The sequence below is a fragment of the Cuculus canorus genome, chromosome 3, assembly GCF_017976375.1.
Source record: "Cuculus canorus isolate bCucCan1 chromosome 3, bCucCan1.pri, whole genome shotgun sequence".
NCBI classification, from domain to species: domain Eukaryota; kingdom Metazoa; phylum Chordata; class Aves; order Cuculiformes; family Cuculidae; genus Cuculus; species Cuculus canorus.
The window spans coordinates 97,987,665-98,236,876 of NC_071403.1; the positions used below are offsets into that span (position 1 = coordinate 97,987,665).

Sequence of the window (249,212 nt, forward strand, 5' to 3'; positions counted from 1 at the left end):
TGTGACTCTTCTGAAGCCTCTTGGAAGGCTTGAATTTGGAAGAAGGAGGGTAGAGTAAGTACTATGTATATATGTATATATGTGTGACGAAACAGCTCTTAAACACTTTTCAGCTTTTGGACGTCTGTATGATTAGATTCCCATTTTCTTAGTTTCTCTTGTTTTTATTCCTCACATTGCCTTTCGGTTTGACAAGCTTTACTTCAAGCTTAGATCAATGAATTAATTTCTTCATATTGAAATAATTGTGCTATTGACTATTTAAAATGTTAAGACAAATGCCTGATGAGATGGTATGGTCACAATGAAACACCACAGAGGGCCCTTTTCCTTAACATTTGGTTTTATAGCAGCTGAACAACATAAGTGCATAATATCAATGTCTTCTCAAGTGCATTTACTCTACTACTCCCACATAAAATGCAGGGAGGAAGCTCTTATTTGAAAACCATTACAAAGATAAAACTACTGAATTCAGGTTGCCAGAGAGATCATTTAAGTAGGAAAACCATTGTCTCTCAACAATACGATAGTGCCAGGGGGATGGATGATTATTGATGAGATAATTTTGTTCCCAAGTATTCTAAATCTCAGCTGCATTCCCTTCCAAACCCAGTACACCTTGGGATATGACAGCGTATTATAACTTATTCTCTACTGTGCATTCAAGGCAAAATACTAGAGTATAAACCATCGCTTTAAAACATGTCTTGTTTTCTCAGTTCTGAGTGCTGCTAGGTTGCATAATTTCCAAGATAAAGCAGAGGGTCTTTTTTAAAAAACAAACAAACAGAACACACACATAATGAGGTTGTAGTACTCAAGTCAGATTCTTCCTTCTGGGAATGACAATTCAAAATACTGACATAGCCTTCTTCTTGCTACTGCAATTCTCTCACAGCTCTACTTACTTAAGACCTTATTTAACATCACACCAGGGACAGACTACTCCTTTTAAAGGTAAGGGTGTTCTAGAAAGCTTAAGAATAAGATTACTAGGCCTCTTTATCACAAGCAATAATTCAAAACACTTAAAACCTCTTGAATCCTCACAGAAGTCTGGCCTCACAAATACTTTAATATGGATATTTAGCAGAGTTTTTTCCTAGGAAGGAAAATGACTTACCATGTTGTTCTTTACAATAATCTCAAATTAACTGAGAAAAGGGTTAAGATTTTGCTGCCACAGCCTAGCCTTCTCGCTACAGCTTGCAAGTGTTCCTGTTATTCAGAGCACTTTGCTGTGGGAATATAGAAATCCAGTTGTCTCTGATCAGTGACTGCAGACAAGCAATGCTTCATTTCACCCCAAATGAGCCAGGGATGCAAATCTGACAAGGTGAAGCAGCATTCTCACCCTGCTTCAATCAGGCCAACTTTTTGAGAAAGGCAAAGTGAAAGTGAAAATAGTTTTTCAAAATCCAGACACTGGAGGAAAAAAACAATAAACAAACAAAACCAATGGTTTTTCTAGTACCTGGTTATTTGCAAAATTTGATGGAGTTTTATTTTTCCTTTAGCCTACATGTTTTTAGCTGCTGACAAAGAGCTGGAAAAAGTCAAACCTAGGGCAATAGTGAGACAATTCTGATATCCATAGCTCCAACATTTAAGAAAGCTGAACATGGGTGATAAGTCTTTGTTGTCATTCTTTCTCCAAGTTCTTGGAAGAGTATTTTCACAGGTTAATGAGGTATGGGAAAAGTTTAGTTACTTTCTCTATACCTGCCTTAACAGCAAGCAGAAAGTTGTTACCATCTATATGAACTCTAAAAATAGTTATTCTTAAAAAAAAAAAATCCAAACAAAACCACATCCACAAAACAAACAAACCCCTAAGTGCATAGAAATTCTTTCAGCAAAACTCATCCTCATGAAAATCTGTCAAGTTTGTCTGCAAAGTATCTTTTATTAGAAGACTCCTGTAACCAGTGCTTAATATATGATATGCGGGGAAGACAGACAATAACCTACCATTCTGCTTTCTCATTCTCTCTTTTCTTTTTTTTTTAAGAGGCTTTAACAGCCTACAGCACAAGATTTAGTGCCATGGAAGCACGAGTTACTGAGGACAAAATATTTTATCAGTAAGAGGCAACACAGCTGTCAGTTCCTGAAGAATTTAATTATTCTCTGCTATTCTTTGACTCTTGTTGTCCTTACATTTTTTTTTTCAGTGACTTAAACTCTCCATCCTGAAATACAACATTAACTGAAACATGCGATCACAGTATAAGCAGCTATTTTCTTCTCTATGGAAGAGTAATAAGGCTTTGATATAACTTGATTGGAAACAAAAATAAGAACATTTTTGGTAAAAGACTGAAGAAATGAAATTAAGAATTTCATATTCCTTTATCAACTGTTTCCCTTATTTACATGAAAGGTAGTTTCTGCACAGTTCTGGGAGAGATGTGTCTTTACAGAGGCCAGTGAGTCCATGCTTATCCAGAGCCTGGGTGACCAAGAGCGAATACTCCATGTTCACAGTCAGGATCTATCAAATTAGAGGATGCTTTTCGTAAACACTTGTGTGAAACTCGCAGTTCAAGGCTATGATAATACAAGGGAGAGAATGAATAAAGGATTTTACTGGCTTCTCTCTCTTCACACTGTGTGTGTATGCGTGTACTTAAATAAATATGTGCATGCACTGCAAATAATATGCAGCTGAGCTATGACAGTGACCTGTTTCACCAAAAAACACAGTAAAACACCCAATGCATTCTGAGAGAGGGTTTTAAGATTACCATCTCAAAAAGACTACAGTAAGGTAGCCAAATCGAATGTCTAGTTTGAGATCTGCAAAGTCAACTCAAAAGTGTACCAACGTTCACTTCACTAGCAGGCCACCTGAAGTGGTCTGAAACTTTCAGACTTGCCTATTTTATCATGTGTGTAGTTATCCTTATTGCACAATAAGACAGTTTGGCAAATGAAAGTCCAAAAACTGGCATAACTGACACTACAATGCTAGTGCACTCTGCTGCAAACAGTGTTGCTAACATTATGAAATACATCCGCTTTAAATGCTCCAAGGAGTTAAAACTCTCTCCTACCACCAGAGGTACAAATATTTAGTAATATAGCAGCATTTGGAAAAGTTCCACTGCCACCCCGTTATGCAAAATGAGCCGCGTATGACAGAAACAGGTTCCCAGTATGTTACAATAATTAAATGATTTGCTTTTACTCTTTTGGAAACCAGCAGCATATTCCCACTAAGGAATGTGAAGTATAGCCTACCAAGTATTTGTCCTGTTCCATCTCTAACACTGTTTAAGTTGGGGGAGGGAAGGAAGGAGGAAAAACCTTAATGTTCTCCAACTGTTCGCACGCTCTTCAAGACAACAAATGCAAAGATACAGCCATATGTTAAAATTATGCCTTTAGGTCTGTTTATATTGATTTCTAGAACATGTAAGGCAACCAATTTAAAAGCATTTTATCCAAGAAATTTGATCTGAATAACAAACCCTATATGACCACATAATTAAAGTAAGTGCAAAGAGATACATGCAAGAGGTCCTTCAGGGAAGTGTCACGAGTCCCATGAGTTGTGGTTCATTTACTTTTGGTTTCTTGGTTGTGAGGCCATGTACAGTGCTACTAGACAGTAGATAGTCCCGCCTATCGTTAAAGCCATAGTGGTCCGATAAAGCAGCTTATCCGGAACTCCTCGTTTCAGGTGTACTGGCACTCCATCTGGTTTCTGTGGGAAGAGTTTAAAAAGAAAACAAACAAAAACGGAAATGAACACCCATACCAACATCATAAGGAACAAGTCTCATTTATCTCAGGTAAATTAAGAGACTTTCATGAGGGAAACCTCCCAACAGGCTATCTACAATGAAGTGTAGTATGTTTTTTTCATTTAGCAAGACAACTGCAAAGGCAGGTTAATTTCATTAGCCAAAGCTGTTAAGTGCAGGCAGAAATCTTGAATTATTTCTAAAGAGGACCTGGATGGGAAAAGTGTCACTAACAGAAGATGAAAAGATATGTAAAAAAATTATTCACCAAGTCGGACTGACAGATTCCAAATGCAAGTGGCATGTAAGACAGAAAAGGGAACATTATATAAAGCACATTCTTGATTTTTTAGAACAATTATTAACTGATTTGTATTATGAAAAGCCCTAGTACTCTTAAAAATCACACAGCTAACAAACTGGCTTTGAAAATTTTATCGTACTCTTATACTGCATTATAAACAGCTTCAGTAATATTCAAATTACTATGCACAAAACAGTAATGATCTAGTTTGCTCCCCCAGAATCACTTTAAGCTTGGATTCCCAGACAGAAAGTGCTTCCAAATGTCAAACAATACAATAAGCATCTTCTGAAACCAATGAAAAGACAGACAATGTTACTAGACTTCCCACTTTCTGTATTTATCTCCTATAATGAGGCTTGTATACCTGTGGTATAGTGCAAGTATACAGGTTATACTGTACTTGGCACTTTCATAACTATACTTTACAAAATGTTGGTATTGTAGAATGACCAAAGTAGTTAACAACTTCAAAATAAGGAAAGATATGTCCCACTCTCCAGTTTTCTTTAAGTTACTCTCAAAGTTGTCGTTACCTGAAAAAGTTTCTGTAGGTCTGGCACCTTGTTTTTACCCAAGAAAGAATCAGTTGCTGGTAAATCTGAAGCAAGTTTAGTTGTTGTCCCAAAAATCAGAGCTGGGGATTCAGTGGAAACTATTGGTTTGAGTCCCTGCATAAATAAAGATTAAAATATCAAGGTATATAACACTTGCAAATGTACCAATGGTCACGTTAGGCAGGCACACTGCCAATCATAAAAAGGACACATTAAAAAGAATATTTATCTGTGACAATGAGCTAAAGACACATTGTTAGACCACTCATTGTTCAGCTACAATTTTAGGTCCAGGCTTAGCAAGGATAATAGAAGCCTCCTTTCCAATTTCTTCATGACATAAATTCAGACCTATCATAAGTTTTTCTGTGCTGGTACTTTGTCCAAATTGCTGCTTGTTTTTCTAACATACTCAGACTATCTAGGGCTCTATCAGAGCAGTAGGATTAGAAGCAGGGAATCCCAAACAGATTCAACGAGGTCAAGTGCAAGGTCCTACACCTGAGTCAGGGCAATCCCAAGCATGAATACAGACTAGGCAAAGAATGGATTGAGAGCATCCGGATCTGAGGTGAAGGACGTGGGGGTCCTGGTGGTTGAAAATCTCAACATGAACTGGCAGTGTGTGCACACAGCACACATGAAGTGTGCACATACACTCACTGTGTGAAGTTAAATATATTTGTTAACTCTAGCACAAGGATACTTCCAGGTAGGACCACTAGAAGTTTTGTTTGCATTTGGGATGACACTCTTCAGCATAAGGGATTTTGCGTACCTTTAAGGTACCATCTGCAGCATAACAGGTTAACCATTATAGTTTCCCAGTGAACTCCAAGCAACTCATAACAGGATTTTAAATAGGTACAAGCTAAGTAAGTAGCTTGAAGTGAAGAGTGGTAGTATGACTAAATTTCTACTAGCATCACCATCAGCCTTGAAGAACTAGGGAAAAGTTCATATAGTTGTCTTCACCTGATGGCATTTGAAACTACTCCCACTCTCTGAACTTTAAACATAAGCCAACTCTTTCAACTAACAGTTTTTTAATCCTATTTTTTTGGGTTATGGCAGTCATTATCCTCCTAAATACAAGTAGCAGTTTTTAACCTATTTGACTCCTCACGTGCACTAGCTGAGAAAGTTCCTGTTTATTCAGACAGGCTAAACTGTTCATTCTAGTTTACACGACTTTTTAAAATATAAAATTAAGTCTTTTAAGCATGCTAGGACTGAGATGGGAAGAAGGAAACAGGTTTCAAACAAAGAGGTTTGGGTTTTTCATGTTACTGTCAGCAAAAGAATTTCTAAAATACATTTTGACTGATATTTTGCAAGCCCACAAAATAAGCTTAAACCTGCAACAGAACAACACTCCACTGGGAAGTACTCCACTCGGAATGTAACAGTACAGAACAGAGTACACCACGCAGAATTTGAACTGCAGGATGTCTTCAATTTTTCAGAAGCATCAAGATAAAAAAAAATGTAAAAAGCAAACCATTTTACATGCTGAGCTATGTTTTTATGAAATACAGCAAAGAAATCAATAGGAAAAATAATTACTTTCTTTTGGACTTCACATCTACTTACTCATATTATTACTTTCATATTTTAATCTCTACTTATTGCAAACAATTGTATCAGACTGATGTGTCTGAATGTGTAACCTGGCAGTAGAGTCAAACTGAAAAAAAAAAAAAAAAACAAACCTGTACCAAAAAGCAGGCCTAACAGCATTGTAAAAAAGGATTGAAGGTGACTTTTTAAAATGTGGCTATTCTATTGCACAGTAAATTTGCTGCCACAGTTGAGGAATAAGCTGTGTGAATGGTGAGCATGCAGGAAAGACAGTGCATCTTTCATCAGTATGAAAACACAGGTTTATAAAGCAAGGCAATATTCACAAGGCTTATGTGAAATGTTCCTGCTTGGATATAATCTCATCTTCTCAAATATATTCTCTCAAAAATTAGGTTAACATTTCAGAACCGAAATGAACTACAATGCCCAACGATGACCTAAAGAGAAATCACTACAACATTCCAGAAGAAAACTATTTCTGCTTTTTGGACAGTCTCTCTCCTGCCTTGCAGAACACAGCAGTGAGATCTATCTAGACTTTTCTTCTCCTATCTGCAATGATGCTTATTTGTGAAGCTAGTTCTGCACGGGCCTATCCTGAACCAAATATGATATATGACACTACAGTCTTTCTAATCTAGAAGATGCCAAGAATTTAGAATTTATAGTGTCTTTCTGTATCTGGTGCAATGATATTCACACATACCTCATATTCATCAACAGAACAGAATGTGGGATAACAGCAAATTCTGTATTCCCTTTTATCTTGCTTCTGCCTTTTAAATCCCCCCCAAATAATTATACACTTAAAATGGGATGATTGTTATACTGTAATGAAGCCTGCTGAGCGGAAACTTAAACAATACTCCACAACCTGGGCTCCAGAAGCCAAGAGTGTTGTCTTTACGACAACTTATCTCCAGGAGATTATCAGAGCTTTCCTTATTTCTGTGTTGGGGCTTTTCTCTTAGAATCCTAAAAACTATTTGTAGAAAAGTAGATACAACGACCTAGAGACTAATACGTATTGTTCTAAGCTATACTCTTCCAGAAAGGAGGTATTTTACTGCTTGGGCTTGAAGCACCCTCCCAATGGTAACCTGAGCATTTGCTTTCCTCTGCGCAAACAAATTGTACATTAGTCTTTATTTTTTGAGTATAACTTTGTGTGTGTAGAAGAGGTCAAAAGGGCCCCAAACACTGCAATAACAGCAAGAGTGTTTTCTAGCACAGGTACCCACTGGACATAATGAACTTTTAAACTAGAACATATTACTTATTACAGAATCACAGAATCACAAGGTTGGAAAGGACCCATTGGATCATCGAGTCCAACCATTCCTAGCACTCCCTAAACCATGTCCCTCAGCACTTCATCAAGTTTCCAGTGTGTTCCCTGTGCGCTTCACCCCCGCCCACCAATAGCTACCCAGAAAGCCTTCCAAATAAGTGATGGGGAAAGAGGAGCATAAAAATCTTCTTTGGACAGAAACTGCTGTATCAGAAAGTTACTGGTACCTCAATGTTTACTTAAGATCTTACGGTAATTCAGAACAGAAAGGCCCTCTAGTGCTCTTTAGTCCAAACTAAGGTGAGACCAGGGTGCTGTGGGGTTTGACTGGTCTGTGGCCCTGAAAGCCTCCAAGGATGCAGACTGCACAGCCTGCCTTGGGCACATACCTGCTCCATTACGTGACTGTTCTTACTGTGAAAATATCTTTCCTTATATGCAGTTTGAACCTTCCCTGTTGCAACTTCTGCCTGTTGTCTATTGCCCTCCTACTGTGCAGAACCTGCCTCCATCATCTCAATAATGCCCCTTGTAGGTGCTAACCAGCTGGTCTTAGGTCTGTAACTGCCACCCTTCCCCCTGCATGTTCCCTTCTCCAGGTAGGGCAAGCTTCATTTCCTCATCCTCTCTTCACAGGGCACATGCTCCACCCCCCTGACCACCTTGGTGACCTCTGTTGAGGTCTTGCTTCAGCTGATAAAGACCACTTTCATACTGGAGGGCCCTCAAATGTATACAGTAACCTAGAACGTGATCCAACCAGTGTTAGGTAAGGGAAGTGACAATCGTCCTCTAACCTACTGGCTGTGCACATGGCAATACAGCCATCAGTCTCTTTTACAGGTAGGACTCGCTGCTGGCTCGCACCCAGCTTGCTGTCTGGCAGTATCCCCAGGGTCTCTACTACACAGCTGCTCCCACCAGCCTGTCAGTTCTCAGCTTGTATCCTGAACAGGGGCTCTTCTTCCCCACAGGCACGACTTCGCCTTTTTTCCTCATGCAAGTTCAGTGTTCCTATCAACCCATTCCTCCACTCTAGATAAACCAGTCTAAATGGTAGGTCTACTTCAAACATTTTGGAGCCACTGTCTTGATGTTTTCTGTAAATTTCACAAGAGTGTGCTCTATTGCCTGCTCCAGGTACTTGATAAAGTCCCACAGTAAATGCAGTATTCCATTTGTTATGAGCACACCAGCAGAGTATGACCCATTAACTGCTACGCTAAGCGTGATCATCCAGTTCTTTTAACCCTTCTAATTGTCTATCCATCTAAATTATAACCTCCACTTAAAAAAAAAAAAAAATTCTAAATTAAAAGCTTTGTAGTTGGTCTGAGCCTCTGGAAAGAATTTCAGATTTTACAGAAGCTCAACACAACATCCTCGCTTGCAGAAGATTACTGGATTTTGAGTAAAACTTGCATAGTCAAGGATATCTCAGAACACAGAACTGAAAGTAGGTTACTAAAAGAACAAGGCTAAGAAAGAATGAAAATTATTTGTATATCATGACAACAGACATTAGTCTAAAAGTATTAAGTGTCTTTCAGTTACATTTTATTAATGAGTTTAACAGGAAAAAGACAAACCACAACTTTCATTCCACTTCAGTGTGTACTCACACATCCATCTTTTCTTTCGCTCTTAGAAGCCTCACATTTTATCTGATATGTTTGTTCTCTAGAAGCTGTACAGTGGAAGTCTGATTTTTCAAAAATCACTTCCAATTCTTAACCTCTGGTTTATCTGTTCTAATTATTAAACTGGAAGAACTTAAGTTTTTCAAAGTTTACTCAAAAACTTGAGTATAGTATAGCACTCGTGCTGCATTTATCCTATGACAGAATCACATTACAGATCTTCCATGTATTACTTAGGAATCCGTGCTGAGGTACAGAAAAGTAACCAAGTTCTGTGATTTTTTTTTCACCCATATGCAGCTCTTCAATGGCTTGAAATGGCCGATGTAGTAATCAGGGTCCATTCTCGCTCTGCCTCTCACAGAATTAACCATGTATTTTAACAATAAGGTAAGGCAAGTATAAGCCTGCTTAACACAATCTTTAACCTGTATACACTTACTAAGTAAGTTAGCATCTTACAGGGGAAAGCCTGTTAATCATTTTGTTTCAATCAAACTTCTGTCAATGTGCGTCCCCCCCAACCACGGTTTTAACGCTTTCAGTAAATTAGTTTTTCTGCATGCACAAATGAGGGAAGAGGACCAGCCGCAATGCTGTTCTGGCTTGCCACAATCTGGGAGAAAGCACGTTTGGGTTTGAAATGGCCTACAAGCTAGAAGAGAGTATAAAAGCCCTGTACTTTCATTCAATAAACGATTTCGTTTGCACCTCAAATGGAGTCCTGACCCGATTAAACACAACACCTGTCACCTCAAAGAGCCACCAACCTCTGTTGTGGCTCGGGGGCAGCCCTGCGTGAGGACAGACAGGTTAGTTTCCGCGATACATTCCAAAATCGCAGGGCCGGAGGGAAACGCCTCGAGGTCACACGAGGACAACGGAAGCAGGGAGGAAGAGTACAAGGAGGAGGGGAGCGGAAATGCCCGTTCCCCAGCGATACAAACCCCTACGGGTCCCGAAGGCCTCAATGATAGGACGGGGGGCAGCTCCTCGCGCGCCAGGGCCGGGCCGGGGAGGGGGGCGAGCTCTGCAGCTCTGGGGAAAGCGAGAGCGACACCACCGCCGCCGCACAAGAGGACGGCGAAGGTCACGGGCACCCGTGACGAGAGTCGTAGTCCCCCGTTACCTGGGGGTTGTAGGCGGCGGAGGCGGCCGCCCCGGCCAGCCTCTGCGTGAAGCCGTTGAACTTGTAGTACATGACGGGCGCCCCCGACACGCGCGCTGCCCACCACAGCCCAGCAGCGCCTCGCGCGGGAGGACCCCACCCGGCTTGGGGTTTTTTCTCTTTGCGAGGGCCTGCCGGCTCCAGGATGCCCAGCCGCGAACGCCTGAAAGCGGTGAGAGAAGGAAGCCGCCATAGGACAGAGGTTAAACAAAAATCCGGCGAAACGCACGCGTCTGTACTGACGTGGAGGGAGCGCGGCTCGTCACGGGGCTCCTGGCTCTCTCAAAGGGAAAGCTGGTAGCAATTTTCAATCAGGCACAGCGCAGGACATCTAACAGTCCCGACTGTAACGCGGGAGCCCGCCGAAGGGCAGCGGTAGTAAGGGCGTGCGTGGGGCTGACGCTGACCAATCAGCGCTAGCGGGAGGCTGGGCCTTGGGGCGGGCGCGAGCACTTAGAGGGCGCATGGGGGGGAAGCGGGGGCCGTGCGTGGTAGCTCCCACCAGCGCAGGTTGCTCTCCGCGCTTTCATCCTGTTGCCTGTTCCCCTTCCCTATCCCCCGCCCTAGCCCGTCCCCTGTCCCCGTCCCCTGTCCCCGTCCCCTGTCCCCTGTCCCCGTCCCGGCACCATCCCCTGCCTTCTACCCTGCTCCTATCCCTGCCTCAGGCCCTTTCCCTGCCCCCTTGCCCCAGCCCTTCTCCCCGTCCCCACCCTCTTCCCCCACCCCACTTCCCCCATCCCCTGCCCCATCCCCTGCTCCACTCTCTGTTCCCTTCCCCTTTTCCCACCCCTGCCTCTTCCCCATGCCCCTGCACCTGCTTTGCTCAGGGTGGTTGGATTTTGGCGGTGGCTTGTTTTGCTTGTTTACTGATAGAAATCAGGAAGGGACAGCAGTGGGTTTGTTCTCTGGAACTTAAAGCTCTGTCTCCACTCTAATATCAAGTGCTTCCCTTCTTTCCCACCGTCATTTGAAAACATCTGAACTCAGATCCCCTTGAGGAATAAATACGAAGCACTGCAGGTGGAAACCATCCCTAAGGGTGAAGAAGATGGCTCCCACAGCCTAGAAATGTTCCTAGGCTGTGCCATCCTCCGAAGACCATAAAAACATCCTCAGTAAATAAGAAGAGGAGAGTGATCATCTTGGGGGATTCCCTTCTAAAAGGAATGGGAATCCACAGACTGGACCCGCTCCACAGGGAGGTCTGCTGCTTACCGGGGGCATGAGTGAAGGATGTTACTAGAAAAATCCCTTCCTTGGTGAAAGAGACAGACTACTACTCTCTAGTAGTATTTCAAATAGGCAATGATGACTTACAGTGCAGAAACCTGAAAGCCATCAAGAGAGGCTTTAGGACTCCGGGGAGAGCGTTGGAGGGCTCTGGGGCACAAGTAGTGTTTAGCTCCATTCCAGTGCTAAGGAATGAGAAGCAGGAGGTCAAAGAGAAACAGTTGATTACTGCCTGGCTCCGAGCCTGATGTGAGGAGAAAAGCTTTGGGTTCTTTGATCATAGGGTGACCCACCCACCCACAGGCTTTCTTACTAGGGATGGGACATGCTGGTCTCCTAGAGGGACTAAAGTCCTTACTAAAAATCTAGCTAGGCTCTTAAATAGGGCTTTAAACTAGATTTGAAGAGGGAGGGTGACGAGACCAGGCTAGTTGGGAGTGAGCCTGAAAGGGATTCCAGTGACTGAGAAATGGTGTGCTGGAGAGGACCGCCAGTACATCAGCTCAGAGCACGTGGGGGTGCGAGTATGCCTGGGGACAGTAAGGATGAAACTGGCGCTGTGGAGTTAGTTATTCCAAGGACCAGTCAATCGGGAATGAACTCTATTCCCTTTATGAGGGCTGAAGGTTTGCCAGCCCAGCTGAAGTGCATTCACACCAATGCACGCAGCATGGGCAATAAGAAGGAGGAGTTGGAAGCTATTGTAGGGCAAGGTGACTACGATGTCGTTGCCATCATGGAAACGTGGTGGGACAACTCATATAAGTGGAGTGCAGCCATAGGGGGGTATAAACTCTTCAGGCGTAGGAAGGGTAGGAGAGGAGGTGGTGTAGCCCTCTATGTTAGAGAGTGCTTTGATACCGTAAAGCTCAGTTACAGTGAGGAAGGGACTGAGTGCCTGTGGGTTAAAATCAGAGGTGCCCACAAGAAGGCAGACATTGTGATGGGAGTCTGTTATAGACCATGCAGCCAAGAAGAAGCAGCTGATGAGCTCTTCTATAAACAGCTGGGGATAGTCTCTAGATCGCTACCTCTTGCCCTCATGGGAGACTTCAATCTTCCTGATACCTGCTGGAAGTACAATACAGCAGAAAGGAAGCAGTCTAGGAGGTTCCTGGAGTGCGTGGAAGACAACTTCCTCACACAACTGGTGAGTGAGCCGACAAGGGAGGGTGCCCTCCTGGACCTGCTCTTTGTGAACAGAGAAGGCCTTGTGGGGGATGTGATGGTTGGAGGATGTCTGGGACAAAGCGATCATGAGATGATAGGGTTTTCAGTTCTAAGCGAGATGAAGAAGGGGATTAGCAGAACAGTCCAGAGGGCAGACTTTGGACTGTTCAGAAGGCTGGTTGGCAAAGTCCCACGGGAGACAGATCTTAAGGGCAAGGGAGCCCACGAGGGCTGGGTGCTCTTCAGAAATGAAATCCTAGCAGCTCAGGAGCAATCTATCCCCATGTTCCGGAAATGGAGCCAGCGGGGGAAAAAAACAGCTTGGTTGAGTAGGGAGATCTTGAGAGATATCAGAAAGAAGAGGAATATCTATGAGCTTTGGAAGAAGGGACAGGCATCTTGGGTGGACTAGAGGGAGGAAGTGAGATCGTGCAGGGAAAAAATCAGGAGGGCTAAGGCCCAACTAGAAATCAAACTGGCTAAGTCTGTGAAAGATAAAAAAATCTTTCTGCAAATACATTAACAAGAAAAGGAGGACTAGGGAGAATATTCAGTCCCTATTGGATGCAGAAGGAGCAACAGCGACAAGGGATGAAGACAAGGCTGAGGTACTTAATGTCTTCTTTGCCTCAGTCTTTAATAGTAAGGGAAGTTGTTCCCCCTGTGTACAAACCCAGGAGTTAGAGAAGCAGAATGAGGCTCCCGCAATCCAAGAGGAGATGGTTAGAGACTTGCTTGCCCAGCTAGACACCCACAAGTCTATGGGGCCGGATGGGATCCACCCAAAAGTACTAAAGGAGCTGCCGGATGTCCTTTCCAAACCCCTTTCCATCATCTTCCAGTGGTCCTGGCTGACTGGGGAAGTTCCACTGGACTGGAGTGGAACCACAAGAAGGATGTTGAGGCTCTGGAGCGTGTCCAGAGAAGAGCAACGAAGCTGGTGAGGGGGCTGGAGAACAAGTCTTTGAGGAGCGGCTGAGAGAGCTGGGGTTGTTTAGCCTGGAGAAGAGGAGGCTGAGGGGAGACCTTATTGCTCTCTACAACTACCTGAAAGGAGGTTGTGGAGAGGAGGGAGCTGGCCTTTTCTCCCAAGTGACAGGGGACAGGACAAGGGGGAATGGCCTCAAGCTCTGCCAGGGGAGGTTCAGGCTTGACATCAGGAAAAAAATTTTCACAGAAAGGGTCATTGGGCACTGGCAGAGGCTGCCCAGGGAGGGGGTTGAGTCACCATCTCTGGAGGTGTTTAAGGGACGGGTGGATGAGGTGCTGAGGGGCATAGTTTAGGCAGTTTTAGGAATGGTTGGTCTCGATGATCCAGTGGGTCCCTTCCAACCTAGTCATTCTATGATTCTATAATTTGTTCATAAAATAAGGCTTTTGTTATGCGATGTCAGCATTGTGAACTAGGGGAATATGATAAGAAGCTGCTTCTGTTGTGGCTGTAATCTTGCTGAGAAGTCTGGCAGCCCTGAGAGGGAAGATTTAGATTAGGTCTTAAGAAGAAATTCTTCATGAGGAGAGTGGTGAGGCACTGGCACAGGTTGCCAAGGAGGTTGTGGCTACTCCATCCCTGAAGGTGTTCAAGGCCAGGTTGGATGGGGTCTTGAGTATCCTGATCCAGTGGGATGTGTCCCTGTCCATGGCAGGGGCGTTAGAACTAGATGATTTTTAAGTTCCCTTCCAACCCAAGCTAATCTATGATTCTGTGATGGTAAGGTTTTGCCATGCTTTCGACTTAAGGGCCTGCGGATGCTCAGTGGTCACTTGGATTCTGTGCGTGCCTTGGGTCACAGGCAGTTGCCAGCTGAGGTGTGCTTGTTAGTAATTCAGAGCATCCTGCTACAATCAAGACTCTGACAGTACAAATGCATAATTTGATTTCACCCTGTGAATTGCCTAGTTTTGTTAAGATTAAATATACTGAGGCCTTATTAAAAAAAGAAGTTTGTTGGTAATGTTTAATCATTAGTGACCCACACCAGTTAGAATATTGCCTATTGGGAGTCCTATGTACAGTTTTGCAGATGGGCTTGTTATAAAAATATCTGTAGTCCTGCACTGAGTGAAAACTATTAAAATATTATTTGCTTATAAGCTGGGGGAAGATCTATTGTAGGAGATAATTTAGAAAGTAAAATATCAGTTTAAAAAAAGGTATTGTGTGATTTTTTTTTCCTAATTATTTTACGCCTTCTACTTAGATTTTTGAATTTGAGTTCGCGAAATGGAGTGTTGTTCTATCCCCTTTTGAACAGTCATGATAACCACTACTTAATAATCAGGAAAGCCTCTGTGAGCCTTGTGTATCCATTTACTTGTGAGAGGAGGGCTAAGAGCCGCAAGCTGGGTCTTTGCTGTGCCAGTTCTTATCTATGCCTGTTACCCCACAGGCAGGTTTTCTTCTTGGTGAGACTTCCAATTCCACAAGGTCTGTCTCTGCTGTCTTCTCATTGAGAGAACCAGCTGGATGCTCCATACGTGATACCCTGAATTAATGTTCTAACTCGGTGTTGAGAGCATTAACTGGAGAGGATGTGTTATTTGCTCAGTAAGGAGAAAAATTATGGAAATATTTTGTAAATGTTACAGGAAGAATTGTGAAATCCCTGTAGTTTTCAAGACTAGGCAGTATTAATGAACTGGAACATGTGCTGCATAATTTATGGTAGAAAAGAATTTGCTGATCGGGATTCTTATTTCTGAAAAAACTAAGCTAGAAGTTATGTTTGATTACAAATCTACCTGTAATGGATCAGAAGACCCTGAAGGTGGAGTATACATATTTTTTAGAGTGGAATGCTGTGAATCATGGCTAGGTTTGCATGGTAGCAATCTTGACCTATTGAAATCCATGGGATCTGGCTTGTATTACAACTACTCTGGAACCATCCCTGGGCATATCTGTCTGCAGATGCACTATAGGTCCTGCTGTCCAGTTATTTCAGCATTTCCCAGAAGAAATAGGTGTGCCTGGCAAGCTTGCTTTATAAGGTTGCTTTATATCTTGCTTTTTTACCCTTTTTTTCCCCAATTTAAATACATGCTATAATCCCAGAGGAGCACATGTTTTGTGGCAGGTCATGCATGGAGCTAATGCCGTTGTAGTTCTTGCTCCATTGATACTCTTGAATCAAGTTCTTTAAAAGTCATTCAGTATTGACTGAAAGCTGCAGCAAAGAAAGGATTGTGCCCTAGAGCTCCAAGGAGGCTTAGAAAAACATATAAATATATCCCCATTTTCAGTTAATCAGTTTAAGTCATGATGCTTAAAAATAAGCTGTGAAACTTTGCTGCTGCAACAAAACTTAGGTACTGGCTGCCTCTTGTTTTAGGTCATAAAATTGAAGATGGGGAATTGTTTACCTTGCAAGAAAAATGCATAGGAGGATGACATGAATAAAATTGCAGTTACAAAGGAAGCTTCTGCTGTCTTCCTTGTAAAACAGGGGCATGGGGACATTCTGTGAAAAGGAAAGTAAAATCAGAACAGCAGTAAGTGTTTCCTTTAAAGGAAGAAACTTGCTTTTGCCTTAGGCTTTTGGTCCATCTTTTTCTTTAGTCTCTAGACTTTTGCCAAGACTGCTTTGCTTATCAGACTTTCTGACATAATGGGCAATTAGACAGTAAAATTTACTGCCAAAGGAAGTAACTCGGGCAAAATGAGGTCACTCAACCCAGCAGGGTTCAAAGAAAAAATGGGTATTTTTGTGGATCATAAAACTATGCACAGTTAAGGTAAACTAACTGTCTCAGAAGGAGAAGACTTCCTGCACTGGACTTTAAGCTGAGCTCTGACTTTTAGACACTGAGAGGAATAATTTAAGGAGACTGGCAGTTATACATCTGGCGTGTTAGGGATTTTGTATCTTCATCTGCAGTGTGATATTGGCAGCAGCTAAATACAATATGATCTTACAGGCTACACTGTAGCTTAATCTGTTCCATTTTCTCCAGATTTTTAAGGTAACTGGTTTCGTACATGCAAGTTTGTCATGGCTGGTTCCTTGAATAGCACTAAGATTATGCTTCAATATGAGTAGATTTCCGGGAGTGAATGAAAGAAGCAGAGTACCTTGAGCTTATTCTGCTTTTTTGTTGTTGTGATTTTTGTGAACATATTTTCCTTTTGAGGATAAAATAAGTAAAAACCGAGACCTTATTATGTGGCTTAATGAATAAAACCTTCATATGCTGATCATTATTTCAGCACAGATGTCTGTAACTCAAATTCTGTGAATCTGCCCATGCAGTTCTGCTCTTGAATTGCTGAGAACAACTGTGTGGGTGGATGTAGAACATGAAATTGCTGTGTGTGCTTATGTTTTGTTTATGCAGTACTCATTTTCAAGAATACTAGATTGGATTTGCTTAATATTTGCTTTGCGTGTCTGTGTGTGTATACATAATATACACAAACCCCCAAACTAGAGGATGATCACCAAGTATAAGCTCTGTTAATGCTAAAGACAGTGACATTGTAAACATGTTCTATTTGAATCATGTTATCAACTGCAAGAAATAAATTAAGGGTATGCACAGAATAAGGCGGTAATTACTTCTAAAATCTGTACCTGAATTTATTGGTGCTTTAATGCCCCAGTGTGTTGAGTACAGCACAGGTGACTCTTGGAATAGCCTGCTATTGTACAGCAGGGGATTTCTCGTTGATAGACTTAACAATATTGAAAATTAATAAAAAGAAGTGTTAATTTTAGAACTGTGCCTACTGTTACAGTATTAATATAAATTTAACCAAAGTTTTTACTACGTATCTTTTTTCATACAATATTCTTACTTTTTTTTCCTGAGGGAGATGAGATTAAAGAGTCAGTCATGTATATCTTCTCAATGACTTTAGAAATAATTCCATTTGCATGTCTGTTTCATGAGCACTTCTTTGTCTTGACATGAGTCTTCTATGTGTGAAATACTTGATTGCAATAGTAATAGCAATTTTGGCAGTAAGGGCGTTGTGTTGACTATAGTATGATAGGGATGAGGAATCTGTTTAAAGGTGTTTGATTTTATTTGGGGGTATGTACCTCTTGTTACACGTGTATAGTATTCTTGCCAGGTTCTCAGGCAGAACTTGTCTGAGAAAGTAAATTAAGGAATTGAAATCTTGATGATAAAATTATTGTAAAGCTTAATGATTGAAAAATGCTTCTGAAGCAATAAGTTCTTCTTTTTATAGACTATTTCTCTGTGGTTACATGTTACCTGTTTAAAAGCAGAGTGGAAATTATGAAAGTGATTGTTTATTCCAGGTTAACAATGAAATATTCTTTTATCCTCCAGTCTCCAGATATGAAAAGCCTTACAGGAACCTACAGTAAGCTTTTTTCTTTTTTTTTCAGCTGTGTTGTCTTCGCTTTTTTTCCCCTCTTTATTCTCAGAACTGCAGAACTGGAGGTAAACTTTTCACTTGATTTGAGATATCAGTGTTGGCTGACCCAAAAGCTCTATTTATTTTACTTTTGAAAAGGTAATCTCTAAACCCCCAGGTACTATCTCTGTGGCTTAGAAATCTTCCCACTTTTGAGAAAGTGGAAGGTTGTATACTTTGCCTTTTGCTGTTGACTTTGATAGAGACTGCCATAACTTGTAAGTTTCTATCTGTGTGCTTTCTGCTGTAAGAGACGTCTTTTCCTTTACAACCAGAAGGGAAATCTCACAATAGTAGTACTTTATTCTTCCTGAACTTTTCCTATAAACATTATACAGATAATGAAATAGGTTCCCAGATAAAGTGAGCACTATCTCTGAATACTGAGAGGTCAAACGTGCCTGCAAGATTTTCTGTTTTCACACTGCTGCCAAAATCTTCTTTCATGTCCTCCTTTTCCCTCTGTGGGCTATAAGTGTTTCTCTGTTAGTCAGCAGTCCACAGCAAAAGTTGATTTTTCTCAGATATGTTGTAGATACTGGGAGGGTGATGTATTGTCCTGGTATTTCATTTCTTTGTGTCAGCCTTTTCATATGCAAATCCACAGACTGGAGTCCAGAGACAACATCCTTAGTGCAGTATTGGAACAAACCTCCTTGAATAACGCATGATTTGTAGACAAAAAAAGACCCTTCCTCTGCACACGTGTTAGTGGAAATGTGCTGTACATTTGTATAGTATAAAGCAGATAGATAGCAGGGTACTGTGATGGGCTGAGGAAAGATCCCATGCAGGATTGCCAACACCAGCGTATGATCGTATTTTACCACTTCTCTCACCCCTCAAGATATAAGGAACGTGAATAGATGAAAGCCTTGTTTCACATGATGGCTTTTTGTAATGACTATTGTAGGTAATACATTTCAGAAGTTGTCAACTGGGCTGTAGTTTCCAAAAAAAAAAAAAAAAAAGACAAGCTGTTCATTAGAGCTCCATCCTCAACATAGTACAGAGTGACCTATAGGTACATGCTGAGGCAATCCCATTTGAGAGAGTGCTTTGAATCCATGCTGTTCTGGACAAAGAAACAAGTATAGCAGCAACTCTTCCACCAGAGGATCGCTGTTGGCTAATAATTCTTAAGGTGGTGCCATCAAGCAGTAGTACTTCGCAGCTGAGCATCTCCATTTCTTGTAAAATCATCTGATTCTGTTTTAGCTAAGGATATGTCTAGGTTACAAAGCCAAAGAGTCATCTCCTACTTTATTCCAGGACACAGTTTTCCATGGGAAGTGAAATACTGCAGCTTTTGGCTGAGTCTCTAGACAGAGTGCATAGGAAACTAGGACCAAGCAGTGCACTATAGCCACTCAGCCAAGATGTAGTCTAAGAAAAGCACAGACCTGCAACTCCAGTGAAATGTCTGCAGTTCCGTGGATCCACAAAAGTCAAAAACAACATATCTCCATCATGTTACAGAGGAGAAACTGAAATATAAGGAGCAAAAAGAGAACTCTCTCCAGATGTACTTGACTAGAAAGCTTTTAATCAGATTTGTGTTTTTGAAGTGAACCTCCCAAGTTATACCCCTGTTTTGATTTCTATCACTGAGCAGGCTTGGAGCTCACAGATGGGGTATCTTTTTGGATGAAGCTGCACTTTGTCGACAACTGTAAGGCGCACTTAAGGAGCGCACCTAATGTGCTGCAGTTGATAACAAGCATTCCGACAACTGGACCAGACTAGAACTAAGCTGAAGTAACCACCCTGAAAAGTGTGGTGTGCCAGGTCCTCAGCATCAGCTGTTTCACTCTACACATTGCTTCTCTTGTCTTCATTGCTTCCCATAGCAGGCACAACCTGGTAAATTGTGGAAGATGGGATGTGAGGATGGGTTTTCTAGATCCTAATGCCTGCCTAGAATCCCATTTACAGCACTACCTGTAAGCCCTTCTTCCAAGTACCGTCATGGGACAGACCGTTCAGAGCTGGCTGAACTATCACCATACTCAGGCAGAAGTCCAGCTTTGCCTAGATTTGTCAACAGGCTGTATTCTAAGGAGTTTCTATTTGATTTTTTTTTTTTAAAAAAAAAAGGTATAGTTACATTTAGTAATACCAGTGTCAACTGTCTGGTTACTAGAGAAATCTTTCTCATAGAAAATATTCTTGCTTTATGAATCATTTAACACATCAGAGGTAACATAATAAAAATAGATTGCTGCCATGAGATCAGTGTCTCTTGCATTGAAATTAATGCATAGTTTTGAATACATTTATTTCTGAGAATTGTATTCTGCCAGCAGCAAGAACCATTACCCTGTGATACCTTCACAACTGACAGTCTCCCGATTATCTTTTCTGCAGGATCCTATAGTCTCACTGACATTCTATAAGCATGAAACTAATATGGTGTAGTCACTTCATATGGTAGTGCAACTCATATCTGCTTCAGGAAGTCTTTCAGGTTTTCTGATGCATTTCCCCTTTGTCTTGCCAAATTATAAATTATTTTTTTCTTTTAAAATATTCTGTCATCTGTATAACTGTCCATACTTCCTTGCTGCCATCAGAAAAGGGATGCTGTAAAACTGGGAGTGCGAGCAGATGAACTATCTACTTCCTTACCACCGTGTTTCCCTGCCTAGGAGAAAGAAGTTCAGAAGATGAAGTAACAGTGTGGGACAACACTGGTAAAGTCCAGGGTGAGGGGAAGAGGACCGAAGTGTGCAGGAGTGAGTAGCGTAACAGCAGGGAAAGCTGACAGAAGCTGTTCCCGAGCCAAGTCCTTGCATGCATTAAAGGTTTGGATAGTTGCAGAAATAGGGAGCCCTCCAAGTGAATGCTGCCTACAACATCTGCCTCTGCATTGTGCAGGAACTTTTCTTTGGCAGAGCATACACAGCCTTGCAGAGCCTATAGTTAGACTGGGGTTCTTTGTACTGAGCTTTGCATCTCTATTTATAATTTTCTCTCAAGCAAGAGTTGATCTGTGTGAATGCAGGTATATGATGTAGATGGAAGCAGTGTGATTCAGCTGCTGACCACAAATAACATCCGAGTTAAAATTTTGTTGAAAAATGTCTTTTGACAACGTTCTCCCTCCTAAAGATTTTTCACAGTAAATTTTGCTGAACAGTACCCATCTCCCTTGTCTTGTGTAGGTTCTGTGATGCCAATAGCTAATGGAGAGTTTCATTTGGCTCAACATATATTGGCTTTTTAAATGAGAAAATCTAAGTTCTGTTTTCCCAAGGAGTATCAGAGCTTGCGGTACCCATTAGTGGTGTAGGCATGTTCATTTAAGAGTGCTATACCCTAGTCTGCAGCCTGCGGGAACTGAAAAGAGGTGGTGAGGAGGTGTGGAAATGAAGATTTGGCGAGATTTTACTTGCTTTTCACTTTGTGTACTTCTTGATTGCTTCTCTTCCTCAATATAATTTTTTTTTTAGATTTTGCAGTGTGGAGCTGATGTGGTTATGGTTTCTTGAAGGGTTCCCCACCTTCTTTAGACGACAGTATTTAGTTACTCGCTGTTCAAAGGAGGAATGGAAACTTGCTTCTATGCATCCTCAGAATTGCTGGAGGCTCTGCTTTGGTCCCCATTAAACTGTTTGTCCCAGATCCAGTTGCCACCAAACAGACAGTATCAGATTAATGTAATTTGCACTTACAAACTCGCGCTTCTTAGCACTGGCTAAACCCTTGCCTTATAGTGTAGAGATTACACTAAAATAACAGCAACCAAATTAGTCCCAAGTTCTTTCTTTGCTTTCACTGGGTTATTGAATTATAGTATCATGTTTGTAGTGCTTCAGGGAAAAATGAATTAGAAGTGAGATCTACACGCTTGCCTTACAGGAAAGTTTTATGTGTAGAGACAAGGGAAACGTTCTCTAAGTGCTATTAAAAAGATTTTACTTAAGGTCCTGTATATTTTCAGTGTAATCCAAGAATTGACTTTGATTCACACATAAAACCCATTTGAACTTTGGAACAATACCTCTGTGTGTTCCCTTCTGTTCCTTTTTGGGTGATTGCAGCTTTAAAGCTTAAAAATCTTTCTTAAAGCTGGTTACAAAAAAAAAAAAAGGCAAAAAAAAAGGAATTCCTAGAATATGATTTGCATATTTGATAGATGAGGAGGAAATTAAAGACCTAGTAGAGAGTTTATGGATTATTGATAAATACTGGTAAATAACTGCAGGTTTCTACAATGGACTTACCCAAGTTTCCCTCTGAACTGTAACATTGGAGCTGAACATCTTTTGATTCAGGCGATCTGTATCTTTGCCTTGAGCAGTGAAAACAAATCAAGTACTGTAGTGCTTGTCTTCTTGCTCTAGTCTCCAAGACAATTTATAGTAATTTGGGGGAGCTTTTGTTTCACACTTTTTTTTTTTAAAGTAAAGCATTGCTTGTAGTAAATCCTGCTTTAAAATGGGAGAAAACGGATAAAGGTGTTGCTGAGGAGCCCAAGTTACAGAGCTGAAGACAGCAGTTTACTCTGTATGTATTGTTAGCCTTAGAATGTGAGGAGTTGGCTGACATGGTGCTGATCACAACTTTAGCCTGTGAAAGGAGCGAAAGGTTGTGCTTAGTATACCAGGTATCATGATTAAAGGCTAGGGTAGGGACACTCCATGCCGAGATGGCACACCTCCATGGAAGTTTCCAGTGGTCATCTCTGAAAGGATGAGACTTTTGAGGGAGGATTGGAGGTTAGGTGTTAAGTCAAAGCACTCAGTTTGCTTTTGTGTGTATTTTCAGTTGTAGTTTGCAGAATCCAATCCCTGGATCCCCTTAGTGTGGATGCCTTGTGGGTTTTGGTAGTCATTAGCGCTCAACAGAAAGGGAAACGGCTGCTGAGTGGCATGAGATGCTGCCAGATTCTCTTTTATTCTCTTGATCTGAGAGATTGTGTCTGCAAGCAGACACATTCAGAAAACATTTAGAAGGAAGTAGTAAATTACAAATGTTGGCAATACAAGTTGTCATCGCAGTGTATAATGTAGAGAAATAGCTGAAAACTTTTCTTTTTAACGAAGTAGGCAGGTATCAGAGTTGATAGGGGAACTGCTTTTTAGCATAGTTCCTCAAGAGGCAGGATGCTCAGTTTATATAAGCATGTACCTTTAGAAATGACCGTAGAACAGAAAAGATAGGATGGGATGGCAGACAGTGGGCAGGCACTGTGATTTCAGAAATATTTGGTACCAGCACAGAAGCCTAGCAGTGTGGCGAGTTGCAGAAAGAAAATGGGGAAGCTAGGAAAGGGGTGAAACCCAGAGGAGAAAGAGTTTTGATAGAAAAATCTGGCAAAGGAAGAAAGCAGAGATGTGTTTTCAGGGAGGGTATGGTAGGACAGCAGCAGTAATGGGGAAGAGGGCTGAAGAGGGCTGTTTAGTGTCTGAGAGTTATCTGCATTGTGTGGTCCTAGTTGTTGGTGACTTACTTAGGAAGGACTTAATTATTGTCTCAGAGCCTTCTGCATTGTTGGATTTAATAGTTTCAATCTCTTCCTATGCCTCTACCCTGTTTTTTTCATTAATTAGCCTTACATCTGCTCCCTACAACGCTCTTTCAGTTTGCGTGACAATCCTGGACTCTTAAGTAGGGATAAATCCCCAAAGCAGGAAACATAAAAATAGTAATTACTCTTATAGATCTTGAACTGCGATCTTTAATACTAGAGTGAAAGCCTATCAATTCCAAGGCTGTTAGTTGTTTCTAACATGACTATTATATGCACGTGGAAGTGGACCAGCCAGTGGAAATGTAGTGTCCAAGCTTGGCCAATTTCTTTTAGTTTCTTGGTAGAAATAGCAATTTAGAGTAATCAGCCAAAAAGTAAATAAGTACAAATGTGTAAATCCAACGTCCCACCGGCAATCAGCTGTCAGGTCCTCTCCTGTTCACAGGAGTAGGTGGCCAAAGGCATTTAGGTGATCTTTACTGCAGAGTTGTAAGTGGATCTGAATGGGCTGCGGGATTTGAGGTGCCAGGCTAAAACTGTAGATGAAAGGTAGGTTGTGGATAAATTAGGCTATTTTGTATTGCTTTGTAAAAGCTTTGCTTTGCATGACTGTTTCTTCCCATTATATATGACATTTATTGTGGGGGAGGAGAGCTTCTTATCCTACACTGAGACAGAAAAATGTATGGATATTTATTCTCAGCTATCTAATTTGGAGCTGAACTGCATTTCATGTGTGAATGAGACAGTCTGTACGAAGAGAATGCAAAGGTAACAGCACGCTCAGTCCATGGATGTTAATTACTAAACTTAACGCTCCTTGAGTGAGGATCAGGTGAAAGGAGAGAGGTCTAAGAAAACAAGCTAGAGATGCTGAAGAGGGAGTATACTATGAAGAGGGAAACACATGAGCTTCCTGGTCCCTGGTCTTGTGTTGAGGGTAACTTGGCATTTACATCCAAGACTTTGTCTCCCATAACCCATGTGACAAATAGATTTTCTAAAACCAAGCAAAATTCATCTTAGCTAGCTTTTATTCACTGCTGGTTGCCCAACACCCTCAAAGGAGATTTTTCTCTTCAGACATTTGGTTTTTAAGCCACTTGAGTCAGTGGAGATCAAAAAGCTGCTGTGACCTATAGGCTTAGTTTTGTATCAAAGGACTCAGCAGGTACCGCCTAAAGACACCGCACCCAAAGAAAGGCAGGGATACAAGGAATCCAGATAAATTTGAGGGCTACAAACAAAAATCTCTGGCTGAAATCTGCACTTTTAAGTTTGTATTTAATTAGTTTTTTTTATTGCAGTAATTTTGTTACTGATGCTTTTCAGTGAGCCTCTGTATGACTATACTTAGTGAATACACTGTTGGGATTGTTTTTCTCTTTTACTCTTATATGGCATCTATATAATAGCGGCCTTTTATAGCATCAAGGATTCAAGATGCTATTCTAAGAAATAACCCCAATTTTTCTTGTTCATAACAACCCATCAAGTGACATTGTTCAAATATAAAACCCTAACAACAAGAGTCATGGTTAGAGGCTGTGCTGTCCTGGCAGAGCCAATACCGCTGACAAGGCCTTTAGCAATGTAGAAAAGACGGTCTTCTAACAGCCACATTCTCTGGGAACCTCTCTGAATGGAAGAGGATAAAAAAACCCCTGTATTTGAATACTTAGTACTTTAAAAGTATATCAGACTCGATAGAGAAATGCCATGTTGTTTGCCTGCACTGTTGTCTGCAGCTTTTGATTTGTGTTTCAGTCTTGGATATTATCGGATTGGGGAGCAGCACTGTCTAATTTTTATCTATAGCTGTATAGCACCTAGTACAACAGAAGCCTGGTCCTCGCTGCAGTTTCTAGTTGCTACTTCAATATTGGTAAAAGAGCAGTGAAAATAAATATAAAAACTGAAGTGGAGGATTTCTGGGGTACAAGGGAACAAATTCCAATTTTGAACCTCTAGATTTTAATGAAGTTCTTTCCTGTTTTCTTTTAAAAATTCTTATGGCAAACAAACATATAAAACATTCTCCAACACCAAAAATTGATCTTATTTTGGCGGTTCTGTGTATTCAGTTGCATCTCAGATTGCTAGGAGGTACAAGTGCTGAACATGGAGGTACAAGTGCTGAACATATTTGTAAAATAATAACTGTTAAAACATTTAAAAATTCTTCTGCTTCCAATATATTAGAAGTTCTTTTAGAAAAACACTTCTAAAATATGACTGACACCTGCTTCATTTCTTCACTGATTGATTTTATGTAAAACTTTTAAAACTAATAAATAAAATATGAGAAGTAAAAACACTCATGATTTCTAAATGAAAAGTCTGTTCATTTTCATAATAATGTAGCGGGCTGATGCCAGAATAGTTCATAATTCAGCAAACTCTTAAAATATTCAATCATTTTTTGAAAAGAACAGTAGTAGTGATTATTTTTGGAAGTACTTTTGAAATGGCTGCATTAAAAGAATCACTGGAGTCAGATCTGTTCACAGTAATGCAGGCGTTGCACTGAGGAAACTTCTGGTTGTTTTGAAATTCCAAAATGAACACTATGTTGTTTTGTTGAGTTTTTTTTAATATGAATACATTTCAGCATACTTGAAGCCAGATTCAATCCACTTTCCAGATTTGTTCTTACAAATAATCCCTGAATAATAATCTGTTACATGGCTGCTTTTTCATTTTGTTTTAATAGGTCTGTTGTCCAGAATTATAATAGATAGTCTGTTGCTGAAGAATAAGCCTGTGTAGGTTTAATTTAATTTTTTGCCTCAGACTAACTTCTGGATCAAATATGCAAATTTTCTGTGGGGCAAAACTCCCAGGTTCTAAATGGCAGACTTCTCAGTAGCCAAAAATCCTTAAAAGAAAAGAAGTTTTTTTGTGGAGGTACAATACCAATATCAATAGAATTCAGTTGTTAGAAGGAACATGTTTTATAAACATTTGTGTTTTGACCACTACTCCATGAAATACAGCAACACCATCAGCAAATTTTATTTTGTGATTTTATGTATCTAATCCTGTATTCACATAAAACCCAACATTTATTACCTTTCTGAATAATAGTATACATTTTTCTTTACAGGTAAGCAAACAATATATAAAATTAATGTTCCATAGAATTATAAAACTTTGTTTGTAAAGAATAAAGGTCTAAACCGAGTAGTTGCAAACATTCACATTTTATTAATTTGACCAAAGCTTTATATTATTATTATTCTGTGGCTCTTAAAATTTCTTCTCAAGCAAATTGTCAGTCTTGGTTGCTCACTGTGCAGCCTTCTTGCTGCTTAACCTGCCATCTGCAAAAGAGACTCCCTACTTTGTGTTGCACTTCACAGGCCATACATCATGTTAGTTTTTCACTATAAAACCAGTGTTTTGTTGTTTCTTCCGTATGGGCTGGGGCAGCTCTTCAGCTAGTGTAAACTGTTACAGCTCTAGCAAAGCTGGAAGACCTTTCTAACTGAGTCTACTTATTTTAAACGAGTCTATTTTATGTAGCAAGTCTAACTAGCGTTCCATATGTGGACCTGCATGTTTGCTTTTACAAAGAAATAACAGAAAATGAGAGTCAGTTTCCTTTTATAAATCATAGGGATTTTTTTTTAATAAAGTAATATAATATTTTTGCTATGCATAGCTTATTTAATGTTCCAGCAAATGTCTCCTTAAAAGCTCATTTGAAAGGATAATTCTAAAAATTTCGAGGTACTTCAAATGATCAAACTTTAATCAGTAGTTTTATCCTGAACCTCTTAGGTGGGAGAAAATTCAGAGCACAGCATAGCTTGTTCATTATGCTGGTTCTCAGGAAACTGGCTGTCTGGGCTGCTGAATTTAGCTGCTTAGTGTGTGCATACGACCACTTCCTGGCAGACGTTCAGATCTGGTAAGACTTTTGTAGTTGTTACCCAGAGGGGAAGAGATGAGTGTTTTGAACCCATAAGGACTTCAGTTTTATTTTGGAAACACGAAGGCTGAACACTACAAAAGCTGAAGACCGACTGCTTTCCTGGAACAAATAGTGTACATGATAGGAAAAAACACTACTTTTTCTTTTAAATACATGGGTATCAAGATATGAATCTTACATTAACAGGATTTTTCTTTTTCAAACCTGCTGCTATGTACACCAGGATAAGCCATTGTACAGTAAGAATAAATATCACATATTTAAATGTCTGATCTCTATAGTGATAAAACTTTAGAATCATCAATCAAATTAATCTTTCTGTATTTTTTGAGGGGTGACTATTCACCAAGACACCATTGTTCCAAGTCTTAAATCAAGGGAAATGATAATCCTCTGTTCCTTGTAGTTTTTGGGATGGTGTTCCATGTAGAACTATAGAAGGAAAATGTCCCCTGGGCAGCTTTCCATTCTAGAGATATTCATTAACGATTAAATGCTTTTAAGTGGCATGCAGTACCTTGAAGGATTGCAGCCAATATATAGTTCCCAGTAGGTCAGTCCTAAGGACTGAACCAATTATTACAATGTATGATTAACTTTTGTTGTCATCAAAACTTACAATGGCAGTTCAAAACTCATTGGCATTGGTTTTAGTTTTGGATAAACTGAAAGGCTGGATAACAAAGCTCTCCTCATTTATCCCCGGTTTTACTATATTTGTGTTTAATCTAATTTGGTCGAACTGCGAATGTATCAGATATTGCAAGAGGTATTTTATTCTATAGGGTTCAAACCAGCAATGGTTAGACATGAGCAAGCTTGTCTTCACTTGGCTTTGAAATGCTGTATTACAGAATAGATCGCTGCACCCCAGGGCTGCAAAAATCATGGTCTCAAGTAAACTTGCAGTAGAACAGTTGTGTCTGTTTAAAAGTATGCTTATTTTTGACTACAAATATAATTAAGGTTTTTTTAAGTTATGCTAAAAAAACACCGGTCCATTGAAAATAAGATGATATATATTACTAGAAGTCAGCAACCCTGTTTACTTACTATAAAATTCTGGTTTAAGGCTACCATTGAGATCACATTACTTCAACTTGGTTTCTAAGGAAACTAAATTCTACACAGTGAGAACCATACAATAATAAAAAAGCAAAAAAATCTCACAAACGCACCCCAGTACCTCTCTGTAGTGGCCTTACATAGAGAGCAGTTTCAAAATATTTTATTATAATTCAAATTGAAAAATACATTAGGTCATTCTATTCACATTTTGCCATATAAAAAGTGAACGTAAGCTGCTAAAAAAAGAAAATTATGACTTAAGATAATCAACGCAGACTTATTTTTTTACACAATTGTTTTCATTAGATAATCTTTTTGCACTAGGAAAGGATTCTTTAGCTGGTAAACACTTTATAAAGGATCAAACATTCTATTCATATCCACATATAGTCTGGATCTTTGAAAACTTCCAGTACTTAATTGGTTACACAAAATGATTTGTGCTGCAAATTGGTATTCACAACTTACGAGCATTAATTAATAATTTTTACTTTGTACGGTCATCTAAAGGTTAGATGTTAAATTTACAGGTACTGCTTAAATACATTTTATTTTTTCTTGAGATCAAGATTGCAATGAACTTTAAGTATATTCACATTATATAGATATCAAACTATCGTCATTGTGATGATGGTTTGGGCGTTTTGTGGGAGGAGGGCTGTATCTCAGAGTATTGATTTGGTTAAATACAGTACACGGACAAAAGACAAAGTAAGTCTTAAGGAATTAATGAAAAAGAGATTTTTTTCCCAAGCATTAAAAACAGTGTATGAAAATCTGTAAGGCTAAGTTCCTATGTGGGTTTTTTTTACCTATTTTTAATGATGGAAAAAAAAATGGAGCAAAATACAAAAAAAAATTAGCTATTTTCTTCTTGAAAATAGTTTTGATACTGTCAAAATAAACTTTTCATTAGAAGATGAAAATGTCATTTTCTTCAACAGCTGTGTTTGGATTAAAGTCTGAAATCTCAAATTTGCCAAGGAGGAAGTTTTTTGTGAGGAGAAAAAAAAAAACATTTCAACTGACTATAATATATAATATATGCAGGATATATATAGGTACACATGCAGGAATACAGAGCCAGCATCTCCAGCTAAGTGTCTCTGAAGTCACAACTCGCCTAACTAACATCAGCTGTGAATCTCACGTAAGGAAGAAATTTTTGCTCATAGTCATCTCTCTGTGGAATGCTGGAGCCAGTTTGTGAACTACGTGTTTCTGATATAAAAGGCATAAATATAGTAGTACAAGGAACTACAGAGATAACCTGCTGAACACCAGAATGTGTCAGTGGCATGAAACACAAGTATGCCTGCAACGGTACTTAACAATGTAGTCTTGAAAAAAACTACTGAAGGAAAAGTCAAGTTTATCGGTAAGAAGGCTACTAAAATTCATTTTAGGTGTTCATAAAAATTGTATTTGCACTGTAATTCTTTAAAACTACTGAGAACTAAGACCACTTAAAAATGGTAATGATTTCTTCAGGGTAGAGCCTTCAATATACTGGTTATTGACCAATGCGAGCAATTCCAGAGATGTGTTTTCTAGGTAATACTCTTTTTTCTTCTAAAGCTTTTAACAAATATGTACATAAAAGACATTTCTACAGCACAGTAATTGTAAATGTGGTATTTTCAGGCAAGCACGCCAAATTCAACAATGCTGATGGCTCTGAACTTCCAAGTTAATAAGAAAGCTCCCCATTAATGTTTATTGTTACTCTAATATTAGTAAAACTGTACCATAATGTGTTTTAGTATCTAACTGCACATTTCTACATAGCAGCCTTTCAGAATTATACTGAATGAGGCTATTAAGCAGTACTACACGAGAAATGTAGTGAACAACATTTCAGAACCTAACTTGATTCATTTTAATTTTCTAGTTACATTGGAGAATACACCATTTTGCCAAGTGCAACTCACACTTCTATATTTTACTTTCTTTAGTATGCTCTGGGCTTTTTACAATTGTTTTTAAAAGTTCCATTGAAGTGTACCCTTCAGTAACGATTGCAGAACCTAAAGATTATGAAGCCTCATCTGACAGGGAGCTGGTACTCTTGTTTTTCAGTGACTTCTCAAGACTTTTTCAGGTGATGGAATCTCATAATTTGTCTTAGAGAACTTTCACTATGATATATGTTTAATTAAATGGGGGGGTGGAATTTGTGCTTTTGAGTAGGTCATTTCAGGTGGATGGAGTTGAACTGAATGTATGTAAAATTTGGATAGCTTCCCCACTAAACTACCAAATAATATATTTATTAATGCATGATTTTTTAATGCTGATCTTTATAAAGTACAACACTTGCTTCTACTAATGATCAGAGGAGAAATTGGGGCCAAGGAAGTCCTTGCTAAAACATTCAGAGGTGGCCCTCTTGAACATCTCTAAATTATCAAGTTCAAAGCAATGCCACTGACTTCACCGGTTTTACAGATTTGTGTGCTTCATCGAAGATCAGAATCAGGCCTCAAGACTTTCTGCCCTACAGACCTACATTCTTCATCTTTCCTGAGTTACAGAATCAGCTTTACTCTGTTGTGAAGCTCAAAAGTAGCAGCGATTCTCTTTCAGTACCTAATTTGCTTGTCTCAGTTAAAACTGTAGATATTTTATGCAAGACATTATCAATGCCTCTATGCAAATCTTTGAAAAACTTTTGCTACATGTTGCTTAGAACGGTATAAGATGTAATTATGGGAAAGACAGATCTCAGTGTTAAGCCCATTTTTTGTTCTGCTTTTGTGTGTAAAGGCAAACTGAAGCCCAAACTGGTCTGGTTGAGGACTTCTGAATCGTCTTTTTGTTCTCTCAAAATTGAAACATCACTCCCTCTCCCTGCAAGGTGCCCCAGGCAGATGGCCATCCTTCCTGGCTGAATGGTGACGGGCTTTCTCCAGGCTGGCGAGAATGTTGTTCCATAGGACCATCCAGTCAAGGAGGACACGTGAAGGGACCTTCCACCATGTTCTTCTAAGACAAAGCTTAGCAATAACTACAACAGAATGCAAGTTTGGTCAATTTAAGAATTCAGCAGAGAGGCTTCTACTGTACCTAGCAGATCGGAACTTGAGCTCATGGTAACATTGCACAAAGCTGTGATAAATGAAAGTGATCGGCAAGGCTAATAAAACAATGCCACTAACCACACAAATTCCTCCAAGAATCCTTCCTGGTACTGTGATGGGACACATGTCACCATAACCAACCGTGGTCATTGAGATGATCACCCACCAACAAGCAGCAGGAATGCTGGCATAATCCTTATTCTTTGTTCCCAAGTCCAGCCCATTTTCAAGAAGCTGGGAAAGTGCACTGAAAATTGCCATAGCAACACAGATAAAGACAAGTAGCATCACCATCTCTCTGTAACAACGCTTCAGAGTCAGACCAAGTGTTTGAAGGCCAATGAAATGACGAGCCAGTTTAATCACCCAAAAAATCCTCATCATTCTTAAGACCCTCAAGGTGACTCCAGCCCTCTGAAGCTGCGAATTTTCACCTGTGAAAACTGTCATTAGAACAGAGATGTAGTAAGGAGTAATTGCCAGTAAATCAATGATGTTGAGAGGTCTTCTGACAAACTCACACTTGTTTTTGGAGACGATGAACCTCACAATGCACTCTGCAGTGAACCAGCCTATGCAGATAGCTTCTATTATCCTGTCAAAAGAAATAAAGTACAGTATTCATGTTCTGTGCAAAAGCTCTAGTGGATGTTTTGTTTATTGACAGATATTGCCAAATTGACACTTAGACCTTCACAAACGACAAACAGAAAGCATGTTGTTCTTACCCTACACACATAACACCAGATTTCAGCAATTAACCTGAGGATTTAGTAAGCAGTTTAAGCTGATCGTTGCTAAGAACTCACTCACTGATCATTTCCTTCGAACTACAGATTGCTGCTGGTCCTAATACTCAGCAAATCTGCCTACAAAAACTGGAACCTTACAAGAAATTGTATGCCACTGATGCCAAAGTGTAACATTATCTAGAACATTTTTTTTTGGTGGTTGGTTGGGGTTTGGCAGATTTTGTTCATTTTTTCATTTGTTTTAAATCTGTGAGGCCTGATCCACATGCAGATGCCAAGGCCTGTGGATCGGTGAACTGGCTTGTTACGAGAAACACTGTATAGAATGATACCGCTAAACTAAAATGCAAGTGAAGATGAAGTAGGCAGAAATCAGCTTTTGCATTGGATAATTCGTGCAAACTGGCTTTTCAGGAACCAACCTAAACCAGTCTGTTTGATTTGCATCCCAAACACAGACTTACCTAGAACCGTATTCAGGACTCTATAGGTATTGCCACTCAACACAGATGGTGTTGCATTTCTCATTATTGGATACACAAAGTTATAAGCTTACGTCCTCCCATTTACCAATATGTTCCGCATTACTGATTATTTCCTTTTGTTTTAAATGTAACTCCACCTAAACTGTGTTGCAGCAAAAATGTCAAGGTAACCAAAGCAACAGGCAAGATTATCTTCTTGCCACTCAGAAATAATGGCCTTAAGAAAGAAATCCTGGAAGGCAATTTCAGTATGTTCTTAAATATTTTCAAGTCCCAGTGCAATGAATGAGACTTGAGAACATCTCAACTTGAAACCAGGAGAAGGTAGAAACAGAAGATTAAAATATTGCTTTAAGATTATTGAATAACTGTGGTGTATGTAGTCTCAAGTCTCCCATCTGAAAATAACCGTTTTCGTAAGTAGTATGCTCACTTGTTTAATATAGGAGGGAATGAAAGCTAATCTTCCCCTCTTTCCTTTGTTTATCTTTTTTCACCAACAGTTTGAGCAAAGAAAAAGCCAATCACCAATGCCTCCTCATACCAACAGGTCTGAAACAAAACTGACGTGAGAGTGGGGATTTGAAAATACCATATAACACCTGAGCTTTTTTTGCTATGCAAGGATCCTAACAAGGTAGTGTCTGTAGAAACATAATGATTTGCAAGTAAGAATTCAACTGTCACTTCAAACCTAAAATTTTGCTTCCTTAACACATCAGTATAATTTTTTATCAGTTCTGAAATCTATTGTTATAAAATACTTGTTAGAAAGACAATATTGTTCTGTAACTGCTGTAATTATGCTAATAGACTCAATAAACTAACTTTCATAGAAGTTTCATACACTAATGTTTTAGATATCTTTTATTAATTTCATTTTAGTCATTCATTCACTTTAGTTTTACTAAAAAAATTGGAGAAAGCAGTAACAATCAGTTGATGGAAAATAGTAAGGTACACTAATTCCAGCCACAGCAAATTTTAATAGTTTTTCACATAAAACTGACCTTGTTTTTCTTGTTTCATGAGTAACAATTCAAGTTCTGGAAGCACGTGGCCTTTCTTCATAAAGGGCTTATAAAACACGTTAGCACCTTTTGATGGAAAGACCTGTGAATTTAAAAAATAGCTTGCTCTTAAGAGTTATGTGTTCTCTTCAAAATTAAGCTCTTGAAAATATTAGTGCTTCTTTAATAATGACAGTGAGTGATAACTACCTCAGACGCAGATTTAATTTCTTTTAAAAAATGCTCAGATCATAATGTGTTCTAAGCAAAAGTCATTCCAAAAGATATATGGAAGTTACTGTATGAATGTGGATTATTATTCCTTTACGTTGAAAAAAAAATCAAGGAAAAAATGTTAATGGGTAAGTTCTCTTAAATCCTTTTTACACATGATGAGGAAATACTCAACATTTTCCTGGTAAAATCAGTCAAGCGGCAAGATCATGGTAATGGACACACTGGTTAAGTCTTGTACATTGGCTAGTTAAGATCTCATATAATGATTAAAAGAAAAAGTGTGTCTGGATAGGAAGTTGCAGCCAGGAATATTCAACTATTCCAGCAGACTATTTCATTACATTTTATGAGAGTTCTCTGGTAGTGCTGCCTGTATCCTATGACATGTAAGATTTAAATTAAAAAGCAATTTGTATATTATACCATTTAAAGATTTTTCACTTGATATTTCCTCCTGATGCCCTGATAATGTTGGAAAAATAACTCCTCCATTTTGTCACAAATTAGGCGAGTTATCGCTGAGCTGGGCTTTAAGGAAGTTAGGCTCTGATCACTATGATTCAGTAGAAGTCTTTATGAATCGACATTGACTCAGTGGTCCAGTGAAACTTTGTAAATAGTTGTGCAAGTGTCCATAAAATGTGATTGATCCATTGTTTTATTCTGGCAGTTTCTAGCGCAAGAGATATGTAAATCAGTTATACTTCAGTAGGAAGGACAGAAGAAACCTTTTATTGTAGAATGGACTTGAAGTGAGCTAAGAAACATCACTGATGCCAAAAAGACAAAGCAAGATCTGGACAGTGGGAGATGCATTACTGCCACTCCATTATGTATTGAACTTCCAGTTCTCCATTCTACATCTATCCTTCCTTCTCAATTATACGCATCCTAGTTAGAGAGATGATGATGAAGATGAGTGTCCCTTATTTTCTTCTTTCCTCTCTTTACTTCTTAGTCAGCAGTGAAAGATTTTTCATTTTTCCTCTCTTGTCACTCCTTTTTTTCCTGCGTAGATGGATTTCAGCAGTCCTGGGGAATCACATAGAAGTGCGTGCTTTGGTGAAAACAACTAGAAATCTGTGACCTGCTGGGAAATGTGAGGTGCTACATACTATGTTTCCACGTCCAGGTCAAGTCTCCCTCTCCTTATAGTGTCTTAGCTTTATAGCTAACCTTGTTAATGGATAAATAACATCTACTAAGGAAAGCAAATTTAACAGCTAGTCCTCAAGAGAACTTAACTGCGTATAAAGTTAAAGCCAAATAAAATGCACGCACTCAGATGACTGAAGTTACTGTATCTTCTGTAATCAATTCTTAAAATATTTGCTGCATATTCACAGGACAGACTACCTTTTATTGCCTAGTCCTGGAGTAATGCTGTATTAAAATCTATAACTACATAATTAAATCATGAGCTAAATTTTGGTAAAATGTAGTACTGATTTTCTAAACTTGCTGTTTTTGGGTTACCCCCCTCCCCCAATGAGTTCAGTTTTAAAATAGCTGGCATTCAAAAAGGAGAGAAAAAATTAAACTCAGGGAGTGTTTCCTTGAAGATTCCCTAGAAAATTCATAAATAATCCGAGAAAATACTAATTCATAATTTTTATTTACTTACAGATTATTTTTGCTCAAACTTAACTGTTCATTGTCCCAGACCTAAACACACGAAAGAGGCTTTTTCTCCTAAAATTTTAACTCTCTTGGTACTTATCTTTCAAGATTGCTCTAATGAGTCTCTTGCCCATAAACGGAAAATTAAAAGCTTTGTGAGCCTTGTTTCTACTGTAATCCCAGCACTGTTCAATTTTCTGTTTGTTACTACTAAAAAAAAAAAAATCATATTGCACATGTCTCAGAATATTTCAATTTAACATTATTCTTTGCCCCAGCTTGCCAATTTGTACACTTTCAATATCCCCTGGTGAGTTGGTTGAAATCAAGCCAAAATATTTGTTAGCGGCACTATTACCTATCAAGCTTGTAAATAAAACATAGACATCAACAAGACACACGAGGAAAACAGATGATATGATTAAAGACAGTATACGACAGGATTAAAAAGTAATATCTGCCAGCACTGATTTGTAAAATTGTTGCTAAAGCCTATTTCCATGTAAAGCACATTAAACCTGAAAAACGTCCAAGTGGTAGCCAGAATGATCCAATTCCTGCTCAAGAAGGCTTCTAGTCATTTCAGCAAATGTGGTTTCTTTTTTAATGCTTTGGAAATCAACAGGGTTTCTGTCACGCTACAAACCACAGAGTAAGGGCCGCAGAACAGCTTGTTTCCCTGTATTAAAAACCTTGCTGGCTTTTTTCCATTCTGTCCCTGCTTTGGTAGCAATAATCCGTCCGATGCCTTATTTGAGAGGCAGTAATAATCCAGCACTCCCCAGGGAAGGGGCAAATGCCTTTCACAGCTCTCGGAAGATGCCTGGATATGAACAACTCAAGCCCTCGGGTCCTCAGCATCTCTGCCATACAATTTGAACGCAAGTATCACCTAGTCCTGGTGGGTTTGTTCAGGTTCTCCTGCAGCCAGGCAGCGATACACGTCTGTTCTTTATGTCATCTCTATTTTTCAAAAAGCTCGTAAATTCATTAGAAGAATGCACCCCCATGTTTTTAACTTGGCTTTGTAGTTCCATTCGTTACCTTCAGCCTACTGTTTTAACCTAGCAAAAATGTGGTGTTCAGGAGAGATCTTACCCAGAAAAGAAGTTTGGTTGGTTTTTTTTTAACAGATGTTGGACATGAGCATTTGGGTGTTCTGAAATTCCACCACCATAAAGGAATTATGATTTTTGTGTGTCTAAAATCCAAATGTAACTTTTTAAGCTGATGTTTTGCAGAGATGAAAAAAGGCACACTGTCTCTGTTGAGAGCTGCTTTGAGAAGTTACCGTGTTAATTGGCTTTTGCTTAAGAACACAGCAATCGTATAGGCTTGATAACCAAGTAGTTCTTTCAATACAAATTCAATCTGATTAGTAAGTGGGAAAAGTGTCGCCCTTGTGCTAACAAGCTACTTGTATTTAGTGTTGGAAAAAGAGTTTAAAGGCAAGTAGATAGAACTGCACTGGCAGTAAGTCAAGTAGCTTTAGATGACTTCCTATTAGAGGCTTGGGAAGTTCTCCCCAGAAAATTATGCTTACGATCAGTTTATGGATGGGTCCCTGGTCAGAGACTCACAATATGCATCTGTTGGCACAGTTCAGAGGAGAGCAAAGATGACTTGAAATTGCCAGAAGCAACAGAAGGGAAGACAGGTGTCCCTGCTGTCTGCTCCTAAAGTATGCAAATCTGATGCAAATCTTTAGCTCTGATGAGTGAAACATGCCAAGGCAGGAAAGGGATTAAAAATCTTAAAATGCACAAAATTTAATAATTCATCTCTAATCCTGAGAACGGACCTGGGGAAGCCAGTTTCTCTGCAAATCAAGGACTTATATTGTCAGTGTCTGCAAGATCTGAAAATCAGTGAGATTCAGAGGTCAGACTCCCCAACTCCTCCTTCTTTAATAAGACTTACTCTTGGAGTTCATTGTTACCTTCTAAAGGGTGTTGTTCCAAAGGACCAGAAATAGCAGTAGGCTGTTCACCCTTTGAGAGTGTCCTTCACCATGAAAAATCCTAACAATGTAATAGTTTCTGAGAACTGCTTGGTGGACTCAGTTCCTCTTCTGGTGAAGGTGTTCACACAAGAAGAATAAACACAGCTGCTATTAGCTGGCAGCTGCAGTAACCCTCACCACAAACCTCATTAAAGAGGCTGATTTTGTGAATTACGGAGTTGGTGAGGCACTCAGTTCTAGAGATGATGTCCAGGTAAGCTGCAGACACCCTGCTAGAAGCTATTTTCACTACAGCTGCTCAAAGCAGTTCTGGGGATGATTATGACAGTTCAGCCACAGAAATCATCCATGTGGCACCCTTCTAACCTCTAACATAACACCGAGAGAAGGACAGGGGGTGGATTAGTAAGCATGTGAGAGATTTAAAAATATCAATGTTTCTGAATTTCATGAAATAGTGCTCACCTCTTCAAGGCGAGCACTTCGAGGCTTATGCTGATTTGAATAGTCAGTTACATCCCAAATCCATAGCCTAAGGACTTCTAGATAAGCGCATGGACTTTTCATTTCTACAACTTTTCAATATATGTTTTTAGAATAATGTAAAGTCTTAATTCTAGTAATTACAGTGAACCAGAATTCACTTGCATACAGCATTATTGTCACGTTGTCTCTTAACAAAAAAAAATATTTTTGGGGTATTTCATTCCATGAGGAACCTTGGTTAATAAACAAAAGATATCATTTGGCTTCAAACTTTTAAATGTATCAGAAACTAGCAGCCAATTTTTTAAAAGCCTGCTCACCTACGATGGACCATGTTGAAATTTTTCACAGAAAGGGTTGTCAGGCACTGGCAGAGGCTGCCCAGGGAGGTGGTTGCGTCACCATCCCTGGAGGTATTTAAAAGACTGTTAGACAAGGTGCTCAGGGACATGGTTTAGTGGCAGATAGGAATGGTTGGACTCGATGATCCAAGAGGTCTTTTACAACCTGGTGATTCTATGACAGACACAGTACACAATCCTGAACGCCACTGTGTGATCTCTGTGGTCAGACTCTCAAATAATCCAGTTAGGTTTCCGAAAGCTTACATTTCCAAAAACCTAAGTAGCTATCTCATTTCAAATGAAATAACTACAAACTAAAGAAAAGAAAATAAAATATAAACAAATAAAGAGAAATAAAGTCAGATGACAACTGGGTACATTAGGTCAAATCCTATGGCATGTGTGAACAGTTGTAACTGGACCGAATCACTCACTTAAAAGCAACTGTAGCTCACATCTTTTTTTTTTTTGTTTCCCTCCAGATGTAACAGGCTTTTTAGTCATAATGCAGCATATGCAATAAAGAAAGGAGTGTCTCCTGAAACAGATCAAGGCCACCTCAGCATGTGACCAGCTATGGATAGAAAGGAAGACATTTGTATCTGTTTTCCATGTGTTTGCCACTGAATTGCCATCAGTTCCCATGCAGTGACAACACATGGGTTAAGTCGCACATGAAATAAACCAGCCTCTGTCGGCCTTCATACGCAACAGGATGGTTAGAAACTGTTCAGCCACAATTTTTACAGTTATCTCTCTTTTTTTTTTGTTGCAGTACTATGGAGTACTACAACTAGCATTGAAGAAACTTGTCCTACTATTGACAGTGGTCTTTCTGGTTTTAAAAACAGCTTTCACTGCCTTATGAAGTGCTTGGCTACTCTGTACCTACCAAATATTTAGGATCTTGTCTTTCAAACACTTGGTATACAATATGCAATCATTTTCAGAAGAGTAAAATTATGTGTATGTAATACACACGTGCTTGAACACAAAGGCACTATGAAAGAAAAAATACACGTCATATGTGTTGTTCCTCTGCAAGTTGAGCTCTTTCAGTAAGAGCAAAATTATTGTTGACGCCCACACCATGAAGATGTGAACAAAGATAACAAAGATATGACCGGTGTTGTTAATACTGTGGTGACGTTGCATCTATTTCCCCCTGTCTGTTGGGAGTATCTAAGCAATTTTCTGCCTTACAAAAGATCACCCAGAGCATCTACCCTTTGAAATAACATTACGAAGCTTAAGTAAGAATTTTTAATTGGAAGAATCTTTAAGAGGAACTTTTGACATATCTGAATCCAAGCAGGAATCAACAGCTTTTCAATCTGTATCTGCTTTCTTTTTATTCATACAATTACTTCTTTGGCTCAGCTACAACAAGAAATACAGGTGCAGTTTTCCATTAAGCTAATGGAAAATATGAAAATACTTTCCAAGGCATTAATTTGGCTACTAAGATATACTATATCACATTCCAATTAACCCTATGGTAAAAGACGATGATTTCATAATGACAAGGCTACAATTTCACTGTAGGGCCCCTTTAGCAGAGCAGAAGCTGAAAACTTTTTATTGAATATCCTGCGTGTTTTCAAAGGGAGAAACTAGCAAATAGAAGAATCGTTTACTTCTTTCTTTATATGAAATCCTACCGGAGTGGTCTTGATTCTGCTCTCTAAGGAACACAAGAGTGAATGAGTGAGCGAGCGAGAAAAATGATTTAAAGTCAGTGGAGCTGCATTGATGTAACCCTATGCTGAGGTCACAAAAAAGATGAAGAAGGGTTGGTTCTCACTAGAAACACTCAGGATTAAGCCTTATACCCCATGCCCTGGATTCCGCAACTCTTTTGCTATGTTTAGTGTGCTTGCATGTTTTATCTAAAGGAAACGTAAACATCTGTTACATTCATACACTGGAGTGCTTATACGATGCATTTGCAAGAGCTTAATGCACAGCCTGATCCTCCCCTGTGTTGCTCACATAAAGAATATGAGATGGAAAGAGAAAGGAGGGTAAGGCTGCTCCCACATAGGAGAATTTACGAGCTGGGAACCCTAACAGGCGCTGGGTCTGCTCCAGCAGAAGGACCTGTAGGAATACACACCGAGTACACACAGGATGGAGCTTTTCCTAAAGGAAAAGAAGAAAGAATTGCATTCTTTTCTTTTAGGGCTTTATTTCCCCCTTTTTCCGCAATCTTAATGCCTAAAATATCATTTTTCCGAGTGCTTGAACTTTTCTGCGTGGGTAAGGAGCGCCGTGGCTCTTTGAAAGGCGGGGGTATAAAGAGCTCCAGGAGAGGAGGAGGAGGTACCGTTTCCGAGCACAGGAGCCGTGTTCCGCTGGCAGCCGCTCCCCGGGCCCCCCGGGTGCCGAACCCCGCTCGGAGCCAGCTCCCCCTCTCCGGGGCTGGAGTTTGAGGGCGATCTCCGCCCGGACCGTCAGGACGAGGGGCAGGACACACACTGGACGGGACACACGGGGAGCGGACAGCGGGGGAAAATAAAGGATCCTCCTACCCTGAGGGCTCCCTGACTGACTCTGCTGTGTACCTGCTCTGCTCCTCCACGCTGCGGTTCTCCGGCGCCCGCCACTCGGGCAAGGTGCTGGCGCACAGCACCACCATGGACACGATGACGAAGAGGATGGAGACGGTGGCCAGGACCTGGGCGGCCACGGAAGACGTGGGCTCCTCGAAAGTCCTCCTCATCCTCTCCAGCCACTTGCCGCCCTCGGCTCCCGGCTGCCGCCGCCCCTTTGCCCCCGACAGCTCGCCCGGCGGCTCCTCCGCCGAGAAGTAGGTGCGCGTCTCGGACATGCGGTCGTCGAGGCGCCGCTGGCAGCAGTAGTCGAGGTGGGAGCCCTCCAGCCCCCAGTAGATCATCTCGTTGTAGAAGGAGAGCTCGCACATGTGCGGCACGAAGCGCAGGTGGCCGTGCCGCACGTACAGCATGATGAAGCCGAAAGCCTCCGAGTGCCGGTCGAAGAAGTACTCGTTCCTTTCCCGGTCGTAGTCGTCGCACACCTCCAGCACGTCCTGCTCCGACAGGCAGCCGTGCAGGCGGCTCACCCGCCGCAGCGGGAAATCCTTCAGCACCTCCCGGGAGAAGGAATACCGGGTGCCCCCCACGTTCAACACCACCGAGGGGCCGCGGCCAAAGTTCATGGCTTGGGCGGGACGGAGGAGGGCGGGCAGGGCTGGCCGAGGCTGCCCCGGCGCCGCTCGCACCGCTGGCGGGGCGGGATGCGGGGATGCGGTGAGGGATGCGGGGATGCCGCTCGCACCTCAGCGCCGGCGGGCGGGCGCCTCCGCGGGACCCCGCGAGGACATGGTGGGACCGGGCAGCTCCGACAGCCCGGTGCCGGCTTGGCAGGAGGGAGGGAAGGATGGAGGGAGGCGGGATGCGGGGTGCGGACACGCCTCCCGCCCCGCCCGCGCACACGGGGCTCCGCGGGGATGCTCCGAGAGAGGGGTGCGGGGTGGCAGCGCCTCCCCTCCAGCCCCGCTGCCCGCTGCGGGGGCGAAGGTGTGCTAAAAGCCTAAAGAACACTTCGGGGATGCTTTTCCCCGAAGGAAAAAAAGAGGCTGGAAGTGAAGCGTTGGAGCACGACGTGACCCGTCGCTCCCGTCTCATCTGATTCCTGCAAAACGCGGGTTTCTTTGGAACACCGCCACCACACCCCCCCACATCTGTATGAGGAGACACTTTCCCACCCCTCAGTGCATGGAAGAGCCGTGGTGCCTTCTTCCCTGCTTCTACCCAGCACAGCCTCCTGTCTGTGCTGCTGCACCTTCCTCCTTCCTCGGCCCCACACCTGTCATCGTCAAAAGCACCTACATCAAAGCCCCCACACCGGCTGCCGCGACCCTGCCTCCTCTCGAAAGCCTTGCTTTCGCTTCGTTGCGTTACGTACAGGGAGTTCTTCTTCCCCACTACTTATTATTTCATTTAATTTTTTTTTTAACCCCAATTTGACAGATCTCCAGGTTGAGGTGTTTTCTAGGCTTATTAACCTCTGCAGCATCACGGGGTAAAATCACCCAAGATACAGCTCTAACCTCTCAGTGAGGTGCTTCCAACGTGCCTCCAGTTGTCAGGAGAAAGGGCAGGTGAGTATATCCTTTCAAAACTAATGCCAAGGATTTGTCGCTCAAGTCTCTGTCTGTAAAAGGACATCCGGGTTAAACCAGTAGTTTCCCATGCACGTCCTTTGTTACTCTAGATAGAGGCACTTTGTCTTTATGGGTTGGGTTGGTTTTTTTTTTGTTGCTGCCATGTTACTTTCTCAGCAGAGATTTGTAAGGCACATTTCGGTGTTTCAAAATAAATGGATAGTAAACTAATTGTGTAGTAAAATTGATGTTTTAAAGGAGAATGCGATTAAGAGCTACTATTTTTAACCCTATTCGTCATCGTCTACAAAACACTTTGAGAGGGATTCGAAGAAATACCCACGTTACCCTTAAGAGACTGCCGGCTCCGATGTGGCTGTTATAGCCGATGTCCACTAGAGGTCACAATTAGTCATTGTTCTCATTTACCGAGAAGACAAGAAACCCTCCCAAACTCCAATTGCAAAATAAAGTATACACTCCAGCGTGTTGTTCCACAGTAAGGTAATTTTTAATCTCTCTTTAGTCATGCTGGTGTCTGTTTTCACATAACTGGAAAGGTTTTCTGCTTCCAGCAGCTGCGTTCAGCTGATATAATTGGCTGCCTGTTAATTTTAAACCTCTTCACCTTTCTTTGATGTGTATACTTATGTATTTCATTCCTTCAGGAACAATTAGTAGAATATCTGTTAAAAAAAATTAAATAGCAAAGCCTTACTACAACTCTGACAGTGATAATGAGTTATCCAGGTGCTTCTGGCTTTGCAATTTGTCATGCTTCCTGCTCCATCCATGTTAACCCACTTCATTCCTCATAGGGAGCTTGCAGAGGAAAAGAGTATAAATAGCATGGCATGAAAACATCCATTTGCTAACTGTGTAGAAATATCAGTTGGAGTGTACGTTCTAGATATTGTTTCAAGATGAACAAAGCCTTATGTGCTGGGTTGTGAAGGTGTGTGGTGGAACAGGTAGAGCGCTGGGCTGACAAGTGAGACTTTAAAGTGCATCACTTGATGATGCATTGTAGTGTGATTTGATACCTATTTCTGTTTCTGGTTTTCAGGTTTTTTTAAATACATAATACAATGACTTCCTCCTTTGGAATGACATGGGTCAAACACTTGATGTAAGTGAAGCTAACCTGACAACAGCAGTGTTTTCTTTTCCTCTGTAGTCTGACACGTTCAAGTCTAGTTATTTTAGCTATAATTACTGACTTTCGATTGAGGAGATTTATTCTAGCAGCCTGGTGAACAACACCTTTTTGCATCAGGAGCAGCAATTTACCAGGAAGAAAGCTTTGAATTTTAGACAGGATTTGTAATTTTCCAGTATATGTTCTGATTTTTGGCATACTGAGATTGGTCACTCCATTGTAGTTGTGAAATAGCTGGTTTATAGTATATTTGTGGTAATTCAGATTGTTTTGTGGAAAGTACTCAGAATTTACAAGTGTCAGTTCAGTAGTTGTTGTGGTATATTCATCTAATTTTACAGGAAACTTTAGTGAGTGCAACCTTATTTGTTGATATTGAAGTTCGTGACTAAAAGTCTTAAGAAATTTGAAAAAAAAAAAAATATGGAGGGCCTGAATGAGATGAAACACTTAAGACTTTGGACTCCAAGTAAAACACTTAACCTTAAAAAAGGTCTTTTTCTTATTATATTTCTATTGCGGGGAAAAAAGGGTGTTTGAAAGTTAAAGCTGACCTGATTTGAAAGATGGTACCTAATGAGTGAAAAACAAATGAGCCAATAAATCCATTTAAATAGGCCAGCATAGAATTTAGTGAAGAGTATTAAACCTATGTGTTAAATGATAAAATATTCTTTAGAATCTTTTGAAAGACTGAGCTGGCTAATGATCTAAAACAGAATAAAGACCTCTTTCAAGTAGCTGAGTTCAGGTGGCTGGAGGGTTGATTTGGTTTGCATTTCTGTGATCTGGAGATACACACTGGGGTGTTGAATCAAAGCAATTTACTCTTTTCCTGGTGTTACAGTTGTTATCATTTGCTGCCCAGGAGGAACTTCACAATTAATAGTCATTATGTAAAAATAGCTTTCTTTGTGTCAACATTTATTTTCATGGCTTGCACTGTGCCATTGCATCCTAGGAGTATTTAGTGAACTTGAAACATTTTCTACAGTTTCAAATCTTTCTGGCCTTGCACAGAGACCATTGCTTTATGTTTTGAATGCAGCTCTATGTTTGCTTTTAGAAAAGAGATTCTTTATTTGCATTTTGCATGTGGATAAACTGCTACATTTTGATGGCCGGCGTTTTTCATAACTTGGGATGAGATTCTGTTCCTACTGAGGTAGCTACCAAGTGCTGTTGCCTTCAGTGCAGGCAAAATTGGCTTTTGGTGGGGTGTCTTCTGGCAGGAGTCTCCATTATTCTTGTGACCACAAAGCGTAGGAACTCTAGCTGTGGGGCAGGTTACCAAGATGATAGACTTGTATGCACAGAACAAAAAGATCTTCCTGCCCAAGGAGTATACAGTATGTAATACTTTTGTGTTTATGGACCACCCAATGGTGTTTTTTGGTATTAAACATACTGCATTTGGCCATATTTGTTTTAATTACTTGAAGAGGCAATACATGAACAATAGAACAAATGCTTCAAAAGGTTGTGTGTGCACAGATAGACCATGTTTTGCATTTCACAGAATCACCAGGTTGGAAAAGACCTCCAGGATCATTGAGTCCAACCATTCCTATCAACCACTAAACCATGTCCCTGAGTATCTCATCCACCCATCTTTTAGATACCTCCAGGGATGGTGACTCCACCCCCTCCCTGGGCAGCCTCTGCCAGCACCCCATGACCCTTTCTGTGAAAAATTTTTTTCTTATGTCCTTAATTTAGTTCTTGGGGAGGGGAAAATGGTTTCCAATAGATGTTCTTAGTTTAATCAAGCTTCTCTGCACCAAAGCTCCTTTACTTCAATGTGATTTGTGGGCTACGTAAAAAGCGATTCAGGAGATGAGCTTATTAACACATATAATTACCAAACAAACAGTCTAATGACAGATGCAGTTTGGATTGTCAGTGGCACCTGACATAAGAGTACAAGTTTCCTTGTCACTGAGGCACTTATAAAAATCTGAATAATTTTGAATATGAATGTTTCTAAAAGTGGATGAATGACATTTAGTAGGGAGCTGGATCTTCACGTATATATACATGTGCAAGGAATACAATCTGTAGTTGACATTTATAATTAGACTAACTTACTTCATGGAAGATGCTAACAATTTGGGAAATTGGCTGTGAACGATTAAGACTTGATACTGGAGACTCGATGTATTTGTAGGTCAGACTGGATTTTTATTTTTTTTTTTTAATGTGATAGACAACTGCTTCTCTGTTGTCCTTCACCTGCATGTTGAGAAAATCTCAGCAAAACTTCTTGTACCTGATGCCAGGCTAATTAATGAGGGCTATTTAATTTCAGTGAGCACTGAATCAAATGAAGCCCTCTTGGACAGAGATGACTACTAGCTGGGGTAAACCTATTTGTTACATCTAAACTCCAGGCAGGCAGATACAGAGGGAAGGACATTGCTTGCCTGAGGAAGGTGATTAAGAGACTTGCTAATGGGGAATTCAAAGTTACAACCATATTCTCACAGGAGAGAACAACACAGGACAGAACAACACAGTGTTCTCATATCTGTGAGATCCTTTTCTAAATGCCTACCAGGCGAAGGAAAACTGTCTGCAGAGAAGATGAAGAGAAATACTGGGATTTAGAGAAGCTGTGTGTTGGAGTTAATCCAAACTATGCACTCAGAAGAGGAAGAAAAGCAGGCCAGATAAACACATATAAGCATTATTTTGTCATGATCTTGCTTTTTTTTCTTTTTTTTTTTTTTTATTAGCTAACATAACGAGTTACTGTTACGCTGTTTTGTGGGGGTTTGGGGGTTGGTGGTTTTTTTTCCCCTTGCATCTTCAGCAAGGGCTATGAGCTCAACTCACTTGCCTAAACATACATGAGTTAGTGCCACTTGAGAAGCCCTTCATTTTGCTTCTTCTTCGCCTGCTGCTCCAGTAGTGCACGAGCCTGCTATGTCCTGCCCAGCAGCCCTTGTGGATGTCCAAGATGCCAGACAGGTAGCACTTCATGCCCGTGTTTAGGTAACTGAACTGAGACATATGCATCTGTTATGTCTCACTGAAGAACAGGACTGTAAAAGAGAAGTTGCGTCGGTTAGGACTCATGGCAGGTGCCCTGATGAGTGACCTGTGGTCTTTGGGAAGAGAATTTAGACAAGCTGGGACTCTGAAATCCCACTGCTGGGATCTGCTGCAGAGCCAGCAAAGACAGCACCCTGCCTACTCATTTAGATAAGGCGATAAGCCTGGAGGTCTAATCGGGTGACACTTGACCACAGTAAGTTAATGTCCCTTGAGCAGGGGTTTTACTGAGTTTGTGGGGGAAAAAATACTCTTTAGAGAAGTTTATGGAAATGCTGATTAGTTTCTTTTATTCCTTAGTGAGAAATAGTATACTCTTCCATTTTATGTATCTAAGCTCTCAGGGAAAGGAGAAGAGAGTTAGAAAGTCTGTCTTGCTATTGCGCTGCTCTAAGCTTCACACTTCAGAGGAAATAGAGTTAAATAAACTATTTCTGAAAACCCTTTAACTTATTTCCTGATGAATAGGGAAAATATTTCCTTCTAAAATACTACTATTCTAAAAGCTGAGTTGTTAACTACTGGACAGTTGATTATACTAAACTACAACAAATGAGGTAGAATCATGTCTTATATGTAACACTTCAGCATACAAAATTCTGTCACTTTTACCACTTACATGCAGATCTTTATTTCTAAAAAGAATTATTTGTCTTCTTAGTCTAATCCTATGTGTTCTTCTAGAAGTTCCAGAAACTCTGGCAATGCTGGTTTATAGAAATGACTGAGCTTGCTAACCTAAATAAACATTTGCATAACTATTTAGAAATGAAAGATGGTGCTCAGATTCTTAAAATACTAAATCCGAGGTCAAATACTCATCCAGTCAAATAGTCAAACCAGTAATGTTTTATGTTCTGTTCAAAAAGAAATCCTTTGATTCTGACTGAAAATGAGATCAGACTTCTCTGTAAAAATCTGCTTATCCTGAGCTTCTCGCAGCACTGGAGAATGCGGTTTCTTAGGACACAGGAAGACCTGGTTCTGCAGTGCAATGAGCTCTTAAAACCTTTGCATTATCAGAGCTTCGGGAACAACTGGAGCATAGCTCCATTACCATTGCAGGGAAGCCAGCCTGAATTTACCATGTAGGATGCTAAATGGCAGCTTGCCTTTCGTGACTGTGCAGAAATGAGCTAAAGATCCCTCAGTACTTTCTGTTACTTATCTTCAAGCTTCAGTATTTCGGGGAGGACTCTGGCTTCTAGCAAAAAGGTCACATGTAAGCAACTGTATACAGATCTTTGCAGGTGCCCACATAAACGCTGTCAACATTTAGGCAAATTACATAGATATTCCCCAAGTTCATTGCTGTACTGCTGGCATGAGTCAGTATCCACTTCGAGGAGTGGTAACTTTACACCACTTACATGAAATGATTCCTTCCTAAATCACACAAGACACGATTATGCCTTGGAATTGGAAGTGAAAGTGATCATACCATTATCTGCATTACACAGCTAGAAATGTCTGGTAGAATGAGTCTGTCTTTCTCTGCCTTTGTTTTATGAAGGTATAATATTCCTCATGACGGTATTTTTCAACTATGACTTCAAGATGTAATCACTGATGGTCTGGATCAGGTACAAATACTTGCAACAAAATCCACCAGAATGATTGATGACATCTTGGCTAAATATCTGAAAATCTCATTCTTGAGATTAAACAACTGTATGAGAAAATATTTTTCTTTCTTTCACATTGTAAAAAGTATATATTTGCATACAGTTTTTATGTTGCGTTGTTCCCTGGTGTAAGTTTCATATAGCTTCATTTTGTGCAATTACTGACTTCTTCTTTTTTTTTTTTAATACTTTTTTTTTTTGTATTTCAACACACTTTTGTTTCTCTGCTGGCAGCTGCAATTCCTACGTACATGCTGACCTTCCCCCACGTTTTAAGTCAAGTGTCACCAAAGTCACAGTTCCTGAGTCACCTTTTGGAAAGCTGCAATATGTTCACTAATTCTTCTTTTCCTGCTAGTTACAGGAGGGAAAGGTGGAAGCAGTGGGATTCAGAGAAATGGTTTGCCAGTGGTATTCCCTTATAATGTATGTCAAATCAATAATGACAAAGATGTATTTCTCTGCCATCACAGGTGTCTTAGAAAATGCTGCTCGTGGGACTTTGCAGAGCTTGGAAACAGTTGTCCTCATGCTGAAATGCAAACGGCTAGAGGGCCACCTGCATTGCTGTAATGGCCGTTACCTCTCTGACTCAGCTACAGATGTACCTGCAGGATATAAAGATAATCAACCGATGTTAGCAATTTAGACAGCCCCCAATTCCCCTGTCTCCCATTGCGATAAGCTGTGGAACCAAACTGCTGAGGCTGGAGTGACTTTGGCACAACCTGCCATCAAGTTAGGACTGACTTTGCCATCAAGTTAGGGCTGAGTGGTGTAGTTGCTACACCGTAAGGATGGGATGTCATCCAGAGGGACCTGGACAGACTGAAGAAGTGGGCCTCTGAGAGCCTTATGAGGTTCAGCAAGGCCAAATGTAAGCTCCTACACCTGGGTCGGGGCAATCCCCATTTTCAGTACACGATGGCAGATGATGTGATGGAGAGCAGCCCTGCAGAGAAGGACTTGGGGGTGCTGGTCGATGAGAAGCTCGACATGAGCCAGCAATGTGTGCTTGCAGCCCAGAAGGCCAACCGTGTCCTGTGTTGCATCAAAAGAAGCGTGGACAGGAGGTCGAGGGAGGTGATTCTGCCCTTCTATTCCTCTCTTGTGAGACCTCACATGGAATACTGTGTCCAGTTCTGAAATCCTCAATGTAAGAAGGATATGGAGCTGTTGGAATGGGTCCAGAGGAGGGCTACAAAGATGATCAGAGGGCTGGAGCACCTTCCCTATGAGGACAGGCTGAGAGAGCTTTGCTTGTTCAGCTGGAGAAGAGAAGGCTCAGAGGATATCTTATACCGACCTTCCAGTACCCGAAGGGGCTACAGGAAAGCTGGAGAGGGACTATTCGTAAATGTTTGTGGGGATAAGACCAGAGAGAATGGGTATAAACTGGAGAGGGGCAGATTTAGACTGAACATTAGGAAGAATTTCCTCACGATGAGAGTGGTGAGGCACTGGTACAGTTTGCTCAGGGAAGTTGTGGCTGCCCCATACCTGGAGGGGTTCAAGGCCAGGTTGGATGCGGCCTTGGGCAGCCTGATCTAGCGCGATGTCCCTGCCCATGGCAGGGTGGTTGGAACTGGATGACCTTTAATGTCCCTTTCAACCCTAGCTATTCTATGATTCTATAACTCTACTGTGGATATAGTAGAAAACCAAAATGTCACAATATTGGTGACAAACCACTTCTTTCCTGGAAATTAAGGCTAAGAAACAAATTGTTACTGCTGCCTGCAGAGCTATGCAGAGTTATTCTGATAAAGATCTTCAGTAAATTTTCAGGTTTTGCATGTTCAGCTGCTCAGGCAGGTTTATAGAACTTTCAACTGCATGAGACAGAATAAAACAGATCCCACATTTCAGATTCTAAATCATGTTTTCCTTTGATCTATGGGAGTTGGTTTTATGGTTTTGCTTTTTTTTTTTTTTTTAGTATTGCACAAGACAAGGCAGGAGACATCAGTAATCTTGAAATCCTAGTAATAAGAAAGTGTACATATCTTTTTTAGAAAGCTTAATATAATTTAATGAGACAGTGAATTCTGTTGCAATTTAATGAATATGATCTTGCCGTGGTTCTCAAAGGTAAGAAATTATAATAAAAAACACGGTAGCTTGTTTCAGAAGGCTTCTACCCTTAGCAGAAAATCTCTGCCTATAGATGGTAGTATTCTGGTATGCCACAGAGGCTGGAGGAGCTTTTTTCCGTTTGTCCTTGTTTCAGCTGGAATTAAGTTAATTTTCTTCCCAGTAGCTGGTATAGTGCTATGTTTCAGATTTAGTATGAGAACAATGTTGATAGCAACAACTAAAAATACCAACGTGTTAAGCAGTGTTTGTACAAAGTCAAAGACTTCTCAGCTTCTCATGCTCTGCCAGCAGGGGTGTGCCCAAGAAGCTAGGAGGGATCACAGCCAGGACAGTTGACCTAAGTTGGGCAAAGGTATTTTCCTTACATTATAAAGTCAGTACATAAACTGGGGAGTTGCCCAGAGGGAGGGCAATCTCTGCTCCATGACAGGCTGGGCATCGGTCATTGGGTGGTGAGCAGCTGTATTGTGCATTGTTCTCTCTCCCTTTTCCTGTCCTATTGAAAGGTCTTTATCTCAACCCACAGTTTTCTCACTTTTGCCTTTCTGATTCTCTCCCTGATCCCACCAAGGGGGAATGTGTGGTGCTTAGTTGCACAGTTCTTTTTTGTGTTTTGGTCTTATGCAAAAACAAAGCATGAGCTCAGGATCACGTTGCATCTTTAATATTCTAAAGAGTATTGTTATCAGATCATCAACACATTTTTCCCTCACCAGGTTTAAATATGAATCTCTTTCTTCTCTCCTTTTTAGAAATTTCATCTGTTTAAACATTTCTGCTGCCAAAAAGGCTTCAAACTGGTAACAGACATCTCATGCTTGCAATGCCTTGTTTGTTTGATTTCTTTCTTCCTATAGTTATATCTTTAATTCTGAGATCTGTCTTTAATTCACCAATTTATATCATGGTTTTGTGTGTTTTCTACCTAAACAATTTTTCTAATGCATATATCAAAGTTTCTTCTTCAAAAGAGAAGACAACTGTGGGAAAGAAGCTTTTTAAAAAGAACAAACCAAACAAAAAAAAAAAAACAAACCCAAAAATTAACCACCACCACCCCTGCCTATGTCCCACTCCCCAACCCCAAATACTGATTAAAACATAGGATTGAAATCCTGTGCTTCTGCTCTCCAGGAGCTCTAGAGACATACTTTTGGCTTTCCTACTCAATAAGCTGCAGATTCATCCTCCCTCTTTCTCTCTTGTTTGTCCTAAGCATCTTGTGCCCCTTTTTAGAAAGGAGATGGTGACGAGTTCCCCATTCAGCCTGGAGAGTGTTTTGGAGGGCTCTGGTCACCCGTTCAAAGATGTGTACCGCAACGGTGTCCTGGATTGCAGCAGAAATTGGGGATGTGCCAGAGCCTGGTGGCCACCTTTGTTATTTCCAGAGATTATTTGGAACATCTCATCTCTCGAGTTCAACATTTCAGTGACTTAATAGAACATAAAAAATACTTAGCCACTGCCAGTTATATGGTCAGATTGTCTACTCATGCAGTTGATTTTTACAGCCTTTTACACTCCTGTTATCCCTAGAGGAGCCATCCTTGAAAGCAGAAAGGACGACAAGCTTGTGGAGCTGTGATTGCTTTTACTTCTTGGCTGCATTGTGTGAGGGAGCCTGTTGAAGTGCATCAGTATTCCTCCTCCTAGTGCGCTATGCTGGTTGGGCAGACCAGTTACCAACCTGAAGCATGTGGTTTCCCATTCCCTACTGGGAGGGGAGCAAATAGATATGCAGTCTTCCTTTCATGGAGTTAGACCTTAAAGCGTCTATCTAGTGTGGAATTTTGTAATCAAGTTCCCTTGCTTTCCCAAGACTCTGATTCCTGTAGATTAACTCAGCAGTATCATTAGGGTTATTCTGAGTTTATGGTAGTGTGACTGAGAGTTAATTGTGGCCCAGTATTTGAGTCTCCCTAGACAAATAAAATAACACATTTTCATCACTAATAATGATGGTCTGTCTAGTATTCCAGTATTATTTGTATTTAAGGAAGTTTACATAATAAATTCCACTGAAAGGAATCTGCATTGCAGAAGCTGTGACCTTTTGGGTCAACTGGCTTGAGAGAGATATTTTGAGTAACAGAATAATAATTTCTTATAGACAAATTGCTTAGCACAACTCTTTGTGGGCATTAGATTTTTTGCCTGTTTTGTTGACATAAAGGCAATCCTCTGTCTCTTACAACCGGATAAATAATTCTGTAATAAAAAAAGGAAATAGCTCTTGGGTTCCTTTAACCTCACAGGATAAATTTTGGCCTAGCGTGAAATTTTACTGTCAAATTATAAACCTTGGAACAGAGGCTGGTAATGGAAATAGTGATGGAGAAAATTTTAGATTTGTGAATGGTGAGATGATGGATTCTCTGTGTCTTGAAGTTTTGCACTTGGAGGAGGTTGCAGGACTGGTGTGTCTGAAATAGCAGCGTTCCCTCTTGCTGCTCAGAACATCATGTTTCCAACAGAAAGTGAATACTTCAATTTAATACACAATTCCAGAAAGATCGTGAAGACCTGTAGTTACTTTTGTCCTCTTTGGTGGGGAAATAATTTGGATGAAACTGTAATGGGCTTTCCAGGTGTTTGTAGGGAACAACTCATCCCTGAGCAATGAAGTTCTTGAACTGTTGCACTGCAATGTATCTGAATTTGTTAAAGACTACTACAGCAGCAAATATTGCTTTCAGTCCTTGTGATATTTCTGTCATAGGAATATGTGAGTGAATAAGGAAGCTGCTCAGCAGCACAGTGTGTCCCATAAAAAGAAGAGAGGCTTTAACTACAAGTTCATGTTTTCTTTTTTTTTACATTTTGGCGTATGAGGAAAAGGCCTTTAAAAATGATTGATCTGTTTTAAATCATCTTTGCTATTAAGCAGTATGCCTCTTCAAGTTTTAAAGGTAGAACTAACATAAAGTATTCTATGCTGTATAGATTGTATTAAGCTTGCTAAAGAACTAAGTGTAATCTCTGTGGTGTCCAGACTCCACCCTATAGTAGGCAACACTGTCTTTGCCCAAACACCTTCTCTTCCTACTTATCCCATCACAACAGATCCTTATGCTATATTAAATCATTTTTTATGTTCTTTTCTAAGCAGAAGAGGTTGATAGCCAAATACACAATGACTCATGTTCAGAAGAAAATCATAAATAACATTTCTTGTACCAAAATGGTGGGCAACTACCAAAGAGGAAACCAATCAAAACATGAAGTCTTCCCAAAATATTTGTTAATACATGCCTGTATGCTGAAAGACTTGACAGTCACTTTGGCTAGGATATTTTTGTTGCAATTTCCCTTTCCCTGTCGTGGTGTACTATTTTTGATATTTTCATGGAGAAATCTGTAGGGAACTGATGTCATGAGTTACTACAAGAACTTACAGTACTCTGGCACTGCAAAGTTGGAGAGCCGTCTTCTACCTGCATTGTACATTATGTATCTTCTAGTTGATGTTCATGAAAGCAGAGGGCATTTCAGCACCTGTTAGAACTGAGGCCTACAGTGATGGGTTTGGGTGTTGACTGCTGTTTATTCATAGGCACAGCCAATCCTTCAAGGGATATGAGTCTTCATTTGGGAAGAAGACCAGAATTTCTGGATAGAGACCTGAGAAACATGCATCAGCAAGCCTCTTCCGTCTCGGAATATATATGATTTAGCATCATAAGCTATGTTTATCTTCTCTCTGCCTTCTGGGCATATTGTGTGCACAGATATTTGTGCGCACTTTGACCTAGCTGCTGGTTGTTGTTCTGATGAAATTCAGGAACTGGCTTCAGTGAAAATAGTGCTGAATAACTTGCTGCCTAGTTTTAGGTTGTTTTGGTTGTGTGTTTGGTTTGTTCATTTTTTTTTTCCCCCTAGTTGCTGTTGTTATGCATTAGTTTATAAAAATTTTTACAGATCCCTAAAGGGAATCTAGTTGTAACAGTATGAAAGGGGGTTATTCCAGCATAGCTTATTCTTCTGTTTAGAATAATAGGAAAATAAGCACACTGTATGGATGTGAGCCTAAAAGTAATTCCTTCTTTCTGTGGACCATGAATTATTTTCTGAATTATATGGTAGAGCCACTGATCAAGGAATCTAGGTTATTTCAAACAGCATATTGCAAAAGACGCTTCTTTGGTCATATTCTTCCTGAAGAGCAAGAATTTGTATTTTCCTTTAGCCGTTCTCCTCATTGCCAATTCCCTAGTTTAGCATAGTTGGTCGAGTAGCTTTGAGGGAGGCAGGGCAACAGAAATTTTCAGTGTTGGCTGTGTGTGTTTGTTAGCCTCTGTTGCATGCTGTACTCTTGCCTCCCAGTGGAGTTTCTTGAGGAGGGCTGATGCACCCTACTTTTTCAGTTTATATTGAAATATACATTATAAGAACAACTAGCTTGTAAGTACATAAAATACTCTTTGGTATTCTAGAAAATATTGCATAATATTAAAACTCAGATACTTGCAGACTAATCTCGGGTATCCAGAGCTCACAATTTTCTATCCCTAGCCATAATCAGTTCAAGACCCAGGCTTCAAAAGAATACTGAGAGGCTCTGGCATCTGGTAAATGGATCTGAAGACTGTAGAGCCAAAAATCTTCAGTCTGCCAGGGAGAAGAGTAAGACTGAGCATGGACACAACAGGCCTATCAGATAGTAGAACTGGCATCTCCTGTGAAGGACTTAATTGCAGTAGTGAGGATACTTTTACTGAATTTGGAACTTTCAGAGGTGAGTAATATGTTCAGTTTTCTTGTTTCTGCCTGTTTGGTGCAGACACCCAAATTTGGCACAGATTTGCCTGTTCTTGTCCGTTTTGGCACAAACAGCTCTTATTGTGACTGCACTGACCTGGAGACTTGCTACCTGCATGAAGAAATTGTTTGGCTTTTTAAAGCTAAAAGTAAAAGCAGTACTTGAGAATTTAGGTCAAACATCTGAAGAGGAAACACAAGGCAGTGTTCAAAGGGAGGGTACTGTGGGTACATTTGATCACTAAGTTGCACTTTGTTGCTTGCCTGTAATCATTCACTCTCTAGAAAAACTGAACTGAACAGATGCTGAGCCCTTGACTTAAATTAATTCTGCTCAGATGATTGTACCATACTTGATTTAAATATGTTTCATTAAGCACCTTTGACAGCATTTTAGCAGGTGTTCAGCATGAAAAATAGATCAGTTGAGAGAAAGGGAGAGATAAAGAGTGAATCTGGTGTGGTGTGTTTAATGTCTATCTAGTATTATTGTGCTGAGGCCAAAAATGGCTTAATTTAGGTGCTGAAAACATATACAACACTGTAGCATGCTTCCAACTGCTCTGATTTGCAACCTTGCTTACGTCAAGGATCACAAAAGTATGTAACGGCCTCAGCCCGGCTGGAGTCAACCACAACACTCACATTGACTTCAACACTTTGCAGATGACACTAAGCTGGGAGGAAGTGTCGACCTGCTGGAGGGTAGGGAGGCTCTGCAAAGGGATCTGAACAGGCTGGACTGCTGGGCCGAGACCAATGGGATGAGGTTTAACAAGGCCAAATGCCGGGTCCTGCACTTGGGGCACAACAACCCTATGCAGCGCTACAGACTGGGGGAAGAATGGCTGGAGAGCTGCACAGAAGAGAAGGACCTGGGGGTGCTGGTTGACAGCCGACTGAACATGAGCCAGCAGTGTGCCCAGGTGGCCAAGAAGGCCAATGGCATCTTGGCTTGTATCAGAAATGGGGTCACCAGCAGGTCCAGGGAGGTGATTCTCCCTCTGTACTCAGCACTGGTGAGACCGCATCTCGAGTACTGTGTTCAGTTCTGGGCCCCTCACCACAAGAAGGATGTTGAGGCTCTGGAGCGTGTCCAGAGAAGAGCAACAAAGCTGGTGAGGGGGCTGGAGAACAAGTCTTATGAGGAGCGGCTGAGAGAGCTGGGGTTGTTTAGCCTTGAGAAGAGGAGGCTGAGGGGAGACCTTATTACTCTCTACAACTACCTGAAAGGAGGTTGTGGAGAGGAGGGAGCTGGCCTCTTCTCCCAAGTGACAGGGGACAGGACTAGAGGGAATGGCCTGAAGCTCCGTCAGGGGAGGTTCAGGTTGGATATCAGAAAAAAATTCTTCACAGTAAGAGTCATTGGGTACTGGAACAGGCTGCCCAGGGAGGTGGTCGAGTTGCCTTCCCTGGAGGTGTTTAAGGAACGCGTGGATGAAGTACTTAGGGACATGGTTTAGGGAGTGTTAGGAATGGTTGGACTCGATGATCCAATGGGTCCTTTCCAACCTTGTGATTCTGTGATTCTGTGATTCTGTGAACAGAAACAAGATGCAAACCTAAGCCTTCTCTAAAACTGGTAAACAGAATGGAGTACAACACCGAATCCTAGAGCTGTAGGCTTTTTCTTTAAATTGAGATGTGAACTGCAAAATAAATTGCTAGCTGTAATGAAAGCTCTTGATGGGCAAATTTTCTTTTATTGTTTAAATGTTATTAGAAAATAAAGCCGTTGAGATTATTATAAAAAAATGTAAGAGTTATGCATGGAAGTGGAAGAAATGCATTTCTTGCATATCTAGTCTTCGTAGTAGATTAATAATAAAACTTACTTCACCATCCCTCCTTCCGTCGCTCCATCAAACCTAAAGTATTATTTCCACATACAATGTAATTGTTTTGATTAAAGTAAATTTAGTCAGAACAAAAAGACAGGTATACACAGGTCCAGATCTGACTTATTTTGCACAAAAAGAAGTCCTTAATTCAATTGTATGATTTATGGGAAATGAAATTATGCGTAGTGTCAAAGCAGAGCCATATGGCAAGCTATAGCATCTATCTATATAATAGCATCATCCTTATTGAAAAAGCATTATCGAATATCTCTCTTTTTCATTACCAACTCAAATAATAACTTGTTGCCAGCCGTAATCACCACTTTTCTCTCTGCATTGATTTAGTGGTATTCTTACAGCTTTAAAGATTTGGCTTGAACAGCTAAATCTGCAGATTACTGATAATTTGGCAATTAACGTTAAGCTATTGTTTAAATTATATTTCATGAAAATAGTGACATATTTAGCTAATAGTCTCTTAAGAGATCTGACTCACAGTGTCAATAAAAAAAGGCAACATTATTTCTGATGCCAAGAGAAGATTATTTTCTCTTGAGAGGGTTGGTTGGGGTTTTTTTTCTGATTTGCAAAGAAGTTGATATGGAAGCATCTATTACAGATTGCAACTAGCTTCTGTTTCAGTAGAGGCAGCTAAAATTTTTCTATCACTTACAATAATAAATATTGAATTTTATATTCCTGTAAATTAAATTTAAAAAAAAAAACAACCCTTGCACAGTATCTGTTACAAAATGGAACTTAGATCTAAGTTTTTTTATATGTATAATCATGAGTATTGACATGGAAAAATGTTTTTCTTTTTGACTAATTAAGTGACAACAATATGGATTCTGTTTCTGCTAGAAATTCATTAAGGAGGTTTTGCAAGCTATGATGTGTCTTTGCATTAGTAGAAAAAAAGTAAAGTGCATGTACTTTTAACTGCCTGTAAGCCTGTCTGAACGATGTGCACCTGTATTAACTGGCATGTTTGTTCACACTAGATGAAAGTGATTTTGTACAGTTTAAGCATTACTTTTGAGCTACAGGATAAGTCTGTGAGCTACTGAAGTGGTGCTGAATTACTCTCAGTATAAGCAGAAGTTTAGACTGATAAGAAATTATCCTTTGTAAAGCCCTTTGTATTTTTTAACTCTTTGTATGGCTTACATGCATGCAGCCTCCTTGTTCGTTGTAGTGAAGTTTTATGAGAAAGGGAGCCACCTTGTCTTGGTATCAATGTATTTTACTTCAGACTTCTAAACTCTCAGCTGAATTCTTAAGCAAGTAATTTAGGAAGATGATTTGTCTTCAGTGAGCAACTCTGTGGGGTTTTTTTGGTTTCTATTTTTTTTTTTTAGCAGAACACAACTTTTAGTCTCTGAAAAGCTATAGGGAATTAAAAATGAAAGTTTGGGAATAAAATTCTCTGATAGAACATTAGAGCATTCTTATTCCTTTTATCCAACCGACTCCACACATGAGAAATATGCCCTAAATGACCTATAAAGAAGAAGTGAAAGTTTTTATGTTATCACTTATGAGAAAAAAATCTCATAATTCTGTGTTTTAAAATACAGTAAGAAAATATAATAGCTCCAATCATCTTAATGGCTATATAATGTACAAGATTTAGATGCATCTGATGATGTTAATGTAAAAAAAGCCTATACAGAGCATGCGGTCTCAAAGTCAATAAGCACCATATTAGTAATACCATGAAAAGTCCTCGGGCACCACTGCTCTCAGTACCTCATCTCCATCTCCTTCAGCATTGCTGATGTAGCTAACCATGGAGGCAGTTAGTCTCCATGAGCCTGGACCGGGGAACTGGTCTATGTTTTAAAATGATCCTTTACACTCCTTTCTTCTACTCTTGGCTGTTTTTTTGGGTTTTTTTGGTTTTTTGTTTTTTTTTTTGAGGACTATGAGGAGGAATGATGGGCTGCTCAGAATGGCACAACAAAAAAAGTTGTGAAATGAAGTTCTAAGGTAGTCTCTGTCTTTAGCAGGAATAATCTATTATGCAACTTAAATTTAAGTTGCTGCATCAATGTGGTTTCTTTCGAGCAACACAAGTAACCTCAGTCTGTAGCTGATTGCAGTTCATTTACCAGGTTAAGACAAAGCTCTGATCTGAATTGTTTTTCCTCATCAATGTTGTGGTTGAAACAAGAGTTTTCCATTATATTTAATCTAGAAAAATAAAGATGTTTACATAACTTAAATTTTTCCCATCCTGTGCACTGAGATGGCTCAGAAAATAAACTGTATCTAGCTAGGCTTTTGTGTACATCACACCAAAGTAAAACATACTGTCAGCCCTGCAACTGGGTACCCAACCACAGTGAGCTGTGCCTACTGCCTTCCTTAGCGTGCAGCAATGACTTCAAATCATGCAGATTCAGTAGCATGACACCACACATCATCAGTTTGTCTGGCTATATGAACTGTTTTAGCGTGACTAATAAGGCCAAGTGATTCAGTACTAAGGTATATAAATGTCATTCTTTTTTTATCTGGTCTGTGAAGCATGCCTTAGTTATAAACTAAGGTTTTTTACTATTTTCAGGCTGCCAACCTGAAAGAGCAGGCTGGGACCATGGGCTTTCAAAGCTGCACACGTTTTTCAGAGGTGAATGCTGTTTATAGGCACTGCCTTCCTTTTCCATAGGCCATACCTTCAGATGGTGTAAGCAGAATCTATTTCTATCAAAACCCACTCTTTGCTGTATGAGGGTACATAGTAAGTTTCAAAGTATGGGAAATTCCTATAATGTCGCAGTGCAGACTTAAGCAGAAAAGAGCTTGGAGGCATTGTGTTTAATTGATAATGACTGCGACAAGCCAACTATTTGAATTAACTATTCTCTTGCCTTGAAAGTTTAACCTGCTCCATTTACTAAGCAGGAAACCACAACAGTAAAAGTAACACTCCACTTAACTTCTAGCTCTTAGTAATTAGATCTCTGCTAAGGTAGCAGAAATCCAGAAATAACCAGTTGGAGTTACTCCATGGAGTTTCTGCAGACTCGTTTCAGTTTTCTTATTGGGAGGTAAAATAGGGAAAGATTTCAGATTTTTCCTTTCAATGCATGAATGTGTTGCTGCTTATTAAAGAAGACTAAATCACTGTATCATATGCCCCCTTCATGTATTTCAGGAATTCGATACTCAGTTGCCCGTTTCATACTTAGGAAATCAACAGTGCCCTAGATGTAATTTTAACCTAATTGTCCCAGATTCACTTAAGAGGCAAAAGGGAATATTTTGAAGCATTGGGGGAAGTTCAATCTACTTTCTAATCAACACGTTTCTCTGCAGCTCTGGATGAATTGAAACGTTAGCTTGGTAACGCTCCAGCTACATGCAAGAAAATCCAGGATGTGAAATAACGAATCAAACAAATAATAAATCACCACCTTCCTTCCAAGAAAATGATAAAAAGCCTTTCGTTCCGCAGCAGGATCAATTTGTTTGTAAAGCATATAGATTGATTGTGATGGTGTGAACATTATATGATAAACACCGGGCAGCGGCTTCATATTACATCGATACTGATGGGGTTTTTTTGAAGCTTACAAATATCTGATGAGAGGGGTGCATCATCTTCAACGCTTCCCGACTCGGAGAGGAGCTGCTAGATTTCTCTTTAACCAGTCGGAGATGCTTTTCGCAGCCTGTTGGGAGCAAGAAAACCGCGGGGAGAGCTCGGGAAGCCGCTCTCCCGGGCACCATCCTGCTCCGAGCCAACAGGTGCTGCGGAAAAAACTCGATTTGCGTTATTCCTAGAAATTTCTTAGAGGAGGAGGGAGCGATTCCCTCGGCTGCGGATGTAGGAAGCAGTCGCCCGCTTCTTCCAGGCTCGTGTGGTTTGGGACAAAGCAGCGAGGGGGGGGAAAGCTTGCAGAACGTGGTGGGTTGTGAGGTCAGGGGGGAGGAGGCGTCGCTGCGAGGTAAAAGCACCTCGGAGAGGCGGGAGGAGCCGCCCCAACCTGCGCCCCCGGCGCGGCCGCCCCCGACCCCACGCGGGGCGGGAAAAGCGGCCGGGGCGCCTCTTTAACCCCTTCATCGCCGGGCGGTTCCGGAAGCGCCCGTGGAGGAGGAGGAGGTCCAGTCTCCCCTCGCGGCGCTGTTGTGTGTCCCGTGTCCCCCCCCGTACCCGGTGGTGGTGAATTGCGAGGGCCGCTCCCCCCCCCTCCTTTTTTTTCCCTTGCCCAGCCCGGTAGAGGCGGTGTGAGGAAGAGGAGGAGGAGGAGGGAAGGCAGGAGGGAGAGCAGACATGGCGGCCAACATGTACCGAGTGGGAGGTACAGCGCGCGCGGCGCGGGGCCCGCACGCGGGAATGGAGGGGCTCGCGCGGGGGGGGGGGGGGGGGGGGGCAGTCCCGAGAGGAGGGGGGCGGGAGGAGCGGCGCGAGGCGGGGGGGGGGGGCGCATATACGGGGGAGGGGGAGAGGGAGGGGGAGGCAGGCCGCCGCCGCCGAGGAGGAGGAGAAGGGCAGCGCTGGCCTCCGCCGGGACATGGGCAGCGGCACCGCCGCCTGCCCTCCGCACACCTTCCACACACCTTCCACACACCTCCCTCCTGCCCGCCCCGGCTGCGGGGACAGCGGGGCCGGCCCGGTCGGGCTGTGCGGTTCGGCCCCAGCTTGGCCTGGGCCACTTGGTGCCCTCTTCCCGCCCCCCCCCCCCCCGCTGTGGCGGAGTTTCGTCCGTGACCGTGTTCGTACCCCGGGGAGGAGTAAATGCAGCGGGGAGTGTGTGTGTGTGTGTGTGAGGGGGGTCGGCTCCCCTGCTTTAGCGACGTGACCCCGGGGTGCTTGGTGTTGGGGGTTCTGTGTGTGTGTGTATGTGTCAATGCGTGTCTGTGAATGTGAATGTCTATCTGTCTATGAGTGTGTGCGTCTCTGTGAGTGTGTGTGTCTGTATCTGTGTGTCTTATGAGCGTGTGTGTGCCTGTGTCTGTCTGTGTCTCTGTGAGTGTGTGTGAGAGAGTGTCTGTGTCTCTTCAGCGTTAAAAACCACGGCACGCCTTGCCTTTCCCACTCCCAGCCCGTGGAAATTGACGCTGCTGACTTCCCCGGCGCTCTCCCTGACGGTGGCTGCGTGCCTGGTGCTGCCGCTCAGGTGCAGCGCTGCAGTTAGAGTGTGCTCAGAAATTGTTTGTCCCCTCCCGCTCCCTCTTCAGCAGCCTGAGGTGAGGGGGAAGATGGCAAGGAAAGCAGTTTATAGAATCATAGAATGCTTTGGGTTGGAAGGGACCTTGAAGATCATCCAATTCCAACCCCCCTGCCATGGGCAGGGACACGTCCCACTAGATCAGGCTGCCCAAGGCCCCACCCAACCTGGCCTTGAACATCTCCAGGGATGGGGCAGCCACAACTTCCCTGGAAAGTTAGTTCTCTTGCAGCCTGGGTTTTGAGACATGCTGAAATACCCACAAATTATCCATCTGCTTACTCCTCCGTTGGGGTATTTGGACTGTAATCCCATTGCTCTTTACTCCTTAAAATAATCTTCTGAGCAGCACCACTGAAGTCTGTGTAGGGTTTGCTTCTTTGGTCATCGATTGCCTTTTTATGTTGTAATCTTTGGTAGTTATCAGTTGTGAACAATATCCAGAGATCATCTTCATTCGAGCTAAATGAGCTACCTGAGACTCTGTTTCACTGTAATGTGGTGTCACAGCATTGCAAGAAGAGCTTTATAAGTCATTATGTACCCCTCCAATGTGTTTAAAACAAAGTTTGCAAGGTGGTGTGTGGTGCAGAAGTCAAATATGGGATTTAAAGTGCATTTAATATTTGATGAGTACTTTTTCATTTGACCCAAACAAGTTCTGAGAAAAGTATTGAAGGAAATGTGCTGCGTGTCAGTTCATTGCATATTACATGCTAGTAGCTATCAGGATGTGAGTAAACTTCCATATACTCTATGAAAGTATTTCTATATTAATGATGCTATAAGAGATTTTGTCCTGGAAGAACCTCACTAACCTCATTACTATTACTCCTTAATATAGTTATTGTTATTAAGCAGAGATGACAACAAAAGCAACTGTCATAAAAAATACATTACTCATTTTGACAACTACTATCACAGCACCTGATAATAAATGTGTGGTAGCATATCTTACAGAAATATTTATCTCCATAATATAGAAATTCACTAAAGCACTCAATTGTTAAATCTTCCCTAATCGATTGAGAAACCACCACTTTTATATCAAGATTTATGAAGTGTGTGAATTACTCAGCTACAACGTAAGCTTCAACACAAGGCATATAATTTTCAGTGTGATTATGCAAGTACATGTAGTGCAGTTATAACCAGAATTTAGGAATATATCATGTTAAATCTCTGTATAGAAATACTTCACTGTCTTAACATTACTTAGAAATCTCAGCTTTTTAACAGCTGCTATGTTTAAAAGAAAATTTTTGCACTAATAATCAAATGCTATTATTTATTCATTTTTAGTATTCCAACGGTTTTCCCTTTTTTGTTACAGATTATGTTTATTTTGAAAATTCTTCTAGCAATCCATATCTCATTAGGAGAATTGAAGAACTTAACAAGGTAAACAAGTATCTAAGATCCTTTCTTAACCTTTGGCAATAGTCAGTGCACTTTTCAAAAACTGAGAATGATTTTGATCCCAGAAGATTTCTCTATGGTTTTTGGTGGAATTTTTGGTGGGTTTTTTTTTGGTGTTTTTTTTTTTTGTTTGTTTTTTTTTTGTTTGTTTATTTATTTTTATACTTTCTTGAGATTTGCTATGTATTCTGTGTATGTTTTTGGCTGCTGAAATTTGCTATGTATTATCTTGTAATTCTGCTCTGTTGTCTAAGGAAACAAACAGCTGTTTTTTCCTGGTGAATAGGGGTGGATACTCTGCTATAAAAATTTCCCAATGAATCCCATGAATGCTTGAGAAAATGAATGGATTTAATTCTCTGTATGGTGATGACACTGTTGTTCTGTTTGGAATGACAGCAGTTGTATAACATGTCTGCTTTTGGATGTATGTGTAAAGAGCTAGTAGGTATCAGTGAGACTTTCCAGTGATCAAATACCAGAATATGTGGCTTTTGTGGCTGTTTATTGCTCTGCTTATTGGAGCTGTGACTGAAAAGATGGGCTTTTGAGTAGAAATAGAGACAATTATCTCTCTTTATCCAGGGTGTGTTTTTATAAAAAATGGAGGCTTTTCAGAGTGTCTTTTTGGGGAAAGCATGATTTTTTTTTCTTTTTTCTTGTACTACTAATAATGGTGTGGAATTTTTCTTTTATAGTGTGGCATTTTTTTGCTGTTCCATCAAGCAGTATTAAAACTTACTGATACAAAGTTAGTTATCAAAATCCCTACTGTGATGTAAATAATGATAAAGATTTTTGTTCCCATGGTTAGAAAGTAAATTAAAAAATTGATGGCCTGCAAATCGTTTTCTTTTTAGTGATGGACTATAACACTACTTATCAGCAGACATCAGTCATATTATCCGTTAATGCTGCCTAACACAATATCCACTGAATATGTGCATGACAAATCATTTGGACCTTTATTGGAGAAGAATACTTTTTATTTGCAGTAATTGAAGTGATTGCAATCATGTTCTGAATGTAATTTTTATTATCTTTAAACTGCATTGCTATAATTTAATCTTGGTCGTGGATGGTAGAGCAGAGTCATGTATTGATTTTTTTTTTTTTTTAAAGATTCTTTCGAGGATATAGTCCAGTTATCTTAATTGTGAATTATAAGCTTTCGTGTGTTAAAGGCATTGATCAAACATGATGTTACTCAAATATGTAATGAAATGTTTTAGTTATCTTTTTACCAGAGATGAAATGCCGCCTTTTTTTTTGTAGGAAACTTTTAATCAAAACATGATACTTTTCAGTTCCACGGAGTGAATTTTAACAAGAAAGAGGGTACAGTTCTGCAAATATTAGTAGATTATTTACATTATCAGGCTGTCCGTGTAATCAGTCATGAAACCAACCATGAACTAAACAGCTCTTTTGTCTTATAGCCTGCATTGAATTTTCAAATAAACTGTGTTATAGAAAATATGACTCAGAAAGAGGCAGCAGAGTACTTTGAAATACACATTTCTGTTTGTAGCTGGGTTGCAAAGCAATGTTCATAATCTTCTGGCATTTCTTAAGGAGTCTTATGTTAACATGATACTGGCACTAAATCTCTAAACAGCTGAATAATATAAAGATTCTTAGGACTAAATCATTATAATCACTACTGTTATGAAATCAGAAATTGATATTGGCCTGTGTCAGAAAGGTTTTACTTATTTCAGTAATTCTGTTGATTTCAGCTTGACTGGTCATGTAAGAATGACTACTATGAGGGAAAATTGCAAGCAGAGGGCATTTAATTTGTATTGCTCAGCTGAGGAAGGATACATTCTAACTTGATTTATGTTTCTTTTGTAGACTGCTAATGGAAACGTGGAAGCAAAAGTGGTGTGTTTTTACAGGCGAAGAGATATTTCCAACAGCCTTATAATGCTTGCAGATAAGCATGCTAGTAAGTAGATTATATACAGCATTTTTTCTTTCTGTCACAGCTTATTCAGTTTCTGCAGCCACTTAAAATTGCATTTCTTTAGTGTGTGGAATATATGTGGTATTAGGCATTAATTAGTATCCGGTTAGATGCTTAGGATTAGCTGATACTGACCTTGCTTCTAGTAGTTGCTTCTGGGACTGAATTAAAGTGATTGAGACTCTCATTTGCAAAAATAAGAGTATATTTTTTTCATCTGGAAGATACAGCTATGTTTCTTTTTTATGTCAAAAGAAAATTTTGAGTGTAAATTCATTGAAGGATGAGGCTTTTATTTGATTTTTTTGACTTGGACATAAACATGTATTCCTTATAAAAAATTAAGTGTGTCCTTGGAAATGGAAAATCACTAGAAATTGTAAAATGCTTTTATGTGCGTTTATGTTAAATATAGATATTAATAACTAAAATAGTAGTGAGCAAGCATCGTCTCGTTTTTTCAGAAAAGCAACAAGTAGTAATAGGGGAAAAGTCCCATTTTCATCATAAACTTAACTTTTTTTTAGTAGCTGCCATTTGATGGGCAGCTGAAATACGATATTTTTCTGTAATTTTATAATTAGAACTGTAATTCTGAAGACAAAACCAGAACCTGAAAACCAGAGATTTTGATAATAGTTACTATTTGCAGAATTTTGCATTCAAGTTTGTATATAAATGAAGTGTTAGAAATGTCAACATCCGGTAATTCCTTGCTGTGTACATATAGTATTAAATAACATTTTATTTATAAAACATACTTGATCTTTCAGACTCGGTATATGGATACAGGATTATATAACTCTGTTGTCTAATTTATTGGGTAGAGTTTCTTTAGAGGCATTACCCAATGTCATATTTTGTGTGCAGGTATATGATGGAATAATTAGATGCTTTAAAAAATAACTTATAATTTACTTGACAGCAAGTTCTGATAGTTTTTACTCATACAAAACTGTTGGTGAAGAGAAACAACCAGCTTTTGGCTTTTGCTTTATACTTTAGTCCTAGAGATGTTACAGTGGTTTGAGTACATAGTGTGAAGTACTGGCTTAGTTTTTAGAGAAAGAAGAGATCTTCTGGGTTATATTCTAAGGGAATGATTTACTTAAAAGATTTTCTAATATAGCGGGGTACACTTTATAGTTATTCATGCTCCCCCAAACAATTATAGGCTTTTGAGTTCTTTCATATGATATATATATATAGAAACATAGAAGTTTTAATGATCTTTACTAAGCTTTCCAGCAGACTTTTTTTGTTCTACTTTTCTATTGGAGGAGGCGGGGAAGGATGAAAAGGATATCAGTTTTACTGGAAATATAATTTTTTTTGTTTGATTTTTAAAACATGTATCTTGTGATTTTTTTTTGTTTTTGTTGGCTTAGGTTTCTGTGGGCATCATTCAATCTGGAAAAGTAAATAAGTTTTTTCTATTTCCTTTGTGAGTTTTAGATTGCCATTTTGTAAGTTTTCTAATCCAGAGCTCTTATGGATTAGGTTTCTCTGTGGACGTTTTCTCTGTGCATGTTTTCTTTCTGACCAATTGGTGGAATCAGCTAAGTTATCTTAAGAGATACATGGTACGGTTACAGGGGACAGCTCATAGTGAAGGATTGCTCGCCTGGATCTTCGTACAGCTCATACAGCAGATGTAGTTAAATGTCAAATCAATTTAAATGTTTTGATTCTGGAATGCCACCCTGTTCTGTTGTAAAATATGATGTATGTAAACAAAATATTTGTATATTTACAAATTGATTGTTTGGGTAATGTTTTATTTAGTTAAATGTGTTGATGCTTCAACACCTGGTTTATTGTAAATGCTAAGGGATACGAGTTTCTTATAGAATGAACTTTATAGTTCAGTTACTGGTTACTCCAGTGCACGTGTGCAGAGAAGTCTTTTTAAGTATAAGATCTGCTTGAGCTTTTCTAATGGCATTTAATATTGCTAGCATTTTTTTTCGTTATGATTGAGAAAACTGTCCTGAGTAATTCACTTTTGAAGACTTTGGTAGATGGGTCTTGGGTTTTCTGTGGTTTCTGAAGGTTGCATTTTGTGATGTAGGTGTGATCTTGTTTAATAAGAGAAGTAAACATCTTAATAAGAAAATATTTTGGAACTTTAAGAACAGATTTTCAATAACTACAAAAAGTTTCAAAACAGTTTTAATGTTTGGGAACAATGGAATGAAGTAAGAGCTGTGATGCTATCACTGGCAATGAGTCAATATACTCTTTTTTTGGTTCTGTTTGTTTGTTTGTTAAGATGTCTTTAAAAATGTTTTAGGATATGAAGAGAAATTGAGGGAGACGATCAAGTTTTCCTTAGGTCATTCCGAAATACTTGAGTACAGAGAAGTTACTTTCACTTCAGAGCATCTGACACTAATCTGTGAGGAAATTGTGTTTCCTCCATCTTTTTCTCTGGTGTTTGTGGTTGAAGTTAATTAATGAGCATTTTTATTTGTCTGCCAGCATCATGTATGATGTCAGTTTAGATCTGGGAATAGTTCTGTAAGCTGACTGTAGATGGATTTATAAAATTTAGATGACCCTTTATCTAAAGTGGAGTTGACGTGAATATAGGGTAAGGTTTTACTAGCTTTGGGGTGGGGATATACTGCTGTACCAGCACTGGGTTTGGGTTACAGTGAAGGGCTCAACTTCTGTATTTCCATCTTTTGTAATAGATATATGCACTAATACTTTCTCAGTAGAGCGGTGTGAGTGTGTGATGCCATTTTTTTACAGTTCTTTACATTTTAAATTCCTTATCTGATCATATGCTATCATGTAATACTGTGTCTAAAGTAATTTTCTTATTGCAGCTCCTCAAACAGCTTTTACCTAGTCCACCACCTGGGGAGGATATTAAAAAAAATAAAATAAAAAAAATGATGTTGTAAGATTCCTTTGTCTTCTGATTTATTAAAACAACTTGCTTTGACTCAGGTGTGCTGAGGTCTTGACTAAATGTCCAGAATTTTTCCGGGCCTCTGATAAAGCCCGTTCACAATGTATTTTTTCTCATTAACAAAATCGATGCTCTAGTGAAAAGAATAGGAGTCAATTAAAAAAAAATAAATCTGAGGCATATGGTTTCAGTGATGAGAGATCAAAGTTAAACCAGAGTTTTTTTATAGTTTATGGGAACTTTAGTGAATATCTCCTTTTTTCAGCCTTGATTGCTCTTTGTAGAGATCACTTATTGGCTTTACTTTTCATAGTTGCACATTTTTAGGACTGTTCTCAGACCTTGACTCTTGGAGAGTCATGTTTCATGTCACATTGCTTTGCGAAATGGTGTTTCTCCTGCAGAATTTTTGTAAATGATAGATTTTTAGGAAGAAAGGCAGAGGCCTACTACAGATCTAGTGATTCCTGTTCAACAGTTGTGGTCAGTGCTTAGTTCTGACCTTGGTATGACACTGATGTATTGTGACCAGAAATGAATCAAGTATTCTCTGTACTTTAGTTTCTTTATATGTAAAATGGTGCTCTTGTTAGAAATTCCCATCAAGGTTGGTGAACAATATTTAATGTAAAAGTACATTTTTATAGATCTCAAAGCACCTTACAGATAAAAACTAAGAGTTTAGTAAAATGAATTAAACAAGATATTGTTTAATATATTTAATAGCAATGCAGGTGATTCATTAATATTTCCAAAGAGATACAAAACTGAAATATGTATTCCTTTTAGCATATGGTTCCTGTTGTGTAGTAGTATTTTTAATACTGTGTTCCAGGAAAAAACACAGGAGTTTTTCCTGCCCTCTTTAACAATCAAAAAATGCAACTTGGAATATTTCATTTTTCATTATTTTCTCAACTGTGCATAGAAAACACAAATAAGGCAATTCAGATAGTCTATAAGAAAAAAGTTATTTGTCTGTGTGGACCCTGGGGATTCAGTGAAGAACTCCAGAGTAAAATGCTTAAAACATTTTGTGTTGTTCAGTGTTCTTTTCTCCAAGTCACATATTTGACTCAGTATAATTAAAAACATTATCTGATATTACTGGGTTATTTTTGTCCAATCAGATAATAACACAGCCAAAAGTGTGATTTTTGGTTTTTTTGGTTGTGATTCATTTTCATCATAGTAGATGTTGTACATCAAACTAAAACCCTGTCATTCAGAAAGGATATAATGTTTCCTTAAACACAATCCCTTTTCTGAAAAATCTAACTTTCCTGTTACTTAATTCAAATCCTATAATGTCTTAGCATAAAAAGTATCTTCCAACTGGAGATTTTATATGAAACCTTAAATTGGCTTTTTCTTAGTCCCATTACTTTCCACAGCCTACATTTAGGTAGAAGCACCTTCAGTCAAATAAATGAGAGAGACAAATGTTAGTTTTTCCATCATATATGATCCATTTTCTCCGCCTTAATTATTTTAAATGTTGAAATAAATAATTCTCTCTTTTTTTTTTACATAGAGAGGGCTCATGTTATTGTATCCTACATTCAACTTTCAGAGGTTGAGTAGCTTCTAGGGAATGAATTAAGACAGTTTATTTGCTTTACTGGTAGTGCTAGTAGAAACTAACATCCATCTTACAGAAAAGAATGCTCATAGGCATAGATAGTTCTTAGTTACACTTTCAAGGGAATTGAACTGTGAAGAGCTGCCTGTTTAGCAGGTGGTCCTTTGGATGAAAAGGAGTTTATTGTATCACATTAATTTTGATACCAATACAATAAACAAACCCTTTTGGGTATTATACATCATCATGTGGGTGCAAGGGAAAGGAGGTCTTTAGAGCTCAAGAGCTAAATTGATTTATATCTCTCACAGTAGCGTGTAAGTGGCTCTTAGTGAAGTTCAGTGGCTTTCAAAAGGTTTTTTTATTAGGTTACAGTTAATTTTTTAATTGTACTGGACAAGAAGGCCTCTTTCCTGCTCGCTGCCAAGAAAACAGATCTGTTGATATTACCCTGTGATGAAGGATGCCTTTCTTCCAGATGTTAAATAGGAGGGAAAGGAGCAGAAAGGCAGAGTTGGGAGTCAAAGACAGGAGAATGTCTTGCAGTGTTTATAAGGAAGAAGGCTTGGCTGCTAGATATGCCTGAGAAGTGGATAACCAGACTTGTATAACTGGTTCAGTGAAATACTACCTTCTTAATCTCAAGGCTTCTGTAATTATAAGCTAGTGTTTGTTTGTAGCTCAGTGTCCTGGGCCCTCTATTTGTGTCTACCACCACACAGTTGGGTACCCAAGAATTAGGAGAAAATTACTTTTGACCTCACATATTTGCCCTCTTTTCTTTGGTGAAAAGACAGGTCCTTCAGAAGTTCATGTCTGCCAGCTGAAGACTCCTAGGTTTGCTTTGAAGGTGGGGTGGTAAACAGAGACAAAAACAAATATAGTAAGCCTTCAGAGTTTTGGAGAATGAGTTCCGGTGTCTCTCTTGCTCAAGATGGGAATTTTACATGTTATACTCATTTACAGTCAACTAACAGGGACATGTAAACTAAGCACTAGCAAATTCAAGTATGTTATGTTCCTTCTGGGGATCCTGAAGTCTCTGATCTGGGGTGAGACACACCCTGGGAGGACCATTTAAGGATAATACAGATAACAGATTCTTTAATCAGTGGCAGAATAGTTTTTGTGCTAAGGTATTTTTATATTAGCGTAACTGTCACTCTCACAGCAAAATGAGCTTCAGGCACAGGCATTATTTTGTGAGGAAGACATGACCTTTTTGATTTCCTGAGACGAGAACATGAAGTTTTCCTTCATTTACCCAAGAGAATGCCTTCAGCTGTAATTTATTTGGAGGGGGGGAAATTCAGAACTTGCTGAAATTGAGCAAACCTTGTCCAAAATTACATCCTTGTCACCAAGGAGAAACTTATCTCTAGGCTCCCAATTATCCCTTTCAAGGATGCTTTGGGTACTTTCATAAATTATGTGTCCTGTTCATTGGATTTTTTGAGCAAGAACTGCGTACTTGTGAATTATTTTTTCCCCTCAGAGTTAAAAGCAATAAAGAAGCAGTAATGAGGAGATTTTTGCTTCTGACAATATCCAAATCTTCTTGTGAATAACATTTTAGAATTACTAGTCAACTGTAGTGTGTATTGTCTCATTAACAAGGTTACTGTCAGCTTTAAGTATCTTGAGGAATTATTAACTCCTGTGGCTGTTCAGACTCTCTTTGTGCGGAATGTCTTGCTAGATTGTGAATGTTAATGATCTTTTCTTAATGGAGTGAATGGGTTTCCAACAAAGTTCATAATTTTAGCAGTTACTAGCTCTGGTTGAAAACTTGCATAAATACATTTTTTCACGTAAGTGACCTGCTTTTTGGTATGTAGGATTTTGCACATATAAAAATATTGTCCGCTCTATGCATGAACTAGCTAGTAAGTGCTAACGTTATCTTTTGACCTCTTATGAATATATTTATGATTTTGGGTGGCTATACCTAGATCTTACTTTAAAATACAAAAATCTTATTTTCTGAACACATACTTTTAAGACTTGAACACACCGCTGCCAATCTCTGAATGTAAAACCAAAATCTGTGTTAACTTACTGGGTTTGCTGTGTAGAGAGTGGAAAGCTGCAAAATATCAGCTCATATTTATGATTAAAAGTATTTAATTTGAAATTCAGCTTTTGTTTTTATTACTTAATTTCTGAATTATTTATTTAGTATGTTTCCTCAGTAGGGAGCGACTCAGTGGGGTATAAAATCATAGAATCATTAAGGCTGGAAAAGACCTCTAAGATCATTAAATCAAAAGAAGGTGACAGTTTTTTGAGCTCTACTCACAAAATAAAGTCTTTGCATTTGATTTGTTGGAAGGGACCGCATTCACAGAAACCTGTCAAGGCATTGTGCATTCTCTGTTTTGCTGTGTTCCTTAGGATTCAATTCCCCATGGTCAAGGACGATTACCTCATCAATATTAATATACTTCTGATTTTCCTTTGGTTTGTAGAAAACAAATACCTCTCATCTCTCAGCTGCTTTTTCTTGCCTCCTTAATGTTTGTTAATTGTGTAGTCCAATGAGCCTACGCAGTTTTCTTGATGACCTGCAAAATACTAGTAACTTCTAAGTGATGTTATTGATTATTAGTTTTTGTCTTATGAAGATAAATAGGATATTTCACATCTCTGACCTTTCCATAATCTCAGATGGTTCTCTTTTTTTTCCTTAGCTCATAATTTTAAATGACTCTTCCCACTTCTTCTCAGTGCACCCACACTCTAACAAAGAATGCGAGGCATAATTTTTAGTCTACAAAAACATTGCTAGGTTATCTGTATCTGTAAAGCTCCAATTAGAGAAGCATTTTACATCTTCAAAGAGTTCTCTGACAGTATAATTGAATCAGTGGTTTATATGACATGCAAATCTGAATGTTGTAAACTCAATATTAATATCGAAGGACTTTTTTTCCCATCATGCAGTGGCAGTTGAATATGTGAATCAGGGACCACGCCTGATGATTTAAAGGCTTACCAGCGCTAATTCTTGAATGTGTATATCATGCGGTGGAATGAAGTATGCAGTAGATGGAGCTTAGTAGCTTGGGCAAAGCACTATGTGAGAATAAATGTAGTGCTTCCTAGCTGAACTGATTCATGCGGTGCAGAGTATGTATATGGTGTGAGGTATTATGGAAAAGGTAGAAGTACCAGATAAGATTAATCTTTTAAAGTACTTCTGTGGTTTGTCTCCAAACTCTTTCTGTTAAATGTAGCCTGAAAAAATAACAGATATGGGCTCAAAGTTACCATACATGTTGAGTTTGACATGCCCTGAACTACATGCGAAATTGAAAGTGGGTGGTTGGAATGGCTGTGCTATTTGGCAATGTGATTTTTCTGTTTGATCAATACTTTGTTTTTCACTGCAACTACTGTTTGTAACCCTCCGAGGGAAGATTTGTAGTGTATACCTGCTTTGATTCTCATTTTGATGTGCTACACAAATGCTTCTGCAAGGATCTTTGCAGAGAGATGTTTAGTACTAATGTAGAATACATCACTCACTCTCATGAGCAAAACAAGCCTGAGTGGTAAGAAGCACATTTTTTTTTCCAGTAAAAGCCCGTTCCACATTATCAAATTCTTAAAAGACTTCGGGGAGCTAAGTAGTTCATTTTGACTGTCAGCCACTGTCTGAATCCAGAACTTCTTTGCAGATGTATCACAGTGCCTAGGCTGTCTTCTCTGTGCAGAGTGTATAGTTGCTGGGATGTGCATAGAACACAGATGTATGCATACATCCAGAGGTTGTGTAAGTAACTACATGTGCATTTTCTACTCCTGCGACAGGTTAAGCATCTGTAAAAAAACCAGCACAACTCAATTAGCAGTCTTCCCATTTTTGATATGCTGAGTGATAGACTTAGATTTCATTTGTCCTGGTTACTCTGAAGAGTTGTAACAGTGATATGTAATGCTGAAGAGTGCTGTGTTTCAGTTTCCTGTATTAAAATTACAGCCTTGCTTTGGCTCAAACCAGTGCAGAAATAGTTAGTGTTGGCAGAGTCAGTGACCTGTAACTACAGGGTACTGCGACCCTTTGTTGTGTGACAGTTCCTTTAAACCAGATCCTTTGACTGATGCTGCTGTCGGGAGCGAAATCCTGATGCTATTATTCTCAGTAGGGCTTCAAGGGGGCAAGGGCTCTGTTGCCAAGTATCATAGAAGAAAAAGGCTTTGCTGTATGAACAGCTTTTATATTTATATTTGCTTTCAGAGGGTGAGTAGCTTCATATACTTTAATAATGCTTTTTATTTTTTATCTGTTTTTATTTTTTCTTATTAAGAGGAAAAAAAAAAGCGGAGATCAGAGTACTGAACATTCAACGTGTATGAAGTGAATAAATTATGGGTTTTGATATTTTACTTGATACTATAAGAAGCAGTATTTGAATGTGTTGTCTACAAAACAGAGTACTGAGAGTAGGAGAACAACTTGGTTTACTTGACCTTCATTTCCATTTGTAAAAAAAAAATGACAAAAATGACATGTGTATTGAAGATTTGACTAGTTACTGCAATGTGATGTTTGTTCTTATGCTGTTTTGGTTGGTTGGTTGGTTTTTCTTCCCCCAAGAGTCATCATAGTTTATGAATTAGAAGTTTTAATAGTTTGAAGTAATACATTCATATCTTCTTTCTCAGTTCACATGTATAGTTCCCATTAATTAGCGTCTTAAATTTCTGTACATGCATCAAGCAAGTTATACACTCTGGAAGATAACTCTCTAGCATGGCTGAAGATGGAAAAAGAGTTCATTTAAGTATTGCACAAACAGAGTGAATGAACTCCTCTTCCTGCTTGTCTTGTCAGGTCTTTAAACAGAAAAACTTTCTTAACATGTTGGCTGGTATTGAACAGACACTGCCTAGGATTACATTCTCATTTTAAAATCCTGCACACAGAGCGTTAATGTGTTTTGGTTAAGTTTACTGAAGAACAAATCCTTTTTTCTTTTCTTTCTTTTTTTTTCCCCCTTACTTCTTCTTTCTTTCCTGAAAAAAATGATTTGTGTTTATAAGCAGAATTGCATGCCATTCTGGGTAGGAACGTGCCTTGTACAATCTGTGCCTTTTCATCTCTGCCAACAAATTTTGAAAAGCTGTTTGCCTGCTATTGAGAATTTGAATTGTATGTTAGAAAGGCAGTTTACATCTCTGTCGCTCTGTGGTGATCATTATCAAACAGTGAAAGAAAATGCCAGTGTATATTTTAAATGTGGACTCAGAATTCTTACAGAAAACTGAAGAGATTTTTTGTGTTTTTATTACATTGTACAGGTTATATTCATTATTTTTAAAAATATTTACATTGCATTTTTGTTATGGAGAGGCAACTATACAATTTTTTAACTAAGTATTAATAGATTGGACACACCTGTTGCCTATTCTAAAGGAAGAACTGTCTTGCTTTAACGAGATATTATGAGCAGAAGGTCTGTATGGAAATGGTAAATATCCATGTTATGGGAAAACTTGCTAATAGCATCAGTCTCTTGAAAGTGGAAGACACAGATTTCCTTTTTCTCAAAATCAGATATAGTTATTCATGCAGGCTATATGACATTGTTGTGGATAACCTTTGTGTTTCTTGAGCCAGATGATAAAGTTCAAGAATTATTTCTTGGGTATACTGGTAACTGTGTCTGTGACACGATTTGGAGCATGCTACTAATAATGAGCTGCTTAAAGAAACACTGAGTAGGACTGTTGCTTCACAAGTCCTGCAGCAGACTGCTACAGTTCATACAGGTGTACGCATGACCAAACACATTTTGAGTATTTTGAGTACCAGGGTATTTTGTCATGTGGAAAAGTTTGCATTTGAGTGGGACAGAAACTAGGTGGTGATGAGGGGGGGAATCTAGTTTATGTTTATGATACAGAATTGCTAGCTCTTTCACCTTTGCCTGCATGTCATTTTTTTTATGCTTCTATGGGACCCTTCTGTTCTGTAGTGTTGTCATGAACTAAGTGCTAAACAATAGAGTTAAAAACCTGCTGTGCTTACTCCTTCATTTAGTAGTGTCCCATTTGATTTGTTAGGGTATATTTATTAATGTAGCACAACATGATTCATACTACTTAAGAAGGTAATCCTTCTCCGCCTTCTACCCACGAAGGTAATTTTTCTCTCAAAATTATCTCCAAAGCCCGTTACCCAACACCTCCATCCATGAAGTTGTGGAGGGTGGAGTTTTTTTGGTAATGAAAACTGTGATAGTTTCATTAAGTATTTTTGCTGCAGGCTTATGATAAATATGAGATAGGTATTCAGTGGCTTATAACTGACTGTCATCCTGGGAATTATTATTGTAATGTGCTACTTGGAAGTACTCAAAAAAACCTTTTGTGTGATTTATAAATAGTTTTTATTATTGGAGAGTAGATGTGGCATCCTAGTTATTAGTGGTTGTACAGTGTAATTATTTCTTTGTTTTGTGACCTCCTTTAGAAAAATAATGATGAGGTAGTATGGGAGGATCACCTGGATAATTGTGTAAGAAAACTGAATAAACCCTTAGAGACCACACATGCTATCCAATAGGAATTAAAAGTAGAACTGTTTCCTGTCAATACAAACAATGAGTCTTTTTCTCTACCTGCAGAATTCTTCAGGGTCACACTTTAGGTAGTAATATGCTAGTAATCCATGCAAATTTTGCTAGATTTCTAGTGTTATCTGGCAGTAACGGCAACTAACAAATTGATGTTCTGTATTCTAACAGCCATCCAAACATTGCACTAACAGATGCGGTGTAAGTCAAGCTAATTAATTCAACTTTGGTAAACACTATGTAAGTCAAATCGACAGTATAAACATGTATAGTCTAGTTCACAAAGTTGATTAGAGTGCTTTACTACAGCATTAAGGGGTAAAATTAAACTAAAACAAGTAAATTAGTATTACATGAGGTGAGTATAACATGATGTGAGTATAACTGGTGAGACCACACCTTGAGTACTGTGTTCAGTTCTGGGCCCCTCACCACAAGAAGGATGTTGAGGCTCTGGGGCCTGTCCAGAGAAGAGCAATGAAGCTGGTGAGGGGGCTGGAGAACAAGTCTTATGAGGAGCGGCTGAGAGAGCTGGGGTTGTTTAGCCTGGAGAAGAGGAGGCTGAGGGGAGACCTTATTGCTCTCTACAACTACCTGAAAGGAGGTTGTGGAGAGGAGGGAGCTGGCCTTTTTCTCCCAAGTGACAGGGGACAGGACAAGAGGGAATGGCCTCAAACTCTGCCAGGGGAGGTTCAGTCTTGACATCAGGAAGAAATTTTTCACAGAAAGGGTCATTGGGCACTGGCAGAGGCTGCCCAGGGAGGGGGTTGAGTCACCTTCCCTGGAGGTGTTTAAGGGATGGGTGGACGAGGTGCTGAGGGGTATGGTTTAGGGAGTGTTAGGAATGGTTGGACTCAATGACCCAGTGGGTCCCTTCCAACCTAGTTATTCTATGATTCTGTGATTCTATGATGTGGCAAGAAGCTTCATGCAGATCAGCAGATCGGCCAACTCCTCACCTAAGAGAGCTCTTCATTCATAGTCTGAATAGAGTTTTTCAGGTGGTTAGAACTAATGTTTAGCTTTTGTACTCAGTTTGGCAGTAAATAGATATACTTCCTCTCCCCCAGAATCTATATAATTCTTGCTGCTCTAGCATCTAACTGCCAAAAGCACACTTTATTTTTTTGGCACAGCCAGCTTAGCTTGAACGAGACTTGTACTCAGCCATCTTTCCTTTGATCTGTGAGGTAAACTTGCTGCTGTTCAGTATTCTCAGCTTTTTATATGTAAGTTTTAAAATATGTTGGTGGTTGCTATGATGTATGTAGCTTTTGGGCCGAATATAGAAGAAAAACATATGCAGGAAAGGAAAGAAGTTTAATAAGTGTTCAGAAAGTAAAGTTTAGTGGCATTGTTTGAACTGAAATTTACACTAATCTAATGTAATTTTAAAGGTATTTTGACAAAGTTAGTAAAGCTCCACAGATTGTGATAGTGATTTAAATCTCTCTAAGTTTACTTTAAGCTGGAAGCAGCTAAGCTGATAAATTGTTTTCAGAATTGGGAGCAATTAAGAGTTAGGAAGTCAGTACATCTCAGTTTCTGGTTACACTGCTGATTTAATTTGGTCTTGGTCCATGCTGCTGTTGAGAGGAGCAGTCTTCTTTTTTTTTTTTCTCATCATGTCTTCTCATTTTAAGTCTGTTATTCCTGCTTTTTTTCTTTTATGCCAGCACTAGCATTTTTGGTAGATGCACCAAGCCAGGGAATTGGAATTGATCTGGATTAAGGGACAAGTAGGTAAATAAAAAAGCAATTGTGTGGTCTGAGTCAGAGGGTGATGGTCAAGAGTTCATACTGTGTGTGGGATCCCATAGGGATCTATACAAGGATCTATCTTTATCAGTGACTGGAGCAGGCAGTGTAGTGCATTCTCATCATGTTCACAGGTGATGCCATGCTGGAGCGCATGAGCAGGTGGTACACTTCAGGGAATAACTGGTTATCAAGGATTCCTAGAAAGCAGGAGGAATGGTCTGTTGATAACCTGAAGATATTCAGCAGGAACAAATGCCAGGTTTTACATCTGGGATGGAAGAATCCCTTGGCAGGGATTTGGGCAGAGGAGAGAGGGGCCTGGGAGAGCAGCTCTGGAGGAAAGGCCCTGCATATGCTGGCAGGTAGCAGCTGTCTTGCAGTGAAATTGGCGAACAGCATTCTGGACTGTTATCACCAGGCGCGTAGCCACTAGATTTAGGCAAGTAACTACCCCTCCAATTATTCAGTACTCATTGCATCATATCTAGATACTGCATCCAGTTTTAGGCCCCTGATACAGGGAAGTTGCTGATAAATTGGAGAAAGTTCAGCAGAGGCACTGTGATGGGCACTTACCCTGTTAGGAAAGGCTGCATGAATCGAGCGTGTTCATCTTGGAGAAGAGGTGGACTCCCAGTGCCTGTGGGAAGGTTATGGTGAAGATGGAGTGGGACTCTTTGCAGTCACTAAATTGAAACAGCAGTTATTCAGATTAGCTATAATGAAAAACTTTTTCACCATGATTGGGTTGCTGGAAAGGTCATTATGTGGTCTCTGTGATCAGAGGTTTTCAAGATCCAGTGGAATAAAATGCTGAGTAACATGGACTGACCTCACAACTGAGCCAACTGTGAAGAGAGGTTTGTACTAGAGATCTCCTGAGGCACCTTCCAACCTGAATTACTCTGTGTTTCCATTCTCAGCCTCTAGATGAGAATAATGCTGTCAGCACTTTGGTGGCAATAGAGGAGGCTCAGCTATCATCTTCCTTTTAAAACTGAAGATTTACTCCTCCTCCCTGAAGATGGCCTTCAGTGTTTAAACTAATGTCTCTTACTTTCTGTTGCAGTTGACAAGGGAAACACATAGTGGATTGTTTTGACTTAGTTAAGGAAGAGCAATATGTTAGAGGAATTTAACTTGTTTGCTGGCTAATGATTGTCTGTAGAGCGATTTGAGTCACATTTAAACCTTTACGTGTCTTTCAGGATTTGGGGTTTGTTTTCCTTATTTTTAAACCATTTTATATTAAATTGGACTGTATTTCTAGAGACTTGCCCTTAGTTTATTTTGATTTTAGTTGTAAAAACAAGCAGTTCTTCCTAGTGGCAAGTTTGAGTCATCACATTACTTAACTATAACAGAGACACTGTATACAAAGTGTAGGTGTCTGGACAGTTGTCTTTTCTTATTAACACTACCATTTTCTAACAGTGAATCTCACAAATAAAATGGAAGAGGAAAGAAAAAGAAGAGTTCATCACATTTTTAAAAGTGGTGGTGTATATATAAAATGAGTGAGGATTACAGTTTCTTCCTGGTATCCATTGCTTGAGTCAGTTCAGTCTTATTTATGTCAGAGGGAATAAGGGAAAGGGTAAGTCTGCAGCACTGCCACTGAAGGTATCACCAGATCACTCCGATTTTCAGGGTCAAAGTTAAGTATTTACAATTGCTGATTATAAAGTCCGTGTGTAATATATAGACCTAAAGCTTTAAAAGTTCACTGGAGATTCCAGGTTTTTCCTCTCCAGGATTTTTCCTTTACATAATGAAATATTTCTTGTAAACGAGGAAAAGTACTAAAACCCAGCAATATATTAAACTTTGCCCAAGCTCTGAAGAGAATTGTGGCATTTTCTTAAACTGATTGTATTAATCTTTGTAGTCACACCTGAGATTTTCAGCATAGTTTTAAGCTGAACAGTTTTAAATTGATTTTTTTTTTCCTCTCTAATCTTGGAACGTTGAAGCCTGTGTGTCATCACCATATTGCTCCCTTACAGTATTTCCTCACTCTAAACCATTGCTTTATTTCTCTTCCTGAGTGTTGAAAATGTGATTAGCTTAGTGCTACTTTATGAATTCCTGTAAGTACCTTCCATTTCACTCCTTTTGACAGAACAGTCTCGCCTCGGATGGCAAATTAAATTTTACATGTGCTGAAAATCTGAGTTGAAAAGGTCAAGAGAACTCTAAAACTACTGGAAATTCTTCGCCACTTTTCTAAGAGATGTTAAGGCCTGATCTGTGCAAAAACCTGGTCTGAAAGAGCTATCTAAAGGTTTGTTCAGATGCAGAATTCTTTGTGTTGCCATTCAAGGAAATTTGTTTTGTTATTTGCCATCAAGCAAATTTGGTTTTCTCACTTCATGCTATCCAGTGTTTCTTTCCCTGGTACAGGTTTGTGTGACTGCTGTGGCAAGCTATTACTTGTTTTACTAAGTGCTGATCCTACCGTTGGCATTGTTTTTACATTATAATGTTCAAGAAGAAATTCTAAAATTATGCTGGTGATGAATTATATTGTGTTAGGAGTGGAAGTATTCCGTGTCTGGCCATGCTTTGTCTACTTACTGAGCTGATCAGATCCTCATGAGTAAAACGTGTTTTATTTTTAAAAATAAACCAGAAAAAGTTACGTTGTTTAGGTTTGGAGTGTTTTCAGAGGTATGCAGAGATGTGTTTAAGAGAGATTTAATTTCAGCTTCAGGCTCTTGGGTCACCACTTTTTTAGTTTATATAAGGTTAGTACAATACATATACAATGAAAGTTGTTTGGTTTGTTTAAAGATTATCTTTAAATTCTTACTTTGAGGAAACTGTTAAGAATCTTGAGCATAGGTGTCTAAAGCCTTGTTAAACTCTCTGGACTATCATCTCTGACTCCCTGCAGCCACTTTAAAATGGGACATAGTCTCCTGTGTTTTGTGTCATATCTGCAGTAAGGTGTTTTGGATTTGTCAATCTAACATGGCCCTAGGCACCTGTGTTTGGGTGCCTCTCTAGCTGTCTAGGGGACTGCTTTTTGTCAGGAAGGAAAGAGGAAATAAAGAGCCAATTGAGAACTTTGGACCTGTAGAATTCTACAAGCAGTACATTTTCTTTTTGTTTGTTTTTAAATAAAAAACAACCCTCACCATGAATAAAACAATAAAGCAACCACTTGCATGTCTCGGTGTGTTAAGAAGAAATATTTATGCCTGTGCTTTGAAATACAAATGTAGCTTGTAATGGTCACTTGCTGTAATAAAACAGTTGTAACTATTAATTTCTTGAAAATAAACCTTTCAACATTAATTTATATTTTTTGTTTAATTACTTGCCTAATTAAAATGTTTTGCCTTTACAAAGACTTTTTTTAAAGCTTTATTTATTGTTTGCATTTTGAGATAATGTCTGTAGGTTGTTTGTAAAAATGATTATTTTTGGAAGAATGAATGAGGCAATCTGTTGTAGGTAGTTGCTTCCTAATGCTGAGGTTTTGTTGTTTAATTTCTGACCCATATTTTATAAAGTATGCTTGCTTTTCCATCTGGTGGACTATTTAGCTGGTAGAAGACCTTGAAGAAGTGATTAAAGTGTCTGTTTTTGCAAACAGTGTGCATGTAGATTTTTTGTCCTCTTTGGGAAGCTAGAGGAAGTATAGATTCAAGTTCTGCATGTCCCAGTCCCCGACTAGAAGGTCAGATTTCAGCTTTGAATAAACCAGGCCAGCCAGTTTGGAAAACTTGTTATCTTAAGACATGTTAGCAACCACTGTGAACATCGTTCTCTAACTCCATATGTGACGCTTTCTAGTATCTGTGTTTTATGTCTTCCTTTATGTTCCCAGTTTACAGCTGATTTTAAAAGGGAATAATTTCCTTGGCTTTATCATATACAGGTAATACTAGATAATGTCAGATGAGAGAAACTATAAAAGATAGCTTTCAACTGAAAACATCTTTAAAAAAACCCTATATAATTTATGATTTGTTGTTGTAGATGCTGTATTCTAGATTCAATAGAGCTATCTTGCTTAAGATATAAATAATTTTAAAACTTATTTAAATATGAAAATAAATTGGTAGACCTTTTGAGTTTTCTTAGACTGTGGTTTGGTAGTATTAGACTGAGATTGTGCTTAGTAAATTTCTGTTCATGGAAAGTATGCTTTTCCCTAGGACTTCTGTGAAAGTTTTAGTGAGACCAATGTAAGCAACAGAAAATCTAAACCAGAACTATTCAGCAAGCAAGAGGCACCCCTAGATAAAGAACAGATGAAAGAATATGAAAAAGGAATGACTAATGTTGTCAGGATTATTCTTACAGCTGTGTGAAAGACATCAACGCATAGTAAGGAGGAGAAGAGCATAAGTTTTTAAAGGGTTTAAGTAGAAGGTGTAGAATTCAAAATACTTAATGTTCTGTCAAGTTACATAAACACGGTAGTCTTGTTAATCTCTTCTTTGAAATACTAAGGGAGGTTGCTTAGGGGTGGAGGGGGATGTCAAGTGAAGTGGTTGCAGTGGTGTTATGCAACAGAGTTAATTTCGACCTACACTCTGCTTCTCTGCAGAAGAAGTTGAAGAAGAGTCTGAAACTACAATTGAGGTTGACTTGACTGATAAACAGAAACATCAGTTGAAGCACAGGGAGCTCTTTCTTTCTCGCCAGTATGAGTCCCTTCCGGCAACGCACATCAGGTAAGAAACAGTAAATATAATTTTTCTGTGTATTCTGTCCAGGTGGATTGCCTGCCAGTAGCCCACCTACTTGAACACTTCATTACAAAAGGTTGTGATTGAGCACAGCTGAGTTGTGCCAAGTTGTCCCTTGAACTGCTTTGGAACTGCTTTTGTTTATTCCTGCTGTTACTTCATGTCTGTGTCTTGGAAGGGACAAGAGTCTCGGAGCTCTCACTTTCCAATTAGAGCATCAGTTCATAATATGATATAAAGTCAGTCTGTTCCTACTTTGGGAGAGTTCTTTTATTACTTAGTCTTCCTCTGGCCAGAGAAACTTTGCTTTGTCTTCCCAGGGAAATCACAGATGGGTTTGGAAAGGAGACACTGATTCTGTGGTCAGATCTGCAGTTCAGGTCTGCACACATTTAAAAACACAATTACTCCAACTTACTTCACTAAATGTGAAGGAATTATGATTCAATTTGGCTAAACATTGCAAAAGCATTTCAAGTATTGTTTTAAATTGCCCTAATGCTAACATAGGAAGAGGCTTGCTAAAGCTCAAAAAGTGTGTTGATTTCTTTCTGTAATGATGTGAGCACTTGTCTCATCTCCTATTTAGCACTCAAGCAAATTCATTTTCCTGTGTCGGAAGGTAAGGTTGTGGTGTACCTAGAAATGGAAGTGTACAGTGTATATGTTACTAAGATCTTTACCAGATGAATTCAGGAATGAGCTTTATGGAGTCTAATGACATTTTAACAGTCTTAACTCTATTTAAAGAGAAATAAGAAGGAAAATACACAGGAAAATATTCCTTATTTAACTTTGTAGCTTTTTAATATTCACATTTTGAGTTTTGCAGTAGTTTTCATACTTTTTATTAATTAGCTTGTCATGTAAAAGAGGATAGAAATGTTGTGAAAGTGATATTCTTCTACCTTTCTCCCATCAATACTCCAGGTTATCTGAGGATGGAGATTCCACAACCTCACTGGGTGTCTGTTTCACTGTTTGACCACTATCGTGGTGAAAATATTTTTCAGTATCATTTAATTGGGATTTCCTTTGTTGAAACTTTCTGCCCACTGCCTCGTTTATTATCTTTTGCTTCTCTGAAAGGAGTCCGGCTCTGTCTTATTTATATATCTTCTCATGAGGTAACTGAAGACAGCAGTCATACATGAAGAGTAAAAAAACACAGTTTAGTATCATCTGCAGATGTGATGGAGGTATAGTCAGTTAACATTGTTCAGATTGTTAATGGAGGTGTTAAACTGTTGGCCCCAGTATTAACACTTCAGGGATGCCTCTAGTAACCAGCTGGAATTTGTACCACTAGCTACAACCATTTCAGCCTTATGGTCCAGGCGGTTTTGTTTTTTTTCCAACCTTATTATCTATGTACCTAGTCTGTATGTTACCAGTCTGGTTAAAAGGACACTATGGGACTCACTGCAGGCCTTGTTAAAGTTGGAGTAGACGATGTTGATTGCTGTTGGTAGTCTACCAAGCCAGTCATTTCCATAGAGAAAGCTGGCAGATACTCATGCAACAAAAGTCTGAGTACCTCCATTCTGCTCTTACCACCTGCAGTTTTAGCCTCTAGATAGTAACAGGAGAAAATAAATGGTACAGTGGAATAGGCTGGAGAATGGAGATGAGATCTCTCAGCAGTGAAAATATAAAAGCTCAGTTCCTTTGGAAGGAAGAAGAGAAAGCCAAAAGTGATGTTATGAGAATGGAGGAGGCTGAACCATCTGTGGTTGCTTTTGACAGCTACAGATCTTGAACTTACCACCGACATCTTCAGCCAAGAAAAGAAACTGAGCCTGGTTGCTTTAAGGGAATAAATTACATTAAGGGAATAAAATAATTTTTCTTGGTTTGGTACATTTTTGATTTTTACTAATATACTTTTACAACTTTGGTTGCATCTTCTGTCCCTAACTCACTCTTTTTGCATGACTTTACTATGGATAAGATTACTTCTGTTCTAATTCAGAATTACAAGTACAATAAAGTCTCATTTACACCTGGTGCTACTACTTCACAGTTGAGATGTCTTGCAGTTGTTTCAGAAGGTTAGATTCCTTTGGCGTGCAAGTCTGGTTTTGAAGCTCTTTGGTCTTTGATGTTGGGTTTTGAATACTACTGATGTAATTTCTTAGCTTTTGAAATACTGCAGTACAAATTTCATTCCTTAATCTCATACTTTTTATTTGGCTATATATGTTACATATAACTCTCTTGATATAATTTGTTTTGTAATGAATATTGGGATCTTTCAGACTTCATCTTGTTTCCCTTTTATCTTAGGTGTCACTATGCCATTTTGGTACCTTTGGTATAAGTTTTGGCACCAAAAAAAAGCCTAATTTAGAAAAGAATTATACGTGGTGGTATAGTAGTAGTCAGATGTAGTAATACTGCCTTGTAGTAACAGTGTTCCTGCAGTGGGTTGTATTTAAGAAGGTGTAATTGCCTTGCTCAGTGCAGCACCATCCTGGAGTGATGGCATGTGGTACCATACAAGCCGATGTACTAGTCTGAGTCTTAAAGACAAGGCTTGTTGCCTTAGTGCCTACTTGTCAAGTTACAGGTGAAATTGTTCCCTCCTTTATCTGCTCAAACGTGTAAGGTTAGTACCACCCCCCAATGAATTATCTCCTTCCTTCCTAATCCCCGCATATTACAGCTGCAGTTTTGCCAGGCACCATAATCCCCAGATGTCTTTGTAACAGTTTACTGCCAGCCACACTTACTGAACACTCTCCTTCATTATGTCCCACAGTGAATGCATCCAGAATTCATCCAGATGGCTTCTGTAGGCAAGGCCAGACCCAGAGAATGGCTGAGTTAGCCAAAGTGCTGTGTACCTTGACTTGGGTTCTCAGAGATTTGAAAATTACCAAGTAGAACATTTTGGAAAGGTGTGAGAAGGCACGAGGTGGGGGAAAACAAACATTGGAGGTTGTCATAAAGGCAAAATTGTTTGCCAGTATTATAAAATTAATCATAAAATTTAGCACGTGGTGAAATGGGTCCCTTTTATAAAAGTGTGCAAATGGTTATCTTGTTGGAGAGATGCACTGGGTTGTCTGACATAGGCTTTATTATTTTTTTTTGTTCTTAAGGTCTGAAGATTTAGTAGGTGATAAACCCATTTAAATTGCTGTAAAAGACTGTGTTATCTTTTATGATAATTTGTAATGGCTTTTAAATTTATTGCTTCATTAGTTGTATAGAAGAATTTATTTATCCATTAGGGTTCATCTTGTCATTTGATTATCTTTGCCTAGTTTTTGTTTGCTAATAATGGTGTTTCAGTCTTGGGGTTGGGGGTTTTTGTGTTTAGTATTATTATTTAAAGTGTTTGGAAAGCATACATAAACCAAGGGTTCTCAGATGTCATAATAAAATTGGGTGCGAATCTTTTGGAATGTTCTATACTGCTATAACACCCACCTCCCTTTAAGGTAAAAAAAGAAGTATGAACTCATTTATGCAAAATAAAAAGAAGCTGTTTTACAGACTATTTGGCTGAAGTAAAAAGCGCTTGAGAATGGAGAATTTTCAGAGAGTGATGGCTCTTTGTGAGGGGGAAAGAGCGACTTAAATATGCAGTGCTGATTTAGTCCCTATTGTGTTGGTGATTTAGTTGGTTGATATGATTGTTTGGGTTTTTCTTAGGGTATATTATATAGTATATAGAATATATACAATATGGAATACTTTATATAGAATATAGCATTATATAGAATATAGTATTATATAGAATATAATAGAATAAAGTATTACATTGTCAAAATTCTTTCTTAGTTACTGCAGCATGACAAGTACTTATCTTGAGTAAATAAAAATGAAATTTACTAAATTACTTCTGTTCAACAATCCTTCTGGTAAATTAGAGTTTGTATACAAGTTCTTCCTCGAGACCAAAGAAGAGTGATGATAAGACTGTCGTGACCTATTTAGTTGCTCTTCTACATGACTCATACCACACAGTTTTTTGCAGTCACTATTGATATGGTCCCGGCCGTTTGTGCTTGAATTAGATGTTATATTTCATTGAGACGTCCATTCTTCTTTCAAAAATGTACAAGTGATGGATAATTTACCATAATATTTGTTTTGTCAGCTGCTAATTGTGCTTATTTGTACCACTCTACTTTCTTTATAAGTCTAGAGATTCTGGCCATATAGCATCTTTTTTATATATATGTATAATTTTTTTACCTCCTGGAGATGATGTTTTCACTGAATACTTTTTACTTTCTTTGGACACAATTCCAAAGTGCTGAAATTCTTGCTAAGCTTGATTTCTGGACTCAGCATGGTTGTGTCTGATACTTGAGCATTATGTGCGTGTTTGTCTTTATGGACATTATTGAAATAACTGTAATAAAACTACATTGTAATCTTTAATGGAGGGTATTTATTAAATCTGTCATTGGATGAACTGAGCATTTCTTATATTCGTTAGGGGATTATGTTTGTTGCTTGCATAAGCAGCAAATTCAAGCTTCCTAATATACCTGTGGCCTTAATCCGGAAAAACTTGCTGAATCTGATTCTGAAGTTGTTCTTTCAAATTTGTGAATCCCTCTCATACATACCCTTTATTTAAAAACCAAAACCAAACCCACCCAGCCCTAAACCCCAAAACTGTTTTAAGATATTCTTATCTTGGTTTGTTGCTTCTGTTCCTACACAGAAAGGACTTCATGAACTTTTCAAAGATTGTGATTTTGTAAGATCATTTTGTTAAGTGACGATCAATATGATTGGAGAGAAGATGAATATTTTTCAGAGTGCCTGTGCATTTGTGACATTAAAGGGCTTCCAAATAGTCTGAACTGTTCTATATTAATTTCTTTATTTTTTTATCAAGAAATTTGAGGCCTCTGCATATTTTTACATGCAAGCATACAAAAAATTGTACCTTAACTTTTAAAGCATCAGGCTGTAAGAATCTTGGTTTCCCTTGGTTCTGAAATTGTTCCCTGTATTAGTTTAATACAGTTTTTACTCTCTTTTTTTCCTGTATCTTTTGATGTCATTCTGTTCAGTAATGCAGTCCAGAACACTGTGCCTTATTTTTTTAGAGTTTGAAGTTTTTTGGTTTTGTTCATAGGTTTGGTTTTCATTTTGTTTTTTTTTTTTTTGTTAAATTATCCCCTACCTCCTGCCTAGACTAAAGTAACTTTGGTACCGCTTTGCAGACATATCAGAAAAAGTTGCATAATGTATGTGCAGTTTAGAAAAGCTTGTAGTGCTTACAAACTGCATACAAGAGTGATGTTTTAGATGCATAATAAATAACTCATTTTTGTCATATATCTATCTTTATGTTGTGCTTTCTTTTTCATGATCTCATCAGGACTTAGTAATATTGTTACTTGGTGTAGAGAAATACTTTTTTTCTGGATGTAGGATTTCTTAACTTGAAACACACCAAATAGTCTGAAACTCAAAGATAGATAAGGTAGGTAATTTTCTGTAAGAGATATGATTTTTTTTTAAGACATAACACCTTAGGATTTAGTGGTATTACCTCAGCTTTCTAATTTTTGCATCATGGCAAATTAGAAGTTTTGGGCATATGGGGTTATGTGTGTGTATGCATTTTTACACCTCATATATATGTATGGATGTATGTGTATATATATATATATGAGAAGCAAGTTTTAGCTGATTTTTAAAAATTTACTTTGAGCCTTATAAGCCTGGCTTATGTTCTGGCATAAATCAGACTGGATAAGAAGTGAATCTTCTTTGCATAGGCATGTGCTTACCTAATGGTTTGGATTGTGAAGAAAGAAATTCTTCCTTTCTGGATTGAGTTATTTAGACCAAAGGGACTTTTGAAGCATATCTGATTTCCTTTTTTTTTTTTTCCTCATTTTCCAGTAGAATTCAAAGAATGCTTACATGAATAAAATGAAAATTCAAAGTAGTCCAGTATGCTGTGTTCAAATGGTAGTCAATTGCCAGTACTAGTAAGAATATAAGAGAAAGTGTATTTATTGCTGGAAGGTTGTCACTTAAATACCTGAAAACTAGTACTTTTCCCTGTAGGAACATAATTACAAAGTAGGAGTCTTTCATGTGGTGCAAAACATAAAGTTCAATGGCATGGAGTGATATTCATTGCTTCTGAGCTGGTCGACCTTGTAATGCCACACTAAAAAATCATTCCTAACCAGCCTCCTGTGTTTTTGTTGTTGCTGCTGCTGTGCTAAAAGATAACAATTTTTTTACTTTTCAGCATGAATTAATTCCTAGAAGAAAAAGATCAGTGACCTGAGTTTCTTACAGTAGTTTATAGAAAGTATATATATATATATGCTTATGCTTATTTTGAGATATCAAAATAAGTAGTTATACTGTGCCAGACCAAGAAAACATTTACCTCTCTCGGTGGCACTCAGTGCATTGTTCTTCCTACTCACTGTTTTCTTGCAGACCCTTCTCAGCTACCGAATGCAAGATTCAATCAGTAATGTAGACTGGAACAATATTAGTATAAATCCAGTTTTAAGAGATGATGTGTTAAAACTTGTTTCAAACGTGTGTACGTTCATAGATCCGTACATTTGCCTCTTAACATTTTCTACGACTATTGAGGTAAAATCTTATGATGGCATTGCTGAATGCTTTGGCTCTTCAGTTAACAACGCAATAGTTCAAACACATATGCCGTGTAATTTGTTACTGAATGCAAAATCTCCTATAATTTTGTCTTTTATAAATTTGTTTCACATTGGGAATGCTTTGTCCTGTTTAGATTGTGACTAGACAACACTGGTGAGAACTAAATAAAAGTTGGAACCCTAAGAATATGCAAAAAAATTTGAACATTATCTACAAATGACTTTTAAATCCATGTCGACTGTGTGTGATTGCTGTAGGAGACTGCCTCTAAATCTTACTGATTTGGAGTGCTGAAAATCAGCACTCTAGCTCTAATTATGATTAAAGGTGGGGTTTTTTTGACTACAAGCCACATACAGCATTAAAAGCCTGGGCTATCCTGATGATCTATGCATATGTTTAGATGCCAGGCATTTACTGGTTCATTTAGATGTACATATTTAATTTGCTGTGAATTCTTTTTTTTTTTAATTTTAATTGACCAGGTGTGTGTTTATCAGGTAATACCAAGTTTATTGATCTTACTTCTGGCCACAGATAAAGAGTTATACTGTTTAGGAAATAGACATGATTTGTTGCAGAAATGGATCCCAGTACTATTCAAACGTTGTTGCTTGTTTTTTTTCCCTCGCGTTTGAGATAACTCTGTAAATGAGCAGAGAGAAATTCATGTCAATGAAGTGTGAATCAATACAATGCAGATCTTCTGTCAGTTGTACATATTGATTGAATATTTTAAAGTTCAGCTCCTGTTAGGGGTCTGTTACAAACTAAAATCACTATGATGATGCTTTTGTTTTCTTGTTTTTAGTGTTGTGCAGTAGTTTGCTCTGCACTGGAAATTTGCCATAAAGACTTTGGTATGCATGAACTGTATTTAAAAGTAAAATATGTAGCTATTGTTAGTATTGGCTTCCCATAACTGGAGAATGAATTTCATTTAATTATCAGAAACTTTTTGGACTCCGCAGTTCCTAGTCTGTGGTTTGTTGATCATCATTACAATTTAGACTGCTTGTAAGGGATCAAGCTCTTGACTTGGCTCAGAGTGGTAGTTTGATTGGAAATCTTCAAAACACTTTCCCTTTTAAGACAGTTCAGGAAAAACCTTTTTTATTTAAGGTAGCGCTGTCCTCCTCTACTCAATGTCTGTACCTTTTTTCCCTCTTCTGTCCCTTTACGCCAAATATGGAAAGGGTTACTCCTGAGTTCTACTCCTGCACAAAACTTTTCTGCCCCTCTTCGCTATGCACCTTTTTAGTTTTATCTTCAGCTGTTATTGAAGTAAACAGCATATGTTAAAATCAAATCATATTTTCTTCACAAGCATATTTCCTAATATCCTTTCCTGTTGTTTTGTTCTCAAATCTGTGTTCCAAATCTCTACTGAGAGATCAACATTCTTTGATGAAGATCAGCAAGATACAGTTGGTGTATTTGTGCAGAATTACTCAACATCATTACGTCATATTCATTAGGGCAATTAATAATTGTGAATACCAGAATTTCAGAGTCTGTGGGGTCATGCCTGCATGTATTAGTTACTTTCTTCAACTTATATCTGAATGGCCAATGCATATCAGCTTTCATTGACTTGGTGGAAGCCCAAAACAATGAGTTCTGAGAGTTCCATCTAGCTGAAACTGCATCTGCGTTAAAATACGAAGCTTACAGGGTATGATGCCATACCCATGAGGTTGCCTTTTCCAGTCCTGTGGTTTGTCCTTGTTAAGAGGCACTAAGTGTTTGTTTCTTTTGTACTTTCTCTCTGTAATTTATATCTGTGTACTTCCTGTCTCAAGAAATTCTTATCAGAAAGATTTATATCTCATGGGCTTTCTTACTTATCAGATGAAAACATGAAGAAATAGCCTGCAAGAATAGCAGAGCAGGAATTGTAGAGCTTTCAGCTGCTTTAAAAGTGGGGTCTGTGGCAAAACAATCTAGGACTTTTAAGACTGAAACATTTGCTGTTGATTTTGATTCATTTTGGTCATTTTAAAAGATCAGTATTTGCATCAGATTTTTACATTTTGGTAATTTTGATTACTTTAAGGAAAAACTTTATTAAAGGACTGTTACCCAGACAGTGGCAAGAAGTAGTCTGTTATTTTTTTTTCCCAGATACTCATTTAGTGTGTCTTCCAGAGAATTTTCCCCTAGGTTGTTTAGCTGGGCTATGTTGAAATCTTCTCATACCATTGTCTTGTATAGGAGCCTTGGTGTGACTTGCAATTGTAAGGACAGTGAAGGAATGCTTCTGCAATAACTGGAGTTAAATAAGGGTAGGCTCTAGTGGAGTCGGAACATACTAGAGGAATATGGAATAGAAGCAAACTGGAAAGGTAAACTCCTGTTTACCCTCCCTTTAACATTAAAAAAAATAAAAACTGTTAAAGTTGACAAACTGACTTCATGGTAAAATGTATAATAAATTTTTAGAAGTGAACGTTCTGGAATTATCAAGGCCAAAAGCTTCAAAAAATATTCAGAGATGTGATTATGTATAGAGAAGGTTTCCTACTTCTTGACTACAGGAGTAATTTCCTCTGCTGTTGTGTATTGTGCTCAGATTTTGCTCGCTTGTCTTCCTACAATTTCTCTTGATGGTGTGGTTCTTCTGACAGTTAGAGATGAAGAGAAATAGAGGAGGTTCTGTACCGTGGCCTTTGTGGTGGTTTAACCCCATTTCCTATGATGTGCAATAGTAGTGAATAAGGTATTAACTGGGTATGTTTGTTTAATGATCAGCCATTAACAGTTGGCGTCCAATGCTTATGGTTTAGCTTAACAGTCAACATGATCTACGCTTGTAGAATCATAGAATGGTTTGGGTTGGAAGGGACATTAAAGACCATCTTGTTCCTACCCTCCTGCCACGGGCAGGGACACCTTCCACCAGACGAGGTTGTGCAAAGCACCGTCCAACTTGGCCTTGAGCACCTCCAGGGATGGCAACTGGGCAACCTGTGCCAGTTCCTCACCATCCTCACAGTCAACAATTTCTTCCTAATATCTAATCTAAATCTCCACTCTTTCAGTTTTAACACTGTTAGCCCTTGTCCTGCACTCCCTGATACCCTCCCCAGCTTTCCTGCAGGCCCTCTGTAAGTACTGTAAGGCTGCAGTAAGTTCTCCCTGGAGCCATCTCCTCTTCATGGTGAACAAACTCAACTCTCTCAGTCTGCTCCAGCCCTCTGGCCATCTTCATGGGCCTTCTCTGGCTTTTACAATAGCTTCTTTGATGTTACCTTGAAATCAAGGAGGTCTCTGCAAACATTCCTCTCTTTTATACATATGTTTGCTGGTCTGCTCCGTGGGAGAAGCATGTGTTGGACAGAAGTCCTATATCCATATGTGTAAGGCCATTCGAACCTTCAGGTAAATACCAACTAAAGTGTTAGAAATAGAATAAAATGTAGGTGCATGAAAAACAAGGTGATGTATATGAGGGATAATAAGTATATATTATAAAACGGTCTTTATGTTGAAAATACTAACATAAAAATGCTGTTTACTAGCAAGATAATTCAGCACACTTACATAGATGTGGATGAAAAACATTACATTTTTTTAAAAAACAAAAATTCTGCAGATTATGTGCAGAGGAATTGGAGGCAGAGGAATTCAAGGCCAAAGGAGTGTTGGGGCAGAAGGGGGTGTGAAAGAGAGAGGAGCAAAAAGGGATGGGAGTAGTGGGGTCAGACTCCCAGTGCATTATCTACATGTGTTACACACGAGCAAATCTGTACCAATACTGAGTAATGGGAAGCTCTCTACTGGCAGCCAGCACAAAAATGTGGTACTTAGCATTTTAATGTGGCCATAGAAGAAATGAATAGAATTCCGTGATTAATTATTAGAAATAATTCCATCCAAAATAGAAAATTACTGTACTTTATAGGCCATTGGTAAAGCCTTATATTCTATGTTTCTAGTTTGGATTATTTGTTTTCAAATTAGGTACTGAACTTACTGGAGGTGGGTCACTCAGCAGTGGTATTTCATTCATCCAGGCCTTTTTATTGTATGTGTATTTATTGTTTGCCGTAGTACTTCATGTTCCTTCATTGCTTCTTTATTTCTAGACCTGTTTCCTAGTTCCACAGAATTCTGATGTGTTTGAGTGCTTGGGTCAGTACAGGCATTCATTTTGTTGCTTTGATGTTAATTTTGGTATCTTAAAAGTATGGCAAGGTGTATTGTTAATACTGTATTTTTAATATAAAAGTTTAAAGTATGTTTAAATAATTTTCTTGCAACTTTTCAATTTAATATAGGTTTGGAATTTTTACAAAGTAACAGTTCTCCCTTATGTTTGTGTAGGGGAAAATGCAGTGTTGCACTTCTGAATGAGACAGAATCTGTGCTGTCATATCTGGAGAAAGAGGTAATGAGAGACTTCTGTTTGGGTAAATATTGGGGTGGGTCTATATTTTTCTACAATTGTATTTTTAATAAACGTGCAAACAATACTTTGAAAAGCTTTTCTCGAATGATAAGTTGGAAAAGTTATGTTGTTGAAAATGATGATTTTAGAAGTGTTACGGGGTAAAGGATAAATCGACACTTAAAAATGGCTTTATTTTTAATATGGTTGTATTTAGAAAACAATTTTAAGTAATTCGTAGGGTATTTTACAAGAGAAGAGTCTAAAGAAGAACCTTCTGTAGTCAATAGACAGAGGAAGCAAGAGAGACTCCTGTAGAGAGCAACTTAGCATAGAATTCTAATTTTTTTTAAGGGCTCTGAATTACTGTATGGGAAGTGTCTCCTCACCTGTCATTTCCTGTGAAAAGAAGTTAGGGTGCCGAACCTTACCAGAGGGGAAGAAACTATTTGAAATATAATTGTATTGCAAAATACCTTTCAAAAGAAACATATTTTTCTTTGGTGTGTGTTAATATAACATCAAGAGGACAGTGTTTTTTAGATGAAATCAGAATGCATTTATTTGTAAATTTCTACACCAAACACACTGATAATCGGTAAAAGACTTTCTGGCAATAGGACTTCCTGTATGCTCCATTTGACTGCACCAGATATGCCAATACTATTATTGTGTAAGCTGCTTTCAGACACTGATGGTGTTTAATACTTTTTGAGAGTAATTTATAATGCAAAGTCGGTATGGTAGATATTTAGGAGAAGGAAACGTGTTAAATTCAGAAAGTAGTTAATGTTAATTCTTTTAGAATACATTCATATATTTTTGTCTATGAATCTTTTCATCATTGCTGTGCTCTGAAGTAACTCCTAGCAGTGAGGAGCTTCAGTTAGCCATTTAAAAGTACTTGTGAAACATTTGCGTTATTTAAAATAAAGATTAATGTACCAGACCTGTGCTTTGTAGAAGTGTGTGAGGAGAGTTAACTTTAATAACTTCCAAATGGAAGTTGATGCAGATTTACAAACCTAATTTTAAAAACCATTATGCTATTGCAAATGTGTGTTCTTTTTTAGGATGCTTTTTTTTATTCATTGGTGTATGATCCATCACTGAAAACGCTTTTAGCAGACAAGGGAGAAATCAGAGTGGGGCCTAGATATCAAGCAGATGTGCCAGACATGCTTGCAGAAGGTAAATATGTGAACTTTGATTAGGCAAAAAAACCTGTCCTCATGTTGTATTACTACTTATGCTGACTGACTGAACTAAACTAATCAGCATAGACACAGAGAAAGTAAAATAGTAGGTCTTAGAAAATTGAGAAATACCAGGAGATAATATGAAGAAAAAAAGAAAGGATACTTGAATAGCTTTTGAAAAGATATTGTCCATTTCAAGTTTCTGTATAACCATTTAGGCACTCATTGTTTATTTATTTAGTTGTTTGTTCCAGTTATTTCTTTGATACAGGCCTTTCAGAAAAATGGTGTTGAGGACAACTGAGTTTGTAAAATAATACTGTGGTGACAAAATAAATGAAAAATATATTCTTCCTCTGCCTTTTAAAACAGGCTCTGCTTACAGCATGTGTGGTTTTGTCTTGTGTTACTTTTAAATACTGGTTTCCATCAAAGCGTCTTGTTTGTTTTGTGGCAGGACTGAAACAAATGTTTCATTGGTGTATCTTTAAAATCATTGGTATTTTTAAAATTTATTTATTTATAAGGTAGCACAACTACCCATGTCTTAGTCTTTTGATACATAGGAACTGTATCCTTTTAAATAAAATTTCAAGTGAAATATTTATTTACTGTTTGAATGTTTCTTGAGAGGCATAAACAGCTCTGTCTTGTTATGTTTGCAATTATATTTATTTAATAGATTTTAAAATGAGCTGGTTTTCTCAGTGAGGTGTGCACTCTACATGGAGTGCTAACAAAAGAAAAACTTTTCTGAGAAGTATCTAGGCATAGATAGTATATTCAAGAACCTTGGTATTTATTGCTTAATAAGAAAGGATTATGTGACACAAATATCACTTGCATTGAGTCAAAGGAATTCGGAATGCCCCAAATATGTATATTTGTAATCTTAAATGGTGTGTTTTCCATGCATCATGGCTTTTTTTTTTTCTGTTATACTTTTTCTTTCCTACAAAACCAGTATTAACCTTATTTGACAAAACTGCATAGAATAAGAATTATTTTGTTTCTGGCAAGTAGCAGATTATTTTACAGTGGATGACATTCAGTAGCTCACCTGCATTATTTCTGACTTTTAGTAACCAGAGATAAACTATAGGAAGTCCTTTCAACATTTGTTTATAAGATGTACGGAAACAATTATGTAGACATGCGAATACTCAAGAGGAAAGCTTCTAAGAGGACTGAGAGTAAATTACTGTGTCAAGGTGTATATCAAGTAGCTGGGAAGTATTGATGGGCCTCTGAAGTAGCTGGTTGAATTGTTGGGTTTTCAAGATGAGCTGGAGTTGTCTGCCAGGGAGGAAGTCTTTTCCAACTGAGTTCTGCTACTTAAATCACTAAAGACTGAGCCTTATTTTGGAATAGTGAGTACTATATATAAATTAAATGTGTTTCCAATGGAAATTTTACTACTTCCATTTTTTTATCCTAAAATCCATATTTATTGAAACTTCAGTTACCATTTTCTTCTGGAGCTTAGCTTTCTGAGTTAAATCCGTGATTAAGTTAAACAAGTAGATGAACTTTGTCTTTTGTCATGAAGACAGGATTTCCCCTTGTGTTATTGTCTTATTTTTCTCACTTCCTGTTAATCTTCTAAGTGCAATAAGTGATGCAGTCTTTGCTGTATTTAGTCCGTCAGTTATTAAGGTTCAGAAACACTAAGATACTCTCAAACGAAAGATCTGCTTGTATACAGAGAACTTCTTTGGTAGTTCAGTTGGATTAATCTGCACTTATTTACAGTGGCTGGTGGAAAAAAGGGTTTCATTTTGGGAGGATAAAAATACCTGAATTACTGTAGTTTTGACTGATTGTTGTCTAAATGTTTCTGTAGCCTTCTGACCTCCAAGGAAAAGATAATTGAGCTGTTACTGTGTCTTTATGTAAGCTGACAGCCTGAAAATAAATCTATTCATTGTCAAGCCTTTTCATTCATGAAGACAAATCTAAGCAATGTTTAAAATTATTAGACTAGAGTAAGTATGTTTGGAAGGTGCAGGATTCTGAGAAGATTTCTGAATCTCAAAGTAAACTTTTCAGCCTTTGCAGTATTTTTAAAAGTGAGTAATAATTTGTATGTCTGAATTATTAAACCATAATGTATGACTTTTTAAAAGCCTAGAGCAATCATCTTAAATTCAAAGAAAGAATTTAGACAACTTCCAGTCAGTTAGGGATCACTTAAGAAAAAATAGGTTTTATTTAATCTTTAATAGTATTATATAATAAAACTAGAAAGCATTGCTATATTCACACATAAAATTCATCATGCAAATTTTAATGTAAAGAACAAATACTTTTTCAAAGGTTGTTGGTAGGCTTATTTTATGTTTACAGAAAACCCCTAGAGCCATTTTTTAAAAAGATTGAGAAAAGTTGAAGATTCACCACCGATTATTTTATTTTAAGTCGTTGGCATATAAATCCAATTCAAATGACTGAAAACATGCCAGCTCAGATTAGATTTTAGAAGACCAGTCACAAGGTTGCTGAAAAATGAGAAAGTCCTTTGACCTGTGAAAGCCCTTCCACATCTTCTATAAACATTATTCATTTTGGTGTAAAGACATCTATGCATTCTGGTAGGTTAAAAATTCAAGTTGCTTGCATTTTCATTATATGGTGATAATCTGTGTTCTGGCTGAATGGACTACTGTGGGTTTTTTTTCATATGTGTTGAAGAACTATATGCATGTTTTTTTGTGAGAATAGATTTCCTCTCCACCCTGTGCGTTGATATTGCCATTTTTAAGTCCTTGAATAAAACATACCCTAAAACCTGGTGCTTAGGTCAAAGTGTGGATAATGCAGCATACCTACCCCCCTCCCCACCCCAAGACTAAAAGATTTATTAAAATCAAGATATGTAATAAAGTATTACAGATCTAACTCTTTTTCTGCTTTGAGATACAGTGAATTATAAATTCTTTACACAGTTACAGTAAACAAATATAAACAAAAGTTTAAATTTGGTGAAAATGCCTAAGCCTTGTTTATCTATGCAACTTTTGTTTGTAGTAGTTTAGCTACATCACTTAGGTTACAGATTTAGTGAAGGCTATAGCTTTGCAGAAAGACCAGACCAGATTCCTTTCAGCAGTCTCATATGACTTTTGTTATGAGCATCTTTGGGAGAAAAACTATGATCAAAGTTGTCAGATTCAAAGGAAGTTGTGGTTGTATGAAACCCTTCCTTCTCCCTCCAGGGCCAAGTCCTCCAGTCTTTCTAGACTCTAGTTCAAAGATTTTGAGAGTCTTTTTAGTGTCTGTTATTATGCTGGAGAACAGAAGACTAAATTCTACAGCATTGACTTAACTTCTGGCTAGTAGATAATATAGAAGGTCCTTTCTCTGCTTTCAATGACAATGGCTTATTCTGTGAATAGAGCAGTTTATTTTCAAATCTTCACAGTGTGGAGTAGCATTCTGTCTCTCTGTAAAAGGCAAGAATAAAAATATTTATCTAGGAGAACCAAACCACACATTTGAACAGAGTATCTTGCTTCAAGCATCTCTACTCTACATCTCGGGAGCAAGGTACCTGATTGTCTGCATGTGAGTGCCAGAAGCTGCTGTCTGGTGCGTTCACCTACTGTGTTTCATGGAATCATTGAATGGTTTGGGTTGGAAGGAACCTTAAAGATCACTTAGTTCCAACTCCCCTGACAGGTGCAGGGACCACTTCCCTCTGGATCAGGTTGCCCAACACCTCATTCAACCTGGCCTTGAACACAACCAGGGATGGGCATCCACGACTTCTCTGGGCAACTTGTTCCAGTGTTTAACCACTCTAACCGTGAAAAAGTTCTTCCTAGTATAATTTGATCATCAACTTATAAAATACGTGACTAGTAAGTTCAAAAAACAAAAGCCCCCCAAAAAGCAACGAAAAGACTCTACACAATTTTCCTTTGGGCAAGTCGTTATTATCATCATTATTATTGTCATTATTTGATTAAAAGGCAAACTTCTATAAATTGTTCTGAATATGATCAAATTGCTTTCACCTTTAAGTAATAGATTTTGTTTATTCCTGTTTTGTGTACAGGGGAATATAAATAGGAGGGACGTCATGGTGACTGGTCCAAGACAGATCAGTTTAGATGTTTGGTAGACTTTCTTGGAACATTGATGCTTCCCTGTCTCACAGCTTGTTCTGTTTTAAATCGAATGTTTTTAATTTCTAAAATTTCATCTGGTATTTCTCAGTAGTGGAACAACTGATGCAGCAACAAGTTGTGTTAGATCATTGGCTAGAAAGCAGAGGAGAGAGGGAGAAGCACCACCAATAGGGATATAGTTCATGAATTAGTGTAATTTTTAAGAATGGAGTAACTAGGAATTATTTCTTTTTCTCCACAGAATTTATTTTAATGCATTAGAAAAAGTTTTCTCTCATATACCTGCAATAGTCTTTCTGCCTCAGGCATACTATTGTACGTCTAAGTGTCATTGTCACACAGTAAAGTGCCTGACAGCTTAGCTAAACAAATAAAGTTGAAGTGGTATTATAGATAGGGAAATCAAGTGTTTAAAATAACCTCATCAACCAAATCAATAAGTTCTTAAGTCATGTCTGGCTTTTATTTATTCATAGGGTTTTGAATCAGGTGGCAAGAATAAGCAAAGCTAAGGCCAATAATTGTTCCCCTATCTATCAAAGGTCAATTAAAACTTCTGAAGCAAAGGATATTTTCTAAATAAACTTAACAAAGAAGTTTATCATCGTTGTGTTCTGGTAATGATAACGTAAGTCTAGTGAAACTATTTTAAGTAATTCTCTAACTTAAAAAACCCAAAACCAAACAACCTCAACCAAAAAAAAAGAAAACTAAACTGTATTTTCAAGAAAATAAATAAAAATTTAATAACTGTGTCCTATGATCTTCAGGAAAATTACAGAATAAGTATAATTTGTTGAAATAAGTTTTTTTGATGTTACCTTTGCCTTGTCAAGCAATAAGGAATGAACTTTTTGTATACCAGGATTTGGTAGAACAGTGATTTGTTAAGCACTGTAATGTGTTTATATATTGAAATCGGCATTTTCAAGAAAAGTAAACCCACCATTGAAAGAACCACCATGCTGAATCAGACCATCAGCTGTTTATCCATGCAGAAGATTGCGTCTCTTGTGTTTTCTTAGTTTTCTGAGATGTGCTGACATATCACTGGTATATCTGTATATCTTTTCTGCTGCAATTTCTACTGATTTGACTAGCACAGCTGTGAGCCTTGACATTACTTAGTTGCCTGTATTTTCCCTTTAACCGATATACCATCTTCACGCTCCAGGTAACATAAATGTATTTGAGTTCTCATGTCATTCTTAGTAGCTATTGTGTCCTTGAGTTCCTGTAGAAATCTTCGGAGAATGTTTGTCGTAACTCATAACTTGCTAATGTTCATTTTATATAATTGTTCTATAACTTCTCCTACAGATGCTTCGTTTTTAGATGGATCATCTTTTAGGTTTCAAGAAGTATGTGAACCTCTCCAGTTTTGTTCAGTCATCACAAATGCAGAGAATTAATATGATTAGTCTGCTAACAGTTAACTTGAATTTCTCTTATTTGTTCCCTTTTTCAACAAATTGCATTGCCAAGATCTTAAACTCTTAGTTCATAGGCCTTTTGATTCTGTTGATTATCCGAGAAAACTAGTCATTTGCCTTCTGAATTATGAACAATGTTGTAGCAAATGGGAGGATGAAAGGAGAGTGACAAGACAAAAACAGACAAAAAATTAACTCCACATCTGATAGCATGTCTCAATCACAAGGACAGTTTTCTTACTCTGTAGCTTGAGATTTTACTTTTAATTTTGTTCTATCGGAAGGAAGAATTTTAGCATATGAAGGTACTCTTATTCATGTATTTCATAAACGTATCAAATGGACGAAGAGGCTGAGGGAAGCAGCTCTGTGGGAAAGGCAAGGGAATATAAACTAGCAGTGTGCCCTGGCAGCAAAGGAGGCTACCGTGTTCTGGGCTGCACGTAGCCAGGAGATCAAAGAAAGTGATTATCCCCCTTTACTGAACACTCATTAAGTCCCATCTAGATACTGCATCCACATTTGGGTCCCCAAATATGGGAAAGTGTATTAATAAACTGAAGCAAATTCAGCGCAGGCCGTCATACTCGTTGGATCTAGAGCACCTGCCCTGCAAGGACAGGCTGAAGGAATTGAGCTTGTTGAGCCTGGAGAAGAGGTAGCTTCAAGGCAGGGACAAACAGCAGCCCCAGTAGTGACTGAGGGGAGGTTGTTTAGAAGACCCGCAGGTTCTTGACAGTGGTGCATACTGGAAGGATGAGATACAACAGACATAACTTGACATGAGAGGATCAGAATAGCAATAAGCAGATTTTTTTTTTTTTTCAAGGAGGATCGTCAGGTGGTAGGTAGAGCAAGTACCCAGGGAGCTTGTGTCATCTCTCTCCTTAGAGGTTCTTATGACCCAACTAGATAAAGCTCTGTTCTAACCTCACAGCTGAGCCTGCTTCTAGTAGGAGGTTGGGCTGGAGACCTCCTGAGATCCCTTCCAACTTGAATCAGTCCTGCTGCGGTGCTCCAGCATAACAACCTACAGATGAAATTCAGCCCAAAGTCTTCTGCCTTTTATCCTGAGGAAGTGCTGCTTTATCCATACAGCAACAGTTGTGACTGGAATTTTACCTCTTATTAAACAAGCATGTGAGTGAGCAGTTGTTTCATCAGAACACCTTGGCTTCAAAAGTGATCATTGGCCACATTTTTTTGTGTGCTTAATTATGGGCATTTTTCATGAGGAGAAGCTGAGAGAGAAAAATCTCGAACTGCTTGGTAATCACCTTCCCTCCAGTGATGATGCTGGGTAGCAGAATTTCTTTGTATGTGTTCAGGTATTGCCATTAGCATACTTGGTTTCAGCTGACTTTTCCATAATGGCTTGAGACAATATGTTGAGCTTTTAGCAAATCTCAGTCTAAAAATAAAAGGAACACTTGAAGATTATGACATGTAAACACTACTCTTAAGCTAACAGCATTAATACTTACTGAAAAGTCTTCAGTATAATTAGATTATAATACTGCAATATAAGGAAAAGTAGAACATATGCATAGTGTGATTCAGTTAACAGAGCAACTTCTAACCTTTGCAGATTTTGTTTCTCTCTCCTAAAATGTGTGGTAATTACTGAGATTCAGCAGAATTCCACCAGATAGAGAGTAGATTACTGTCCTGGGTTCAGCTGGGATAGAGTTAATTTTCACAGAAAGCTGGGAGGATACACAGCCAGAGCAGTTGACCCAAACTGGCCGAAGGGACAATCCATACCATGATGTCATGCTCAGTAAATAAGGGGGGAGCTGGGCAGGGGGCACAGCTTGGTTATAGTGGCTTGGGAGCATGGCTCAGGATTCTGGATTGGGAGCATGCAAGCTACTGATTTTCAGGGCAATGAGCAATTTGCACTGTATATAATTCACTTTGTGTATTCTTTTATCGTTATTGTTTTTTTCCTCCTTTGCTGCCCTGGTAAAGTGGTTTTATCACAACCCATAAGTTTTACCTTCTTTTGTTTCCAATTCTCCTTCTCATCCTCCTGGGAGGGACAAGTGAGCTGGGGCTAAACCACAACAATTGAAGTTAACCTCTGAACTTTCTATACCTGTCTTTAAGTTTTTAAGGTGGTTGAAGGGTGTTATTGGGCACACAAATATTCCCAGCCCATGTAGTCCTGAGCACCATCACAGTGGCAATTGTTCACAACTATTGATATGCACGTGCTGATCTGAACAGTGGAAATTGCCTGGCAAGAATATTTTACTGCTAATTAATTGCCTATAAATAGCACCATGTCCTGTCAGCTCATCCCACTCTGGTCATGGCGCCTGCTGTAAGGATGCTGAGTGCTGACCAGGTCATGGGAAGCTAGAAATCACTGGGCAAAACAGAGGCATGACAGAATGAGGATTGTGATGATGAATGCATGAAGGGTTAGGGTTGATTGGTAGTTGGTGGGAAATGAGATTTTATTCTCTGTGGAAGGAGACAAACATCAAGAGGTTGACTGGTATGGTGGGGAACAATTACATCTAAAGGTTTGTCTAGAGGACTCGTTGTTAGTAAGTACTGCTAGTCCTAATTAAGTACTGCAATGGCAAACTGTTTGCAAATCCCTGTTTTAATTAGCCTGGAGGGGTGCTTAAAATTAGAGTCACTGTTATGTTAAGGGTTGTTTGTGGACTCTTGCACAGAATTTTGCTCATGCTAATGGTCCACTCCCAGCTGCAGTCCTGTTCCAAGCACAGCACTGCTTATCTCCATTATCTGTGTTTAAAAGGAAGCCATTGTGTTCTAGGGAATGCTTTATGGAGCAAGAATCTGATACAATTAGGTACTCTCTGACGATTTAAAGTAGTACAAAGAGTTTCGATGTGACAGGAAAGAGGACTACCCGCCTTACTAAGACATAGAGAGGAAGAGGCCTTAGAGGAAGTGGAGGAAGAAGTAGCCTGTGGGAAAGGCATTCTTTTCAAAGTTTTTTTTTTCGTTTTAATAAAATTTTATACAGTATATTAAAAGTATCTGTATAAAAGATCAAAGTCCCTCTTGCGAATCTGAAAATACCCAGAGGGCGCTCAGAAATAGCACTTGCTGTGCAGTTGGTTCCATTTTTTGAAGCCAAGACGTTCTAGAATTAATGGAGTTCATGTAGCTGAATGCTTAATAGGAAGGAGCGGAGCAGTTGGGAACTTTAACCTGTAACTTTTGGATGATGTTCAGATGTATCCAATACTTTTAAAACTTCCTTTAGAGGTATTTCCTAGTGTCTTCTCTGGTTTTTTGCTTCTTACTACAGCTCAGTTGTAAGAATGCATTGTTTTTAATAAACCAGACACAGCAGATAGAAACTATTAAACTCAGCATTCAGTCTTGTTAACGTTTGGGAATATTAGAATTCTAGAATTTTAAGTTTAAAAATGTATACAACTAAAGAGATATAAGAAACTCATCTACATATTGTTTGGACTTTTAATGTTAGGATGCTTAGAATCAGTCTGGTTCTTGAAATGCTTCTCATATACACTAAAAATTTGTTTTCATTTAATAAATGAAAAATTTGTTTTAGAACAGTGGAACCCAACTGTGATCTCATGAGGCGGGATCTGTTATTTCATGATAGATAATACTCCCGTTTATTGGAAGAACTACTGCTGAATTTGAAAATCACCCATACTGGCCAGAATCCTGCAGGAATTGTTTGAATGGTGCAGCTGATTCTTCTGCCAAAAGCCTTTTTGCTGGATTATCTCTGTTAGTGTTGATGTAGTTGCAATGATTTCATTCTGTTGTGAGAAGATAAAAATCAGGCCTTTTTAATATCAGTCAATACGAAATATTTTTAGATGAGTCTGTATTCAAATAGTTAAATTAAAAATTGGAGAGCCCTGCTGTCGTTAGACTGGAAGACAGATAGTGTGTGGCTATAAGAAATGTTTGACAGGATAAACAAATATTGTATCTCAGTGTCCTATCAATTTTCAGAAAATATGGTCTGTAATTTGTGCTGAGTGATCAATTTTACGGCATTTGCTGGATATGAGAACTGGATACATTGATACAATAGGCAGGTCTTAGAAAATAAAATTCAGAAAATAATGCCTCTTTTATCATGCCTTCAGTATTTCGGAGATAGTATGTGTCTAGCGTTTTGTCTTTACGTGTCTTTAAGAAATCATGAAGGCTGATTGTTTTGAGGCCATGTTAATTTTTGCTTTGTGAGTGAACCAAATTGCAATTGCAAGAATAAATTAGTGGATTTAGCATAAACTAAATGGCTTAGGTATGATCATCAAAGAAAGAATCACTTCCTTGTGCACACATTGAAAGAGACAACAGCAGCAGCTTTAGGCGCTTCTATGAGCAGTATGTTGGCATGCAAGGAAAATGTTTTAATGGAAAAAAACTATTGACCATAAAATACTTCTTTGGAAGGAGAAGTGTAGAGTGGAGGAACTCATTTGTGTATAGCTTGCACACTTCTCTTGTTCTACATGCAGCAATTTGGATGTCCATAGTGTGTTGTCTAGAACCAGATTTCTTATCAATTCAAGATGACCTTACTGGAATCTAGACAGCAGAAAGCAAAGCTCAAATTCTGATACCAGTACTGCCTTCAAGACCAAGTATAAAAGGAAACATTTATGCCTAACTTGCATTTGCTTCAAAAAGATACCTAGGAACCTTGCAGAAATCTGTTCCACCAAGTTTGGTGTGAAATGCATCAAAGGTTCAAAGTTGTTGAAAAATGTAAGTTAGCAAGAAAATAAATGATAACTTCAAACTGTCAGTCAGAATATGCTAGAAGCACAGAGAGCTTTGAGAGTGATTGGATCAACTAAAAGATGATGGCTTTCTGTCTCAATGAAGTTTTCAGTATGAATACGTGGAACAAAAGATATGTCAAGCAGATTCAGGAGTGTGGAAATTGGAATAGAATATGAGGCAGAAAAGGTATGATTGTGCTAACCCAGTAAGACTTACTTTTATGGTCAGAGTTGTCTGGATTTCATTAATCCCTGCTGAAAATGGATATCTAATATAGATCAGAGGATATTTAGAATTGCATGAGATAAATCTCGAAAGACGTAATACATGAGAATAAAAATCCTGGTTTTGTGTACTCAAATATACTTTTTACTCAAATATGGATTTTCTGTTGATTGTACTCTTGACTTTGAGTTAACACGAAAAGTTTTTCTCTAATACCTTCTAGAACGAGGAGCTGTTTCTTCAGGGTTAGCAAATTTTAAAATGGGTAGTCACTTGTCTGATTACAGATTATTTTCTTGTTATTAAGCTCAGTAGAGTAAATTTTTTATAATTAACTGTCAAATGCATGATGATGACAAGTAGTAAAACACTCTTTACAATGTTCATGTCAAATTTTAATAGGATTGTAATATCCTTTACATCAGTCTTGTTGATCTCTCTGCTAGGGAGCAGAATTAGTGATTTATATACTAGGCAATTGAATGCACATTTATAGACTTGTGTCAGTTTTACTATACAGTAAACAGTGTCAGTGGCCTCTTTGTGCCTGTTTCGGGTAAAGACTTAATGTATTTCTTTCTAATCTTGCAGATAAAAGGGAAATCAGTAGTTTAGGTTTGCAGCCAAATATACTACAGAAATTCAATTAGGTATTTGGAAGCTTTGCATTATAAATCAGTGTTTTATGAAGTCTTTTCAGTAATGTTACTTAAAAATATTTTTATTTGTACAAACAAGGTATTGTTGGTACCTTTGGGAACAATTTATTGAGGTATTAGGTGCATGTATAACTTTGATCAAACAAGTAGTTACATGGAATAAGTTGGTTCTTTCTCTTATACTTGCGATACTTACAGTATACTTATATACTATGGTAATGGAAGTTTCTGAACTTCAGTTCTTAGATCATTCACAACATCTATGTTAACAGTCAAAAGATAAATTAGAAAAGTTGGAAATAGTGCTGTCTAGCTATTACATCTTATAAAAGTTGTTCAGTAGTTGAGGGGAGGTATTTGGAGTGTTCTACTTGGGGATTGTTGGAGTGGCCTTTTCCCCCCCGTCCCTGCCCTGAATTGTAAAAGCAGGTCTAGCTTACTCCAGTTTGCTTTATAGTTGAAGTTAGTTGGAGTCTTCATAACAAGAGAAATAATGATTTCCTGCTGTCTTTAGTTTCTTGAGGAGGCTTAGGCATCTGTTTATATTCTTTGCTTATGTTTGTTAGAAACCCTTCTATTTTTTCAACAATTTGAAGGAAATAGTTAAAGTAGGTGTATTTTCTTTTGCATTCTTGTTGCAATGCAACACAAATGGTCTGTGCTACACTGTTGGCCTGAAAGGTTGTACATGATTGCTGTTGGAAAGATTTCTTTATTTATAATAGCTGTAGAGCCTTGGCTGGGATTGTTCAAATACAATCTCAGATCTGCCTGGTAGTCAGTCTTATGAAGGATATAGTTATTTATTGTATGCTCTGTATGTGCTTATTATCCCAAATAATGTATTGCAGTGACCACTCAAATTACCTTTCAAGCAGCAACATCTTGGGGCTTAATTGACTGCTGTTTTTTTCTGCCTCAGTACCTTTGCCTAAATGGACTTAATGCAAGTTCAGATTTTTGCATCCTTTGCTGCTTTACTTTGATTTTTCTTTTTAAGTTTATTCTGTAGAAGATGAAGAACGAATATCAGATGCAGATGAAATGTTTTTTACATTTGAGTAAGTCAAAATATATTTCATCCTAAAGAAAAGATTCTCTTCTAGATTATAGGTTTTGTTTAAATTTGTGCAAATGAATAGTCCTACTTATCTTTAGAATACTATAGTTACAGGGAATTTGCATATTCATAACATTAAGAGTTTGGGGGTTTTGTTTGGTTTTGTTGTGTTTTTTTTTTTTTTTTAAATATTATAGGACCAGAGAATTAATTTTAATTGAGTGGGACTTTTTGAGGAATACAGTGTTTATGCATTGTGGTATGTCTCTTTCCAAAACAAGTATTTTAAATAGAGTTAATAGTCATTCATGGTTGATACTGTTGTTATTTATACACAGAATCATTTTCACTATGCTTTCCTGAAAATTGTTAGCTCCTGTGTTGTTATTTCAGGAATAAATAGGAAAACTGTTGCAATCTTTCTTTATTCAGTTTGGAATAGGTGCTGGACCACTGCATAGTGTCTGTCACCAAAAAAGGTAAAATAGGAGTGAGGGGCAGGGAATCTTGGTGCAAGTCACATTGTACAGATTTATTCACAGATATCAAGTGAGTACAAGAAGGTAATTCTAAAATAAAAGTAGATTTCAGGTGTCTTTTCATTAGCTGAATACTTGCCTTTGCTCTTGAACTGAAGGTGACCTCGTAGTTTTATGCAATATATTAATTTAGGTCATTGCCTTTAGAGTTGCCATAAAAAGCCGAAATGAAAGGGCTGATTTTTTATTATTTCATTTCTGTAACAGTGGAGATTCTATTCAAATGTGAATATGAGGACTATAAAGTAAGGAATAGTCTGATTTTAGGATGCTATGCCTCTTGTATGCTCCAGTGTGTGAAGTTCTGCATACTGTTCTGCAGGGCTTTAAGGAAGAGGCATCCTAATTTGTCTGTTCCTTCCAGCACTGGATATTCTCATAATCTAGCCATTCTCAATGCAGCATTATGGAGAAGTTGGTTGTTAGTGCAGTGTTACAGTTTAGTTTATTCTGAGACAAACTGTAATTATTTCTGTTTATTTCTAGGAATTTAGAACATGATGAATTAAAGCTCTTTTGAGTGCTTTGCGAGGTCTTTTGATCATCAGTGATTTATAAGCACTGCAAGACTGAGAGCTGAAGGAGCTCTAAGGTCATTGAAGTTTTAATTCGAAACGGATTTTTCAAGTGGAGAATCACTAAATTTTTTTTATAGGCTAAGGCTCTAGAGGATCTGAGGCGATTGGACTGTGCATGTTTTATTGCACTGGAAAATGCTCAGTAACAGCTTAAATTACTGCTCACAAATACTGGGCTTGTGTCATCTGCTATCTTTCATTTGTAGTCTCTCTACATATAGTCTTTATATGGTCTGTTTTTCATTTTTAGTCTATATATATGCATTATGTTAATAAATTGAGTTTTACCATAAGATTTTTGTAAATATACAACTAATTCTCAGAATGACTAGTTGAAGTCTTGGATATGCATCTGTCAAGCTAGCTAAGCGGGGGAATTGTTCTACAATTGAATGATAAACATAATTTTCTTTTTGCCTGCACTACTAAAATAAACTAGATTTCTCATGTTACTTTAATCAGAGAAGTAATTTGCACATAATTCAGGGGGTTTTTTTTGCGAAGTTGCGGAGTTTTTTCTGGATAATTTTTGATTATCAGGACTGATGAGACTCACACATCATAAAAAAAAAAAAAGGCAGTAAGAATTCCATGTCTGCAGAGCTTTTATAGTGAAAAGGTTTGTAATTTGTTAGTTAAAACCACCAGTCAGCTAGGTGTTTATTATGTATTCAATTTATGCAGAGTTGAACTCATTAAATGCCAGTGGATAAAGTTTGTACATCCATCTGATGGATGTAAAACTTATTTTCCCACTGATAATTGCTTTGATGTTTTGTAACTGGCTTTCTCTGTTAAGCTGTACATGCCCACCCCATCAGTTGTTTGTCAAAAATTGTGTGATATTTTGTGATAATTAACCTCTATATGTGAATGTACAATTCATTTTATGCAGAATGAATATGCTGAGTGATTTGGAGGGGAACTAATGAACTTTTCATTGAAGGAGAAAGTTCAGATTTTACTTTAGACAGACAGGCTTAATGTCTGGAACGTGTTTGTAGCTAGACAGTACAAGAAAATCCAATTTGATGCCATTTTTCTCATCTGTAAGAGGAAAACATTTGTAGACAGACAGTCTAAACAGCAGCACAAGAAGGTAGTTCATGAATTGAAGCCTCTTTTCCTGTAATTAGCTGCCTATTTTAGCAGGTGATACTATGTTTAAAAAGGTATTCAGGATTACCTGCTGCTAGTACACTGCCCAAAAATTCTGACAAAAATCTGCTAAATGATATATCTACTAAATCTGATCCCATATTTCAGTAACAGAAAATATTTTGAATGCCAAACTGGACTAAGGAAGAATAAGAATCGAGAGAGATCTCTATTCTGCATCCTTGCTGTGTAGCTATGAGATATTCCTGTTTCACAGGTGTGAAACTGAAGCAGAAAGATGAAGACACTGATTTTACTTAGAGCAGTGCCCAGCTTTAAGAATATAAGCACCTACAAAGGCCTTCAGGTTTATATGCTTAGGTACCCAGTGAGTCTGGGTAATTAAAGCATGAGTCAAAACTCCTGGCTGATTTCAAGAGATTGTAGCAAGCCACAAATGAATTTCCACAGTAGGAGGAACTCTGTAGTACAAACTATTGGTCTGATGTCCAACTTCAGTAAGTGGATATGTCTGCCTTCTAACTGTGACCAAAACTCACAACTACAGAATTTTCTGTCCCATGTGATAAGAATCCAGCAGCTGCTGCCTCTGTTTTGCGCATCATGCAAGATGAATTCACTGCGAGCTGAGCTCTGCAGGTGTTTAGTTTATGCATTTGGGTTGAAGTGACTGCTAAATTACTTTTTGAAAGGCAAAATAAGAAGTTATTTTTAAAAATAGCACAGATTGTGCCAAATAAAAAATAAGATTGTACCTGACAAGTGGCATCTCTAAAAACTGCCCTCTGGGTTTTTTTTCGATCAGATACCTGTCATCAACTGTTCGTCATTAAAAGTGGAATTGGTATTGTTTGCCTGAAAACCAGTTTTAAAAACCCAGCATTTCTAGATTCTATATTTTGGATTCTTGAAAGGCTACAATATTGCAGCATTGTTACATATCTCTACATTTAAAACAATTGCACTCTAAGAAAACATTCATAGTTCATTACAAGTTATTTTCTTTTAGTTGGATATAAGAATAACATAGAATCATGCTGGATCTAGTATACTAATTGCCTTAGGGGTATTTGTCTGTAGGAAGTAAAGTCAAAAAGACTGGCTAAGTAGATCTTTAATTTCTTGTAGTTCATCTTAATTACATTAAATTAAATGTTTTATTTGGTTTACTTTTGTTTTGTAAAATTTACCTTACGGTTGTTTTCTGGATCATGCTTTCTTTTGTTTAAAATGTCTACCTGAAACACAGAACTTAATTTATTATATTTTTTAAGAAGAAAAAACATTTTGCTTATAATAAGAAGAGAACCATGAGAAATAAGGCATTCAGACATTGATGTGGAGAAAAGTAGGTGTATTTCTGGCCATCTACTAATGTTTTCTGATAATATTGATCTTCAGGATTAGATTGGCTGTAATGAAATTATAAGCTGCACTCAAAATAAATTGAGTAGACTGGTGTGTCATACCAGCAGTTCAAAAAAAATAGCCTGGCACTTCTTAGAAGCTCTAAGTAGTATGTTTGGTGATGTTGAGGGAAGGTAATGCTTGTAAAACAGAACCTGAGGACCTCCTTGAAAATGTTGAAAATTGAAATCCCCCATTCCCTTTGTGTCTTGGAGCTTTCAGTATAAGGAATGAACATTGTGGCAACATTAATACCAGTGCAGTTTGAATCTCTTGAACTATAGGTCAAATTCAACAATATAAAGGATAAATGTAGAGTTGTTAGCAGAAATTGTGTTGCAGTTTTAAAGGGGTTTGCTATATTAAAAATCCTACAGTATAAGGAAGTTACAGACATGATAGACAGCTCAAAGAAAATAGGGATTTTTTTAATAATTGCTATTTTGAAAAAAGAAATCTGGAAAGAAGAACTATTTGTCTTATGTGATCCTCCTATGCTGATTCTTTCTTTCTTTCACATTCAAAGGAAGTCAACAAAATTTTTATTCCTGAAATCAGTTTTCAGAGATTTATGTAACACCACTTGACTGCATCCACGACTTGATTGATTTAGGTTACCTCACTTTTCTTCCTGATTAAGTGATCATATTCTGCCATCTAAGTAGAAAATCGGGAATGAAGTATTTTTTGTGAAGTGCAGTTTGGCAGAGACAATGTATCTTCTGGAAACCTCTCTGTCTGCTGTTGTTGCAGTAACATTTAATATTGCAAATATTATGTTATGTGTGCTTGCAATCTTTTATGAACAACAGAATATTTATACCAAACTATTTATGTTTAATGCCCTTATGAAATAGTGTTTGGCAATAATTCAGCTTTACCTGTATCAACAGTTACAACAACATTTTGTAGTAGCACTTATTTATTTACCTGTAATTGAACTAAGATGTGTAGCATTGCAATTTTTTCCATCTTTTTGCAAACTTGATTCAGGAGAGTGACGTGTTTTGGTTGAATTCTTGAGCTGTGCTTGTGTGACATTTTCTCTTTGTGAGAACTATGCTCTGCCTGAGTATTGGGTTTGCCATTCTTCCACAATTCTGATCTCCAGGATCCGAAACAGTTCTGTCCTGAAACAGTTAACTAGCATTAAAGATATTTGAAAACTATGTATTAACAGATTGAAGTGCTCTGAGATTATTTATAAAATGTAGAACATCACCCACAATGTGTCTGTTACAGATGGAAAAAATGAATGTATTGACAAGTGTGTAGTCCATTGAATAAGTTTATTGACCTGAAATCCTACTCTAGATTGCCAGAAATTAAAAATCTGTCTCCGGTGTTGGATGTGAATTATCTTAAATTCCTTGTTGCTGATGTATCAGAATAAAATAATTTAATTTGCTTTCTGAGAATGTGACTGTGAAATTTGTTCCTTACACGTTAGCCAGGCAGCATGGTGCAGTTTTAACTCGTGTATTTGGTAGGGATAAATACATGGCTCATTCTCATTTCCTTTAGATTGAATGTGCTAAAGGAACTTGCTGTGTGTGATCAGATTTCGGGAACGCCAGTGCTGGGTTTGCAGACTGCTTCCAGACTCTTAAGTGTACAGTTTTTTTCGCATCTTGAAAATACTATGCATGTTTAGACTCTCTTTTTTATTGAGTCGTAAGAAATAGCATGGAATAAAGCGACCTTCTCCGTACTTAGAGCAGTACCTACACAGCTTGGATTTTCAAAGGAAGTTGAATGGCTGTATTTGAGAACATGTTTTTATTCTCGTAGTAGCTTATAAAAGTACTGGCATCCAACAGAGTTTTTCACATGTTCACTGAAGGAAGAACATGCTCTTATTCTAAAATACCAAGGAAAGACAATGATGCTTCTAACTTTACTCTCTTCATCTGTTGTGGCTCCAAATGTGTTGACCACATCCCATAGATCAAATGTTTCATACTAGTAGGATATGTGTTGCCTGCCTAATCAGCCTCTGCAATGTTTCTCATTTTGTAAAAGTTAACTGATGTAGTAGCAAGCCAAGATTTAGCCTTTCATATGAACGTGAATCATTGTAGTATCTTCACACTTTACTGTTCTTCCAAGCAGTACAAATGCCATACTCTTTTAATAATGAATAGAGGGCAAATTAAATTTTGGAAACTGCCACCATTGTTTCAGTCAGGTGCATGGTCACAAATTGCTCTATTCTGACAAATAGAGTTGGGAAATCATGATGTAGTATATAGTGACTTTCTTGTGTTATAGCCTTATGTATTATTTTATAACAGGATATAATTAGTAAACATACACAGCAATTACGGTAATATGACTTGTGTTAATGATACAGATAATGTAGTGGCTGAGAGCAAGAGGTAAAATAATTCAATGTAGTAGACAGCATTTTTTCATCATGAATTTTGTTTTGGGGGCATAGAATACAAATTAGATAGAATTTAATTGCTAAATCTCGTTAAGTGTAAGATTAGTTTTAATATGGCTTAAATGAAATCTAACTTTAATATAGTTGAGAAGCAATTTAAAGAAACTACTAGTTACTGAGGTTATGGTTTCAAGTTTTTAATCACATCTTATTAAAGTTCTTTAATACCACACCTCCTAAGGATGCCTCCTTAAATTGAAATGCTGATGTGAAGGCAAGATATTTATTTTACTGATGCTGCATTATGAAATTTAAATTGTAACTGCTAATTTTTAAGTACTGTATATGTGTGTTTAAAGATGTACAATGTCTTTTTTAAACATAGAGCAAGAAATACACAGAGAAAAATGTTGTAAGTAATAAGTGTTTTATCCCATCTACCTTTTGACAGGAGAATTAGATGACAGAGAACAGGCAAAGCTGGAAGTAAAAGTATGGGATCCAGATAGCCCCCTTACTGACCGTCAGATTGACCAGTTTTTAGTTGTAGCACGGTAAGATTAATAATCCTCTAATAAAAAAAAATCCTTTTCCTTTTCCTACTGACTATTTATTCCCCTATATCGTGTTAATCAACTTGTTGCCATTTTGTGAGCCCTTCTCTTTCTCACAGTTAACTAAAAGAGAAAATTAGACCATAATATTTTGCGTATTTATTGAAGCTATCAATACAGAAGAAAGAAAAAGAGAGTCAGTTTTGGAATAATGCTGCACTGCCTGTATTTCAGGTCATAGTAGAATTTGATACTAGAAATGCAGGCATCACTCTGTTTTTCCCTCAAAGTAAATGAAACAGAATTTCAGTGCTAATATTTTGGTCTTGTATTATAGTACTTGGAATTTGGTAGTGTAGTATAAAGTTAAGAGTAGAAAGAAAGAAAATACTAGCAAATGAAATGGATACAGAACTTTCCCAGTCTGCATATAAGCTGAATAATATGCAGTGCAATTATTTTGGATGAATATTGAAGTAAAAGTTTTGATGTAATGCATTTCATCAGTGAAAAAATTCTGGTCAGTTCAATTTTATAAATTAACATATGGTTATGCAGATATATGAAAGGAACATCAAAGCCCTTGGAATTAATAACTACCTTTAAAAATAATTTCTCTACTTTAAAAAAAAATAACCAAAAAACCAAAACAAACTTTCAAAACTGTAGGCTTCTTGCTGAAGGACAACTCTGCACTTAGGAGTTACAATATATTTCGCCTGTCCTGTAATTCTTACTTACAAATATAGTACAAACATACTCTACTTATGATGGCAGAGACCTGTTAATCACTGCTAATGCAGGGAGTTTATCCTTAGTTACTCCATCTCCTGCGTTTTCTGTCATCTGGTTGCAGAGCATAGTCTCAAATCTTCTTAGGCAAATAATCCTTTTACATAGTTTCCAGTTTCTGTTCTTTATTCTTTCTTCCTTTTGAACAAAGCATTTCAGGAAGGAAATAAAGGGAAGCTGCTTTGTATTTTCCTGCTTATGTGTATGGTGAAATGGGTTGCCAGTTCCTTGTTTTACGGTTTGGATGCTAATCCTCCTGGGTTTCTTCTTTCTTTGTAGTACTGTATCCTTTCTATACAGTAGTAAAACTTGCCTGCCTCTTGAATTTCCAAGCAAGACAGAGGATTATAGGCATGAACATACATCTGTTCGGAAGATCACAATGCTGGTAAATGCTCCATAGAATAGAACCCAGGAAACAGAACTACTTCTTTCACCAGCAGTATAATACCTGGATACGTATATGGGCAGATCTTTGTGGGATGCCTTAAAAGTACGATTTCTGTGAAGATTACATGTGTTTTTGAAGAGCTCACTCGTTACCTTCACGTCCTCCCACTGCCCATTTTGCAGCCGCTCCGGGGAGCTGAAGTAATATACTGTGAAGCTGAAGATGTTCTCAGAGGGGCGTACCAGTAAGCAGTGTGCTGGGAAAAGGCAGAGAATAAATGATAGAGAACAAATGAAATTGTTAGAGAAAAAAAATCTTCTCTCTTTTTCCTAATATTTAAGACATCCTTTGGCTTCTATTTGTATTGTCCACATGAAAGAACATTTTTATTTGACCTAAGACATGTAGCTTTTCCGATTTTATAAGATTTGTTTATTGTCTCAGGAAGAGAGACCTTTTTTTTTTTTTAGGTTTAGAGGCTTGGTCCGTCTGGGCCATTCACTAGCTTTGGTGTCCAATAACCTGCTTGATTTCAAGATAGAAGTATATGCCTTTCATATCCAGAAATCAGAGGTAGCAGTGTCAGAAAAGTCTATGGAGATTTTGAAAGAAGTCTAAGAGTACTTGAGCAGAAAGATTTTTAAGCTTGAGGTCCCTGAGCAGTTTTGTGGGACTATGGATTTACAGATCTGGAAAGTTCCTTATTGTTACTACTGAAGCATAGTTTGGGCAAAGGCGTCTTGTTTGAATTAGCAAAAGCATCAGTTAAGAAAAGCTTGGGGCATCAGACTAGTATATTCTGGTTTTGAGTTGGTTTTGGGTAATGCACTATCATTTATACTCTGCTAGTGAGGATCCCAACACCATTTTCTACTCCATTTAAATAAGATACAGCTTCATCAACAAATTTTTGTTCTGTCATATATATTGGCAACAGTTCATCTGTGTCTACTAGCTTCAAAGAATAGGACGCTGAGAAGCTGCAACAACAGCTTATTTGTGTCCATGTTGGCAAATTGTACAATACAGAGAAGTGGATTTGTGGAATTGAAATGATTAGTGCTGAGGACCTAGCACCCACATTTCGAGCTGCTTTATTTTTAGTTTAACTCTAATCCGATTCTGTGGACTGAATGTCTATGAGTGTGTGAAGCTACTGTTTAACTTAACAGAAATCCAGTTTGTATGCTACAGTATACCTTTTGGTGTTGGTTAAAGCGCAGTAGATAAAGACAGTTGCTTTGAAACTACGTTCCCAATTTGAACTAAAACGTGGATATAGATGCACTCTGTTTTCTCCAGTTATCAGTCTCCGTCATTCCTGGTATACAAGTAATACTTTATTTCCTAGTGAGATCTTATGTTCTCTTTCTGTTTCAAGTTGCATAGTATTGCGAAATAAAAAATTTCATGTTGTATGTATAGCATAATAGACTTGCTTGGTTTTTTTTTAAAGTAGTTAAGGTGTAAAAAATGATCCTGACTAGACTTGAGCGTGGTAGAAATTGTGGCTTCAGTCTGGACAGATGCTGAGAGCCATAGACCTGACCCTTTTTTATTTTTCGTTTTCTATCTGCTCATTTGGTCTGTAATTCATTACATTGTAAGTTTTTGGTACATTCTGATTCGGCTTATGTACTTTATGATGCAGTGAAACAACTTAGTTCTTTTATTCTTAGGTTATCAACATCGTCTTCTGGAAGGAATTACATCTCTGAATCAAGCTATTTTCCAGACACTGTTGGTTCCAGCTTATTTCCTAAAACAGAATCTTTTAGGCTAATTAAAATGGCCTTAAAGCATTGCATTGCATGGCCTAAGAATTTTGTTCTTTGGTTACTTTGATATTAAAATGGATTTGCGTACCTCTGGCTAACATAACATATTTCTCTTCATTTGAATGCCAGCTTATTTTTTGATGTAAGATCGTGGAAGAATGGAAAACTATGTGTTAGTATAGTAAGAATGAATTAGAGCTTGATCTCTTCCTGTGTTGTCTCTACTTTTCCATTTTCTCCATTTTCTCCAAGACAATGATTATATTAATTTTCTCTTGGTTACTGTTGATTTAGTTATAAGCACTCCTAGTATATGGAGGTTTACTTGTTACATCAATTTATCTTACAGTGTGCTACTATATTTCTTCTTGACCAAATTAATTTGAAAACAACTAATTCAGACTGGGGAGATTAATTCCTTTTGCATCTTTTTTTGATGAATTCTGATGTATTGCATTATAATAAGAGACTTCTGCAGCAGTGTTTTCATGGTGCTGCTTTTTAGGGGCTGTATGTCCTGTATGACTGTGAAATTGCAGTACAGATGATCACTTAAATCATATCCTGTGAAATAAACTACTTGTATTTATCAGGTTCTGTTTCTTTTGAATAATAAAGATTTCACATATGTTCCATTTCTATTCCTTCAGTAACGAAATTGAAGATTAGTTGTGGTGCATAGGGGATGTTGTGTGGAATGCCACTCCTACCCTAACTTTAAGAGGTTTTCAGTGAAAGAATAGTGGCAGGTGACTTTTCATGTCTATCATGTCATCTCCCTTTGTGCTCTAAAGGTCTGAAGCAGTAATAATGAAGCATAGCGCTGTATAGACAGTTGTCTAGAAATGCAAGGAAAATATGTCTTATGGAATGGCATCATTTTACTGTGAATGTGTTCTTTATGTCTGATTTTGTATGTCTGATTTTGATCCAGTAGGAAAAATCTCAGAGGTATTTTTCAGCTTTAATTAATATTGTGCTGGTGGTGTGCGTCTCCACTGCAGAAGTGTAGGGTTTTTTCCTTCTTTCCAAGATTCTAAGTATCATGAGACTCCCTTAAGGAGCAATCAGATATTAATTGGCTGTTTGTAAGATGCTGTTACTGATAGCAGTCCAAGAGGTCATCTTTAGGACTATTTACAGCTCACAGTGAAGGGCAACAATGAAGTAATAATACAGAAAACAAAAAGCTCTTCTAATATGTAGGAAACCACCAAAGACCCACTTAATTCTTTTCCTCAGAAATGTTAACTTTGAAGCATAGGTCTTATTCATTAGTTTGCATGAGGAAAATTGTGAACTTGCAGATTCATATACGCGTAGAGGTGGTTCACTTTAGAAAGATTTTTCCAGAGTATACCCAGTACTCCTCTAGTATGATTGAAGCAGAGAAACAATGTATAGAAGTAAGCAATTTTGAAATAAACATCCTCAGATTAGAAAGGACCTCTCTCTCTCAGGTATGTTTTTTGAGAATACAAGGTAGAGGAAAATAGAGAGTTACTGGCCTGGATCCAGAACTTTCCAGACACTCTCTAGTGTTTGCTGCTTCATAATTTCATTGGCTACCACTAATACTGATCTTATGCAAAAATTTGAACAGTTACTTCCTTTAGTGTCTAGACTAGAGTTATAAGAAATGCAGAACAATGTATTTTATGTGTTCCATACCTAATCTGCTGTTTTGCCCAAATGTAGGGCACATGGGCACAACAAAATTTTGATGAGCTACTTCATCCGTAGAGAGTTCACTGTCGGTTTTTTGGGGGACATAGATATTGTTGAGTTTTGCAGAATATGTGGACTTATTCCACAGTCTTACATCCTGGCACCAGATATCTTGATTCATTTTATGTTTGTACAGTTGTCAGCTGCAATCTCTGTTACAAGTCCTCAAGAGAACATTCTTGGCTCTGGACTTACAAATAATTAAAACAAGGAAAACCTAATTAATTCATTCTAGCTCTTAAAGCTTTTATACCTGCTTGCTGATGATAACTTGTGCAAAGAGTGATCTTTATGCCGATACCACCAGTTGTTTATCATTTGGGTCCATCTCTCTGCCACCTGTGTAATTCACTGTCTGTATGGCTTTTGGCTTTAGCTATTTTTGGGAGGTGTGGGAAGTGTTGGTTTCTCTTTGAAGTCTCACTACTTTAATTACTTGTTTAATAACTAATTTGTAAGTAGCTTGCTGAGCACACTTTTTTTTGGTGACATAAGTTTATTGTTATTGAATTAAAGCTTCAGTTAAATCTTTACAGTTATTCTTTGCATCCTACCAACTTAATGGAATGCTTACATTAAAGAATCTGCCTCAAAGAAAAAATGAATAGTTAGGGTCTGACTGTTCAGCCTAAATTTGCTTAATACTGACTTTTATTTTAGTAGCAGGTAGGTGAAGACAATGTGTGTTCTGTAATTAGATATTGGCTATTTATTTTTATTTTATTGTGATTTTTTATTCATTTATATCGATGTTCGTCATATTTCTATTTTAAATGGAACCCCCCCGAAGTTATCTTATTATGGTTTCTAAAATTAATGTTGAATTTGATTATAATCTAGATTATGCAAAGCACTGTATATCATTTTTGAGTTTTGAGACTAGTTACTATTCAGCAGCCAAATGCTCAAGAATTCCTACACATATTTGACTTGTCTGGAAGATTCACTATTTTTGAAACATACCCAGGGAAAAGTGAACTCGAAGTTACGTTGTTTACAAGCTAGAGCCAAAACATACACACCTCTGTCCCGCCCAGCCCCAGAATGGCATGCTTCCTGCATTTTATGGTGGTTCTTATTTATTTTGCATTCATATACCCCACACTCCCACGCAGCATTTCTCTAATAGTTGTGATCTTCTCTTGCTCAGTACAGCACTGAACTGTAACAACTAGTGCATCAGTTCTTACTTCTTTATCACTTAGTTGAAAAAAACATTTTTTGTTTTATATTGTTTATTAACTTTGACTTTACATACTGGGCAACATAATTCACATATGCCTGGTCTATGAAGTCAGCCTAAAAACTTGGAAGGAAGCTTGATGTGCTGAAGAGTTACTTGTGAGGATGTACTCTCCATAATTTTCATAGCATACTGTGATTTTATTTCAAAAATACGGTTAAAAGAAAATAGTGCTAATTATGCAAAGAAAGATAAGAAGCTAGTAGGTAGCAGCAGAAGGGAAATACAGTCACGCCGCATGCTGCTTTACTGGTTCAAACAGTAGCGACAGAAGGATCACAGGAAAGACTGTTTAGCTACAACCCTTATCAATGCCAACACTTTTAAATGGATTGACTGACTATCAGGAAATATATTCACAAAAGAGCTTTGTTCTTGGAATTAATTGTGGACAAATACTGCTTTATGTACTGCCAAACTTTTTTAAAAAGAAAATACAATGTGTATGTGTTCTTGTCACATATTTGCCAAAGACAGAGCAAAGGTTGTAAAGCAATATTTGAATATAACTTACTCCTTCCATAGCATTTAGCAATTTAAACACTTAATATCTGGAGTGTGCCAATTGCTGCTGTGGAACCTGAACTGTCCTATAAGTTTTTGGCAGTGAGTACTGAAACATGCATTCAGTATTAAACGTTTTGACATTCTATAAAATATTGCAGTAACAGATGTTATTACCAGTTTCTCCATGATTAATGATACACTTTAGTGAGTTAAAATCTTGGTGCACATTGCATTATTTTGTTATGCATTGTTAAGTCTTGGGTTCGTAGTACACAGTAACATGACACTTCCAGTGTGTTGATCTTTGTCCATGATATTCCTCATTGGTGTAATTCTACACTTATAACTTGTGTGAAGTGTAATTGCTGAACGAGGCTCCAAGTCGTTAGTCTAGATGCTTGCACTGTGTTAAAAATGTTATGTGAGTAATTGGATCTTTGAAGTTAGGAGTACTTAGGTCGTAACTGCAACAAGCAGTTGTTTTCTGATATCATAATGACACGCTGCACCTCAAGGGATATTGTTCAAATGAGAGTGCTGGAGCTCCTTCCAGTCTTTGAATTAATAGTCTTTCTCATGTGTCTCTGCATCCTTGCTAGTTTCCTCTATGATATGCTGATGCCAATCAAATCCTCTTATGCATTTTTCCCTTCGCTGTCTATGCTATATCATAGATGTGCTTCCAAGAAAAAATTGCAGTTCAGGAAGGTCACTATCACAGTAATTCTCCATCTCTATTCCTTATCTTGTTGCTCTGGTAAGTCTAATAAATGCCTCGCACAATACATCAACAGAGGTGCAGCAAAAAGGCAAAAGTGGAGAAAAATGTGTCCAGTTCAATAATGCCAAATACTTTTATTAATTGGGCAGAGAGATCGATGCATTTTGTTATGACATAAGACCCATGACAAAAATACGATTTTGGAGGTACCTAATGCTAACTTAATATGCTTTATTTCCCTTACTAATAGAAGTAGTGGACTTGCATTTCTGAATTGAATAAAATGTTATTTTCCTCATGGGAACACGGTGAACACTGTTTTAATTTTATTGTAATTTGTTCAACAGTGTTTTGACTTTCTAATTTTGAAAATAGTAATCGTGGTTGTAATATCCAAACTCAATAAGCTCTTTGACTTCATAATGAATAAAAAATTACTACATTGGAATTTTCTTGGGTGTCTTTTATTTCTGTGCTGTTGTTCTTATATGTAAGTTGTTACTTTTGGGGAAGAAGGTTAGAATTCTTCTCAATGCTTGGTGATCTATCAGTCAATTTGTCCTTTGTTAGCAAAGATCTGAAATCTTAAGGCTAACATTATGTGACTTTTATTTTAAAAAGAATCCTTTTATAGATAAGTCATAGAGTCTGATAATAGAAAGGTTAAATCTTTCTGTGTGTTTACTGTCTACTGTTTCTCTGTCATAGTGCGGTTGGCACGTTTGCTCGAGCTTTGGACTGCAGTAGTTCTGTCAGGCAACCTAGTTTACACATGAGTGCAGCTGCTGCTTCCCGAGACATCACACTGGTAGGTGGTCTGCAAATTGCTTGACTTCAGCTGTAATCCATTTAAATATAATATCTTTGTATGTGATAATTTGCATAGCAGGGTGAATAATAAATATTGTATAGGGATTCACCCAGTACAATTGATCAATAGTGTGATTTAAAGTATGTGGTAATAAAGGTGATTGAAAATTATTTAGATAATGTTTTGTACTTGTTAATATGTGTATGTCAGTAAGTTTTCTGAAGTGTAAGCAATCAGATTCATAAACAACTTTTTGAAGAAGGTTTTATTTAGGATATCCTTTGGATGTTTCGTTGGTTTGTTGAAGCGCTGTGATATAAGCACCTGCTTCTTTTAGAGAAAGTTAAATGTATCAATTACAGACCAAAGTTTTGTCTATGTATATTCATATTAGCTGGGATGACAAGATGTGCTATAGTAATAAAAGCATGCCAGGAAAACTGTAAGAACAAAATCTTAACTGTTTTGTACAGTCAGGTTTGACGTAGATTTCCAAAGACATCAGCAGTTGTTGTTTATTATTTTAAGTATTTTTGTACAGAATTGTGAACACTAGTTAGGGCTGAAGTAGATCTGCTATTCATCAGATACATGAGTATTTGAACTCGAGGACACTCAATGAAACTGACAGATCAATTTAAAATAGTTAAGGTACTGCCTTATACAGTGGCAAGATAGTCCTTGGAATTTAGTTACAAAATTTATGGGAATGGACAATATCAGCAGGTTAAAAAAGGGCTTAGAAAAATTATGGACCATGTGTCCATTAGTGGGTCCTGAGGAGAACAGGGAGACACATGCTGTCTAGCATTTCTAATTCCCAGGATCTGTAGATGCTGGTGAATGAAATGGGAATTGACCTCAGACTTATTTGTGTACTTTCTCTAAGTAACATCTCATGGTGCTGCTGTCAAAAGCTACATATGCTTGGCTAGGTGGATGACTGGTCTGATTCAGTAGGGCAGTTCTTAACATTCCAGATAAAATATAGTCATTAGTATTATCAGAAAAATATTTATTTTCTTATATTTTACAGTGTACTCAAAGGCTATTAAACAAGAAACTGATTTAGTCTGGACAACAGTAGCGTAGTAAAGGCTGTGGCAAAATATAATGTTTTCAGTAATGCTAAATATCAGTTTTCTGTTTCACACTTGCTGATACGGCCTTACCAATGAAATCTGTTCACATTAAATGCTTTTTTTCCATCAAAGTAGTTCTTTAGTTTAACACTTTCCATTTTATGAAGATGTCATTGGAAGGATTTCTCATAAATCCCACATGCTGCACATCCTTCTTATGCTGTTCACTGATTAATAGAATCGAATAATCCTTGTTACAGTTTCTTGTTTGAAAGTACATGTGCAGTGCTGCTAATAAAGGGTTACATTTAGTGTTTGAGTGCCATATGAATGTTTCTTTGTTGCAAATGATCCATTAAGTTCCATTACACTTAATGAAAGGCATATCTTATAATGAGGCACCAGAGGAGGCACCCCAGGTTTAATTATTGTGTGTCTGTTCTCGTTTTCCTACCCCTCAGCTTTTTAAAAACCTTCTGTTTGCTCTTTGTCAATGTACTTCCTTCTAAGTTAAGAAAAGACTTGTCATTATAGTAGTTATCCTTTCAGACATTCCCATGTTAATTGGGAGCATATTTCGAGCAGCAGTTAAAGTTAGTACAGATGTTTGCAGGACTCGCAGTGTATCTTACTTATGCTTTGGAAGGGATATAGGTGCATAACACCAAGAAGATTGAACCGTCTGTACTCTTAATGCAAGACAAGTAACCCTTGCATCTGAAGTGCTATTAATGGTATTTCTGTACACTGCACATGTGGCTTTACAGTATTCCTAATTAGTTGTTCCAATTACAGATGACTATAAACTGACTGATAATAAAAGAAGTACAATAAAGGTATAGGTTATAAACATGAGTAAATTTACAGTGGATGTGTGCTTTAGGGAGGTCTTGCAGCTTAACAGCAAGTGAAAGGCTACTTTCAGGCTTTCTTATTTTGAAATCATGGGGAAGGTAATGAGACAAGACAGGAGACTACTAGTGCTTTTAGAAAAGCCTACTGGAAGATACGAAGCAAAGTGTTTACCTTCTTAGATTATAGTAAATGGTCTTTTCTTACAGCATTAAAGACGAGACCAACAACCAACTGAAAGTTGCATTTCTGCCCTTCTCGGAGGCATTTTTTTATTTTATAATGAAAATTCATCTATGAGAAGAGAAGGAAACTGGGAAGACTTCCTGTTTCAGATTCCTGAATGTTGCATACTGCATATACCGATAATGAGAGCCATTAAAACAGAGCAGGTTGATGGAGTTACTTGTTTTTGCAATGGGCTTGTTTAGTAGAGCCTGTGCTACTTTACTGCAAGTACTTAAATCTTGGTTTGGATGTCTCTTCAAAATTAAAAATATGAGCAGGTTTTTCCTTTGCATTTTGAACAATACCTTTTTCATTACTTTTATTAGACTTCCATATGAGTGGCTCCCAAGATAAACATCGTTAAAATATTATTGCATAATAGAATCCATACTCCATTTCCAGTTGGAGTACTTTGTTGTAGGCAGTTCAGTCTAGGTGATTTAAGTGACTACTGAAATTGCAGCTGGCTTGGGAACTGTGTGTTATGGCTTTTTTTGCAGTGTGTCCCATTGTTCCTTTTCTTCCCAGCTCCAGAAGCTTTTTTTATAGATGGAAAAATGAACATAAGGCAAGAGCACGATCCTGATTTCTTCACTTCTGTTGTCATTTTTAAGAAAGTTGGTATCGGTGAATAGATCCCGATTTAGCAGCTGCTTGGAAAATGTCCAGTACGTACTGCTTTTCCACAAGTGCTGCAATTTAAACAAAGATTTAACTTTGGTAACACATATACTGTAAGAGTTCAATGTTTAGGCCTGATTTACTCATTGGCTTAGGGATTTTACGTTCTCTAAGATTATGGATTTTAGACATTGTGCTATGTATTTCCATATTAAAATGCTTCTATACATACTAGAGGGCTTCTGAAGGCTGATGACCTAAAAGACACTGTAATGCAACAGTAATATTACTTCCTACAAACAAAACAGTGTAAGAATCTTGTGCTTGATAGCTTAGAGAGAGAGATACATTAAAATCTGGAGGAAGACTTTAGCCATTCAAAGGACATGGCAAAAGATGGACAGTGCTCATTATTTGTAGCGCATTTGTATGCAGAAGCTCAACTGGAATTGCTTTGTAAGTGTTCTACTGACAAACAATGGAAGTGTGTTCCTTCCTTGAAAGGTTTTGGGTGCCCCCTCTGATAAGATGAGTTTAGGGCTATGTGAGAGATGCTACAGTTACAGCTCATTTCTGTGGTGGGACAGACATGTTACTCAGTCACAGAAATTATCGTGCTTTATACCTTCTTGAGGACAAGAACTGAAGATTGTGGTGTTGGGCTTTTGGGAGCTAAGTCAGAAAAGTGGCTTCAACGTTGCTCATTTTCACTGTGGGTGGATTTGTGATATAGCTGCTTACTTTGTATATTCCCCATCATCGGTTAGTGATGTGAGTGATTCTCTATTACATCTGAAGTAAAATGGTATAACTTGTTCATTTTCTGTTTTCCTCTTTTATAAAGGAAAGTGCAATTAATAAAGAAACCTTATTTGCCCATCTCTGGCAATAGAGTTTAGCAAGGGACAAAAATCTTGCTTGTTTTCAGTACAATGATAATGAAAATTATAAACTTCTTCCTTCCCCAGCAATAAGAATATTGAACACATAGATGTCTGGGCAGCTGTTCAGCTGCTATTTAGAACTTTGGTTAATTGAAAATGGCTTCTCCATCAATGTATGCCACTGCCTCTGTCAGGGTGATTTCTACCAACTAAAGATTCGCTATCAATGTTTGCTTGCAATTTGGAACTAATAAACTAATGTCATTTTGAGTAAACATTTTTTTAAGGCATTTCCTTTCCCAGATAAAGTAATAATTTATTTTCCTTATGCTCCACAGGAGAAAGCCTATGATATCAAGATTGATTCTAAATTTGGCCTTAGTGGAGGCTTCTTGTATGGCTTATAGAAAAAAAGACACTGAATTTGTATTAAATGAAATGGACTGCTGGCTGTTTAAACAATTTTTTTTTCGTTCTTCTCCTTGCTAGTTTCATGCAATGAATACGCTGCATAAACACAACTATGATTTGAGCAGTGCCGTTGGTGTTCTGGTGCCACTTGGAGGGCCTGTCTTGTGCAGAGATGAAATGGAAGAGTGGTCAGCATCAGAGGCTAGTTTATTTGAAGAGGCATTGGAAAAGTATGGCAAGGACTTCAGTGATATTCGACAAGACTTTGTAAGTACAAAAGCAGGACAGTTTTCTGTAACTCTTGTTTTCACATGGGTGAGCATAACTGCTTTCTCTAGGTTTGGAAGATTAGCTAGAGGAGAAATCTGTGTAGCTGATGTATGTAATTAACATATATACACGTTTTGTCTGGTTGAAAGTCAGTATTTTTTCTTGTTCAGTTCCATTCTTTGGAAAGATGATGACAGAAGATAATCTGTTTAATACCAGGTAGAACCTGTCTTGCGGATATGTTTTGATAAGGGTTTTTACAAGGATTTTAGAAGCATCTGAAAAAGTTCCAGAAGCTCTTCAGAACTTTTCCACAATTTCCCGTGAAATTCATTAGCAGCCACATGGCTGACTCCCCTGAGTGTTTTTTGGAAAAGATGAGGTTTATTTCTATGGTTAGCAGAGAGAAATTTATGTTCAGATAGCTTTTAAAGTGCACTACAGGGAGTTATTTTGACATATTGGGTGTTTTGGCACTTCTGAAAAGTAAAGGAAATGTTTTCCAATATGTTCTAACTACACTGCTTTTGGTACTGAAATATCAGACTGTAGGGCAGCAAAGCTTTAATTTGCTGAATTCTAATGCAGAGTAATGAAATTAAATTGATTCTAACATTAATTGCTGGAATTACTAGTAATTTGTCTGCAGATTTTTTTGCACCTTTCTTTCTCTTTCAAGGAAAAAGACTCCCTCTGTTGTTCTAAATTAAAGTTGGGCTTTGTAAAAAGATTAGAATTTGAGCCAAAGGAATTCCTTTATTTAAGACTGAAGTCAATTGATACATTCTCACAACAATCTCATTCTGCTTGACTCTGAGAGCTCAGAGTTTTTTTTCTTTGCAGAAGATAGAATGTGGTTCGATGGGAAGAGACTTTGCACTGAATGAAGCTGTCTTTCCTTCACTTTCATAGTTCTGAAATGAAACAGATAATTGAATGAAGGTGGGAAGGGAAGGCTATTGTTTTGTTCTGAAGAACTGACATTTTAACAGGTGTATTATATCTGCGTGCTTAATTTTGAGATTCTTTGGGGAGAAAATGTTCAATGTATTCATCACATAAGGTTGAAAATTGCATCATGGATCAAATAGTTCTCTTAAGTTCAAGAAAATAGTATTAGAAAATAATATTTTATATAGTTCTAGTAGCTGTATCTTCTAACTAAATGTTTCCTAGTACTTGGTATTTGGGTTTTCAGAATGCCTGTAGCGTATGATACAAATTTTGTTGGCTGTTTTCAAGTTGAGTCTTACACAATTTGTGACCAAGTATACCTAAGCCTTGTCTCTGGTATTTATGTAGTATTTTTCTTTTCTGTATAATTTCTGTATTATGTAACACGTAAGTCTGTTGATAAACAGACAGTATGGTGATACAGTGGAGTAATGTTTTGCAGGGATCAATTACGTTTGTAGTGTTCAAACACTAGATATTTGAGTTAGTCCACTAGAAGCTGTTTAAAATGCTCTTGTTCTATCTCGGATAGACTTCTGATACCTTCCCTTTTTTTTCTGATTCTTCCTTCCCAAAATGCAGATATTTTCCCTTGCCCTCCTCCCAAAGTGAAAGCCATGCACAGATTTAGAATTAGGGTTGTGTAGTCTGCTGAGGGCACATTAATGATGAGTCGGAGGGCAGCAGAAATGGATGTAGGGCAGAAAATATTATAGTCTCATTAACTTAGAACAGGGATTTTGTCTACCTTTATTTTTTTACCTTTGGAGAATTATGCAAACATTGATCAAAGATGATCTGTTTTATGTATATCCACTTATGTGGTACTGGTAACTTAGTGCAAACAGTCTTGATGTAATTCTATATAATTTGGTATCTTTCAATTACATTAATCATTGTCTAATCTTGGGATAGCTTAATTTCTCTAGAGTAAAATGTGTTCTTGCTTGCTATGTAGCATTCTAAACGTATAGGGATTTGTAGTTTTAAATAATCATCTAAGGTAATTATTCAAGATTTAGATCATGGATATATGAGAAATTTTTGCAAGTTGTGGTAGGTATAAATGTGTAGCACTTAAGCAGTAATTTTCCATAAGAATGCATTTGTTTTTTTTCACCTGCCTCTTCAGTGGCTAGTCATTGAAAAGTAAGTACTCTTATATGAATTGTAAGAGCATGGACAAAGACGCTAATGCACTGGTACTGTACGTGCGAGTTGTTTGAGTGTCCACATAGGATCCAATGATAAAATTAAATTCTGTGGTGCCTGAGATTAAAACTCAATCCTAAGTAGTCCTGCAGTGGTGTCACACTACAGGCAAGACTGTCGTGTTGTGTGGCAGAAAGTGGAAGGGTTATGTATTACTTGCTTGAGTCATTATATCCCAGAGCAGTTGCCTTTTCTGAATCAGCCCAGATTTGCAAGGCATGGCAGCTGCAAGCGCAGCCCTTAGATAGTTTACTAAAGGGCAGGTTCATTTACTTCTTCAGCAATTAGTAAGAACTGACACTATTTGACGTTTAATGTGCAGCTTAAGCATTACGCTATAAACATTAAATATTAGTAATTATTAAGACAATTATTATCAATTAAGTGGTGTAAAATTTACATTTTGGGTTTTTTTAATAGACAGGAGAAGATCATTTGTTGTCAAATTACCTGTCTAGCTTTTCAATCAGCTGTTGACTCATCAACTGTTATAGGAGCCTTATTTGTTTATTTGTTATAGGAGCTATATTTGTTGAGGTTCTTCTGTCTTGAAGAACCTGTATGAAACCTAATCAACTTTTTAAGTTAATTGAATTTACCTGATACATTTGAATTACTTCACATCCCAGGGTAGCAGAATGGAAGAAAACTGAATATTTTATGTTCTCCAAATAAAACTGTTTTCCTGGCGTTAAGAGACAGCTGTTATGCTTTTTAATTCTTAGTTTTTCATTATCAACAGTTTTCACAGATTTGTAACTGTTACGTCTCAAATATAGCAAGAAAGCCCTTGGGAATAAGACTTGAACCACGTGTAGAAAACCAGAGCAGCTGCTTTCCAGCTTCAGAAAATTGTGGAAATGCGCCTTAAAGATAACGTGTTCCATTTTAGATACTTTACAATCCTAAGTTTTTCCTGCTGATCAGACTTGAGTGGTCCATTTTTATCCTGAAGAAACTAAAGAAACTGAATATTCCCTCTCCCTGTCTTTTTACTGCTGACACCTCTTTGCTAATTTTCTCCTATGAAGTGTTGCACAGATGGTCATTTTTACTTCTTTCATTTGGTGTTTAATAGAATTTAATAATAAAAGAGCATTATTCTGTGGCTGTTCACAGCTTCACCGGCAGTTCAGAGCGATCTCTGGGAAATTCATGTACCTCCACAGTGTTTTGTCATTTTAAGTGTGTAGGTAAGCAGAATACAGGATACTATACTTGGGTTGTTAAACAGGTTTTCAGAGTTGTGACTCAAGCCGTAAAAGGATTTTGGTTATCCAGTTCAAGCACCTTAATTATCTTTCTTTAACTGTAAATGCCTGCTGAGTGAATGAACATATTTGTGTCGCAATTATAGTTAAAACAGATTAAAGTTTTTCCAGAAAAAATGACAAACAGTCTGTAGTGGGAATGTGATAATAAGTGTTCAGGCGGGAAAATAAATATGGAGACACTAATATGTACTCGTTGCCACCCCAACTACGTGCCATTGTCAGTGTTTCATCTGGATGCCTGGAAGAATATGGACTTAGAGGCTGACAAGCAGCTCATCTGTCACCTCACACCAAACTCATGTTCTTGTCACTGGCATTTTTTCCGGCAGATTTCAGTTAAGGCATAATTTAGCTAAGAAAATAAAAGGGTTTTAGTATAATGAGTTGTGTTGCTGTTTATTGGAACATCAGCTTATGCACTTCTTACACTGCTTCTTTTTAATTAAATGCAAATAGACAGGGATTTACATACTGTGGTACACTGCTGAGAAAGAATTCACAGCTGAGTCTGGACCTGAATCCCAGCTCCTTAAAGGCAGAGGTGGGAGATGTTCCTCTAAATGTCTGCAAGCAAGCAGCATGAAAAACTAGCTGTGAGCCCCTGCATGCAGGAAGACACAGCTTTGATAAGGAGTTCCTCTGTTGTTTTAGAGCTTGATTAAAGGTTCAGGAACTTATTATTTTGGCCTAAGGCATACAGAAAGCCCTGAAGTGGAGTGAGTAAGGTTGGATATCTACGCTTCCACACCTATATTTCCTGGGATTTCTGGAAAGTGATCTTCATTTCTGGAAAGCAGAGAATACTAGCATTAATGCATGCCTCTAGAAATTACCAGGCACAAAATAGCCGCTTGTTTTCAAGATATGATACAAAATTGCATTAATTTTGTAAGAGAAGTACCAGTTTAAATTGCAGAAAGAATTGATGAAGTTAAATAGATTATTCAGTAGTAATTAAAAATGGCTGTTACATGCTTAGTTTTCTAATACATTTATGTTTCATCAATGAACATGTGCATCCCAACTAATCGTCAATTGCCTTGAGTTTGCACAGAGATTTTTGTGAAATATTAATTTTCAGTGTCACTCTTGTTGCTCAAAGTATCATTTGTTCTAGCACCCTTTTGTTCCTTGTTTAACTATCGAGAGTATGTGGAGGTTTATGCAAAACTAGTGTTATGGGACTTGAAAAACCTGTGAACTAAGTATGGTAACCACTGTATTTTTTAAAGTGATAAATTATCATGAGACTTGAACATAGTCTTGTCAAGATGATTTATTTTCGTCTTGATGTTGTTTTCCATCTGATACACTTTATAATAGAGATATTACCTTCTGTGTTTCCTGATGGAAATCTGGCTTCTGTTTTGATCATTTTGTTTAACCGTATGGCTGAAACAGAATAAATTACATTTGGGTTTGAATGTGTGATATTGTAATTCTGCATGCTTGTTAGCTATAAGGAAAGGTTGTTTATTAGTAATAGCAATGTCTATTCATTTGGTTATGGATTTTAATGTAGGTATTTAATACATTCACATTTTAGTATTTGTGTTTCAAGTATACTTGATTTTAATTTATCTTTAATAACATACAAACATTGCAATTTCTCAGAACCCCTTTAATTTGTAACCAATCTTTTTCAGCTCCCTTGGAAGTCACTGACTAGCATCATTGAGTATTATTACATGTGGAAAACCACCGACAGATATGTGCAACAGGTAATTTAGCGACTATTTCAGTATTAACCGGTCTGCTACTTTCTTAAAAAATCTGAACGTGTTAAAGCATAAAAATGTGTTTGTGTTCTTAAAAAGAAATATGATAAGAGGCCTGTGGTAATATTTTAGGCTGCAGACCAGTGGGTTTGTGCTGTTCGCGGGATGCATTATCAAATCCTCTGATGCCTACTGTGCATCACATACAAGTGCTTTTAAAGCTACTTTTGTTGTCTGCTGGTTTGTAGCAATATGATTCCTGGTTCTTACTGCGGTATGGGATAAGATGGAAACGGGCTCCAGAGCACATGCCTTAGGCTGTGAAGCTGGGCATGGGACTGAAGGAGAAGAAAAAAAAAGTGGCTGCTATGGCTGTACTCCATGATAAAACATTACTATGGCATTACCAGGATTTGAAACCAAAATTGAGAACTTCCTTCAGACAGTGGGTGTGTCTGAACACATTCTTTTGAATGAATATTCAATTGTTTTGATTTCTCTGGGGAAGAAACATGATAAGATTATATTGGGTGCTGACACTGGGATATTTTAACCAGTTTTAGGCAAAATTTTAATGTTGATGCTTTTTGAATATTGCAATCTATATATTTACTCCTTCCTTAGATATATAAAATATTTTTGAATATATAAAATATATTAAAATATATATATTAAAATATATAAAATATTTTTGAATACTCCATTTTAATTTATGTTTTAAATTTTATGATTAGTGGCAGTGTTAATTACACATTGAAAATAAATTCTATGCTGTAAGGATTATAGCTGTATTGTTAGATGGATCTTCGGAATTGTTCCAGATTTTCTTGGTGTGTGCCGAAAGGTCATTCTGGTTTATTTGAAAGCATCTCTAATCATCTTGTTAGGCTATGGAAAGTAAGGGACAAGTGTTTTACCACATAGTAGTGTCATGAATTAACGGTAGGACCTTTTATTTCTGTGGATAATACAAATAGAAAATAATATACTCTGTATAAAGGCATGTTTTTCTGGGTTTGTCACCATTAATTTCACTACTAACACTTTTTTTTTTGCACTGTTAATTTTTATTTAAAAGAAATATTGCCAGCAACAATTTGTTGTGCTCTTTGTCAGCTCTTAAGGACTGGGCAACAGATGATGTTGAAGAATCAGATAAAAAGATTTTATTGATACTGAAAGCCTTGGAGAAAGGATAAATTGAAGTGCAAATTGACTTTTGTCAACACTCTTAAGTTGCTTAGAGACTGATCTTGCTTCCTGTGAAATATTTCTGAAACACTTGCTCTGGAGTGGTTGACGAAAGACTAAAACTCCCTTTCTAAAGGTCCCTAGGGCTTTATTGTGATTATGTTACTACAATGACCAAGGTGCGTGATGGTGTCTTGAGTTTGTGTATCCTTTCACAGGATTAGGTTTTTAGCCACACGTACAAGAAAAGCACGTAGGCTTTATGGTTATCTATAACTTGAATGCTCTTATAAATGCCTGTGTTTTATTTGTAATTAAGTAAACTTTAAACATCCAAACTCAGAACATGGCAGTGCTCCACAAGGCTGAGTGCTTTAGACATATTCTTTCAGGGTCACACATACGATCGTCAATAACAAAACTGGTGTGGCCCAGATACCTCATTTCTATCAGGGTTAACATTTCTGTAATCCTTCCTAACAACAGAGCAGAACTTCATCCTGCCCTTGTTTATTTTGTTCTGGAATGGTAATAATAGTACAGTTCTCTAAAAGTGATAATTGTATGCATTTTAGGGAGAAAATAAGCATAGTAAGAAATTGGGAAATTTCATATAAATTCTTCTCTAAATATCATGCTAGAGGGGCAGGAAAGTTTGGGGAAATGGGAAGACAAAGTTTGATGTACATAGTTGAATCTTACGCATAAAATACAGTCTCAGAATTCTAAATCAGTGTAATTTAATAAGAAAATTTGCTCTTTACTCATCTTTATTCCTTTCTGTGAATTGGCTGCATTGGGTCATGCATAAGAAAGTTTTTCTTGTCATAATTGCTTCTAAGTGTACTTGCTTGGTAGCTGAATGTGGTGATTCAGTGGCAGTGGAGATAACTGCTGCCACCTTACCTTCAGAGCCCTTTCCTTTCAAGTCAAGGTGAAGGGAAATAGATCTATTAAAATTCTCAGTCTGGGCTGAACCTGTCTGGCAAAACTAATTCAGGCATTGGGTGATCATTCTTGATACTTGATATGGCACTTTTCATGACGACTACATTATATAGTGTTTGAGGAAGGCCAGGTATTCCATTGAATGAAATGTGGTTTCATTATTTGTGGTATCCTCCTTAAAAATCTGTTTCAATGCAAAAAGACATTTACTGAGACTTTGCAACAGAAAAAGGGAGAACGTATGTAAAGATAACTACTGTACTACAACAATATACTACATTTCCCTCTCATTTCCGTTGTTGAAAACAGTACTGATGTAGAGAAATGGTCATTTCTTGGGATATTTGTCAGCTTATATTAATAACAAAAATTCTTAAAAAAGAAATAACATTCCATTTCAAGGGAAGTTGATTAAAAGTAGTAGAGCCCAGGCGAAAAGCTGAGTTAATGTATCTTGACCTCCCCAGCAAGGTAGTCTGTAAGTCTTGTTTGAAATAGTTACTATTTAACATCAGATGTAAATTTTTCTTTAGGACAGGCATCAGCTGTCTTTGTTACCTTGCTCCTGTGATTTATTAGCCTTGTTGTTTTGTTTCTTGTCTCACTTTTTTGAGTTTCAACTTCCAACCTTTACAGTTTACTATTTTTCATCCTCTAAATTTCAACAGGCAGAGGTTTTGTCTCAGAAATTCCAACTATTGTTGATATTCCAACTATTTGTTGATATTTTTCTTTCTGCATCCTTTCTTTCTTCTTTGTACTTGAATTCACAATGAGGTTTCATCTTTTAAGCAGTGGCGTTTTCTGTTGCTCTCAGAGAGCATAGTTTTAGTGCATAAAAATATAGTTTATGCTGAAATGGCTTTATGTGATTGTTTTGTGGAAGGCAGTACTTGATTCACCTTTAGTAAATAAAAGAGGAAAGCAATTGCTAAAACTGCATTCCTTACAACCCCCATGCCATGCTAAAATTAGATTAATGTGAACAGTCATTTCTCAGTAACACCACTATCGGGGCTTAATACAGCTTCCTACAAAAAGCTTTTACATTTTGACGGTGCTTCAAGACTACTTTTGTAATTTCCTTCCCTTTACTGTGTTTTTCTCTTGCTCTGATGATCTTGCTAGGTGTGCAGTGAGATTTATTCTTTTTGTAGAATGGAATCAGTTTGTTACGAACCTCTGTGGAACACATTCACTGCTGACTTGCAGTCTCACATGCTTTTTCAGTTTGAAAACAAGTTCTGTATTGTTGGGTATAATATGAAAAGGAAAAAGAGACACTTGTGGAAAGCTTGTGGCCTGAAGCTATTAAGAGGAAAGAGTTCACCACTGAGAGCTCTTCTGCTAGGACTGTGAAATGTTCTCTGATGAAAAACTGCGAGATTGTGACACTTGGAGCATACTTCCACTGTTCTCTTTCCTTGCTCTTGCAAAAACTGCCTTAAGCAGGCAGAGCGTACTGTGGTTGCATTTCTGCTATGGGCATGTTGAAGGTAGTGCGGTGTTGCCAAGCCTGGTGCTGGTGAAAGAGTTCACGTGCCACAGATGTGTCAATGGAAGTTACTTCTGTAGCTCCAAGCACCGCTAGGCACCTGTTAAAAAAAGAAAGAGAGGGAAAAAAAAAAAAAAAGCCTGTCTTGGAAATAAATGGAAGAGGACTCTAATATTACATGAGAATTGATTTGTAGTGCTATGGACTGCTTAGGAGTCTTAAATTTGTCATGGATTGCTCCTCAAAGATGCAGGTGTTATAAATGAGAGTTATGGTGATGGATAGCACAGAGGCAACATTCTGAAATGGAAAAGAGTGGCGGCTTACTCAAGCTACTTGACCTGTAAACTGACTAACTCTGTAACTCGCCTCATGACTCAGGCAAGAGACTCTCAAAGCAGAGTCTTCTGATGATACTTTTCTCAAGGTTGGGAAACATCCTTCTGAATTGTGAACCTTGCAAAAACTGAATATCAGAAAATAGGAGTACAGCAGAGAAGAGAACTGACTGTTGTAGGATAAATGGAGGACTGAATTCTAAACACCTAATAAAGAAAGAGGGAATCTTGAGAGGCAGGAAGGTAGTGTTGATCGATATGGCAATAACTAAAACTCCTCAACACTGTAGAAGTTATACTACCTTGACTGCAACATATTTTGAGTTTGTTGCAAGTATGGAGAAAGTAATAATTCAGTAAATTCACAGGCTATCTTGATAGTAGTGTAGCTGTCCTGCTACTACTGTGTTCCTGAGCTAGGGTTTTAATAACACTTCACAGAAGTAGATGTTTAGTTATTTCTAACAGTGAGTGGATTTCATTGTTCCACTTTCTTATGCTGCTTATAAAGGGCTACCCTCAGGCTTGACAGAGCACACAAGGGACAGGTGAATGAGGTGCTGAGGGTCATGGTTTAGGGATTGTTAGGAATGATTGGATTCGATGATCCAGTGAGTCCTTTCCAAGCCAGCGATTCTATGATTCTATGACAGTATACTAAAATTTCAAACTAGTAATAAAAATAGATAACTCATTTGTCATAGTGTTCATCTTGTAGTTTCTACATTTGTTTAGGAGGCTCTTGTGGAATCACAAAATAGAAACAATTTAAAGGTGGTTTGTGTGCAGTTTTATGAAATATCATAGTTGACGATCATGAAATATTTTAACATGTTGATTTCTCTACTAGAAACGTCTGAAAGCCGCTGAAGCAGAAAGTAAATTGAAACAAGTGTACATCCCCACCTAGTGAGTATAACAATAAAGTCTTTTTTTTTAAATAATGTACAGGTAAAACTGAAACAGTAACATGTGTGATATATTTTATTCTTTTTGATAGTTACTTTCTTAGTATTTGTTATATACAAACAGAAATTTCAGAGACGTAATCAGAAGAAGCCACAAATTCTTGTTATAAGTGAAACATTTGTACTTAACTGAGCCCATTCTCTTTGACCTGCACACTGAGTGTTCTGAAGTAGTGGGAGGTTTTACAAAAGGTGATCAAGCACTGCATAAACTGCTCACAGGCAGGAAGGGCTTTGTCACTTAAAAAGCGGTTTTTCCAGAATAATCACTTCCAGATCCCTGTAGTGCAATGCTTCATATTTGTGTAAATGCAGTGTTTCAAAACAGACGCAGTTGTTAAGGTAGTTGCATAAAATAAAATCACACTTTCCCATTACATTTCTGTGTTGGTGATGCAGTCTGTTCTTCAGCTAGAAACAGGAGATGTTCTGGCTATAAATTAAAGGTAGCAAGCAATCTAAAATCTTTTATCTTTGAGCAAGTCTTATTAATGAAATCTTTTTTTCTTCTGAGGCACTTTTAGTCTGATTTTTTAGGTTTAAATGCAGTGCTATATTAGCTATATCTCCTTCTCCCAAGTGATAGGTGATAGAACAAGAGGGAATGCCATCAATCTGTGCCAAGGGAAGTTTAGGTTGGACATTAGGAAAAATTTCTTCACAGAAAGGATTATCAAGCACTGGAACAGGCTGCCCAGGGAAGTGGTTGAGTGCCCACCCTGGAAGGTGTTTAAAAGGCAGTAGATGAAGTGCTTAGGGACATGATTTAGTAATAGACAGGTATGACAGGAGTTGATGATCTCTAAGGTCTTTTCCGACCTAATGATTCTATTTGTTAACATGTAGCTTACAGAAACAAAATATAATCTGTCTTTTTCATAGTCATGATTTCCTCAAGATTATGAGAGAGAAAGGATTACAGATGGCATTTTTTAGGCTTTCTGTGGGTATATTCAGTTTACATGTATATGAATTTCCCATGAGTGTTTCTATAGCAGGAGACTGGAATACTAAATTAAATACTTCAAAAATCCGTTGTTGTCTTTTTGATTACTTGTATGAATTGCATACAATAGAGCTTCATTTCCATATTTGATACAGACATTTAACTAGATTTAGTAGTACAAAGAGCAGTCTGTTTAAATTCAGTGTTTTAATCTCATCTTTGAAAAAATTTTGTGAGCTTTAAAGCTCAAGTCTCTAATATATCATACCTTTTAAAAAAAGGTGAATGCTCTACTAGGAGCATATCTTAACCCTGACTGGGAAGTGGCTGCTTTGGGTAAACTGTAAGGTGCTCAGTCTTTATGTAATGCTTTTTCAGTTTAATTTCCTTGGTCCGCGTGGACAGTTCAGGACTTCTGCCAATATGTTTGCAGTAGGGACTAGTTGTATTGGATGACAAAACCTGTTCTGAAATGTAGGATTTTTGTTTTTACCTTTCTTACTGTCCGTCTTTTGCCTTTGTGCCAAGACAAAATCCATATTCAACAGTAAGAGGGTAGGACTTACAAATCTTTGATAACTGTGCAATCTGGGACACATGTGGACAGATGGATTGCTAACACTCTGTTTCGAGACTGATATATTGTATTTGAAATCTGAGTAGTATTGTTTCTCAGAACTGAATAGGTTTTTGAACTTGACCATAAGGTAATGCCTGTAAAAGCAAGGTTCTGTCCTCAGTATCAGAGTCCCCTTTAATTCATGGTTTCTCTGGAAGGTAACTAAGCAACAGATCATAACGTGGGACACTTAATTGTCTCTCAATCCTTCTTCTTGTGCCTTGTGGCCAAGGTACTTTTGTTAAAAGAGTATCTGGAAATCGTAAAAGTGTCTCTTGACTGGATATAGTGAAAAAAGAGAATGCAGGAGACAAGCATGCTGGCATTTGTAATGGCTATAAATTGGAGAGGGGTAGATTTAGACTAGATATGAGGAAATTCTTCACGATGAGGGTGGTGAGGTGCTGGCACTGGTTGGCCAGGGAAGTTGTGAGTGCCCCATCCGTGGAGGTGTTCAAGGCCAGGCTGGATGGAGCCTCAGGCAGCCTGATCTGGTGGGAGGTGTCCCTGCCCATGGCAGGGGATTGGAACTAGATGATCTTTAAAGGTCCCTTCCAACTCAGACCATTCTGTGATTTGGAGCAGGGACTTAAAACAGCAAAGATTTCTTCAATTTGTCAGTTTAACTACTTTTTAATATATTTTATGCTATGCAAGATAATGAATAATTGTCTTAAGAGTCAATGTATCCAGCCTTGTGTTGTGTTGAGAGTGTAGCTTCTCAAAAGTGTAGCTAACATCCACAAACTTGGAGCCTTGGAAATATTGTATTGCACCAAGGGTAGTAATTCTTTCTGAATTGACTGACATGTAAAGTTCTATTTCAGTCAAGTATTAGTAGTTAAAATAATCACAATAATAACATAATAATACAACAACAAAAATCCAAAAACAATTCTTCAGCCTTCTCAGAGAGAAAGTAGTTTAGGACAGAACCCTGATATTATATTGCCTGATATTATAAGGGCAAGCTTTGTCAGAGTTATAGGACGTTCACATTTACTGCACTTGGTGGAAAGATATGTACTTCTGCTTGAGACAGGAGGCAGTAGACCCCTTTCTAGAGTGGGCAGCTTTGTAGTATTATAGGCACTTCACCCAAAGTCCAGCCTCACCTTTGTAAAGCTTTATCTGTTGACTGGAACTCCGTTATTAAATTCTGTGTTGTGTCAGGCTTTTGTTAATACTTGACTCTGGCACTTGGTCTCTTACGTGGCAAATCTCTTATCATGCTGAAATTACTAGAGGAGTATAAAAATGAGTTGTTTAGAGCAGATTTTGCAGATGTTGTCACTTCACATCATAATTCCAGAATTAGATTGTTTTTTGACTAACTGGCTATTTTTTCTTTTTTTTTAACTGGCTATTATTTTCTTTTTTTTTTTTTTTTTTAATTTTAAGCAATAAACCAAATCCTAATCAAATATCCAGCAACAATGGGAAACCTGCTGCAGTCAATGGAGCAATGGGAGCCTCTTATCAGGCACAGGCCTCACTAGTAGGTCGGGCTTGTGAAAGCTGCTATAGTAAGTAAATTTATTATTTTTTTTAATAACTCAGGAGTTTTGGCTAATCTTCACATGCTTTTTAAAAACATGGGTAGGTACTTTTGTTAGAATGCTACAGAGCATAATTTTCAGTGACTCATGTGGCAGAAATAACCTTTAAGTTAGAGCTGCCTTCAGGATATTGATTAGATACCCGTGTTAGAATCTATTTTGTAATTTTTTTAACAATTCAGAAGGAACAGAAAGATAAAGTAGTGTAATATGATTAATATGATGGCACTGTTATTATTCCTTTATCTTCAGAATACTAGATTCAAATTTATTTTTGTTTCTCCTATATGGCTGCAGAGTTTTTGAGTTGTTTTTTTTCAGTTTGGATCATCTCCCCCTCCCCATTATTGAAGTGTGAGAGATAGACATGTTCGGCTTTTCCTAGTATTTTGTGTGTTTCTGGTAGTCCTTGTTGGACTTCTTGAAACAGCAGCCTTCAGCGTAGGTTATATAAGAATAGATATTATAAATCCAGGAATGGAAAGAATTGAAAAGGTCCACTCTATGAGAGTTCTTCACATACCTTTGCTATGGCTGCCTCTCTCTTAAACACCAATTAAATTAAGGCCATATTTTGTATATAGAAAATTTCAATTATATGCTTTGTTTTTCCAAATTGCATTTTTTAAAGAATAATTTTGTTGTGAAAGATTACAAAAAGAAAAGAAGAAAGGTTAAATTAGTGTTTCCTGCTGAGTCAATAGGAACACAATAGTAGGGTATATATGCATCTCCGAGGTCAGTGGGAGATGGGCTTGTCCTTTTCTTGTATGGATATTGATTAATAAGTGCTCATTTTGCATGACTTGAGCAGAGGAGCATAAGATTAGAAATAGTGGAGGATTTATAGGACTGCTGGGTTGGTTTTTTTTTTTTTGTTAGTCCCCTGGAAAGAAGTCTCTTCTTTCCAATACAGTGTCTCTGGTTTGAAATCAAATAGGGAAGCATTTTGGTAATTTCCATTTGAAGTTGGCTTCTGGGGTGGTTTTCTAAAAATAAATCTACTAAAAATTGAATTCTTATTTTCTCTGTATCAAAAGTATGAAATATTTATCCATGTAATGCCTTATATTATGGCCACGTAAAGCTACCTATTACAGCATTTGGATTTGTTATTGAATGTAACATGCACCAGTTTACGTGTGTTTTCTCCTCCTTAGCTCCACAGTCTCACCAGTGGTATTCTTGGGGTCCTCCTAATATGCAATGTAGATTGTGTGCATCTTGTTGGATTTATTGGAAGAAATATGGTGGCCTGAAAATGCCCACACAGACAGATGAAGATAAACTGTCTTCCAGCCAACCTACAGAGGTAGGACTGCATAGATGAATTTCCCTAAATCAAAACAGGGTGCTTTCACAAAACTGCTCTGATTTGATTATTTAATGGAATCGGGTTTTATGTACATGTTCAACTTCGGTGTTGCAAAACTCTATTAATCCTTTTCCTGTCTTAAATAGAACTGAACAGTTTGCAGGTCCAGCCATGTGTTTATTTGACCAAGACTTAGATAAATAAATATCCACTTCATGCATTTTTGAGGGACAAATGTCATCATGTCTGTCAAATCGTGTTTTATCTATGAAAGGTTTACGAGACTACACAATATCTCATCTAGCCTGGCATTATGTATCCACATAATAGAGTTCGCTGTATTTTATAGCTTCATACCTAAGCCCAAGCTTTTTTATGTAGTGCTTATAAATATTATTTTATTGTGGATTTTTTTAATGCTGTTATTCAGAAATATGTGTTACGATTTTTTTATTTGTTTTTGTAGGAACCCCATGTTAGAACTCACATGTCCCGGCAGGCCACACAGGGGACTCCAGTTCGTAACACTGGAAGTCCAAAGTCGGCAGTGAAAACACGTCAAGCTTTCTTTCTTCACACAACGTGTTGGACAAAACTGGCCCGTCAGGTCTGCAAAAACACCCTCCGGCTGCGGCAGGCAGCAAGACGTCCCTTTGTCCCTATTAACTGTGCTGCCATTAAGGCAGAATGTAAGATGTTTTTTTAATTCTTAGTTCTGTGTGCTGTGCTTCCCACCCATTTTTTGTCTTTTAATTTTATTTTCTTTTTCAATAAACATTTCTGGTCTGTACGCTTTTGCTTTTCATTTTTTCATTTGTTCAGCATATCACCAACACATTGGATAAAGTCTGGCTGCCTTGAACAGATTTCAGGCTTGGGAAACAATTCAAATGAATTAAAATGGGGATAACTGTTACCTCATTCAGTTAAAAAAGTGTCATTAAAAAAAATTGGAAGCAGGGAGAGGAAATCAATACCATGACATAAAAGCTATGCTTCCTAATAGGCAGTGTAAAAGAATTTTGCTTTTATATTATTTGTTTATTCATTCACTGAGCAGAAGGCATAGATCTATACGTGTTTTACTTTTCCTCAGTGGGTTTGGTCAAGGAATAAGAAGCTGAGGTTGCGTAAGGATTTAATCTGGCCTGTAACAGAGCCTTTCATTATTGTAGTGATCAAATGATGTGCGGAGCCATGTTTATTATTTCGTCATAGTTGCATCTTTTTTTTCTGTTCTTGTTTTAAATTATAGTTTTAAATAAAATTCTATATTAGGCTACCTCTTTTTATAGCCAAGATATAAAGAATGGGTAAATTCTCTGGTAGTATGAGAAAAGGTTATGAGTTGTTGCAGATAGCAACAGGAAGTCTCTTTATAAGCATATGTGTGTAAGTTCTGCTGCAAAGTCACAATATTTCAGTAAGTTTTCTATCTGCACTGAGCCCATTGTTTTACTGCTCATGCTGTTTGGTTATGTTTCCCAGTCTTCCACAGATGCCGTTCTCAGAGCAGATGCTTGGTATTCCAAGATGAGCCATGCTAGCTCATCATACTGCCAATTGTATTAGAATTGAAGAGACCTTTTTAGACTATTACGTGTTGGTTTTACAATGACATTTACTAGATTAATGCTATCTTTTTTCCCGGCATACTCAACTGGGTTGCCAGTGATATCAATGCTAATTATAAGAAATTTACTCCATGGAGGCTTAAAATCTGCTTTTGAGCAGTTGTTTTTCCCTTAGTACTTCAACATCAGCCACCCTTCATATGCAAACGTTTCACCTACTTCTGCAGTCATCCAGAACTTGGTGAATATCTCTGTTCATTGCCCTTGCCTTATTTATTTAGTTGTCTTGTTGGCCATTTTCTTTCTTCTTTAAAAGCTAGGCAAGTCAGAAGCAGCTTTCGAATTTCAGGAGACTTTATGTCCATTGTGTGAATAAAATGGGTTGTATTTATTGGAAGAAGTGTGTCTAAGGCTGGACAAGGATTATAGTTTCAGTCCTTAATACAAAATAAGAATTATTTTCTTGAGTGGACAGCACTGTACCTTTTTTTGTGTAATTGGTACTGGTTTCTGCTGAATCATGGAGGAAAATGTTTTAGAAGTTCACTTCAACCTTGAATCTATTTATCCGTATCACTATTCAATGTCTTTATCAATGCTCAGTGTCTTTATCAATGTCTTTATAAATGACCTGGATGAAGGCATTGAGTGCACCCTTAGCAAGTTTGCAGATGATACTAAGCTGGGTGGAAGCGTGGATCTGATGGAGGGTAGGGAGACTCTGCGAAGGGATCTGAACAGGCTGGACTACTGGGCTGAGGCCAATGGCATGAGGTTTAACAAGGCAAAAGGCTGGGTCCTGCACTTGGGGGATAACAACCCTATGCAGTGCTACAGACTGGGAGAAGTCTGGCTAGAAAGCTGCCTGGAGGAGAAGGACCTGGGGGTGTTGGTTGACAGCTGACTGAACATGAGCCAGCAGTGTGCCCAGGTCGTCAAGAAGGCCAATGGCATCTTGGCTTGTATCAGAAACGGTGTGACCAGCAGGTCCAGGGAGGTGATTCTCCCTCTGTACTTGGCACTAGTGAGACCGCACCTTGAGTACTGTGTTCAGTTCTGGGCCCCTCACCACAAGAAGGATGTTGAGGCTCTGGATTGTGTCCAAAGAAGAGCAAAGAAGCTGGTGAGGGGGCTGGAGAACAAGTCTTATGAGAAGCAGCTGAGAGCTGGGGTTTTTTAGCCTGGAGAAGGGGAGGCCGAGGGGAGACCTTACCATACAACTACCTGAAAGAAGGTTGTGGAGAGGAGGGAGCTGGCCTTTTCTCCCAAGTGACGGGACAGGACAAGGGGCAATGGCCTCAAGCTCCGCCAAGGGAGGTTCAGGCTGGACATCAGGAAACAATTTTTCACGGAAGGGGTCATTGGGCACCGGCAGAGGCTGCCCAGGGAGGTGGTTGAGTCACCATCTCTGGAGGTGTTTAAGGGACGGGTGGATGAGGTGCTGAGGGGCATGGTTTTAGGGAGTGTTAAGAATGGTTGGACTCGATGACCCAGTAGGTCCCTTCCAACGTAGTGATTCTATGATTCTATTATTCTGTGATTCCTTCTCACTCACTGCAATAACTCAGTTTGAAAGAACATGAAGCTTTTGTTTAAGGAAGAGAAAAAAATAGAAGAAAAAATGTGTTTCATTTAACTGTTAATCTTAATACTAGACCAAGTGTTTTACACACTTCAAAACAAAGGAATGAAAAGCTGAGCTTTTTGGCAGGAAATAGTCATTCTGATATCAGATTTGCAGTGTTGTGAATGCTTTCTCTTTGTTCCTTTGAACGAAAAAGTGCCACATCAGATTAACGTCAAGAGCAGAAAGATTTTTTGTTTCCTGTGGTCTCTGTCTTTCGTTGTTATTTTTGCTTAAAGAAAATTTGAACCTTAAAATTATGTCTTTTTGAATAATTAAGTTTCCTGATTAGACCTAACAGAGATTAAAAAGGAAAAGTCACAGTTGGCAATGCTTTGTGAACACAGCATTCAGAATGTTTTATAATAGCGTTAACGAGATGATACCTTATTTAATTAATTTCACTCATGTTTCTGTATGTACACACACACATATATACACACACCACACATATTCTATTTCTGGCATTATCTGTCTCTGTGGAATTGTACTGTGTTCTTACCTGCATTGTCATATTCTTACTCTAGTAAAGCCTAGTAAGTAAAAAAACCTAAAAAAATGGTTTTTTAGTTTTGTTCCTATACTTCTATCTAGTGACCTGTGTTCAGTACACTCTGGAGATTTTGATGTTATAACTAAATCGTCTCTCTCTTCCTGAATGCCGTGAGTCCTTTTCAAAGGATAGCTTGATGCAAGTAATTTTAATTTTTTAAAATTTCTAAATTATATATTTCATTAACAGTAATGATTTCATATGTTGAATACCACTGAGTAATTACAATATTGAATGAAAGTCTGTGTTGGTGTTAAAAAAGTTACAGTTGTGCTTAGATGATGATGATGATGATGATAATAATAATAATAACAACAACAACAACCTGGCCAGAGTAGCAGGTCATCCATGATGTGATACAGCATGAGGTGGTTAGGAGATGCAAGAACTAATTTGAAATATGTTTTCACTGTTGGTGCGCTGAAACTTGAATCTCATGATTTCTTAGATGCTTTGTCAGACTTGCCTGATTCTCGGTGTGTGCCAAACTAGTGTTTTAAAACATATCTGTATTTCACAACTGTGTTGCAGCAGGTGAAACCATAAAATCTAAAGACAGAAGGATGGTAGGACACTTAACCCAGCAGCGTACCAGGTTTTATGCCTTCTTAGTCACATGCAATTTGTTGAAGTGCCAGGCTGTAATTGAAACTAATTCCCAGTTCTGAGAAGAAAAGCGTAAAAAAGCCAGTCAGAGCTTGCTCATAAAATAAATTGATTTTTGCAGTCCACCTGAACTCATCTGCAAATACCTTTTGTTTTAGAGGGGCGTGGAAGCCTGTGAGAATACTATTCACAGGCCCAACATCTTTTAGGTGAAACCGAATTTCAGACAGAGCATTGTTTTATCATTGTAATTCCACCCACATCATCTGCTTTCCACCCACGTCACTGGCAGAAAACAAGATCACATTCTATGTTCTTTGTTCCTTCAGTTAGTCCAGGGAAATAGATTTTTCTCATGTGTGAACTGTATAGCACGATCTCTGCTCTGATGCCAGCAGGAGGTACTGGAGATATTGCATTTACGTCACAGTTCAATCTAGGGTTGATCACCAGGAGGTTGAGAAGGCATGGATCTCCTGCCAGGAGCACAACCCACTGAGCAAATCTCAGGCTTTGTTCTGCTTGAAGATAATAGACTTGCTGTAGTTGTTGACAGTAACCTTGTCTGATGGAATTTCAAGCATATCTAGAACTAGTAACCTGTTTTAGTAAGAGGAAGTTCCCATGCTCTATATTTTGCAAAATACCTTCTTTTCAGTTTGAAAATATTGCAGGGTTCTTTTTGAAAGTTAAGCAAAATTATCCTAGCTATGGAAGGCCTCTTAATGAGAAGAAACTAAAGTGGGCATTCTTTTCCAGACAGTCTCTGACAAGATTAGGTCTGTCTCCAGCTTACAAGCACGTTGATATTGAGCTGTGTGTCTGTGAACCGTGTTACTTTAGCACAGGAAGTTTTATGGGGATTTTTTTTTCCTGTTCGGATATAGTTTTATCATTATAAATATATATATCAATTATAGTAGTTATATTTTGGTAACTACACTCTGTCTGTGTAGACATGACTGTCAAAATGTTTTCAGTGGAAAGGAATATATATTTATCTCGAAATAGGTGTACTGTTCGTGATCAAAACTTAATATACCTTTAAATCTGCAGATATAATAACAAGTTTGGTACACAGTACTTGCTTATTACAATCTGGTTTTATAAAGTGAAAGAAGTAAAAATTAAGTAGAATATGCAAAGTTCTTGTTACTGATTTGTCTTTGTAAGCATGAGCCTATGCTTTACTGGCATAAAACTATCTGTTCATCTGAAGTGAGTAGGATTTGGAGGTATTGAGTCAGAAATAACTTTTATATTCTTGATTTTTATAGCTTTGGAAGATCGTCTGGCTGCATTGAGGATGAAAGTATTTTCTCTACCATTATCTATTAATATAATTTGTGCCAGACTTTAGTAACCAGTAAAATAATTAGAAGAACACACTGGTATTTTTGCCAAGTTTCTAAAAACAGAATTCAAGGAATACGCAGAGCACAGTAGATTCATAAGATAATCTGAATTTTGGTAAAGATATGATGGAATATTAAAGAGAAATTAACTCCCCAGTGAGAGTCTCTAGGCTTCAGAGACCTACAAATCTATACAAATCTAAAAAAAAAAAAAAGAATTAAAACTCTTTTCAAAACTAAAAGAACAAACCTAATTCTCCATCATCTTCTGCACAGCATTCCTGATTTTGTTGACTTCTGTCATATGTACAGCAGTCATCACTTTTCTAGGTTAAGAATTTGTTCTCAAACCTTTAGAGAATCAATTTCACGCTGTGGTTCATAATGTTGTTCCCTGTAGTTTTTCCTAATTGTGCTGTATATGTTTTAGTGTCCCAAATTACATGCACTTCAAGACACAACCTTCCCATGTTTTTAGAGAGGGTTACATTATGTTTTCTATTTTGCTTTTTCATCCTATCATCATTATTTCTAATACTGTCATTTCTTTTAATACTTCTGAATATTGTCTAGATGTTTTTGGAAAGCTGCTGATACTGACTCTGAATTATTTCCTGAGTAGTGGTGGTTTAGCACCTGTCATTATATCTGTGTGATACAGTCATTTTACCCCTTAAGAATTAATTTAAATTTATCCTTGATCCTGCTGATATCCTTTGCAATCAATTTTAGCTTTGATTACGCTCAGTGATTTCTTATCAGGAAACTTTAACTCCTTAACCACCTCTCTTCCTGATCTTTTATATGTTGAATAGCACAGATCCTTTGGGGATTGCATAGGCAATTGGTATTAATCGGTGACAGTTCCTTAAAAACCCTTCTCTCTTCCCCTGTGACAGCTATACAGCAACTGTCTTTTTTTTTTTTTTTGTTAAAAAGACCCAACTAATTAAAGTTTGTTAAAAGCTAATTGAAATGCCAAGTTGGATGCTAGAGGAGCTACCTCCATACTTGTCGGGATTCCTTCAGAGGATCCCAACAGTTTTGTGACACTTGCAACCACTGGTTTACAGGACATGTAGGTAGGAAGGGACCTCTGGAGGTCTCGGTTCCCACCCTTTCCATGAAGTTTGTATGCTCATGGGCCTTTTGTCCAGGTGAGATTTGTTTATCTCCGAGGATGGAGACTCCATGCCTTCTCTGGGCACCTATTCTAGTGTTCAGCCTCACAGCAAATAATCGTTTCCTTATATCCATGCCCCAACAGGCTTGGTGACTCTCCAGTAGCTGGATATGCTCCAGTATGTCTGTACCTTTTGGTAGTGGGGATCCTAGAACTCAGGACATGGTTTCCCAGGGGCCGAGGGGAAGGGTTAACCTCTCTCACCCTGCTGACTGTAGGTGTTCTGGTAAGGCCCAGTAGGCAGTCATCCTTCTTGTTGCAGGGACACACCACTGAATAATGTGAACACATTATATGTGTTTTCCCTTCACAAGGTATTTGTTGGCTTCCTTCATATTTCCATATTTAACTATAGCCCTCTATTAATAGCTCAGCTCTTTTGTTAGTCTGCAGACGTGCTTACTGAAGAATGCTGCCACATTTGCTGCAGTTTTGTTCTCTTGAACAAAACTAGTTTAAGTATAAGTTAAACACTAGTGGTGTACATGCTCAGTAGTTTCTGTTTGGATGAATTCCAACTTGTCCTGGTAATATGCTTTTATTCATGATCCAGTTTGGTTTGAAATTATTTCCGATGGATACTTTGATCTGACACAGTTCTCATACTTTCCTCTTAAAAGGATTATGGAAGTGAGCTTCTTTAAGTTTTTCTGCAGTGAACACTGATGCAAAGAATACTTCAGCTTTTCTGCCATGCCTTTATCTTTCTTGTAGGTTTTCCTCACACCTTCATCATCTCCTGTTTCTACAGACACTCACATGCTTTCTGCTTTTGATATGTTTGAAGAAATACGCTATCAAATATAATACTCTTTTTTAAAAATATATTTTTTTCATAGCTTCCACTATGTCACTGGTCTTACTAAGAGTATTACTGTTAATGTGGAAGCCCATATTTTTTTTTACAAGCTGTTTTTACTTTTGTTTTTGACAGCTTCCTACCTAAATTTTATTCTATGTTTTTTCACTTGAGATTGACACACAATCCAACTTCTGTGTTTTTCTGTACGTAGTGCATAAAGATAATAAACTTATTGTACTTTTTATGGGCATACCATATTGTGGATTAAAGTTCGCTGCTGTTAAACATATTTAACTGTTCTGATAGATAGGTATTATGGAATACCCACTCAGTATGTTCGGTGAACATGCTTTGCCTTAAGCATAGAAATTGTGCTCTAATTGCAGTCTGTATTCTTAGTCAGCGCATTAATATCTCACCATGATACAATGACTCTTTTTTTACAGTGAAGAGATGTAGATGGAAAATTTTCTTGGTAATTACTTCTTAGGCGGTGCTTTGCAGTTCCCAAAGTAACTCTAAAATACTTACTGTATAGTCTGTGCTTATTTTACTAAGGGAGACAGTGGAGACACATCATTCTACTCTGTCACTTAAAATATTTCAAGACTTGTGGAATATTAAAAATATTCCAGACACCAGGTTCAGTGCATTTTTTTTTTCCCCACTGAGAACAGTGTATTTTGTTATTAAGATAAAATAAGAAAGTACTCCATGTATTCAGTATTAGGGCTCTGGAACCTTTCGACTGCCCAGATACCAGCTAGCATTTCCAGAATTTCAAGTAGATTTCCTAGTATATCAAAATAAGTTGTGCATTTTCTGCAGCATTGAAAACACCTGTGAACATGTTGAAATACCTGCTTCGGTCATGGCTGTGGTTTCGTGACCTGCATGGGTTTTGCACAGAGCTAGATAGAATATATCAAGAGATTGTAAAATGTTTTATCTATAATGTCTTATTCTGTTCCTGTGACTCATATGTACTCTATCTCTTGTGCTGGAGTGAAGCAAACGGGAATATTTTGGTAAAACACAAGGTGGAGACAAGGAATTACAATTATTATTATAATCTATTTGTAATACCTAGCTCCTCTGAAGCTTGTTAGAAAATGCAGATCTGCACAAACATATGTCAAACCTTACAGAGAAAGGTGTATGTGTAGGTATGTATGTTTGGGAAGTAATTCCTTGTGAGAGAATTCTAGATGTACACAACATGAATGCAATTCTATACAAAATATAATACCTATGCTTTAGGGGTACTTGCAGCCCTATATGGGGATTCCTTACATTCTTTTGGAAGGCAGATAACCCAGTCATTCTGAGTAGCTTAAAAAAAGATAATACAATTCCAGTAGTCTTGAAAGTATTTACTGAAACCTTCTGTCCCGTAAATTTTTGCCTTAGGTTGATTGACTCCGCTGTCGAAGTGTGAACCTCTTCATAGTAACAATTCTGTATTTGGGGTATTTAGACAGATTCTCTTGTATATTTGCAGTGCCTATAAAGGTGTGAGTTCATAGTTGTAGCATCAAATTTAAGTAGTTACTGAACTGTTTGTTTTCATTTACTATGCAGAAAGTTACAATCTTTGAGAGCTTTGATTTTGATTTTTTTTTTTTTTTGGTTGGTTGTTTGGTTTTTTTAAAGCTTCATCTTGCCATGGTAGCCTCTGTGTTCTGTTTTACTTACTAAGAATTATATTGGTCGCCATACCATGTGAGTAAGACATGACAGAAATCAAAAGTCCCAATTTAAAATCTTACCCCATTTACAAGCCAGACAAGCTTATATTTTTAACAATGAAGAATTCAATGTAAATTATTTTGAATAGCCAGAGCTGCTTTTATTTTAGTACTTATGTTTTCATCTGTGTTTCATTTGCCTAGCTGACTGTCTCCAGAACGACTTTGTAAGCAAAAAAAAAAAATGCAATCAAATTGCGTTAGAACTTGCATTAACTTTTAAAAATGTTAAAGGAAAAAGTCATAACAACCTGCATGAATAAGGTCATGGTCTGCCTTTAAATATCCATCATTATTAGTGTTGTTAAAAGAAGAAAAACATGTACTAAAAGAAAAAAAATTATGGTAAAAATGCAAATCAGAAACTGGTATGTCCTAGTTGTATTTGTACTGGTAAAATATTTAAACTGAGTTTTATTCTTTAAAATTCTCAGATGCAGATCGGCATTGTGAACTTGCTGGAAATCCTCTGAAGATAAAAAGCACCAGAAAACCACTGTCATGTATCATTGGGTATTTAGGTGCGTATCTGCCTCCAGAGAATAACAAACCAAATGAACATTTGGTGTGTACAAATACCTAAAAACCCTATATACATAGAATGAGAGATTTATGTTTTTAGTAACAAGAAAATTATAAAGTTAATAAATTAATAAAAATTCTGGTCTGCTATCAGATGTGAAACTGCATGATTGAACTCGCAGGATGTGGACAGAAGGCCTTCTGATACTGCTTTAAATTGCCCCTGAAGCCTGATGTGATCCAGAATGTGAAAAGTAGTCTGGTAGCCTAAATTCAAAAATAAGTACTTAAAGGGCAGATCCTCAGTATGCTCAGTTCAGGTCTATGGTGCTTCTCGAATGCACTTGTAATACCCCTCTGTATTTAAAAGGAGGAAACCTCAGCCATACTAAGACACTGATCTTTTAATTTGATGGCATAATTCTAGAAGGTGCAATGAAATCTGTACTGGGATCACAGCCAAGAGGACAATGAACTTGGGTAAGGTTATAGAGGAGAAATTCTAGTAATTATGATTCCTTATTAAAAAAGTGAAAATCAACCTCTTTGCAAGGAACCGCCACTGACTACTAAATATTTACACAGTCATGTAAGAGTTGAGATACCCCAGAAGGTTTTCATTAATCCTGGAATGTAGAAATCAATCCACTGATCAGAGAAGCAGGGAATAATTCTGTAGTATATTAATCCCATTCTACAGAAATGAAGCTGAGAGTGGAACTCAGTCTATATTTTGCTCAAAATGTCAATCAATGTTTTTTTTTTGTGCTAGAACAATGTAAATAATAACATAATAATATAGACTATATATATAAAAAACAATAATAGAAATAGAAATCAGCTGTTAATGTAATTACAACTGTTCTTCGAGGACATCAATTTTAACAAAATCTAAACTTCAGAAAACTGGATAGTGAAGAATTAATGTCCACTCTTCCTGAATTTTGATTCCTCCTGCCCCAGAGTTTACGAAAAAAAAAAAGCCAGTGATAACTTTCCTGCAGGCATCCCAGCTGTGTGTGTTGTGCATGTTGTCATTCAAATGAATGAGGACTGCTTTGATCGACTTGGTGGAGCTGTGATTGTGAGGGAACAATCCAGCAGGAGATGGATGGTTCATCTGGCTGACCCTTTTTGTGCAGCCAAAAGAAGAAATGGCAGCATGTGTAATCTTGGAAGATATTGCATGGGTTTAGTGCCATGTTATTGAGACAGCGCACAGCCCCCTTGATACCTCTGGATCCTGTCTGTAGGCTTAGGTGAGGGGTTTGTAGAAGATCAAGTGCTAAAATCCCCCAGGTATTCATAGAGTCTACTTGGCATTTAACTGTATGAGAAGTGAATGTATCTCACTACAGCTGAAGGTGAATAATATGTGTTGTAGGGATATAAAGTGTACCCAGTGTAGCATGGACATGTGTCTGAATTAGCTGTATAAGGAGGGCTAGAAAATGTTTTTCTGTTTGCCATCTAGCTTGTTGGAATTTTTAGTTTAGTTTATGATGTGGTTTTATTTGGGATGTTTGTGTGTTCCAGTGAATAAGTAATGCTTACATTATTTTCCTATAAAATTTATTGGTAACTATTATTTCATAGCTTATACAGGAAGCATTTGGTTTCTTTTTGAAATTTCTTCCTTGCATTTCCCACAGACATTTACTGTAATATAGTTAATGGTGTCTCTCAGGGCTCTACTGTTTTCAGCCCTGTTGGTAAGGCAGAGAGGATTTCAGTGCCCTGCACATCCGGGGTCATTGCTTCCTTTTTCCCCCTGTTCTGCTTCTTGGCTGCCAATTCTACAGATGTGAAGTAGGTGAAGTGTTAAATGTGGGCTCTGTGCTCCAAAGAGTTGGGGCTAATCCCCTGTAATCTCTTCAGTCATCACTGTGCTCACCCCCCTAAGGCGAACCCCTGGCTATTTAAATGCCCTCTATTACCTCCTACTCCTAGCTACTAAAAAACAAGGTAACATTTCCAGCTGGGATGCCTGTTGAGGGGATAAGAGGGAGGTGCAACTGCTTAAGCACCTCTGGAATCCAGGATGCATATTTAAGCAACTCAGAGGGAGACTTAACTTTATTTGGTTTGGTTTGGTTTTACCCTAGTGGCATTGGTTGAAATGGAAGAAATTTTTAGAGTTGTTATTGCTCTTTAATTGCTTGAGGTTGCAACTTGGTCTGATAAAAAGTGTTCCTAATATGTTATTCAATGACTGTTTCTTATCCCTGTTTTGTTTTTATTTCAGAAATGGTCATGCAATCTGAATCTGGCCAACTGGTTGTTGGTTGTTGTGGCTAAAGGGATAATTTGGATTGCTTGGTTGTTATAGTTAGTTCTCTAAGTTAGCAGAAGGTGCCAGTGGCTAGGAGATTTTCCGTGAAGTACTAGGCAATAGAACAAGAGTAATAGCAGCAGGAGTTAAAAGATCCCTAATTACTATTATTCTGTAATACGGTAATGTGATGGGGTAATGTAATTTAGATAGAAATCCTGAAATGCCCCATTACCTCTCTTAGGTGTGATGAAACAGCTGCTTAGAAAGTGCCTATCTAAAGCATCCAAATATTTGAAGCAAGCCTATACGTAAAGAGTGAGTGTGTACGATGTAAAGACCCCAAGGAAGGACTCAGTCCACTGAGAAGTGGTCCTGGCCATTTAGTTGAAGTTCCTTTCTAGAACTTAAAAGGAGACCTTGGTGTTGCTACCTTCCTCTACTGCAGAAAGAGAAATGACAATCTTTGTGTTAAACTAACAAAGGATTAACAGCCTCCAGAATGAAAAAAGGTCGAAGGAAGGAAATTCTTCCTTCTCCAACTATTCACTCATCCCGAAAATATAAAATTACATCCCCTATACACTGTAGGCAACAGGAGTTTATGGGTTTTTGTATGTTGATCCAGCTGCTGGGATTAGTGTGGATGCTATGGAAGCTCTTTGGCAAATAGGATAGTATTTTAGTGGTATCTGAACTGGAAATTAATAATTTCCTTCAGAAAACTGAAAAAGATTGCCAAATGAGCATTTTGGAATCCAACAAAAGTCAGCAAACAGTGCAAAGCTTTCAGTTAAAGTTTTGCTTTAGCAATCAGTACTGTTCATTAAGCACACCTCTGTTCCCATTTAAGTAAAAAAGCAAAACAGTCATTTGTTCTCTACAGCATGAAAAATGGGACATGCCATGAAATCTGCTGGGAGCTCGGTGTACTTAAACTCTTTTTACAAAAAGCAGATGAGTACTGCAGTGAATGGCAGTAAAAAGCTCTCATTTAAGTGGTGAGAAGATCGAGGGCATCAAACTAGCCTTGACACCCAAATCTACAGGACTGCCCTGAAGCAATTTACGTGTCCTCTAGCTCTGTGCTATTCCTGCCCAGTGCATTATCCCATTCTGCACTTTCTAACTTGACCCTCTTGAAGCATCTTGGATGAGGGTGTTCATGATTTAAGAATAAGGTTGCAAGCTGTGACCAAACCAGTGATTAACAATTAAGAAGAGTCTTTTTCAAATGTGAAAACTGTTGGTGTCTGCTCCTGGCATGCTGTTCCCAGTACAGGCTGGCCAAGTCATTGTGGCCACCCTACTCCTTTCCTTGGATACTGATGAAACTGTTTGACTGTCACGCTTTATTGTGGCACCCCCACCCTCCCCTCCATCCACGGCTGGGGTGGATGGGTTTGGTTCTTGTAGGCTGTGTGTGAAGGCTTGCCATGGGAGTGAGAGTGTGAGGCCAGGCAGGCGAGTGTTTGAATATCAGACATCCATGGCATTTCTGAAAGAGGAAAAATCTGCTGTTGCAATAGACTTTGTGCAATGGGTTCTGTTCCTCCTGTGTGATAGCCCTGAATAGCAAAGGCCACAAGGCCTTCTCCTTATATATCTGGCCTCGCTTTAGAGTGCAGCTTCTCTGTTTTCGAAGTTTCCTAGCCTCTATGTTTTATTTTATAAACAGAAAAGCAGAAAGAAACACTCTTCAGGAGGTGCAAACCTGGGCTACAAATGAGAAAGTACTTAATTTTTGTCTTCTGATCTTATTCCCCTTGGACAACTGACTCTTCTGATCTGTCTCCCAGCCCCTCTTCCCTCACATTCTCAGCCCAGAGGTCCTTTCTGCTCCATGAGGAAAGCAGGTGGCAATCCATAATCAATTGCGATTGTCTCACAACCTGCACAATGCCAGCAGCTGTGTCAGAGGGACGGGGACCGTCTTCAGGTGGTCTGGCTTTCCTCACAGATTTGGGTCTGTACAAGAACAGTTACATTTTGAGCCCAAACATGTGATGGGAATAAGCTAGTTGGTGCAGCAAGTTCCTGGTGAAGGAGAAGCAGACTCTCCTGAGGCTTTCTTTTGCCAGTTTTATCTGGCAGATAACTGAGAACTTTCCATACAATTCTATCAACTTTCAGCAAACACAGCAGCTGCCACCCTGAAGCACTGACCAGTTCTTTCACTGCCTCTTTCTTCCTGCTCCAAAATAATCCTACTCCATGAACTACATTAGATACTCCAGGGTTATTTGAAACTGCCCAATAATTATTCTGACTGGAAGTCTGGCAGTAAATGGGGAGCCCAGGGAAATCTTAATGATTTTTGTGTTCCTGCTGGAGTCTTGGGCTAGTTTTAACTTCAGAGCCCTGTGGTTGCTGCCCCTCTGACTCTTGCACCTCATGATTTCTGTTTGGGAAGATCCCTTAAAGCTTGTTATTCTGACAAAAAACCATTGAATAACTTGAGGTATTGAGGTGATTTCACAGTGATAAAATGCTTTTATTTGCTTGCTAAAAAATCTGTAGGCATGTAGCTCCAATACAAAACTCCAAAGGGTAGGAAAATGTAAACATAGACCCGTTTCAGATTGATTTGTATTACATTAGCTCTTCATTCTCTGAAATTCTTACACATCTACACTATAGTATTAAACTTGAGCAATCTCAAGTGAAAGAATTTTTTCTTACCTGGAGGTATGAAGACTTGTATATGAATTGTTATTGAAGTCCCTGTAAACCCACTCCTGAAGAAAAAACTTTCCTTTCACTGGGAGTGTGAATATAAATCTAACGTGTTGAACAGAGTCTTTTTATTTTTTTTTTTGATCAAGCATTTACAATCTCTCTCTTTTGTCTCAAACAGAGATTCATCCTGCAGTGAAAACCAATGTAATCAGATCAACACCAACCCTTCAAAGTTCAAGTGCAAAACGACTGCTTGCACCTTCTAATCACTCTTCACTAAGTATTTTGGGGAAAAGAAACTACAGCCATCATAATGGTCTTAATGGTATGTGAAGGAATTAAAAAGGAATATTCTTTGAGTGTCTGAACTGCAAAACTTTTTGTGGATCTGAGATGACGCTAAATAAAGGGATACTGGCCGACAGAAATGTAAGGCGTGGATAGTATATTTATAGCATTGTTTCTTACTGCAGCAAGTGGTGGTGCTTATTCATTGAACATGGAAGTATTAATGGAATCTCTTACAAGAAAGTACTTTTGCCATTTTTCTTACTATTTTTGATATAAAAGAGTTTTGCTAAGGCAGAGAGACAAAAATGCTTTCTTTCAGCTTATTGCATTGTGTTTTTATTTGAAGATATATTTTGGAGAGATATGCAAAACCTTTTGAATTACTCTGTGTGAAATTACTTGGTGTGTCACTAAATTGCTAAATACCAAACCTGGTAGTTTACTACCAATCTCTTTGCTGGTATGTCAGTTCTAAACACAGCTTAGTCTGGATTCTCAACACTGTAATTGGCAACGGAGGGAAAATAGCTTTTGGCGTTGTGTATCCCGGTATTGGTGTCACAAAGTCAGTTAAAACAAGTAGTGGTCCTGGCAATAAGGAGTGGTGGAAGGCAGGAGCTCTTTAGAAAGCAACTGTCCCTGCACTTTTGCCACTTGCACAGGAGGAAGGAAAAGGGATGTCACAGAGGTACAGGATAGGCTTTTCCCGTACATTGTGCAGCATCAGAGGTGATGTTTAAGCCTGCTGTATGCAGCCGCTTCACTACAGTATGGTGCAAATGGAGGGCGAAGGTGAAATAATGGTGGATATTTGTGAGTAAGGCTGACTTTTCTCAAATACTCTTTATTTTCTCATCTTGAAAAGTGACTGTGTATTATTGCTTTTTTGTTTGGGTTTTTTTTAATTATTACCAAGAAGAAAGATTTTCATCTGAACTATGAACAGTAAATAAGAGGAGAATCCAGCAGGATATCATTTGCTTGCGCTGAAAATAAATGCATATGTTTCTGGACTCTCTTTTTGTGAGATGTAACTTCTGTAAGCCATTAGCTTATTTGTTCTGTGGTTGAATAAGGTTGTTGAGATTAGAACTCTGAAAGAAGTTAGGCTCTGAAATAGACTGTTCAGTGAACAAGGGCTTTCCTCTCCACCTCTCCACCAATGCTGGCCATTAGATGGGACTCTCCATATGAGCTGAGTGATGAATGACTTCCACCCTGAAATAAAGATGGTGTTACATTTCTACTACAGAGAAAGCTGTAGTAATAAATTCAAGGTAAATATTATTATCATCGTTATAACTATAGTTATTATTGTTCTGTCCCTATGAGGAGGCATGCTTGGAAATCTTTAAAATTTTCCTTTTACTTAGTATGGATGTTCTTTTTAATGTAAAGAGTTTATAAATCCAGTCATTAACCACACTGATTATTTTGTATCAAACAGTTGGCTCACTGTGTTAAGGCAATTTGCACAAAATAACATCTAGTTTGAAAAATTAGTATTGAGAACTCTTACGTAATTTCTTTAAGAGTTATTTATTTATGCTTCTCTATTTTCTGTGAAAACATAATTTACTGGAGAGCATATAGCCTAAGTAACTGTAATCTGTATTTTGTTAGTGTAAAAATGGCCTCTCTCTCTTTAATTAAAAGCCTGCAAAGTATAAATAGAATGTCAAAAAAAAAAAAAAGGCAATAAACTAGTACTAATGATACTCAACACACGTCCTCTTTTCTTTTTGACTTAAAACCAATTACCTTTAACATTTACCACGTCACCTTTTCTCTGGTTATTGGTAAATATCAAATACATTTTAAGGCTGTAATTTATCCATCTCCTTTTCAGTAAACAGCAAAAACTCAGTGACCAGACCAACTTGGGAACTGGTGGTTTCTGTGTAATTCCACTGACCATGGCATACTATTTGTGCAATGAAAGGTTTTGCCAACCTCCAAAGCTTTTGTGTACATGTACTAAAAAGGATTTTTGATTCCAAAAGTACTGTTGATTGTTGCAGGGTTTATTGCCCTATATCGATTAACAGAATCCAGAAAGCCAGCTATGGAGATGATGATATGGTCTATCTTTCAGTGCATCCTTAGGGGAAAAAAAAACCACCAAAAAAGAGCACAATGGGCTTACATTAAGTCTTATCTCCTGCTTTCATAATCTTAATGTAATTGACATAGAAATGTCTGCATATTCAGGCTTGCTTTTTTTTCAACGATATTAAAAATTTGTTGTAAAGAAACCATATAAATGTATTTACTTAAGATGTACAATAATTTACAGCATTCGAGTAAATGTCACTTAGGCTTATGTAAAAATATATTTAGATTGGCATATTAAAAGTCAGTCTTACTGCCTAGGTGAGTTGAGTGCCATATTTTGACAGAAATTGTTATTATAAAATAATTATTATTGGCTCAGAAATAAAGCAATGTAATATGGAAATGGCACTTTTGCATGCCTGTAGAGAGGAGTGGGGAAAGTTTATTAGAGACAATGATTAATATTTGGTGCTCTTAAATGTAATAAACAAGAACATGATTAGTATTTGAGAAGCTCAACATGCTGCACTCAACAAGCTGGCTTTTCCCCCCGCCGGCTCCTTTTCCGGAACACAGGGACGGCCTGCTCTTGAGCTGCTAGGAATAGGAAGATGTGGATCTAAAAAGCCAGCTTGGTGGAGCAGGGAGATCTCAAGATGCGTCAATAATAAGAAGAAGCTCTATGTGCTCTGGAGGAAAGGACAGGAGAATAGGAAGGATGTGGATCTATTACGTAAGTCCAGAGGTGAGCCACAAAGATGATCAGATGGCTGGAGCATCTCCCTATGAGGACAGGCTGAGAGAGTTGGAGTTGTTCAGCCGAGGGGAGAGGAGGGGAGGGGGAGACCTTATAGCAGCCTTCCAGTACTTAAAGCAGACCTACAGGAAAGCTGGGGAGTGGCTGTTTATCAGGGAGTGCAGGGACAGGACAAGGTGTAATGGTTTTAAGGTGAAAGAGAGTAGATTTAGTTTAGATATTAGATTTTGTACTGTGAGGGTGGTGATGTACTGAAACAGGTTGACCAAAGAAGTCATGGGTGCTCAATCCCTGGTGGTGTTCAAGGCCAGATTAGATGAAGCTTTAGGCAACCTGATCTAGAAGCCGGTGTCCTTGCCCATGGCAAAGGGGTTAGAACTAGGTGATCTTTAAAGTCCTTACCAACACAAACCATTCTGTGGTTCTGTGATTTCTTAGGGAGGTCTTATGTTGGCTTTAGTCTTGATTTTGGCCAGTGCAGCACAATTTTCCCTTTCATTTTTCCAGATACATCACCAGCAAGAGTCTGATGCAACTGATTGGGATAAGGGAGTCTGTAATTTCTGACTCTGTTGCTTGATCTTTATTGAGAATGATGAGGTAGCTCATTTCTCTCTTCATAAATGGTGGGATTTGTGCCCTGATATCTTGCTGTTAGCCAATCAGTGTCAGTTGCTGGTGGCTGACAGATATAGTTGTATGCCTGAACCCATGTATAAGGCATAGACATAAATAAAATTGCACTGCTTAAGTATTGTGTATTGTAACTGGTCAGATAGATCTTATAGATTCTTGTGTCCTTTGTTGTAGGAGGAAGAGTTTTTCTGAATGATCTTAGGAAAGTGTTCTATCCTTTTATTTTCAAATAACAGCAGGTCTCACAGTCTGTAGAATGGAATGAAAAATCCTGAAAGTTTTTTTTCCCATTCTGGAAAAAAAAATCACAATACTTTGGAGAGTTTTCGTGTAAAATGCATGCTGGTGCTTTTAACTGCTCTGAGATGCAGAATTTCCACTGCTGTTCTCAGCAGTGAAAATAGTCTCTTTCAAGTAGGAAAACTCTATCTTCAGAAAAATCACGATGCTGCAGAATGTTTCGTGTACCCACTTTTATGACTGGAGTTGATGATGGGAAGATTTAGGTGTGACTGTAAAGTGCTTTGTAGATATTTTGAATCTGATATTTAAATTACAGTGTCTGAAATTATTCCGAGCAATTACTTTCACCCACAAGCTGCTTAACTGTGAGCAACAGTACATCCATGTAGTCAAGTTTCACGTCAGGCACTTGTTTTGGCAGGGTGAGTAATGATAATTTTCCATATATTATTTGGAATGATCAGATAATTTTACATGAGAATAATCTCTATCAACCAGCAGGCATTTCCTTACTTTTATGTGCATCAGAACCAGAATATCTACAGGATACCCAAGATATTAACATCCCTAACAAGGTACTGAAGTTGGTCTGTGCCTATTGATACCATTTTAATGACTTGGGAGCAGAAATAAGAGAGCCCGTTATTCATAGCTGAAGAGACTTTAATCAACAGCCTTGATCCTCCTTCTCTCTTACTGTTCCCAGACCTTTAATGCTGTACTTCAGGCTGAGATGTCCTGATGCCTTCAAGAGGATTCTTTCAATAGTCAGATCTGTGTTCTTGAAGTTTGCAGCAGTACGCAAGAATGAGATGGCAATTTTGGGATCTATTTTCCTAGGAACCTGTACATCTCTTGCACAGCAAGATGAGAAAGTGGCATGAGCAGTTGGAAAAGGGAGAATGACCTCCAAAAAATGTACCTCTCTTAGGTGCTATTTTGGTTAATCATTCTCTATTTTCTTATGACTAATAGCATTGGTTATTGGGATAAGGAAGAAAGGCTTATATTTCACTCCTATTATTTCATGGGGAATTTCAGATTCCCCTTTGACAAACGTGAAAATGTAAGCTGCCTAAATGACAAGCAGGGTAGACTGGAGCCTTTCCTGCCCCATTTTCTTGAAATAGAGAAATAAATTCTCATCTATGTTTCATTAGAATTAACTTCATGTAAACCTGTGTGAAAGCACATTAGAAGGAGGTAGTTTTCACTGTAGGATGGAATTTCTTGGCAGGAGGAGTTGTGTTTTCTTAAAGGTGTATAATCATTGTTATCACAATACTATTTTTTGATACAGATGGAGATGTTCTACTGTGGTGTCAGGCTAGCAGCATGAAAGAAGTTCCAAGAAACATCTGGCATTCCATTGCTTTAAAAAATAAAACCTTTAATTTTCTCTTACATAATAACAAAGTGTAAACCTATCTAAATTGCTATAAACCTCATTTTGCATACTGATGATTTCCAGCTGAAAGAGAAGAAAGGAGATGTGATAAACAAGCTACTATGTGAATCCATTTTTACCATTTCTCCCATGCTGAAACACGAAGTGTGATTAATGTTGAGTTATGTGTACTCACTCTTCTCAAAAATGAGAAAGAAGGCTATGTATTGGTCCATGGTTAGTTTTTCCTCTGAAATTTACTTTGAGCATGTGCATTCTAGCTTTGGTCCTTAGTATAGCCAGCAAATATTTTGAAATATTTGGCTACAGATCTCTTACTGCAATGTGTGCACTGATATAGATGGAAATGTGAGCACGGAAAATAGATCTCTCTGGAAATATTGGTGTTGTGTTACTGTCATTTACTGGAGAAGCAGAGGACTGTGAAATGAATGTTTATGACTCTTGGTTATTTCCCAACATATACTACTGAGAGCTTTTATATTTGTCATGAAGTGAAATGCTTTATGGTAAAAGCCTTTTCGTGCCTTTCTATACAAAGTCATTAAAGCCATCTCTGACCCTCAAGAGACTAACCTAGCAAGCCTTTATCCTTTGCATTTTGCACTTGGACATGAGTAGCCAATTTCGGTCTATTTTAGGTGTCCGATTGGAAGTAATAGTTTTAAATATTTAGCAGAAAAGTAAGGTGCTCTAAATCTTGCATTTCTGTGGTCAGTATATTCACTTGTTTTTGCAGGGGTACAAATGATGATACTGGAAATGATGAACTAACGACAACTTCCATAGCCCAGATTATGCACCTGGAAAATTATGTAGTCCTTAAATACCCCACATTGTTACTGCTGACATTGTCAATCATTTGTAGAAATAAGCTGCTACACCTCATGTTTGCACGTCTCAAACCATTTTTCTTTGTATTTAATTTTTTGACTTATAAAACAATGTTTTTCCTTCAGTTCATATACAATGAATTGATCTCACCCCACTCCCCACTTTGGTCTTCATTCCTCCAACCTCAGTGATGTAAATTACATTGTGACTTAGCAGGAAAAATAATCAACAGAGGATAATATTTAAATCTGTGTCATTTTTGTCCAAAAATAGAAGAGAAATATCTTTTTTTTCCCAAAATTTCTTAAAGTTTAGAAAATTATTTATTACCTTGCAGTGATAAATGTGCAGTCATCATTTATCTACACTGAATTCACATTACAATTAATTCCCAAGTGTTCGGGGTTCTTTGATTATTATTTTTATTATTATAAAATATCAGTCTTCCATTCTGTGGCTGAAAACTGCTCAAGCTACAGAGTATTTTTTCAGTAGGTGAAGGTAAGCAGTGCGACTTTCCTCTGAGACAGAACTATTCCAAAGCATTAACAGAGGATATCATGGTGTTCTGCGTTTTTTTGAACAGAGACAGTGATTGCTTTTGTTTTGCAGAAGTCAAAATACAATATCTATTGAACTCTATTTCTCAGACCTATTGTATCTTCTGAAATGTAAGTTATTTCCAAGGGTGGGAATACACTAGAATTAGGGCATTTTTACTTTTTTTTTTTTTTCTTTCAAAAATGTATCTTTGGACTTAAAAGGTGGCTGCTTTGCCTACATTTGGTTCAGGAAAAAAACACAAAACAAGAATTGCAATCATGCTTTGATGCACGCTGTGAGTGTGCCACACATCACTTACATTTTGTTGTACTAAAGAATCAAATGCTTAGGAAAAAATAGTAGCGTTGTTATCTCAATATTCATTGGTGTAATATGTGCTTCTGATAACAGCTGGGGTTAGAAGGAGCGAGCTAGGAGGGATTGCAGGTGGAGGAAAGGGCGATTCATGGTGAACTGCCTCATTTTTGCTGCAGATCAGCGTTTCTTTTTTTTACAGACAGATAATATGTAGGCTTGACATTGCATTAACTCTGGCTTTTCTGATTGGCAGAGTAAATCAGCTCTAAAACCACCAAACAAGAAGAACAACACTGTAATGAACTTAATATTTAAAACACAATGCAGATAACCAGAACCTAATTCCTGGAATCCCTACCATCCCCTAGTATTATTTTAAAGAATTAAAGTTGCAGAAAGAAAATCCTGTCTGTTGGATAACAGGATCAGCAGCATGTTACCTCATGAATTACATGTTCTGGATTCAAGATCTGGAGTTCATATTTAAAGTGCTTCTGTGTACGATTACTGTCAAGTAGGTTGATTATTTTTTGTAAGCCGTGATTGCAGAGCAATAGTTCTTAATGATTTTAGTACATAATGCAATAGGGAAGGCACTTTCAGAAAGTGCTTCGGTGGTGTAGCTGGAAAGATCCTGGGTCTGGGGAAAATGCTTTGCGGTAACTTTGTACTTTATTGTGCTTTTTGCTTTTCTTGTCCATAAATTGTTTCTCCAGTGTTTCAAATTTTTGTCTCGGGACACTAGGGACCTTTCTCAAATTAAGCCAAGCTTGTTCTGAGTATGATTATAAGTTATATACTTATTTTTTTAATAATACTTTTGAAGTAACTCTTAATGTCACTTGTTCCATTGTTACAAACTGATAGGAAAAAGAACAAATAACATTTGGTTACTTGAAATATTTGTAACCCAAGTGGAGAAGAAATGATGAAGCAGTCTTCCTTTCTGAGCTTATGTAATAAATTTTCCTTTCAACTGAATGTGTACAAGTACAGATTATAGCCTTGCGCAGGATCATTTGCTGCAAGAACTCATTTATAAAGCAAGTTTACAGTGGTGCCAGTTTCACTGAAGTTTGAGCCTGGTTACTTAAATTCCTTAAAGCATTCTAAAACTTGGCAAATAAAACTGAAAATCCAAAGTTTTTTCTTCTGTTCTGTTGAACGCTAAGATGTACATGGTTTCAAAATAAACTCTGTTGCTCTCAAGCTGCATTGAAGGTTGCATGAGTGTGCAGCACTTTTGTAAAATATGCCTTTTGAATGCTACATGACGGCTTTTTTAATTGGAAGCAAGGACTTCCTTCCTTAGTTGCCTTAATTAAAAGCAAAGTTTTCTACAGAACTGGCTGATGTGTATTCATGTGCAAACATCAGTCAGAATCCTGCCAGATCAGGGTGTAATTGTTTTCTGAAAGAAATCAGTGTCTCCTCAGTTCTAAAATCTGAATATTTGGGTATCAGAGTGTGTAAGAGTATGTAAGTATGTAACAATTGCAACTTTATTAGTAGTCTCTGCAAAATCCTAGAATCTTTTGACTATGTCTACCCAATAAAAAGACGTGAAAAAAAGAGATTTTTTGTGTGTTTAAATATGTTTGAATGATATAACGCAGGGATATTACTTCACGAATATAACAAATCTTCACTTTGCCCACTTTTACTTATAGGTTATAAATAAGGTAATATCCCAGAATTAACAGCTGTTGGCATTGCATGAGAGTGTCTGTGACGTATTCTTCAAAAATATGCTGTTTAATGGTCTCTGGGTACATTCGGCTGTTTCTCAGTTCTCTTTAGGGAGATATTCTCTCTTTCACTAAGTTATCTGTGGAACTGACAGAGTGACTGAGTATTTTGAGACAATTGTGACTAAGTTTTTAGATTTGTCATATAAAGCTATGCCAAAAGCATAGCACCTCCAAGTAAGAGTGAAGATTTTATTACGGGAGTATCTGAGGATAAAAAGCATGAATTTTTGTTTGTTCATTTTGATCTTTTGAGGGGTGAATGAAAGTGCTGTGTGATATATCTTCTCTATATTTCAAGGGAGAAGTCCTGTCCTTTTTGTTTAACTTGATAACTCTGCTTAAATTGATTATTCCTCAGGAAATGCCATTGTGGTCTTGAAGATAAATTGTTGGGGTTTTTTTCTGAGTAGTTAGGCTTATAAATGGAATGAATCCTTGTCTCAAATTATTGAGGTGTCTCTGTTTTTTTTCAGAAGCATTCAGGTCCTGAAATATTATCTCAGTGTGGTGTTAAAAAAATAAAATTTTAATAACAAAAATAACTTTACTGTGAGGATAAAAATTGAACAGATTATAAGATTCTTTACTGTGATCTACTCTTAATTTATAACAATGCCAAAGACATTCGAGTATCAGGGAACAACAAGCTGTCACAGTATTTAATTTTTATGCTTACTACCAGTTTAAAACTTGCATGGAGGTCTGGTGACCTAAATGTATTTTCATATATGATAATTTTTGTGTGAAAAAAGATGAAAAAGGAGAGGACCTTACAACTAAAATGTTGATGACTTTAGGTAGTTTTTCACATTACAGAACCTTTTATCAATGGGAAATTATTGATACCTGTATTGAGAAATATATATATATATTTTTAATTAGATATGATTCAGGAATGTAAACTAGATACAGGGTTTATTGCTGAATATCAGATTAAAGTTTCTAAATAGTTTGAGATGTTTAAAATTGCTTGCCTTTATTTGTGTTAGTGATTGAACTCCTCAAAATGAAAGAGAAACACCAGTTTAAAACTTTAATTACCATTTTTTTTCAGAAAGAGATATCCAGCTGTTCTTTCTCATGCCCTTTTAATCTCTTGATCACTATTTTTAACAATGACAAAACCCCTGGAGAATTCTTTGTGGAAGTGATGCCAGTTGGGAACTCCGTAAAAACTGCAATTTAAACCGGGGGGGAGTGACTAATACATTGTATTTATTGTACATTTGTTTCAGTTGTAGAACTGAGACTCTGCTGATTCAATTAATGTAGAATTATATATATTTTACCCAGAACTGCAGGTAGTGTTGTTTAATGTCTCTTCTTTAAGAACTCTGTGCGCTATAGCCATATGATGTCTTACTGGAATATTTGAGCAGGTCTATGAGATTGCCATTAGCACCATCGTGTATCTTATAGATCACCAGCAAATTTTCTTGCAGATTTTTAACTGGTTAGCAGATTCTTTAGTTACTGCTTTGAAAAAAAAACACATAGCTGTAAGGTGAAAACTGTATTTAATTTAAACCACAGTGTAAAATCTGTGTTAGCTATTGGGTTAGTAGTGATTCCTCAGCAATTTTATGTAAGTATAACCATGAGTTCAATTGACTGACTCCTGATTTATCATATGGGAGAGAATAATTAAGGTTTCTGGATGTTACACATCTCAATATACTTTGTCAATTTCAAACCAAGAATTTATCTGAAAATTCTCAGAAAAAGGATTGTCTAGTTTTATAAAGCTTTTTCAAGGGGGAATAGTAATGGAATTTTGCTGATACTATTTGTAGTTTTTTTCTTCAGAACTAATCCTCCATGTTAAATGGTGCCATATGTTAAAAGCAAAATGAAAAAACCCACTTCTTGAAACATGAATTATGAATTAGTTCCATTTTTATATTTTCTTGCAGAAGAGGGTAATTAAGCAAAGAGAATGAGTGCAGTTAACAGCATACTATAGCGTGCTGTATATTTTCAGGACCAGTAATGATTCTCATGCTCATTCCATGAGAAATCTTTCCAGTTTCTGCATTTCTGATATGTTTGCTGTTGTATCTGAACAGCAGCATCTTAGCCTTCAGGGTGAACAACAGAAAACAGGGCTTTTATGGATAAAGACAATACTTTAATACACTGTGGTTCTTTTGTTTTCCAGAATCATCCAGCCATACGACAAGAACGATAATGGTAAGTATAGAGGATATTACAGGTACCAATCTGTCTATAGATGTGATTTTTCTTTTGAAAACAAAATGAATATAATAGTATTCTAAGTTGCCAACGTGTTTTTTTTATGAAGTCCAGTATCACTGTAGATCTGTCTGCCACTGCATTTCATGGGAAATCTTGGAAAACAATAGGAGGTCAAATAGTTTAAGAAGTACCAGTGCTGTCAGTTGGAATAGATGAAAAATCCAGCTACAATGCCCTGTGTTATGTGTTTAAGTGATTTTTTTTATTATATCATATTATTATTGCTAAAATATCTTGCATTCTATGTGTATCACACATGTCAGAGCGTATTTAAAATTCAAAACAAAAGCTGAGTAATTTTTTGCACCCCATTCCTGTGAGGCCAGTATCTGACTTTACCTTGAGTTTGACAGTTTGGGTTCTAGAAAAGGAGAAATGTTTAAACGTGCAGATACAGCTTAAAAAATAAAATTCAAAAGTCTTTTGTGTAAAAATGTTGTGGACTTAGTGTCTGTCTTGGATTTTTATACAGTAAGAAATTTTATCTGTCTCTGTTTCAAACTCCAAATAAAAGTGAGGTTGGACTGAACAAAAATTCTCATAAAGAAAACCTTTCTTTGACTGGGAGTGATTGATGCCCATGCTGTAGGTATTCAGAGGGAGGACTATCCACTTTTGGAATAAGTCCCACTTTTGAGGCAAGCTTTGAAATTTTAGAATAAAACCCAGGAAGGCACGATGTAAGCTTGTTTGTTTTCATTCCTACAGTTTTCACGGCGTCCCTTCAAGTTAGTACCTCTTCTGTATGTACAGTGTTTGTGGGACATGTAAATTCCCACACAGATACTTGATTCAGCAGGAGACAAAGGGTAAAGTTAGTTTATTGCCTTTATCATCACTAGTCGTTAGTAGTCCAGTGCAAATGGATAATAAATAGGTAAGGACTACAGATCACAAAATTAGAACATAATAGAGATAAGACTGTAAAAAGTGGTGTTTTCTACTGGAGGTGTTGTAATCCTTCTTTGATTTAAGTAGACCTATTTCAAAAAGAGATGCTTAGAGGTATTTAACTGTATTCCTCTGCTATAAAATTTTGGAAGAGATTGATATATTTTTTCAATATTTCTTTCCAATTCTGCATTGGTGTCAGGAAAAAAGCTAAAGGTTAATGCAGAAGCTGGTGAAAACTTCACTCATTTCCCTTATTTATTTCTTTTGCTATTAATTTTACTCTGAAGATAACACAGTCTCTCTGACCCAAAGAAATGGGGGGCTTGCCTATATAAGTTTCTCCTCACACTGAAACCTGGCCACACCTTAAAGAGATAGAGAAAGGTTTTTAAATATCTTGAGTTCTTGAGGTTCCTATGTTGTGAACCTTTGCAGACCTCTCTGCTAACAACTCAGACCATTCAGACTAATGTTCTGTAGTCAAAGCAGTGTACGTTTATCATCTATTGCACTAAAGAAGGTACAATTAAAAATAAGTGTTCTGTTTAGACAGTGTGAAAAGGTTATAACAGTATGCCCACTCTTTGCTATGATTAAATGTAACTGAATGTCTGATGGAAAAATTCTTACTCTCCAATGAGTAGGCAATATATGTCGGTAAAGCCAAAAAATACACTATTTGGTGCCTTAGGAACATTATGAGATTATCTATTCAATACAGACATAGTAAAGCAATACTGCTGAGATCTACCTTTGAATGACTACTGCAATAAATAATTACTCAGAAATAAAGTCCCCTTTTTCTGATTGTTTATGGTTAATATTGTAGCAGAGAAAAGGTTAAAGCATGATCTTTAGTCAGTCAGAATGTGAGAGGTATAGCAGCAAATCTGTATTCTACCTAGGATGCTTTGATGTAAAAAAGCTTTTGTCCTGCCAAGGTGAAGTATTTTAATTATTTTAAGTTGCATTTATAGATAGTGAATATAACATAAGATGTTAAATCTGATCTCGTCTCTGAAGATTCAGATTTATATTAAAATCAAAGCTAATGAGGAACAGGGTGTAGTTTGCTAAGGAAAAAGAAGTGCAGTTTTTCCGAGAACATTACAAGAATTCTCTGTTTAAATACAATGATGCCTCTCTGCTTTTTTATCTCAGATTCTTATCCACAAAACCAACCTAGAAATAATTTCAGGGGTCTGTGTGAGGGGAGGTGGAGGAAGGGGATCTTCTATGTTTTAAATATAAAATAGATCTCCTTATACTGTGGATAGATGTCTCGGTTAGGCTTTCATTATTACTTTTCTGATTTATATAAATATTTACTTCAAAGTGCTGCTTTTAAAAATGTTCAGAGGTTATATTGTTTTCCCATGAAATACAGAGGCTATAAACATTGTGGTGTTTTAGCCCAGATGCTCTGAAATGTCAATTGTTGTCTTTTTTTTCCTTTCCATTGCAAGTAAAAGCATTGCATCTATTTTAACTGTTTTGTGAAAGGTTGAATAGTATATCAGGAGGTTCAAAAGTAATGCTTGTGTTGACACAAGTTTGGTTGATTTCTTGTGTGTGATCTGCAATTTGAAAAATCTTTTTTGTAATACCCTTCGGGTTTCTTAAATGAAATTGTACACCCAAAATGAATGTGTGTCTGCATGCTTGTATCCACTTTTGCAACACCATGCTATGTGGAGACTGTTTTGTAGCTTTTGCATTCATTTCAAATCTCTGTGAATAATGAAGCTAAACCAGCACCAAACTTTAGTTTATTAGAGGCATAATGCTAATGCCTTTGCAAATAAGAACACTTCAGGTGTGGCAAAACAGATTCAATACCTGAATTATACTTAATGTAATTCTACACTTGTTTTACACTATGTCCTCTATAAGTAGGTCAATGCAAAATTTATTCAAGGAATTAATATGGATTATTACCAATCAGCTGAGCATGCCCGATTTCTTCTAATGATTTTATTTTTTCCCCACACACAGTGAGCTTTTTTCTCTTCTTGATTTGATTTTTTGTTTAAATATCCAACAGAAATTTTAAAAATGCTAATGTAAGGAAATGGGAATTTTTTCCTTTTCAAAAAGACAGAGGAAAATGTAAAATGTCGTTAATGCATGTCCACTGAGGAATTTATGATAATGCAGTTAAATATTCTTTCAGCCACTGCATAAACATTCACCGTTAGTTTTTACGTTTATATAATGCCTCTTGGTATTTTGTATTTATTGGAAAGCTGGATGTGTTTTCAGAATCTTCAGTAGCTTTCAATGAATAAGTGCTCAGCCATTTACACCCCAGTACAATTTTAGAAACTTATAGACAGAAACGTCAACTCTGATTTGGGGGACGAATCTCATTGCTGAATTTGTACAAAGTTCCTTTCTTGACTTTCCAACATGCAACTTAATATCCTTGTGGTCGAAATTCCTCTAGGAGCTAGTGAGGAGATTTACCTCCATAATAAAGATGCTATATTAAGTTGCCACTTTAATATAAGGTGTTTGTGGAGTATCTCTGTAGGTCAGTGTTTGTGGAATATCTCTGTAGGTCTCTTTGGAAGAGTATTTAAACTTTGTTGGACTTGTAGCTGCCACTACAGCACATACCATGTGTATAGTGTTTCCTAGACACAGCAAAACCTTATGCCTAGTGCACCTTGTGCCCAAAGACCTGGATTTACAGTTAAGCAACTGACTGAATTAGCAAATCTGTGCTGTTGCTTCCAGAAGATTCGACAGAAACACATTCTTATGTAGCTTCTTCATGAAAGGGACTATTGAATTCACCGAATGTTGGAGGTGTCTCAGCTGTCCGCTGGGAAATGAATGTTTGTGTGTGTGAATTAAAAATCCATGTCCCTGCCAAGTGAGTTTGGATGAGCAGCACATGCAAGCAGCTCTCAAAAATCAAGGTGTGCATCAGCCTATAAGAGAAGTACCCAAGAATGGTGCCCACAGAGAAATGTTCTGGCAGGGCACGAGTGAAGCTGTGAAGATGTTATGTAATAACAAATTATATTCCCATAAACTCCTTGTTGAAGACCCTCGTTTCAGAGGCCTCTGAGGATGTGTTCAGTCTGCAGCACTGAGACCTTTTTGGCAGGTGAAACTCTTCCCAGAGATAACTTCGTGCTGACAAATATTTGTATCCCTTATTGGATGTAGCATTGCCTGAACGAGATCTCGGTTAGCCTCATGGTGTTTTTCTTTCAAGTGCACTCAAAGACAGGTTTTCTCTTTCATGCCTTTGGTGGTCTTTCTCATGATGGTCTATTTTTGGCATGGAACAGTTTTGATAGCGATGAACATACCTAGTTCGATATGAAGAAATACTTGGAAGAAGGAGTCACTCAACATGGAGGAGGATTTTTCCAACATGCAGTTAGCAAATCTGGGTAAAGCTCCTGCTGATCAGGTGCTATTTTGTGACTGGTATGCAGACCCTTAATGCCAGTGGCTTTGTTGCAGAATCACAATGCAGCTTACTAGTGATGAAAACATTCAAGATCAAAATGCCAGCTGTTAATTGCACATGGTAGCATTATGATGAAATTATTGGAGCTTTCTGCATGCAGGGTTTTTGAATGAATAGAGTTTATATGGTAGTACAGGGAGTATTCCTGAGGCTTTCATGACTTTTCTAGTGAAACTATGCTATAGAGAATTTAAAATCATCATCATCATCATCATAAAAAAGAGAAAATCAAAACCAAATACTTTGTATGAAAGTTCATTTTGCTCTTAGTGTTGATATTAGTATGGCAGTGGCATTGAGTGCACATTTTTATACACAGTAGTAAATATATATTTTTGGGAGGAAATAATGAACTGATTTCCTACTCCACAACTTCAATTGTTATGATTAACCAGAAATTAAAGATAATGTTGTCCCTAGTACAGACTGGAGAACAATGATTTTCTCTAGTCCTAAAGTGAAATGTAATTACATTTCTTCAAATAGCTTGAAAGGGCCCAGGGAGAAGGAAAGTAGAAGACAAAATTCTAACCAATATGATGTAACAGAAATAGAATTACATAGTAACCCTTGCACCATTTTCTCTGATGTTATCCCTTGCCTGAATAAGAGTTAGGATCTAATAAAAGCAGACAAAGCAGAAGTTGAGAACTAGTAACAGCATCTGTCTCTGCCGTGGGAAAGAATATTATGAAAAAACACTTTTTTTTTTCCCATCAGGCTTGACTGTTCTTCAGACTTTATGCCATAGGAATTATGTTTTTTGTATCTTGTATGTTTCCTGAACACTTTTTGCCCATGAATGTTGTCCAATACAACATTCCGTGTTGTATTGGAAAGGAGCTTGTGAGAAGATATAAACAATTATAGTTGATAACTTAAACACATATCTAACTGGGAAAGCATGGCAGAAAAATTCCTGTTTGAGCCCTTGAATGTTCCTGTGTAACATATGGCATTGGCAATTGCCAGACAAAAATAATGTGTGAAATCTGATGCATGGCAGTGTTTTCTCTGCATGAATTCTACTCACTTTTTCAGAACTCTCCTTTTTGTACATTCATAGATCATCAGTTAAATACCTTTATGAATTTCTAATTTTTTTCCGAACTATATACTTTATCCTGAATTTATTCTAAATAATATCTGAATTACTTCTAGAGGTATGTCCTTTAGTTCTTCCTCCCCACCAAAGCCAGTACAAAAATGTGTGTGAAAACCAAACTGCAGTCTAAATGCTGAATGAAAAAATGGAAAACCTAGGCAAATATTTAAAGAGAGTATAGAGATAGATTCACATCTCTGTGTGCAACAACAACTAAATTCACCATAAACCTTGTTTATCTCTAAGACAAAGGAAAACAGTTTATCTCTAAGAAAGAGTTATATATGACTCATTCAAATTTGATGTCTTATTGCTCTTTTTGTTCTTGTTTGGTTCTACTACATCAGATTGAAGGAATGATGGAGGCAATTGTTCAGTTATTTGTACGAAAATAATGAACACTGGAAGTTTTTGTCAAATGCATAAAATTTGTCCTACTGGAGGGAGCAAATGGTGTGGATCGGGATGTATTGAAGGATTTGGCCTAATGTGAAAATAATGCATTGAATACTAGTCTCAGAATTGTGCAGAAGAAATGAGTCCCCTGTTTATCATATTTGGCTGTTGTTTTTTATGATATGATTTAAGAGATCAGTTTTGCATTCTGTTCTGCAAGTCTTTGTGAATGCTAACAGCCCTTTCCTTACTCAGTGACTGCAGAACTGGTCACCTAATTAGAAGGTACTCCCATGAATGTAAGCATTGTGTGCATTTTAGGAATATTACAAAAATGCTATCAATAATGTGGAAAACTGGTATTATTTCACAAAGAAAATTGTACTTACTAAGAAATCCATGTGAGAGGAAGAAAAACTAATATTTGTATAATGTTTGCTATTGTATCTGTTTTAATCAAATAGCATTATTAGTTAGTGCTGCTGATAATCAATTATGTGGGAAACCAGATCTGAATTTCCAAGACTGACATATTTGTCATGGGATTTTCTTTCAAACTCTTACCTATAGATGATAAAGAAAACATTATTTGCATTCTCTCATTTTCATATATCAGAAGGCAGCTTCCCTCATTAGACCTGAGTATTTGCTCTCATTGCACAATTATTCCAGTTAAAGCTTTAGTGGAAAACTAATGCATCATTTTATGTTGGGTGTTATCTATATTAAAATGAATATAAATGTATTTCATTCATCTCTAATCTACAATGACCAGTGAGCAAACCTAGGAATCATGGCACCAGCAAGGTGACAGAAACATTTGTTGTCCTGCTTCCATTTAGGTCAGCAGCAGGACCAAACCACTTGTCTTATTCAGTTACTTTCATTTAAAAAGAAATACTGGCAGAGTGAGGACCTATGAAGTAAGAAGTATGAATTTTTTAATTGGATTAATGCCATACTTAGATGAAAAAAGCAATTCTCATTGCATTAATTGGGATGCTGGGGTTTTACTCAGAAAATGTCAATTGTCTTCTACAATCAAGGGGTTTCTGTCGCGGAGCTGCTTAGTTGATGGCATTGATTCACACCTCAGTTTCTCCATGTGTACAATGGTATTAGCAATAGTTAATTTAGTTTTTAGAGAGCGTTAAGACCTGTGGATAAAAGATGTTCATGCTCACAGATTGTTCTCTGACCCCTAGGTACCGGTTGAGGAAGACTAGCTATTTTTTGAGAAGTGCTGTGTGTGTGCTGCTTTTTGCAGGAATATCAATTAACAGAATTATGTTTGTGTTCAGGCAAATATATTTCCCTTTCATTATGATTTCAGCATGCTGCTCCCCATGTTCACATGACTAATGGTAAGGCCTTGCAAGCCAGTGCAAGTGCCGCTAAGGCAAGCACGATTCCGGTGATCAAGAGACAGAGGCAAAATTGGCTTGATGCTTCAGATGATGGTTTCTTTATAGCTACAGAAGAGACCAGGTAAGAGAAATGAAATCTAAGGAGGAAACGAGGTTTCACTGCATAAATGTTGTTGATCTACTATTTGAACAACAGTATTCGATGATATTGTTTTGAGGTTACATTACAGTGAAAAGCAATGTTACATCAAAAAAAATACACCAAACATTGCATCTCTTGCATAGTATTATTATCAATATGTCGCTAATAAGACTTAGTCAGGGCTACTTCTCTGTGACAAAGATTAGAACCTTTTAATAGTTACTAATTGTAGTTCATGTACAATGAAGTTTAAGGCACCTCTGATCTTTCAGCAAAATATAAATGCATCCACAATATAGATTTTACTCAGAACTTGAAAAATAGATACCACACAGTGGAGAAACATACCAGCAGACAGCATCTTTTTCAGGATGGAAACCGATTTCCTTTAAAAGCAACTAAAATTATCATCTTTTCCAGTCTTTCATTTACAGATTAATTGGTAAAATTTAATGAGCTTCTGCTTTTCCCAGTAGAGCTTGGTGTCACAAAAGAGTCACTAGTTTTCTGGAGGCTCCTCTGTTCTTTTCTTCCTCTGTTAAGATCTGGCCATTCCCTGATTTAATTCAGACTAAGAAGTTACAGTTTCTTTCTGTAAGCTGTGGTGGCTGTTATTTAAAAACCTTTAAAATCTTGCTTAAGCAAGGAGATTATTACAGCAAATAACATTAAACTGCTCATCGCTTCTGTGATTATTTCACAAGCCTAGGAAAGCTGCTAGTTGAACGAAAATGTAAATAAGAAAATGAAGGAAGAGAAAGAATATATGTAAATGTACATCTAATGAAGGAAAATGTGCATATTTAGTCCCATTCATGGTGGATTCAGCTAGGGAAGTCAAAATACTAGTACGTGACAATTTGGCGGTTATGTCAAGATCAATTTAATATGGCACTTCATTTTTCTTTTGTATAAGAATGCAACAATTCAGAGAGAGTGGTAGGAGGAGGATGAGCCCCTAGGCTTCTCATCTCTAGCTTTGATTGGTAGCATTCACTATTTTGAGAGCTGTTTGATAGAAAGAGCTTAGTAGTATTAGACTAATACCTCGTGATTATACCCTTGAAGTGAGAGTGGTCACCTTTCAAAGTTTGACAGTTTCAAAATCTTTTTTAATCCTTATGGAGAAGTGCCTGTCAAAGGATGAGATGAGCCCTACACTGACAGTGTTTGTCTCTCCCCACTGATCTCAGAGGTAGCCCAGACAACTGGCCTAGAACAGATGTTTAAATTCTAGATGACTGAGCTATGGTGAGATGAATCCTGCCTTTGTAAAACACTCATCTGTGATAGCCCCGCCTGTTCCCATCCTAGGGAATTCTTCTTCTCACTCTTATGGCTGTGGATGTCACACCCAGTTCAGGCACCAAGGAAGAACTTGCACTGTCTCCCCTTCTCCACCCATGTTGGTGGTAAACAAGAAGCCTGGTCCTCAGGACTCTGCATCTGATGCTCTTCTCCAAATCATTAAAAATTTAAAGGGTAACGTTTGAAATCTCCTGGTGTGGGGAACACAGGGCAGTTAAACCACATTGATTCAAGCAGCTGCCTGAAAGTGCCTGCTGCATGGCACCAGCCAGCGCAGCAGCAGCGCAGCAGGGAACTGCTTGAGAACTGGCGTGGGTTGAGCCCCATCAGTACAGCTGTTCCCAGTCTGACCAGGGCAAACCCCGCTGGTTCAGTGCCAGTACATATTCATGCAGCTTCCTTCTGTGCTAGCAACATACAAGCAGTAATAGTGACTCACTCACATTAATCTTCAGACTATAACTAATGGGAGGCAGCAACTTCATTGAAACTCCATTTCACGTGAGATCTGTTCCCTCTCTCTCACATGGCTTGGTTTTCCTTTTTTTTTTTTTCTTTCTGTCCATATCCCATCCCCACTGATTCGTTCTCTACCTCAGGCATGTTTTCTCCTTTCCAACTCTTTCCTTTGATTCCCTTCACCTTTACTCTAATATTATTTAGAAGAGATGGAGTATCTTGTTCTCCTCTTGACTTTCAGTGCCTCCAGCCCTTACAGCTCAAAATGGAAAGCACTGCCTGTTTCTGCTGCTAGGAGAGCACTGGTGCCCAAGATGACAATTAAATGTTCTGCTCCTTTGGGGAAGAAAGGGAAAGAGGGAATGGACATTACTCCCTGACAGACGGCTTGTCATGTGATAGGAGTTCATATAGCTGAGCTTGGCTGTGACACAGTTGAATGCAGTATAATTGCAATGGGAAGAATGGGAAGAGATGTCTAAGGAGGAGAGGTTTGTGAAGAAGCAACACACACTGATCCAGTCCTGTCATAAAATGAAAAAAAAAAAAAAAAAATCAGTTGCCACTTCGCAGCCATTAGGTGTTTAAATATGTATAAAACTCAGCTCAGAAATTGTCATCATATTTGAGTCAAGGTAACAACTCATTCTTTAGGGCATTTTTTCCATGTTGCATCAGGATCCGATCTGTTTTATCGTGTGTATCTTCATTGTAAATACATGGAAGAGAGGCACATGCTAATTACAGCAGAAGGAATGATATTTTTTCAGTATAATTGCAGCCTACAAAACGAAAAATATTTTTTCAGTATGCTTTGTTTGCAACCATTCATAACAATTTTCACTTATCTGTCCTGAAACATTTTTATTTGTCCAGTAAATTAAGATTTAAGATGCATATTTCTATAAGACATCAGGTAAGGAGTCTAGAGGGTCTCAGACATTTAGCTAAAAAAAATATACTACAACATTTGGTTGATATTAGCTGAGAAAAAAGGTGTATTATTGCTGCTAAACTCTATGAGGTCCCAGTCTGTTTCATGCTAACCAGGCCAAAGATGCAGGCAAAGATGAGTATTCTAGATTTCACTATCTATCAACAGATAAGGTGAATATATATATTTTTCCCTATAGCTCCGTTATAGAAGATATTTTAAAGAAATTATCTTCCTTCCTCCCTCTGAATTTAAGCAGCAATCGCATTTCTGTAAAGTTATATGTTGTATATGTAATTGCTTATAGATTCGAGATACTTGTATCAATGGATGAGTAGTGAGCTAAATATTCAGATCAGTGAAAATAGGTATAGAATTGTTACCCTAGTATTTTAGGGCAGTGCCTTTCACTCAGGAGACAGTTCAACAATGCCTGCAATATGCTTAAAATTTAGTGTGCACATAAGAATCATTGAAACAAAAATACTGGAGTTTATATCTGAAGTTTGACATATCTTAAGTGCTGATCTGCTCTTCAAAGTAGAACAGGATTGTACTTTATATCAGTTGTAATGTGCATCCTTACGCATTTCAGCTTTTTTTTTTGAAGTTGTAGATATTTAAATGCAGTTTCCTCTCCTGTTGTGTATCAGTATCTGCAAATCTGGGGGAAAATGCCAACATAAATCACCCAGAGCCTCTGCAAAGCTAGCTGCACATTAGCTTGTGCTGAGCCCCAGTCATTACAGCCCCGGGACAGTTTGGGGGAGGGACAGAGTTTGCATCTGCCTATGTAGTAGTGCCATGAATCAATCACCCACCCACCCACCCTCCCTTCCTTCCTTCCTTCCTTCCTTCCTTCCTTCCTTCCTTCCTTCCTTCCTTCCTTCCTTCCTTCCTTCCTTCCTTCCCTCCCTTTCCCCCTTCCTTCCCCCCTCCCTTTCCCCCTTCCTTCCCCCCTCCCTTTCCCCCTTCTTTCCCCCCCTTCCTTCCTTCCTTCCTTCCTTCCTTCCTTCCTTCCTTCCTTCCTTCCTTCCTTCCTTCCTTCCTTCCTTCCTTCCTTCCTTCCTTCCTTCCTTCCTTCCTTCCCCCCTTCCCCCTTCCCCCCTTCCCCCCCGTCCTTCCCTCCCCCCTTCCCTCCCTCCCTCCTTCCCTCCCTTCCTCCTTCCTTCCCTCCCCCCTTCCGTCCCTCCCTCCTCCCTCCCCTCCTTCCTTTCTCTATAGGTATGTACATGCCCTTTCATAATACCTATTCATTGCTCAGTGAATTTTGCCAATAAATACAGCGGTCCCCCGTCCTGCTATTTTATCTGTAGTGACTGTGAGTCCAGCTCACTTGGGATTTCAACACTTCTATTCATTCACAGGCTCAAAGCAGAAATTAATCAAGGCAGAAAACCAGGTGACAGTTCAAAAACACCTTGTCATTACATCATAATTTTATGTTGACCTTTGCTGGATTTAACATTTTAATATTTTTCTTTATTCTTACCTGTTTTGAATGAAAAGGGAATTCTCATTCCCTACTGCAAAAATAGCTTCCTCAAGATTTTATTCCAAAGTGCAAATGTGTTTGCATAATTAATTGGAAAAACACTTTTTAAAGAGCCTTACATTTATCACTACTCACCAAGAGAGACTCCTTATTTCTTTTTGATATACATAGATGTTAGCTGCTAGGATTCTCCTACTGTTATGTATATGCTTTAGAATCAATCAAAAGTCTCATAACTATAAAAGAATTTTATTCAGGACATTGTACTAAATCACCTTGGCTATAAAGAACCTTTTGGGGTTTTATTCCCCTTTTGTTGACTAGCTGTGAGGAGGATTCCATTGTAGGCCCTGTTAGAAGTTAATGCAGAAAGTGACTGTGTTGTATGAAATTAAGTTCTTTATACTGAACCACAATTCTGGGAGCTAATAATTGAAAAATTGGGACAGTTTGTATTTTGGTCTCCAGAAGTTTAGTATATTTGTAATATATCAGCTTCGTATCTGTTGAGTTATCTGCAACATAGTAATAATACTCTCTGAATAAAGTTAGTAATACAGCTGTTGGATGTCAAGGGGAATGCATTTATCAATTAAAACTTTTCTTACCAATTCTAGGTATGCAGTCTGCATACAGTTCCTATACACGTGCCCTGTCCATAATGGAATGCATGTGCATGCTGATGATCATACTTGTATAGGGACAGCTAAAACAATGTGTGGAAAAAGAAATTTGTTTTTCAGCTTTTGCATTATAAGAAATATGTGGTAATGTTTGACTGAATGGGTTATAGCAGCAGATTCCATATGCTTTCCCTTCATGGGCCAAAAAAAGCATTTTTTGCATATAGAACTGCAGTTGAATGACTCGATGCTTGTTTCCTTTCAGTGCTGAAGCAGTTAGAAACCTTCTCACGGTAAGTGCAATTCCATTGGGAATGAGTTAACTGCAACTGCTAAAATTAGAACGTGATCTTTAGTTGTTAACCAGCAGACATTGCTTCCTTTTTGCTGATAAGATGATATGAGAGGCATCCCTGTTGCAGCATTATATTGGCAATTTTCTTATTCTTCACTTCATCTTCTTTTTCCAAAAGGAGAAGCTTCTCTTGATTTGTTGAGGTACTACATAACGATATCAAAATTGCTGGTATGATTACCCGATACCACTCATTTTTATTTATGCATGTCTCATAGCACACACACAAAAACCAAAGCTGCATGTTGGGAAGGATGAGAATGTGAGACTGACAGCCAGCTTCAGCAAAATGTTGGGTCTTGCCTTGATCTGGTGATCTGGCAAGAGTAATGCTAGTGCTCACAGCTCTTCGTGCTCCTGAATATTCCCTCTGCATTATGGCTTCATCAGTGTGAAACTTAACCTGTACCTTGAAAAGCAAACTGAACACTTCAGTGAACCAAACCCAATATGAAGAGTTGTGAATGACCTACCCTTGACCCTTCTCCCTCCCACATGTGTTTTAATTGATGCTTAGACAAGGTCAGGCACTGTGTTTGAGTTACCACTTTGTAGCAGGTTCCTGGGAGAAAAGGGAAAAGTGGAGGAGTAAGTGTCCAGTCCGCAGGGTCTGATTTACAGTGCATAGGTGCAGGTGTAGATTAAAAACAGAGTTCTAGTGCTAATTGCTTCCTCTTTACATGTGCAATTTGTATCACAGAAATGTTTATTTTTTTTTTTCCTCAGTTGTCTCCAACTTTGCAAAACTAAGTTTTGCACCCAAAAAAAAATATTTTCAATAGGCACTTGGGGATCACCTCTGTATTTCATAAAGAGGCAATTTGATTTAAATTGAGATCCCGCTTTTGAACTTCCCCGTAGTTGGGTCCAAAGCACAGTGCAGTTTCATTTTATGCCTGCATGGTACTGCAGCCATTAGACCCTGACCCTGTAACCTACTGCATGAAGACACCTGCTTGCACCCTTGGAGCATCAGATGCAAGCCTGAGAATGTGATACACCAGCTACAACCCTCTAACCAAAAAATCTGCCTCTAAGGATGTCATTTTCTGGTTCCTTTACTACTGCTTTGTTATATAGTTGTCATGCATCTTGAAAAGCAATTATTACAGAATATATCCCTTAGAATTATAGCTAATTCTTTGCTGATAGAACTGCAAATACGTAATTGATTGGCTGCAGTTGAGTACAGGTGAGCTGACAAACATTTCCGGTCATTGTAACAATACTGCAAATTGGGAATCCAGGAAGGAACTGTCCTTGCTACAGTTCAAGAGCAGTCCTATATGGCTAACTAGGTCGAAGTTGTTATATACCCATGAGAGTGAACAATAGTTTCTGTGAGCTCTTGTTTTGACCTTATTTATTTAATACGGACTATTCATGAATGCTGTGCATTGTTCACACCTTATAAATCATATGTCTCTGAGCTGTAGCTGAGGTACTCTGACGCAGAATTGCAAACAGCGCCATAGAAACTAGATCAAAATCTCTTGCCATTTGTTTCTCGTTGGGCAGCTTTCACGGACCTACAGATATTTTTCTTTTGCTGTTTATCTGCATGAGATTTTCTTCCGGCTGCTTTTACAATACCTACTAAGTCAAAGTAACACTACTATGAAAATGCAAACGTTTGTTTTTAAAAGCAAGATCATTCCATGATGCTAAAATCAACTAATTTGAAGAATATGTTAGCATTCTTTTAAACACATAAAAGGAATAATAGATATATACATGAAAAACATGTACTTAACAAACCTCAAAGTTCAGTATAAGTTGTGCTTTTGGGTAGAACTGGTAGAGTTGAAGAGCGTATGGTATTAAGAGTTTTGCTTCATAAGTCTTCAGAATGAATGAAACACAACCATTATGGTTTGGAGCTATGCATTCACCTTCTCACGGTTTAGGATGAAGTTTCAGTGACATTGTAGTAAGCTACTTGCATTGCTCAAAGCTACATGGTAAGAGAAAGATGTTGCAGTGGTTGGAGTGTTTACCTAGGACCTGCAAAAACACGATTCAGTTCCCTGTTCCCTCACAGACTTCCAGTAAGACCTCAAGCAGGCCTTTGAACTCCATATCTCCAAGCATTTCAATGCCCGACTCCTCATACAAAAATTAACAAGATGTCTAAATGCTTTCATTGTTTAAGATTTGGAGGCAATTGTCTATGTACCCTCTGTTTGTTCCCTGAAGAACCAGATGAGTAGTACTTTTTTCTTTCACAGGGCTGTTGTACACAGAGCAGGTGAGAAGCCTTACAGGGGTTCTTATTTCAGATAAACTTTTACCTTTATTGGTAATAAAATCTCATGGAAACGCTGTCCACAGGAGTCCGGAAGCTGCCAACTGAAAATGTGTTAGTTTCAGAGGTGTCTCCACTGATTAGCAGGTGAAAATTAATTAGTGCACAGCTTTGGTGATAACCACAGGGAGAGTGAGGCGAAGAACAGATGGTTGTAAATGACCTAGTTACCGCTGCCTGAAAAGTCACACTGTTGGATCTTGTAAAATGATCTTGTCTGATCCTGTTGTGAGCAGAAATTCAAATATGCTGCCTCTCCATGGTGGCTTAGATACCAAAATATATTTTGCAATTGCATTTTAGGTAGGAGCTTAACTGTGGTTACTTCACAAGACTCGGCTAAAGAACTGTGGTACCTTTTGAGGTGTTACTTGCAGTCTGCTCTGCTCCCTTTGACAAAAGTAATTTCACATTCAGACAGCAGCTGCAGAAGTAGCCAGTGAATTTTATTTTTAGGAAGGGAAATATAATTTCTGAAATGAAACTTGTTTGCAAAATGTTATTATCTTGGTAAACTTTGGGGGAAAAAAGTACTTAAATGAAACAAAGAGATGATAATAAATGTATTAAGAATTGTCTTAAATACAGATGTTGCTGGAGAAGTTCCTGTATAAGTATTTAACTTTTCCATAAACCTCATTCACTTCGATAGACCTTCCAGAGTCTTCAGCAAAGTTCTTAGATGCATGCCTGACTCCCACTGAGTGCAGTCCATCAGCTAGAGTACAGAACGTAATAATAATATATGTCAGATGTTAAATTGGGAAGCTGTGCAATTCTTTTAACCTGCTTTCTTATGGCTCTTGGCAAATTTTGGATTTCCTGCAGTACAGTTGGCTATTTCAAAAGGTTTTCCTTCAGAAGCTGTCTTTTGTGTTTGTGCACTGGATTTGATGTAGGTGAACTCAATCTTTACAGGATGTTTTAACTGAAGGTCTAACAGCTTAGGGTTTTGTTAGCTTGCTGCTCAGCTTTTTCCTGAATCCTACATCCCCAGTGGGAATGTATCATCTTGTAATATTTAGTCATCTTCTATTGTGGGAGTTTAAACCGGTTTGGTTTTGAACAAGAAGAAATTTTTCTGTAAAGAAGCATCTTTGTATGGGAAGCCAATTTCTTTTTCAGAGCCTTGGGAGCCATACAAAATAACAATAAAAATGTTAACTGGTCAGACTAGCATAGTCTTCTGCATATTTAAGTATCAAAGAAAATATGTAGACAAGATTAATTATACAGTTGTTGCCAGTAGCAAGGCTAGAGTAACACTAGTTTAGGACTAATATTAGTCTACTCTCAGCATTCCTGTGCCTAAACACAAAGCTTTATCACATTAAATCTTCACTATTGATGCCTGTAGTCCTGAAACACTGCACAAAATCAGCCTTAAGAAATCTTTTCGCTTTTTAAAATTTCTGTGCCGTGTGAGTGATAGTAATTAGTAGAAGCTGGACACAGGGTTAAGAATTATTTCATCTGAAGGCAGAGAAATACGCAGCAATAATGTGCATGTAGGTATAGAAACTAGTTGAGTCCTGTGATGAACACAGTGTTGCTAAAGTTAAATAGCAAAAAATAATGATAAAACTGTACTGTAGTGAATATGTTAAAAAAAATATAATGTCAGTGATTTTCACAGTCTTATCATTCACCCAGAACTACCCAGTAACTTTCATTTATAAGTTGCCCTGTATTGGATTCTTGATTTCAAATTGCAGATAGAATACCTAATTCTGAGCTAGTTTGTTTCAATGTATGTGTTTAATAATTTATTCCTATTATTTTCCTCTGTTTTTTTCTTTTAAACTCATTAAGATCTTTTAAATGCATGACCTTCTGGCATTAATTATGTCAGGCTGTGGAAAGCCAATGTCGGTCTCATTTTGTAAAAAAGCTTGCATAAGTCACTACATAGACATTTCAAATGTAAAATAACAAAGAGAACATAATGACTGTGAAAGCCAATCACAGCTATAACTATTACTTCTTGTCGAATAATTGAGGGGCTGCGGCTTGCTGTTATCCTTCCTTGTGCAATTGATGGAGGCTAAAACATTTACCTGGCAAAATACAACAGAAGTGTTATTGTAGTGGAAAAAGTAAGGATCCACACTTCAGAATTCCTGCATTTCCTCTGTTGCTTGATGTGAGACACCAGACAAGTAATTTAACCTCTGAGTAGCTCCAACTACTTTTTGTCTGTAAACTTGAATTAATTGATGTATACCTACTCTTAAAGGTGTTTTCAGTTGTGAAAACAGCTGTGCTGTTTTCAGTTAAGCAAGCTGAAAAACATTGTGAGATACTGACACGATAAGTGCTGGCCATAAGAGTGGAAAGCAGGATAAGTGGCAGAAAATGAACTCAAATAGACCTTTGGTAACATGAATATTAAAAAAAAATTTTAAAAATCCAATCTTTGAAATGAAGCTGACCTCAGAAATTAGCATCAAATAATCCTGTGGCAAAACTTTCTTCTGTTGATGCCACGGTACAGATTTCTAATCCATATTCTGCATTCTGTGTGTATGGTAAGCTTCTGTGTGCATGGTAAGTGCTGATTATTCAAGAGATTGATGGTGTGGAGCCCCAGGGGATGGTTTTGTGAGGGAACTTCTGCTCTCCAGCTGTTTCTGGTAAGACTGAGTAATTTTGATTTTCCGCCCTTGCTTAATAGCAAGTAGCCAGAATGCCAAGAAGCTCCTCCAAATATACTCTATTGGTACATATATCATTCCAGGACAAGTGTATGGATAATTGATAAAGAGGAAAAATGTGAAATTTTTTGAGCCTCAGGTAATAATATATAAGCTGTAATACTGTAAACACACTGTCCAGACCAAAAGCCTCAGAGGAAACTTACAATTAAGTAATCAAACAAAGTAAGGAAAGGAAAAAAGAAACAAGAATAGTAATAAAAAACTATACAAAAAGTTTTGTGTTGGAACATTACCCAAATAAATAAAATACTAAAGTAGTTAAGATGGGGTGTCTAAAGTGTGTTAAAGTTGGAAACAGTGACTGAATTTAATCTTTCCACGCTGCACCCCGCCATGGGACATAAAATAGAAAGTTCTCCGTTCTCTTGGACTGATATATGCATATTTAATTACAATATTTTTAAAATTTTTCAACACTGTACTTAATATTGCTGGGCAAATGACACTTAATGCTTGTAGCCCAAGGTGAGAAATAGGAGTTGCATATTTTGAACAGTTTTGTCATCTTAAAGTCTGGAATAACACTGGAATTGTGAATTAACGTGCCAGATGTTTGAGGAAAAGTTGAAAGCGACGTTTTGTTCCATTCTTTTCCTCTGCTCTGATGCATCTACTCTCCAATTTCTAGCCTGTCCAAGGAGAAAAATATAAGCTGCCATGTGAATATTATTTTTATCTAACAGCGGGTGTTGTTTAATCGATACATAAAGTAGCCGTCCTGCTGCAGAATAACTAGATGGTGATAAAAATTCCTGGTGGGAGAGTATAAAGTTACATAGTGTAGGAATTCACCCACACCCTCCTGATATAGTTAGGAAGAAAAAAGGAGTTGCTTTGAGATCTTCTGGTGTTTGTGCCTGTGAGCTGCAGAAGGCTTTCTGGCTCCTTGGATTCCCTGGGTGCCTATATATTGACAAATCTGCAGTGGTCTTTTCTGTGAGGTCATGAGGAGTAGGGGTTAAGCAACTCATTCTTTAACAGAGCTGGCTTCTTGTCTTCCAACCCCTGAAGTCGATGGTAACTAAGGAGAGGCTAATGAATTTCAGATAAGGTGCAGAGCAGCTGTCCGGTAGCTCTGATTACACATCTGTTGAAGCCTGAGCCATTGTTTTGTTTTAAGAAGTATGAATAATTTACTTTTTACCCATTCCACTGAGCTACCTTTGCTAGGACTTATCGGTTCTAATCCACTCTACAAAGCTGAATGCTGTGGTGAAACACCGTGAATCCAAAGACAGACCTTTCGCCCTTCTTCAAGCGGAAAACTGCCTGAGGAACATGGCTCTGTGCATGCCTCTGGCACAGCCACTGCTGTGTGATGTGGAACACGAGGTATCCTCCCTGCTGAGCTAACAAAGCTCCACTCAAGATGCAGGGCAAGTCCTGAGCTGCTTAATCCAAGTTGAGCTCTGTGATGTCCGTTGCTCCTACCAACTGGATCACAGTGTTTTTTAAACTGTAGTTACTACAATTTAATCTGGTAGGGCCTTGGTGCTGCTGGTTTCTGTGAGAAGTCAACGTTACACCAAAACTGTTGTTTAATTGGTTTTGTCCCAGCCATCTACAGTAGCTAACTTTACTCTCGGTAGTAAGTACCAAGCTCACAGAAGAACTGGGAGCATAATTTCATTGCTGATTGTTAAGATTTAAATATAGTCATCGTGTGATAGCTGCCGTATGACAGTATATATTTATAATGTTTCTTAGGGTTTAAAAGTTTTTCTCAGTTCCAGCATTCAACTGAAAAATCCTGAGAATACAACTTTGCACTTCTCGAATCCCTTCTCTCGTAGCACCCTAAACCACTTTTAAATATTAATGAAATATGCCATTTTCAGAGGAAATGATAGAATGGGAAAAATCTGTCGAATTAGGTGATTTTTCCAGAAGCCAGACCAGTTGTTTGCAGTAAAACTGGATATAAATAAATTCGACGATGAGTAAAGTTCCTGTTGTTCTAGGCACTCTAAAAATGCACACAAAGAGATGGTTTGTTCTCTGGGGAGATTTTGATGCAAATAGATTTTAAATCAGCAGAAGGTACAAAGAGAGAGAGGTGGCTTCTGCCATGCAACAGGTCAGGCATGACACAGTCATAGGAGTCTGTCCTCTAAACACACAGCCTGGATTTTTTCCTTCCAGTAAAGAAAATACTCAAAAAACATGATTTGAATTTTTTTAATATATTTTTTATATATGTATACTTATAGAAGCTGCTGCTCTGAAACACAAAACATCAGAGAAGCAAAGCCCTCAAGGTGATGCAATGCTTGAAAATGCTACCAGGTCAAAACCACAAGACCGTATCTGTAACTCTTTTGCAAATTAAGAAAATCAGCTATAATCACCTTAAAAATAGTGTCTTTCTGGGTTGACACCCAGCTGGTTCTGCCAATGTTCAAATCAATTCTGCAGATCATCTTCTGAAAGGCTGTTAAGGATCTCTATTGTTTTTGCTTTCACACTTTCTACCCACAAAAAATGGGTTCCTTTGAGCATCGAACTGATCTTTAGGAAGAGGAAGCCAAGTCTGTCAAACAGAGTGGGTGCTCAAGCACAGTGGTGTTGTTATTAGCTAAAAACTGCTTCACAGACAATCATTGTGGGCTGGTGTACACTGACATTTTCCAACTGGGCGTAAGAAAACACACATCCACTTGAACTTAGTGAATCTCTTGTGTTGAGCCTTGTCTTACTGTGACAGGTTAGAACATGTTCTATAACCTTCTCTCTGTCTCTCCCCTCCCACTCTTGGCTCCTGAGCTCTAGGGTTAGTCTCAGGGGTTTTTTTGTGTTTGACCACGTTTATTAAGCTGCTTGGGAAGATCTGACATTGTAATTTGTAACCAGTGTGTTTATGAATTATTATTCATAGAAAACAGTTTTGCTCCATAAATATTGATACCAAATTGGAAGATAAACACCAGCAAAGGAAAACATTTCCTTGCTTGGAGGAGGAAAATAAGACAAGCTTTTAAAACACTTAAATGATCTTGACATGCCTACAGCAGGATGACCTTTTTAATCTTATAAAGGTTGTACCGCTATATCTGCCATCTATATGTTTTATAATGCAACTAAGTGCCTCATGGCAAATGCTTTCCAGTAGCCTGACACTTATTAAAATAGTTCCAATTTGTTTTATAAATGAACATTTCACGAAGAAGCTTGTTTAAAATGGTATATCACTGTGATCATCCTTGTAGACCCCCTCCGGACCCATCCAACAGTTCCATATCCTTCTTATGTTGAGGATTCCAGAACTGGACACAGTACTTCAGATGAGGTCTCACAAAAGCAGAATAGAGGGACAGAATCACCTCCCTCGACCTGTTGGCCACGCTTCTCTTGATGCAGCCCAGGATATTGTTGGCCTTCCGGGTAGTGAGTGCACATTGCTGGCTCATGTCGAGCTTCTCAACAATCAGCTCCCCCAAGTCCATCTCTGCAGGGCTGCTCTAAATCACATCATCTCCCATCCTGTATTGAAACCTCAGATTGCCCCATCCAAGGAGTAGGATCTTGAACTTGGCCTTGTTCAACTTCGTGAGATTTACGCAAGCCCACTTCTCCAGCTTGTTCAGGTCCTGGATGGCATCCTGTCCTTCCGGTGTGGCAACTGCACCACTCAGCTTAGTGTCATCTACAAACTTGCTGAGGGTGCACTCAACCTCCCTGTCTATATCACTGATGAAGATATTAAACAGGACTGGTCCCAGTACAGACCCCTGAGGGACACCACTTGTCACGGATCTCCATCCAGACTTTGAGCCATTGACCACTACTCTCTGAATACAACCTTCCAACCAGTTTCTTATCCACTGAATAGTGCACCCATCAAATCCATATCTCTCCAATATAGAGAGAAGGATGTTGTAGGGGACTGTGTCAAAGTCCAGATAGATCACATCCATTGGTTTTTCTGTGTCCGCTGCTCTGGTTACGCCATAATAGAAAGCACCAGATTGGTCGTACAGGAACTGCCCTTGGTAGCCATGCTGGCTACCACTGATCATGTCCCCATCCTCCATGTGCTTTAGCATAGCTTCTAGGAGGATCTGTTCCATGATCTTCCCAGGCACAGAGGTGAGGCTGACAGGTCGGTAGTTCCCAGGGTCATCCTTTCTACTCTTTTTAAAAATGGGGACAATGTCACTTTTCTTCCAGTCACCAGGGACTTCTCCTTACTGCCATGACTTCTCAAATATCATGGAGAGTGGTTTGGCAACCACATCAGCCAATTCCCTCAGGACTCTGAGATGCATCTCATCAGGTCCCATAGACATATATGTCCGGGTTCCTCAGGTGGTCACAAACCTGTTTCTCCTTTACAGTGGGATCTGTGCCTACAGCTTCATGCCAGTTAAATTTTCTTTGGGCAGACAGCGCTGCACACATTGTGGCCTTTCACTCTGTTTAAGAGCCTGTTGAAATTAATAGAAAGCCTGTTAGCTTCTGAAGATAGTGCCCCTTCTTCTAATATAATCCACTGAATAGTTATAGGGTGTATCTGAATACAAGAAGCTCTTGGAGAAATGAGTGATAATTGGGTCTAATAACTCCCAGGGAACAATTATTATTTTTTAAATAGTTGGTTTTGGTAACTGGCCTTGAGCTTGCACTGAAAATTTACATTACACAAATTTTACATTGCCTTGGAGCAGGAGCAACTTTGCACATCTTTGTCTGGAAGACTTTTTTTTTTATTATTTTTACTTTAATTTATTATTTTTTCTCAATGTCTTCATTGTTAGACTGATTGCAAATGTCACAAATAAAATGTTTCAGAATGCAAAATCCTGCCTTGCTGTAGTCACTGTCTAAAACTCCACCTCCACTTCCAGGGTTGGCAGTATTTTGTGCACTTAGCACATTTAAGTTGCTGGTTACGATTGGCAAGTCATACCATGCTTTACCTCGACCAGACATTAGGTGGAATTTTAGCTATGATTGTTCAAGGCATCAGTTCTCTTAGGTCTACTGCTGATCTGTGCTTATTCCTTGGGCTACCAGCAACAATTGGGTGATGATGCATTTCCACAGCACTCGGTCTTTATATATATGGATGTTGCTCAAATGGCATCAGCCTAAAAAAGACTCGGGGGAAAAATTATCAAACTAATTTAGGAGGAATGTGAAAAATACTACTATGCCCTTCTGCTTAAAACTCTGAGCTAGGTTTGTATTAGATCCTTGATATATTTTTAATTGAAATAGCGTATCAAAAGCACTTCTGTACCTTGGTATTTAAGAAGGTTTATGGACATCTCAGAAGTGTGTGTATGTAGGGGGTGATTCCCCTTTACAGGAAAATGTTTCTTTCACTTTAAAAAAAATCTTTGTCATCTGCTAAAGTGTCAGTGGGCCTTTACATGCAAGTATTTCCCTGAAGTAGTGCCAGGGGTCTTGTACAACTACCTACAGTTACTAACTCAAATATGCAGACATAAAGAATTTGTCTTATTCCTACATTAGCAGCAATGCATCACATTTGATGTAAAAATGAGCACAGTGGCCTTTATATACCAATCATCTATCAAAAGTTTGATTCATTCTCGTATCTTTGGTCTCAGGAGGGCTAGAAATATGATGCAAAGGCTTTAAAATACTTTTTAATTCGCATTTCAAATGAAATATGTAACGCATCACACTTCAAGCATGACTACAAAAGTCAAAAGAAAAAGCAGAGGAAAATGGCAATTACTATTTCATAATAACTGCAAAGACTGTTATCAGCCTTGCAGATATTAAAGCCATTTACTTGCCATCACCAAATAAAAGCTCTATGTAATTAAAACATATGGCTGGTATTAACTGAAAAAGGGACAGGAAATTGAACATTAAAGGTGACTCTGCCTTTAATTCATTGTATCGTGAGGGAAAGTTCTCAGAACGAAAGGGCAATGGCAACCTTATCTTTCCTTTCACCAGCTGCTATTACAGCCTGCATGCTTACACGTTAAAAAAACCTCTGAAGCATTATACATCCTGACTAGTGCCCCTCAAAAAGCTCACCTGTATTTTGATGCTAAATTCTTCAGTATAAAGAACCAGTTCCCTCCACTTACTATTTTGGGTTTTTTTCAGCAAAAAGAACAGTTTTGTTTTTTAGTGAAATGATTATTTAAATATTGTATTTAATGAAATCAGTGGAAATTTCTTCGAATTTTCTTTCTGAAAGGCTATGTCCCAGAGAGTTAATTTCTGGAAGCGTTTTCACAATCCTCTTTAAATACAAGTGCTGGATTGTCTTTTTAGAGTGCATATCACATTAGTTCTTCTGATGATCTCTGTAGAACTACTTTCATTTATGCTAAGTGAGGAATTGACTCTCTGCGGTTTGCTTGATGTATATAATAATGTGATGACTCCCTCTTTTTTTTTTGTTCTGCCTTTTTTCTTCCTAGTTTCAAAATGGTATTTAATTATAATAGTGACATCTTTTGACTTTCTTGTCCTTACAACATAATAAAAAATTGTAATCCCAAATGCTATACTGTCCTTACATTTGGTGTTAGCTGCAAATTGCTTTCGTTAGTAGGAACCTCTTGGCAATTTATGAAGTTGCTGTATTAAAAACTCAGAAGGGCAAGCAATTATGTAATATTTTTTGCAAACTGTGGGCTTCTCAAATGACCACACTCATTCTGTAAATAAATACAAAGTTTTGCAAACAACTATATAAAAGGGATACTGTTCTGTAAGCTTTTCCTGGAGTGATCCCCATTAGTAATCAGTGTGGGCAACAACTATTGATGTTAATGTGAATTTATAAAACCTACCTGTCTCATTATTTTAGAAATAAATGTTTCTACTAGTCTAAGATTACATCTTACCATTCTGGAAGGTATGCAATATCTTGTCTAGAAGCTTAATATCTTCTTAGGCCTAATTTAAGATGATCATGTAAAATAAGTACCAAAAGAGCAAGTTTGTGTCTCTGTGGCATTGTGGGAAAAGCCTGAACTTAACTTTCTGGTGATTCCTTTCCTTTTCTTATGTTGTGCTTATTACTGAATGATGCTAAATCCTAATTTTGTATTGCAAGCCATGAGATCCCAATGACATCCTTCTTTCAGGCATCTGAAATGAATATTTCTCTGTGTCTCTTAATATATTAACCCCCCAAAAGATGTGTTTTTCAAGCTTCCTTTAAATACTAAGAGTACAGTATATTCTCCCGATGTTCAACTTTTTGTTTTGTCTTGTGTTCTCTTTTGTGGCCCTGTTACTTGACTGGCAATACTCAACCATTTAATATGCAAATTATTATTATTTTTATATTCAGTAGCATTTATTTTAAGCTGACCTAGTGTCTTGTGCCACCATTTTCCAGTTTCAGAGTTAAGAGTGCATTAAGATGAAAGGGGCAAATCACTCTTGAGTTACCATCTCAAAGCTTTGATGTAGGTAGGTGCAGCATCACCCTGAAGTTTTTAGTCAGGTCACACTTTCAGCTTAGAAAATCTGAACTGGAAAGCCTGGTCTCATTTTATGTTAGAGGCCCATTTGCTATAATTCATTTCCGTAAACTCAAAATGTCTGTAATTTATGAAAGTGCCTAAATGAAAGCTGGGATTCTCAGCTTGAGTGAAATCAGAAAATAGGTGATTGTCCAGTAACTTCTAATATTCATGACTCTGCCAATGAAGATGGTACTTGATATACTCTGTGTGTCATCTCTGTGTTTTCTGATACTCTACCCTGGATACACTCAGCATCCTGGTTATTGATTTATAATGGTAGTGAGATGGAGCAGTTGGAACGTAACAAAGCTTTTTGCTTCCAAATTAACTATCCTTGGATGTGTAAAATTACAATACAAACAACATAGCTGCCTATAGTTAATATGTTTGATTTATCATCTAAAAGTCTAAAATTAAAGTGAATTTACTGCACGTGAAAGGCACTAGTACCAAAAGCCCAGAGATTTGGGTCATGTGTTTATCTACGGAATCAATAGAGTGCAAATAACAATTGCTCCCAGTCCCTCACTTTTCCAAAGGTAACATATCCATTTGGGTGCTACTGAGGTTCATTCTTCTCTGCTTCTTCATTCCTGGAGTGATATCACGTGTGAGGATTTGTCATTTGAGCATTCTCGCCTAGGATATCATATAATCAATTAAATGTTATTGTCCAAATATTGTCTAACACTGACTTACTTTTCACTGAGCAATTATCAGTTACTAATTGGAGACAACTATGAATCATCAGTTGAGGGACAGGGCTCACTCGTTGACTGCAAGTTTCTTTTCCATGCTCTGGTAAGACTATTTGTTATGTTTGTTATTGTCTCTTGAGTAGTCTTCTGCTACAGACTGAGATTCATCTCTTCTGTTCTCTCTCTCTTCTTTCCCTCCTTCCCTCCTTACAGAAAAATCCGTAAGAAGTTCACCAGATCACAGCTGAAAAGAGCTTCCAGAACACCTTGTTCTCCAATCATTGCAAAGACAACATCTCTCATGAACAATAGGCAGGCACAAACAGAGCCAGAAACCATCATGCACTGAAGATATAACAGCATCGGCACCATAATCATGTCAAAATCATGTTTAATTGCGAGTGCAGCAACAATAGGACCTTTCACATCTTTGAGACGGAAACACTGTATGGATAAATTGTGGCTGGGTTCTGTGTTCTAAGCAGGATCCAACAGCAGCCTTTGTTTTCCCTTGTCTCTGCAAGGGCTACTTTTGGTTCACTCTGCAGGCCTATCCTGGATTGTCCTGTTATTCCCTCCATTCCCAGTCATCCGTGTTGGCTGGTCAGGGAGGAACTGTTTGCACTGACCACATTGAAGGAGTATGGATGCAGGGTCCACCCACCACGCCTGTCTATGCCTTCTAGTGGCTTGATACAAAAGTATGGATGTTTCAAAAAGATTGCAGTGTCTTTAAAGCAGCGTTTAGCCTTATCAGCTTGCATTTTCAAAAATGGCTGCAGACTTTGGGTGTTCGTATTTTTCAGTATTGGCTTGAGTCACTTGGGATTTTATGTTCTGAACTGCTGAGCACCCAGACCCTGGGATGAGGGCAAACAGTTGTTTAGCAGTTCTAAAACTTAGAGTGAATTAGGAGATGCCCATAACGAGTGGCTGGTTTTCAAAATGCTGGCTGTATTAGCTTTGATTTAAATAATGGAAAGTATTATGTGCGGCAGTGAACATCTAGCTGGACTAGTTGCATGTATAGGAACTGGTCCCATTGTCTATATATTTGCAAACTTCCTCAAATTTCTTTGGATATTTTTTTGCATTTCTTAAAGCCTATTCTGAATACTGAAAACCAGCAGAACACTATTTGCAGGAAAACACAAAAGAATAGAATATTTCCTATTAGAAATGTCTCTCCACAAAATAATTTCTACATTTTTATATGTCTGCATTTAAAAAGGTGTCTTTCAGAATGCTTTGAAGTTCATAATTGTAAGGCTACAGGTGGATGCTTACCATGGAGAGATGATGTGCCTTTTGAAACTATTTGTAGGAAACTGTCAATCCTCCTGAAAGTGGGAATGGCAACAGAGGCAGGTCTTTTTTCTACTCAGGTATTTACAGGTGAACAATCTCTGCCCTACTTTGAAATCAAGAGGCAACCAGTGTGTAGCACTGCTGTGAAAACCTAGTTGGTATATTTTGATTATCTGAGGCAAGTTGTGTCCTTCAGTAGATTTGGTTTCCATATGGCCTTTTAAGAGGTAGTCAGACACTGAACATATCGTAGTAAGAACTTCAAGACTTTTTTTCCTATCTCTTTATTAGGCAGCTCTCACAGTATAGTACAGATATGAGATTTTCATCCAGTTGTGGACGTGCACTTAGCTCTGTGGTTAGAAAGACAAAGATGTAAGCGGTGTCTCATAGCTCTGGATGATTCCCCAAACATTATTTCCCCGCCATGCAATTTATAATTTCAGCCTGAAAGAGCATCTGCGATCTCATCCTATAACTAGCCATACTTTCTGTGTAGGATTTTGAGCTATTGAGACAGTAACCCAGATGCTTCTCCAAAAAAGAAAGTACCTTGACCTCCTGAAGGGACTTGCTGATGAATTTCTTGAGTGATGGATCCAGGTTTTGTCCACTGTCCTTCACTGGCAAGAAAAGGGTGAAAACAAAGGAGGAACTATGACATGAAGTGCTCCTAGTACCCTGAGCACCCTGGTGAATGTCACTGATTTGGACTCTATTGGACATGACCTGGGATTCATCTGCTTAAAATTTTTTGCAGTAGTTGCTGAAGTGTGCAGCCTTAGGAATCTCTTACGCTTTTTCCTCACAACAGGAGGGCTTTTCATCAGATAACTGAGCAGAGACAACCTATTCTTATTAGTAAGAATTGCCTTTAGTAACTATGACACATGGAAACACCTTCTGTATAATAGCTTCCTCACCCATTAAAATAAAGAAAACATGATTATTCAGCAATCTGTTTGACTGGAAGTATGAAAAACATGAGCAGAAAGAGCTCTGTCTCCCTCAGGCATCAGTGAAATCACACACAGCAGAGCAATTTTCAAAGTGTCATTAGCTGAGATGGTGAATTTTTTTACTCTGCCTTATTAAGCTTGTACTCAAATTATTTCTTTTAGTCAGTGTGCTATGGTGTCTAGCCAGTATTGTATAAAATCTCTATGTTTTTCTGCTTTTGACAAAAGTATCAGTATCCATAATAGTCTGATGTGAAGTAATTTTTTCTTCTTTCCTTCTGGGAAGAGGGAGATTGGTAATAGAGCTCCCTGTTATGCAGCCAGCTGCCTGATACCATTATGTTTTGCATCAAATAGCCAAGGTAAGGAAGAATCCTTTCCAGCTTCAAGCTGAGGTACTTCATATAGATACACTGAAAATAATGCTGTGCCTGTGCGTGGCAGAGTCATTTCACAGACTTGCAATAGCGGAGCCTTGGGGTGGGTAAGGCACGGAGGAGACCATTTACTGGCATAACTTCTGCTTCATCTTTAAAGATGTTTTGCATGCAGCTGCACAGAGACTTTTCCTCCCTTAAAAATGCACACAGTGCACAGAGAAACTGCACACCGTGTATCACACCTTTGTCTTTACCTACTCCCTCTACATCTTTCTTTTCCTGCAAGATGTTCTCCAGAGATGGATACAGTCTTTACCTGTGAATTTAAACTGAAAGCATTGATGGAAGATTACCTGAAGACATGTTCCTGCTGGGTTAGGGCAGAAAGATTTCAATTTTTGTAGAAATTTTGACACTCCTTACCACAATATCATGCAATTCCATGCTTTCTGTTGAGATAAAGATTCTTCTGCTGGCTGTGAGCAAAGGTGATGCATCCCTGTGTAAACTGAAACAGCATATCCACAGCAGATCAGAGCTCAGTACAGTTTTTACCAAGCTTCCCCAGATAGTTGTATTAAAACTAGCTAACGTGTATCAGTCATCAACAATGACACTGAGTATAAACATAAACCTCAAAAGGAAGGACAAGAAGTTTGGTACTTATCATGGGTGTGAGCAAGAGGATCGAGGCAGCATCAGCACTGTATTTGCAGTATGATTTATTTTCTTGGTAGCTAAATAAGAAATCTATCTGAAAATCTGCCTCTCCTCTTACAAATACGGGGCTAGAAAACCATGCAAAATGCGTGATCTTTTTGTGTCCAGGAGTCTCATAGAAAAAGTAGGAAGATTGTTTTAACATTTAAATTGTCTTATGTTGTTGTTTTCAACTATACAGCTATTCTGCTCTTTTGAAATATTTTGTATATTGTTTTCAGATTATTTTTAAAGGCTCCTATTTGGTGATGGATGTTTTGATTCTGTAGGATGGAAAAATGAGGTTTTAAAATACTTGAAACTGCTTGAAATGTGTTGGTGATATGAAAATAACATATTTTAAACCAGTGTTTTGATTAAGGGCAAATATAGTCTTCATTGCTGCAGTCCAAACCTTGCAGCTTGTTATAAAAACTGGTTATTGAAACTGAAATCAAGAATGAACAAGCGGTAGAAATGGTGAAATTAAATCAGGACTTACAGAATGTGAACTTTTTATTAATCTAAAGTAAGATATATTTTTTTTAATAAATATAATTTCAACACAGGTACTTTCCTGATTATGAAGGCTTAAATAAAGTACAATGGCTGCATAGTAATTTTTGGTATAGTCATAGCATAACATGCCACAGCCTTTTGCAGAAAACAGTTATAGTCCTTCAGGAAAATTATATTGCAAAGTACAATATAGTGGACATGGTGTTTTTATATATGTGTACTGCTATGGTAAAGGAAGTGTTAGAATCCTCTGGAAATTTCAACAAAACAGTAGACATTTTTCATGTTCTCTTGAAAGTCCTTTATGTAAACCTGTGTGTTCATAAGCCAGAGTGGGTGTCAAGAGGTCTGAGTTTATATAACTGCACAGTGGAATTTTTTTGGAGTAAGTCAGGACTTTTTTATTCAAATGTTGCATGTTGAGGGAGGAAACCTAATTTTGGAATACAAGGATTTTGGATAAGAGTTTTGAGGTTGTAATATATAGTGATCTAATTTGCAGAATCTTCTGTTGCTCGTAAAGGTTTACCAGTTCATATTGAAATACGATATTGATTAAATAAGAAGAAAACAAGAGCATTAAAGAAATGTCTTTTTAAAATTCTGAGGTTTAGCCTAAAAGTGAATTTCTCAAGGGAATGGTAAAACTGGGAAGCTAAATGTTGAGTGTTTGAAGATGTGGAGCACCTTAGAATGAAACATAGTACTATTTGATTTGCATTAAAGTGTCTTTGTGTACAAACTTTGTGACTCTTGGCCCTTTTTGCAGGAAACTAAATTTCTATTGACACTGCCATCCTATTTTATGGTAGACTATTGAATAATCAAGAGACTGAAAATTGATGAGCTATTCAAACTGCGCTAAAGTTAAAGACAGAAGTAGATGAAATGAGGATAAGGAAAGAAGTTTCAAAAGTCAGGGAGACATGAGGTATAGGTCATTGCATTGGAAGACTAGGAAACTTCTTGGGATTGAACTGAAATCTATGCAAAAGGACTTGTAGTACACAAAAAAATACTAGATGTTACAGTGGATTGCAGTCTCCAGTGCACTGGCCTGTCTGAAATTTGCATGTTAATATTAGCTCAAAAAGCTTTGTTTGTTGTCAGTTTGGCAGCACCTAGAACTGACTTTTCTTCTTTACTAACATTTGAAGTAATTTCTCCAAACAAATGGAATTTTTTTTGCAGATAAGAATCGTACAAAGGGCACATGTTCAGGGCTTAGGCACGTAGAAGAACATTCTGTATAATAGTAGCAAAAAAAGAAACTTTACAACGATTTCTGCAAAGCTAAGAATTAAGTAAAGAGTGTAAAACCTTAAACTGGAATCATATAGCATAACAGAATCACCGAACATGATTTACTTTTCTTATTTGGGTACAATGGCAATGACTGAAGGATCATTCTTTCAGGCATTCCTTTTCATTCCATTTCTCTGGACACTGCACAAACTTTCCATTTGTGCCATTTGCTTTGCCCAGCAGTTATGTATTAGGAAAAAGAACTACTCTAACTTTTTGGTGAGATAAGTTATTGGGGCAGATGTAATGGAAATTTAGGGATTATAGTGTTGATGAATACCTCCGTATTTTTTTTTCCTTCATTTAGATAGGCACTTAAAATCTGTATCAGAATCTTAATTTTTCTGCAGTCAATAAAAAGAAACAGAAACAAAGTAGTCTATTTCCCCGAAAAAGTTTCTAGAGTTTGGAGCACTGCTCCATGCAGGGAAATGAATTGATTTTGTGTGAGAGCATTCTAGATTTACATTAGAATTTTAGTCTTTTTTTTTCAGACAGTGAATCTAAGAAGTTACACAGAATGCCTTTGATCCTTAGGATATGCGTTTAATCCATAAGGTAGTTGTGTTTCATGATCCGCTTGCAGGAGGCTGACTCTAACCTAGCTTTTTGTTAATCCTGCCCCATCGTTAATTTTTCCTGTAAGTAACCGTAAGTGCAGCACTGATTGGCCTTTTCAAGAGGGCTAGAGACCATCCTGCTAGTTGTACATGCAGTTAAGTCATGGATGAATGTTTCTTACTGTCTCTGCTCGTTCTCCTGCATCTTGTACATGTTCAAAAGAAAGGAGAGCTTGATGCTGCTCCCCTTCTCAGTATATGTGGGTTTGGCTCAGTCGCTGCGGAATGCCTGGGAGAAGGAAAGGCTGGGTCACTGCTGACTGTCCATCTGTGTAGATTGTGTACTGGGCACTACAGAACACTTTGATACTTCTTATCCTAAAATTGTAAGTATTGGGACATCCTGTGTGGCCAGTACTGCTGTCACCTCTAGCACAATAATGTCTTGGTCTGTGACTAAAGCAGGCTCCATGGTACTGCTGCAGTTTGGAGTGTAATAAACAGTTCAGAGTGGCTGAGCTCTCTGGAGATGCTCCCATTCTACTGCTGCTTAAACGGAATATGCTTCAAGCCCTCTCATTTAATGGCATATTTGGATCCGCTCCCCTTCTAAGTTGCTTAATCAATGCTCAGGCACACTAATCCTACCATGTTATGTTTACTTTGCTTCCTTGAAACCTAGTCTCTACGAATTTTAACTCACTTTTCAGAATGATGTCAAGTATGATTATAATTAAGATGCTATAAGCATATATAAGATTTTCCCCCCTCACCCCTTCTTCATTTTCCAGTTTAAGGTCATTTTCATTCCATTATTCTTTCCTTTTCATCTTCTTTTCCATTGGTCTTTCCTTTACTGATAGAGCCCAAGGTTTTACTTGAAATATGGCATAGTCTTCAAGATCACAAATTTGTACCTATTGGGGTGAGGGCTGTGAACATATGACGTGGGCTTATAGCTCAATAAGCCTAGACAGCATATGGGCCAAATAATCAGAATCCAAGTCTAAATTAATATATTAAATCTGCCCAGTTTCCCAGGTATTTGGAGCCAATGGTTTTGTATTGTCCCTTCTAAAGATTGCAGACTTGCAGTCCTAATATGTTTGCCTTATTGACCCTTCCAAAAATCTTAGAGGAGTTCTGCTCTAGGGTTTGGCTCAAGTGTAGCTATTACACATGCTTTACCAGCCTGTAATTAGACCTGCTACTTGAATGCTAAGCAGTTTTCTTCTGTTTACTGCTTGTGTAGATTAAATTTGAAAGACTTCAGTAGAAGAATATAAATGAAATGACTGCCTAGCTCTGGATTTTCTCCATCTTCCCTTGCTGCACTAATGAGACTCAATTGCAGTTGCTTATTATTTTTAAATAGCAGTTAATTTGAGAAAATCTGATTCACTAGCTCTTTTCATTTTGCCAATTTGATTTCAGCCTTCTGCCCATCTGGGCCAACCCACGTATACTGTTCTAAAACCAGTGTGTAAACTCATTGGTGCACATCACCAAAGTCAAATACATTCAGCCTGACAACCCAACAAAGTACTGTCTGCAACAATGCCCTCAACCTTCTGTGTTCTTATGGGCAAAATTCTCATTGACAGAGGGGGGTTCACTCTGCAGTTTACTCTCCCTTGTGCCTGGAAGTAAATCAAACAGATTATCCCAAACCCTCCCATTTAACCATTCATTCTCTGGATGTTCAAATCTGGTGACATTATATAGGACGGTGGAGTTGCCTAGACAGAGAAATTATTTCCTTAGCAGACCAGTTTATCCTGTCTGGGGATGTTCTGAAAGAACCCTATGCTTACCCTTAAGGCTGTAGAATTAATCTCTGTAAAGTTGCATGACACCCCTAGAAACAACCTTCTGGTCAAACTTCTGGACCTGTGCAAATCCTCTGGAAGCCAACAAAGAATCCTGAAGTAGGATTGTGGGCTAATCTGTAAACTCTTTAGTTTAGGGCTAATATCCTCCTGTGGTCATTAAAAAATCCTTGTTATATTTATACCTTTGCAGCTATGCCTGTGATATTAAAAAAAAAAAAAAAGAGAGAGAGATGAAGAAACTGGTAGTAGATACAGGGTCTTCCTTGCAATAGATGCAGGAGATATGTCACTAGTGTCTAAGGAAGAGGTGTCCTCTTATCTGATGTGAGGAAGAAAAAGTTATATTGTTCTCTGAATCAAGGGGTGAGTGAGGGTTACTAGCTCCTAATGGTCTCCCCGTGCTTAAATCCAGGGTGACTTCTGTTCACAGCTTTTAAAATGCTTTTCACATCATAGCAAAGAAAGATAGGATAATATACTGAAAGGTACAGGACGGTTGTATGTGATGAAACATTGCTCTTTTCATTATGCACACAGAGGAAATTTGAAGCATTATTTGTAGAGGATAAAGGTGAACTTTGCTCATGATTTTATGAACTTTATTGCACATTTCTCTTTGTGCAAACAGCACTTGACACTCTTCTACCTTTTGTTATTTCCAGCAGATTGGAGTCATTTGTTTTTTAATGCTGAACTGTGACAAAGCAGCAGGTGTTGGCTAAAAAGAATCAAAATCACTTTCAGCTTTTTGCAAATATTTAGGGGGATTTGTGAAGTACTGTAAAATTCAATTAGATTTGCTTCCTACTTCCTTCTGCCTAGACCATTCATTTACAATTCTAGACTAATTTGTCATCTTTTTCCTAAACTGGAGCTGGTGCCTGGACTGGACTAAAGCTGTGGGGTTGGTGCAAACAGCCCTTCTGACTGAAGATGTCACCCTGAAACAGCTGCTTGCTACTAATCATCTGCTGGGGCTTTCTTCCCTCTCTCAGCCGTGAGAATAGCAGGGATTCTGCCTGAAAACTAGGCTTAGCTATATGGTATTTTCTGAAATGAAAGAGAATTCATATGAATTTGCTAACAAGGAGGAAGGGACTAGAGAAGAAGCTCCGATGGCGACGGAAGACAAATAGCTCAGGTCAGTAGCATCTTCAGCTGCACAGCTACATCTGGAAGAGGACATCTGTCCACAGCCCAAGTTAATCTCTGGGTTTGCCTAAGGAATTATTAACCTTGTAAAAATAAGTAACTTTCCATAAGGAGTTATTGAAGTGTTGTAAAAGTAGAAAAGACCTGAAATAAATCAATGCACTGTCATCAGCCAGATTCAAGCATTTATATACCTCTGACTAATTCAATGTCTGCATGTATCTGCCTGCGACCAATCCAGCGTTGCTGTCAGTGTCTGCTTCTCGCCAATTTTGTGTTCTCATCAGTGTCTGATTGTGACCACTTGCGTTCAATCACTGTCAGTTCAGGAGTGTCCATCAACCTTTAGCCCAGACTGGACACCTATTAAACAGTGTCAGACTCTGAATTGCTTGGTCCTTTCTCTCTGTGCTGCTTGACAAGAGCCTGATTTGCTCCAAACTCAGACTGCAGCTAAGATAAAGGTCAGTGACATACTCAGTAGAGTTTATCTGTTTGAAATGTCAAGCAATATGATAACTTTGCCATAAACTTATAGGTTAATTCAATATGATCACTGAGAAGGAAATAATTCTATTTTAAAATGTTTCCACAAGCCAGTACTGTCATGAACACAGATACTGAATTTCTGATGGCTGATGAAATGTATTTTGATGTTGTTTATGGCTGTGTACTCCTAATTCATGTAATTCATTTAGCTCTCAACAGTGCTGGATGCATAAAAAAAAGTGACTGAAAAAATATATATGCAACTAAAGATCAGTAGTGATTATGAACAAAGACTGTGAAATGCAATTTTAGTAAAATGCGTGATGATCAGCAGTCAGGAAGAGACTTAGGCAAATAGACAGTCTTTCCTGATTTCTTCTCATAACTACTGCAAGTGTGGAACGTGTATTTTGCTAATCTTATGAAAGGCTCAGTGAATCTTCTACTCATTTTTTAACTTGAGCACCATCTAGTGTGCGTGATAAAAATAATTTTAAAAATAAATAAGCCAGTTCATTATGGGCCTTAGCAGTGGAATTGCTGGTATGTTTTCAATGTCAAAAGGAAACGCATACATCAGCGCTTAAGTCCTGTAACTTCCAGTAAAACAAGCTTCAGGTGACATTAATTCTTGTGAGCTCCCTTCCCCTTTTCATTTGTGCCTCACTTATGCACTTGCTTCCACTTTAAATAAATGCAAGAAATGAAATGCACAAAAAAAAAAATGTATCTATTTACAAGTAGGTTAAAAATACAAAAATCAGCATCTATTTTTTTTGCAAATGCAAATAAACATTTGTATATTCATGCAAATATAAATACGGAGTAAATAAATTGCTGGAAATTGATCCTGTCTGTGCTACCAAACCCCTAGCTTTCAGCTAAATGTATCTTGGCAGATGTTTTCTAGATCTTGCCCTAACCTGGAATACAGTCAGATGTTAATTTCTTTCCTGTGTGCTTGGATCAGAGTGGAGTGCATTTAAGAGAAGTTCAGTGTATTGTTACTTTGCTACTGGCATTGCTTCATGCAGCACATGCTCCATGGCATACTGTGGGAGGGGCACATCCATTATTATCATTGCTAATGAACTTCATAATATTGTTTTCCTTGCACTTGTGTTGCAAAGTCTCTCTGGCAATAACTTCTCCCCTCTTTCTAGTCACCTCACATTCTTCAGTGTAACAAGATTTAGTGCTCATGCTTTGGAGCTTTACTCATTCTCACGCATCCCTCACCAGTTGTGGTTCAGCCTCTTGCTACAGAAGTTCCCATGACAAGGGAACAATCTCCTGCTCCCATGAGTATTTATGGGTTTTAAACAGTTTTGAAATCAGAGGAGATCAAAACCTTCCATTAGATTTTTAAAAAGAGCTTATGGCTTGTTCATCAGACTAATGGTTCTTTTGGGAAGTGAAAGGCAAAGGAAGGGGATGTTACCCAGATTTTTTAAGCTTTGGGCTTGAGAGCCAATTGATTTTTTGCTGCCATTATTTTACCAAACAAGGGCTGCTTAGGCAGACAAGACAGCCCTGACATTTTAAGCCCTGAAGTGAAAGTCAAAGATGGTAAAGCTACACCCAAAGAATCGACCCTTTATAGAACTAAAGAAAGAAAAAAGTTTACTTGGGGCATTTATCTTTCACAGTTCACACAAGGTAGGAAGGGTTCTGGGAATGGAAACCACTGGTCTCAACAGGCCCATGTGCTCTGCTAAACTTAAGAGCTCCTTGCTCTGATGTTGTGTCTCTATGTGACCTAGCTCTAAGCTGGAATAAGTAGATTACCATTTGTGATTTTTAATGCTTAATAGCTGTATTTGGATAAAGCTTTTTAATTTGACCTAGCATTCGCTGACTTGCTACCCAGACACCTAGGCTCTAGTGCAGCACAAACTGCAAACTTTTCACCAAAGCCACACATCAAATGAATTTTCAGGATATGTTGTCAGGATAATAAGTGATAAAAACTACATCATAGTGAGTGAGCCCATTAACCACTGTGGTTTGAAAACTTCGTTCCTTTGCATGAGTGAGAGTTGTATGCCATATGATCTAGGGAACAGAGTTAGAAAACTCTTCTTTCAGGAGGATCGTCTGGTGGGAATTACTTTCTCCACCCAAACCACTTTTCTCTTTCTTTGGGCTATGCTAAGTAAAAATTATGCTGTGTGAGCTTCCTCTTCAGGCACAGGAAGTTGTCCCTTTCTAGCCATTTGATAACTTCTAAAAGTGATACCAAACGGAAAACATACTGGGCTAGAAAGAAAGGGATGGCTCAGTATAAATCCAGGTAAGATGGCAGAAAATTGAGAATGGCAAACATCCATGAAAATATTTTTTTAAAATTGTTAAAATTAGATCCCCTGCTCTTATCAGTGTTGTGTTTACTTTCTGGTAGTTTTATGAGATTTATTTCAGCTCATGCTGTAATATGAATATTGTTGAATGGTTCCTAATAGGCTAATTCAGTTTTTCTTTTAGAAAGGAAAATCTTGCTGCAAACCAGATGTTGTGTCTGATCTGAAGTTTCATTATTAAATTGATTACAAAAGCACGCACAAATTTATACTTTATCAGAGGCTTGAAAGCGGACAGGACCTGCTTATTTTCCCTTAAGTGGAAATACATTGGAGCGTGCAATGATGAAGTGATTTGTAAGAACTGTAAAATTATCAGTCTTCCACTTTACTCCACTCAGCACGCACGCACAGCAAAAGACTTGCAGTCTCATACATCACTAAGGCACGATTTCCGTTCCAATCTCACCAAAGCTCAGGTGGAGTTATTGCTTCCTGGTATGCAGCACAGAAAATGCCACCAGGGTAAAGGGTTGAGCATGTTGCTCCTAGCACTACTGGAATTGTATTTGCTTACCTGAAGTGTTCATAGCAAAGAGAATTTGCTGGTGCAATCTTTTGGAAAGATCTGCTTCAGTGGTTCTCCATTTCTTTGTGTAATTTCTAAGAAGTTAGGCATTTCATTCCTAGGTGTTTTAATACTCATTGCACAGTCAGCTATTAAAGTTATCTGCATGGAAAAGAACTGCACTGCCAGTGCTTTACTGGCAATACAGGATTTCAGTACCTCACAGGGAATTTGGCTTTATCATTTGGAATATAGTTCAAGAGCTTTGCCATTCTGCCTTTTCTTCCTGGAATAAGAAAAATTGTTAATTTTGATGGGATTTTTAAATGGAGTTTCTATTGGCAATAAATGTGTATTCTTTTCTTTCAAGGGCATGAATTTATAAGCACTTAGATTTGGCTTAACTCTTTTCTTCAACAGTAGTTTTGCAGTGCTTGAAGACTGTTAAGTCTGCTGCAAACATTCATTGGTCCCCATCCCTTCTAGGAGTTTCTTTACAAGACAAAATCTAATGGGTGGATGAAGCAGCTCAGGCCATCATATCACATAGCATGAGGAGGTGATGTCTGACATCCCCGTGTGAGTTGGGGTCTAAAGCCAGGCAGAGTTTACCACCACACATCTCACCGGTCTATGTAGCTGCTTTCAGTGCTGTGGGAAGGGACTATGCTTGAGTGCCCGTGACAGGCTCGTATGAAATGTTAAAATGGGAACAATTAAATTCTTAAAAGCAGTGAATGAGGAGGAGAGCTGCTGGTCTGACACCAGTGAATGGGGAAGTCTGAACACAGGCACTCCAAGCTTCCTAACAAAACTACCGAAAAAAGGTTTGAGAGGAATATCCTGAGAGACACAGTATAAATCTGTCAAATATTTTGTCCTTTTTCTGTTATTTCACTTTATGAAAAAAGTAGTAACAAGGCTTTTTCCTTGATCTAGTTATCTCTCTATGCACTACTGGTATACCACCTGTGAAGTTAAGGAATAGGCTGAGCTCACTGAATTCCTGTCTTACCAGAAGTTCATTATCTGTTGATCTCTCATGAAAGACAACAGTTTCTGACTGAACAAATGGGGTTTCTGCATTTCTAGTTTTCATATATATATATATTTCTGTATTTTTTTTAAAGTCCAGACACATCAAATCTTCAACTGGTTTTTTTTATCATAAATTAATACTGATTTGTTCCACAGTCTGAAGGCCATATGCCTGCATGTTCTCATTTCCTCACCCTGTAATTAACTCCTGAGAGCAGCTCCCAAGAATACTTAAAATCTTGTTGATCTTATAAAAATGAAACAGCCAGCCTTAGGAGAATTGGTTAGTTTAACAGGCAGGGTTTGTGTAATGACTCTGAACAGGGAAATTAAGACCAAATGAGAAGCAGACTAACATTTTATTGTGATTATATTGAAAAGCATCCTTCATGGAAAATTCCAACTGTTATTTTTCATGTAGCTCTATTGCATATTGTGTTTTCAGGAGTAATTGGATTAGGTTGTGTTAATCCCCTCCCTGTTTGTGTCTGGTCACAAATGTGATCGATATCTTTTTCAGTCTGTATGTGTTATTCCAGAAGGTAATCGCCTTAGCTATTGGTGAGATAACAGAAAATGGAAATAGACAACAAAATCTGTTCAAATATACGTGTTGTTCCTTGTTCAATACAGAGGATTTGCCATCAACGATTCTGTAATCCAACAGGAGAATTGTGCCTTTTAGTATATTCTCTGCCTGCAAGACTACCAGGGTATTTCATACTGACACAATCTCATCTAGAGATCTTCGGTGCATGCTTTAGGATTCTTCTTTGTTAGTGGGCACAAGTGTAGCCTGAGATGGCCTAAGTTGTTCCTTTTAGAGAGTGCATTTACTATCCTGAATACCTGCTGATGAACCATCAGATTTTAAAAAACAGCATATGAAAGTAATATGATCTTAGTGCTTCTTCTAAAAATTTTGGACTAATAGCTATGATTCAGTATCTGCTGCATCAACAGTTGAGTTTTTCCTGCAGTAGGAGCCACCTTGCAGCAGAGGTGATGCAGTGGTAACTATTTTGCTTGAACTTTACATTACTACAATTGGCAGCCAGGCAACTAGAAATTATCCTTACACAAGGTCTCTTTTTCCTCATGTCATTATTTTTTCATTAATTCAATACAACCCTTAAAATACTGTGCGACAGGAATTAAGTATGGATTCTGGTCTAGATGTGAAAAACAGGAGAGAGATCCTGGAAAGAATCACCTACCAGAGAAAGACATGTAAGGGCAGCCCAGCCTTCTGCTTTGGTCTGCCTATATTTGGAGTTTGATGGTCGTTTAATGCATGTATGAGAATCTCTTGCAAACTGCCCCCAAGTGACACAGCTCTTACGAAGGGCCTAGGCCTTGATCAAGGTAAAACTCCCGGTGATTACAGTGGGGATCAGGGACCTGTGCTTCCTTGTATCCATAAGGAACTTGTCAATAAAAAGGTAGACTAAAAACAGTCACTCTGGTCTGCCATCTGGGAATGGGCTTCTTTAGAACCCAAATCATGTATCCATCCTCAAGGTATTTCACTAAGAATACTTCTCCTTCAAAGACTTCTGTTTAGAAACCAAGAAAATGATTAAGAAAAGCCAGGATGAAGTGGCTACCAGCTCTCGATAGCTAATACCCCAGCCCAATTTTAAATGACTCGAGCCCTTTAGAATAGAATAGAATAGAATAGAATAGAATAGAATAGAATAGAATAGAATAGAATAGAATAGAATAGAATAGAATAGAATAGAATCACCAGGTTGGAAAGGACCAACTGGATCAAGTCCAACACTCCCTTAAACCATGTCCCTCAGCACTTCATCCACCCGTTCCTTAAACACCTCCAGGGAAGGCGACTCGACCACCTCCCTGGGCAGCCTGTTCTAGTACCCAATGACTCTTTCTGTGAAGATTTTTTTTCTGATATCCAACCTGAACCTCCCCTGGCAGAGCTTCAGGCCGTTTCAGACACTAGGCACAATGAATCTGGATTTTGCTGCTTAAAACAACCCTGTCTCTGTAGATTCATCAGCACAGAGCTCTGACTCCATTTTATATCACTGAACTTGTCTACCACGTCAGATCCACAGCCAATTCTCCATAGCTGCACATTAATGCATTTTTTTTTATTTTCATGTTTCCTATTCATCAGCTGAAGATTAGACCAAGAAGTTTCTGATTTTCTTTCTTATCCTGACTGTATTTTGTATTTCTGCTTAGACACTTAAAGCAACTGTAGTTTTTCTTTTGTCTTTAACTTTTGTTCTGTGTTTATTTGCTAAATTACAGTTGTATTTTAATGCATTCCCCTTATTCTGGCAAGTTACCTTGAAACAGCTTACTGAATCAGAAAGCGGAGTAGTATTTCTTAATGGTAAAAAAACAAATGTGAAATATGCATCATAAAATGTCCTGTCTTCAGAATTATTGCTTGCAAGTAATTGGTACCTTTCTGGGCTGTTCTTTTCCTCCAAACCTTATTTTATTTTTTTTCATCTGGCATTTCCAGACTGTAGCAAAGAGTGATGAGAGACTGGCACATGAAGCTGTGTAACTTTGTGTTGTGGGTTCATTTTGAGAGGTGTAGCTAAAAATCTGGAACATGTCCTAATATTTCCATAAAAGCAAACAATTGCAATGTATCAAATTCAAGTTTATTTTTTCCTGTAGAAAAGTAATCTGGAGCCAGGTGTCTTTTCTCTGGGATCCCATGTTCCTGCTAAAGTTTTTTAAAAATCAAGAAATTATTATTCAAATATGTTTTTCCCTGTATTTGAATCATATTCTGATTTGTATTTTCTTGCATTTTGTATTACAAAAGCAGAATCTCAGGAAGTGTTTGCATATGCTGTTACCATTATAAGTCCACAAAGGGTGAATATTCTCCTTGTGCTCTTAACTTTTAGCAGTTGTGCATATAGTCTTCCTTACGACAAGACAGCTCTTCTGATGAAGCTCACCTCATTTTTCACCTCCTCCAGAAATCAGAGTGTCTCAAACCGCTTTCTTCTTCTCAGAGCTTTCAAATAGGGGGATGCCATTAGGAAAGGATTTTGTCTTCCTTCCAAAGTGCTTACTAAAGATATGATCTCACTCCTAAGAAATGGCCAGTGTGACTTAAAATAACTAGAATAGCTGCAGGTAGCAATCTCTGCTCCCCTCAAAACTAGGTTACAGGTACTCCTACACATGCTTAGGAATGTTCTGGTAGAGGGTAAGAAAGGTTTTGAGAAAGATGGGTAAAATATCTTCCTGGGTTCTCTTCCATTATGAATCATTGTGATGCTGCACAAAGATGGTCAAGAAGGGAACATTAGGATCTTTCTGTATCCCTTTTATTGTTTTGTCTTTAGGACAAACACCTTCCAAAATCATAACAGGGAAGTCTCACTTGCTAACAGTAAGTTTTAAACTTCTGAAGAAGGCAGGTAGCTGCTGACAGTATCTGAGTCACAATGCAGCGCTCACTGTGCAGTGTGATGTGCAGTGTCACGGGTTGACAGTCGTGCTTGTGGAAGAGGAAACATGGGAGCTATGTTTTCAGTGAACAGGAAGGGGATTGAATCTCCAGCTCTTTGAAAAGAATTCATCTTAGCAATCCATTTCAATTTAAAATGAAGTAAGTTGATTTACTGTTGTGAAAATAATGCTTCCTGAAATGATATATCTCCCTGGATGAGCAGAAAGAAACTGAGCATTTACAATACCAGTCATCTTGAAGAATTCACAGGCATGATGTTAAAAATGTTATAATCACAGCATGGACTGCTTGGCACAAACATACTCAAGGACTGAAAAAGAATTGGGTATGAGAGCCTATTGTAACGTGACCTCATGACAGTCTGTGAATAATTTGAAATAGATTTAATAAAACTTTTTTCATAGGCTCTTCCTAAGTTTCAAAATTAGAATTTTGATGAGATTCAAACATGAATGATGTTTTAATCTCTGTGACACCAGTGACCTTCCTGGATAAGGTGAGGAATAAGTGGTAATGATTGGTTACATCTTGCATGAAAATATAGTTTGGGCATTATGTTTATAGTCATAGGGTGCCGGTTACTTGTAAAGGCTTCTCTTTAGATCTAAGTGTGCTTACTAATGACTCGATTTTTATCTCTTTCTGAGGGTTAGTAGGAATGCCTGTTACAATTTATTCTGTTTTACCTCTTTTTGATGCTCAAATTCAGCACAGGAGAGTGGTAAGGGAATTAATGAAGTGTTTCCAGGTCCATTGTTAACATGGATTGGCTGTAGCTGGAGTTTTTTGACCACAGAGTAGATGGGGTGCTGTGATGTAATTCCAAAGGGACAGATTAGATGAACTACTCTCCCTAGAGGGGATGGTTCATCAGGATTCCCTGTATTAGAGAAGAGAGGACAATATCTCTACTGTGCTGAAGACATCAAGTGTTGTATCTGCCCAGATTGCATGAGTGATCTAATATCTGAATAAGCCAGAAATATCAATTAGGACAAACAAACAGAAGTTGTAGTATCTCAGACAGTAAAATGGCTGTAATTTATATTAGCACATCATATTATCATTTTATATCAGTATTTATCACAGGATCACAGAAGGGCTGAGGGTTAGGAGGGACCTCTGGGGGTCATCTTGACCAACCCTCTGCTCAAGCAGGGGCATCTACAGCCAATTACCCTGGATCATGGCCAGGTGGCTCTTGAATACCTCCAAGGATGGAGAATCCACAGCCTCTCTGGGCAATCTGTGCCACTGCTCAGTCATCCTCACAGGCAAAAAGTGTTTACTGGTTTTCAGAGGGAGCATCCTGTGTTTCAGTTTGTGCCCGTTGTCTCTTGTCTGGTGACTGGACACTACTAGAAAAAGCCTGGCTCCATCTTCTTTACACCCCTTTCAGGTACTTAAATATACATTGATAAGATCTGCCCTGAGCCTTCTCTTCTGTAGGCTAAACAGTCCCTGTGCAGCTGTTTATTATGCTTCACCCTTCTGGAACCTTCCTTGCTGTGGGATGTGCCGCAGTACTTTGCTCTTCTGTAACCTGCACTGGCTGCCCGTGCTAGCTGACTGATGTTTATATCTGTGGACAAAGTACTCCAGTCCTTTGATAAGTTCTGGAAGATGTCCATAGTTGAGTGTTGTTGATATGGCTAATTTGAATTGACAGGGCAGGTAGAGTATGAGTCAAACTCTTGTGAAATTTCTTAGTAAATGGAAAGCAGTCACCTGAAATGACTTTTGTGTATAATGACAAAAAATATTAGGTATTTTACCAAGAAAAAGAAAGACTAAGAACAGATCCTGCTGTTTCTCCTGCTCTGTTAGGAAGAGCATAATGGAAACATGCTGGGGAGGGACAAGCTTGATGTGGTAATCACTGAAGATTGATTATCGAATATCATCTTCTAGTACTTGAGTATGTAGGAAATTTAAATACACTTCTCATTTGTTACAGAGGTCTTCTTATTCTTCAGGACTAGTAGTGTTGGAGTAGTAATGAGTTTTGTGTGTTTAAACTGTGTTTCTTGTTAGGTCTGAAAAATCAGTTCCTAGTGGCTCCTGGTGGCTGGGGTCTTAGTGTGGTTCCTTGGACCTTCACAGGACTATGAGAAGAGAGGAGCCACACTCCTACCAGTGCTGGTACATGTTCTAGAGAGCAACTCTTCTGCCTTCACTGTCAGAAGAAAGTCCAGTCAGGAAATTTCATCCTTCCCATTCATGGCAGATGGAGCAGATGCTCATCCCATAACCCATCTGCCAGTGACACATCTGTGCAGTCAGAAGAGAGATGCCTCTGAGGAAGAGCTGCTGTGCCTTCCAGCTAAAGATGACTTTGGCAGCCACTCAAGAGTTCTGCGTGAATTTTGACTGTGTCATTACACCAGAATATTCTGAGTTCCAGCGGAATTGTGCTTGTGCCATATAAAAGAGAACAGCGTCTGCTTACCACTCACTTTCAAGTGGGTTACTAAAGGAAGATATTGGGTTGTGTATATTGCAGACTACTACTTGCAGCAATAACAATTCTGATGTGCAAATACCATTGCATACAATGAATTGAAGTGGAAGCCTTTAATTAACTTCTTTTAGTGGTTTCCAGGAACTAACTTTTAGATCACATAGATCCCATAGTGATTAAGAAATTGTGTAGTAAAAGCCACTGGCCAGATTTATTGTATCTATATTTTTCAGTCTATTCTTACTCTACTGTTGTTTAAAACTTGAGGATATATATGAAATAAAATTATAGAACTGTAATTTAATCCGTTATATGATGCATTAAATTAAATGTCTAAAAGGACATTTTTCAATGACATCCCAAGTAGCCAGAAAAACCCATTAGGGTAAATATGCAAAGTTGGATAACTTTACTCAAGACTTCATGCTACATTTGTCACTGCCATTGAATTTGCAGTAATTCATTTGGATTGCTATTTTTTAATTAAATTTGTAGTTTACTTCATTTTTCAGAAAATACTACAACAGAAGTTCAACAAGAAAGCAACAAACGAACATAGGCTCTGTACAACACACATCAGGGAAAAAAATCTTTCAATGTCAGCTTCTGAGTTAGTACAGAAAGAAATTAATAGGTATTCTGGAAATCACCTTCAGCAAGAGGTTGTCCTTTGTTCATAGATATGCAATGGAAAACAATGTAACTTCAAGAATGTGACACACTAGGACTGAAGCTACTTGGCATTTCCTTCTCTACTTTATTTCCCATGCTTTGCATGAAAAAATTGAAGGGAAGGGCTAAGGATCAGGCTAAGTTCTCCTAAAGGTATTGAGCCACTTTCCCAGTTTTGTGAAATTAACCTCATTTATTTCTTGATTTCAGAAGGCTTCTGTATCACAAATATGAAAGAATGAGCTTCCAAACTCAAAGAGAATGGGGTGGAGAAAAAGGAAAAGATTAAAAGAAAATATTTTAATCTATGGGTTGTCTGAACCTTAAGAAAATGGTAACAATCTTGTTTAGAAATAATGAAAAAAAAAGGCTTTTAAGATTACAGACTTGCAGCTTGCACCCAGCACAGATTCTGTTGATAAAAGTATAACTTTAGATATTTGTCTTTTATTTAAAACTGTTTTTCAGGACATGATAGCCAGGAGTTTACAAGCATGAGCTCAAGCACGTCCTTAGAAATAGAGTTGTCATAATATGTAAGATCTGAGCTCTTATTACTAATCTTTCTCAAAAGAAAAAAGTAGACAAATGCTAACGAGATAAGAATATTAATTGAAAGAATCCCATCAAATTTCCTACTTTTCTGAATTCTTAATCCATAGATCTTCTGTGGTCCTAAACTTAGGCCATGAAAATGTCACAGGCCTGCAAGTGTGTGGAAACACTTAATTCATATGGTTAGATTCTGATATTTGAATATCTTATCCCAGTCTTTAGATATACGAGGAATATAATTAACTTGATTGATCAAGACTATACAGTCCTTAGAGCAAAGGCTTTTGCAAAAATTGCTTTTTACCGTTCTGCAAAGATACATGGTAGTATTAAACACGTAAGAAGAATAAATCCTTACATTAGGTTGCAGAGTTTTTATTAAGTAATGATTACTCTGCATGCATATTTTTGTATTAGTGTAATGAACTCCATATTTCCTTTATTAATGGTTATATTAAAACGGTGCAGCATTTTTAAGACACAGTTTAAATCTCTGAAAATCAGTACTCAAGAAATACTTCTAAAGTATTTGAAGCCAAACTGATAATGTTTATTATTGGTAAGTATCAATAAATGTTTCTGTTTCATCCATTGGGAACAGTCTTCTACAAGAAAGGTAAAAGCATGAATGACTGCTGTTACTCTAAGGCAAAGACTATTTCTTCTCTGTGCTGAAGATCTCTCCCCATAGGTGTTAGTGTTGTGTCCCAATCAATTATTTTGCATAATGATAGCAAAGGTGTGGTAATGGTTCAGTCACAGCAGGAGTATTTCTTCCTTTGAAAACGAATGTCTTGTCTTTGCCTTGTTTATTGACAATGTGAGGGAGAGTGTTTATCATAGAATAACATGCAGTTATCTCTTCACTAAAGTACAGGGGCCTTATTTAAAGGCACCATTCTTTTCAGCAGAGTTTGTTTGGCAAGCACGGAATGGCTTGTCCTAGCAAAGTGCTGAGTTGCACTGGCAAGCTAGTGTCCCAATAATTTTTTTTTGCATTATTTTTTTGTGTGTCTCATAGATTATTGTAAGAAAATGAGAATTTTAAACACATGAACTAGGAGAAACAAAGCTCTTCTTTTAATACTATTGCAAAAATTCAAATCCTCAAGCAGTTCATTATATTTTTGTCTGAGGTGCCTTCCAACCTTGGTTATTTCATAATATTTTAATTTAATTTTTAACATATTTAAAGTTACATTTAATGAAAAGAAGAAATAAGTATCAAGTACCCCTTTCCGCTCAAAGATTACTTTATTCTGAGAAATCATTATAGCTTCCTTATTGCTGGAATTCTGTCAATTTACAAAAGTATATGCTTTATTTGCAGGCTCCTATGCAAATAGGCTCCTGAAATAGTCTTAACCAGATGATAGTTAGGGTTAGAGTTACAGATACATAGTCTAAAGGCACTGATCACGGAAAACACGAAAGCATTCTGTTGCTGTAAGAGCTACAGGCTTGGTGAGAGCTGTTTGTAGCTGCATTCTTCCTCTGATGAGAAATCTAGGAGCATTCAGAGCGGATTACATGGATGCAGGCCACCACACCATGCAGCATGTGTTGTAGGGCACATCAGTACATCAAAATGGAAAGAGAAGGCAGTGCGAAATGTGACCATTTATCACCTTGTCAGCCCACAGCTTCCAGCTGGGAACAGCTCTGACAACAGGGAGCCTGAAAAAGGTTACGTAGGAATAGCCACCTTGTAGGTGAGCTACTGTGGAGGCTGGTGGCTGAGTGTGCCTCAAGTGGGTCACCTGGGACAGACAGGGAGAAGCACCTAAATCAGCACTTGTGTGTGGTAAAATGTCCAGAGCTGGTGACAGATACTTTCTGCGTGTGCTACAGGTAGACGCGATTTATCACGGGGTTTTCAGTAGTACTAGTAGCCCTTCCTGCCCTAACCCCTTGCTTTAGGAAAAAGGTTTTAAAAATCTGACTTACTTTCAGTCACTTTAAGAGTTCTGGCCTGGCAGTTCCTGCAGCAAGGTATTCCGTCTAGGTGCCATGGGCTGCTTATGGAAGTGGGGAGCACCTTATGCCTGCCTTTTGTCTTGGCCCGTGTTGAATCACCCTCCAAAGCCCATTACAAACCAGCCAAAAAGGGGCTGTTGCTTCAGCAAGATGTTCTGTGACGCAGGTGAATTCATTCCTCTGTCTGGAATGGAAAAAGTGACCTTCCCAGTGCTTGAGATGTGGGCTCCTTACCGCATTAGAGACCCACCCTGTAGCACATTAAATCACCGACTTCTTTTGCATGAAGAAGAGGTAATCAAACTCCCATAAGAAAAAAAATATCAGAATGGACTTACACTTCTAGAAAAACCCTCCGGGCTCATTAAAAATCACCACTTTTTTTTCCCTCCATAAAGCATTCAACTCTCTGAACCAAGGAATTGTATGAGGCATATTCTCAAGCTGCTCCACTCTCTCCATTCACTTTAAAAAGTTTGTTAAATTTTTTATATAATCCCTGAACTCTGGGAATTTGTGCATAAAAAATTTAGTCCCTGGAGTATCAAGATATGAGAATTGACAGTCTGCTGATCATTTTCTTCCTGCATAGGAGTTTTGTAGCTTTGGATGTACTATGGATAATACAGTTAAGAGAAAAAATGTGGATAAGTAAGATAAAAGAAGAAATGAAAAGCCTTCTTTCTGATTACCTTTTTTTTTTCTTTTTAACTAAGCCTCTGCAAGATGTATAATTATGAAATGTGCTATTGTCTGTGTCTTACTTATGGCAAAGCTTTGAATTAATGATTTGGTAATCCATTATAAGAACCATTTTAGAACTGCTAAGAAGAGTGTTGTTCAAATACATTTCAAATGTGGTAAACATTCAGGAGAAACAATAGTAATTATGGTAGATGGCAAGCAGAGATATAACTGGCTTGAAATGTAAAACTGGAGTTTAGGTAGACGTTTTGTTTGCTCAAATGTTGCCTGTCAGAGGTTCTTGCAACTCAATGCATGCAATTAATCTGACAGAAATTAATGGATTGTGGAAGTGTGAGAGAAAAAGATCCTTTCCAAGACGGTAACTGCTCTGTTTGGTAAAGTTTGCTGCTTATGTTTATCTTGTTTCTGTATTTCAAAGTCTTCTAAATAATATTACTCAAGAGGTTGGTCTGTGTGTCACACTATCTGCATGCACACTGCAGACATGGCAGAGCTTCTTTCTCTGCCAGTGTGCTGCTAGGGCAATACTGCTGTGAAATCCAGCCTTACCAACAGAAATAAATGCTGTAGCAACCCCGCAAGCAAAGTTAAATAGGTAAATAATTTCCCTAATTGATGTAGCTATTTGTATTTACATCCATTTGCTCTAAATATTTGGGCTGCTCATTGTTGGTTTTGTTTTTTTTATAGGCAATATTGTTACTTCATAGGAAAATTGTTTTTTGACAAAACAAGTATCTCACCTGGGTCCATTATTTTCCTTCAAAAAATCACCAGTGGTTGAATATGCCAATATTTGGCTGATAATAAGACATTTCATTCAAAACTTGTGCTGCAGTGCATCATAGGAATCCTGGCTGTCTTTTCTTAGGTTGTAAGACTGCACTGTCAAGCTCCATTAAATTGTTCTAGATGTGCTCTGACCACAGACTTCCATGATCTATCTGACTTCTCTCATGATGCGAAAGATTATGTTGCGCTATTGAAAAGGTGGTGCAACATAGCAGGTCAGTCTGTGAGGGAGACTGGTACTATGAAACATTAGAATTACAGTTCCTCTGGATACCCTAGCTGGCAGTGTTTCTGAAGCAAAATATTTTCTTTTCTTCTGAAATATTTTTTTGCTGTTAAGTTTCTTTTTTGGGGGGATGGGTATGGTGTGAGGAACCGAAATAGTTCCTTATAAAAATGCTGACAGGTCTTTTTAACTGTGTTTAGGTTTTGTTAGCATTTTTCTAGGGAAAGTCCTTTTTTTTCTACTAGCTGGTTCATTGGTTGCTCATGATAACTAATGAAGATGTGTGAAATGTTATTTTATTACTGTTTTAGTTCTTTGACTCAACATATGAACCTTTAAAAATGCCTTACACTTGAAACAAAAAAAATTAATCTTCTGCTTCTCAGCCATGGACACAGAATTCATTTCTGTGAATATTCCTATGAACAAAATGTCAAACACACAGATGTTTAAAAAGGAAACAAAAAGGGGTGGTAAAAACATTAAATCACATTTCTAATTAGAAACCAAATGAATGTCTTTGGTGATGTTAATGCTATTCACACAGTTGCACTGGAAACTCTTGGCAAATATTTATTTTTAAAATGGTAATTAGTCTGTGGTTGTTGTCGAGAACTCACTTGAAAGTTATGTTTAATGCTGGTAAAAAAGATATGACTCTATAAATTGGAGTTGTGAACATGAACTCCAGGTTCAGATGCATGTGTTGGACTTTGGCCTTGGTGCTTTCTTCCATATGAGAAGGAAACTTGGTAATGAGAGATGGAAAGGAGCTGTGGTTCAGACCACCGAGCTGAGCGTTCCGTATACATTTGGGGTTTGGTCAATAAGATGTGTAAATTAGATAACATTGCAACTGCATAGCTGTAATAAATAAAAACAGTGAGTACCTAGTAAAATGTTGTAACAAGTATTTCTCAGGGAATCCATAGCCTGATTTATATTCCTAGAATTAATTTTTTTAATATCTCAAAAAAGTAATAAATTGCTAATTAACAGAAAATCTGCACATGGATCATTTGCAAGAAGGGGAAATTTTTAAGAAGTACTACAATCAATGTATTGTCTCCCTGGTATTTGACGGTGAAGGCCAGCACAGTCAGCTGAAAGGTAGTGTACTATACTGAGATCTATACGTACTAGTTTCTTATCTCAGCATGATTCCCAGCTCTGAATTGGTAGTCTCTTTATGCTGTATTGTTTTTATTCTGGCTAGTCTTTAGAGAAAGGTCTCTTCTCTTACCTTCTGGTATCATGCGAGCTGCAGATAATACCAACTGTATGTACACTGTAAGTAGCGCACATGGCTCTACCCACATTCGTCTGTAAAGGAAATGTTATAGAATGGCACCCGGAAGGAGAAAGCCGGAAATATGTGCCAGCTGAAAGGGAAAAAATCCAAAACCTAAAGCTGAGAACGAAGACTGTCTTTAGAGCAGCAATAGCATTATTTAGTAGCACACGTAACAGCCATCATTTCCAGATTAAAGAGGAAAACTTATTTGTTGGGTGTCAGGATGATCAATGGATTGTTTTCACGTTACATCAACACAGCTTTTTTTTCAATATGTTGCAGCATTGAATCAACATGTTACAGTTCCTGAATGCAACCCCAAAGAGAAAAAGAGTTGTTAGGCCAGTAGCAAGAACAAATATTTTTCTTATCAACGACATCTTCAATTATTACAATGAATAGGTGCCCTGAAAACATATTCTCCAAAAGTGGGCTTCCACTCCCTACTTTGAGAAAGATGTTGAAAAGGTCAGAGATTTGTCCCTCTTCTTAGCACATGCAAATTGCTTCAGGGTTGCCGCAGAGTTATCTTATTTAAATCACAGAATCACAGAATCACCAGGTTGGAAAGGACCCACTGGATCATCGAGTCCAACCATTCCTAACACTCCCTAAACCATGTCCCTAAGCACTTCATCCACCCTTTCCTTAAACACCTCCAGGGAAGGCGACTCGACCACCTCCCTGGGCAGCCTCTGCCAGTACCCAATGACTCTTTCTGTGAAGAATTTTTTTCTGATATCCAACCTGAACCTCCCCTGGCGGAGCTTCAGGCCATTTTTTTCTTCTTTGGGGCACAACAGCCCTATGTAATGAAATTATGTAGGTGCTAAAGGCAACAGGAAACTGCTTATGCGGAAGGAAGATTGTGTCAGAAGATCATAGATAAGCAGTTTGGAAAGGACTTTACAGACTGGGAAGGATCTCTGGAGGACATCTGGTCCCATCACCACTCCAAGCAGAGCAAAATTAGAAAAGCTTTCTCTGGGCATTGTCCAGTTTGATTCACATAGGAACTTGCTCTTGGAACAGGTGGATTGTTTGATATTTGATTGTTTGCACAGGCGCTCTGAGTAGACTTTGGCCGTTTAAGGTGTATCTAGACAAAAGGAATTGAGCTCTGTCCAGAGCATGTTGCATGAATGTTTTTCTTCAGAGTCTCTGTTGTGTTTCTATGATTTATTTCTCTGTGAGGAGAAGGAATTATCAGAGGGAAGATCAAGAGAAAAGAGAGGCCAGGTTGGTTGTCACTGTACATTTATGACCATGCTTTGTTCATAGTTGAGTATAATGAGTACTAGCTGAGAAGAGAATGCAAACAAGAACTGAGTGTATTGAGCCTTGGCATGGGCCATGCATCAACATGTTCTACAAGTGCATTATATGAATATGCTGGAAAGATAGCGATACCAATGGGTACTGATTTGATTGGCAGCCTGTGCAAAATCCTGGCTGCTAAAACCTCCTGTAATAGAGATCAAGGGGAAAATTGCTATGCAGACATCTAATACTGTGTAGAAGAAGAAGGACCCAAGGTGAAGCCGTTACTTGTTAGTGCTGAGCTGCTGAACAGAGCCTGACACTGGATCTGGTCTCAGTGGGTGTTTGTGCTTCCCCTGGGCAAGGCTGAGCTAACCCACTCAAGTGGTAACTGGGATGGGTCTTGGTTTGTGGTTGTGTGTGTAAAGCTTTTCCAGCCAAAGCTTATCCCTCACATGGTCCACTTAGTAAGTTGAGATTGACAGTGTCACATTGCCTGGTGTTCCTTTTCACTGCGATGTTGGTATACATCTGAATCTCAGAATGATAAGGAGTCCAGATGCCACTGGCTCACGTGCTGCCAGGCTCAGGAGCTGGAAAGTGCTATTTGGCTGTAAATCACGTGGCTCAGATGCTGAGAGTCTTTCTCTATGAAGGCTTCCCTTTGGTGCAGCTAGCAGTTCAGTTCTCCATCCTTACTCTGTGGATCAGTAACTCCCAGTGCAGCTTTTTGGCTCCTGGAAAACTTGGCTAGGCTGATGCTGGGTGATCAGAGATGAGCAGATGGGGATTAGCTGAAAACTAAGTTTGTGCAACAAAAGCACAACTGCAGCCCCCGGTCATAGAAAAAGACTGCTTGCAAGAATGTAATTTTAACAGTAGTAGAACTCGCATTTCAGAAATCTTTCTTCCTTTCTCAGTTAAGTAAAAAGATTATAATTAATTTAAAACTTGAGGATTGTGTTGCAGGTAAAAGTATTCTTTTCAGCTTTGTATAATCATAGAATGACCTGAGTTGGAAGGGACTGACGAAGATCATCAAGTCGAACTCCCATCCCTGCATAGGACATATATTCACAGCATTAGGTTAAAAGAAGGAGAAACAATTGTAAGACACTTCCAAAACAGGCTGCTATCTCGGCAGAAATATTTTCCATTATTAAGATTAATAAGCTTTGAAAAAAACCATATATGCAAATTTCCTCACTTTTCAAACAGGACCAATGAATGTCACTGGTCCATCCCTCTGCAGGGAGAAAATGTAGGAATTGTAGGCATACCCTCAAGTACAACTGAAGCACTAAGTCAGTCACCATCGTGACAGTCTGATTCAGAACTTATGGTAGCAATCTGTAGGCACAGGAAAACTACTTTGTGCCAAATAAGTTGAGTGATCTTTAATTTTTCACAGTTGTGCCCAACTACATTCTTAGCACAGTAAGAATAATAATTCATTCAGTGAGGAAAACATATTTGCACAGGTGTTTGGTGGAAAACTCTCATAATGTACAAGAATTGTGCTAAACCTGATCAGTGGTTACCAAACTTCTTGGAACAATGCCTGCAGCATCTTACTTTGTACCAGCTGACAGCCAAAAAATACAAGGATTACATGCTGGAGGAGTTCTTAACAGCTTAAAATACTGCTTGGAATTTATATCAGAAAATTCCATACTATTAGTTGTACTTGGTTAACTTCATGCCATTGCATAGTGTACAAGATAACAGCAAATGAAAACCATACTTGGTTCTCTCTGCTCATTGTCTGGCTACCAAAAATATCATAAAACCAAATTAAAAATCATGGTGTTATTACTTTAATCCAAAAGGAAGGGGCTAATTCCACACACAAATGAAGGAGTTAAGGGATTCAACTGTGTCTCAAAACACGTGCAGGGTATGAAATTAACCATAAAACCCCAATGTCCTTAATCAGGACCTTTAAATAGCTTCTCTGTTTAAAACATTGGGCCTGCCTCTAATCTCATGACACCAGCATAAGGTAGTTGGAAGAGGACCAGATCAGCCTTTTGTAGTAATATGGCACAGCCTTTCCTTCTGGAATTTTTAAATGAAAATTGCAATTCTGACTATATCTCCAAACAGCTTCTCTGGTAAGAATTAACTGCTGATCTGCTACCACTGTCCCTCTAGCAGCCTATCAAGGAACTAATTTTACAACAACCCTTTAAGGCAGCACCATTCATTTATAAAAAAATAATATATATATATATATATATAAGGGTGCAGTGGTGGTGGAATTTAGCAGAGTTAAATAATTTTCCTGTCACCCTGTGAAGAAGAATACATAGAAATTTGAAGTTCATCTTACCATTCCTAGCTATTAAGTTCACTTATTTAGATCTGGAATTAGCAGGTGAATTTAACTATATTTCTCCTACTGCTGGTGTTTTTTGTGGTAACGCTTTCAGCCATACAGGTATTGCCTGCTTTGTGACAGCTTGGAAATTTTAAATTAACTTTGAACCTTGGCCAGCTTCATAACTGATATAATTTGACATTGCTCCATTGACTTTGCAATGTTGACTAGAGGAGGAGGTGACACATCATTGCTAATGTTTATGAAGGTAAGAAGAGTTCAGCCATATAAAAAAAGTAAACACTGCAAATGAAACATATGAGAATTCTGATTTAGTACCAGGTTAATCAATGCTAACAGAACTAAACTGCTACTTCAGGAAAATACTGTGAAACCATATCTGGATCAGCTGGTGATTCCGATGAAAATACATTCTCATGTTATTTTCTTCATAATTCAAAGAGGATTACTCATAACATGATATATGCTTCCTCAGACAACCTGGTCTTGCTATATAGCTCTTTTCTAGAGATTTTGTAATAATGTAAACAGTGGACTTGGGAGTGCTGATTGATGAGAAGCTCAACATGAGTCTCCAATGTGCACTCGCAGCCCAGGAGGTCAATCTTACCCTAGGCTGCATTACAAGAAGTGTGGCCAGCAGGTTGAGGGAGGTGATTCTCCCCCTCTACTCTCGTGAGACTGAACCTGGAATACTGTGTCCAGTTCTGGAATCCACAACATAAGGAGGATACAGAAATGTTGGAATGGGTCCAGAAGAGGGCCATCAAGATGATCAGAAGTCTGGAGTACCTCTACTATGAGGGCAGGCTGAGAGAGCTGGAGTTGTTCATCCTGGAGAAGAGAAGGCTCTGGGGAGACCTTATAGTGGCCTTCCAGTACCTGAAGGGGGCTACAAGAAGGATGGATGGTGAGGGACTTTTTACAAGGTCATTCAGTGACAGGATGAGAGGGAATGGCTTTAAATTGGGAGGGGGAAGATTTAGATTGGACATTAGGAATAAAATGATGATGAGGGTGGTGAGACACTGGAACAGGTTGCCGAGAGCACCTGTGGATTTCCCCTCCCTGGCAGTGTTCAAGGTAGGTTTGATAGGGCCTTGAGCAGCCTGGTGTAGTGGGAGGTATCTCTGCCCATGGCAGGGGGGTTGAATGGATGATCTTTGAGGTTCCTTCTCACCCAAACCAATCTATGATTCTACGATTCTACTACTTGGACCTGAATTCTCACAATCTGCTGTTCATTATGTTGTGTGTGCTTTGTTTCATTCTGCACTGGATACAAAGAGAAGCAAATTTAGATGAAGTAATTAGGCTTGATTCTAAATTGTGATAATGAAGTCATGGAAAACTAATTTTATTTTCTTTTCTGGTAACTAAGGCAGAATTTACACTATGAGATCTAACACTTCTGATCTTAGTATTTGAGTGTCAGTCTGGAGTGGCCCCATGACTTCAAAGCCTTTCTCTTATTTCTTCCGGAGCAACTCTGCTCTCAGTTTATTATTCTGTTTCATATCTCAGTGCCTCTTTTGATATATGTACTGTGTTTGGACCAGTGTTTCATTTTGTATGTCAAGCATGTAAACTACATTATTGAAAGCACTTCTCAAAACCTGTTTCTCATACCTTGGTTTTCATCTCATACTTCTGTTTCATAAATTAGTTTTTGACTTAATTGGAAATGCTTGCAAAACTCCCATTGGCTTCCTGAGAGAAAGGTTTAATTTTCTGCGTCTGGATTTGTCAAAGAAAGATTGAAAAGTATTAGGGGCAGAGACAATTGGATACATTTCCAGTTCCTAGGGTGGTATATTGGCCAGAATTTTAATATTTTAGAGTGCTTAGCTCTTCTAAAAAGAGTTTTCCACCCCTATTAAATGAAAGCTGAGTCCTTCTGAGATTGGGACTTAGAGATAATAACATTAATGCTCTTATTCAACCTATGTGCTATTAGCAAAGTAGCTAAGGTCTCTATAGCAAGAATTGAGTCATGCTAGAATTCCTCTCTAATCAGTCGGTGGAGAGAAGCAGTCTAAGGAGACAGGTCTACTTTTCTACAATATATACCACACTCTGGATGTGCTGCTGTCTCTCTATTGACTACAGTGGTGTATATGCTGGCTGGACTCCAAGCCTGGGCAACTCAGATTTCATCTGAAACCTTAGTGCCCCAGAAAATTAAACAAAGCATTTGCTGAATACATACAAATTTAAGTGAAGCCAGACTGTCTTGTTCAGTGGCAACATGAATAGATTAAAGCTGCAGAGAAGTTATTTGGAAATCCAATATTCTCTTTTCAGGTCGTATTGCACTTGAAATGACAGACTAATCATCAGTAAGAAATCAGCAACAATTACGCTGAATAGAGATATGCTGATTGGTATTCAGCTATTCTTATAAAAGCTCAAAAGATGCTCAAAGCAATTCCACTGCCAAGCATAGAGTCAAGAATTACTGAAATTTCATAATGCCCACCTGTAATTTCAATCATTGCTGTGGTCTGCGAGCTTTTCCTGGCTTCATCATTATTGTTGTTGTTGCTCAAAGCCTACTGCCCACAGGCAGTTGGTGAATTGAGCTATTTCCTAGCCAAGAGTCTGTGAAGTGAGCTACAAAGGAGGTACTGTGAAATTTCAAGATGTGGTATATTTATGTGCAAATTATGTGTCATAGTGAGTAAGATAGACTCTCCCAAGCTGTCCATAGGGGTGACTAGTGAAATATTTGTTCAAATAAATCATTGCCATAGCATACAAAACCTGGCTGTACTGTTTTGGAGTCTCCAGAAAAAACACATATAGACTAAACCCATTACTTTTTTTCTTGCTTCTGTTCAGTCTCATGTGGTAAGAACTGGTCCAACATTAGCAAGGGGTTTCCTTTTTTTGGGGTACTATATCTGTAGATCGGTGTTTGTTAGTCCAAAAGTACAACATAGTCATCGGAGTCACATTTGTCAAAGCATTTAGGCATTCAGCTTCCTTTTGAAGCACATTAACATCCATTAGTCTTTGTATGTGTCTGTCCAGGACTTCCTTTCTACAAATGCCATTAACAGCTGTATTTCAAGGAAGGAACTCTGTAGCTAAGAAGCCAGGTAAGAATGAAAGGCTCCTTGCACTCCCTCATCAAACGTACCAGACTGTAACCTGAAACAAAATGTTTAATTTTGTAACATCTTTTAAAATTTTAAATTGTCAATAATGAAGCATCCCCCCACAACTTGTCCATTAAAAGGTTAGGTTCCCAGGGATTCTTTCTAAGCTGGTCACTTTATTCTTTTTTTGTTCTGTTGAGTAGCAGACACCATTTGCCTGGATATGGTCTTGTATTAACTGGGGCATGGGCTTAAGGTTTGTAGCGAGTTCAGACACAGTTCAGACTGGCTCAGACTAGTTATCTAGTAGAAATGGCGTTTCTGTACCTTGGAAAATAATGCATTATTATGTATTAAATTCAGGTATACTGTCTTCTGGAATATCCCCCTGTTCTTGAGTTGTCAGAGGAAATAAATAAAAAAAAAAGGATTCTTCATTTTCAAAGCATTTATCACAGCATTCCTTATCCATCTCTCTGTGAAGAATTATGGGTTTTATGATTATAACACGGCTGTTAGAAAACCAGAAGAAATTCTTAAATAGAAACAAATAATTTTGAAATTGAAAAAAAAAATTGACATGTTGATTTTTGTGATATAATGTGAATTAGGACCTCTATTTCGAAGAAGAGAAGAAGAAAATTATGATTTCACTTTTACAAAACCTTTCTACAATTGTCTAGGATGTTCAGAACCCCCAAAGCCTGTTAGTCTGTTAGCTTAACAGCTGTGAAAAGGTGGGGACAGAGGTTCTTAGCCTAGTCCTTTGTGGGCAGTACTCCATGCTTTACCCTGCTGCCCATTTTGGAAGTCCAGGGAGACTGTATTGGCGAAGACCACAAAGCTGCACTTGAGATGAGCAAGGAACATTCAGGGTATTGGTCAGATGCAAACAGTGTTACACCCATGTACCATCACTTGGTGCTTGACCTCAAGACTAACTTTCCTTTGGGAAAGCAGCACTGAGAGGACAACAATTTACCTGCCCTTTCTTCCTAGAATTACATTTTTATTTGTGCTTTGGTCCATTTCATTTTGCATCTTTCACTAGTCAGCTAATTAAGGATCGTGATGTGGTTTTGTAAGAATCTTTCATTGGAAACTATAAATTACAGTCTTTTCCCAGTGCCTTGCCTATCATGTCTTGAAGGTGGGAATCTGCTCTCTGTTATCTTTGTTATGCAATGTTATCTGTGCTGGATCCATGCTGTGCCCCTAAGGCAGCTGGAGCTCAGTGTTCAGTGGATTTAATTCTTGAGACATTTTTGAGATTCAGCAAAAGGAAATTGCTCTGTAAATTTGAGCTAACAGTAATATATTTGACATAACAGCAACAGAAAGATTAAACTGGATGGTTTCTTCCAGTAACCCATGCCTAAGATACACAGCAGCTTTTGTCTTTCACTGCACATTTCGGAACTGTTACAGAAGTTGTTTGCTAATAGAAGGGATTGCATTGTCCTGCAAATGTTTATCAAGTTTAACAGGATGGTTTCATCTGCAGCAGTTCTGACTTTCCTTGAACTGTTGTTGTGTCATTATATTTTAGATATAAAGTGCTATGTTAATTCTTGATGAAACTTCCACACATGCAAGAAAGTTAAAGCTTACCCAAGATTTCTCAGACATGTGAAAAATACTTTTTTCATTTACTCACAGATATTCTTTGATAACATCAGGCCAACGAAGCACATTTACAGTTCAATTGTAATGTGTGAATGACAATACAAGATCCTGGAAAATGCAACAGTGACTTCTGAACTAAGCTCAGCATATATTTATATTTATGCTCAACTGTTTCAAATTTATCTTGGGAAATGTTTAGATGCCAAATACCATTCTTATTGGTTTTGATCAGTCATTGCAGAAGCATGCATATATGTGTGTTTATAGAATATATAAAAAAATCTATAGGATGGCATGCAGGATATTTTATTACATTGGTGCCCTACTATAATACTGATATTTTTTTCATCTCCTGATATTGCTGACTTAGAAGTAATTTTGAAGAAATATATTACCCTGGAGTGTCAGGTGAGCAAATGTTAAGATGTGTGAAAACCAGCTAATTTTGTTATATTTCTATTCCCCTTCTTCCAGGATTGACAATACAAGGGTGACCCTAATTAACATAGGAAGTTACAGAAGGACCTGCATGGCACCAATGAATAGAATTAATTTTGTGCACATAAATCCCCCAAAAATTATTTGCACATCAAATCATCCTCTTAATTGAAATGTGCTTGGTTGTGAGAGACAGGGTGACAGTGGCCCGAGTGACTTCTCTTGGTTTGAGTTTCACCCATGTTGCATAGTTGCAATACATAAGGAAATTAGATTTTAAAAATATAAATACATTAGAAAGCATGTGATAATCCAGTGTATCTGGGCTCTTTCTTAGTTATTTTTCTTCTTCTTAATATGTCCCTGGTTATGTGGGAGGACAGAGTCACATCTTTTTCTTTTCTGCCCTGGGAACCCTCTGAAGCAGTAAGCTCTGGTTATGGGCTCCAGTGAGGCTGCCTCCCACAGGCCCTAAACAAGCTGTAGTGTTTCCATGGACTCTGGAAAGGATGCCAATGCCAAGCAGTATGAAATTCACCCTGGTTTTCTGGTGACTGGCTGCAGGACTGCCACTAGAGTTGCTAGGGATAGTTTGCCTCATTAACCTGTTTGGCCCCCTAAATTAGCAAAATGAGAGTAAGTTCAAATTTGATTTATGTAGTTATTAATCCTATGAGAAATACTATAACTCTGTTTTTTGAGTTAAAGGAGCTAGTGAATAGGGGCAGAAGTCATCATGAGAAGTAAAAGTAATACCTAAAGTCTTGGACTTTTATGGCATGGCTAATTTCTTGTCATGTTTTCTATTGAATACTTTCTTTTGGGCAACTGGGAAATGCTGGTCCCAGTCATGCCAGCTTTATGGTTTGATACACTCTTTCAATGACAAGATTGCTCTTTTTTCCTTCAACCATACCAACAGAAGCCCATTTAAACTCTACAAACCATGTTGAGGACTGTGACCACAACATTGTCTCTCTCTTTTTTTTTTTAATTTTAGCATTTTACTTGCTTATCTGCCTTGAATTATTTTGTTTAGATGATGAATTAGAAAGGAAAAGGTGTCTTTTTTTGATACATTTTTTTTAGATGAATATACTTTGCAAGAAACAACAAATATTTACAATTTTTAAGAAAATATAGCTTGAAATCTTCACCGATTTTAGTTCTACAAACCTCTTGCACTTTTCTGATCGCTATCATCTACTGCTGGACCATGCAATATGACATATGTCTGATATGTCTAATTGGTTAGCTGAGTTGTGTTTGATACATTCCACTTCCTGTGCTAATGCCCAAAGTAAAGTTGGGTTAGGCTTCCATTGATTTGTTTGCATGTATTTTGTGAAGAGAGGGCAAAGAAGAGCTCATGTTTTCCTTGGAGCTTTAACAAGCAAGTTTTCTTTTATCCCAAGTTCTTCAGTCTTGTGATATAGTTTCCTCTGAGATGTTTATGTCTCTTTTGATGTCCTATTTCAAAGCTTTATCTGCAAGAAACCACAAAAGAAGAGGTTGTTGCAGGAAGATCTGTCTCAGCTGAACATCTCTAGAGCAGAAGAGAAATTCAGGAATGTGAATGAATGAAAAGAGGCAATGCCTGCTTCGCCTGTTTAAATCCTACCAGAAGTTGGGCCTTTGCTGTAGTCCAAGACATTTGTACCTATCTGCTGCCAAAATGCACTGAACGCTTTTGGCAGACAGATATTGCAACAGAATAGGGCAAATGTGTTCAACTGCATTTCAACCACAATTGCCTGAGAGTGAAATGTGGCTTCATGTGTGTTTCTAGACTGTGAGTTTGGAGCCCATGCTCTGAAAGCAGTGACCGAGTGCTTGCATGTCCTGTATTGCATTGTGACACTCTGGACCCTTCACGTCCAAACAGACGTTCTGAGTACTTTGTTGGTTTTATTAGGCTTTTGCTAGAGAAAGGAAGCGGGATTATTGGACTGTGGTTTGGCTCTACATATCCGTTGTTTAGTTTTTGTTCCATTACAACTGTTTACATTAATTGAATTTTTAATAAAAGCCCCAGCAATTCACACAGCTGGTGTTCTCTGGGGCTAGTTGCAGTCTGAGGTCATCACAGCTTTCACAGGCAATTTTCATCTTTTTTATTTGTTCCCTGCTATTTTGTTTTGCTTTGTTTTCTGCAGGTGCTCAAGGGAGAAATAATAGTGTGTTTTCTTCCTCTTTTCACAGAATCACAGAATGGTCAGGGGCTGAAGGAAACTCTAGAGCTCATCTAATCTAGCCCAACCCCCCTGCTAAAGCAGGTTCACCTAGAGCCGGTTGCACAGGAGCACTTCCAGGCACATTTTGAATATCTCCAGAGAAGGGAGTATTCAGGTGTAGAACCCTACACTTGCCTTTGTTGACCTTCATTGGGTTCCTCTCCATCCAACTTTCCAGTCTGTCCAGGTCTTGCTGAATGGCAACACAGCCTTCTGTTGTATCAGTCACTCCTCCCAGTTTTGTATCATCAGCAAACTTGCCGAGGGTACACTGTCCTTTCCTCTAGGTCACTGATGAATATGTTGAACAAGACTGGACCCGTACTGAGCCCTGCAGAACACTGCTAGCTACCTGCCTCCAACTTGACTGTGAACTGCTGGCCACGACCCCCTGTGAGCTGCCATCCAGCCAGTCCTACCTCACTGTCCACTCATCTGAACTGCACTTTTAAGCTTACCTATGAGGTTGTTGTGGGACACAGTGTCAAAACCCTTACTGAAGTCAAGGTAGACAACACCCACTGCTCTCTCATCATCTACCCAGCCAGTTGTGCCATCATAGAAGGCTATCAGGTTGGTCAAACTTGATTTCCCCTTGGTGAATCCATGTTGACCACTCCCAAAAAGCTTGTTTTCCTCAACATGCTTAGACATAGCATTCAGGATGAGGTGTTCCATCACCTTTTGAGGAACAGAGGTGAGGCTGACTGGCCTGTAGTTTCCTGGGTCCTCCTTCTTGCCCTTTTTGAAGACTGGAGTGACACTGGCTCTCCTCCAGTCCCCAGACACCAGTCCTGTTCTCCATCACTTACTCTGCTTTGTTTGTGGAGGGACTGTACACCCTTCAGTAGTTCCTCAGTGAGTCCTTCCCTGGATCATTGCGGTAAAAGGAGCATAATGTGTTTTACTAACTCGTGTTTCATGACTGCTTGTTGTAGTCTATTTTCTGTTTTCTGGTATTCATTCCACTCATGATTCCATTGATTTTTCTAGCTTCCCTTTCTAAATCAAACTTGGCTAATTCAGACTTCTCAAGCCTCTTTTCTTGTGCCCTGTGAGATTCTGAGCATTAATCAGTGTAAAAGACTTGACTGATTCCTTCCCACCAGATCATTACACAAAGGCCATTAGATAAAATGCCATATTCTCCTTTTTTTCTCCCTTTTTAGGAGAAGGAGAAACAAAAGTGAGTCATGGGCAAGTATCTTGAATTCCCAGAATACAAACTGGTCCTGAGGGCTTAAGAACCTTGCCAGCATTTGCCTCCATCCATAGGTTTGCACCCTATTGAGCCCAGTGCACAACTCAGGGCTGTGGCGAATGCACTCCTACATTTCTTTGTCTGTTACAGAAACTCCCAGAGGATCTCTGGAAGTTCACCTTGATTTTTCCAAGGCCTTCAGCGGATCTGGATCTGTCTGTGAGCTTCCTGGCCCTGTATACCACAGCAAACTACAATGTATCCCTGAGTTTGCTTTCCAATTATTTATTAGATGGTTAGTTTTTAGTTACCCCTACCTCAGTTTCAGAAAGCTCAGTGTTATTACTTCAGTTGCCTAAATATATATTAAGCTGCTCTATGTTGTCTCTCTAGATACCAGCAGACTCCAAATCATGTCCTTCAGCATTTAAGCTGCCAAATACTGATAGATGGTAGGGAAGAAGGTATTAAAGTACAATCTTTACAATCTTGTACCGTACTATGATTCTATGATCTCCATGCAGGTGCATTTCCTTAAAGTAATTTTTCTGGAGAAAAGAAAAAAAAAAAAGTAAAATAACCAATGATGAGACCTCATGAGTATTATATCCTGAAGGTCTGGACTTCACACAGGTTTTCACCTGGCACAGAATTTTGTCCTGGTTATGACTTGTTTTTTTATTCTCTTCCAACTCAATTATTCCTGTTAAAGTGTTAGTTGAATGAAATTGCACTGGTATAATTTAATTTGCTTCTTATATTGTAGTTAGTCTACAATAATGCTGTGATTTCATCTGTACTAACAGATGTGAATAAAGCAATTTTTCTATGCACAGGCAAGCCCTAATATATATATTTCCCCTAACATTTAATATTACTTAAGATTCTAGTAGTGTTTGGAGAACATTAAAGGATGCTAGATTAACTACTTTGTTTTAAAAATACTCCTACTGTCTTTCCTTGTGTGCTGTGGAAAATGGCCAACTGACATCAATACAATTCTGTCTCAGGTTATGAAATGACTTTTCTTTCACTTCAAGTCATAAATATGTGAAAAACTTTTAACCCTCCAAAACCAAATTCCAGTTAATTCCACCATAAAGTAGCTGAGCTTTTTCAGTGCTATAAAATAAAAAAAAAGAATATTAAAGCCATAAAAGTGAGTTAAATAATCTGAACTTTGCAAATTTACTCCAAGCTCTATCTTCTGATAAAAGAATTATTTTTTTTAATCATGTCTGTATTTAGTGGGCTGTATGCAGACAGAAGGACTCATTAGAAATGCGTTTTCTGCACATCAAAGTTGTGCCTGAACTACCATTTCAGAATTCACGGAAAATGTAAAATCTGAGATTGCTTGAATTGTGTAATACTTTGACAACAGCAGAATTGACGGTGGACTTAATTTATTGTTTTTTAAAAAGTAATTGAGACCTTTGGCTCTTAACTCTTTTTGAAGAAACTTATTTGCATTCCTATCTCTTCTCTCAGGATTTATGCCTCACAGAGCTCTTGCTTAATAGATACCCAATATTGTCTTCAAAATTATGAAGTCTTCACAAGTGTGACTGTAGTACTCTTTAGCAGCTGATGAATGAGTAATGTTCAGCTAGTGATGAGTTGTCTTTACTGAGGACAGAAGAGCAAATGAGCTCTTCTGATCGCTTCAAACGTCATATTCTTGCTCATAAGAATCTTCTTTCCAAGAGACTCTGGTATCTGATTATGATTCTATCATTCCATGTTTGGATGTTCAATACAATTCTAGACATTTGAATATTTGTGTTATGTATAACCATACTGATAGCAAATCTGTGCAGAGTTTTGAAATAAAAGAAATAAATTCCAATATATCTCAGAGTAAGCAACTAGATAAATCTGGTGGCAGGTCTTCAGAGTTTCATGCAGGTTCTTCCAAATATTTCCTTATGATGATTCATAATTATATAGAACCTGTATTTTCTTTGCTTCTAATATATGATTGATAGCGGTATGGTTTCATCTCCTGCTTGTGGCAACATGTAGGTCTGTAGGTCTTAAAACCCTAGCTGCAGCTTTGCTTTCCTTTTCTGTTGAATCAAGCACCTTAAGGGGCCTGTAGTTCAGAAAAGCAGCACACAGACAAAAAAGAACTGGAGTGTAGGCTGGTCTGTTTTCAGTTTAATCACTTTGTTTTGTCTTTTTCAAACTAGGCTCTCAGTCACATGCTTAATCTGTGTCCTTATGTTGCACCTTGTGAGCTGATAACTCATTTCTGTGCCCTGTCCCCTCCCACACACCTTTGCTCTCTAGTTTCTCCATTGTTCCATCTCGCAATATTCCCTGTAATAACTATCTAACACAAATGAGAAAGGGAAAATACATTTCAGTGGGCTATTAAATGTATAATGGTGTCATGAACTTTCAGCCTCTGATGTTGGATTTTTATGCCATATGGGAAAAGCAGCATAGCAACAGAACTGCTACTCCTAATTATATAATATAAATGTCAAGCTTGTTCAAAATTCAAGGATTACGCACTGCCAGAAGAGACTCTTTTCTGTAGACGGAAGCTTTTTTGGCAACATGGTCTGAAGGAAGAAACACCTTCTGTCTGTGATCTCACCAGCCTATTTCTTAAACAGCAGGGAGACGGACAGAAAAAGGCATTTTTACAATGTCTCTGCCAAGGGACGAGTTAACTTCTTGATTTCAGCTCCTAAAAACTTCCAGGATACAAAAATTTTCAAGTATACACAAATATTCATATTAAGCTTAGAATACCTAACAAATATTGACTGAATGTTTAACAACGTTATAAAGCACATTCATGAAAAAGCCACAGATGGGTATAATCAGCTGACTCTTTGGCTGCAGCAATAAAAAAAAAATCTTAGAAATTACTAGCTGAGCATTTAGCAAATTATTATAAATTATTGCTGAGAAAGTCTAACAGTTATTATAATTTTACTTTAATTCCTACCAGAATTCATAAGAAATATTATACAATGCCTACCGTAAAAGGTTTATAAGTATTCAAAGAACTTATGAGCTTAAAAGCACACACCACAGTCTGTTAGAAAGTAAATAGTCTTATCTCTATTGCACAACAGAGAACTGAGGTTTATACCAATGTCACAAGGAAAGTCTTTGGCAAACCTAATTACCCGCTAAGTGAGATCTTGGAGAACTTCAGAACTGCTTCCTGTAGAACAGATCATACTTGAAAACTTGGGAAGGTGTTTCCCCTGATTTGTATTGATTCTGAACAGCTTTTAAGTTATTGAAAATCAACTTAATAGCTTCCTAACTAACTGTTCCATAAATAGTGACAAATAATCTGGATGTGTTAAGAAACCTGTTTTTAAAACAAAACCGCAGGTCAAAACTGTATAAGATATTTTAAAAAGCTATTTCATACAGTTATGTGTAATAAAATTACTTTGCAAAAAATAATGTTACCTAAATGATATTATTTCTTTGAGTATGAATGGTTAAGGAAATTCCTACAGGAGCTTTTTATTTATTACCTAATATGGCTTGATTTAAAGCCAGAAAAGCATATAAGTCACTTCTTTTATTTGACCAAGTGGCAGAGAACACACATATGATGTATTTAGAATTGGCAGAGGCTCATCTTGGTTAAGAGTGATGTAAATTGCTTTTGATTAAAAAAATCAGCAGAGGAAGTGAAAAATCATTACTACCAGAACAAGAACAATAAAACATTAATGCTCTGTGTAAAGATTGATGGGTAGTTGAGAAGTTGATTTGTAAAAGTCACCAGTACCACAGGGCATGAGTTAATAAGAGTATGAAAGAGCCAGAGTGAAAAATGAGCTCATACTTTAATCAACAGAAATGGAAAATAAACAGCTCAATGTTTGCAGACTTCTTTCGATGAAATTCTAGTTTGAGAGTATTTGCCTCTGCAAAAAAACCCAAAGACTTTGAAAGCCAGTCTCCCCCAACCCAGATTTATCAGAGAAGCTGAAGACAGATAATAATGTGTGGAAAGGCAAATGGGGGAGGTTGACATTTCATCTTCTTTCTGGTAATTAAAATATATAAGGAAATGCATGGAAAATGTGTCCTTTCTCTTCTTCCCTTTCCCATGTAAGTTGTTATTTTCATATCCTTACGTATATGATATGTAGTACCTTACAGAAAGAAATAAATTGCCCATTCCAGAGAGGGATAAGGTGTGAACCATGCAAACATAGACACAAGAATTGGGGCCCTAGGTTTGGAAACTATTGATGGCTAAGATCATGCCTTCACATCTGTTTCTACACAGGCACCCCATACCTTACTGGAGGTCCTGACCAGTTCTGTGTTACACAAACTGATATTAGCTTTCTCTGCTCATGAAAGAAGTAAAAGGCCCAACAACTTCAGTGAAAATGATTGGGTAAAAGTTAGCCATTAGTTAACCAGAACTTCATGGCCTCAGAAACAAACGTTGTATGGTTGACACTAGTTGTACTTGGCATTCTAGCTGAAAATTCAAAGCAGAAAGTCTGAGGATCTCACAGGGATAAAATATCTTCTATTTTGAGAGTCACACAGATAAGAAAGTACAGAGATGCTGGTGACTACATTTATTTCTGTGTACAGTTTTCCGCTGTTGATCTAGAATTGGAAACTTTCTTGACAAAAGTCCATGTACAAAATTATACTCTTGGAAGCTGCCAAACTGACAGTCTTCTTACCACTGGCAGAGGTAATACGTTTCTTATTCTATCTAGCCGGTATGCCATATTTAAATCTGATCTAAAAGCACTGAAATAAAGCGTAAGTAAGATATTTTATCCTCTTGCTCATTTATGGTTTGCTGCAAGATGCTGAGCTTTTCTGGGAGCTGATGGAAGTCTTTAACTCCCACTAGTTTTGCTGAAAATTTGGTGTAAATATTTCACAAGAATGCCTGCCATTTTCTGGAGACAAACTCTGAGTCCTTCACTTCTCCTCTGAGCTTTAATGGAACACTTCAATTCAAGATTGTCAAATGCATTGATAGAGCTGTAAAACAGAGGCTTCCAGTTACTGAACTGTTCAGTTAACTTCCCTCACAGTAAGCTTATTTCTGTGTCTTTGTGCTCGTGTGACTGCCTTTCATCTAGAAGTAGGGCTAAATCTAAAAAAGACTTCCGGTGTTTGATAGGGGTAAAATCATGTAGTCTCAAATTCAGAAGCCAGTTCCCTCTTTGGCCTAAGAACGAGTAGAAATGATCACTCTCTTCTAAGAATGCATTACATGACTCTCTGTCTGTCTTCTATATGATAATTATATATGACTATTTTTTTTCATACTTCAACATCTTTTATAGTTCTTATCAGTAGGGTTTTATGCATTTATATTGAGGGTCATTGTCATGGCTTAGCCATAATCTGGCCAATTTTGGCAGCTAAAACCAAGCAGTTGGGCTTCCTTTTCCCTTCCCCCTTATGCCCCCCAGGAAAGGGGAAAGGGAAATGAAAGGAAAAAACTTGCATTTTGAAAAACAAAACCTACAAATTTAATATAATAGCAATAACAACGACAACAACTACATGAAATCATGCCCCTACCCCTTGATGACTATACACGACTACCGAAGCTGCAGAGCAGACATGAGGGAAAGGGTCCAAGGCTTGAAGGCAGCTGGGCTCAGGAACTGGATGCAGGAATGCACAGATCCAAGATCAGGGGCAAACAGACGAGGTCCTTACTGAACATCAGCCATTGAAGAAGGGAGTGAGATCCTCGTGATCTCTCAGTTTTATACTGAGTATGACATATATGGGATGGAATACTCTGTTGGTCAGTTTTGTTTCACTTGTCCTGTCTGCCCCTCCTGGCAGGTGTGACCTTTTTCACCTCTTTGACTTACATCACTCCACTAGCTTGAGGTGGCCTTGGTTACTATAGAAATAAGTGTAAGCGATGGCCTTTCTGAATACTAATGCCCCACGTTATAGTTTCTAGAGAAAAACACTGTCTGAAAAGCATGCAGTTAACTTCCTGAAAATGAAGTTACTTAGACGAGACTTAGTTGCAGTCAGAAAGCTGATTGTGCTTTAGCTCAAACCACAACAGGCATTCATTACTGTAATTTATCTCCCAGGACTCTTTATATTTAGGATACATCATTTTTTTTACATCTTGTGGGTTATATGCTTCACTTTCTAAAAAGCTAAGTATGTTTAAAATCTTAATGTAATAATCACGTTTATTAAACAGTATCAATTAGAAGTAGTAAAGGACAAATAAGTGTTGTTAGCTCTCTAGAAATTAGCTCTCTCTGTGTGTTGTAAATGAAACTTTGGTACCAAGGAGAAAACAACTATCACACGAGCAGAAAGTTTTCAAGCTCTTTAAACAGTAGGGGAAAATGTATAAGGAGTTAATCTGGGTCCATATAGTTTTCTTGTGCAATAAAAATACTAATATACAGCACCTTTCTGTTGGTTATAGCAGTAGTTGTAAGGTAGAGATAGTTGCATTGGTGTTGTAAACATACTGTTTGTCTGAAGATGTGGGAGATGTGAAGCTTGTAGGGAAGGTGCTATCTCTTCTTGGAGCTGTACACTAGGTGGACAGGCAACAAAAATACGTAAGGACCCAGACTGTTCTGGTTATATGCTGGTATGTTGCCAGATTAAATAAAACAATGTGAATTGCACATGGAATTAATAATTTCTTCTTCACAGCCTTACTCACCAGACTTCAAATTGCAACACAAAGGGGCCTTATGTAACTTGCTCAATGGTTTCTCATTCTTCAGCTCCCACCATGATTGGGCTCAGCCACAATTTTTACTGGGATTTTGCTTCCAATTTACAATATTAATTACATTCAACTGACAGATTTTTAAATGTTCTTCTCGTGGAAGGAGCTAAGTCAAACTGGTTTTAGTCTAATTTTAACTTTTCTCCCTAGAAATCCCACATCTGTAAGGCATCACTCCTCCTTCGATACAATATCATGTGTGCTTTTGTATCCCATCCTTAGCAATCAAAGATCTGACAAATCTTTGTCTCTTTTATTGATGTAAGAGCGGTAGGTAAGAAAGAAGATCAAAGAATGTAGTACATCATCTGTACTTTTAAGCAAATTGTGTTATTTTGGTATTACCAACAGCTGTAAATTGTTGTTTCCTTACAAGACCAGTGGATATCATTGCAAAAAGAGATGACAAAGAGTGTATCTATGCTGTCATATAACACAGCTTCACAGTTCCCTTATTATATACGCTTGTGGCTATGTTAGTTCACTCCCCAGCTCTCTTCTGTAGAGAACTAATCAGTTCCCTTGGGCTCTGTCTACATCTTTAATTCAGCACAAAGGATGGAACAGTAGATCAAAACGAATGGTGCTGAGGATCCTCATCTCTCTCATACTTGTGCGCCACCAGTCTTGTGAAGGATGTCATAGGCTGCCACCCTGCTGACTGGGGTTCCCGCTGACATGCAAGTTTGCTTACCTCTTGTCTCCCAAGGGGTTATGTTATGGTTTGCTCTGCCTCTAATGTGCCATTAGAAGCGATGGCATGCCAACATGTCCTCCACCGCTGCTTCTCGTAAAATGCTATGCTAGGGTCACAGGCAAATGACATGGGCGCCAGGCAGGAGGTGTGCCTGACACACCAGGTCGTTGGTGAGTGTGATTAGTCAGATATAGAGGAAGAGAATGTAGATAGAAGGAACTGAGAGAAGGACCCCACATTTGATTTGAGGACTACCTTGAGTGTGAGCCTTTTGAAAGTAAGCAGAGTTTATCTGTGTTGCTCTGGTAAAAGATATACTCTTTTCCTATGAACTTCACTTCTCATTGAAAAAAAAGGACATCTTTTATGGGATACTGTAAAACTGTCATGCCTTGTAGATAGATTTGAAGATTTATTTTTAAAGTCCTGTTCTCAAGGTCCATGAGTCTTCTGAAATCTGGCTGTTTAAGCAGTCAGTCTTTTAAAAGTTTGGCTGTCTTCTCTGTGGTGTACTCTTATCTCCTCTCAGCGGTGTTTTTCTCACTTAGGAGGGAACTCTTTGCAAACTCACTTTCTGTGATTGTTTCCAATTCCTCACTTCTGAGCTCAGCTAATACTGGCTAATACACTCCTATAGGCTCCATCATGACACATCTCTCGACATTGTCATGTTATTTACTGTGTGATTCCTCAGAAACATGGCAGTTAGCAAGGCGCTTACAGAGTTCCTCCTTCTCAGGGATGGATAGCTGTTTTGTTAACATTGAAATTATTGTTCTTCCTTGCTTCTTTTTTTTTCTGAAAGAGTATATAGGTTGTGTCTCTGCAAACACTTGGCAGAGAACAGGGGAGCAGAGGGAGAGATGCTGTCCTGGTGTTCATAGTTAATAAAGCTTGTGTCTGACCTGTCCTAAATGATACCTGCATCATTAATCACTTGGAGTCCCCAGATTCTCCAATAGGTGTTACCTGTCATCTTCTGAGATGGCAAAATTTGAGTCAGATAAGTCGATGAAGACATAAGTTAAGGACTATATGCATGCATTTGTTTATGCAGTCATCCTCTAAAGAATGCTGCAAACATGAGTGCTTTCAGGAAGAATGATTTTCAGAAATCATTTGGCCATATATCAAGAATATCAATTTATTTTTTTTCAAACGTCAGCAGAAAAAAAAGTCTGGAAGGATCTCAGGAAAGGAGGCCATAGAGCAGACTGGGATTCCTTTAGGAGCACGCTATTTTTCAAGGAGACACTTGGACTCTACAGAAGTACTGGCATACCCACTATTCCCTGGACATTAGGAATAATTAATGTTGTGCTATGAAAGCCAAAGAAAGCAGTGTCAGGTAGGACAATAGCACAAAATGTAAGCCCATCTGTCTGCATGATTAATAGCATGAACCCCTTCCAGAAAATGAATGGAGTTAAGGAGACCTTGTGGAATGTGCCCAGTTCAGCATTATACAGAGATGCAGAAAGGCTAAGAATTCATGTAGCTGTTGATGTTACCTGGCAAATATCAATAGATAATGCAGGGTGATTGATCAGAACACATTTTTCATGAACAGAAATAAAAGCCAAAGGATCCACTAAGTTTGGCCCTGTGAAATTTTTTTGTAGAGTAATGGGAGGGAAAAATATATGTATAAAGTACGAATCACTCAATTTCCATTTAACTGATTTAATTACAAAGAGTAAAAATAAAAAAAACCAATTTGCCTGGTCATCCATGAGGAGACAGCTGAGTAATTTGTGAAGTGATCCATGTCTCAAATGACATTTTTAAGTTCATTGTACTTTGAAGCCAGACACCCTGCCCCACAAACCCAATTATCTGCCATGACCGTTCAACAACAGCTTACCCTAAAAGCAGTTAACACTTACAAACACAGGAAAATTCATTAGCTGTTTAACGTGATATTTGTTCAATGATACTGAGACTCTGTCCCCAGACATCTCCATGGGAATGAAGTACCTAGCTTCTCTTGGCTCTTGGCTCTTGTCAAAAACTGGGCTTTTTTGTTATGATGATAGAGACCACAACCAAGATGAAATTTGTGGGTCATGCCCAAGGACAGTGTTGATAGGCCTTACATCCAAAGTTCTCTTTCAGTGTGTGGCACACATACTCTGGGTACAAAACACACCCATCTTCATCTCCTCCAAGCAGAACCACAAGTTCTCTTGCTTTTCCACTCCTTGCTGAACACAAAACTTTATTAATGCAAATCAGTGATCCTGAGCCACAGGTGAAATGCTGGATTTGTTAGCATGTTTGTCTGGCACATGACAGTTAACAACTGCTTCTGTGGCTTTAAGGAGACTCTTTGTTCTTACATAGTTTTAAAATATCTGATATATTTGGCTGCATTTTGGTATCATGTAGTCATCTCAGTTTCTGGAAGTTCCTAGGACACTGTAGAGGATGTGTTCTCTATGATGTTAATTTGGGTATATGCTGAATGTGGTTTCCAAATTATCACTGTCACCTGCTAGAATGCCACTAGGGCATCCCATACTAGTGTCTAGGGCTTGGAAATATATTTCTCTTAAATATTTAGCTGCCCTTTTCAAGTTACTGGAAATGGAATTTCTATTCATAATTACGGCAGTATGATATTCTTCCATATTTACTAGGGATAATCGCTCTCTTCAGCATTAACATCTTTGAACCCTGTAAGAATCAGCAGAGAAGCCTCTTCTGAGAGGCACTGTTATGGGGATAGAATTCTTTTCAGTGTGGTTTTTTTGTCCCTCCTTCTTTATCACTGTTATTTTGTTTATATTTTTTTCACACACTATCTTCAGACTGTGCTTGGTTTTTTTGCTTCAGTTCAACTTTGAGTATCATGAACTATTCCAACTGAAAATGTTTTCTGGTGACCTTTCATAAATGAGACAAGCATGAACACAAGACCCGTGAAAGGTAAGACCTGCCTCACACTGAACTCAGTGATCTCTTCTACTCTTCTGCCTGAGCATTTGTGTGACATGAAGAAGCAGTTCTGTTGAGGCAGAGTTATTGTATGTAATTGGAGGTGGCAGGTGAGTATAGGCAGGGGAAGAGTTTTGGCTTTAACCTAAACTTAGAGTTGTTTCCAAATCCTTGCCTGGTTGCAGGTTTTTTTTCTTTTCTTCCTTTGAGAAACTGCAGTCTTATCCTATCTGCAAAGAAAAGCTAATTTGTGAAGACAGTAGAACAGTTGGAAAGCTGAACTCATGAGTGACAGTAAAAATGCTTTAAGTTCTGAACAGCAGAGCTGGATATCTGTTGTTTCTGTGATAGTTCATCATGACAGTATTGGAATTTTGGTCCAGCCTTGAAGGATGCCTCCTCACTATTATATTGTCTTTCATTAATAGAGACTGTGGTAGCAAAATTATTATCTGGTTACTTTTCTTCTTGAATGAGAGAGGAAAAAATTGTCCCTCTAAAATCCTGCAGAAGGCCTATGCCATTTTCAGGTCTTTTAAGCTCTAGTTTGAAAACTTATGGCCCTCTACACAGTAATTAATTCTAATGAGGATCTGCACACATTCTGCTACTCACACTAATTACTGATAAGGAAAAGGCAGGAGAGCTCAGTGATGAAACATATTTCGTGCGCTTGTCTTTCTTTTACTAAGCCAAGTTCTACAAGGCTGGCAGCAGTTACAAAGAGTGCCTTCTGTAATCATCCCCTTTCACTGCAATTTGAAAATTCCTTCTCTTCTTTCCATCAAAAATAACAAGGTAGAGACCATGCAGATGAGTTAAAAAAGGGGAAATTGCCTCATTTCTTCAACTTTGCTACTCACTATGAAGACTGAGGAAACAGATGCTGGTATGAATAGAAGGAAAGGGAAGGAGCAACAGCTTGGCTGGATTATGGTCTTGGACCCTAGACATTCAGTTTGTCGTCTTAATTCTGACAACCAGGACTGTCAGCTTTTCTTCAGTCGTGTAATACTTGGCAGTGAGACAGCAAGGGAAGGAGAATAAATCCCAGCATATCTCCTGTGTCCTAGATGTCTCTAGCCCTTGAGGTAATGCTGTGAAGTTTGTTAATTAAATGGGTTAAACCTTACAGAAGCTGGGTAAAAACTGCAATCTTAAAGAGTTTTTATGTTTACAAAATATGATCTTTAGGTCAATTTTGTCATTAAGATTTTTTTTTAGTATCTGAAAGTAGCAATATTGACTGTTAAAGGGTAAACACTTAAACTTTTGCAGAAGGCAACTATTTCAGTCAGAGATAATATACATTGTACAAGATACACCAAAACATAGCTAAATGTGTCCTTTGCTTAAGAAATGTATTCTGATACAACTTCCTGCTACTGAAATCAGTAGCTTTGAGTAGTCTAACACAAAAACTTTTTATGAAGACTCATGAACAAATATCTCTTCCATCTTAGTGCAGAAAGTATTCAGAAGTTGCACATTAATCAAAAAACCCTAGACTTTTACTTTTACTTTTTGCAGTGGTGGTTGAAGGTGGGGTAACCATGTATTATGTACCCCCATCCTGAGATGCCCTCTAGGACAGTGCAATTCTACCTGTTCTGGGATTGTTAGTGTGTTAAATTCTTATGCCATCTGTTGCATCATCCTGATTACTGTGACTAAGCAGCAATGAACAGAAGACCATTTTACCAGTCAGCAGCTAACAATTCTCCATAGTACTTTATTCAGTTAGTTTTTAAGTATCACTTGAAGTTCAACTGAGAGTATTTTCACCTAGAAAAAACTTTCTTTTTTGGTTCTTTTCTATGTCAGTATGTAGGGCCTTAATGGGGTCAAAATTTAAGAGGAACGTTATCTCCTTTATTTGCCTTGTTTCTAGAAAGAAACTAGTTTGGCTGGATCCAATATTAGTTGTTGTTAAACACAGTCAAGCAATTGCAGACTTATGCACTATATGTATTTTTGTAGAAAAATTGCTGGTTTGAAACACTGTTCTATGCTGGGTAATAAGAAAATTAATAAGATATAAAAAGACTCTTTAAGATAAACAAAGATTTCCATATACCATTCATAGCATCAGTAAGGCCCACAGATCGAACAAGGTGAACTGTTCCTGGTCAAACTAGAGGGAAGTCAAAGATATTTATTCAAAATATAAAACACCTGGATCATTTTCTTTGCTTCTATTGAAATGTTCTTTAGAATTGTTAGTGAGATTTTGCAACAATCGGAAAGAAGATATATTCAGGAATCTCAATAAGAGTTTTTCAAAATCAGATAATATCTGGAAGCTGCTAATTTAAATCATGGTGAAACAATCCCGTATTTATTTAAGTGGACTCAGTAGCCAAGATTGGACTACAGAAGTAATTTTACATAGTGTGATATGAAAGGGGAGAGACATATGTTCTGATTCTTATGTTTATATGGATTATTAATTGTAGGAAAAAAAAATCATACAAAGTATAGCAGAGCAAATGCACAAAACAATATCGGGACAGCCAGTCATCCCTGGAGAAGACAATAAAGCGTTATAAAATGATGTGATAAAGCAACTGCAGTTTACCACAGAAACACTTAAGTATGAACAGGTTTTCAGGAAGAATTTATAGTATAGCTATTTCTGTCAGATCTCTAAACAGGTAGTGTTTTTCTGAATTCCAGCAGAAATGAATTGCTTAAAGAAATCAAAGATTTTATTAAAAGCCAAGGGCAGGAGCGGGGGAAGTAGAGAAGTACTCTAGGCTTTGTTATCGTTGAGAAAAATGAAACATAACCTTACTTCAGAGTAGGGCCTGAGAAGTTAGGATAATAAAACAAAACTGTTAGAAGTTGACATAAAAATCAAGCTGGTGCTTGACCTACTAGTCTTTGAGTATATAGGGAGTTATAATACTAAATGCACTGCTAAACCTAAGCATATCGTGTTAGGTTAGCAGTGCAAAGAAAAACCAGACCATAGAGATCTATATAGCAAACAGATGAAATACACAGAACGATTAAAGAGAAGGCAATATGGTATTGATCACTAAAAAGGTTGCCCAATAAATCTTACTCAATCTTTCTTAGAGGAAAGGCATAAATATTAAGGGGAATAAAAATCTATTAGTGTAGAAGGGTAGCAGACCAAGAAGAAATAAGCAGTGTGAACTGAAGATGGAGGAAAAATCATGTCAGATAAACTTGATTAATATTTTGGAGATTGAATTACAGATGGCTGCCGTGGAACAGATGTAATTTGTATGGCTGTCAGATCCTGCCCCTTTTTATACAGATGAAAATCCTGACTGACTCTGTTGACACTCAGTGAGCTTTTGCTGATTGAACTCATAGAATAGGGAATGCATCCCTAGCATTCATTGAAACAACATTTTCACTGCAAATATTCATTCAAATATGGCTATGCATATTAGCATAGTCAGGTAAATTTATATGTCATAAAAAGAGGGTAAATGTATAGATGTGTGGTTCTGAGGGAATCAGGAAATGAGCTGTGGATAATAATAATTCAAGCTTGTTTTGCCTTGAAAACAAGCCAGTCTAAATGAGGAGTTTCTAAAAGATACTGTGTTTACTAAGAGGACATGATGGCCCACAGTAGACTGATGGTCCACTAGAAGAGCTTGTGCCACGTGCTCTCTGATCTGGAATGTGGTATGCAGGTATGCTAGGGGTCATGGAGAACGCAAATCATAGTGGAGTAATGCCAGAGTGTTGCAAACGCAGAGGGAGACAAACCTGTAACCTCATCATGCTGCAGGGAGTAGTCCTTAGGGTTCCTCTTCCCTCAAAGTACTCCCTAGTTTTGAAGGGCACTAGCTGGAACACTACAGAACAATAGTGGAGTGAGACTGGGAACAGCTTTCAGTCTTGCTTCCAGCACTTGCCTGTTCAGTAATAGATATTGCATCACGAACGTGGGGCAATCCAAGACAATTTACTGAATGAACTTGCGCTATGATCACAGTTCCAAAATGTGAGTAGTTACCATTCTGCAATGGCAGTTAAGATCCCCTAGGAAACATCTAAACCGCTCAGTACGTACTCAGATTGTGAAGGATCTTAGGGTGTGAGGTAGTGACAGGACAGTTACATTGCAGAAATGGATCTGATGAAAGCAGAAATATAGGTAAGAAAAGAAAATTACTTCACATAAAAGTTATTTTTTATTGCTAAGTTAGCTTGAAAGTAGTTTGGATAATGCAGGATTTCAAATTCCCTGTAGCAGATTCCAGTGGAATGTGTGAGATAGCCATTAGTGTACAAACGTTCATCTTCAAGTAACATTTTGGCTCACTGACACCCTGCTGCTACCCATCCCGTACAGTTCTCTATAAAATGGAAACACAATTACTGCTAAGTTTCATAGTTAGGAAGTTAGTACAATGGGACAGAATATTTGGAATTTAATAGTGTCTACAGCATAGGGATATTTTAGGCATACTCAGTGCACAGTGCACTAAATACTGAGGGAAAGACAGCAGGATAGGAGAGCACATAGTTATTTCTATATAGCTAGGAAGAATTACTTGATTCTCATATTACTGCTTACCCTGAGAATATTGCTAATTTGATGTTTACACATTAAGAGTTAATATCTTGGTACACAAGCAATTAATGTGGCAAGAATATTTTTCTTAGTCATCTCTATTCTACTCTAGATGTCTTTTTCTCAGTCGGGCACCTGAATTTTCACAACATAAAGTGATTAGAGAAGCAGTGTTAACACAATAACTCTAACTCAGAGGACTATGCAGTCTTTGTTTCTCACTGCTGGATACTTAGAATAAATACTGAGCATACAGACCTTTGGAAGTGCCAACCCGGAGAAAAAACAAACATATGCTGTGGGTGAAGGAAATGGAAAGCTAATGAGGATTTTGTCAGATGCCTTTCTCTGCTTGTTGCTAGCTCCCTTTCTCTCACTTATTATTTAGCCTACAAGCCTCAGGGAAACGGATTGTCTCAATTTAAGGTTTTACAGTGCCTTGCTGAGCATGGCAGCCTTATGTTATAGAGTATCTGCTTTATTGATCACTCAAATGTAGTGGGATTTGCCTTCTCTGACGCTTTTCTTTTCCGTTCTGGTCTCCAGCAATAGCACAAGCCTAAGCAGAACGTGAATTAGCTTTCTCCCAAAGGACCATGGCACTCTTCATGATATTTGAAAAGTCATGTCAGTCAGGAGAAGTCCCTGGTGACTGGAAGAAGGGTAATGTTGTGCCCATTTTTAAAAAGGTTGGAAAAGATAAGCCTGTCAGCCTCACCTCTGTGTCTGGGGAGATCATGGAACAGATCCTCCTAGAAGCTATGCTAAAGCACATGGAGGACAGGGAGGTGATTAATGGCAGCCAGCATGGCTTCATCAGGGGCAAGTCCTGTCAGATCAACTTGGTGGCTTTCTATGATGGGGTGGACATTGGACATGGGTAAACCAAAGGATGTGATCTATCTAGACTTCTGTAAAGCCTTTGACACGGTCCTCCACAACATCCTTCTCTCTAAATTGGAGAGACATGGATTTAATGAATCCATGACAACTGGTGTCCCTCGGGGGTCCATACGGGGACCAGTGCTGTTCAATATCTTTATCAATGATATTGACAGCAAGATTGAGTGCACCCTCAGCAAGTTTGGGGGTGACACCAAGCTGAATGGTGTAGCTGCCACACCGGAAGGAAAGGGATGTCATCCAGAGGGACCTGGACAGACTGGAGAAGTGGGCCTCTGAGAACCTCATGAGGTTCAACAAGGCCAAATGTAAGGTCCTGCACCTGGGTCAGGGCAATCCCCATTTTCTGTACTCAATGGGGGATGATGTGATTGTAAGCAGCCCTGCAGAGAAGGACTTGGGATACTGCTTGATGAGAAGCTTGACATGAGCCAGGAATTTGCACTCACAGCCTGGAAGGCCAACCATGCCTTGGGCTGCATCAAAAGAAGCGTGGACAGCAGGTCGAGGGAAGTGATTCTGCCCCTCTATTCCTCTCTCGTGGGACCTCATCTGGAATACTGTGTCCAGTTCTGGAATCCTCAATGTAAGAAGGAGATGGAATTGTGGGAACAGGTCCAGAGGAGGGCTACAAAGATGATCAGAGGGCTGGAGCACCTTTCCTATGAGGACAGGCTAAAAGAGTTGGGCTTGTTCAGCCTAGAGAAGAGAAGGCTCCAAGGTGATCTTATAGCAACCTTCCAGTACCTGGAGGGGGCCTACATGAAAGCTGAAGAGGGGCTATTCATAAAGGCTTGTGGGGACAGGACCAGGGGGAATGGGTATAAACTGGAGAGACGCAGATTTAGACTAGACATTAGGAAGAATTTCTTCACTATGAGAGTGGTGAGACACCGGCACAGGTTGTCCAGGGAGGTTGTGGATGGCCCATTCCTGGAGGTGCTGAAGGCCAGGTTGGATGGGGCCTTGGGCACCCTGATTTAGTGAAGGTTGGAACTAGATGATCTCTAAGGTCCCTTCCAACCCTAAATATTCTATGATTCTATGATCATGAGTCCTAGAGTAAAAGTCCTCTGAGCATGCAGCAATAGCAATGCCTATCCAAGCCCTGTGTGACCACACTGTGTCTTATCCACATATTTTGGAGCTACATATGGTAGTGAATGCAATAAAAAACCTACACATAGCACGTGCCAGAACTCACTATTTTAATCTCTGGTGAAGTAAAGCATTTAATGAACGCAGTGGGAATGAATAAAAACAAGGAGGATATTGGAATCACAGAATCATAGAATGGTTTTGGTTGGAAGGGATATTAAAGATCATCTAGTTCCAACCCCCCTGCCATGGGTAGGGACACCTTCCACCAGATCAGGCTGCTCAAAGCCTCATCCATCCAGCCTGGCCTTGTACAACTCCAGGGATGGGACATACATTACTTCTCTGCGAAACCTGTTCCAGCGCCTCACCACCCTAACAGTAAAAAAATTCTTCCTAATATCTAATCTAAATCTCTTTTCTATCAGCTTAAAACCATTACACCTCATCTTATCACTGCACTCCCTGACAGAGTCCCCCCTCAGTTTTCTTGTAGGCCCCCTTTAAGTACTGGAAGGTTGCTATAAGGTCTCCCTGGTGCCTTCTCTTCTCTAGGCTGAACAAGCCCAACTCTTTCAGTCCGTCCTTGTATGGGAGATGTTTTAGCTCTGTGATCATCTTTGTGACCCTCCTCTGGACTCCAACAGATCTATGTCTTTCCTGTGTTGAGGACTCCAGAACTGAATGCAGTACTTCAGCTAAGGTCTCAGAAAAGCAGAGCAGGGGGGGCAGAATTACCTCCCTCAACCTCCTAGTTACACTCCTTCTGATGCAGCCCAGGACACAGTTGGCTGTATCTTGGTTGGATGTGCTGTTCTCCAGTACCCAGGTTAAAGACAGTAACATTAGCTGTGGGGAGCAGCAAGAATAAATATCCCCTCCACTCAGATCTAGCAACAGAGTTGTTTCTGTGCTCAGTCCCTGCATTCAGGACATTATCTGATGAGCAGGTATAGGAATTGGTGAATTAACTCTGCCTTTGTTCTTCTCTAGCTCAGTTCATCCTTTCCTTATCCCACTTCAAGGCCATCCATAGCAAAGGCTCTGCTGCCTACCATTGTAATCCTGGGATAAGTCCCTTAAATCTTAAATCTTGTCATTTTCCTTTTTCCCAAGAGAGTAAAAGTTCAAAGTTATTTTAGTGCTAAAAATAGGCAGAACAGAATCGTCCGGGGAGTTCATGTACAGCCTGGATGTATATGGCTTCCTCCAGCTGCTGATGGTCTGACTCATTTCCCCTCCTTGATACCTTTCTCCACCACTATTATTTCTTTCATTAATGAGTCCTTAAATGTCCTTCAAAATGAACAATATGGTTTTGTCATTGTTTGACCAGTCAAAGGATAAGAAGATGAGATGGTACATCACAGAGAACATTTACTTCCATGCACTTTTATTGTAAGAAACTGCCTCTGTGAGCATAGCTCTGAACAATAACCCTTACAGGCAAAAAGGACATTGGTTCAGACCTTCCATGAAGTAACGGTAATATCAACCTAACAGAGAAAACTTCCAAGAGGAGACTATTAAGCTTTCCGGAATAAATTAATTTTATGGAGTTTTAATGGAGGTCTGAAATAGATTTGATAATTAAAGAGAATATAAAGCCTAGGTATTCTGTGGAGCTTTACTTCAGTTGATATAAAATTCTCCCCTTCAGATGATTTATAGAAGTAAGCTGTACTTTTCAAGCTGCTTTAATGATCTATATCAACTACACTATATTGCAGAACGAGAGCTTTTAAAGTATGACTTTAGCTGATGAGTAAAGCTATCAGCCATTGGCTCTGTGAGATGAACGC

General features: G+C 38.1%; 4 protein-coding genes across 14 annotated transcripts; 2 read left to right on the forward strand and 2 right to left on the reverse strand.

The window, feature by feature from the left end:
- Positions 1 to 780: 780 nt before the first annotated feature.
- On the reverse strand, positions 781 to 10,425 carry LOC104058010 (cytochrome c oxidase subunit 7A-related protein, mitochondrial). 2 transcript variants are annotated; one of them, XM_054062978.1, is made up of 3 exons: positions 10,258 to 10,421; positions 4,593 to 4,727; positions 781 to 3,712 (listed from the first exon to the last, which is right to left on the reverse strand). In XM_054062978.1, exons 1-3 carry the CDS (start codon positions 10,327 to 10,329, stop codon positions 3,569 to 3,571), a joined length of 351 nt encoding a protein of 116 aa, XP_053918953.1. In that variant the 5' UTR covers positions 10,330 to 10,421; the 3' UTR covers positions 781 to 3,568. The 2 variants fall into 2 exon arrangements, with proteins under 2 accessions (XP_053918953.1, XP_053918954.1); XM_054062979.1 differs by lacking the exon at positions 4,593 to 4,727 and having other exon boundaries at positions 10,258 to 10,425.
- Positions 10,426 to 12,096: 1,671 nt separating this feature from the next.
- On the forward strand, positions 12,097 to 31,552 carry LOC128851843 (uncharacterized). Its single transcript, XM_054063773.1, has 2 exons — positions 12,097 to 12,676; positions 31,421 to 31,552. Exons 1-2 carry the CDS (start codon positions 12,122 to 12,124, stop codon positions 31,550 to 31,552), a joined length of 687 nt encoding a protein of 228 aa, XP_053919748.1. The 5' UTR covers positions 12,097 to 12,121.
- Positions 31,428 to 42,194, reverse strand: KCNG3 (potassium voltage-gated channel modifier subfamily G member 3). 6 transcript variants are annotated; one of them, XM_054063772.1, is made up of 3 exons: positions 41,105 to 42,194; positions 32,165 to 32,238; positions 31,428 to 31,570 (listed from the first exon to the last, which is right to left on the reverse strand). In XM_054063772.1, exons 1-3 carry the CDS (start codon positions 42,185 to 42,187, stop codon positions 31,561 to 31,563), a joined length of 1,167 nt encoding a protein of 388 aa, XP_053919747.1. In that variant the 5' UTR covers positions 42,188 to 42,194; the 3' UTR covers positions 31,428 to 31,560. The 6 variants fall into 6 exon arrangements, with proteins under 6 accessions (XP_053919747.1, XP_053919745.1, XP_053919742.1 ...); XM_054063770.1 differs by having other exon boundaries at positions 41,072 to 42,194; XM_054063771.1 differs by lacking the exon at positions 31,428 to 31,570 and adding an exon at positions 33,891 to 33,993 and having other exon boundaries at positions 32,106 to 32,238.
- Positions 42,195 to 60,897: 18,703 nt separating this feature from the next.
- MTA3 (metastasis associated 1 family member 3) lies at positions 60,898 to 200,717 on the forward strand. Of its 5 annotated transcripts, XM_054061330.1 has the most exons (20): positions 61,259 to 61,510; positions 63,714 to 63,781; positions 65,657 to 65,750; positions 83,174 to 83,300; positions 94,266 to 94,329; positions 95,403 to 95,520; positions 114,277 to 114,379; positions 122,248 to 122,347; positions 126,507 to 126,695; positions 131,785 to 131,859; positions 136,679 to 136,737; positions 139,763 to 139,887; positions 141,081 to 141,232; positions 141,702 to 141,924; positions 151,115 to 151,201; positions 156,332 to 156,478; positions 167,148 to 167,179; positions 174,461 to 174,615; positions 179,721 to 179,748; positions 193,210 to 200,716. In XM_054061330.1, the coding sequence occupies exons 1-20, from the start codon at positions 61,483 to 61,485 to the stop codon at positions 193,219 to 193,221; spliced, it is 1,986 nt and encodes a 661-aa protein (XP_053917305.1). In that variant the 5' UTR covers positions 61,259 to 61,482; the 3' UTR covers positions 193,222 to 200,716. The 5 variants fall into 5 exon arrangements, with proteins under 5 accessions (XP_053917308.1, XP_053917304.1, XP_053917305.1 ...); XM_054061333.1 differs by lacking the exons at positions 61,259 to 61,510; positions 179,721 to 179,748 and adding an exon at positions 60,898 to 60,956 and having other exon boundaries at positions 193,210 to 200,717; XM_054061329.1 differs by lacking the exon at positions 179,721 to 179,748 and having other exon boundaries at positions 61,258 to 61,510.
- The last annotated feature ends 48,495 nt before the right edge of the window (positions 200,718 to 249,212 follow it).

Bases quoted from the DNA above. Each gene is read 5' to 3' on its own strand.
- LOC104058010 (XM_054062978.1), bottom strand. From the start codon at position 10,329: ATGTACTACAAGTTCAACGGCTTCACGCAGAGGCTGGCCGGGGCGGCC. The intron at 4,728-10,257 runs GTAACGGGGGAC...TTATTTATGCAG, and splicing joins CCGCCGCCTACAACCCCCAG to GGACTCAAACCAATAGTTTC. The intron at 3,713-4,592 runs GTAACGACAACT...CTCTTCCCACAG, and splicing joins ACCTACAGAAACTTTTTCAG to AAACCAGATGGAGTGCCAGT.
- LOC128851843 (XM_054063773.1), top strand. From the start codon at position 12,122: ATGAACTCTATTCCCTTTATGAGGGCTGAAGGTTTGCCAGCCCAGCTG. The intron at 12,677-31,420 runs GTGAGTGAGCCG...TCTCCCTGCAAG, and splicing joins ACAACTTCCTCACACAACTG to GTGCCCCAGGCAGATGGCCA.
- KCNG3 (XM_009559500.2), bottom strand. From the start codon at position 41,718: ATGAACTTTGGCCGCGGCCCCTCGGTGGTGTTGAACGTGGGGGGCACC. The intron at 32,239-41,071 runs GTAGGAGGATCC...TTCTTTTGACAG, and splicing joins TCAGTCAGGGAGCCCTCAGG to GATAATAGAAGCTATCTGCA.
- MTA3 (XM_054061329.1), top strand. From the start codon at position 61,483: ATGGCGGCCAACATGTACCGAGTGGGAG. The intron at 122,348-126,506 runs GTAGGTGGTCTG...TCTCCTTGCTAG, and splicing joins CTTCCCGAGACATCACACTG to TTTCATGCAATGAATACGCT. The intron at 139,888-141,080 runs GTAAGTAAATTT...TCTCCTCCTTAG, and splicing joins GGCTTGTGAAAGCTGCTATA to CTCCACAGTCTCACCAGTGG.